Below are 288358 nucleotides of genomic sequence, written 5' to 3'. Positions count from 1 at the left end.
GTGGTCTAAGTATTGCATTGTTCTATATAATGTCATTGTATTGAATCATAAGAGCAGTATGCCTTGACGTTTAATTCCACATGCTCTACTTTGCATCCAAAGGACTTGCTTTATAGTCGGTCTCTTAATGTCCATATTTTCTCATAAATGCTCAGTCAACAAATGAATATTTTGTTGAGATTATTTTTTTGTCAGTGAAGACCTCCTATGGAAGCTAGCACTCAAGAGTGGAGCAGTCCTACCCACGGAGATAAGAGAATTAAGAGAAATCTGTAAATGAATAACAGGATTTCACTACAAGAAAAATGAATTTGGTTTCCCGAGGGTTCTGTGTTTACCTCTTATAAAGAAGCATCTATATAATCTTGATTGAACTTGTCGACTAACTTTAGCAAGACGCTGTAGCCCAGGCATAGTTAGCATAATACAGATGGCTGTCATTATTGCTGTTTTTAGAAGTAGCAGCATGTCTGACTGGCTGGCATCTGTTCCTCTCTAAGACTCAACATGCATAGACAGTTCAACATGTAGGTAGGTCCCAGTGAAGCGTTGTTCTTTGACTAATTAAATATGGCTTATGAAGTTGATATATTGAGAGGGCAGCATGGAAGGTTTACATGCCTAAAAATAATGGACCGTGATTTCAAATTTAGTAGAAACTAGAGCAAGCTCCATGTGCATGTGTGCGCGCGCTTTAGGATTGTAAGCCACGTGACTATGATAAAAGAACGTCTTATTTCCTCCTCCCACCCCCTGATGGGTTAACCCTCTCGCTTCCAAAAAGGTGCATCGAAAAATTAGAGAAGACACAGATATGGCACAAGACTCACTGCAGTGCCTAGCCCAGCTAGCCTCTCTTCATGGGCCAGTGTTTCCAGATGAAAGTTCTCAAGTTGATTACTTAGCTCACTTCATTGAGGGATTGCTCAACACTATCAATGGGTATGTAATATGCTTGCTTCTGTGGATTTAGGCTTGTAGTGGGAGGGAGGGACTTGTTTCCTGATGTTTGTAACTTCCAACAGTGGCACAGAACTGCTTTCTGAAGATACCGCAAATGGTCTTGATTTGAATAAATCAATAAAATTATTGACTCTTTTCTCTGTTTTTTTAAAAAAATTCTTGTACCTACAGAATTGAGATAGAGGACTCTGAAGCAGTGGGGATATCCAGTATAATCAGCAACTTGATCACTGTATTTCCTCGCAATATATTAACAGCCATTCCAAATGAACTTTTTTCTTCGTTCGTTAACTGCCTCACACACCTCACTTGCTCTTTTGGGAGAAGTGCTGCCTTGGAAGAAGTGGTAAGTACCAACTTTGAATTTCTGAAGACATGTTTCAAAATGCTGATTTTGTATTTTTAGTGTTCTAAAGTGTTTAGTTTGTATAATGTCTCATTTACCATAATGAATGGATTTGTAATGGTTTAAAGGAATTGCATCTGTGAATTTTTTTGTTTTATGTGGAAACAAGTTTAGTTTGAGGGCAGCTAATGAAACCCGAGACAGTACTGGGTTAGTATTTAGTACTAATTGAGAACATGGCACCTCTGCAGTGAATTCACATATTTAAATTGTGTTTTAATCACTGTTTTGATATAGTAGCCCTTGAATTTTGCTTGACAGTGTAACTGAGGTTTTTTTTTAGTACTTCTAACATGGAATAACTGGAATCACTGGGTGAATTAATGGTACTGCTTTTTCCTGCTGTACTCACCCCCCCCCACCTCCACAAATAGTTGCTGTTAAATAATCCCTTTTAATGAACTTCTAGAAAATAATTATGTGGCCATTATTGGGCACAACAGCATTGAATTGGATCATTTTAGCTCATAAATAGTTTTGTTCCTCACCCCTTGAGAAATGGCTGTGTTTGAAGCATGGAAACTGATGACTGATATGAATAGCTTTTAAACCAAGGCTTCAAGCCCAAGAGAATCTGTATTGTGGACTCTAGTTGATGGGGTATCTCTCTGTGAGCCACACTCCATATTTTACTGCTCCTGCTTGCTTCTTGCCATGGTCCTGAGTATTTTATCCATCATTCCTCTCTACTATTTTCATTGCACAACTTTGCACTTGGCATTGTTTACAACATTACAACTTCTGCTACTGATTCCTAATATTTTAATCAAGTAACATTCATGCAATTTGTGTAGCTCCTGTAACTAGGGATGTACGAAAGTCACTTACCTTTTCGCAGCTTGGCTTTGCGGTGGGGGGGAGGCGCTTCGCTTCTCCCCCCGAAGTTCAGGCGAGGGGGGGGAGGCGTCCCACCTCGCCCGGCTGAAATTCAGGCCGGGGGGGAGGCTTCCCACCTCGCCCGGCCGAAATTCAGGCCTGGGAGAAGCGCCCCGTCTCCCCAGCCGCGAAACAAAGTGTAAAAACAAAACAAAACAAAAAAACCCCGTGATAGGCTACGTAACGATTAACGTAGCCTATCACGGCTAGATTTCCAAAGTCAGCCATGATAGGCTACGTAAATCGTTACGTAGCCTATCACGGGTGACTTTGAGAAAAATAAAAGCGCGTATGCAAATGGCAGCGCCCTATGGGCGCCGCCATTTGCGTTCCTTATTTGGTCCCGGTAGTCTACGTAAAGATTTACGTAGACTACGGCGTAGTCTACGTAAATCTTTACGTAGACTACCGGGACCAAATAAGGAATGCAAATGGTGGCGCCCATAGGGTGCCGCCATTTGCGTACGCGCTTTTTTTTTATTTTTCAAAGTCACCCGTGATAGGCTACATAACGATTTACGTAGCCTATCACGGCTGACTTTGGAAATCTAGCCGTGATAGGCTACGTTAATCGTTACGTAGCCTATCACGGGGTTTTGTTTTGTTTTTACACTTTGTAATGGCGGTGGTGGCGGCCGGTCGGAAGACCGGCTGCCGCCCCCACCCCCGACGAAAGGCCGATGAACCGCCGCCGGGACCTGCCGCTGGGAGGGACATTCGCCAAAGGTAAGTCCCATCCCGGGGGGGTGGCGGAGAATTTCACCGCCGATTCGGGGGGCCGAATGCGTTGGCGCTCGGCCCCCCGAAGATTCGGGGAGAAATTCTCTGCCATCCCTACCTGTAACTTTACCCAGAAGGGACTTACAGAGTTGGCTTCTATGGCTGTGGGATTTTCAGGGCAGAAGTTAGAATGTAGTTCTTCATAGGTACATAAAGACATCTTGCTTAGTAAAAATAATTATTGTATGAGTGACAACTGTTTTGAGTGCACAGTATTGCTTAAAAAAATTACACTTTTCAGTTGGGCAGATCAGGGCAAGGACAGGGACAGTTGCTGGATGAGTGAACAGCTAAGGCACCTTATGTACATTTTTGCTAGTTGCTTGAGGAGACTGATAGACTAAGAACAGCCCGAACAGGCATCTACATGGAAGGACCTTAAGCCAATCTGTGCACAGAGTTGCTTTAGTTCAGTCTTCCCAACCCGGTGCCCTCCAGATATTTTGGACTTCAACTCCCATTAGCCCCAGCCAGCATTGCCAATATTCGGGAATGCTAGGAGTTGTAATCCAGAATATCTGGAGGGCACCTAGTTGGGGAAGGCTAGACTAAAGCAACGTTGTGCACAGATTGGCTTAAGGTCCTTCCACGTAGATGCCTGTTCTAGGTCTTGGGCTTCCTCGATCAGTAGTGCATCCCTCTCTTCCTCCTTCATAACCTTTATTTTGCTCCATATGAAGCGCTTCTTGTAATAAATCCTTCTTGCATAGATGGGTAAAGTCCAATGTGTATAGGCCTTATTGCTCTTGGTCATTGTAGTTTAATGCATTTGTCCTGGTGTTGTTAGGGGGCCATTGAATCCCCATGGTACACTTATTTGTGCCAGATTAATCTTTTGCATTACATTAATGCTTCCTCCTCCATTTTCACTCATCCTCTTGCATCCTCTCCCAAGGGCTCTGAAAGCCATCTTGTCACCGCAGGACAGCCCTGACTGCAACTAGTAGAATAAATCATTTGCTTTTGCATACATTTGGACATTGTGTTGTGATGGCATTTAATCTTCCTGGTTGTGGATATATATTTTTTTGGCACAGATGGCTATATCTCAAACACCAGATGGGTATTTGATTTCCTGCAGAGGATTCTGCACTGAGAGTTCTTAATACCTCTTAGGTTTGTACTGGTACAGCATGTCCTTGTGCCTGAAGAGTCTTTAAACATGTGTTCTAATTAAATGGCCAGGGAAGGACGCAACAGGGTTATTGAACAAGCTAACTCCTTTCAGATCTTTTTCCAATGGCAGTGAGCAGACTAGGAAGAATGGATAGGGGAGGATTTATCCAAAACTGCTCTATTTGTTGATGCTTGTCTTTTCATGGATTGGCCTACTTTTCAGGAAGTCCAGCTTGTGAGCTACCTAAGCATTAGTAGCTCAGTTTTCCATGTTCTTTAAAAATATTTTAAATGATCATATCATCTGGAATTACTACAACAGTCCAGATTTGTCTTGGTAACAAATACTACACCAGTTTTTCCCCTACTTAATAGAACATGTATTTTAGGAACATAGGAAGCTGCCTTATCCCTTCTAATTTGCCCACCCGTGAGAGCAGTCAGGTGGGTGACCACACATGAGAGGGCCTTCTCTGCAGTGACCCCACGCCTTTGGAACAAGCTGCCATCGGAGGTCCGCCATGCTCCGTCATTGCAGACTTTTAAGAAGGCCTTGAAAACATATTACTTTACCTTGGCCTTGTCTTGATATGACTGCTATTGTTGCTGTTGCTGCTGTTAACATCGTTGTTGGTTTTATTGTTGGCTTTTATTGTTTTTATATTTTTATCACTTTTAATATTTTAATTGTATTTATGTATTGTTGTAAGGCACCTTGGGAGGGCTTCTGCCCTGAAAGGTGGCCAAGAAATATTTTAAATAAATAAAAATAATAAATTATACTGAGTCAGATCACTGGTCCATCTAGCCCAGTATTGCCAATGTTATCTGGCAGTAGCTCTCCAGCGTTTCAGACAGGAGTCTTTCCAGCCCTACCTGGAGATGCCGGATAGTGAATCTGGGACCTTCTATGGTCTTTCACCATTGTAATTTTTGTCTTACAAAGTTGATTTTTTGCTTTGTGTTTACAAGAACATTCCAGTTGAATGGAATGATGGATCTCTCTATGGAGTCCAGAAAGGGGTGAGGCTTTTAAAATCAACTTTCCATTTTCCTCATAATCTTTGACAGGCCTCCAGAAAGCTGCTTGCCTGAGGTAAGTATCCTTGGCCTTCTTGCAAGGCCACGTACCCAGCAGCACACAGATCCTCCCCTGCATTCTTACGAATAGCAGAGAACTTAGAGTAAGTTTTTTTGCATCGCACAGAGCTTTAAAGTAACTGGATGCATGTGCCTGCTCCATTGTTCAGCATGACAGATCTCCCCCGCTCTTCACTCACTCGGAGGAGGTTTGGGGGCAGTTCTGTCGTGCTGTGCTTTGGAGCGGGCAAAAGCAGCCCATAAACTTACACTGAAACTGCCTGCTCCAAGGCCCAGATATGAGGTACTCTCCATCTACTCTGGCATTGTCAGAGGACTTTGCAGAGGACAAAGGTTGGTGGCAGATATAAATAATGTCTGGCTATTGAACCAAGCCACAGTTTGTGTACCCCCTCATAACCTAAGACTGACAGTGCAATTCAAAACATGTCTACCTGGAAGTAAGCCCCATTCAGTTCAACGGGTCTTACTCTGAGGTTAGCATGTGTAGGATTGCAGCCTATAATTGTTATGCATCTGGCACCAAATGCATCTGGAATAATTCCACCTCTAGAACATCCCTGTATGCTATGGGAAAACAGGTTCATAGGTAAACAGGTTCTTTCTTGATGGTAACTAGGAATTCCAACTTAATTTAGGGGAGGGGCTATTTAATTTCCTGAGACTTTTTGGCAACATGCTTTATTACAGTGGGAAAAAGGATTTCATCTGGAGCAGACCGTAAAGACTATGAAGTGTAGCCTAAAATCATTTTGTTGATTATTTTAAATCAGAGTATCCTAGTAAACCCAACGCCTAAGCAGGATATAGTTTCCAAAGGAAAACCACAAATTGTATTTCTCTGTCAGCAAAACTTGGTATAAACCAGCCATTCCCAGCCTGGTGACCTCCAGATGTTTTGGACTGCAACTCCCATTAGCCCCAGTCAGCATGGCGAATGGTAAGGAATGCTGGGAGTTATAATCCTAAACAACTGGAGGGTACAAGGTTGGGGTAGGTGGGTATAAACAATGTGTGGTTGGGCAGCAGCCCAGCCCATTTTGCTGAGTACAGCTTGTGGGTTACTGGTCCTACTTGCACTGGGAGGCCCAGTGGGAGCACTTGGGTGAGGGTTCTGCAGGTATGTTAGTTATATCCAGTTTTACCAACATGTGAAAAGGGCTATAGTCTATTCTAACTGCAGTTCATATGTAGTGAAAATACATGGGGATATCTGGCTAATACTGTGAAAATTATTGAGAAAACTCAGAAGCTAGAATTAGGTTTTTATCACAAGGGAAGTTTTTGATAAGCTGTCCCTGAGCTGTTGTTAGATCTTTGCTTTTGGTTTGGGAGATGAGCACTTCTTTGAGTTTTGAGTCCTCATAGTTTGCATAAAACAAACCTACTTATTACTATGGAAGATACTGTTTGTGTTTGATGAACTCCTTGTTCACAGATTGTTAATGATGTTTTTCAGGAAAAAGGTGTTTGTTTTTTAAAAAAATGTGTTAACGATTCTTAATATTCATTAAAATATATCCATCCACTTTGTTTTAGTGTAAATGGGTCAGGTCCTAAGAACTTCAAGCAGAATTCTACTCCCAGAACCATCTCTTGTTTTTGTTTTTACCACCACCTTCCTGCTGCAGCTCCCGGAGTCCTTGAAAAGCCAGTCTTGAGGCTTAGGGGACCCTCTTTAATGGCATGGAATGTGGCGCCGGGGGGCGGCTAGAGCAGGTGGGAGAGAATAGCATACATCAATTGCACAGCCAGCTCTTTAGATTCACCCTATGTGTAGTTTGAAAAGGTTCATACCGCTAAAAGTGATCTGTTACCATGAAATGCCAACTATGAACTCTTTGGAATAAATGAGTGTGTGTGCGCGCACTAATCTAAAGTATGCAAAAGACTGTAGTCTTGAAAATACTTTTTAGTTATGTTGTTATCAGGCGCAGCACAGTAACTACATGAAAGATTGGACAACTTTTTGGTAACAAGTCTTCTTGTACTGTTTCCTTAGCTTGACAAAGATGATATGGTATACATGGAGGCATATGATAAGCTCTTGGAATCCTGGCTTACTTTGGTGCAAGATGATAAACATTTCCATAAAGGCTTCTTTACCCAACACGCTGTTCAGGTTTTTAATTCTTACATCCAGTGCCACTTAGCTGCTCCTGATGGTACGAGGAATTTGGTAAGTTCCTGACGTGATCTTGGGATGTAATGTGATTTAAACTTTTTGCTACACCTCTATTAAAATAAATATTAAAATAGATATTGGTCATATTCAGCCATCAAGCTAAGCCATCGTATAGCACAGTGAGAACAAGCCACAGTGAGCCTTGGGTTTGCATGCTCCCCCCTTCCCAACGTGGGCACAAGGAGCAGTTTGGAAGCTTTCACCCCCATTTTTGTTTCACCGTGCCTTGTTGTGTTGTCTGAACTGACAAACTGTGGTTAATGTTAACTATGTTGTTGTTGTTGTTCAGTCGTTCAGTCGTGTCCGACTCTTCGTGACCCCATGGACCATAGCACACCAGGCCTTCCTGTCCTGCGCTCTCTCCCGGAGCGTGCTCAAGTTCATATTCATTGCATCTGTGATGCTATCTAGCCATCTCATCCTCTGCCGTCCCCTTCTCCTTTTGCCTTCAGTCTTTCCCAGCATCAGGGTCTTTTCCAGGGAGTTTTCTCTTCGCATTAGGTGGCCAAAATATTGGAGCTTCAGCTTCATTATCTGTCCTTCCAATGAGCACTCAGGGTTGATTTCCTTTAGGATGGACTGATTTGACCTCCTTGCAGTCCAGGGGACTCGTAAGAGTCTTCTCCAGCACCACAGTTCGAAAGCATCAATTCTTTGTTTGAAACAAGCCAAACTCAAACTGTGGAAGACAGCCAGTCTACAAATAGAGCCATCTGTACAGTATTGCGCTCCAGTGGCTGGAGCAACATCCTTTCTGATGAGGTTGAAGCCACACTGTCAGGGAAAGAGAAGCTGTCAGCTGAGGTTTTTCCTTTTGCCATTTATCTCAAATGATCTTCTCGCCTTCCCTCCCCAGCTAAACAGCAGAAGTAAATGTATTTATTTACTGTATTTATAGACCACCATAACAGTTTCCAGCAAAAACAGATTAAAACAAATCCTAATTAAAATGAGTCTAAAAAATAAAGCAAAAGGCAAAGCACCAAATGAAATAACAACAGGACAATCAAAATAGTGGGTTGGAGTAAGCAAAAAATCAAAACGGACATAAGAAAAAGTTTAGCCGGTGGCTGCTCGTTCCACGCTGGTATGATTTCAAACTTCCTCAGCGTTTTTTACCTCTGTTTCAGAATTCTGAAGAGCCAGAGCCTGGCTCTGATGTTGTTGTTGGTTTACATATCTAGCCTAATATATCTGCTGCGGAGTTATTAAGGATTTATCTTTTGATAATTCAAGCTTTACTGTGTTATCAGTCCAGATAGAGATGGCAAGCTGCTCTGGCATTTTAAGAGACAAAGAACAAGGACTTAGTTTTTAGTTGGCTATCAGTTTTGGATGTGGATTGCTTGATATGGTGTACCTACCAGGAGCTGTTTCCATATAACTGTAGGGATTCTTTGTTGTTGCCTCATTACAAGTATACTGAAGTGCCTCCATTTGGAAAATTATTATCTAACACCCAGGTTAATGCTTTTTGTAGTACTAACTGATGGCTATAAGTGCCAGCAGAAGATAATATTTCATAAATGAGGTCTTTGAGTTCATAGCTTGGCTGTCTTGGCCTAACTTGTTTATACAGGTTAATTCATGGAGTTCCATGAGATAAGTCATTCATCCCACGAGTAACCATTTAAAAGCCACAGCTGGCATGGCAGAGCCAAGCTTGCTCAATATCAAAGCAGCAGCTAGGCTTTTTGAATAAACGCTCTTCAGTAAACAGCTGAGGCTTTGAAGTTGTTAAGAGCATTATTTGATGGTTTGCATAAAGGAAAGAAGGTTAAAAGAGCCCCTTGGAGAGGAGGCATGGCCCGGATCCAGTTTCCAGTGCCTTTATTGTGATATCTGGGGCAATTTTAGATGAAGTTTCTAGTTCTTCTGGCTGTAGGGAGAGAATCCGAGTCACAAAAGTTAAAAAACAATAGCTTTAGCAGGGTGGGAGAACTATCGCACATTCTTGAATCTGTGTTTTTTGAGGCAATTGGCTTTATTATTAAATCTGGGCCCATTTCTGCTGAACTGCAGCTGACACCACCAGGACCCCCACTCCCCCATTTTGCTACTTTTAGTGTCTTTGACCATTTATATGGTTTGCACCTCATGTGCCTAGGTGCTAAAGCAGTATGTTACTGATACTTGGGCTTGGACCAAATGACACAGGATTGTGTGATAGTGAGAGGAAAATACATTTGAATGAGAATCTTGGCAAACTGGGATGCTCTGAGCAAAATGTTATGGCTTTGCTTTAATATGGCTCTCAAGTGGATCATAAATGGTAAGTGTGGAGTTCATTTTTGAACCATAGAAGTGACACTTGTCCCATGGCATAAACATTCTGGTTTTGTTTGTTTGTTTTAGAGGATTGTGAAGAAGCCACAGACTTGCACCCTTCATCCCTCACATTGCTTCCCACTATGTTTCCTGTTCAGTACTAACTATACTTCGCCATGATGTCTGAATCAGCAAAACTGTGGTTATGGCTTTCCCTGAAACTCATTATCAAAAACCATGGTCCGAAGTGGGTGTCTGATTCTGGTTTGGAGGCACGTGCTAATCATAGTTTGCCTATTTGACTTTCATGACAAACTATGGTTAGTGCTAAGCAGGAAACAGAGGGAAGCCATGCTTGAGGGTGGCGTGTGTGTGTGTCTGTGGTTCATTCATGATCCTCCATCTGTAGTTTAGAGGATTGTGTGAACTGTTTTGGTAGTAACCTGTAGCTGTGGAGCCTTTGCTTGCCTACAAGAGCAAAGTTTGGCCCCTTGAGTATATTGGCTTTGAATTAATTAAATGAATAAAAAGTTCTAGCCTTTCTTGCTAGAGAAAGTAACCAACACGTGGGTGGTTTCCAGAGGGCTCAGAAACTAGTGCTCAGAAACTAGTGCTGGTGTTAAATAGTACTTGTGATGATCAGGAATGATAGCTTTTGTGGTCCTTGCGAATCCCTGTTCCAGGCCATGCTTCTACAGGACCATGCCTGGTCTACATTGCATGCCATCTATCTATCTATCTATCTATCTATCTATCTATCTATCTATCTATCAATCATTATATCCCTTGAAAATTGTACTGCAAAACTCAGGCACAGAATTTTGACAGTGCTAGCACAGAATATAAAAAGGCTATAGCATTAATCTTGCCTCTCTTGAGAACAGGTTTGCATGGCTTAACCTGTTAGATATGTATGTCAGCCCAGGGCTCATTAAAACACCCTGTTTTTCATCTCCCCCCTGCCCCTCGGACTACAAATCTAACGAGGTTATCAAGCATGTGGCAGGCCACAGCATGTGGCTGGCGGGCAGCTTTGGGCCTTCCACTTTACATGTCTGCGTCTCGGTTGCTGACAACTCTGTCTTGATGGGTGGGGTGTATCCGTATCACTTCTGTTGTGTTAAATGCTTTACCGTTCTAAGAGAATCCATCCTCATAATAATGCTGTAAAATAGGTTGTTCCCATTTTAAAGATTGGAACTGAGAAGAAGTCAACCTGTCAGGGTTGTATCTGAGCCCATAGATTCCCAGAGCAGCTCTGATTCTGAAGAGGAGAGACAATTTGTGGTGAAGGAACTCTCAGACTTCAGAGGCACAGCTGGAGGGGGAGCCCCCCTCCTCACATCACTGAGAGCGACAGTGAACCTGGTGTGGAAAGGGAGGGACAACCTGAGCTTTTAGACGTGAGGCACAGATGCAGGCACAAGCGAGTGATCGCAGGGGCCGAGCTTTGGTGCTCAGCCTGATTGGCTCGACGTCAACAGCTACACCCAAAAGCATCACGGGAGAGGGGCAGATCTTCCCCTCTCACCCCTTAAGTTCAGAGAATTGCCGCATTTTTCCCAAACGGGAGATCAACTGACCTCCTAACCCTTAGAAACTTCTAGATAGCTGTTCCTTTGTAGTTTCTGAGTCTCAAGCAATTAGCATCTGAATGCCTCATTAGGATAAATGGAATTAAAGCCTTGGAAAACAGCCTTTTGTCTGAGTGTTAATTTTGGCTATTGGAGAATTCAGTAGGCAACAGGGGCAATCCTGACACAACAGACCCAATCTGTAGCTCAGCTAGAATTTCAGTCTGGTTTCACAGGTCCAAGCCAAGAACACTCCAGATCTACAATAGTAGCAATGGGGGTGGAAGGTGAGAAAAGCTTTGTTTTTCAGGTCTGTCAGTCATGTAACTTATTATGGAATTTACTAGCACAAGATATGTGATGGCCACCAGCTTGGATGGCTTTAAAGGGGGATTGATAGACAAGCTCATGGAGAATACGGCTATCAACAGCTACTAGTTCATATGGTCATTGAGCTAGTAGCCATATAGTACCTCCAGTATCGGAGGCAGTATGTCTCCCAGATCCAGTCACTAGGGAACATGAGCACAGGGGTGCTGTTGAGCTCATGTCCTGCTTGTGGGCTTCCCGTAGACATCTGGTTGGCTGTTGTGCGAACGAGACACTAGACTAGATAGGGCTTTCATCTGATCCAGCATGACTCTTCATATTTATTTTTGATATTACAGAGAGAAGCAGAGGAAATACCATTAACAGGCAATAGTCAGGCAACAATAATTTTTTTTTGTATGCGATGAATACTCCCCCCCCCCCAATATTGCCTCCAGGGATTCCTCCTACAAATTTTATTTCATGTGTGATTGGCAGTGCAATTGTCATCTGAGTTCTTAAAAACAACAACAAAACGCTAAACAATTAAAGTTTACAACGTCATGTGTTTATAACTTCTTTTAAATGTTAGACTGCCAATGGTGTGGCCTCTAGAGAGGAAGAAGAAATAAGTGAGCTGCAGGAGGATGACAGAGAACAGTTTTCTGACCAGCTGGCCAGCGTAGGCATGTTAGGAAGAATTGCTGCCGAACACTGTATACCTCTTCTGACAAGGTATAGCCTGACTCATTTCTAAACTATGACACTCCTTTGTAGTCATCTTTACAATCCCTCCTTTCCCTGCGTAAATGGAATAACTATCAAGTTTGCTCAATGTTTCCCCTCAGTTTATTAGAAGACAGAGTGACAAGGCTTCATGGCCAGTTGCAGAGGCATCAGCAGTTAATTGGCTCACCAGGATCAGGGTCCATTGACAATAAAGCGCTTGATGACCTGTACGAGGATATTCATTGGCTTATTCTAGTCACAGGTGAGTGGAAAGCGTCTGAACACAGAACAGTTGAAGTTGCTCCATTGGAACCTGCCACTGGTTAGCTTTTGTTTAACTATGGAAAGTTGGGTATATTCAATTTACACACACACAAATGCACCCTCCCTTTCACAACACTCAAGTGAGAAGGAAGAGGGTTCCTAGAAGTGTGGTAGTTTTTTATAACATGCCCCACCCCCATAGTTAGAGAGATAAAGGTGCTCTTGCACGATGGAAAAATTGCAAAAGGTCTTAGTGCCTCTACTATGCATCTGTTGAAAAAGAGGCAATACCATTAAGCAGTATATTGATTTTCTGTTGATAAGGGAGAGTAGTTTTCATGTGGGTGAAGCTGCTGTTATTGTTGTAGGCCAGGCTGGAATGTTCTTCAAATAGGAAATGGAAGAGTGATTTCTCTCCCACACCCCATCCCAGAATAGCCCTGCCCAGCAACAGTGAGGTGAGCTTTTCCAGATGCCTATTATAAGCCCAGGTTAGCAAACTTACAGCCCCCTCCCCACCCAGCCTTTAATTTCTCCCACCCAATGACCCCTACAACTTTAGAGAGTCCCAGGGATCTGTCTATTCACCCCCCAAAAAACCCTCCCCCCAGGTGACACATTTCTAAGGGTGCTGAAGGAAATTGTATTGTGTATTTGCAAATACATTCCCAATATTTTATTATTATACCTAACATAATTTGAGTATGGCAACTCTTTATCAGAGGCAGTAGTCACTCCTTGTTTCCTGAGTGCTCAGCCATATATATATATATATATATGTATATGTATATGTATATATGTATGTATATGGAAAGTGCTCCCATCCATCTGCATTATTGGTTTGGGAAGTTCACTTGCCCAGCATGTGGCCACAATGTAGGAAACATCACCCCTCAGCCCAAAACTTCTGAGGTGGTGGGACTAATCAGTGCAAAAGGCTCAGCAAACTGGACTTCCCCACACTGGCTAGGGGAATGGCTAGTGTCCCTGGCACTGGCTGGACATGAAAGCTATCTTCCTCCCCCTCCCCCTAGTTGTATATGGAGACACATTCCTCCTAGATATAGCTTGTCTTCTGCTTCTTAAAGTGGTGGGTCTAGGGGTCTGTGCTGTCTCAGAAAGCGGAAGGAAGCATAAATGTGGCAAACGTAAGCGCTGACGAGTGCTACTGAAGGAATCGCCACCAGCAGCAGCAGCAGCAGTTCCCACACATCCTCCCTGGCAAATAAGCCTTATTGGTCCCTTCACATGAAAGCTTCACATCATCTCAGTCCTTCACTACTTCACTACCCCTGTAAAGCAGGGGATTGTTTGAGCCAGGGAGTCAAGCCCAAATCCTAATCTGTTAACCTCCAGAGACAAGCTTCATCCCAGTGTAAACTGCTTTTCCCGTAATTAACCCAAAACTTCACATTTAAATCCAGCATTTCTTTTATCTCTCTCTTTTTAAAGGTTTGTTCCAGGCAGTCACTAGAACGGTTAGCAGTCCTGTTTCCGTGACGCAGTCCTGCAGCCTTCCCCAACCTAGTGCTGTCCAGATATGTTGGACTGCAACTCGTATCATTCCCAGCCAGTATAGTCATTGCTGGCTGGGGATGATGGGAGTTGCAGTCCAATGCGTCTGGATAGCCCCAGGCTGGCGAAGGCTGCAGAATAGGTACACAGCATGCATCTTGATAAAAGACTTTCCGTCAAGGTTTTATGGAACTGAATGTCTTGTTCAGTTACTTACTGTGACGTTTCATTGATATGCTATTTGCCTGCTTCTCCTCGAGAGCGTAAAAGTTTGCATTAGATGGAAAAAAGCCTGTTGAACAAGGACTTACACCCTATGCAAATGATATCGCATCTACTTACGATGGGATTGGGATCATGCCAGCCAACCATACACCTGTGGTGCACACCCATCAAACCCACCTGACACCCAGACATTGGACCTCACATTCAAATAGGGCCTGTTGCCCCAAGAGGCATAGGCATGCAACTTTCAGGTAGGTCCAGGGGCCAGGTGGGCTGGCATGATCCAGTTCCCCCACAATATGTAGATTCATTCTCTATAGGGTTATAGTTGTTTCTCTCAGATCTTCCTTTGTGTTTTGTATATACAATACTCCTTCTAGCTGCTCATACAGTCCCTCTGGAAAGAAAGTAAATTTATTTTGGGTATCAGTATTATAGAATGTCTGAAGTTTCAAGTTACTTATGCTGCAGACCCAGGGAAAATGTTAAAAAAAGAAAGAAAATCAGATTTAAAAATTAGCATTAGTGATACTCATTTGCATTGTGACAAAGATTGCAAATGTGCATTGTTAAAAAGTTAGTTTACGTTTGCTATGGTATTTCAAGGTGATAAGTATTTCTAATCTGTGTTTTCCCCCTAGTGAATATATTTCATTGTAGTCTTTAGACTGTGTTCTCACATGCAGAAAATTGAAATATGTAACATAAATGCAAGTTATAGCTTAAGCATATGATAGAAATTAGACAAATGTTGATGCCAGCGCTCTCAACATGTCTTGTGATGGCCCTTAAAGCAGTATTTAATTTAGGTTAGGTAACCTGAGGTCACTACTTTCTTTTTTTGTTTGTTTGCTTTTAATTTTAAGGCTACCTCTTAGCTAATGATACTCAGGGAGAGACTCCGCTAATACCTCCAGAAATAATGGAGTATTCCATTAAGCATTCAACTGAGGTTGACATCAATACAACGCTTCAAATTCTTGGATCTCCAGGAGAAAAGGCCTCTTCCATTCCAGGGTACAACAGAACCGATTCTGTTATTAGGTAATTTATTTAGTATTTTAATACAAAATATTGAAAATAAATCAGAGTTAGATAGGGCTAACATCTAGATTATTAATCCATGATAGCATTGTGAATGTCACAAATGGTGAAGGTTAAATAGGTTTTATGTCAAATTACCATAGTAACCTAGAGCTGATGATCAAGGAATAGCTTAAAACTAAAAGTTGCTCAGCTCTGGGGAAAGGTTATAGAGCTGCATTGCACATTAAAATCAGTTTTCAGTGCAAGAGCATCTTGGACTGAGCATCCATTCCAAGTTTGGAGGGTTGAGTGTCAGAATAGGGAAGTAAATAGCTTATAAAAGGAAAATGAAGTGAGTTGTTGTGGACATGTGTAGAAATTCCATCTGTAGGAGACATGGGTGCATCTTTAAAATGAATAAATACCTCAGACGAAGGCAGAGATGACTACGCAAAATGCTATCTTGAGCAGGGGCTAAAATATATATCCAGAAGGTCTCTAAGCCAATATGAAGTTACAAAATACATTTTAATTACTAAATATGGAGAGATCTTCTCAGCTTCAGCCTATTGGCTGCTAGGGCTGCCATTCAGAGAACTGATTGTGTGCTCCTAAAATAGCGTGAAGTTCAGTTCACTTTTAAGCAAAATACTTGAAGGGTTTTTCTCCATTACAAGGGAAATACCCATTTCCAAAATCTCACCTTGAGGAAGTGATAGTGTATTTTGTCTAATTGTCAGTATCCCTTGCTTCAGTCAAAAGAGTGGTTTAAAAGTTGTGGTTTTTTCCAAGGCTACTGTTCTATAACTGTTTTTATTACTATGCATTTTGTCCCTGAGTTGACAAGAGTTTATACATGTTGTGATAAAACTTTGCCCTGAGATTAAATGTGGTTTGCAATGTTATGCTGCTGCAGTGATTGGGTGTTTTTTTGGGAAGTACTGAGTTCAGGCCATAGATCAGTAAATATAAGAGGAGGTGAGCATAGAGTCCTCGTACATTTTAAAAGTGGCATCAGAATAGTGTTTGCCATTTTTCAATGGTTTGGAAGATAGAATTGGGAAGAGATGGAGATGGCTTTTCAGACCCATATAAAAATGAGACGCAGGAAAGAGAGTAAATGTGTAATCCCAAGAAAAGTTGAGAGTAAATCCCATTGAGATTAGTAACATTCAGCTGAACACTTTCAGTACTTTTTGAATATCATTGTTTTTTTTCAATGGGTTTTAAGCATACTGATGTCTTTACTTGATATCCACAAATGCAGTCTTCCCTTCAAATACTATGGTGGTTACTGTGAAGACATTTTCTGGGCCTGCTGCAAAAATATATTCTACCATTGAGCTATGGCCTTTTCTCTTACTCACTCATTATTGTGTGAAGTGGCCTACCTTTTCTGGGTTGCATGCTATTCCCCTGTAATAATAAATAAAAATTGTAGATCTGTATGACTGAGAGAGCTCTTCAGCGATACTCGGATCTAAGTAGCTTTGGACCAATATAAGAGATAGGCATACTGCATAACAATTGGCATACTGTCAACATGGGAACATAGGAAGCTGCCTTATACTGAGCCAGACCATTGGTCCATCTAGTCCACTGTTGTTGACACTGACTATTAGCAGCTTCCCACGTTTTCAGGCAGGAGTTTTTCCTGCCCTACCTGGAGATGCTGGGGATCAAACCTGGGACCTTTTGCATGCAAAGCATTTGCTCTATCACTCTATCTGACCCCTCCCACAACAGAAACTTCTGGTACTTTGGACAGTGTTTCACCAGAAACATTCTGACTTACCTTGTTCTCTTTGACTTGGAGAAATAAGTCTTCTTGCTACTGTAATGTGAGATTACCAGATTAAATGTTGAAGAGTATGCTTCACCACACACTGAGGCAAGCAAAAGGCAGTATATGCTAGCATTTCGTGCCTGAATGAGTAAAGAGAGCCCTTGGAGAACTTCTTCCAAACAGGAAATACTTTTTCTTCTGGAAAGAATGTGTTTGTTTATTCAATTTGTATTCCACCTTTCCATGAAGAAAATGGTGGTCAAGGTGGCTAACAATTATAGGAACTTTCAAAATAGATAAAAAACAATAATACATAATAGATAAAAATAATACTAAAAACAACAGTAATACATTAAAAACACAGATAACACACACACACAAATTACAGAAAAAAACCAGCACCCAACCCAACAGACCAGCTTACATACTGAAGGCCTGTTGAAGCTGATCATGTCACCCAGATTTTCAACAATCTTTTTTAAGATTTCAAGCCTGTATATATGTTTGAGTCTGTAACAGAGAGCAAGAGAGTGAGCAAGATAACATTAAAAGGAAAACACTGAAGAAAAATCATGGTATCTTTAATTTTCCTCAGGTTATTGTCTTCTATTCTAAGAGTTTCGGAAGTGGAGTCTCGAGCAATAAGAGCAGATCTAACGCACCTTCTGAGCCCACAAATGGGAAAAGATATTGTGTGGTTCCTTAAGCGGTGGGCAAAAACCTATCTCCTTGTAGATGAAAAACTATATGACCAGGTAAAAACTGTTTTAATGTAAGAGCATTTAAAAAAATCATTTACATGACTGCTGTTCCAAGTTTGTCAAAAAGTGAATCCTGTGATTTATTTGCTAGGAGAGGCATGAGCGTCTTACTTCCACTACCTATCTTACTTGCTACCTATTCCTAAATATGTGTGGCCTGGTCTGTGCATGCAAAACAAGGAGGGGAGGAGGTGATAGAGTCCTGAGGTGGAACCATGGGCTGTACCACTAGCAGGCAGGAGATTATATTTTGGAGTGCTCCTCTTTTTTCTTTTTTTTTAAAAACACTCCCTGCAGATAGTAAATTAGCTTAGCGGGGAGTGTCATAGAATTTTTCTCCCTGATGTGCTAGCTTTTTCCTTTTGGGAATTTGCATGTGAGGAGAGCTTTCAAAAATTGCATACCCCACTTGTTGACTGAAATGGTACAGTCTCCTCTACCACCCCGTTCTGTTGCATGTGTAGACCAGGCCTGTGTGCCCCTAAATTAGTGGGCGCTTACAGCTAGGAACCTCAGAGCAGACCATAAGCTTTTGTTTGTAACTTCTTAACATGTCTTTATGACACCACCAGGGATAGTGTTCCTCCCTATACAATTACAGTATTCCTAAAATTGTGGTTCTTGGACAAGACAGGACATCTCAGTATTTGAAACTTTGTGACCAAGATCAGACATGGGATGTGAACAAAACAAAATTAGGGAGTAAATTTGACAATGTTCTTATCAAAATATTGCATGTTTTTTGAAAACATGAAAGATTTTCCTTAATTTATTGAAAACTTCCAAGATGGAGAGTGCATTCTGTGACACTCTTAAAGTTGAAAAATATCACTTGTTCTTGTTTGTAGATAAGCTTGCCATTCAACACAGCATTTGGTGCTGACACAGAGGGTGCTCAATGGATTGTGGGCTACCTCTTAGAAAAAGTAATCAGCAACCTTGCAGTGTGGAGCTCTGAGCAGGACCTTGCAAACGACACTGTTCAATTGCTAGTAACGTTGGTAGAAAGGAGAGAGAGGTAAGCTGAACCCCCCCCAAAAAAAGTTTTCCCAACACTCCTGGCAGAGATTCTGTGGGCTAAACTAGATGTGATGTTAGTTAATTCTGTGAATGCAATTAATACGCACATTTTAGGTGGGGGTACATAAATAGCAACTATGGAGGAGCCTGAGTAGCACTGGAACCATAGGGGATACTGAGGTTTCTTGTTTGTTTATGTATTACATTTCTATACTACCCAATAGCCACAGTTTAAGCCTTCCTCCTCCTTCCAATCTGGTTCCGACAAAAATTGTCCCTCCCCCAAGCTACTGTTGCTTCAGGAGGGAAGCCGTCAGTGGAGCCAGTTAATCTTGCAGCTGCTTGACCCTGTTAAGAATGATGGTAATAATGATAATCAGTAGTTGCTAGGAGTAATTGGCTAGTAGCTCCTGATTTGTGAGAGTGGAGTCCAAGATTAATTCTGACTACCTGGATTGCTGTGTGCTCAGGGCTTCCAAAGTGACTTGAGGCTGGTTCCCATGTGCATGTCAATCATTCGACGACTGAAACATCAGTTGATTACTGTTATGTGTGAATGAGCCATCCCATAACTAATGCAGCAAAGAGAACTTGCATGTCACCCACTATTGGTATTAACATAATGCTTTTCAGTGATGTCAGTTTACATAATCAGCTGTAAGTTGTAAAGTCTACTCTAAGTAAGTGGTGAACATGGATGTGTGAACCAGCCCAAAGGAGTCATGGCAGTGTATTCAAGTAAGCAAAAAAAAAAAACAAGCCCACTTGATCTAGAAGTTGGCTGCCTGGGCAGGGCCACAAACAAACCATGCATTACTCATCTGTCTGAACTGGAGCGTGTTAATCTATGTACTTTGTCCTAATGGCTAGAACTCAGAGGTAGCCACAAAATAATTATTTCCAGGCAGCAAGTAGTCTACAGAATAAATACCAGTAAATCTGTGACTGGGTTTACAACAACCCACCATGGTGCAGCCAGCCATGGTACGTTGTTGTATCGTCCGAAGCTGCCACGTTCTCCAGAGGGTGGCTTAATGTGCTCCAACAAGCCATCCTGAGAACCCATGGCTGGCTGTAGGGTTATTCATGCCCATTGTTGGTTGTAATGTCATCTGAACCTGGGAGAGCGATTTGATCGTGGGTTGCCAGGGTTGGCTACAGAGCTTGGCAAGAACAGCAAAAAAACCTGTGCCGCTCTTTGTGATCTCACCAGTGCCGGCAGCCTCCCTTGCCAGTGACTGTCCTTCCACTGATGCTGAAACAGCACTTTGGAAGGACCATCGCTCGTTCACCACCTTAAAAAAAAAATTAGCACCTCAAAATTGTGCTGGTCATACATCTTTTAATCATTTTTTGTCAGTCTTTCACAAGCGCACACTTACGGCTGTCTGATATGTGGAGTCTTGACTGATCAATTTCCTTGTATGTTTCAGCTGTCAAAGGGAACAAGGAAGTGGAGTAGGTAACATACAAGGAAATTAAGAACACAAGACTGGATGAAAGCTAATTTGCACACTGTTGCAAAGGGCCAGGAGAGAAATAATAGTAAGAGAAAGCAGGGACCCCCTCCCTTTTCATTGCTCCTTTTTGGAGCAGTTACTGCTGCCATTACTGTGCTTCAGCAGATGTGCGCAAATCTCCCTGACAGTTTTTTTTAAAAACCTGAGAAGGCGGCTGCATGGGACAGAATGAATAGGGCCACATGGGTGGGGGAGGCAGGGCTAAATACTGCTGGTGCAGGGCCCCCATTTGCTCTGTCCCATTCAGCCACCCTCTAAGGGTTATTATTTTTTAATGGGAATATTTGCACAAATTTAAAGGCTGGGAAGTAAATGGAGGGGAAATTCACTCAAATGTAAGAGATGGGAAGTACATAGGATGGGGGGAAATTTGTGCACCTGCAGTAACTGTGAAAAGAATTGCAAAAAGCAGAGGAGTTAATATCTCCCCTTTCTGGAGTAGCTGGAGACTCAGGGAAGTGTTGAAAAGGTGGAGGACACTGAGAGGTGTCAGTTCAACACATAAAAGTGAGAGGATCACATTGCCAAGGGGAGATATTGTTTGGGTCACTTACTCTGTTTGCCCTTTCCCCCCATTTTCAGTGCTTCTGAATTGCACTACTGGGTCCCTTCGCAACTGTGCACAAATTAGCCTTGCACAGTACAGCCTCGTCTTGTCAATTTCCTTGTAGGTTGCCTACTGCACTTCCATGCTCCTGTTGACAGCTGCAATGTACAAGGACATTAACCAGGCAAGGCTACACATATTAGACAGGCGAAAGCGTGCACTTGTGAAAAACCAAATAATAATAATAAAAAATTATGAACACATTTACGTACTCCTGAAGCACCGAAAAAAAGTGGTGAACAAAAAGAGGTAGCAATCGGAGCGAGGAGACAGGATGGGTTATGGTGTAAAGGCACCTGGGATATGGGCCGGAGCAGGCTGGAAGACTGGGGAGGAAGGAGGGGGAGAACAAGCCACAGTAAGCCCAATCGTCTGTTGGGCATACTGTGGGTTCTGTGAACAAGCAACCCACCGTGGCTTGTTGGCAGGGTGGCTTAGCATGACGTGCAAACCTGCCCAGTGTAATAATTTAAAAGCAGCAGATAACAAATAACAATGAGCTAGTACATTAAAAAAAGTAAAACAGTCATCCAGTTTAAAAGGGAGATCATTAAAATATGCCATTAAAAGCCCAAGAGAATAAGATGGACTTCATCTAGTGCCTAAAAGATGGTAAGAAAAGTGCCAGGTGAGCATGTCTAGGGAGGGACTTCCACAGTTTGGGTGCCACCTGTTCTTGTTATCATTTGCCTAATCTTAGAAGACAAGGGCATCCAGAGAAGGCCTCCAATGAAACCTACCTATCAATTAAGAATTTTGTTTGGAAGAAGGCAGTCCTCCAGATACCTCAGTCCTGGGTCATTTAGTGCTTTAAGGGTGCAATCCTATGCATGTTTAGACAGAAATAAATTCTACGACTCCCAGTATGCTGGGAGGTGTGGGGCCTTTTTCTGTCTAAACATGCATAGGATTGCAGCCTAAGGCTTTATTAGTATAACTGTTATGCACTGTTAAACTGTTCCTTTCTGTGTTAAAATATCTTTTTGTTCTTAGGGCAAATTTAGTAATTCACTGTGAAAACTGGTGGAACTTAGCAAAGCAGTTTGCCAGGCGGAATCCACCTCTTCACTTTTTGTCCAGTTCTGTGCAACGAACATTAATGAAAGCCTTAGTTCTTGGAGGTTTTGCTCACATGGACTCAGATACTAAACAGCAGTATTGGACAGAGGTAAATCTAACTTCTGTTTCAGACATCAACATGAGTGATATCATCATGTTAGAAACTTTGGTTTATAAGCTCCTTTTGCACATCAAGAATGTCATGGGCATACCTTCAGGGTTTTAAAATGTTGAGTCACCTTTTTTCCCTACTGAAACATCTTTATATTTTGCTTTTATGTTGATATTTGTTCTAGCATGGCAGGAAGATAATGTTAGCATTACAGAAATGATTATTGGAGCATCTTAGCGTAGAACCATGTAAACTTTGCACTTTCTGTAATATTTGTTTGCTTTGTACAGTCCATCCAGAAGTATCCATTCTTGTCCACAGACATCATACATCATCAGAAATTAGTTGTGAAAGAAAAGTGTATGATAGAGTAGATGGAATTATATTGGTGACTCTTCCTTCTTTCTAGCCCGAGAACCCACAGGATAAATAATAATAGTAAAATTTTGTTATAACTTTATGTATACTTGCTTTTATTGATGGCATTTATGTGCTGCTTTTTCAGCATTTTGCTAGGTATAAAACAATTATATAAGAACAAAATCAGTACTTAATAGAAGAAAACAAAGAGCATCAAACTCAATATAACTTCAAGCAATGGTTTTTGAATTTGCTTGTTTTCCCCCCCTCCCCTCCCCTCCCCTCCCCTCCCCTCCCCTCCCTTCCCATTCCTTTTTCTTTTTATGGCATGTCTTTTAGATTGTAAGCAAGGCAGGGGCTGTCTACATTGTTGTTTTCATTCATCTTGTATAAGCCACCCTGGGAGCCTTTTCAGCTGAAGAGTAGGATAAAACGCTTTAAGTATGCAAACATCAGCAAGAATCAAAAGCAAGTATAGCAGAGAACCATAAAAATAACAAGGGCAGTAACTCCGAAAGTCAGAATGGTCTTCACTGGTTCTCAGAATGACACTGGCCATGTTTGGATGATCACAGTGGGGAAAGAGGCCATCGTGGCTGCTCTCCCCCGCACATGAACTCATAAAAGGCCATGGTAGACTTACTTCTGCCGTTTGCTTTAATTCCCACGCTGTAGCAGGTTAGCATGTGATCCGAACGCGCAGTGGGGGCGGGGTGGCCACCCTACAACCACTACTTCACGTCATAGGTTGTAGAGTGGGTACAGCCACACAACATGCTGGGTTTAGATAACCTGCTAACCTATGCTGCAGCATAGGAAATAATGCAAATGGCGGGCGAAGCCGGGGGGAGCAGCCATGATGGCTTCTTCCCCTGCTGTGATCATCCGAAGCCAGTCACTGAAAAGAGAAATAAGCCTGTGGAAGCTCAGAGAACCATAGAATAGAGGTGGAAGGAGCCATTTAGGCCATTGAGTCCAACCCCCTGCTCAGTGCAGAAGTCCAGTTTAAAGCATCACTGACAGGTGGCTGTCCAGTCCCTGCTTGAATGCCTCCAGCGACAGAGAGCCCACTACCTCCCTAGGCAGTTGGTTCCATTGACTGACTGCTCTGACCATTAAGACATTTTTCCGAATGTTCAGCCAAAATCTGCATTCCTGTAACTTAACCCTGTTATTACGCGCCCTATAGTCTAGAATGATGAAGAACACGTTGCGGCCCTCTTCTGTGTGACAACTCTTTGGGTATTTGAAAAGTGCCATCATATCCCCCCTCAGTCTTCTCAAGGCAAAACATACCCAACTCCTTCTGTCTTTCCTCATAGGACCTAGTCTCTAGTCCCCTGATTGTTTCTTTTACCCTTCTCCGAACTCATAAAAGGCTGTGCTAGACTTGCTTCCAAATAAATTGGAAGGTGAAGCCTGGCCTCACTGGCAGATCTTAAACTTCCTTTGGATTGGGTCATATGGGAGGGTGGTGGTCTCCAAGATAAGTGCTCTTTGTTGTTACAGAGCAGTTGAGTCCAAATTTTCATGTCTGCAGTCATCGCCAGTACTGCTGAAACAAGAAGCTGTAACATATTTTGTCGCTTCCTCTCTAGGTTCTCCAGCCACTTCAACAGCGATTCTTGAATGTGATAAACCAAGAGAACTTCCAACAGATCTGCCAAGAGGAGGAGGTGAAACAGGAAATCACTGCCACCTTAGAGGCACTTTGTGGAATTGCTGAGGCTACCCAGATAGACAATGTAGCTATTCTCTTTAATTTTCTAATGGACTTCCTCACCAATTGCATTGGACTAATGGAGGTGTACAAGAATACGCCAGAGACTGTTAACCTCATCATAGAAGTTTTTGTTGAAGTTGCACATAAACAAATATGCTATCTTGGAGAGGTAAATAGCACCACAAATACACTCTTGGAGTCTGGATGTGGGGTGTAGTTTGTAAAGACTGGAAATATACACATCAACAATTCCATGCATTTTCAGTGCTTCTAATTCTCCCTCGTACACGTGTTATATGTTTCTGGCCTTACCAGGCCCTATCTGTCCAGTAAGCTGAGAATTGCTTTGTGTTCTGTTTCCAATTTTTAAAAAAGACCCTAGATAATCAGAGACATGAAAAACTGCCCTATTTCGGTAAAAGTGTTTCATAGGTAGACTCCAGTATGAAGCTGCTCAGCTGGAATTGATATGCAAATTTGGTATTATCAGGCGGACTGAGTCAAGACTGGGAATTGCTAGCAAATTGCAGGGGAAAAATGTCCCTCTTTAAGTGTTTTTCTGTGGTATTATTCTTGCTTTGCCCATTTGTTGCCTATTTGGAGTGGGTTTTGGCTGGATCTCATTTGCAGCTGTGCTCTACATAGTAATAGAACACACCTATCTCTTGCACTGCTGTGCCTTCTGACCTCCCTTTGTACATTCACCCCATCTCCAGTGTGTATGTGTCATAATAAATATATATCTGCCAACGGAGGATAACACTTCAAACATCTGACAAAGTGGGCTGTAGCCCACAAAGGCATATGCCACAATAAATTTTAGTCTTCACTGTACCATTGGATGGTGTGTTGTGTTTTGCCACAACAAACTATGACTAAGCTCTCTGGAATTTGTTCGGAGTAAGTCGTTCAAAAATCCACAGGGGGCAGTATCCAGCGCCGGCAGTCCACCAGCGCCAGTCAAGTTGTGCTAGCAGGAGTGACCGCTGGTCCAAGGGGAAGCTAGCACTTCATAGCGCAACCCCAGAAGCTAGCGCAAACGGATGCTTCTTGAATGGGACAAGTTATTTTTTATTATGAGTAATGTTTATTATTTATTTACAATATTCGTATACTGCGCCGAGATCTTTGAATGTGGAGTGGTATACAAATATAGTTAATAAATAATAAATAATAACAAACACGTCAGTGGTGCTCCCTTCCGTGAGCTCCACTGACCTGTACTGTTCTGGAAGCACAAGTTTGTGCTAGCTTCCCGTTGAGCTAGTGGTAATTTCTGCTAGAGCAAGAGCAGCATTGGATCCTGCTCAGGGTCTATAGGTAATTCTTGGGTTGCTGACAATATATATAGTATTTATTAAATAAGGGCTGCAAAGTGGCAGCTAATTAACATACATAGGTACTTGAATATGGCTCTTAGAGACTGAGAAATGAATACTACCAGGAGAGCGGCAGGAGGAGAGTTTCCTGTAGAATGTTAGAACAATGGAAATTGTAGAAACTAAAACTAATTTACATTCTTCATTAAGCTTCCTTTTATTTTCTTTGTAGTCTAAAGCCATGAATTTGTATGAAGCTTGTCTGACCCTGCTTCAAGTGTATTCCAAGAATAATTTAGGTAGACAACGAATAGATGTTACAGCAGAAGAGGACCAATATCAGGATCTTCTTCTCATCATGGAGCTTCTTACTAACCTACTTTCAAAAGAATTTATAGATTTCAGTGATACAGGTAAGAGGAAATCCAGAACTGAAAACAGCATTGGGCCACATTCATACCTAAAAAGCCGTTCACCTCTTGGCACCTGAGTATCTAAAGGAATGCCTGCTTCCATATTAACTTGTTTGGCCGTTGAGATAATCTTTTCCAGAGATGTTTCTCTAGGTCAGGGCGGACAACTTCGAGGACTCCTGGGGCCACTTTCCATCCCCCGGATCCCCGCTGTAGGCCACACTCCTGCCACCACTGAATCCTACAGCAGCAAAAAAAAAAAAAAAAAAAAATTAAGCTTGAAAACAAGCTAAATTTTTAAGGCTCTGTGGTGGTTTGCTGCTGAAATTCAACAGCAAATTGATGTGGGTTTTTTGCCGCTGCTCTCCTGGTGGGGGCCACACAACAGGACAGGGGGCCACATGTAGCTTGCCTGCTTTAGGTGAACCACTTTTGAAGGTTAGGCATGTGGTAATCAAGTAACAGAGCCTTCTCTCTCATGGTTCCTTGATTATGGAACTCCCTCTACAGGAATGTTTACCTACCTCCAGCTTGTAACTTTTAGACACCGTGTTAAAATGATCTTGTTTTGCTGATGTTTGAAATGAACTATAATCTTTTTTTCTTTTTTTTACTGCTGTTCCTGGGTTCCACTATGAGTTTTATGTTTAGTTGCCCTCCTGCTTCTTATATTGTTTGCTTCTTTTTATATTTTGTGGTATAATGTTGATGTTTTAATATTGTGTAATTTGGGAGCCAGCTTGGCAATTCTGATAAATTTGAAGGTGGGGGATGTAATTTGTAAACAAATGTATTGAAAACACTTGTATCCCAAAGTTGGGATTTGCTGTGGCTCCCTCTTGAATGTTCACATTTTGGTGAACCTGCGTAAGTGTGGAACAGCTCTGTGAGTGACTAATTAAGGGAGCAATCCTATGGCCACTGGACAGTTGCTAGACGGCTACAGGATATGTTGTTTTCTGGGAACTGACCTCGGACCCCATGCTCCGAGGTCGGTTCCCATAAAACTGACCTCCCCCCAGTTCCACGCTGCCTTGGAGGCAGCGCGGAACAGTCCCATCCTCTGTGCTCGCAAGAGGAACGCAGAGGGGCTGGAAAGGGGCATGGCTGGGGGCATTCCGGGGCTGGGAGATTGTAGCTGCCTGTACGACACATCCAGTGTGTCGTACAGCAGCCTCCTTCCCCGCTCTGTGCTCCTGCGGCTAGACAGCTGCAATTGGCTGTCTAGCAGAAAAAGCAGAGCAGGAGAAGCGCAGAGGGAACGATCCCTTCCATGCTTCTCCTGCCCTACTTCGGATAGGCGGTCACCTCCTAGTTTGGAGGTGGCCGCCTATCTAGATAGGATTGTGCTGTAAATGTTGTAAGATACATTGAACTGAGTTTTCTTAGAGATACATTTCCTCTCCATTGTGCTGAACTTAAGGAAAAACTAGTAAGGTTATCATTCAGATTTGTACTTCCTGTATTTTAAACTGAGAGGATTTGTTTTATCACGGGGTAGTTTGCTAGCCAGATTATTAGCATGTGGTTGCCCTAAATGAAATCTAAAGTGTCTACTCCCAGACAGTTTAAAAATCTGAATCCCTTGACACAGGAATACATGTAAACGTTATGAAATTGGTATACTGGGAGTTGCATCAGTCTGTGATGATGGTAGACTGCTGAATGTCTTCTAACTGGAATTTTAGGCACTTCTCCATTTTAGAGTCACCCTCCTTCCTTTCCTATCTGGGTTTCAGATTCCTTTTGTACATTTTGGAGTCCCAAGACGAATCTGATATATATACCAGCTAAGACTTAATACAGTGTATGCATTGCATCATTGTGTTAAGTGGGTTTTTAAAAATGTGCCAAGTTGTGCACACATGCAGAACTGGTATGTGTGTAATGCCTCTCACTGTGCTACTTGGTACCTCTGAAAAGAAAACATTGTTGAGATCAGCTGCAGTACACAGAGTCAAGATCAACATCATCTTGCTGGAATGCTTTTGCTGAATTCCAGTTTCTTTAGTGAAGTAATATTTAAGCAGGATATGAGCTCATTAAGGATATACCAAATTCTTCTAAGGTTGGAGTTCAGAAAGAGATTTTGGAGAAGTGAATGTGTTTTGTCTTAAATGTGGCGAATGTAAAACGTGCTGCTGTATTTTTTCATTTAGATGAAGTATTTAGGGGACATGAACCTGGGCAAGCCACGAACAGATCTGTGTCAGCGGCAGATGTTGTCTTATATGGGGTGAATCTAATTCTGCCTTTAATGTCCCAAGATTTGCTAAAAGTAAGTATAATTTAATGCAGCCTTGCAGATGATTTTTTAAGTCCACTCAAAACTTTTAGCTCATGACTCTAGATACGCCATGCCATTAAACACAAGCATACATTTTCTACCACCACCTGCACCTCTATGCCTGGCTGGGAAGACCAACCCAATCCTGGAAAGTTTCCCCTATTTATGACCCTTACAAGGTTCTCCTTAATTTATTTTCTTGTACTTATGCCTATTGAGAACATTACTGTGATGATAGACAAGTCCCAACCCAGTCTATAGCTATAAACTTGCAATAGTTTTAAAAACATTAAAATAAACTGTGTCTCAAGAGTCCTGATCTCTGCTCTTCTCTCTCTAGAAACGGAGCAGTTTATTTTAATTATTTGTTTTGTTTATATCTCCCCCCTCCCCCCCGCCACTGCCACCCATTTCTTCCATCATGGAACTCAGGCTGGCATACATTGACCTGGTTCACTCGTAACAATAACCATTTGGTTTAAAAACTGCACAACCCATGATCGGTTCCTTCATAGGTTGTGGAGTGTGATATGCAAACTTAGACCACTGGGTTGTTTAGAGGCTAAACAACCCAGCAGTTAACCTGTGGTTTGCTGTTCAGTTAACCACTGGGTTGTTTACCCCTAAAGAACCCAACAGTCTGGGCTTGCACGTCACGCTCCACAACCTAGGAAAGAGCCAATTGTGGGTTGTGTGGTAAAAGGGGAAGAGGAGGGCATGCTGCAGGAAGTGGGCCCACTTGTGCATGGGAATGCATCAATTTTTAAACCGATGAGTTGTCTTTATGAGCAAACAGGGCCCTAGAATTCTTGGCCGGTCTCCCACCAATGCATGGACCAGATTTGAGAAAGGCTGTTGTATCCTGTTCCTCTAGACCAGGGGTGGGCAGACTTCAAGCCTGCGGATCTACTTTGCTTTTTAGAACCTCATGATTCACCAGCTGGCACCAAGTACAAAAGACATACATCTAGAATTAAAGGATTCTTAGCTGTGGAATTTGTTTTGAGTACCAAAACTGAACAGAGGTCACAGTCCTTCCACACAAAAATCCACTCCCAGTTACATTCCTCCTCCACAGTTTTCTTCATTCCAGAAGTATAATTTAAGGCAAAGGAGAGTCACTTTGTTGTTACTGTTCTTACAAAAATTGGGCATCAGAAATCCTTGCAAATCTATTGCAAATCACCCAGAGATCTACCAGTAGATCCTAATCTATCTTTTGCCCACTTCTTCTCTAAACCAGCCTTCCCCAACTGAGCACCCCTCAGATGTGTTGGACTACAACTCTCATCATCCCTAGCTAGCTTGCCCAATGCATTGCTGTAGGCCAACACATCTGGAGGGTGCCCAGTTGGAGAAGCTGCTTTAACTTTGTCCTGGGACCAGTCCAGCCAATGGCAACCATAGACCACTCTGCCTATGTTAGAGCATCTTAGCCAGAGGCTTAATTGTCATAGCTACACAATATCTTAACACATTACAATAATTTGTGCATTATACATTTATTCTTCGGTTTTAGTTTTTCAGAAATCTTTAAATTTCAGATCAAATTGAGTTGCACCTGCCATAATTTGGTAATTTTGGTAACTATAGTTTTGAAGGAAAAAACCTTGTATCACATGGGTATTTCTAATTAATAATTTGGTATCAATCTCCAGAATTTAGGGCTATGTATCCACGGAACATTAAGGCAGATGTATCATGTTTGGTTTTTTGTTTTCATTTTTGCTGCTAGAATATATATGTTTGAATATATGAATATATATTTTAAGAGGCCAAATTAAAACCAACTTTTCTGCTTTTTCCCCTCTACAGTTTCCATCACTATGTAATCAGTACTACAAACTAATCACATTTATTTGTGAAATATTCCCTGAGAAAATTCCACAACTTCCAGATGACTTGTTTAAAAGCCTTATGTATTCATTAGAATTAGGTATGACGTCGTATCCTTTGTGGTGAACTTGTCTGTGCTCATTTGTAGTTACGGAGGAATGAAGTATTCCCTTTTTTCCCCTTGAAAACATTATTTTATAATAGCTGTAGGCCCCCTAAGTAGAGATGGACAGACACATCTCTGTCTGGGATGCAGGATCGCTCAACGAGCTCCCCCCCGCCTTCCACCCCGGTTTGGGCAGCCCGGACCTGCTCGGCGAGCCTCTGCGCTCGCCGCGCCTGCCAAGCCGCCTGAGCTGCCCATTCTCTCCACACCAAGGACTCCGTCTCCAGCAGTCAAGCTGTTGTGCTTTATGCATACGAGTGCCTGACTGCTGGAGTCTTCAGCACGGTGCCCCCCCCCCCCCCCAGTGCTCTATCCCTGTCCTCCTTGGGAGGATGACAGGGCTAGACTGCTAGGGCACTGCTGAGGCCCCTCCTGCCTTTGCCAATTGTCAAGGGCTTCCTTGACAACCAGCGGAGGCTGGACGAGTCCCAGCATGGCCCACCCACCAGCACTCTAGCCCTGTTCTCCCCCTGAGAAGGACAGGGCTAGAGCACTTGGGTGCCTGACAGCTGGCAGAGGCAGAACAAGTCCTCAGCACTGCTCGCTGAGCTCCGGGGCGGTCGGTGGCTGGGTCTGTCAGCGCCCCACGGCTCGGCGAGTGGGGTCCGGGAGGCCGGACAGGGGGAGTCTATCGGACTCCACCCCCTCCTCAGACTCCCACAACATCCCTACTCTTAAGTCAGGTGTGCTTTTGTATTAAACTTTACAGTTTCTGTTTGAACTACCATTTTCTGAAAAGCTGGTCCTGCTTTTATTTCTTGTATTTCCTTACTAAATAACCAAAGCTACATTGCACATTGGCATGCGCTGTTCTTCCTTATCACTTCATCTTTCACGTAATCTTTCCTTCTTCAGGCACCTCAAACGCGTTGCTTGAAGTAGTTTGTCTACAAGTAGCTTGCAGTAGATGTGGCTATTCCTCTACTGCAGCTTTTTCAGCACTTCACCAATAAGAACCAGCCTACAGCAGCAGCTGTCTTCTGTAATAAACCTACTGCTGGACTGGACCGTTTAACATGTGTCTGTGTGTGTGAGTTCCCTGATATAAAACACCACCTTTATATACCAAATTAGTGTAGTCTTTTCCTAACATGCTACATTTTTATGTGCAGTGACTGTTTTCATGGAACAATGTCAACATCTAACATTCTGCCCTCCCTCCCAAACTTGACACAGTCTGCTGTGGTTAGTGCCAGCAGCTGTTTTGGCTCTAAACTCTGCCTTTATTTTCTTTAATGCTCACTGATATTAAAATGGAGAGAAATGGAAGAGAAGGCCTTTTCTGGAAACATTTCACAGAGGAAAAAGCAACACATTTCAACAACTTACCTTAGAACAGGGATGTAGAATCTCTGGCCTGTGGGCCTAATTGGGCTTGCAGAGGTTCTGCATCTGGCCTGCTGAGCCTCCTTGGATCTCCCCTGGAGGAATCCCCACTGTTCTCTTCACTATGAAATCGGAAATAACAGTGGGGAGGCTGGGGCCTTGCCAGCGCTGAGATGAGCACCCCCTCTTCCAAGTGCCAACCAAGTGCCTTTGCACAGTATCTGCTTGCCAAGTCTCATGCCTCTCCCAGCACAGAGAAAGGCAAAATGGCCTGGGGGGCAGGGGGAGGTGTTGGTGGACGTGGCCATCCCCACAGCGGGGTGATCCACAGAGGGCCTGGTAGGGAGCAACTTGGGCCACCACCCCAACATAGTTCTGCACCCCTGTCATAGAATAATATATAACAAAATGGCAAGTCATAAGGCCTGTTGGTTAATATTTTCCTGATGGAACTCTACTATTTCCAGCTGCAAAAAAATGATTCCTTGACTTTGGTTAATCAGAATGAGTTCAGATGTTTGCCAGCTCTGCTTAGAAGCTCTGACGCCGTTAGCAGAGCAGTGTGCAAAAGCACAGGAGACAGACTCATCCCTCTTTTTGGCAACAAGGCACTTTCTTAAGGTACGAGAGAAAGTTCCATACCTTACTGTCTTATGAGTTGTGTGTTCATTTTTTTACAACCCTGCTTTTATACCTCTGACAAAAGCGTCACTTGGTTATTAGCTTGAGGTATGGCCCTTTCTTAGTGGTCGCTGTGCATCACACATATGGGCTTTGCGCCTGTACGGAGCCTCAATCTGGGAAACTTTAATAGCTGAGGAATTTTGGGAGGAACCCCTCCCTCACCATCCCACTGTGCATACTCCAGCGGGGTTCCCGCTCAATCCCTCAGTTCTTTGTCGACCACCATTGTGGTAGCACTCGATCGAAGGGACTTCTCAGGCGTTGGCTGAGGAGAAGGTTATATTGTTTGTTTCTGGCTTTCCCTTTTCTTTCTCTAGTTTTCTGCCTTTAACTGTTTTATCGTTTTATTTCGGTCTTGCGATCCTTGATCGCGTGGCGCCTTTGGGCATATGGCCGTTAAGGCCCCTTTCCGAACATGCATGCATTGTGGGGGAAAATTGGTTATTAGCTTGCAGGTATGGCCATTTTCATCTTATTTCTCTGCAGATCCAAATGTACTATAGGTGCTTTTATAAATAATAGATGATGTTGAAGAACCCTAAGCCCATGTCCTCGTTCTGAATGAAAGACAGTTTAACAATTACTTGGATCCAAAGAACCATTAGCAGGAGGAGAAACGCTGTTCCCTGAATGCTTATACTAGCGGAACTCCTCTTGCAGTGCAGCGCCTCAGTGTTTCAGGAGTGAGCAGCCTCCAGGGTTCTGGGGGCCATTCCCCCCCTTCCAAGATCCATTGGGGGCTACTTTCTTGCTGCTGGCATGCTGCTGCAATTTGGTGGTGCAGCAGCCAAATCATGCCAATTCAGCTTTAAAACAAGGTGCAAATTTGATAGCAGGGGACATTGGGGGGACACAAAGGGCCATAGAGGAGCGCATGCCTTACAATATAAGAAATGCTGAATAAGGAGGATACAGGCTGTGTAGTATAAATTCTAGTGAGCCTTAATAAGGTCTTGAGAATGAGCTTGCACAATGTCTTACAGAAGAGCTTGTGCAAACTGAGGAACTCCTCTGGATGTGGGGTTACTTTTTTCATGCAATGCTCTTCCACTTGGTTGTAAACAGCCCTTCCATGATTGGAAGGGGCTTTCTGCTGTTGGGAGGGAACCTTTTGGAACCAACCCAATGACTGTTTAGATTAACACCGTGTCAGATACCAACTTTCATAAAGCAAGGCTTGCTTTTCAAATGTTTTCTATAAAATAAGCAGTATTGGTCACTAGGTCTCAAGGAATCTGGCAAGAGAAGCTCTATAGTGTTTCATGAAAAAGAGTAGAATCCTTCTTCCGCCAGAGACCTGGCTTAGTATTGTGGCTTAGAGAGTGAGCTGTTGGCCAGGAAGTCCCCAAATTCAAATCTCGTAATCATGAACTAAGTAGGGTGGCCTTAAGTTCTGTGCCTCAACTTCTCCCCTCCGCACAACAAATCTTCTTGTAATATGGTGATAATCCTGACACTGCAGGTTGCTGTAAGGATTATCGAGAGTGCACGTGTCACAGTCTGACCACTTGATACGTGCTATATATATGCATTATTATCTTTTGATATTTATTATAGTCATTTCTACAGCTGAACAAGAAATTGATCATAGGATCCAATGTTATATAGGAGTAATTTGGATAGAAGTAATGAATAAATACCTAACCAGTAGCTAGTTCCCTGAGTCCGCATTAAACATCTGCTTTTCCCAGTCAGATCTACGTGTGATTTTGAAGTACATCTTTAGTGGTAGTCCTGCGTAGTTCTGAAACTTCTGGCTTCTACAATGCAAGATTTCTCTTTCAGATTGGAGCATAAACTCCCTACCACCACCAAATAAAAGGTCTTCCAGGTTTCTAAAGTGATTTTTTTTGTAATTTCAGATGGTTTTTGATATGCTGGTACTGCAAAAGCACAATACAGAGATGACAGCTGCAGCAGGTGAAGCATTTTACACATTAGTATGTTTGCATCAGGTATGACACTTTAAGTTCATTCTTATTATCACTTTTAAAGAGCTCGCAGATGTAATCACTTGCAAAATGTCAAAAAATAAAGATGATACCTGAAGTAGTTTACAGGTGCTACTTTATTTTCTTCAAAAATATTCAATAAATGTTTCTATGCAAATTCTAATGATGGCAGGGATCCCAAAAGGCCTCTGCAGAGTGGCTGCCAATTTTCCCTTCCGGCAGCAGTCCCTCATGTCTCATGGAATGCCACTCTGCAGTAAGTCCCCCGTTGTCTGGGGAAGTGGCAGAGGGGCTGCAGCGGAAAAGTCCCTTGTGAATGTAGAAGTTAGTTCTTACTCTCGGATTGAACTCACTGGTGGCCTGAGGCAAGTGTTATGATATGTGCCTAATTACATGAATGCATGCACATTACATACATGTAAACATATGACTGATAATTTGATATTGAACTCCAGTCTTAGAGGAAAATATGACTCTCCAAAAGGTAAGGAACTCAGAAACCACAAAGTCATTGGAAGTAATTATTTGTTTATTGCTTTAGAAGAACTAAAGTTAATTGAAATCATACATCAGGGGAATTAGAATCCTACATTCAGAAATCATTATAACTGAGAAGGTTAAAAGCATATAAAAGTTAGTGATACAGCACAGTACTCAGAAATTGCATATACATATATTAAAAACTACAAAACAGGTGTTAACAGGGAAGGGTAAAGGAAATCAAACAATAGGCTCACCAGAAAAGCTTCTTGCAAAAGGTCAAAAAAAAAATACACTTCTTCCTGGGATGTGCTTGTTCTGAATTTTCATAACAGAACGGCTGCTCCTGTTTCAAGACCAGAATAGAGCTTCTCTTTCCAGATACAGGCTACCTTTTCTAAAAAATAGCAGAATGTTAGGGGTACTTTATAACATAAGCATCTCTCTCTCTCTCTCTCTCTCTCTCTCAGCCTTAGAGGACCTCCCCATCCCAAATCTCCAGTATTGGGGATAATTTTAACCTACCTCGAATAGCTGTTAAAAGTATTACTGAGATAATGTATAAATATGTAATACCTTTATTAGGTCAACTCAAAGATCACAAAAATTGTGCAAGCTTCTGAAATCTCCAGATCTCTTCACCAAGCAAGATGGTCTTGCTGGTTGAAGAGATCTATAGATCTCAAAAGCTTGCACATTTTTGTGATCTTTGAGTTGACCTAATAAAGATATTACACTATATGGATTTTGGAATTTTTCATATGGCCAACACAACTGCCTTTGGGGGGTGGGGGTGAGGGCAGTGTTACCAAATAAATGTAATTTGGATTAATAGTATTATTATTTTGTTCTGTTGTGTAACAATTACTTTCTTTACAGGCTGAATATTCCGAATTAGTTGAAACATTATTATCAAGTCAACAAGATCCAATAATTTACCAGCGGTTAGCAGATGCCTTCAACAAACTTACTGCAAGCAGCACTCCGCCTACGCTGGACCGTAAGCAGAAGATGGCCTTCCTCAAAAGTTTAGAAGACTTTATGTCAAATGTCGGTGGTCTCCTCTGTGTAAAATAAATTCCAGAACTGTATGCCTAACTTAGACCCTTTCTGCAAAATGCACTGAAAAATGCTGAAAGCTGACTTAATCGTAATGCCTGTTTCTGGGTTTTTCGCAGCCATCTAAGATTTTAGAGAGCCTGGAAGTTTTGATATAGTGCAGTGGAATAGGAGATGTCAACTCTAAAATCAGCTTCTGCTAATATGTGTTAGCCACAGTCTGTCATACCTTTTTATGTTGTACAGAATAAACAGAAAAACTGAAATCTTAAAAAGAATTCCACAAGTGCATACAGATATGGGCACAGTAAAAACAAGAACCAGTGCCTTGTCCCAAATGGCCTCAAATAATGACGATTCAAACTCCTAAAAGATTTTTGTTGTTGTTGCTATAAACCATTTTAGTGTGTGATTTAGACACATACAGAACTGTAAAACAATTCTAAGCTTTATTTTTTCTCTCTGAAAACTGTGTGTGTAATCCAGTGAAGAAGAAGAAGCAGAAGATGACCACCAAATGATATTTTTTAACTTGGATTTAGTTTGGTGTTGTTTTTTTTTACATCAACCTGGCGTTGCATGTTTGTGTAATACAAGTTTCTACATTATATGCTGCTGCCCTAAAGTTCAGAAAGAAGAAAGGTGTATATTTTTGTTTCCCCTGAAATGAACTTTAGGAACTGTAGCCATTTCATTGCCTTAATTTAAAACAATTTTTTTAAAGAAGCTGATGTAAGTTAGGTGAAAAATCTAAGGCAAGCTTTGGGTCTTCAGAACTGGTTTAGAATGTTGGCATTAAGCTGCTGTGTATCTGTTTGCAGCCTTCATGTGTTGAGAGTATTATGTCAGTGTGAGTGTAAAGAGAAGTTCATGTGTAATTTTACTTTCAATATCTGTTGATTCACACCCAGGTCATACACAATGGCAGTGTATTTCTAGACTGAACTGTTTGCTGAAGCAATAATGTTTCAAAAGGTGTAAATTATTGATTTCTACAAACTGTTTTTTAAAAACATTGGGGCATTAGTTTCAATGGCTAGACTATCTTGAGCGTCAAAACTCTTTTAGCCAAGGGCCACGCATGTCTGATTTCAAAATTTGGAATACTGAACTGTGATCTGATGTCTTGCCACCATCATCAGATCTGCGGTGCTGTCTTCTGCTGCTCTGATCCCATTTGTTCAATGTGTTGGCACTTTAAAGATTTAAGGTTACCTGTATGGTTTTCATCCTGCACCTACCAAATAGGAGGTTGCCATGGGAACAAAGTGTCAGGAACTCAAGAATATAGAAGCAGGGAATTTACTAATAGTTACAAGCCAAACTAAACCAACACGAATGCATATGCTGCTGATTTAAAATGAACGATTATGGATGAAGGAAGGGGATAATTTGTCTCCAAGGCCTTGTGCTTCATACTCTGCAAGATTTGTGCTATTGAATATCTCCAAGTAGTTGTTTTTACATTTTATATGGGGGTGTATAAAACACTTGCCTCTTCATAGCATCATGTTTGCAATTCCGTGCCATCCTTGAGGTGTTCATCTCAAAATTTAATCACACTACCTGGAATTGAGAAATCTTTAGCATTGTGGAGTGTTAAAGGGTCCAAAACTTCTTTAATTCCTTCTTAGCAAGCCATGAGCTCAGAAATCAGAACCTCCAATTTCTGGAAATGTGAGATACAATTATTATCTCTAGAAGCATTGAAAGTGAGCATGTTTGCAAGATTCCTTTTAAAGTGGAAAATACCTGCAAGGTAATAGTGAATCTTGCCCAAGGATTCTACCTTCCCGGTTGGTTTGGGGAAGAGTCTGCCAAACACTGCTGCTGTACAAACTCCATTTGTTTCAGGTGGATATGTTCCGGCCTCTGTGCAGGTCAGTGCAAAATAAATGGAACTTGTGCACAACATTGCTTGGTGGATTGCTTTTAAAATTAAGAGTTGTCAAGGATTATTTGTAATCTTAAACTTACTTCCTCAATTTAAATGTATATTATGTTAAAGGGACACTGTCCAGTACGTTTTTACCTGACATTTTGTAACTGTTAGTAATTTCTAAGGCTATCTTTCCTGTTTTTGTATTTTTTTAAAGTATGAATAACATTTTATCTTGTCCTTCCCCATCCGACATGTTTCCAGATGTCATATTATATATCTCAGCTTTCTGATTGTAGGCAGTTAAACAATTTCTGAGATAATACAGTGGCTCTGGAAACCTCTTTTGGTGCCTGTGCACCTTCACCCACTGCAAAGCTCTTTATTGCTCAACAATGGCCATGTCTTTAGAAAAAGGAGCACTCTTTAATTGGGATACTTTGTACTTCTGTTAGTGGGGGCACAAAGCAAGCCCATGAAAGTCAATAAAAACACACGATACCATGTGATATTTTTGAGAAATTGATACATCACCATAAAATACTGAGTTTTGGCACACAGTGAAAAATTATAGAGAAGACATACACTTTAACAAATTGGTTGTTGGTGGCTCTATTATGGAAGCCACAACTGTATAATTCTAGCATGCTTATCAAATGTGGTGCTTTGATACAGTAAATAACTTTCATGGGTGTCTGTTCTAATGATAGGTGTGCCGTCCCTGTTCAAGGTTACAGTTCAGGCTTTTGAAAACCGACATTCATTTGGGGGATAACTTTCTAAAGTGCTGTGATTCCACTCCACTGATTGCTAGATCTTTCAAAGCATATACATCTGATCACATACCTTGATGGCTAAGGCAATCTAGACATATGAGCACAGGGAAATTAACCTTGATTTCATCATGGGAGTCAATAGAACTGATAGGTTCTTGGTGATAAAAGTCTTAGGTCTTCAGGATAGAAAAGAATCTGCTGTTGCAGAAGAAAGGTGAGGAATATTAATTCAAGCTTCCCTCTGGTTCATGCAGAGTAATTGGTGTCTAAAACAAATATATAAAGTATAGATGGATATTTAATGCTGCCTTATAACAAAGCTAAAAATTTGAAAATGTCAGTTGAAATCTAAATACAGAATTGTTAAAGTCATAGCTCCTATTAAAATATAAGACTATAAATTATTGATGAAGTGAAGTACCTGAAGTATTTTAGGTGAGTATACCTTACAGTGAAAAAATCCTAAATTCAAACAGCAGCACTTTTGCCCTTCATGAACTTTAGTAAAGAGAAGGTTAATCTTCCTACATACACCACATTCACTAGAGAGAATGCTTGTCAAACTATTAAGAATTATTGTCAAGTGCGTAGAATTCAAAATGCTAATTATAACATCTGCTATTTAAAAGCTAATTGATTGCAGTGGAAACAGCAAGAAAAGTATTTAGCAGTGCTAAATATTGTACATTAATAGTCCACGTTGTACTATTAGTACAGTAATACTAAAATTGGGTGTAGTAGTACTATAGGTTCACCAACCTTGCAATAGGGCAAAAACAATAATCACATTTAATTTGGGATAATTTGCATTTTGTAAACCACTTCCATGCCAGAAATTGATAATATGCAAAAGAATGTCACAGTTGAAACAAAAGAAAACCCTCTGGAGATTGTTGATAACTCAGCATTTTCCCGCTTGCTTCCTGAATAAGGCAATGGAGGAAAGTATGCATTTTGTCAGATTGGTCAGTTGATTTGTGTGGTCATCTCTGTAACCTGAAATTCACTAAAATGTTTTGCGATCAGTCTTCTAAAGTATATTCTTTTTGGATTCTCCTGATATGCAAAATTTTGCAAATATGCAAAATCACTTCATGAAGCACAATATGCTTTCATGCCATTGGCTTGAAGGTCCTGAATTTCTGTAAGATGCACCTCATTGAGGCTGCAATTCTATATCCACTTACCTTGGAGTAAGCCCCATTGAATTCAAGCCCAATGTATATGATTGTGCTGTAAATGTTATAACTTTATACATAACCACAAAAGGCTATTGTGGAACCTGAAAATCTTTCAGGTCTCAGCCTGCTCTGAACAACAACAAAAATAGAGCAGCAGTGCTGAAACTGTTCCCAAATCCAGTAGATGGACAGTCCAATAATAGAGAGGAAGATAACATTAGGAAGCCATAGGCTATGTACTATAGTTACCTGACAAGCCAGAATACTGGGGATGATGCATTAGTAAATAGTTTTTGTGTTTTGCCCATGTTCTAAACTCACTTGCTCTGAAGCCTGAAAATGGTTTTCCAGTTGTTTCTGTCCTACATGTAGTAAATTCTGAAGCCAACTTTGCAATTGCCCAGCTTTTTGCATCTGTGTGCTACTAGAATGCAAGTAAAACCTGAGCCATCTTACTCTTTGTAATATAGTAAAATGATCATTCTGTATCCGGAGGAGAGACAACCAGAATGCAATTAACATTGCAAAGTACACTTACCTTCCTACCACCTCAGATATTATTTTGATATCCTGTATCAGACAAAGCCAGTTTTAGGAGCTAGAAAGCATACTCAACTTTGACAACGAATTACTGGAACTCAAATATGATTGGTTTTCCATTCTGCTAGTTTGGGTACCTAAACCTTGTTTGGCTGAATGATACCAGTGTGTGTCAGAAATGCTCAATTGGTTTCAAAGTTAGACACTATCAGCTAGAGACCCTTGAGTTTACCAGTCACTCCTCTTTCCCTTCTGCTCATTCTACTGTTTCTTGCTTAATACCTTGACTGTATCTTTATTTTAGTAGTTTAAGAATGAGTGCTGTTGGTTTTATCTAGAACAAGAATGAATTCTCTATAGTCTCTGTGAGCAGCTGAAAAGGTTTAAAGCAGTAGCTCATCCAAAATATTATTAACAATGACGTCTGGAATACACTTGAATAATTTGGAAGGGTGGGGGGATACAAAGCCTTCATGCTTATTTTAGTATAGGTTGATATACATTTGTGTTGTCCTCATGTACTACTAGCCACAGGTTCTTAGTTTGCTCTTGTTTTGTTTTTATTTTAAGAATAAGAATCTGATACACCTGAAACAGCTCGGACAACAACAACAACAAAATCTTAAACTAAAAACATAACAAAAGTCGTTAAGCAGTAGTGTGGGGAAAAGAGGAAATTTCATTCATCTTTAATTCAGATTTTAATCCTGGCTGGATAATGAAGCACCAGAGCTTTGATTTAATGATAGTGGGTTTTTAGAAAGCAGCATAGTGGCATTGTGTATTGCATTTGAAGCTTGCCCATAAATATAGCACCATAATCTTGGTGCTTCAATGTATATAGATCAGTATTTTAGTTGAACTGTTTTTGGGGTTTTTTTTGCTGGGTGACTATTCAAATATTCTATTGCAAAAGTGTTTTTAAGTATGGATTTCAACTCTTTCCTCATAACACCTAATGCTTGTTTCTACACAAATATTTGACTCTCTCTGGACTTCTGTCTTCAACTCTAAAATGCACTGCAATGCCTTTTACCAAAAAGTGAGATTAAATAGCAGGCTTACATGCCTTGTGTCTATGCTGAAGGAGGGTCTGGTTACTGCAAGCAAGACTATGGTAGAAAGGTTTTTATGTATCTGATTCTTTCAGCAGCCCTGCTAGAAAGTTGCATAGTGACTCAAAATCACCATTGCAAATTATTGGGGGGGGGGGGAGGTCTCCAGTGGTCACTAGTTATGTTTGTCATGCCTGCTCTATTTTAGGTATTGTTGTGTCTGCTGTTCATTCTTTATGTGGTCCACTACTTCCAAACTGCATTTTGCAACCTTTGAACTATGGCTGTATTTACCAGAAACATCTTAGGAAGACCTCTTCTCACAAGATCAGCACTACTGCAGTGAATGCTTATACTCTTCTACCATCTTTATGAAAGACTGTTCTGCTGAAGTACTCTTGGACTGCCTTCAGGCTTTTATGCACTTTTGTGACTTTACGGCTGTTGAAACTGAATTATCTTGCAAATATTTTGATAAAACACATGTATTAAAAAACCAAACAAAACATAACTGCCTCAGGAAAGCAAGTTATAATAGATACCTGTCTCTTATTTTAACTGAAATATATTAATCTACGTTCTTTAAGATAACCAGATCATGTTTAGAAGCCCAGATCGTTGTTTTTTTTTTTAAAGGGAGTACTAGTTTAACTGAAAAAGAGCAAAACTGATTTTAAACTTTCCCCCTTGATGTTAATTTTAATATTTGGTTCCATACTTTAAAACATAACGAAGAATGAAGGAGTCATGGGTGTGTATGGGATATCAATTTTTCTTGGGAAATCTTGCTGTACAAATTGTTTTGCTATTTAATTGCATTTTTGTTCCACTTCTAATTTTACTGGTTTTGTTAAATATATCTTATATATTTTTCTTTCTGCTTCTTGTGATAGCAGCCTGACTACTGCCAAAGTATGGGAGGAGAGGCTGTTTTTCTAACTCTACAGTTATGATAGATTAGTATATGTTTTAGTAGGACTGGGAGTAACTTAGTGAGGAGCAACCCATTTGTATGTTTTTTGGAGCAGTTAGGTTCAATATTTGGTCTCAGACCTTCAGATGCAGTATCTTAGGCCACTCAGATATTATTTTTCTCAAGGAATTGTGCTCGTGGATAACCAGTACACTCAATAAGCTGGGTATGTACAATTCAAACAACTGTACAGAAATGTCAGGGAAGAACCGCATCCATCTGTCAAAACTAGCAAGGTTATTTTTAACCCTAAGATTTCAGGTAATACTTATACAAGATAGTATTATACAAGGCTGCCATAAATTATCCACTAGTTACCCCCTCTTTAAAAGTGTTTTTATAGTGGCTATCAACTAAAACAACTGTTGGGACAGGACATGTATATTGTGGGGTGGGGATTTATACAGAAGCTGTTAGATCCCAAACTGAGTGCAATTGTTGTGAATTGTCCAGAGAGTTCAGCTATTGGTCAGTATAGAAATAAAATAATAACTTGTAATTAAAAAAGAAGTGGGAGGAGGGAAGTTATTCTGACCTCATAAGGACACTGTTGACTAAACAAGAAACATAGAATTAAAAAGGTAGTCTTATGCAGAATCAGTAAAGTAGAGGTAGTTCAGTTGATGAATTCTATTTGGTTGCAGAAGCAGAACCTTACATTGCCATGTTGAAGTCTGTCTGGTTTGAAAATGTAAGATGTATTGGTGAAGAGTGGGTTACTAAAACCTATGCAGTCCATATCCTACATAGTCCATCCTTTCTCACACACAGGCTGGGATCTAAAGCATCTCACAACTAGTTGTGTGCCTGAGAGTCTGGGGCTTATGAACTTTCCATCGTCCATATCAAAGCACTTTTAAAGTGAAGGAACTTCAAAAGCACATTGCACTATGGACTGCAGGTTTGCAGCTCAAAGCACGCACAATAAAAGTCATTCCATAATATATGGTCAAGGTATTTGACTCCAGAATAGATAATTTTGCTTGGAATCCAGTGATAGTACATAAGCACCATTTGGGGAAACAAAGGGAGGGGTGCATATATGTGTACGTAAACTAAATAGAATAGAATCTACTCAGAATGCATACTAAAACATACTGGTTTTTAGCAAAATAGATTATTTATATTACCTAGTCACTATCTTATGAACTGGTGTAAATATTGGGGGTCCATTTTCAATTTGATAATCTTCTGGTTCCAAGTGTGATTAGCTCAACATGTAAGATTTTTTGAAGACAGTATTTTTCCATTCATGTTTGTACCTTCCTTCAATCAAGCCCTCTGAGTGGTTTACAAAACAAGGCCAGGCTGCTTAATTTTTGTTGTGAATAGTTAAAAGTTTACTTTCTTGCCTCTTCTCAAAACTCAACTTGGTAATATTAATACCGTACATTTTCATATTCCCACAACATTCTGTAGTCCCCCAGCACTTGGAGGTAAACCTCATTTGGCACACTGCAAATGTTACCATGTGTACTTGACAACAGATGCCTGCATCTATAAAATACACAAAAAGTTCAGGAATGCCATATATTGACCTGTAAGAACTCTTGATTTTACCTGCAAAATACATGTGAACATAGGAATGCAGTGTGGCCTGCTGTCATGAAGAAACATGCAATGCTTTCTAAGAACAGAAAATCAAGCTGTTATCAGCATCTTTCGGTGATTAGCAAAATACGGAGAAACTAGGCAGCATTTATATTTAAATAGCTAAGCATTAATTTTATGGGGTGGGTGAACTACATAAAAGTCAGCTGAAGTTAAATTGGGTAGTATTACAAGCACAGGGAAAGACAACAGTCTGCTGTTTACGTCCAGAAAATGCCCCCAATAACTTATTTGCATGACAACAGAAGATACAGGAGAAAACACTCTAGCAGTACCTTAAAAAGAAAGAAACAGATGGCTGATATGTACATAAGATTTGTGTAAAGGCAACCGCTCACTGGAATATTGTAGGGTGTTGCCTTGCAGCAGCAGAAAGTGGTATCATGCTGCTTCCTGTCACTACACACCATAAAACTTCCAATGTATTTCGTTTTGCCAATGGTCTTCACGCTAGTGTTAAACAATTCCAGTACTTTTGTGCGTGGTGCCATGGTACTAAAAATGTTTTCACTAACACTTTGGGAAATCCCATCCTGGAAGGTCAAATAATATGCACAGAATATGTACCAGGGAGTGGGGGGAATTTGAATGTGTGTTTGTATTTTTAGAACATAAGACCCATGCTGGATCAGACCAAGGATCCATCTAGTCCAGCATTCTGTTCACACAGTGGCCAACCAGCTGCTCACAGGAAAACCACAAGTAGGGCATGAGTGCAACAGCACCCTCCCGCCCATGTTTCCCAGCAGCTGGTGTACATAGGTTCACTGCCTCTGGTACTGGAGGTAGCACATAGCCATCAAGACTAGTAGCTGTTGATAGCCTTTTCCTCCAGGAATTTGTCCACCCCCTTTTTAAAGCTATCCAAATTGGTGGCCATCAGTGCATCCTGTGGTAGAGAATTCCATAGTTTAACTATGCACTGTGTGAAGAAGTACTTCCTTTTATCTGTCCTGAATCTCCCACCAAGCAGGTGGGCAATTCACTAACACTTGGAAAATATCCCATCCTGGAAGGTTAAATAATATGCATGGAATATGTGCCAGGGAGTAGGGTGAATTTGAATGTGTGTTTGTATTTTTAGGTATTGCTCACCATCGTTAACCACACAGATTAATTTGATGGTGAAAGTTATTTGTTTATGGGCATCTGTGCTACACAGTTAAATGTATCTGATGTAAGAAACAAATTGTGAAGACCAATATTTCTGATCAGCTTAATATAATTACTTGCATTCATAGATCACAGAAACAGTGCCCAGGGACAGTCATTCTTCTACTCCCAGGCCTATCATTCCTGTCCCAGGGACCATCATTCCTGCCCTAGGCCTGTCATTTTAGTTTGAGGGGCTATCATTCCAGTTCTAGGTGCCCATGGCTCTCTAATTATGGTCCCAGGCCTATCATGGTCTATCATTGCTATTCCCCATTATTTCTCCCTTTTAATGTAGCTAATATGGTTTATTTAATAAAACTATTGAAGCACACATCAGCATTAATATTCAGTCAATTTAATATTTAGTAACTACTAAAACAGAAGAGCAATACAAACCATTTCATTTTTATCCCTATGACTCATTCTTTTCCTCTCAGGGTCCACTACTTCCTTTCTTTGTAAGGTGTTAGTCTAATAATTTCAATTGTCATTTGCAGCTCCCATTATTTCCTATGGACTTTAAGATAGTTCCAATTGTTTCTGAAGGACATTTATTGTCTTTGAGTGCACCCCAAGATGAACACAATGTTGTTCTCTATAATAGGTACTCAGGCCTTCTATCAGATTATTCCATCCCAAGCCTTCCCTCCCTATCTCCTTATTCCAGTGATGGGGAATATGTGGCCCTCCAGATGTTGTTGGACTGAAACTCCCATCATCCCTGAGGATTGGCTATGCTGGCTAGGACTGATGGGAATTGCAGTTCAACTACATCTGGAGGGCCACACGTTCCTCACCCCTGCCTTATTCCATTCACCCTACACTTTGCAATTGATTTCCCCTAATGATTGTTTCCAGAGGGGTAGCCATTTTAGTCTGTTGCAGAAAAAACAACGAAAAATCTTGTGGCACCTCAAAAGACTCAACGATTTTATTCTGAAACAAGCTTTTGTGGACACTGTCCTCTTCCATGAAAACTGATGCCAGAATAAATTTGTTAGTCTTTAAGGTGAAACACAAGACTGTTTCATTTGTTAAGTTTTGTGTATTTAATTCCCCCCCCCCCGATAATATAAAGCACAATTTTTAAAAAGATAAAAGGTGCTGGGAAAGACTGAAGGCAAAAGGAGAAGGGGACGGCAGAGGATGAGATGGCTAGACAGCATCACCGACGCAATGAATATGGACTTGAGCGTGCTCCGGGAGAGAGCGCAGGACAGGAAGGCCTGGCGTGCTATGGTCCATGGGGTCGCGAAGAGTCGGACACGACTGAACAACAACAACAACAACAATCATGTGGCAATACGAAACCGGCTGCTGGCTGCTGTGTGAAGGAAGAAGCTGCTTTCTTGTCGAAGTGATCAACCCGACTGCATCCCCTGATATATAAAGCAGCCTTCCCCAACCGGGTGCCCTCCAATTGTATATGCTGGGCGGGGCTAATGAGAGTTGTAGTCCAAACATCTGGAGGGTACCAGGCTGGGGAAGGCTGATATAACATATATTTTGAAAAAAATAAGGGGACAGAGAGAGAGAGGGAGGGAGGGAGGGAGGGGTGTAGTCATCACGTGGTGGTGAAGGAACCGGCTGATATAAGGCTGATATAAACATATATTTTGAAAAAAATAAGGGGACGGAGGGAGGGAGGGAGGGAGGGAGGGAGGGGTGTAGTCATCACGTGGTGGTGAAGGAACCGGCTGATATAAGGCTGATATAAACATATATTTTCAAAAAAATAAGGGGACAGAGAGAGAGAGAGAGAGAGAGAGAGGGAGGGAGGGGTGTAGTCATCACGTGGTGGTGAAGGAACCGGCTGATATAAGGCTGATATAAACATATATTTTGAAAAAAATAAGGGGACAGAGAGAGAGAGAGAGAGAGAGGGAGAGGGAGGGGTGTAGTCATCACGTGGTGGTGAAGGAACCGGCTGATATAAGGCTGATATAAACATATATTTTCAAAAAAATAAGGGGACAGAGAGAGAGAGAGAGAGAGAGAGGGAGGGGTGTAGTCATCACGTGGTGGTGAAGGAACCGGCTGATATAAGGCTGATATAAACATATATTTTGAAAAAAATAAGGGGACAGAGAGAGAGAGAGAGAGAGGGAGGGGTGTAGTCATCACGTGGTGGTGAAGGAACCGGCTGATATAAGGCTGATATAAACATATATTTTGAAAAAAATAAGGGGACAGAGAGAGAGAGAGAGAGGGAGGGGTGTAGTCATCACGTGGTGGTGAAGGAACCGGCTGATATAAGGCTGATATAAACATATATTTTGAAAAAAATAAGGGGACAGAGAGAGAGAGAGAGAGAGAGAGGGAGGGGTGTAGTCATCACGTGGTGGTGAAGGAACCGGCTGATATAAGGCTGATATAAACATATATTTTGAAAAAAATAAGGGGACAGAGAGAGAGAGAGAGAGGGAGGGGTGTAGTCATCACGTGGTGGTGAAGGAACCGGCTGATATAAGGCTGATATAAACATATATTTTGAAAAAAATAAGGGGACAGAGAGAGAGAGAGAGAGGGAGGGGTGTAGTCATCACGTGGTGGTGAAGGAACCGGCTGATATAAGGCTGATATAAACATATATTTTGAAAAAAATAAGGAGAGAGAGAGGGAGAGGGAGGGGTGTAGTCATCACGTGGTGGTGAAGGAACCGGCTGAGGTAACACGGAGGCAGCTGCTTTCCTATCGAAGGAATAAACCCGCGCGCGTGGCTAACGCCGGGAGCCCACGCCGGAGCGAGTAGGGACGAGGAGGCCCCGGCTGGCCTGCCGGGGGCGAGGAAAGGCGGAGCCTGAGGGGACGGAGGGAAGGGCGGGCCCTGAGCGGAGCGGAGCGGGAGGAAGGAGAAACGGCTGGTTCCGAGGAGGAGGAGCCGATGGGCGGGCGGAGGCCCGCGTGAGGAGACGCGGCGGCGGCTGCTCGGAGGCCTGGGTCGGGTCGAGGGGCTCCCAGCTCGGCGCCTGGTGCGTGGAAAGGCTTGGCTGCAAGAGGAGAGATCAGAGAAGGGGACGTGGGCCGCCTGCCCGCCGGTACCGCTGTGCCTCTGGAGACGAAGTCGGTGTTTATTTTCCTCTGTCATAAGGCCAGAAAAGGTTGCTCCATGCCACGTGTTGGACCCAGACGTAGCCGTGCTCGGAGCCGGCGGGATTCATAACTGATTGAATCAGATCTGCTGCCTGCATGGCTAAGGCTGGGCCCAACTCCATGTCACACAATATTTTTTTCTTTAAAAACGTACCTCCGTTGCTTCAGTGGCAAACTTTCCCTTTTATTGAAACTGCCCGCACGGATCGGGGCAGCCTTTACTGATTTATTAATAATTATGGTAATTGTGTTCCAAGACATAGCCAAGATCGCTTAGCCTAGTGCACTTTAATTGTTTTCACAGTTAGGAAGGTGGAAGGATGGGAAAAGAGGGTATATGAAATATAATAGAAATAATTCACTCAAAATACTTAAATAACATAAATACTTACACTGGGCCCTTGCTTGGATCTGCAAAAATTAAGGACCGTTCTGCACATTACATGGCAGCAAGCCCAGGTTTGCTACCAATCGTACAGTTGTCTGCATTTGATAGGAAGCTACAGTCAGTGTAAGTGTTGCATGATGCTGCGTGTCTTGCTTATATAGGGCTGTTGCCAATGGTAAGCATGGGTGAGCACCTGCCAAGGGCCCACATCCGAGAACGGGCCTACTGACAAGAGCCCCCTGGACTTGTTGCTCCACCTCTTCACCGCTGCAACCTGCTTGTTCACTTACCTCTCACTCTGGCCCAGTGGTGGTAGCGAGAAGAACCAGAAGCAGTAGATGCCACTCACTGCCAGCATGCTCACAGGCTCTCTGCCTGTTAAGCAAGCAAGTGAGAAGAATGAGGAGAAAAAGGATGAGGAGCAAGAACAGCTGGTGATAATGGTGGTAAGGTAGACTCAGGAAGGGGGCCCATTGAGGGTGTCTTGCCCAGGGACCTCAAAAACCTGGAGCTGGCACTGCACTTATATAAGACGTTTTTAGCTGTACACCTAAAAATATAATGGATGAAGTGGCTCTTAAGGTTTGGTGAGTTTCATATAAGAGCTGCTTAGATCAAAATCAATCAACCATTGTATTTCTTAAACATGAAATCAGGAACCACCAAGGTGTCCTGGCTAGAGTAGCAAGTTTGAATGTGGGAAACTTGTGTTCTGATTCCTGGTCAACCATAACTCTTGTGGGTGAGTGGGATGACTTTGGGCAAGCCATTCATACAGCCCATCATATCTCATAAGATGTGAGGATAAGATTTTATAATCCCATGTATCCCACTCAAGCTTCTGGAGGAAGGACAAGACATATATATTAAGGTAATTGGCTGCGGTCCTTCCCAGAGGCCTTCCACATTCTGAAATGAGGTGGATGGGGACCAGAGAGAAGGCCTGATCAGTTGTGGCTTCCTACATGTGGAATGTCCTCCCCAAGGAGGTTTGCCTGGTGCCAGATTAAACCCTTTTTTATTTACCCAGCTTTCCTTGTCTTCTAAACTGATTTTAATGTGATAGTCTTTTTTGGTGCTGGTGTTGTTGCTTTTTAATCATAACTTTTGTGAGCTGCCCTGGAAATCTTGTTAAATTGACAAGTGGTATTAACATTTTTAATAAATAATAAATATTTTGACTATTAATAAATTGATAGTCAATTATATTGAGCCAGGTCCTGGTGTTGGCCGTGGCAGTTATGTTTATCAGCTCAGTTTATCTTCTCTCATTTATGCATAATTGCTTTTTTATCAGCTTGTTACTTCAGCTATGCTCATGAATTTATTTTTGTTGTAATTTCAATGCCTTGGTCTTCATACGCTTGCAGTATATGTAGTACGTTTTGTTGTTCAAAATGGTACAAAGAAATTGCATCCCACTAATATTTTTACTCAAAACTCAGAATAGTTATGATCCAGACAAGAATATTTTAAAACCATTTCTATAATGCACTTGAGAGAAATTGCTACAGGCATATATTTGGCATGCTTGCTTTTAATCCATAAGAGATTTTTCATTATGAAGTATGTTTAACAAAAATATACACAGATGTCTGTCTGTTAAATGAAAACATGTTTTCCTGGGAGTTGGCTGTACCAGTATTGGCTTGGAAGAGAATAATGAGCAATGCAGATTAAACATAATAATTTTGCATGTCATCTTAAAATTGAAATCAAAGATAGTTGCTTCCATTCCTAATCCTCCTTTTTTCAGCAAATTAAAATGTAACTTCATTATGAAAATAACACAGAAGGGAAGATTTTAATGTTATGTTCCTGGAATAAGCATCAACCAAAAACATCCATAGATGTATTTTTGAACCTTCATACTTCCACATTTTTTAATTAAAAAGGTTGAAAAGCTTTAGCAGAATTGGCATGGTGCCTGGGAATTGTATGCAGAGGATACCAGTTAAGTTTGTCCATGCAGAGGTGATGTAGAAAAATGTATAATGACACTTCATGTGGAGTGGTGGCAGTAAGGTCCAGGGTAGTACCAGCAGGATGCCCTAGGGGTTAGAAATATAATTATGGTTATTGGAGCTTCCCTGATCCCCCTGTCCATTTGTATAATTACTGTGCGAGATGACAGAGTGGTGATGCCTCGTTCCAGTGAATACAAGAAAGGAAGTTGTATGTCCCCATGCACCCCTTAAGTCATTTGCCCGTGTTTTAGATCAATCTCGTCTAGTTCTCTTGTGTTGTGGTAGGATTCATTTTCCTGATGCTATCAAATATTCCATGGTTTATATTGTCCTGCCTCCTCCCCTTTCCTTTCGTGTGTTCGTTGTGGACTGTTCTGGAGTAAATTCTGCTAGATGACCTACTTTTGAGCAGGTCAATTTTGAACAGTTTTTATCTTTTGAGAACTGCTTTCCTACTCAGAACACATCTTAAGATTCTTGTTAAAATGCTTTATGGCCACCATGTTTCTTTTGAAGATTCTTTTTAATTGACAAGGGGCTGTTTTTCTTTGCTTTACATCTAGAAAATGAGTGAGAGTGATGATGTCCCTCAGCTTTCGTCTGAAGCCTTGGCTGCTCTACAGGAGTTCTACACTGAACAACAGCAAAAAGAAGACATTAAGACAACAGAAAAATATCTTGGATCAATAGAAGAGAACTGGGTAAGCCAGTGCACTTTGATTAGAATACAGTTAATGGCAGTGTCCATGTACAGTGTTACAAGACCACGAGCATGCTGTAGAAAATAATGAGAAGAGATATACCCAACAAGACTGCCCAAAGTGGGAGAGCTACCATGAATGTCTGGAGCTACCATTAATGGTACAACTGGGATGTAATTTTTTACTTTGTTTTGATTCTAATTCAGCTTGATGTATTGGAAAACAGAGGAACACCTATAAGTACAGAGGATGTAAACGTTGCTGTAACAATAGAAGGCCAATCCTCTATACTGGTAGATGTACCTTCAGTATAGTTTACCATTCCCAAAATTGCAGTTTGGGAAGCTGGAAGAGTTATCTGTTTTTCCCTGGATGAAAAAGTAAGTACAACCCACGACCTGAGTTAATTCTAAGAAACAAAGCTATCCTTGCCTTAGTATAGTCAATGTAGTATGTACTTTCCATTTTTTCCCCCTATGACTAAGAACAGGGGTGTGATCTGGATGGGGGGTGGGCAAGAGAGGAGCAAAAAAATCTTAGCTGCATCCTTGATCTCAGATTTCTCACACACTCTCATCTTCCTTTTTTCTTTTCTGCCAACATGTGATCCTTTCCCCCTCCCCTACTACAATTGTTTCCCATTCTACTTCTCTCTCTGCCCACTTATCTTGGCTCATCTGGAATTGAGGCCGCTAGTTCTCAATGAAATTCTCAATGAAGGAGGGCTTTTTCTGTTGTGGCACCCCGGCTCTGGAATGAGCTCCCTAGTGAGGTTTGCCTGGCGCCTACATTGTACTCCTTTCGGCGCCAGGTGAAGAAGACCTTTTTATTTTCCCAGGCATTTTAGCTTTCTAAATTTTTATCTTTGCTGTTTTAAATCTGTATTTTAAACTCTTGTACTTCTGCTAGGTTTTATTGTGGTTGTATTGTTATATTGTGGTTTTAATGTTCTATATATTTTAAATTGTTTTATTGTGTGTTGTTTGGTTTTAGTTTTTGTGAACCGCCCAGAGAGCTTCGGCTATTGGGCGGTATAGAAATGAAATAAATAAATAAATGAAATATATTTCTAACCCACACACCTGTCCCTATTTTAAATACTGGCCACACAAATTATGAACATTATTCATGAGTGTGTGCCCACCATCAGTTCTTTGTTAAAAAGTAAAATCTAATCCGAATATATGAATTCTGTTTGTCTTGACTTTATTTTTACCTTGTGGACATCTAACTAGATTTTGTCAGCATTTCAGTACAAACAGTGCTGGTTTTTTAAGATTCAAATACAGATTTAGGGTGCAGTCCTGTGTGTGTTTAGACAGAAAACATCCCACAACTTCCAGCATTCCCCAGTCAGCACGGATGGCTGCAGAATGCTGGGAGTTGTAATACTTTTTTTCTGTCTAAACATGCATAGGTTTGCACTTTTGCAGAATTAAAAGGAGGCTTTTCAGAAGTAAGATTTCCTGTTTAACAAATTGTCTAATTTAACAACTGCTTGTAAAAAAACTTATTATGGCTGCTTTTCCCTCCACGCCAACAGCCAATCCCCTAACTCCCATTTCTGCCCTCTCTTGTACCAGAGATGGCCTTGTACTCAGCCATCTCTGGTCTGTTCATTGTATCATAGAATAGTAGGGTTGGAAAGGGCCTATGAGACCATCGAGTCCAGCCCCCTCATGTACCTCATCTTGTTCTTTCCACAGGACCCCGGGGAATTCTGCCTTGAAAATATGCATGTTGTGTTTCTGCTGTCACTTGCTCTCCCCTCATTCTGTCTCCTTTTTTTGTGCATGTCCTTTGCTGGGGAACAGTGGTGTGGAAAGTGAGAAGAGCAAGACTATTGAATATCTGTAGGCCATATGTGGCCATGAACTCCATTTTGCTTAGTTGGTCTTTCATATTTTCCCCTTTCTCTTAGTTAAAGAGAAACTAAGTAGTCATATACTGAACAAGAAAAAGATATCACTGGTAACATTTGTACTTTATTACCCCCAGCAACTGAGCCAGTTTTGGTATGATACTGAAACTGCACTCCATTTAGCTAATGAGGCCGTAAGAACAGTCGGAAGAGGTGGCAGGTAAGTTGTACTGGTTTTATAAATAGGCATCATGAAAATATTGGAAGAATACTTTTTCCTGGTTCCTTCGTGGTATGTTAATATATCAACGTTTTGGTAGCATGGAACTACAGTACAGTGTTGACAGTGATATGGTTAAAGCACAGGACTGACAAATGGGAAGCATGAATCACTGGGATACTGCTGGTCTTTATAATTTCTACATCGCATATAATGTGCAAAGACCTCTGCTACGGTGTCTGTCACCCTCACAATAAGGGTGATATACTTCTTTCACGTGAGAGGTACAGTCCACTAGAGGATGAGTATTTTGTGTTTTTTGCATGGATGTTGCTTGTAAAGTTAGTGATGCTGCAATCCTATACACACTTATCTAGGAGTAAATCCCATTGAATTCAGTGGGTAGGCATCTTTGCATTTGTGTGATTGCAGAGTAAAAATGATCTTCAAGGGGTCAAAAATACCTAAATATTTATGTTTGGGACAAGTTCTGAATGAAATGTTTTGCATCTGTAGTATCTGAGTTTCTTCTGCAGCTGTTTCTTTATCTTTTCAGGATAGCATGTGTTAGTGCACCCAGCGTTTATCAAAAATTGAAAGAGCTGGATAGCAAAGATTTTTCAGCGTGTATATTGGAATACGACCCACGATTTTCTGTGTATGGAGATGAATATGTCTTCTATGATTATAACCACCCTTTGAATCTTCCTGCCAACCTCGTAGCGCACAGTTTTGACATAGTCCTAGCAGATCCACCCTACCTGTCTGAAGAATGTCTCAGAAAAACTACAGAAACTATAAAATACTTAACTAAAGGAAAGATTCTGCTTTGCACAGGTATAGCATTCCTTGCTTTTAAGACTACTTTTTGGAATGGGGGTAACAGCAACTCATAATACCTTATTATCAATATTATTATAGATCCTGCATTCATTTAAAACAAGTCTCCACAACTCATGGGTTTGGACAGAATCTTGATAAAAGTAACTGCAATGGGAGGCCTGGAACCATTTCAGTGACCACCAGAGGGCTCTTCTGTAGCAACAGCATCTTTGTGTAATCATTCCCCCCACCCCCCCAGTTTAGTATGTAAGTGGGGAAGGACATACAGTCAAAAGTGACAAAGGGAAGTAGCATTAAGGGAGTGCAAGGGCTTAATTTGGAGGCATAATCCTTGGAAACAGGGAAGAAAGGGTCAGCGGAACAGCAGCAGTGTATAAGGAGTTTCAAGAAGATAACTGATTGTAGAGACGTGTTTAAATGAGGAATTGATAGGAGTTTGAGAAAAGTTGTGAAGAACAGGATAGTTCATCCAGGAGCACTATAGTGGATATGATGGAAATTCACAAATTCACTGAAACACAATTTATATACGAGCACCATATTCCAACAGCTCTTACCCTACACAGTGCCCCATATGCATCCATACCAGATCCTCCCCCTGCCCCTGCTTTCTTTTCATAATAGTTTATTTTAACAAAATAGATTATTTATATTATGCAGTGGTTTTGAAATAAATAAATCCATCCTAAGCTTTGGATCATGCAGCATACATGGCTTTTGCTCTTCAGAATTATGTTCGCTTAGAGACATTTCTGTTTGCAAGGATACTAAGATCACATACTAGAAAGCTAAGGATGCAATCCTATGCATTTCTTTATAAATAAGCACTATGGAACGATGTGATATTTACGTCAGAGTAAACTGTTTGTTTTTTGGAGGGATTTGCACCCTGCTCTTCAACAAGTTCCCTTGGCAGCTTACAAAGAATTAAAATTAACAGTAAAAAAAATATTAAAATACAGCAAACAGATCTATATCAGCATTTAGTGGTATGTGATGGTATATTCTGTAAGTGTGGGGTATCGGTTGTTCTGTTTTGTTTGGGAAATTTTTCATTCAGTTTGAAAGGATGCCTTAAATAAGCCCAAAATGTGAAGTGAGGGAAGCAGTACCAGGGGTGGGGGAAGTAGTTGTCATTCAGGGCAGGGTTTTGACCCTTCCCTGTGTGGGCTACACTATTTGTACACAGGCTGCAGTTTTCTTTCTGCCATGTAGACCAAAGATAAATCAATGTTGTCTTCAGATAGGTGACATATGATTTGTGAACGTCGTATGTGCTAAACGAGCCCACCAAGACACATACAAACATCTAGAGGTGATATACTCTCAGTGATAAATGTGAGTGTAGTCTTTTTTTATTTGAAGGAATACTCTGAAAAGTGTCATTCCACCCCAGAAGATGTGCTAGAAAAACTTCCTGTTAGAGCAGTATGACGATGGAACCAATTAACCAGGGAGGTGGTGGGCTCTCCCACACTGGGGGCATTCAAGACGAGGCTAGACAGCCATCTGTCAGGGATGCTCTGACTTGGATTCCTGCACTTAGCAGGGGGTTGGACTCGATGGCCTTGTAGGCCCCTTCCAACCCTACTATTCTATGGTTCTATCCTTTCAAACTCCCCCTGCCCCTGCTTTCTTTTCATTTTGGTTTGGAAACCAATCAACTCTTCACTGATTTACAAATAAGAGAGGACTTTTGTGAGAGGATAGAGGATGCTGGGAGGAAGAAAAACAGGAGCCCTGGAGAAGTAGTTAAAAAAGAGAGTTGGATTATTCCATTGCCTTGCCATAATAGGTAAATGAAACCTCTATGTTCAGAGGCAGTGTACCTTTGGATACCAGTTGCAGGGGAGGGGGTACAGGCAGCGAGGAAGGACTTGTGCCTTCATGCCCTGCTTGTGGGCTTCTCAGAAGCCACTGTTGGAAACAGGATGCTGGTCCAGGTGGATCCTTGGCTGTTCTTATGTTTTTGGTTATCATGAAGCCTTGCTTTTTTGTTTTGTTTTTTTCTGCTTCAGGCTCAGTCATGGAGGAATATGCTGCCAAGTATCTTGGAGTGAAGATGTGCAAGTTTATTCCAAAACATACTCGAAACTTAGCCAATGAATTTCGATGCTATGCAAATTATGATTCTGGACTAGATTCTGATTCTGCCTCCTGATAACACCCATAAAAAATTGAAAATATTTCAGTCGGGGGCATCTTTCCTACTCTGGCGACGTGAACATTTGTCACTCTTTTTTGATGGTTTGTTTTTGTGTACCATACCAAACAGGAGAATTGGAGTAAAAGAACTCAGGTGACTTGTAATACCATATATAATTTTGTCTATCATAACTTGTTGTTTTTAAAGTACTTAAATAATTTGCCACACACTACCGTGTACAGAGCTGCTATGCCTGTCCTAAAAAATATACAAGGTCTGGTCCTTTATGAACGTAATGGATGTTTTATAAAATGCTAGGAAAATACCTATATTCTTTCATTGTACATGTTCCTTTACAATCTTTATTCAGGTTTCATTGGTAGCCAGTGGCCTACTTCTGTCGTGCTACTGGGAGTGGAGGAGGCAGAGCTGCTTTGCCTTCTCCTTCATTCCTTTTTCCTTCCTACACCAGGCTTGCAGCCTAGTCCTGGCAGGGCAAGGCTGGATGAGGTAGAACTCTCCAGTATACATAAGTATGTGGCCTGTCCTGATGGCTCCTCCATCCAGAAGATTTCCCAGCCAAACTGAAAGGCCCAGCCCTTCTCTACTGCTTTTGATAATTCCACTGGGCAGCTACAGTGAGAACAAGTAACTTGTCTAAGGTCCTCTTAGGAGTTTATGATAAGCTTAAATTTGAACTTTGATCTGGTTCCAGCACTCTTATCTGCTGCACCACACTACCATAATTCACTTATTCTCTGTTCCAAGGCTTGTCAGATGGGTAACTAACCAAAATTCAGTTTCCAAGGTTTGTCATTTTGAGTAAAGCTGGCACTTAACTCATATTTCTGTGGATTAATTACAATTGACAGAACTGTTCGCCTTAATTTATCCTCTTGTCACTTAAAACGTATTCCCTAGATGCATTACATTTTAAAACACCATTTCAGTTTAAAGATGTACTTTATCCCTTAAGTAAGAGCTTCCTTAATTTAACACATTTAGAAATGTACTAGTGTTTCAACATGTTTGAATATTTAAAACAATTTCCTACTTCCTTTTCATAACAAGATATGCATTTTTCATTATGAATTGCCACCTTGTAATTTTAGCCTGTGATAAATTATTGCTATGCTTAGAGAGGAAAAAAATAAGGTTTTATTAACTTGTTAAAATGTTGCACAGAAATTAGAGGCTATACAGTGGAAATGGTATGTCAGAAGTTCTGGTTTTTTAAGAGCACGTTTTAGGCTGTTATTAGGCTGACATTAATTTTCCAGATGTATTGTAAGCCTGACTTTCTCGTGTGGTTGGGTAGCAAAATACTTATTTCCTAATTAGGAAGAGTGTGACCCTCATCAAATACTCAACACATGTCTCGCAGCATTTTACCCTACGAAATGCGAACTAATTACATTTTTCTCTGGACAGGGCATAGGCCATTAAGCACTCTGTTTGCTCAACATTCATCTCATGGGAACCTTTAAAAAAAATTATGGACCTTTTCTAAATGGAAGTTGAAATTCTATTTACAGTACTAACTTCCTTTTGCCAAGTCTGATTACGATTTCCTCAGCAAGTCTCACGTACTCAGCATTATGATACAGGCTGATCATAAATTAATATTTACATTTGCCTCTTTTAATGTCTACCGAGTGTTTACTATTTCTTGTGTTGCCCCAATCCAATTAATAAACTCTATTCAAAATTAATTTCCTCATTCACCTTTTTTGGTTCCATCCAATATCATACGCGCAGACTTCCCCTACAGATCTGTTCCAGAGAGTTGCCCAACCCTCTCTGGTGGATTTTGGGAGCTGCACACAGGAGGGGGATCTGTTCTGCCAACGGCTTCTGCTCCGTTGGCATCTCACCCTCTGGATCTCACCCTCTGTTGTGCTTATTGGAACAAACTGGCGTTACTGCTGCTGCTTCGTGGATACAGCAGAGGCATGGTAAGTTGAGCGATGGCCCATTTCACTGTACATTTGAAAGCATATGGTGCCTAATTTGCTAAAGGCCCAATCCTATGGGTAGCAACCTGGATGCTCGTAAGCCCTCTGAGCTCAGGGTTTTTCAAGCATTCTGTGCAGGGCGGGAGGAGCAGCGGCAGCGATCTTCGCCTCCCTGTCCTCCGCCTCTGTATTTTAGGTAAACTGGATTTTTTGCCCGCCTAGTGAAAGCATCTCAGAGGGGGAGGGAAGGAGGCTTCAGAGGCCCCAGGATAGCTTGTATCCTGGCCTCTCCAGGCTCCTCCCCTCCCTACCTTTCCCCCCTCTCCGAGGTTGTGTTCTTAACCTCGGAGAGGCAGCTGGTAGTTCTTCCCATGCCGGCTACGAGGGGGGAGTCAGAGCTAGGATTCTCCCCTCTGAGGCTGGAGCACTGTCTCCAACCTCAGAATTGGTAATCTGAAATATCAAACTCTCTCTAGGCACCATAGGATTGCTCCCCAAGTTTCTTTAACATTGTTAAAAACATGGTTACTGTTGACTTACTAGCCCTCCTCAGGCATTTGGAAAAAAACGCTGGAGAGGAGATGGGGATGCGTGCTGTAACTGAATTTGGCTGAACATGGCTACAATCCTCTGCTTGATCCTGATTCTTCGTCTTCCTGATCCTGGGGAGACTGTAACTGCATTCAGCCGAACACAGTTTATAGCATCTGCTCAGACCTTCCCTGCCAACAGGGAAGCTCTGGGGTGAAGGGAGCGGAGCTGGAGCGCACATCCCCATCTCCTCTGAATGTGTTCCATTTCTGAACACCTGGATAATGTTTTCATGCCATGTGCTCCACATGCCTAGTTATTTATGCCTCAGGAGCAATGGTTAGAATGATTAAATTTCAAATTTTTAGTGGGATAAAGCCAGTACGTTTCTAGCTGTTGTGGTGGTGGACATCAGCTTAGAAGCATCCTATAAAGTTTTGTAGCTATGTGGAGGCCGCTATAAATGCTTCCTGGGATGCTTGTAGACAAGGCTTTTATTGGGTGCATTAAAAACAGGGCAACATGTCCTACTAATTGTTAAGACCTACAAATGCCTCTAAACTGCCTAAAGCCTTCAAGGAGCTTTGGAGGTGAAGGAGGAGAGGTTTTGAGACTACCCTAACCACTGACTGAGTTGTCGTCCTAATTGGGGGTTAGACTGTTGGCACAGGGGCCCTCAGAACAAAAGAGGCTGAATGCTGTTGCTGCGAGCAAGAAGGCAGCACAATTGCAGTGATGATAGGTTGAAGGGAGGGGTGCCTTAGTGCCCCTCACCTGCCAGTCTAGCAGATGATCAGTTCAGTTACCGGGAGGAAAACTGCAACCAGACTCATTTTAAACAACCTCCTCCCCACCACCTTAACACAACACTGCAATAGTGCTGCCGTAAAATAGCCTTGAACAAAGGGTCTTCAAATGGAGACTGTAGTGTGTAAACGCCAAATGATCATGCATCAAGCAGTTCAGCAATATCATCTGTGGCTTGAATCTGGATAAAGGGTGTTTTTTTTTAATTAGACTACAAGAGTCAATACCAGGATGTCTGCTATCACCAACAACTGTTCTATGAATGCTACTGTTCATGTAATCACCATACTAGGGATGGGGAATATCTGGCCTGCGGGCCGGATATGGCTTACAGGGTTTCCCCACCTGGCCTGCTGGCTTCTTCCCCCAGCCCTACCTATTCTCCCAGCAGGGAAAAGCTTGTATACTTTCTACATTTCATATCTCTCTGACCTCACTGTTTACAGTTGCCTCCCCAATCACATGTAACTCAGGATAACACTTGGTGCATCTGATGAAGTGGACTGTAGTCCAGAAAGTTTGTCATAATAAATTTGCTAAGGTGCCACAAGATCCTCTGTTACTTTTAATATCAAAGCAGTAATCAACTGTCCCTTCAGTCGATCAGGTGAACGCTTCATATGTATAAGTAAAAACAATGCCCAGGCTCAGTCCAAGCACTAGCTCCCTCAATAACCATGGCTGTGATCTGGAGAAGTCTTCACTGAGCCTCCCCATCTCCATCCCCTCCCCTCTTGGAGTAAAGGATGAAGGGAAGTTGTGCTCAAATAGGAATTTAGGCATTTCTTCTCTGCCTCATTCTTCTGCATAGGGAAAATTAAGGGGCAGTCCTATACAGGTTTAGACAGGAAAAAGTCCTACAACTCCCAGCATTCCCCAACCAGGGAGTTGTAGGACTTTTTTCTGTCTAAACAGGCATAGGATTGCACCCTTAAAGAGGTGCCTAGCTCCCATCCTATGCTGGACAGATACTGTTTACTTTGTTCAGCCTTGTGTTCCTATCTCCCGATTTTTAGAAGCTGCTCCCTCCAATTAGCCCTGAAGAGCGTTCTGTCATTCTACAAGGTAAAATCTAACATTTCCCACAGGTCTTTGACCTTGCTATGTTCTGTGTGTGTGTATAAATGGAGTTGGGAGGAGAGGGTACTTTTGAAGGTGAATGCTCTGACTCTTCAGGCAACCTTGCATTTCAGCCCTTCCCATAACTATAACATCTCAACTGCTCAGCAGCCCTGAAGGATGCATTCTACAGGTGACAGCCATCTGTGCTTTAACTTATCCACCAACGGTTTTTAAATTTTAACATGAACTGAATTCTGAAATAAGAGAGCAAAAGAGAACATTGGATACATATGCCTTGGCATAAAACCTTCAATACTTGAGTCTGGTTTCTATTCAATATCTCAAAACTCCAGACTGAGACCATACATTGGCTATTCTTTGAAAGCTTGTCTTTATTTAAGTTGCCAAGTACTCTGCTCTTTGAGCGGAACAGGTTTCTATGCAATAATAGATCAGTTCCCCATGCAAATTCATTTTCATATGCTGCCCCCCCCCCCCCAGCCTTCATAAGTACTTGTGGCTGGTTCATGCGTTTTTTTACATAGCCACGGCCTTTCTGCAGCATATGTTCATAAGGACAAATTCAAAATGTGAACCCAGGTAGTCACAGATATGGCCAAGCAGCAAGGCCCCAATATCACTTGTGTACTTTCCAATATTGAGGGTGAGCAACGGCTTGAAGGGAAGTGACTGGAAGCCGGACGTGGCATGGCTACTGGAGGGCGGAAGCAAACCTGACTCGGCAACAGCACCCAACAGGAAGAATAACAAAGAGGTGTCTGAGCAGGAGACTGCATCTCCCACCCTGATCCCTGGCTCTTGGCCAACAGGCACAGGCAACATTTTCAAACCTTTATTCCTGATAGTCCAGAGTTTCCTTGGAAGCTTATCGGGGGCTCCTCAAAAAGAAAACAGCACACAAACTTCCCTGATGGAAAATTCCCACTGCTACCCATCATACCCCAAAATGGATGAGAGACCTGGAGGCTCTCCAGATGCTGCTGGACTACAACTCCCATCATTACTGACAGCTGGGTGATGGGAGTTCAACATCTGGAGCGGCATAGGTTCTCCACCCTGACATGTGCAACCGTAGGTAAGTGTTGGGTGTATTCCAGGGTGCAGCGGTTCACACAGAGCAATTGTGAGACTCGGAATTTTCACCTGTGCTCCACCAATGCTATAAAGTTGTTACAAACATCTAAATGCCCAATGCTGGATATTGTGGCACAAGATTGTTGGCTGTGTTGTAAAATTCCCCATGACAGTTCTATGAAAATCCTCTGTGGCAGATTACTTTTGGACTCTGGAGCATGACTCCACAATTTGAACCTTCTCTAGCGTATTCCGGAGTGAACCCCAATGAAGGAAAACATTTTCCTGGCATAAAACGACTCTCAAAACATGCACAGCTGCCAGAGAGTGCTTGCTTTGAATTGCTTTTGCAAATGAGTTCTGGACTGGGTTCAAGACATTTCCTCCTTGTAAAGTGAGGACCACTTGAGAGCCTTCAAGTAATGCCTGCAAACTTTCCCTCTTTTCCTGTACTAATGTTGGGCATGCAGGGATGCTGCAGGGGTTCACACACTTGGGCTGGGAAGTAATCTAAACGGAATGTTTAGCTGGAAGAGCTGCAGCTTGGTCTCTCAGTGAGGGACAGAGCGGCACCAACTGCATCATGTGGCATGTTTTGTAGAAATGGGACATGTTAAAGGTTTAACCTCTGGCCTGTGAGCTTAGGGTACCCACAAATGCAGTGGAGGGCTGAGCTCCAGCAGGGATGTTTCTGAAGTTCTCATGTAAATTGTTCACTGGATTTTGGAGATCTGAATTAACTAGTCTTATTTCCAAGGTGGAACCTGTGCATTAACATCTCACCATTGTTCTATTTTATTTCCATATTTTGTGCAGAGGAACACAAGAGGAAGCAGCCTTATAATGGATCGGACAATTTGTCTATCTAGCCCAGCACTGCCTAGGCTGACTGTCAGTAGCCCTTGAGAGTCTCAGGCAGAGGGTCCTTCACATCTCCTGGGACCTTCTGTGAGCAAAGCATGAGCCCTACCAGAGTCTGCCCATGTGAGAGCACAAACTACTGTGTATGTGCAGTTTGTTGCATCTGTTAGGACAGAAATAATAAAGGAACAAAATGGGAGAAATCCTTTCATCGCTAGGCTCCATACCTTTCTTATGGAGAAGAGAGGATTTTGGCAGGTATAGTTTGTCATGCCCAGGGGGGAATCACAGAATTCTAGAGTTGGTAGGGACATCGGAGGCCATCTAATGCGACACCCTGCTCAGTGCGGATTCTACTACGTACGTTACAACTACAGAACCCCTGATAAATGGCTGCCAGTGCTTAAATGCCTCTAGCGAAGGAGAGCAGACTGCTCCACTGCCAAATAGCTCTTACCATTAGGAAGTTCCTCCTAACATTTTACTGAAATTGGTTGCCCTGCAATTTCCACCCATTGGTTCTAGTCCTGCCCTCTGGAGCAACAGAGAACAAGTCTGCTCTGTCTTCTGCAGGACAGCCCTTGAGATATTTGAAGACAGCTATCATTTCTCTCTCCATCTTCTCTGCTTTAGGTGAAATAGAATCATAGAATAGTAGGGTTGGAAGGGGCCTATAAGCCCATCAAGTCCAACCCCCTGGAATCTAAGTCAAAGCATCCCTGACGGATGGCTGTCCGGCTTCATCTTGAATGCCTCCAGTGTGGGAGAGCCCACCACCTCCCTAGATAGTTGGTTCCATTGTCTTATTGCTCTAACGGTCAGGAAGTTTTTCCTGATGTTCAGCCGGAATCTGGCTTCCTGTCACTTGAGCCCATTATTCCATGTCCTGCACTCTGGGATGATCAAGAAGAGATCTTAGTCTTCCTCTCTGTGACAACCTTTCAAGTGCTTGAAGAGCACTATCATATCTTCCCAGTCTTCTCAAGGCTAAACATGCCCAGTTCTTTCAGTCTCTCTTCATAGGGCTTTGTTTCCAGTCCCCTGATCATCTTTGTTGCCCTCCTCTGAACCCTCTCCAGTTTGTCTGCATCCTTCTTAAAGTGCGGTGCCAAAACTGGACACAGTACTCCAGATGAGGCCTAACCAGTGCTGAGTAGAGGGGAACTAGTACTTCACGGGATCTGGAAGCTATACTTCGGTTAATGCAACTCAAAAGAGCATTTGCCTTTTTTGCAGCCACATCACATTGTTGGCTCATATTCAGCTTGTGATCCACAACAATCCCAAGATCCTTCTCGCTCGTAGTATTATTGAGCCAAGTATCGCCCATCTTGTAACTCTGCATTTGGTTTCTTTTTCCTAGGTGCAGAACTTGGCATTTATCCCTATTACATTTCATTCTGTTGTTTTCTGCCCAGCACTCCAGCCTATCAAGATCACTTTGAATATTGTTTCTGTCTTCCAAGGTATTACCTATCCCACCCAATTTTGTGTCATCTACAAATCTGATCAGCATTCCCTGCACCTCCTCATCCAAGTCATTAATAAAAATGTTAAAGAGCACTGGGCCCAGGACTGAGCCCTGGGTTACCCTGCTCGTTACCTCCCCCCAGTTTGAGAAGATCCCATTGATAAGCACTCTTTGAGTCCGATTCTCTAGCCAACTGTGGATCCACCTGATAGTTGTTTCATCAAGCCCACTTTGCTAATCAGGATATCATAGGGCACTTTGCCTAAAGCTTTGCTGAAGTTGAGGTCTATTATGTCCACAGCATTTCCACAGTCCACAAGGGAGGTTACCCGATCAAAAAATGAGATCAGATTGGTCTGGCAGGATTTGTTCTTGACAAATCCATGCTGCCTTTGAGTAACCAAGGTGCTTACATGTTGATCACTTTATAACCTACTCCAGAATTTTCCCAGGGATTGATGTCAGACTGACCAGTCTGTAGTTCCAGGTTCCTTCTTTTTGCAGATAGGGACATTAGCCCTCCTCCAGTCATCTGACACGTCATCTGTCCTCCATGATTTCTCAAAGATAATAGACAGTGGTTCTGAAAGTTCTTCTGCCAGTTCCTTTATTACTCTATGATGCAGTTCATCTCGCCCAGGAGATTTGAACTCATTCAAAGTAATTAGGTGTTCCTTGACCATATGCCTATCGATCTCAAGCTACAATCCTGCCCCTTCAGCCTGTGCTTCGCCTTTGCCAGGGGGGGTCATAGACCCTCTTTTGGGAGAAGACTGAGCTGAAGTAGGAATTGAGCACTTCTGCCTTTTCCTTGTCATCTGTTATTGCTTTGCCATCATCATTTAATAGCTGAACCACCATTTCTTTCCTCTGTCTTTTACTATTCCCGTAGCTGAAGAAAGCCTTTTTGTTGCTTTTAGCATCCCTTGTTAACCTCCACTCGTTCTCAGTTTTAGTCTTCCGGACGCCTGCCTGTACTCTTCCTTTGTAGCTTGGCCTTCCTTCCACTTCCTTTATGTGTCCTTGATTTCAGGTCATCTGTAAGCTTTTTGTGAAGCCACATTGGCTTCTTCTGTTGTCTTCCAGGTTTTTTCTTGTTGGAATTGTTTGTAATGGTGCCTTTGAATTTCCTTTTTTAAAAACTCCCACCCATCTTGGACTCCTTTTCTCATTAGAGTCACTTTCCATGGGACCTTACTTATCATTGTTCTGAGTTTATTGAAATTGGCTTTCCTAAAATCCAGGGTATGTGTTTGGATACACTCGGCTTTTGCTTCTTTTAGAACCAAGAACTCAAGTATAACATGGTCACTTTCCCCCAGAGTTCTTGTAACTGTTACTTCATCCACTAAGTCATCTCTGTTGGTTAGGATCAAGTCAAGGACAGCCGATCCTCTAGTTCCTTCCTCCACTTTCTGTAGGAGGAAGTTATCAGCAACACAAGTCAGGAATCTTTTGGAGGTGCCATGCTTTGCAGAATTTGCCTCCCAACAAATATCAGGGAAATTGAAGTCCCCCATTGCTACTACATCATGCTTCCTTGAAACATTGGCAATTTGCTTTTCAAAAGTTTCATCGTCTTTTCCTTGATTGGATAGCCAGTAGTAGACTCTGACCACCATGTTCCTTTATTCTTTGCACCATTTATTTTAACCCAGATATGTTCAAGTTTGACATCATCCTTAAAATGGGGGAAAGCTGCACCTGTTGAAATTTGCCTCATCCTCTTTGGCAACTGGTTACAATAGCCAAATGGCAGCCGAAGTACAAGATCTGATCGCAGATCTGCTGTGTCACATATAGTTTCCCCCACACACAAATTTGGATACCATCTGGCCTGGTAGCTGTGTTAGAAAGACAAATGAATTGTACAGTGATTTGGAATTCTCTTCATGTTTGTTAATATTAATCATTTTTTAAAACACTACTACTAGCTCTGGGAATGCTCTGAGGGTCAGACACCGCGCTGGATGGCCGAACTGGGAAATGAGCAGAGTCAAGGAAAGTTTGTATAGGATGATGTTTGCAATGTAGAAAGTTGTGGAGCAAAATTAACCCTGTAAGCAGAACCAGCAGCTTCTTCTATGCATTACAGTTTCAAGAGGCATCAGCAGAGGCCTCCAGCATACACTGAACTTCTGCTATTGAAGCTTTTGGCTCATACACTCTTATAATTTGGCAGTTGCTCTGCTCTCACCAATGCATGCCAAGCAAGTCATTCCATTTTGTTTGAATTGGCCAAAAAGTTTGGTTTCATTTTATCTGATCTCTGTTCATCCTTGTTATTCCAAAGGATCCTGCAGCTAGAAAAATCTAAAGCTGATAACAAGGCTTATAAGCTGAAAGCACAAATGGCTTAAAAAGGCAACTGGCACAATTCCACACTTTGAAAGGGGTCATAAGGCAGGCTGTTCTGAAGGAACGTATTTCTCTAGCCACAATGGTATGTGGACAAACACATCTCATATAGTGCTGATACACACCTACTAAATAGACAAGATTTGCTCTGCTTTAGGTCTGTGGCTCTGGATAACTGCACAAATGAAGGTATTTTGCTACTGCGCCCCAAGATGTGAGGTGTAAGCCTGAAATCTCAAAACCCTAACTTTTCAGCATCAGTTTACTCCCGATTAACATCAGCAGTAAAGTACTTCTGTACCATTTGCAAAGCGTCTACAGTAAATATTGCCATCCCCCTCTGCTTTGTCCATAGACTGATGATATTCCTTTGCATTGCGACAATACTACTTTTTAAAGGAGTGCGATGCTGCTGCTTTTGAAATGATAATGAACCCAATGATTTCACCCATGAGTCCAGAAGTAATAATTAAAGCTGAGCCAAAACTATTCAAAGGTTTTATAAACACATACATGCATTGGCAGCAGAGTGCCAAAGTGCCTCCAGATTTTTTTCGGTGTTCCTTGGAAAAATGCTTCCTTAATCATGTTCATTACCTTCCATTTTCCTTGCTCTCAATGGCCCTCATTTGCCCTCAGTAATATCATGATGTAGCCCAGTTTTATGTACATGAAAATAAATTCACACTATACATGAGTGTGCCTGCTGCATGTACCCTGGTATTTGCAATGCAAACCACTGTGAAGTGTGATGGGGACACACGCACCTAGACCAGTTGGTTGCAATGTGGTCTGATGGCTCACTGGTGCGGATCTACAACAGCAGCTTTCCCATACGTGTTAATAAAATGTCTCTGACTTTTTGGAGATGGGCATCTTCACCCTCTGTGAGCTGTAGTGCTGCAAACACCAATGGGGGAAAATGAGTATGCTGTGCAAAGGATGAATTTGCCCCACGTTCCACTGTATTCAGTGGACATGAACAGAATGGTTCAGCATGTAACGCTGCAATCACAAACATACTCGTTAGGCAACAAGTCTCATGGAACTCCACCAGATCTTCTTCCAAGTAAACATGGTTAACATCATGCTGCACATCACAGAATTCAATAAGACACAGGCATATTAATCTATGGGCTCAATCCAGCAAAGGGTTGCCACACTTAAGTTCCACTGAAATAAGATTTAGGGAGCAGTGCTACACTTACACGGAGACCAGCTGAAGAGTGTTAGGAAGTGCCATACCAGCTCCTCCACTGGTGGAACAGGAGATCTGCTGGTGGGACAACACATATGCCACTGACGGTCTCCTGGGACACAGATGGAAAGATCTACCAGCACAGATGTCTCCCCAGCGATATGCTGCCAATGGAAGGGGGGAACAGGCCAAGTTGGGATCAGGTATGGATACACCACTTCCAAAGTTAATTCCCTCCCATGGACTATAATGGGAGAGATGAAGAGAAATCTGCCCGCCCCCCCCCCCCCACACACACACCTCCCTCCCTGGCTGCAGCAAACTCGAAGGGCAATGGATGTAGCTCCACTGGTGGATTTCCCCCCATACGCCGCCATGTGACCTGAAGGATTGCTCTGTTAGGCAGCAAACCTATACACACTTGGGAGTAAAGTCCCATTGAACTCAATAGGTCTTACTTCTGCAGAAACGTGCATAGGAATTGCACTGTTAATCATTTAACAGTGCAATCCTATACCCATCTCCTCGGAAGTAAGTCCCACTGAGTACAGTGGTGCTTACTCCCAGGTAAGTGGGTACAGGATTGCAGCCTGTTTTTCAATAAGACTGAGGCTTGACTTGCATTTGCTGGATTGCATTTTTGCGTATGCAATATGAACGTTCAGATTCTTAGGAAGCCAAACCCTGCGCAGCATACAAATGGGCTCATGTCGTGGCTCTGGTTATATTCCTTTATACTAAACAAAAACAAAAAACAAATAGTATTTTAGTTTTAAAAAAGCGAACTGCAGTGAACAATGCCTGTATCAGAATCCTAAGATTAGAAGGATATGGAAGGTCATTATTTTAAAGCTAGGATAGGCAACTTGTGGCCCTCCAGATGTTATTGGATTGCAACTCCCATCAGCCCTAGCCAGCACAGTATGATGGGAGTTACAGTCTGACAACATCTGGAGAGCCACAAATTGCTCACCCCCGTTTTAAAGCCACTGCCCTTCCCACAACCACTACAGTAAGGATTTGAGATTTGTCCAGGCTCCCTCAAAGCCCCTGCCTCTCTAGTGAGCCTCCAGTGGGAAGAGTCTCCTGTCACTCTGAACTTTGGTGCAAGTAAGAAGGAGTCTCTTGTGCTGCTTCAGCCCCTCCAAAGCTCACTGTGACATGAGAGACCCCCCTCATGTTCTTTGCAGGTGTGAGAGCAGGGGAGGGGTCAGTGAGGGCCACAGATGATGGCTTTCCTTCTGAACCAAGCCAAAAGGTGTGGACCCCTGAATTTGTCCCGGTGGTGCAAGCCTCATATTTCCTAAGCCAGTTCCATATCCACAGGGCCACTGTCCATGCACGATGTCTTAATTCATGTGAGCCATTTCTATGATGATTTTTCTAATCTCGTTATGGCTCCAAGTGACTGGACGGTGTCCTACAAACCCTCCCTCCCACCTTCTGTCTTCAACATTTGTACTAATATTTTCAAAATACACTTCATCTTTTTCTGTGGGCCAGTACACACATGCACAAGCATCCCTTGATTTCTAAACAACTTGACCCGTCACAGCTGACTCCATGATCCGAGTGCGCTGAAAGGGCTCGTGTCTGAGATGGCACAACGGTCCTGCGTGTGGCGATTGTTCTGAGATGACTCATTCAGACGCACACATGGTTATTGCAGCTGCTGATGTGTGTGTGAACCAGGGAACTGTGGAACTAAAGAGCCACGCAAAGCAACTTCTCATCTCAGGCTTGAGTTCTTCATTCCGATGCTGGCTTGTCATTACTAGGGTTCGCCAGCAATTTAACTGCTTGCTTGTCTATGCTGGAATTGACTCCCTCTGCTTCTTTTTCATATTCTGGTATACAGGTGCAGCCAACAGGGATGGTGACATAATCCTCCGTGTAAACATAGCGGCCTCCGGTGCAGGACGTGGTTCGGCGCAAGATGACAGTCGGCATAAACACCGGGGTACTCCGAAAGTGGGAACTCTCCTCGCCGTAAACACCAGTAAGGCAGCCCTTGCACAGGCAATAGGCTTCGGGGATGTACTTTGGATACCTTGTGGGATCATAGGAGATTCTGTGCCAAAGGAAAAGAATACAGATTCAGTTCATGCATTCCGTCCCCATAGTTCCCCCCCTCCCACCTCCTCCAAACCTCTTATTTTAACTCAGCTGGAAAAGATTATAGCAAAATGTTGACAGTTGCTTTGCATTATATAATGTTTTTGTTACTATGCCAGGAAAAAAAACACCACCAACTGCATTTCTCAAAGGCAAGCTGCTTACTTGAAAGCTGGAAAGGAAGAAAAAACACTGGACAGCTCCCTAAACAGATCAGCATCTGAAATGACTGCGAGTTCGGTTTCCTTGTTTATCAAATGGTTAAGAAGATGCATTCGGTTCAATTCTCACAACTGATCTGCATCAAGAGTTGGGCAAGTACACAGTCCCCTTCTTGGGATTCTTACTGGTAGACTGTATGGCACACAGGAGCATAGAAAGCTGTCTTATACTGGGTCAGACCACAGTTCCCAGGGCTGGCCCCAGACATTTTGCTGCCTGAGGTGGAACAGCAAATGGCACCCCTCGCCCACCCAAGTCAAGGTGCCTAGGACACAAAGCTAGGCATGTTGTTTGGGCACATGAAGCAGAAAATCCCACAAGTGCCTTTCCTCATCTCTAGCAGTAAAAATGCAATATTAACAAATTCAGTAACTAACAATTTGCTGCCCTTTTAAACCTGCTGCCTGATTGTTCCATCTAGCCCCGTACCGTCCACACTGGTAGCAGCTCTCCAGGTTTTCAGGCAGGGTTGTTTCCTGCCCTACCTTGGAGATGCTGGGGATCTGGGATCTGCTGCATACAACGATCTGGGATCTGCTGCATACAAAGCAGGAGTTCTGCCACTGAGCTACTGCCCCTCAGTCCCTGGTTCTGATCCTCCACACAACTTCTGCACTTTGTTGGGGTTGCTACCTTTTTTCTGACCCTGCTCATGTGCCTTTAGCAGCAGCCTGAGATAATTTTTCCATCACTCCACACCAGAAAAGAACTGTTGACTGCTAAAATGCCTGCACATCAGACTGCCATTAAAATCACAACAGCAGGACCAATTAAAAAGCTGGCTACTCTAGCTATGGTCCACTTGAGGCTTACAAAATTTGTTTTCCCATATGGTCCTGACCAATTTTCTCCTCTTCCTCTGAAGTATCAGGTACTGCCATGACTAAAAACAGGATATTAGATCATACAAAGCTGTGCTCCTCCCCCGCCATGTCCCCAAATTTCGGTGTGGGAAGGAATTTCCCCCAGGTTAGTTAGACCATATCGGCACACCTCACTGCTTTTCCAGTAATCCAGATTTGAAAAGCAAGCCCGAAAGTTTTTAGACGTATGGGCTTTAAATGTTTAAAATGAAATTAAAATAAATAGTAACCCACAGGGCGGACCTCTATTTCTGTAAATTAAAAAAATGACCTAAAGTGAAAGAATGGAACACACTACCTTTTTTTTTTCTGTCCTGCCATCTGATTCTGTCAGATGAGCCAAATTACTGTGGGCATTTTTCACACGCTAAGGGTGCAATTCTATGTATGTTGAGACAGAAAAAGTCCTACAACTCCCAGTACTCCCCAGCCAGCATGGCTGGCTGGGGAATGCTGGGAGTTGTATGACTTTTTTCTGTCTAAACCTGCATGGGATATTGTGCCTTAAGTTTTGGAAGTATGGTCATTCTGTTTGCTGATACACCTTTGCTCAGAATTTATAAAATACATGAAGTACCCTGTGCTAATTCTATATGCTGCCATTTTGATAGTTCCTTCATGCAGGCCAAGAAAGTCCATCCTTCTGCCAGCATCTTTATGCCTCAAGCAAAGAGCAGGTGTGCTCCAAAAGAAAAAACGCCTTCAGATAACTCAAGAAAGGGAGCCAAATAGACAACACCCACCTATGTCCTATCCTGGGGCTCCAGGCCTATTAAAAGCAGAAGACACATGAATCTCAGTGATCCAGTCTTGGTTCTGGCTAGATCAGGTGGATTTGATCCAGAACTGAGATCAGACCAACATGCTTTACTGAACGTGTTCCTCTGCTTCCTAAAGCCCTGTGGGTTACTATTTATTTTTATTTTAAAATAAGTAATGATTTTTAATTATTTTACCTTTTCTGGAAGGAGAGGAAAAGAAGGAAGTATGTTCCATTCTTTCACTTTAGCTCTTTTATTATTTTCAAAAATAGAAAAAAAATCTATAAGAAGTAATCAAAATATTAAAAGGATAAAAATGCATCACACAGTAAAACCCCATGCCTTTTCTCTCTAGTAAGTCTCAGTGGCTTCCACACTTCAGCCTAGCAGGATGTAAAGTAGCAGGCAGGTTTCAATAAAACAGTTCCCCCTCTCCAACTCTTTTTTTATTCTGTTCCGGAGGTTATTGTACAGGTGTGCAGAACTTCTTTCAGCCCAAGGGCCAAATTCCATTTCGGAGAAGGCTTTGGGGTGGGTGGGGAGGTGAGTGGGGCTGAAGGCAAAAGCGTTGGGGTCAAAATACCAAAAAAAGAGGCATCTTTTCACTTATAGCTAAACCCAGAGGGAGGGAGTTTGTTGAGGTTCGCTATTTTCCACCTTGATGTCCATCTTGCCTCGTTCTTGCTCCTGAATGTGAGCATCTTTTTTTCCTAACAGGAAAAGTGCTCATTTCTTAACATGAAAAATGCACACTTTTCCAAGCATACACCCCAAATGTGCACTTCCCCCCCCCATAGGCTAAAGTAAAGTATGAAAATGTGGGGGGGGGGGAGTGCAAATTTTCGGAAGGGCATACTAGCCCAAATGTGCACTTTCAAATGTGAACGCAAGCACTCAAAATGGTAAAAACTTCCCAAGAATTACGCTTCTGCACGTCTTCAGGGTTGCAAATGGGACATATTTGCATGATTTGCAAACAGGAATGAAATTCTTCTACATCCCTAGCCTGAAGTTCCTCACTCCTGCCTTAGGGCCTCCTAGCAAAGAACTCTGCACTCAGAGCAAGGAGATGCATATTATGACTCCACTCTCCAAGCACCAAGAAAAATGAGGCCTTGCCCTTCTGCAACTGGGCAAGTAGGCACCCTCAGAAGAGAGACCAGGAGAAGGGGAAAATGGAAAAACCCAACTCATGGTTCATCATGGCATCTATTTTACTATGACACTTCCATGTAGGCCACGTTCCGCTGGTAGAGACGCGATGATCAAAGCTCTTAAATCAAGTCAGAGTGACCATGACAGTCCCGTCTTTGCACATGTGATGTTTTTGAAGGGGACAGCTGCCTTTCCATGTAGCTGTACACCTTGAACAAGGCAAACAAAGGGAGTTCCTATTCTGGTTCTCAGATGTTCTCAATGTAGATCCCAGTGGAGGCTGATGGCGCCAATGTCAGCGGGGAGGTGAATCTGCTCCAGATTTCAGTCAGAACTCTGAAGGAGCTCTCCAAGATGCAAAGCACTGACAAAAAATATTTTATGAGAAGCATTCTGATCCAACAGAAATGAAGCAAGACAGGAGAGGGGAGGGGGCTATGTATTTGACCACACCCTCCTTTATGTTCCTCTGTTGCCCCACCCAGAAGCTGTGATGCTAAGTATGTGACAAATATGCACCTGATTTGTAGCAGCGAGTGGGGGGGGGGCATTTTGATTCAGAATGGAACAAGTTCTGTGATTCTTTCCCTTAGGAGCTCTCTCATCAGGCAAAGCAATTGTGGGTAACCTCAGATTGAGCAGAGGATGGGTGAGCAACAGAGGGAGAGGAAGGAAACAGCTTCCCAGCCGTTTGCTCAAAATTGCCTCCCCCAGCGGCTTTTCTCCCCAATTGAGAAAAGTGGAAGGTCACTTGACAGATCACCAGAAAAGCAGGTTGGGAAGAGGATGATTCTGAGCAAACAGCAGGGAAGGAAAATGTTCAACGATCTCCCGCTCCCCCGCCCCACTTCTCACCCTCTGTTCTCTCTGAAGCCACCAATTGTTGGAAAAGGAGAACCAGATATGTGAGTTCTGGCCCTCTGTCCTGAGAGGGAATGTTTGCCAATTTATAGGCTATCAGTATCTTTTGTAACAGGAAGGAAAAAGCAATTTTAAGTAAGAGAAAGATTCTGACAACCTTTCCTTTTGCAGAAGCTGCTGCTGCTGCAAAGCTCACTAATAAATGCAGAATGGAAGAAATTAGGTGGAAGTCAAAGCCAAGCGCTCTAGATCTGTGCTTTGGGGGCAGGGCTGGCATGGAGCTCCAGCCCGGCATGGATGGCTGCTCTGTAAAGAGGCGGAACGTGACCTCTGGCCTCAAACGGAACACAAAACTGGACCCGCATTGCTGCAGCTCACATCCATATGTGAAGCAGAAGGAATCTTTATTGAGAGAGCCCCCTTTTGAACAGTCAAGCCTCTCCTCCGCTTGGCGAAGAAACTTCCCCCTTTAAAAACAAGTAACCTGGGACTATGTCAGCTACCCGTCCACATAGATGATTCCCATTATAACTATGAGTTACTGTTTTGCCACCCTTATGCCCATGTCCTATTTATATTTGTTAACCCTATTTACCCTTTCTGGAATGCTATAAAAACGGCAAAGGAGACAAGCCCTGTGACAGGATCACAATACCAACAGACGGCACAGAAAGGGGCCTCAGGCTGGGGGGGCCAAATCCAGCCTTCCTGGAGTCCCAATCTAGTCCTCCAGAGTTCCCCAGATGGTCACACACCCCTTCCCCCCAACCACTTATTGCTTGATGGTTTTCCAGCATTTCTGCAATTTCCCCCCATTCTAAGAGGCTGAACTGCCTCTCTGAAGGCTTACTGGCAGGAAGAGATGTCAGTGAAAGTATACTGCTATTTTTGCAATTTTGGCTCACCCCTTTTGCCTTTGGCCCCACCTGTTTGCATTCGGCCCCACCCACCACCAGAATGAGCCCCCTGAAAGCTTGTCTGAAATGGAATTCGGCATGTGGGCTGAAAGAGATTCTGCACTGCTGGGATGAAGAAGCAAAAAGGTGGGGAAACGTTCCCTCTCCCCACTGAAATGTTTGACATCTTTGATACTGGCATCCCAAGTGTGCCTAAAAGCTACCCAACAGACATGAATCAATCTGGTGCAGCGTTCTCCACTGCATCTAGTTGCCAAAACTTTTACATGCAGAAGGTAGCCCGGGGGCTAGAAGCCCCCTTCTCAACAAAAAAATAGCCCTCGTGTGTTTTTACCTGCTATGTGACAGGCACAGGGAGGGGCCATAGCTCAGCGTGATAGAGCACCTGCTTTGCATGCAGGAGGTTCCAGGTTCGATCCTCGGCTTCTCTAGATAGGGCTAGGAAAGAATCCTGCCTGAAACCCTCGAGAGCCACTGCCAGTCAGTGTCGACCGTATGGGCTAGATGAACCGATGGTATGACTCCGTATAAGGCAGCTTCCTGTGTTCCTAACATAATGGTCTCAAACTCATCCGCCTCTTGCCTCCTGCTTGTTAATTTCCCCTTCCCTTTCCAAAGCTAACTGCTACAGCGCAGTGCTAAGTTAAGCAGTTTACAGACCCACTCCTATCCATGGTTATGTATTCTGTTTTCAAACTAACCATTGTTAGTGTTACCATTAGCACAGACATAATACTTAGTCATGGTTAGCTCCATGTAGACATGGAGGAAGAGGAGAAAAGGCAGAGGGGTGCACAAGCCAATGGTGTGTTCTCTAACCACGCTTAGGAAATTAGGAACGTTACATCTGCACCAGGCCTAGGTTTTCATTACTGTGCAAAAATGATGGGGAAAGTGGCACCTCTCCCTCTCGTGCCTCTATAAAATGCACAGGAGCATCCTTCAAGGAAATCAGTTGGTAACTCCCCTTCTTAGCTCTGGCTTCCTCCCAGAGGGCGTTTTTCTCACAGAAGTTCCCTCTGTACACTTGCGCATTACAAATTCTAGAACTGTGGAGACAAAGATAAATTGTCTATTCAGTCTGGTCGGCAGATTTGGATTTGGAAGTTGTCCACCTTTTCCCCACATGATGCAGGGAGGAAGTGTTTACATTTCACATAATCCAGTGCATATATGTAGGCACAGCATGTAAAAAGGTAAACTAATGCGAGAGATTACTTACTTCTAACTAGCACTGTGCCAAATTTTTCAATATATTATTTTTGACCATTGGTTGCGGGGAGGGGTGTAAAATTGCACCTGACAATTGTGGGAAGGGCTGAGAATTTCAGAGAAATTCCTAGTCCTTCCCACAGTTTTCAGGTGCAATTTTTCAGAGAAATTCTTAAGTGTGCAGAGGTTCAGTGCTTACCTTACTGTAAGAAGGTGGCTGGTGGGATGTGTGTGTACTTTATTTTACCATTTTTACCCGTTCTGTCCTTGCAGACTCTCCTCCTCCTTGTACTTTCTGAAAAGCTCCCTAGATGACTTAACCCAGCTACTTGCTGAGTGCCTGTGAGTTGATGTTGTTCTTTTAACAAAACCAAAAATGCCTCATTTCAGCTTTCAGGCACTCAGCAGGCAGCAGCGCTGGAAATTTCTCTGAAATTCTCAACATCCCTGCAAAAGAGGCAGAAAAACAACAGCCTCTTCTGCAAAGAAACAAAGAAGTTGTGAAAGAGCAGGTGGGGTTTGGGCGCAGCGCCATGTCTAACAAGCCTGGGACCTGTGGCTATGACGAGAAGTTCTGTCCCCCAAGTCCACAAACCCTAGATCAGGGGGTGAGCAGGCTGACACCTTCGGCCTAATCTCAAAAGTCCTCTGCAAGTGATCAGTTCAGACCTTTGACAAGAGCAATCTGTCCCTCCCCTGTCAGCTTACTGGGTGGGGAGGGAGGGGGGAGGGAGCGAGAGCAAGGAAGGGAGGGGGGGCAGATGCACTTTTAGTTCCAGTCACCTGGAAACAGCAAGATAAGAAGGCACTAATATGTCACAAAGCAGGAGAGAAGATATTCTCTAGTGCCTAGAAAAACTTTTTATTGGGCCCAATAAAAAGTTGTTCTAGGCACCTGAGAATATCTTCTCTCCTGTTTTGTGACATAGGTCACCTGGCCACAGTCCTCTCTACTATGAAATATTTCTATTTAAATTACAATAATTGTTTCTAAATTGGCATTTATGCATGTACATTAGCATATGCAAATTTTAATGGAAATCCCGTGTCCTCCTTTGTTCTCTTCTTTGGTGCTGCATAAGTGGCCACCAGAGTGTTGATTCACAGTCCTTGACCCTAGATGCACCCACCTTGTTGCTCAACCCGCAACGGTCCCCTTTCTATCTCACCGGATAGCATGAGGGCCACCCACGTGCTGGCTGGAGCAATGCTGGGAGCAATCAAAGGCAGGCACCGGTGCGCCCGTGTCCCAGTGGAGCAGCCAATGATTTTTGCTCCTAACCGCTTCTGTGGTGATAAAGATTAGAACCTCAAGTGCTCAACAGCCTGCTGGATTCAATGGGCCCAATTCACAGAAATTTAAATCTGCAATTCCAAGCAGGCTTACCTGAAAATTAAACATTTTGGCCAAATTCCAGCCAAGGGTAGTTGCAACTAAAAGCCAAGCTAGACGTTGTACATAATTATCTGATTCTTTTTCCAGATGTTCCACCAGGAAAAGCACTAGGGGACTGGTGCCCCTCCAGATGTTGGACCCCAACATCAGCCCCAGCCAACATTTGATGTGCAGGGATGATGGGAGTTGTAATCTAACAACATCTGGAGGTCCACAGGTCCACCACTTTGGAGAGACTGGACCACAGAGTGGAGGAACAGCCAGGATAGGATGGGAAATGAGGAAGTGCTGCTTAATCCTTTCTCTGCCACCTCTGGTGAGACAAAATCACCCACCCCAAGCTGGTTTCTTCCCATCTGGGGGTGATTGAGATATGCAGCACTGAGCAGGGAGTTGGACTCGATGGTCTTATAGGCCCATTCCAACCCTACTATTCTATGATTCTATCCCTGTATCTTTCTTCCCATGGGTAAGAAAGCAGCTTGAAGAAAGGGGGAAACAGAGAAAGAGTTACGGTGCCCCGCCCCCGAGCTTCTCCTCGAGATTTCAGCCTCTGCTGGTGCTTTTTCTTATTAAAAAAAAATTAAAAGGATGGAGACTAGGGATGGGCGAGCAAGTGATGTTCACATTTGTCTAGATTCACTGAGCAACAACTTGATATTTTTCTCCCCTTTCCTGCTTTCATTTGCAATCTCTTGTTTTTTTGCACAAATTGGAAAGCTGCACAAAACATGAAAAAAGGGCAACGTCGTATATTTTCCAAAAGTGTGCACTTTTCTCCACAAACTAAAATGTGAAAATGTGTTTTTTTTAAAAATGCACATTTTTCAATGTGACTATATGTTCGAGAATTTGCAGATATTTTCGGAGAACATGTTCTCCTGCTCACATCCGTGTTCAGGGTTGCAAACGGGGCATGTTTTCATGATGTGTGAACATAAAAGTTCTCAAACATCCTTAGGGGAGACAATTAAGAACATGTAGCTTGGCCCTTAGTTCCAGTGAAATCAGTGGGGCTAGAATTAGTTGTGACTAACTTTATAGTAGGACTTATGCTGAGCAAATATGTTTTAAGAGCAGGGTTTAGGATTCTAGGCAGGGGAATGCCTGGGCCCAGAGAAAATGTCTGGACTAGGGCAACAGGGCGTGACCCAGAGAAAGGCCTCCCTGACTGAGCCAAATTCCCATTCAATGCATGCTTTAAACCTCCCCCAATGAAATCAGTACGGCTTAAAAGTGCTTTGGCAGGTTCATGCCCAATATTTGGAGATATTTAAGTCCCATTGAAATAAACGGTATTTTGCAGTCTATTTAGTCTGTAATTTGTTATGAAGGATATTGTTTTATTGTATTTGTATTTTGTTTAAATAATTTTAATCACAAATTGAAAAGCCCGCTATTGTTTTTCTAAAACATTCTTAGGTGGTACAAAGCAGCCCTCTAGGTAGGACAGGCAACTCTGAATTGGGGTGACAGTATGTGAAAAAAATGTTTAAGAAGTAAAGAGAATTGAGTCCCTTTTAGATTCCTGAAATGCACGTGCTGATCTGTTAAAGCAAACAGGACCAAGTCCCAACAGGCTATCCGGTTGCAGTTGCTATTGCTGTTAACAAAATTATACTTGATTCAATCCATAAATGTTTTGTTGCTCAGAGTGTCAGAAGTAAATTAATAGTGATTCAAGATGACTGCAGTCTGCATAAACTGTGTACAACTTGGACTCTGTTCAGGATGTCTGGAACTAGTCATTAAAAATACTTATCCTAGAAGAACGCGACAGCAGCCACTGCAATTCCAGCACTATAGCGTGGGGGCTGCAAAAATAACAGTGTTAACAAGTCAGAGTTTACTGTTGCAAAATGCTTGTCTCTCTCCCTTGAGAGACTTTAAGTAAAAGTAGAAGTCTTAAGCTGCATCTCCTGAATCCCTTAACGCTTCTAAAACTCTCTAATGCCTAAAGACTACACTGTATTAGGTCTTCAAAAACGTATTCTAATGCCTAAAAAACAATTTATTTCGCTGCTCTGGAGTAAAGGACTCTTCCCCCAGGTTAGCACACTAATGTTTTGCTTTTCTTTTGTAGTTTGCTTTCTTCTGTACCATGGCTCACTTACTTGAGCCATCTAGATTAGTTTAAGTAATCTCTTATTTACATGCAGGTGCCTCTGGCATTCTGACCCGTCACAGTAAGTAAATTAGGGTGCAATCCTATGCATGTTTAGACAGAAAAAAAAGCCTGTAACTCCCAACTTGCCAGCAGACAGCACAGCTGCGGGTCGTAGGCCTTTTTGCTGCGTAAACATGCATAGAATTGTGACTTTAGGATCCAATGGAAGAAAGGAAGGAAGGAAGAAAGAAAAAATCAGAGGGTTGGATCTACACTTAGAAAGCAATCCTAGGGCCTGGGGGCCATAGGATAGTTTGGATGCCTGGATCTGAAGTTGGAGAGAGTGATCGGACCCAGTTGTTCAAGGTCCCCACCCCACCCCCTTGCAACCGGTGAAGAGAGAACCGCGCTGAGGGTCTCGGAGGGAAGGGAAAGGGGGCGTGCTAGTGGGCAGGGAGGGGACTGGGGAGGCCAGCTGATGGCGTATCCAGAGGCCTCCCCAGCCGCCTTCCCTCCCCTTCTGTGACGCCTCAGCGGTATGGGCGAAAAGACCCGTCTAAATTGCAAAGGTCTGCTAAATTGCAGAGTGAGAGGCGCAGCAGAGGTAAGGACTGCCTCCGCCACGCCTCCTGCTCTGCACTGGATACTCGTAAGCCTCTGAACTCTGATCCAGTAGGCTTGCGCCCTTAATCATCCTCCTGGTAGACCCAGTGAAATTAGTCATGACTAACTTGGCCCATTGATTTTAACGGGCCTCCTCGAGGCATGACTAAGTCTGGATGCAATCCAGAAGAGACTGCAACCTTAAGCATGCTTGCCAGAAATAGCGGTACTTCCTGTTGAGTAAATATGCCTGGGGCCATTCTGTAAAGCCAGCTCATAAGTACATTACGTGGAGCACATTATATGCAGCACGGATGCTGTTGCCTATGCAATTTGAGGAGGAGAAGCGCCACCACGGGCAACGGAAGCGTTATGATGGCGGAGCTATTTCCCGCATCATTTGTCTTTTCAATAGTGTGCTTACTTTGCACACCCTAATGTATACGTACAGATTTTTGTGAATGCTTTTGGCAGAAAGGTGGGATGTAAATGTAATAAATGAAATGAGATACATGAAATGCGGAACACACAGAATCCTGGAGAGGCATTTCTGCAGTGCTCCAGATGATCATGTTAGCGTGAGAATGGCACTATGTGACTTTGTCCCTCTACCAGGACACCCAAGCGGCCCTACCTTAGTCTTCTTCCTGAAGTGTTAGCTTTCCCCTTGAAGGCAGCATTTACATCAGACTGTGCCACATGCCTCCCTTTCTGATGGCTCTACATCTTCTATGGATGCAAAGCTGGAGCCAAAGCAACCCACTGATGTAGTTCTGAGGACTCCATAGACCAAGAGTTGTAATGAAGCGTATCCATCTACACAAACCCAGAGGTAAGGCATACGTCAGACCTGGCCTGTCATGACTATCCTATGTGTGGATTTAAACAGATACCTTGAACTGCTATTGTGAAATACTCCAGTTGCCTGAGCCAGGAATCCAGCCACATGGACAGAAAGACTGTAAACACAGAGCAATGATAAATAACAGCATATCAAACCGGACTTAGGTGTCCAGGGGGAAGCATTTAGGTCTGGATTTATTTACCATTATCATCATTAATAATCTGGAATCTAAACAGGTCAAGTTAAATGACATCTGGAGATGATATCATAAGGGGAGCTCGCAAACTAGACAACGAGGAGACAGAGAGCAATGCAAAGGGGCCCACGCAGAAGGGAAGCAAAGGCAAGCAACAGCGCAAGACATCTGGGCACAGGCAACCAGACCAGTGACAGCATGTGCAGTGGAGCAGAGCACAACCTTTCTCAAAAATGGGCAGGGAAAGGGCACCAGGATGGTATATTAGTTGGCATCTCAGGTACCAAATTGTTTCACAGAGGCCTTACCAGTTACGAAAGGAAGCATGTGCTTTCGAGCTCTGCTCTCTGGATCATGCATCCCTTTTGCCAAATAAAAAAAGAGCGTCCACTAAAAAGAAGCTCCAAACAGCTTAACCCTGAGTGCAGTACATCTTCCTGATTTTGTCAATTTTCCTGATGAATCAGGACAACACCAGTGCGTTGTTGTCCATAGCCCAAACTTATGTGACTTTCAGCACTGGTTGAATAAAGAAATTTGAACTAGTTAGGCAGAGTATCCCCTTCATGGATCACTGCCTTGTTGTGGCGAAGGAGCTTGCGTAACTCAGTGAAGCCATAAGCTATGCCGTGCAGGGCCACCCAAGACGGACAGGTCATGGCAGAGAGTTCTGACAAAATGTGGTCCACTGGAGAAGGAAATGGCAACCCACTCCAGTATTCTTGCCAAGAAAACCCCATGGAACGTATCACAAGGCTAAAAGAGATGACGCCGGAAGATGAGCCCCTCAGGTCGGAAGGTGTCCCATATGCTACTGGGGAAGAGCAGAGGGTATTTCCAAGTAGCGCCAGAAAGAGTGAAGCGGCTGGGCCAAACCCGAAAGGACACTCAGCTGTGGATGTGTCTGGTGGTGAAAAGAAAATCCGATGCTGTAAAGAACAATATTGTTTAGGAACCTGGAATGTCAGATCAATGAATCAAGGTAAGCTGGAGGTGGTCAAACATGAGATGGCAAGATTGAACATCGACATCTTGGGAATCAGCGAACTAAAATGGACAGGCATGGGCGAATTTAATTCAGGTGACCATCATATCTACTATTGTGGGCAAGAATCCCTTAGAAGAAATGGAGTAGCACTCATCGTCAACAAAAGGGTGGGAAAAGCAGTACTGGGGTACAATCTTAAAAATGATAGAATGATCTCAGTACGAATCCAAGGCAAACCATTCAACATCACAGTAATTCAAGTCTATGCCCCAACCACTGAGGCCGAAGAAGCTGAGGTCGATCGGTTCTATGAAGACCTACAACACCTTCTAGAACTAACACCAAAAAAAGATGTCCTCTTCATCATAGGGGATTGGAATGCTAAAGTAGGAAGTCAAGAAATCACCGGGATAACGGGCAGGCATGGCCTTGGTGTACAAAATGAAGCAGGACAAAAGCTAATAGAGTTTTGCCAAGAGAACATGCTGATCATAGCAAACACTCTTTTCCAACAGCACAAGAGGCGACTCTACACATGGACGTCACCAGATGGTCAATATCGAAATCAGATTGATTCTGTCCTTTGCAGCCAAAGATGGAGAAGCTCCATACAGTCAGTAAAAACAAGACCTGGAGCTGACTGTGGCTCAGATCATGAGCTGCTTCTTGCAAAATTTCGGCTTAAATTGAAGAACGTCGGGAAAACCACTAAACCGTTCAGGTATGACCTAAATCATATTCCTGATGAATATACAGTGGAGGTGAGGAATAGATTTCAGGGATTAGACCTGATAGACAGAGTGCCTGAGGAACTATGGACGGAGGTCCGTAACATTGTTCAGGAGGCAGCAACGAAATCCATCCCAAAGAAAAAGAAATGCAAGAAAGCCAAGTGGCTGTCTGATGAGGCTTTACAAGTAGCTCACGAAAGAAGGGAAGCGAAAAGCAAGGGAGAAAGGGGAAGATATACCCAACTGGATGCAGAGTTCCAGAGAATAAGGAGAGACAAGAAGGCCTTCTTAAATGAACAATGCAAAGAAATCGAGGAAAACAACAGAATGGGAAAGACTAGAGATCTCTTCAAGAAAATTGGAGATCTCAAGGGAACGTTTTGTGCAAAGACGGGCATGATAAAGGACAAAGAAGGCAGGGACCTAACAGAAGCAGATGAGATTAAGAAGAGGTGGCAAGAATACACAGAAGAACTATACAGAAAAGATCTGAATGTCCCTGATAGCCATGATAGTGCGGTCACTGAACTTGAGCCGGACATCCTCGAGAGTGAAGTCAAGTGGGCCTTAGGAAGCATTAGTAACAACAAAGCTAGCGGAGATGACAGTATTCCAGCCGAGCTATTTAAAATCCTAAAAGGTGATGCTGTTAAAGTGCTGCATTCAATATGCCAACAAATCTGGAACACTCAACAGCGGCCACAAGACTGGAAAAGGTCAGTTTACATTCCAATTCCAAAGAAGGGCAACGCCAAAGAGTGTTCAAACTACCGCACCATTGCGCTCATTTCACATGCCAGCAAGGTGATGCTCAAAATCCTACAAGCTAGGCTTCAGCAGTATGCGAACCGAGAACTACCGGAAGTACAAGCTGGGTTTAGAAGAGGCAGAGGAACTAGAGATCAAATCGCCAACATTCGCTGCATCATGGAGAAAGCAAGAGAATTCCAGAAAAACGTCTATTTCTGCTTCATTGACTACGCTAAAGCCTTTGATTGTGTGGATCACAACAAACGGTGGCAAATTCTGAAAGTGATGGGAGTACCAGACCACCTTACCTGTCTCCTGAGAAACCTGTACGAGGGTCAAGAAGCAACAGTCAGAACCAGACATGGAACAACCGATTGGTTCAAAATTGGGAAAGGAGTACGACAAGGCTGCATATTGTCACCCTGCTTATTTAACTTATATGCAGAGTACATCATGAGAAATGCCGGGTTGGATGAATCAGAGGTCGGAATTAAGATTGCCGGGAGAATTATCAACAACCTCCGATATGCAGACGATACCACCCTAATGGCAGAAAGCGAAGAGGATCTAAAGAGCCTCTTGTTGAGGGTGAAAGAGGAGAGTGCAAAAGCTGGTTTGAAACTCAACATTAAAAAAACTAAGATCATGGCATCTGGCCCCATCACTTCCTGGCATATAGAAGGGGAAGAAATGGAAGCAGTGACAGATTTTACTTTCTTGGGCTCCAAGATCACTGCAGACGGTGACTGTAGCCATGAAATTAAAAGACGCCTGCTCCTTGGGAGGAAAGCTATGGCCAACCTAGACAGCATAGTAAGAAGCAGAGACATCACCTTGCCGACAAAGGTCCGTCTAATCAAAGCTATGGTTTTCCCAGTAGTAATGTATGGCTGTGAGAGCTGGACTATAAGGAAGGCTGAGCGCCGAAGAATTGATGCTTTCGAACTGTGGTGCTGGAGAAGACTCTTACGAGTGCCCTGGACTGCAAGGAGGTCAAATCAGTCCATCCTAAAGGAAATCAACCCTGAGTGCTCATTGGAAGGACAGATAATGAAGCTGAAGCTCCAATATTTTGGCCACCTAATGCGAAGAGAAAACTCCCTGGAAAAGACCCTGATGCTGGGAAAGACTGAAGGCAAAAGGAGAAGGGGACGGCAGAGGATGAGATGGCTAGATAGCATCACGGATGCAATGAATATGAACTTGAGCACGCTCCGGGAGAGAACACAGGACAGGAAGGCCTGGCGTGCTATGGTCCATGGGGTCACGAAGAGTCGGACACGACTGAACGACTGAACAACAACAGGCAGAGTATGTTTTGGTCACTTCAACATACATAGAACTTCTACACAGAGGATTTGTCTCCCTTGTAAATACTATTTCTAAATATATGAACTTAGTTTTAAAATACCCAATTGAGAAAACAGCTCTTTTTATCTTAGGGTTTTTTTTAAAAAAAAAGCTAAACCAGACAGCAGACAAGCCACAAAGCCAATGTTTATTAGTGGCCATTGAAAGGGCAATATTTGCATTTCCTATGCAAGGTACATAACACAACACAAATGTTGCTGTTCATTCACAATATTGTAATAAGAACGCAACTTTTCAAAATTAGAAACTATCCCAGTTTGAATGCATTGGGCCTGAACTCTATTTCACCTCTTGTGATATACATACCCACAATTAAAATAGCATATTCCCAGATTTTAAAGTTGGGCTAAAAATATGATGGCCTTGAAAATAACTGCTGGGAAATGGGGGGCACCCCCTCCCACACTGCCTCCTCTGCTTACCCATGTTTCACTCTTAGGGTTCAAGGATATGCAAGTTTAGACAGAAAAAAAGTCCTACAACTTGCAGAATTCCCCAGCCAGTGATTTTTTCTGCCTAAACATGTATAGGATTGCGCCTTTAATCTGCTTTTAACCCTTAAGGCTATCTATCTATCTATCTATCTATCTATCTATCTATTTATTTTTAGGCCACTTTTCAGGCCAGGAGCCCTCCCAAGGAAGTACAGCAATAAAGTTCATATAATAACCACCGACACGGTAATAAAACCAGCAAACATTCCACCAGCATAAAACAAAACCTACAACACAATTGCACCTACAACCCAGCCCGATAAAGCATAGTCAGGGGAAGGCCAGAGTAAACAAGTAAGTCTTCAGGGCCTTCCTAAAAGCCTGCGATGATGGGGCCTGGCAGACCCCTGATGACAATGTATTATGGAGGTGTGGGGGCCACTGCAGAAAAGGCCCTCTGTCTTGCACTGGTTATGCTAGCTATTGAGTTAGAATGAAGTGAGTCAGCTAGAGCGCAACTGTCATAGTACTGCGCTAATGAAAATGGAGAAGCACTATGCAGACTATATGCATGAAACTTTCCCCCCTTCTAACTCAAGTCCCAATAGTTCAGGGGTGGGCAACTTGTGGCCCTCCAGATGTTTTGGCCTACAATTCCCATCAGCCCTAGCCAACACAGCTAATAATGTGGGGTGATGGGAGTTGTGGCCTCCAAATGTTGGGGCCTCCAAGTTGCCACCCTTGCAGTACTTCTAAGACCAGAAGGGAGATGAAGAGTGCCTCACGAACGGCCTCCATATTTTCGGCCCTGTTTAACACAGCTTGCATGTATGACTCCCTCACCCTTACTTCAAGCCCTAGTGCTACTGTACTGACCGACCCTGGGGAAGGGAGGTAAGACAACCACACAACCCTCTTAACATTTTAAAAAGGGAAAAAGAACTAAGTTCAGGTTACCTATAAGACCAAGGGGAGACACTGTTGAGGTTGATGGGGAGCCGGTACTTCTTGTCCACAGCCGGCCTGCCCCCTGCTGGGCAACTTATATTGTGATCTTTTTCCAGAGGCTCCAGTTGCAGGGTATGGTGGAAAGCACTGAGCATGCCTGCTGTGAGTCTTCCATACAGCTGTTCCAGAAGCTCCTCTGGTCGATCGGCACAGGTTCGAGGCCGCACTGGGCGCTTGCTTACCTTGACGGTCTCCAATCCAGGGAAAGGCAGCCCACACAAGAGAAGCCACGCCAGCATCCACACCTATAATGAATGGGAGCGGAGAATATGGCAAGCATGCTTCTAGCTGTACATTTCCATACAGTTCAGCATTTGAAGGAGGGTAACAGGTACGCTCATTTTAGTTCACAAAGGCTGCAATCCTATGCCCTCTTACATGGACGTAGGCCCCACTGAACTTAATGGGACTTTCTTTTGAGTAGACGTGTATAGGATTGCACTGAAAGAGATTTACAGAGCAGTCCTCTATGTGTCCACTCCCAGGTAAGTGGGTGTGGCATTACCGCCTTGCAGCATAATCCTCTACATGTCTACTCAGAAATAAGTCTCATTGCATTCAGTGGGCCTTACTCCCAGGTAGGTAGGAATAGAATTGCAGTCTTAGGGAGCTACCCTACTACTGCTGGGTTGTATGTCCTGCTATATAATTTTTGAGATTAACATAAAAAGGGCCTTTTTTGTGGTGTCACCCCAAGTGTGGAATGCCTATGCCAGAGAGGCTTGCCTACATTATAGTGTTTTTAGCACCTTTATATTTCCTCATCTTATTATTATTTATTACATTTCTATAATGCCCCATAGCCAAAGCTCTCTGGGTGGTTAACAAAGGTTAAAAACATTAAAAAATACAACATGCAAAATGTAAAAACATAAAAACACACACAGACAGTATACACAGAGACAACATATATCTAAAAACAACTTTGAGTAGTCAGCCAAACCATAACACAAATCCAGGATCAATTAAATCTCATTGATGAACACATTGTTGAACACTCTTCAACATTTTTATTAACGACTTGGATGAGGAGGTGCAGGGAAAGCTTATCATATTTGCAGATGACACAAAATTGGGCGGGAAAGCTAATACTGTGAAAGACAGAAACAAAATTCAAAGTGATTTTGATAGGCTGGAGCACTGGGCAGAAAACCACAGAATGAAATTTAATAGGGATAAATGCCAAGTTCTGCACCTAGGAAAAAGAAACCAAATGCACAGTTACAAGATGGGCGATACTTGGCTCAACAATACTACAAGTGAGAAGGATCTTGGAATTCTTCTCAATCACAAGCTGAATATGAACCAACAGTGTGATGTGGCTGCAAAAAAGGCAAATGCTCTTTTGGGCTGCATTAATAGAAGCATAGCTTCCAAATCCGTGAAGCACTAGTTCCCCTCTACTCAGCACTGGTTAGGCCTCATCTGGAGTACTGTGTCCAGTTCTGGGCACCACACTTTAAGAAGGATGCAGACAAACTGGAGAGGGTTCAGAGGAGGGCAACGAAGATGATCAGGGGACTGGAAACAAAGCCCTATGAGGAGACTGCAAGAACTGGGCATGTTTAGCCTTGAGAAGAGAAGCCTGAGGGGAGATATGATAGCGCTCTTCAAGTACTTGAAAGGTTGTCACAGAGAGGAAGGCCAGGATCTCTTCTCGATCATCCCAGAGTGACCTCTGGGACACAGAACAATGGGCTCAAGTTACAGGAAGCCAGATTCCAGCTAAACTTCAGGAAAAACTTCTTGACTGTTAGCGAGCAATGCAACAATGGAACCAATTCTCTGGGGAAGCAGTGGGTTCTCCCACACTGGAGGCATTCAAGACGAGGCTGGACAGCCATCTGTCAGGGATGCTCTGACTTGGATTCCTGCATTGAGCAGGGGGTTGGACTCGATGGTCTCATAGGCCCCTTCCAACCCTATTCTATGATTCATCACATGTAGCCAAATGCTGGGAAATCGAAAAAAGTCTTGACCTGGTGCTGAAAAGATTACGATGTTGGCACCAGGAGGGCCTCATCAGGGAGATCATTCCACAGTCGGAGGGGGCACCACCGAGAAGGCCTTCTCCCTTCTTTCTGTTTTCTGAGCCTCCCTTAGAATAGGCACCTGGAGGAGGAGCTTAGGTGTTGAGTGTAGCGTACGGGTATGTTTGAGCCGGGAGAGGCGCTCCGTCAGAGATTGTGGTCCTGAGCTGTGTGAGGCTTTATAGGTTAAAACCAGCACCTTGAATCAGGCTCAGAAACCTATCGGCAGCCAATGCAAGCGAGCCAGAACTGGTCTTAAATGTGCGGACCTTCTGCTTCCCGTTATCAATCTGGCCACTGCATTTGCACGAGCTGCAGCTTCTGAACCGCCTTCAAAGGCAGCCCCACGTAGAGCGCATTGCAGTACTCTAACATGGAGGTTACCAGAGCAGAGCCAACTGAAGCCAGGTTATCCTTGTCCAGACAGGGGCACAGCTGGGCCACCAACCAAAGTTGGTAGAAGGCACTCCGTGCCACTGAGGCCACCTGAGCCTCAAGTGACAGAGATGGTTCTAGCAGAACCCCTAAGCATACATCTTCATCGTTATTAGCTCTGCTTTGTTAATGGAACATTTTGCTATTGCTGGTCTCTGGTTGCTGGTTGGTTTTATTCTATTTGATTTTTAGGGCTTGTTGATTATTTTTATGTTTACACTTTTACTGTTAACGGTCTAGAAGACATTGTTACTGGGTGGCATACAAAAGATGCAAAATAAATAAATATTTTTCTCTGTCTGGAAAAGATGCTTTCACATTTGGAGTTCCGTCTCTTGCACAGTCTCAATACCTTCAGTATGTAGCCATTGGAGATGTGCATGCTTTATGTATTTCAAATGTTTATATACTGCCTTTACTCAAAAAAACTGATTCTAGGCTGTTTACAGTAGTACAACAATTAAAAATAGAACCCCAGTAAACCCATAAAGCACAAGAGATAAAAACAGCAGATAAAAGCTTACAGATATATCGTATTTAAAAAGTGTAGACCTGTGCATATAAGCTATAAAGCAGCCTTCCCTAATCCAGCGCTTTCCTGATGTGTTGGAATACAACTCCCATCACCTGCGGCCAACATGGCCATTGGCATTACTGACACTGATCTCCAGTTGGAAAGGAGGGGATGGATTCAATAGTCCATTGTCCAAACAAGTGATAAAAGCTGATCATAGGGGAGGTACTAAGAAGACAAGGAGTTTATGGCGCCATCGCCCTGCCCCATTCATGGAATTTTACAGGGGTCTAGACAACATCACCTTCCATTTCTAACCCTCCCATGTTTTCTTACCTCAGAAAATACGTTAAGGGGGGAAAATACTGAGAGCGTTTCTACAAGAAACTGTTAATCCACTGTATCTACTTTCAGTTTCATCTCAGAAGTAATATCTAAACACTATACAAAGAGCGCTTCCTTTCCTGCTTTTCCGCTGCATAACCTCTAGGAACTTTTTTACAGAAGGCATTTATTGTGCACTCATTATTCCTTACTCATGGTTGTTTATGAGTTCTTAAGTGATGTCAGGCCTCTCCAGTTTCGCTTCTGTTTTCAAATAGCACTTTGGGGGAGGTTTTTTGTTGTTGTTGTTGTTTATTCGGTCAGTCACTTCCGATTCTTCATGTCTTCATGGACCAGCCCACGCCAGAGCTTCCTGTCGGCCGTCGCCACCCCCACCTCCCCCAAGGTCGAGTCCATCACCTCCAGAATATCATTCATCCACCTTGCCCTTGGTCGGCCCCTCTTCCTTTGGCCTTCCACTTTCCCTAGCATCAGCATCTTCTCCAGGGTGTCCTGTCTTCTCATGATGTGGCCAAAGTACTTCAGTTTTGCCTTTAATATCCTTCCCTCAAGTGAGCAGTCTGGTTTTATTTCCTGGAGTATGGACTGGTTTGATCTTCTTGCAGTCCAAGGCACTCTCAGAATTTTCCTCCAGCACCACAGTTCAAAAGCATCTATCTTCTTTCGCTCAGCCTTCCTTATGGTCCAGCTCTCGCAGCCATAGGTTACTATGGGGAATACCACTGCTTGAACTATGCGGACCTTTGTTGTCAGTGTGATGTCTCTGCTCTTCACTATTTTCTCAAGATTTGTCATTGCTCTCCTCCCAAGAGGTAAACGTCTTCTGATTTCCTGGCTGCAGTCAGCATCTGCAGTAATCTTTGTGCCTAGAAAGACAAAGTCTGTCACTGCCTCCACGTTTTCTCCCTCTAATCAAGCTGGTTGCCATAATCTTGGTTATTTTGAGGTTGAACTGCAACCCAGCTTTTGCACTTTCTTCTTTCACCTTCGTCATGAGGTTCCTCAGCTCCTCCTCGCTTTCAGCCATCAAAGTGGTATCATCTGCATATCGGAGATTGTTAATGTTTCTTCCAGCGATTTTAATTCCAGCCTTGGCTTCATCAAGGTCTCATGGTGTGTTCTGCGTACAGGTTGAATAGGTAGGGTGAGAGTATACAACCCTGCCGTACTCCTTTCCCAATCTTAAACCAGTCCGTTGTTCCATGGTCTCTTCTTACCGTTGCTACTTGGTCGTTATACAGATTCCTCAGGAGGCAGACAAGATGACTTGGTATCCCCATACCACCAAGAACTTGCCACAATTTGTTATGATCCACACAGTCAAAGGCTTTAGAATAGTTAATAAAAACAGAAATAGATGTTTTTCTCAAACTCCCTGGCTTTCTCCATTATCTAGCGGATATTGGCAATTTGGTCTCTAGTTCCTCTGCCTTTTCTAAACCCAGCTTGTACATCTTGCAATTCTCGTTCCATGAATTGCTGGAGTCTACCTTGCAAGATCTTGAGCATTACCTTACTGGCATGTGAAATAAGTGCCACTGTTCGATAGTTTGAACATTTTTTGGTGCTTCCTTTTTTGGTATGGGGATATAGGTTGATTTTTTCCAATCTGTTGGCCATTCTTGTGTTTTCCAAATTTGCTGGCATACGGCACGCATCACCTTGACAGCATCATCTTGCAAGAGTTTAAACAGTTCAGCTGGGATACCGTCATCTCCTGCTGCCTTGTTATTAGCAATGCTTCTTAAGGCCCATTCAACCTCACTTTTCAGGATGTCTGGCTCTAGCTCACTGACCACACCGTCAAATCTATCCCCGATATTATTATCCTTCCTATACAGATCTTCTGTATATTCTTGCCACCTTTTCTTGATCTCTTCTGCTTCTGTTAGGTCCTTGCCATCTTTGTTTTTGATCATATCCATTTTTGCCTGGAATTTACCTCCGATGTTTCTAATTTTCTGGAAAAGGTCTCTTGTCCTTCCTATTCTATTCTCTTCTTCCGCTTCCACGCATTGCTTGTTTAAAAATAATTCCTTATCTCTTCTGGCTACCCTCTGGAATTTTGCATTTAATTGGTCTGATTCTAAATTGTGCAATAAGAAGTTCGTGATCTGAACTACAATCAGCTCCAGGTCTTTTTTTCAAGTTTTTTTTCAAGTTTTTTTTTACAGTAGGGGAAATGGAGTATTATTTCTGAAAGTGGAAGAAAATCCTGTTTTCACTTGTGTATTTGTGCTGTTCCACTGTAGCACAGTGCCACCTAGAGGTTATGAAGCAGGAAAGGAAACCCTCCTCATGTAGTGCTCGGATCTCCTTGAGTAGAAAAGGCCTAGGAGGCACTGTGGTACACTGGAATAGTACAATCACAGAAGTGGAAAATGTGTTTTCTTTTGCTTTCACAGCAGTCTGCCTGCCCTAAAAAAAAAAACCTCACTGAATGTGCTGCTTAAAAACAGAAGCGAAACTATAGGATCACAACATCGTCTAATGAACTCCATAAACAACCGTGAGTAGGGAGAATGAGGAACACACAATAAATGCCTCCTGTAGAAAAGCTCTAAATAGCTGCAGACCTTCTGACTGTTAGCACTTCATCTGGAAGCACGCTGATCATTCCAACCATTTGCTATGGGAAGGGCACGGATCCCCAGATGCACAGGGTGCTGCTAAGAAGCAGGATTTAAAACGTATTTAGCAGCTAGGATCTGATCCGGCAAGAGGCTCCATCTTTGGAAGATCATGGTGCAAAAATGTTCGGTTTCAACATAAAATGTGCAATTCACATAATAAATCCAGTTCCCAAGCTAGTTAGACTCTGGCTTGGTTCACACATAATAACCCAGGGTCTGGGTTGGATCTGGGTTGTTGAATCGTGGGTTGTTGTTACATGCGAACCCTGAACTCTTGGTTTAACTATGAGTTGTAACGATACATAACCCAGGAAGATTACCCATGATTTGTTGTTGGGTTGTTAAATCTGAGTTTGTGGTTAACAACCCATAGTTAAACCAGAGTGCAAGGTATGGACGATAACCCACATTTCAACAACCCAGACTCGGCGTTGTCATTACATGCGAACCAGGTCACTCTTTTGTTGGCTAAATGGGTGCCCTTAGCAGTTTACGTTCGAATACTATTGGGTACAAATGCCCTGTGAGGCACCACCAGCAACCTGTGGACAGCATGAGGACCGAACAGCCTCCTTAAATAAGTGCAGACGGCTGGAAGACCAGCTTCCTATCATCGCAACGCTGCGTCGCCAGAGAAGCTGCCTGCGGCGATCCCGCAACGTCCCCAGCCACCACACCGCCCCCGGGCGGGCGCGCGTCTCAGCAGCAGCACAGCCTGCAGCGCGCATTTCCGCGCGAACTCCAGAGCTTTCGCGGCTCGAGGAACGCCCGGCCCCGCGCTCCTTTTGCGCCGCCGATTCGAATTCTCCACCCCGGCCCGGGGAGCGCTCACAACGCGCTCCCGAAGCGCACCGATGAGAAATATCCCGCCACGGTTGGAAAGCCCCCCACCAAAATCCACCAAGAGGTTGTAGCCAATGTCACTCCTGCTTAGAGTAGGCCCACTGAAATGAACGGGGCTCAAGCCAGGCTAACCCTGGCTCCGACCCAAGACCAGATCCGCGGGGAGCGCCCGCGTTTCCCGCCGCGTCGCCCACGAAGCCGCGCGAAGCGCCAGGAAATCCGCGCCGGAGAGAAGCGCCCCGAGCCCGCGGCGCCAGGCGAGCGGGAGCGAGGCGCTTGCCTCGCGCCGAGGTCGAGGTCGGAGAAGCGTCGCGCCGGTGCCCGCCCGCCCGTCCTTACCTCGGCGGGCTGCATGGTGGGGACGCGTCGGGGCGCAGAGCGAGCAGCCGAGGGGAGCGCCGGGCTCGCTGTGAGGCACTTGCCGTCCTCCTGGCCGCTCGCCGCGGGGGAGCGGGAGGAAAAGTTGGACGCGCGCCCCGCTTCGCGCTGCTTCGCCCCTGCCCGCCGCTGCCAAAACCATGTTCGACACTGGCCGAGGGGCTGCTGCTCGAAGCGTTCCCTTGGCTGGGGTGTGACTTGAGCCGGTGGGGCGGGAAGGGAAGGGAAGGGACGCGAGGGCTCCTCGTGCAGAAAGACCTGGAGAGCAGCTCCGACCAGAGACCTGAAACCGGAGCAGGCCTGACCAGAGACCTAAGAATCCCGCGAAGTCACGAGATCTACGCCCCTGCTGCAACTCTTTTTGCTTGGAGTGGGTGGGAATGAGTGGATCCGCGTGATTTTTACACGGAGGTCTGAGATCTCCCAAATGCATCACCAAAACACAGCTCAAAGCTGCACGCTGCACTGTAAAAAACCACAACTCCAGCGCGCGGTGTTATCATCAACAGGGTGCGAGCACGTAGCCTGACATAGATCCCATCCCAGAAAGCGATTTTCATGATTTTACATAGAACACCCCTCCAAATCCACCATCAAAACGCAGATCACATCCTGCACCATTAAAAAACCACAGATTTCTCAAAACTGTGATTTGATTTATTGGATTAGGGTATCCATATTAAACCCATGACGATTCAGACGGCTGTTTTTGTGCCACAGCAGTACCATGAAGAACTGAATTTGCGATTTTAGTTATTTATTTGCAGTACTGTCCAGGGACAAGGATGTGAGCTGTGATTTGATGGTGGTTTTGTATAAAAATGATGTGATTTCAGGAGAATCCATTTTGATTCTACTTTAGCAAGAGCATTTGCTGTTGCACCTAATGAATGCTTGAATTATGAGAGATAAGGTAGGCGGTTCTTAATGAAATTGACCAGCCTCATTCCTACTGCTCTCACTTTTAGCCAAATTAATATTTTTTCACTTTGCCTTATCCTTTTCTTTATTTCTATAGTATGGGGTTTCTTTTGCAAGCACTCTACATTTGGATAACAGCTTCTCAGAACTGGACAGATGAAGCTGCCTTATTCTGAGCCAGACCATTGTCTCTCTAGTTGAGTAATCTGTTTGCAACAGGCAGTCCACAGCACTCCAAGGTTTCAGAAAGAAATATTTCCCAGCTGTGGTAGCTGAGATCTTGAGCCAGACCCCATGCAACATGTGAATCTTATCACAGAATGTTATTCTCTCTAATCTATTTACAACTCAATCCTATGCACAGCAAGTCCTAGTGAGTTCAATAGGTCTTACTCCCAGAGAAGTGTATATAGGACTGCAACCTTAATTAGGCAGAATAAGGCCAGTCTTCATAAACTATGCATCAGTAATCTCTCTGCCTTTCAGTCTCTTAACCTAAAAGCCATATTTGTTTATGGACAGAAGATTTCTAGCGGAATCAAAGCTGCAACACAGTGCAGTGACAGAAAACAATGCCTAAAAATGTCGCTGTTCTTGAGTATACTTCATTCCCCATTCGAAACATCTCATTAGTTCATGAATTGAGATGGATAGATTGCTTTGAGAGAACAGAAGCTGACTTTCATCAGTCAGCCCGAGATAGCGAAAACTTGGGATTATTTAAACAAAAGGATGGTATTTGCGTTTTCCTCCATAGTGTACCTTTCAAACCTGCTGCCTTTTACAAATAAATGTGACAGAAATGCAGAAAGGAAAACAAGGGGCCCCTAGAAGCTGAAAGGGTTTTTGTTAACTTACAGGAGAAGCAAAATGCATAATTTATGATTCCCCAAAGGTTTGTTGAGCTGGATCTGACTCTAGTGCATTTTTCTGCTATGGCTCCATGGTATGTCAAAGTCATGATTTTAGCTAACTGGAAAAAGCGATGAGCTGAAACAGTACCGTTCAGGTCAGCCATGGCCCTCTATTCAAATGTCTTTTCTGAAATTTGTGCAATTCTAATTACCTACTTCAGTTTCTTTAAAGTGGAGTAATTCCCATGATCTCAGTATAGGTGACTGGTGTAACAACTGGAACCTGAGGATTTAAAACACACACCTTTTTGCTAGATCATTAATGGGAGGCATGCAAGATGCTGCAGTTCTCTCATAGGTGTGAAGAGAATTATGGAAGAAACACTACTTGACAAATATGGGAAGTTATATGGAAAACTGCACCAACTACTATGAGCAGCTCACTTGGTCTAAAAGCCTTAGAAAGACAGTGTCAAGTGTAGACAAATAGTTCCAAAATGCAGGTGGTATAGGTCACTAGACAAATAATGGTCAATTTTTAGGGCCCAGTCCTATGCATGTTTAGACAGAAAGAAGTCCTACAACTCCTAGTATGCCCCAACCAGTTGCCAGCCATAGGACTTTTTCTGTCTAAACATGCATAGGATTGTGCCCTTGAAGTGTTAATGTAAGGCAAACAGTTGCATTCAATTTGCAATCACTACCTGCACTCACTACCAAGTTCCCCATATCTGTCTCACTATAGGTTGTCCTGCCAAATCCTGACATAATCCCCTTCCCAAAATACCCCCCCAAGAGCTTCTCCTCCCTCATGGCCTTATTCTGGATCACCAGTAGTGTGGTGAATGATTCATTGTTAAATCTGCTACCTCTTGCGGTTTTACACATACATGTACTATGTCCATCGTTTCTAATATGCATGATTTAGCCCAAGACCTGTGTATATGTATATGCAAAGTAGTTATTTTAAGAAACATGCCACCAGACTGCTTTTCAGTGGCACTGCTTTAAGTAGCAGAAAATAGGCATTTCACACAATTTCTCACCACCTATAATGGGCATTTGCCATGATGAGTACATGTATATGAAACTGCTGGGATGGGTAATTAAGAGCTTTGCAGAAAGGTACCACCAACGTGCTGATAACACCCAGCTCTATTGCTCTTTGTCACCTAACACCAAGGCAGCAGTCAAAACCCTTGAACATTGCCTGGGGTTGATAACAGGCTGGATGAGGATGAACAAGGGGAGGTGAAACACAGAGAAAAGGCAGGTGTTGTTGGTTGGTAGAAAGCCTGACTCGGACCTGTTCTGGAAGGGCTCGTGCTCCCATGAAGGATCGGTTCCACAGCTTGGGAGTCCTCTTTGATTGTACGCTATCCCTTGATGTTCATGTAGCAGTGGTGGCAAGGAGTGCATTTGCACAATTACATGTGGTGCATCAGCTGTGACCCTTCCTGAATCAGCCTGACTTGGCAACTGTTATCCATGCCTTAGTCATATCACATTTAGACTATTGCAATGAACTCTATATGGAGCTACCTCTGAAGAGTGTCTGGAAGCTTCAGTTGGTGCAAAATGCAGAAGCTAGGCTACTAATCGGTTCACAGCACTGGGATCATATTACACCTGTCCTGAAAGACCTGCAGTGGTTGCCAATTGCTTTCTGGATGCAATTCAAGGTGTTGGTTTATAGGTTAAAAGCCTTAAATGGCTACGGAATGGCTATCTAAGGGACCATCTGTATCGCTATGAACCTGTCCAGGTATTAAGATCCTCAGGAGAGGACCTTTTGAGGGTGCCATTACCCACAGAGGCACATGCAAAAGGGCTTTCTCTGATATTGCTCCCAAACTATGAATGCGCTCCCTCAAGAAGGGTATAAAAAAGGGTGTAAAGATGTATGTGTAACGGAAGAGTATAAAGAAGCATCTTTTCAATGTAGCCTTTTAAAATGTGTAGTTTATGGTGCAATCCTATGCAGTCCACCGTTGATACTTGTAAGCCTCCAAACTTGGAAGCTTACAAGTGTCCAGTGCAGGGGGGGAGGCGTGACGGAGGTGATCGTTGCCTCTGCCACACCTCCCATGATGCATTTCAGCTAGATGGGCTTTTTTGCCTGTCTAGCTGAGGCGTTGCAGAGAGGGAGGGAAGAAGGCTGCAAAGGCCTCAGGATACAGCATAAGCTGGCCTTTGCAGTCCTCTCCCATGGGAACGCCTCCTTTACTTCCTCTCCAAGGTCACTTTTATGACCTTGAAGAGGCAGGCAGTCTGGTTCTCACTATGCCAGCTGCAAGGGGAAGGGGGAGAGGAGCTCGGATTCCTGGGTCCGAGGTCAAAGCGCTGTGTCTGACCTTGGATCCAGGAATCTGAAATACCCTATTGCCCCCCAGACTCTGTCTTGGGGCCATAGGATTACTTCCTCCATGTTTTTACCATGTTTAAAGTTCTTGTTTTTATTGTTTTACTGCTTTAGGGCACAATCCTATCCAGACAGGCGGCCGTCTCTGAACTTGGAGGTGACCGCCTGTCCAAAGCAGGGCAGGATAAGCTCAGAGGGGATTGTTCCCTCTGCACTTCTCCTGCCCTGCATTTTGGGCTAGACAGCTGATTGCAGCTGTCAAGCTGTGGGAAGATGGAGCAGGACAGGAGGCTGCTGTACAACTCATTGGATGGGTCATACAGGCATTTCTGCCCTCCCTGCCCCGGAACACCCCCAGCCACGCCCCGTTTCAGCTGCTCCACGCTCCTCTTGCAAGCACAGAGGATGCAGCTGTCCCGCACTGCCTCCAAGGCAGCGCGGAAGTGGGGGGAGGTCAGTTCTCCAGGAACTGACCTTGGAGCGTGGGCTCTGAGGTCGGTTCCTGGAAAACACGATATCCTATGGCCGTCTAGCCACTGTCTCGTGGCCATAGGATTGCTCCCTTATTGTGTTAAATTTTTGTACACTGCCTTGATGGCTTTTTAGCAGATGAGGTAGTATATAAATGCTAATACCAATTAAATTGAATAAATGTATAAATCTGTAATCATGCACCAAGGTATCGGCCTCATACTTTCCACCAACATCTTGAACTGTTATAGTCCTTTAAAGATCTTTTGGTGACCACATACAAAAATATGAAAGTAAAAAATTTAGATTGCTGCAGTGAATAAGATCTGTATGAAGGATTTTAAGTTATTACTATAAAAAGGGTTTACTTACAATCCACAGTTTATATACACATCGATGAAATACATATACAAATTTTCACAACCTTATCAAAAGCTATAAGAAACGAGTTTTCTTTCTTTTAAAACTTTTAAAATTAATAAACTGGACAAGCTAGTCTGGAAGCAAATCTTCCCCTAGTTCTTCATCAGCAAATTCATCTTCATCCATTTTTTTCCTTAGTGCAGTTTTTGGTCTCTCAGCCTGGGGTCCAAGTGGGTCCAGATAGGAAGCATCTACGGTTTTAAAAAGGAAGAAAGAAGAAAAACACAAAAACCACAAGTTTTTCTGAGGAACAGAACATTTAACATCTAACATTTAAGAATTACGTAAGAATAAGATCATGCTTTACAACAGGAATGGCCATTTGATCTGCCCCATACTTGACAATTCTGTGTGAAATCCTGCTAAACTGTGAAAGTCTTTCCACTAGTGATATTATCCCATCTTCTCTTGTCATCAAATAATGGAATTCCACCTTATCCTAAATCTTGTCTTGATTTCCATCATTAACCCTCAACAGTCTACTGCTTGCAAAAGGGAACAGTTTGCCTCTGGTGGACTGAACAATTAAAAGTAATAAGAGGATGTATTTCTGTCCGTTTCTCTGCATCCTTGCACAAATACTGTAAAATTTAGACATCTGAAACTTGGCACCCACACTAAGGGGACCCTAGGGAAGTGCACCTCGGGTTTATTTTCTTTTTAAAACACATTTATTTTAATTAATTTAGATGTGTCTGTGTGAGTGAAGTCTGTAATAACATCTTCAGTCACTATGGCAGACTTTCCTGACCAATGCATAGCTTTGCAGTCCATGCAGTTTGAAGCCATGGCAGATTAATAGGCCAAGAGACAGATTTATACACCTGCCTGCTTCTGTGGGGCAGCCCCCTCCCCACAGGAGGAGGGAGGGGGCAGACAATTCCCTCAGAGGGCTATAAAGGTACACCATGGCAGGGGCCACACGTAGGGGTCTCAGTGGCCGTGCCTTCACTCAGATGGGGTGGGTACATGCCCAACTTGGGAAGCTGTGTAAGTTTGCCTGGAGGCATTGCTGTATCAAACTACGAGCTATTCCTGGCCATGTGAAGCTGGGTCCGTTTGCTAGTATATAAATAAAATAGCACACACATATTCTGTATGGCACTGTTGTTATTTTGCATGTTTGTAGGATTGACGTGGATGGTTAATGGAACTGCCTTTTTACAGGATGGTTTTTAATGTTGCATTTCATAAAGCTGCTTTAAAAACAGTGTAAGTAGGACATCTACAGTTCGATCCTGTTCATGTTTACACAGATGTATGTCTCGAGTTAAATGGCACCTTTTCCCAAGTGAACGTGCATAAGATTGCAGCCTTAAAGTGCAATGCAGTTACTTGGGAGTAAGCCCCACTGAAGTCAATGGGACTTATTTCTGAGTAAATATGCACAGGATTGCACTTTCAGTGTATTTGGGCCTGATCTTGAATATGTATTTCAGTTTTGCACACACAATAATCACACTGATATCACCAGGACCACTTTCTGTTTGCAACCTATACAAGTCCCTTTTCAAAAACTTGGTTGACTATTCCAGCTTTATATAACGTAAGGACTGTTAGACTGAAATACTGTAGAAAGTACTTTAGGTAGTTTCCCAGGTTGTGTTCGTTTCTCTGCTATGAACTTTCACTGGAGTTGTATTTTTTTTCTTTTGAATTACACAAGTGATCTGAAAACATAAACATTGCCTTACTTCCTGAGTCCACTGATTTATATGAAAGCATGCTATTAGAGACATCACCTTGCCGACAAAGGTCCGTCTAATCAAAGCTATGGTTTTCCCAGTAGTAATGTATGGCTGTGAGAGCTGGACTATAAGGAAGGCTGAGCGCCGAAGAATTGATGCTTTCGAACTGTGGTGCTGGAGAAGACTCTTACGAGTCCCCTGGACTGCAAGGAGGTCAAATCAGTCCATCCTAAAGGAAATCAACCCTGAGTGCTCATTGGAAGGACAGATCCTGAAGCTGAAGCTCCAATATTTTGGCCACCTAATGCGAAGAGAAAACTCCCTGGAAAAGACCCTGATGCTGGGAAAGACTGAAGGCAAAAGGAGAAGGGGACGGCAGAGGATGAGATGGCTAGATAGCATCACGGATGCAATGAATATGAACTTGAGCACGCTCCGGGAGAGAGCGCAGGACAGGAAGGCCTGGCGTGCTATGGTCCATGGGGTCACGAAGAGTCGGACACGACTGAACGACTGAACAACAACAAAAATGCTATTAGACACCTAACTTACCTATTTCTTTACTAACACTACTTTCATAGGGTTCATTTGTCCCTGGCAAAGACTTCAGTTTAGCACTCAGACGCTCCCCCTTAATAGTGATGCTACCAGGATCTGATAGAAGAGAGAAAATGTTCAATAAAATATTAGGTAGACCATACAAGTATTCCTTTTCAACACAATAACAACACTGTTAAGTATTTATATAGTGCTTCAAAGCATTCCATATTCAAGGCCCAGTTCAGATGAAACAATTTGGGCCGATGAGACTAGCTTCCTATTACAAATCAGGAACCTGAGGCTGAATCCCTGCTTACCAACTATGATAAGAAGCTATGATCAGATCCTGATTGTTACATCTGAACTGGGCCGATATCTTAGTAATCCTTACAACTAGTCTGTGAGTTTCTGTAATATGACAGATAATTTTAGAGATCACCTCCTCTCACAAGTTCTTCCCTTTAATCTTCTGATGCTTTCTTGATCCAGGTCCCTTGTAGAATTATTTTCCTAGAGAGGCCCACTCAATCTCTCCCCTTGTTCCAATTCATTGTCACACACTGACTGCTTATTTAAACAGTATTTCCAAGTGCTTAATTATTGCTAAACTGCAGATTAAGTGTATCTTAATTATTCCAACAGTGGGTTTTGTTTTCATTTGTAATGGCTGCTTCTATTTATGTTTTTCATGTTATTTTAGTAACTATTTTAGTGGTTATTTCATTTTGATATGCTGTAATTGTGTGTTATAAATCACAGTGTAATTTCTGTGTAGGTGTTCTTGTAAACTACTTGGAAATAATATTTTATATAAAATGACCCATAAGTTCACACTTAAATAGACGACATATGCAAGTAATATGTGTGAGCCTATCATGTGCAGGTAGTATGTGTACAGTTTTCTAGCTGTCTCATCCTCCCATATATGGTACAAAGATCATATTACAAAATCCAGTCCATGACCGCTGTTCCTTCGCTGCCCATCCTATTTTTTGAGTGGCAAACAAGGCAGGGAGGAGAAAGGAAGGTGAGGGGTCTTAGGGAGTAATCCTATGCAGATAGACGGCCACCTCCAAATTCGCGCCTATCCAAAGCACTGCGGGAGGAGTGCAGAGGGGATCCTCTCCTTTGTGCTCCAGCCACCCTGCATTCATGGCTAGATGGCTGTCTAGCCACGGGACATCGGAGCGAGGGGTAGGGAGGCTGGACGACACATAGGAAGTGTCATACCAGCACTTACAAACTCCCTGCCCCACCCCCAGAAATGCCCCCTTTCCCCCTGCTCCGTGCTGCTCTTATGAGCGCGGAGCATGGAGACGATCTGCGCCACCTACGAAGTGGCGGAGGAGGGGCTGGGGAGACAGTTCTCCAGGAACCGACCTTAGAGCGCAGGCTCTGAGGTCGGTTGCCAGAAACCGACCAATCCTATTGGCCGTCTAGCTGCTGTCTAGCAGCCATAGGATTGTGCCCTTAAGATCTCATCCTGCTGAACAACCAGTAAAATAAGGCTTTCTAATGCATATTTTCTGTCATGTGGGGCTACTTTATTTGTCTCACACCTTTCTGCACCTTTCAGATTGCCAAATAGTTGCTCTTAAAAAAAATGATCAAACTATGGATTACTTGCTGTAGCACAAAGAGAAAGAATAGTAATTAAAAATTAAAATCATAATGTAATATTTGTAAAGCAACTAATTTTTTCTAAATGTAAAACACACTCAATTTCTCTAAAGTGAAGTAGAGAAAAAACAGACCTCTTACCACTTCTGAAACTGAACTATGCCTACTTTCAGACAGGGCTGGTGCATATGAAATGTCAGCAAAGAAGCTTGAAATTTTTGTTTCTGCTTGCATGGACACAAAAATAGATCTATATAGTTTGGAAATCTGAATCAAATCTATGGTTCCTGCTGTTTTGGCTAAAATAAATGAAAAAAGGCTAGTCCAGCCGCCGTCACCAGATCAAGGTCTCTTATTGCGCCGGCACTAAGGAGCTCCAAGCAGGATCCAAAGCTCAGCTGCCTCTGCACACAAGACGACAGGACTGGAATCCTAGTCTTTTAAATATAATTGGATCTGCAGCCCTGTGCTGAACTGTATGCAGGCACCCATCCCCCAAGGAATACACAGAGAAACTGACCTTTAAAGGTGCCATGTGACATGAATGACAGCCTAGTCTCACTCTCTCACCAGTTCAGAATGAGCAGCTAGTGCCTCTAACATGGCTATTGGTTGGAGCAAACTCCAGAGCTATAAGAAATATTATTTCAATGGATCTGCCTCCTTTACTGGACTATAGTTGACTAGGTAAAACATGGGATTGTTCTATCCTAATGGATGTTGGGGGGACCCCAGTTCAGCAGAAACAATCTCAGTTATGTGGGGTTAGCCTAAGCATAACATCAGCCCTCTGCTACCTACCTGTGTGACATGGCATATAAGGTCATTTTAAGGACTTCCTCCAACTCCACCTCCACCCATACAATTTTAATTACAGCAGAACCACAACTTTAACTCGTGCTTAACCCTAATGTTTAATGCCACTTCTGCTCACCATAGATTGGAATAATATATTCCTTATGACTTGGGTAAATAGCAAATGAAACTCTGCAATATTCTCCCTCTTGAAAGACATGCGAGTAGGTGAACTGAGTATATGAAGAGTCTTGACTTGGTCTTCACCTTGCTTTGGTAATGTTTTTAATGCTATAGTATGTTATCAATAAGAAATATAGTACTACATTCATGAACAGTTGGTAACATTCATTCACATGCCTTCAAGTTCACTTCAGAAACACTCACTATTACCTAAAAGCATAACTTCACATACTGTTGAAAAGACAAATTAAAAACAAACGCTAGAGTGGGCAAATCCTAGCATATTTTTCATTTCTAAGCCTTGGCACGATACATCCAGCTAGAAAGAGCTCCAACATCTCAGCAAATGTTTTTATGGCTTAGATCCAAATAATGGTGTGGCTTGTTTTGCATGCCCAAGTGAAACAGGCAGCTCCCAGTGCCACGTGGCAAACGTCTTTTGAAACTGATGGGCGATGTGGCAATCTTTTGCTAATAGGAAAAAAGTGAAATGTCTCATTGAGCATGTGTAAGTCCTTTCGCAAGCCAAAAGGAGGCCTTTGGATCTCAACCTGAACGTTTACCCAGATTAATTATCAAACTAAACCATATAAAAAATGATGTTTGTATGTAAATGTCCATTAATGATAAGGTTGGAAGATTAACTGTACCCCAGTTACTTATTATCTTCATAGTGGACATTAATTACCAAATAACAGTTAATGCTTTTTCAATCATCAGGGGACATTATGCAAAGATGGAAAACTTTGTCTGGATTGTTCCCATTAAATACTTTATATGCCCATTATGTTAACCTTTAACACATTTAGTTTGATCACCATTATAATCTCAAAAGCCAAACTGATTAGGCTGTTCCTTGGGCAATATTTTTCAGACACAATTGAATTAAGGCACTACTTACCTCTCTCCTACTGTAATTAATAGATTAATTAATTAATCTGCTTAACTTCGGATGGAAAATGCAGTGAAACAAAACCCTGTGTATCAATGGTGAGGATTTGGATGATGAAACAGGTAATGATCAAAAGGGAAAATTAAAGTGAGGCTTCTGGATTCAGCAGAGGCATTCTAATACTGTGCTATAGAAAACATTATTAGGTCATTAGGTGGGTGGAAAGAGTGCTGAAGTGAATGTGGTGTTGTTATGGTTTAAATCTAAGGAATGTTGCTGTTCTTCCAGGAACTAATGCTCCTCTCCAAATCCCAGTGACTTCATTGTAAACATGAGTCATAAAGAGGTTCAATGGATTGATCCCAGGCCTTATTAGCACAAGAGCCTTATGCAAATATTTTGATTTGGCAAAAATGAGGGCCTGGGCTGAGACAGCCCCATGTCCATGGCTTTTCACTCTTTTCCAAAAAATATATCAGCTTCCATCATTCTTATGTAAGTATATGCTTTTAAAAAGTCATATCTTATTGGACCAAGTTCTGCTAAGGAAACAGTCTCTCCTTCTAGACTAGGCCCGCACAACTTGTGATCCATCCCACCACCCATGCATGGTGGCCCATCGTGGTAGGATAGAGAAGCCTCCTGGTTTTATTACTTGCCTTGAGCCTGTAGAAACAAGGGTAGGGGATCAGGCTTCCTGCACTGAGCAGGGGGTTGGACTCGATGGTCTTGTAGGCCCCTTCCAACCCTATGATTCTATGATTGTCAAGCCGACCATGTTACATAGCTGGTGGGCTGCATTTGGCTCACAATTTATGCAGGCCTGTTCTAGAAAAGCACAGTCCCATACAGCATAGTTAGAAGTACCTCAATTCAGAGCTCAAAGCTCCAAGGCATTCAGAATCATTAACCAAGCTCTGTTTCTCAGCAACTCAATGTTCTAAAAGCAATACTCTGTATGCAGCTACAGCTGTAATAAGATGTAATTACAGAAAATGTTCACAGCACTACCTCAGAGCTGACCCCAGAGTTGTGAGACTAATCTTTTATATTAGGGCCTCAGGTGCCCATAAGGTAACTTTTCATGTTGTCTGTTGGAGGTGCATGGTTGGGTCAGAGAGGGAGAGAGAGAGAGAGAGAGAGAGAAAGCATCTTCATTTGCAATTAACATTTCTAATGAGGATTCAACTACCTTGTACTTTAGACACCTATTTGATACACACATTTGCTGATTAATAAACCGATCATAGGCAATGCGATGCGCATGACACAGCACTCGAAAACAAAACAAAAAAACAACGATAGCACATCCAGTTTATAAATGTATAGATTTTAAAAATTATAAACAAATTTTAAATCATGCAACATTTCAGCATAAAATGCCACTTCAGTCACTGACTCACAATATGGCAACTGTGAAGTTTTTGTTTCCTCTTCCTCTTCCTCCTCATTATTATGCACTAAACAACTAGATGCTGTGCAATTAATAAAGAACAACAGAATGATGGCACCACCCTCAGGCTTACAATTTAATGTAATTAAGGAAGGATGGAAAGAAACAGGAGTCTGATGAACCTGGTCCATATTTGCTAAGATTTCTTAGCTGTAGCCAGTTTAACATTACTGGCCTCTACTTTAAAAAGGGCAATACTCCATTTTGGAAGTCAGCAAAGTAAATCTGTCATCTTATGTATTTCTGGGTCTGTTGGATGTATTTTGTTGCCCCTTTTTAAGTTCTATTTTTCCTTTAATTTTTCTCCACCATCACTTTTTGTGGTCTAGAAAGCACAGCCATTCTCTCCCGTATTTCAGTCCATTGCACAATCACCCTTAAGTACCTGAAATCTTCAGGGGAAATTTCTGATTTCCCAGTCAGACTACCTCAGAGAAGTGAAAATGAAATATACTTCTTGATTTTAATGGGCAGTGGGAGCATTTTCCTAAACTGGGCTGGGCTTACCCGATTGGTTTTCACTGTCTCTTGCAGTTCCTTGGACTCATAACATATTGAACAATCCAGATCACATTGAGTGTGTTGTCACTTTCTCCAATCCTGAAAGGTTTTCCCTACAAAGGGACAGAACTCCAGTTTCCCAGGATATTCAGAGTCACCTGGAGATTATTTGGAGAGTCTCTAGCTGTGGGCTGAATTCATGTGCCCCTGTTTTTGTTCTATTCTTGGCCAACATATGCTTGGACAATGGAGGCTAGATATCTGCTTCTAAGGACTGGATGTAGCTTTAGAAAATGAACTCTTGCGTCTTAAAACTCTGTAACTCGAGCAAATATGTACCATACTCCCACAGGATAGAGGGCTTTTAAAGAAATACAGCCTTTTATGTTTGACTTGTAAACAATCTGATTTCCTAATATGCCTTTTTCTTAATATATTGAACTAATTTGCCTCTGGAATAAAACCCTCTCTGCCTACCTACATGATGAAATGCTGTGTTATGCTATATGCTATTGAAATTGGTGGTGGTGACTGCCTCCCTTGAAGACAGAGTGATGCCATCAGCAATCAAGGAGGCAGTGATAAGACCACTTTTAAAAAAGCCCTCCTTGGATCCCCAAGTTTTGAACAACTTTCGCCCAGTTTTGAATCTGCCATTTTGGGGAAAGGTAATTGAGCGGGTGGTGGCAATGCAGTTGAAGGCACACTTGGAAGAAGCCAATTATCTAGATCCATTGCAATCAGGCTTCAGGCCTGGGCATGGGACAGAAACGGCCTTGGTCGCCTTGGTGGATGATATCAGGAGGGATTTGGATAGGGGCGAATGCTCCTTCCTTGTTCTCCTTGACCTCTCAATGGCTTTTGATACCGTTGACCACGGTATCCTCCTGGACCGCCTGGAGGGGCTGGGCATTGGAGACACCGTATTACGATGGTTCAGGTCCTTCCTCTCCAGCAGGTACCAGAGGGTAGCCCTGGGAGAGGAGGTTTTGTACCCGTGGCCACTCACTTGTGGGGTGCCACAGGGTTCCATCCTCTCCCCGATGCTATTTAACATCTATGTGAAGCTGCTGGGGGCTATCATCAGGAGGTCTGGGGTGTGGTGTCATCAGTATGCGGATGACACGCAGCTCTACCTCTCGTTCAAATCTTCACCAAGGTTGGCCGTAAAATCCCTGTCCAAATGTCTGGAGATGGTGAGTGGCTGGATGGGGAGGAATAAGCTGAAGCTGAACCCTGACAAGACCGAGGTACTTTTGGTGGGAGACAAGAGGAGGCTGGGGGATGTTGACCTGGTGTTGAATGGGGTACAGGTCCGCAGCCTGGGGGTCATTTTGGATAACAACTGGTTACCAGTTGTTTTCCGGGCCAAATTCAAGGTGTTGGCTTTGACCTTTAAAATCCTATGCAGCTCCGGCCCAGCCTATCTCAAGGAGCACCTCCAGCAGCACCAGACAAGCCACTTAACATGATCAGTCTCAGATGGCCTTCTCTCTGTTCCATCAGCCAGGACAGCTAGGCTGGTGAGGATGAGGGAGAAGGCCTTCTCTGTGGTGGCCCCCACTCTGTAGAACTTCCTCCCTAGGCAACTCCGCCATACCCCCTCTTTAAGGAGCTTCTGTCACGCATTAAAAATGTGGTAGTTCAGGCAGACATTTGGAGTGGGTTAGGGTATTTTTAGAAATATGATGTTTTAATGTAAAACGTTATTGTTTTTTAAAACTGTTTGTATTGATGTACATCACCCAGAGTGGCTGGGTGACCAGCCAGATGGGTGATTAAGCAATTTAATTAATAAAAAGTGGATATTTTGTACTTGATGGCTGAGAGGGGATTTGCTTTGGAATTTAACACTTTATATGTTTGTCTAATTCTAATGCTGGTTTGGTATTATACGAGAAAGGAAACTGAGGCACCTCTAACTCCCTAGTGGACAGAAAGAAATGACAACCTGTCTGTCCCCTTTCCTGGCTGACCCTTTGCAGGACAATCATTCCTCTAAACAGGAGGCCTATATGCACACCCACATACTCATCCAGCTGTCTCTGGCCTCCAAATGACTCCAGACTGCAAGTTGGTCCTGTGGAGAGAGACTGGGACTATGGAGAGGATGGAGACAGCTGGATTATTACATGGGATAACGTTTTCTTTGCTTTCAGAAACCTTGAGAGTGTCACCATCTCAGCAGCACTTACCACCACTGGCACTCCCTTCTCTGCGGGCACGGGCACTACCGTCTCTGCCAGACTTGACACGCTAGAGAACAGTGGAAGACAGAGAAGAAGTGCTGTTTGATCCCATTATCAAGAATTTCTATAGCATTTTTCATGCACAAAGCACACCTCACAGTTCTGCTAGATAGTGAGGCCGCCCAGTGAGCTTCATGCCCGAGTGGGGATTTGTTTTGGGGTTTAACACACTGGGTTGGGTCTAGGATTTGCTTCTGTGAACAGAGTGGGTCCACTCACAGAAGTTGTTTCCACCCAATTTTCCGGGATCCCCTCTCTCCCACCGCACCACAGCTCACCCTGTTGAGCCGGGTCCCTGACTCTTTATGTAGCATTTTCAGCAGGCTACCATGGGAAGGAGAGCGTGGGGATGTCTGCTTCTGCCAGTCCAGTTGCATGCATCTAAATCTGGATTTAACCCACTGTGTTTTTGTATAACTCTAATTCAGACTTTTATATGCCTGAATTTACTGTAAACGTCTCAGAGCTTCTTGGATTGCGAGAGCTAAAACTCCAAATAAACAAAGCATTTTGTCAACTGTACCTCCCTCGCTTGCTATAACAGACTCTAAAGGGCACAATATGCTGAAATGTTCTTCTGCACAACTCCCTGGTGAAATGAATGGGAGATGTACAGCAGCACAGCAGTATTCTTGCACTACCCCCTTTATTTCAGTGACTCATGTACACATCAGGAGACTGTGTCCTAAAGCTGAAAACCTAAGTATACTTCACTCCCCAAAGTCCTACTATGCTCATTTGCCCTGGAAGGTCATTTCCACATGAAAACCACATTTGTTTCCCCATCTCATTTCCTTCATCTACACATAAATGGAATAAAAAACCTACATGGACCACCATAGACATTTTGTTTTAAAATGTCTCTCTTCTGCTCCCTATACTCATGGACAGCCTTCACAAATGACCCAGCTCCGAATAAAAGCCATTCTTATTGTCAGTTGTGAAAATACCTTGAAGTTCCAGCCCTAAACACCTGTAAGAATAGTTGGAACCAATGAGATTAGGGCTGATTTCACTTGTATACATCACCTCATTTCTCTACACTTGATTTGTGATGAAATAACTTATTTATTGCATTTATATCCCACTCTTCCTCCAAGGAGCTCAGGGTTGTGCATATAGTCCTCCTCTCCACCCCCACCCCCACCCTCATTTTATTGTCACAACAAGCCTGAGAGGTAGGATAGGCTGAGAGAGAATGAGTGAGCTTCATGGATGAGTTGGAATTTGAACTGAGATCTCCCAGACCCAAGGGTCTAATACTCTAACCATTACATTACATTGATTATTTATAAACGATATTCACACATGCAAGTCACCACTGGACGTTGCAGTCATCAAGTGACAAATATGGATGTGTGAAATCAATCTTATTTCCAAGTAAATCGTTAAGATTGTATTTCCAGTTACAACACTGCTGAGAACTTAAGATGTCATTGACTCCTAGAGATAATAAAAATAGCATTAAAGTGGACTTTGCATGTTGACATTGTATGGCATAATTAAAAAAAATACGGTGTTAAAAGTTGCACATAATAAAAGTCTGAAATCTAATGCAATGCTCACATAGACTTGGAAAGTTCAGCAATAGGATTTCAATAAAATCTATGCGTTTTTAGAGCAGGTTCATACAGGAAAGATGAATACAAGCACCTTACATTAATGCTGGAAGGGTTCAGCTGAAAAAATACTAGAATTATTCCTCAATAGCCCTTCAAACAACTTTTGGATTTGCCAGATTTTAATACGCAAAACTGGTTTAGTATTGTAAACATTCAAATAGTTATAGCCAATTGATGAAAAGAAATTGCCACCTCCCAGGTTCTATGTTTCTAATATACTTGGCACTGAACTAAAAAGCTTTAATTAAGTTGTCGTAAAGTGTAAATTCTAAAATAAAAATGGTTAAATACTTTAAAAGTTGTTTTGAAAGTGTACTTTCTTAGAGTGAAGACTGCAGTAAGATTTTTTCCAGCTGCAGTAATATTATAATCACACATTTTCCTCAAGCATTGTCTCTCTTTATCATGACTGATTGGGATTTTCACATTAAATACACAGCTTCACAGCTGGAATTTTGTCAATGGCACAAACCCTTTATCAAATTTGAAATTTTAATCAACAGGTACTGTTGTACCTGAGGTTTCTAACTTTATTTGCTAGTTTAAAAAAACACACACCAACTCCAGTGTATATTTTACAAACCTCATAAAACAGAAATGTGTGGGCAACGTGTTCATTTAAAATCACAGAATGTGCAGTATTAAAAATGTTGTGCCTCAGCAAATTCCTGTAAAAAAATGCCAAGTCAGCTGGATGCAGGTACCATAAAAATGGGCAGGTGAGTTTTGTTTGGCCATAAGGTCTAAGGCCATGAACCTGTGGACAGATGGAAATACCTTGAACTAAAAGCACAGACGTGTCTGCAAGATTTGTAGGTGCACAGATTATTAATGTTTCCAGCTGAAATGATCATGGTAAAACAACAATTCTGAATGGATGATCCAGGCCTCCCACTAAGGCACATGCAGTTGCTTAACCCCTTCCCAATTGTGCCAGCCTTATCAGGAGGTGACCCAAGACTGTTCCATCATGAGGCATTTTGTAAAAGTGGTACTTTACTGCCATCATCCCACCCTGGACTTTGACGCTCCCATGCTATTTAAGAACAATAAAATCTGACCCTCTTCTCAGTCTCAGCTTGTTGCAGCAATTGCTAGGGGCAGGGGCAGGGGACAACAGGATAGAGCCTCTACGGAGCTTGTGGTCCCACTCTTCCCCACTCCCTTCCTTGAGAAGCAGCGTGTGAGGCACTGCCAGAGACACAGAAACCAAAGTCTACAAATAGTGGGTTCATTGCTTATCCATTAGTTGGAATAGTAGCTGGGAAACTGCTATGGAGACTGTTTTTATTTTCTGTTTTTTATTCTCCCTTCCCTTTCACAAGTGACACTTGGACAGGAAGCTGTCATTTTTTAAATGTGTTCTGTTTTGGTGTCACTGCAGGCTTTCATATTGGCTCCCTGCATGTGTCCATACATACCCTGGCCTATGACCGGGGAGAAGGCTTTCTCAGTTAGATGTCCCATATGTGGAATGCCCTCGCCAAAGAATCTCGCCTGGCACCAAGTTTGAGGTCTTTGTTTTTATTTGCTCAGGTCTTCCAGCGTTTTTGACACTATTTTTTCACTATACACTTTATCACTTTTCTGGACTTTACTAGCTTGTTGTGCTTCTGCAGTTTCAACACCTAGTTTTGTATTTTTATATGTGAATTGACTTGGGGAGTCTCTGACTGAAGGGGAGCACACATATTTTACGATAAAATAAGAATAAGCATAAATATATTGGATTGCAGGGAAAATATTGACTAGGCTTAGGTTTGGAGCTGGGGAGAAAGGATTAGGTTTGGAGCTGGGCAAACAAGGAGGCAGACTTGAATCCATGTCTTCCACTTCTTATCTACCAGAAGCTGGACTTGAATTTGTGCCTCTTACTTTCTGATGAGGTTCTCCTATCCGTTGAGGTGCAGTATCAGTATCACAGAAGAGAAGACTGCATTTCCCTATCCCCTTGCTCTGGGGTAGGAAACGGAGGAGGAAAAGAATGAATTAAGCTTTGTCGATCACTCATTCATGGTATTTCTGCGTGCTGTTTAGTCTTTTTCACGTGCAGCTGTTAGGGGAGTTGACAATGGCTGATGCTGTGACTCTTGCTGGAGCAGCTATGAGAGCAGTTGTCACAGCTGAGTTTATTTTTCTTTCCATGTTGTTATATTTCTGCTGAGTGAAGACAGAATACTGAGTAGCTCGTGCCAGTGCACACAGCAGTGGCCACTTCAGTAGAATCATAGTATCAGGCTGTCCAAGAGGTTCAATAAGATAGAGACAAGATCACTGTTCTAAGTATAGTACATGCAGAACTTTAGGATACAAAGCATAATTTCGATGTTCTTAAAATTAACCCAACATACCTGTTCCCTTATTTCTTTCAGTTTTTCCACTCTCTTAAGCTTTGTTGCATACTCTTGGATTTCTTTCAAGCCCATATCTGTGCAGAGTCGAACCAAGAAGCGTAAACCTAGTGGTACAATGAACATTAATGGACTTAAAGCAGTATATATATAAAAAAAGCATAGCACACAGCCTAGCAACAATGGCCACAGTCCAACACATAGATAGTGCACTGAAGTCCAGTGATTTCCATGGGTTAAGTACACTTAACTCTATGTTGAATTGTGACAAATGTAGTTCTAGAGTGACAATATGATTTAGCAGACATGTAACAGGGTCGGAAAAAAAGCTAATTTTCTGCTCTAGAGTCTAGCAATCCAGCTGTGAAAAACAAAGACCTGGAAAGGACAGAAAGCTATGTGGGATTATATAAAAATACTATCCTATACGCAGAATGTAATGTAATAATAAGATGCAGGCCTGTAGCTAGGCATTGGCAGAGGGGACAGGGGGAGGCAAAGGCAACTGTAAGCCACTGAGAAAATCCTACATACAAGAGAGCCTAATCTATCTGAAAGTTATTAAAATTTATGAGATAATTTTAATTAAATTAAAATGGCAATTTCCAGGGGATAGCCGTGTTAATCTATTGCAGAAAAAACAGAGTCTTGTGGCACCTTATTGCGGCAGTAAGCGTTCCTCAACCAGAGCCCACGTCACCAGACACATGAAAATATGGCAACTGCTTGTCAATCATACCAATGCATTTTAACTTATAGACAGGAACAGGCATTGGATAGAATCCTGCCTGCAAGTTTCCTGTGTATTTCTGTAAGTAAAAGGGCTATACACCTCCTCTTTTTTTTCTTAATGAAAGCTAACAATTCAGAGAGGTATATATCTGAGGGCCCCAGCAGCCCCTGTGGCTATGACCCTCGGTAGCAGAGCTCTGGAATTCTTTAATATTTTGGAGCGCTCAAAAAATTCATTGTTCAGAAATTGTATTGAAAGTTCATAAATGTCACTTGCACTTAGGCTGCAATTCTAAACACACTTATGTATTAGGCAGTAGGCCCCACAGTGGCCCTTCCTTCTGAGTAAACATGCATAGCATTGCACTGTTAGGAACTATGTGCATCTGTTAATCTGCACAAGCCATTCATGCATTTTGTGAAGACTGTGCAATCTGTGTTGTGTCAACTCCCACCTTTCCCCCTGTCCAAAATATTAATGCACAGGCCCTGTACCCAGTAATTTCTTGTGAGCATATGAGGGCTGATGTTCAGCACAAAGATCCCCTCCCCATGGGTCTTTCCCATTCAGTGTAATGCAGGGAATGCTTGCACAGAGAGACTCCATTGAAGAGAATGGGGAAGCCTGATCACGCAGGAGATCCATGTACACCAGAGAGCCCACATGGGGCTCCAGATGATGGCTGTATGTTTATTTGTGTCACTGACTTGCTATAGACAGATTATGATACTCATTAAGTAGTAAGGCAAGAATTCATACCTTACAATATCTAATATAAAAAGTGAGTCTACTGCAAAAGTTGTGAAAGTGGCACCATACAAAATCACTTACATTCGGTATTTTCTGGAAACTTTCTGTGAATCACCTTGTAGGTATCAAGGGCTTTTTGGTAGTTACCTGTTAGCAAAATTAATATTAAACACACATAGAAATTCCACATCAGAAACAGGGATACCCAAACTTCCCCTAGCTTTGGAGGGTGGGTGTAATTTAGATCAGGACAGGAGAAAATAAGGTTTCATTCCCCAACTTAACCCCCACCCCCACCCAAGCTGTTATTAGTCACAGAGTGGGACAGAACAGATAAAGGCTGGTACAACGTGGGTACCTGTTGTCCTCCTCCTCCTCCTCTGTTGCTTACACTAGCTTTAGAGGGCCAATTTAAATCAGGAAACAGTGTGGGCAGAAAGGGCTAACTCTCCCCTTTCCTAACCTTGTAACCCCCAATCCAATCCCACTTCCCCTGTCACAGTTGCTTTTAACCAAATAAAAAGACAGCAGGAAATTTGATCACAGGTCTCCCATGTCACAACTAGCTTTGCTGTTTTGAGAGATTAAGATATTTGAACTTGTCATCTTTTCCATTGTTACCCAACTATAAATATTAATTACAAACATTAATGAGTGTTAGAGGGCCAGCAATGTTCAGACAGAGGGTCCTTGATAGTGCAACAGAGTTTAAGTAAAGACCAACTCCATGTTCTGAAAAATGTGTGACCAACTATTCTGTAAAATAATCCAAACATTATAGCAGTCTCTTTCAAAATCTGCATTCAAAATAAAAATATATCATGAAACTGGACAAATACTACGATTGCAATCTTATACATATTCAACTTATTGCCAAGTGGACACGCATAAGATAAGGATGTAAAACTACTTTCCAACTTTTAGACTAATTGGCTAGTAGGGACAAAATAATGCCATATAAACATTCAGATTTTTTTTTAAATTCAAGAGATGACTATCAAAGTCAGCATGTGCTATGCAAGAACACTTACCACTTCTTCTGTAGCAACTAGCAACCATCAATTGCCACTTTACCTGAGTTGGTCTGCAGGCAAATATATCATAGTGTTATAAAACTGTCAACATTTTTCTGTAGATATCAACGATATCAAGAAAATCTATCAACAAGTGAATTTAACCCAAAATGAATCCTTTTTTGGATAAGCAGATAGATAATTTTTCTCTAATGTCAAGGTGAAATCTGTTATTCATTGGGATTACATTTCCATGCCAGTTTTTAGTCTGGAAAGAATAGTACTGAAGACAGTACAGTATGTTTGGTGGATGGAACTTAACGGGGCTTTTTTTACATACAAGGCATAGTCCAGCCAAAGTTAAGCACTTAAATATTTCAGCTGGAGTGAATTAAGCACATATGTAGGAATTAAAAAAAACACAAGGCAGTTGACTTATACTTAGTTCATTTGATCATCTTGTTCAGTGTTGTCTGTACTGATTGGCAGAGTCTCTATAGGGTTTCAGACAGGAGTCTTTCCCAACCCTACCTGGAGATGCCAGTGGTTGAATCTGGGAACTTTTGCTCTACCACTGAGCTGTCCTTCCCCTCTCCTATTGCAAATAACAGGACTTCAAAGTGCTTAACTTTGGCAATATCATATCCATAGCATTCAGTTTCATATAGGCATTGCATAATCCACCTGTTCAAATTAATAACATCTGAAATCAGATGTCTTTAAATATAAGTAAAATTTATTGAAAATTATGGATATGTACAAAATATCAGAATGGCTGCATTGCACTGAAATAGAATGAAAAACTGACAATCAGGAATTAAGACAAGCTAGAATTCTGTTTGTTGAAACTCAGTAGACTCTCTCTTTTTACATTACTATTATTAATTCAAGATTAATAATATATAACTGCATGCAAAGGTAAAAAAAGAAAAGAAACAAGATGGTTTATAATTAACAGATTCCTTCTTTGGAAAATTTTACATCAATATGCAAATAAACAAAGATATGTGCAAGTTTGTTTGCAGTTGCTACACTGGATCCCAAATACCAAGGGGTTTGTGCCAGGAAAAAATACTTCAAAATCCAGTCTGATATTTCAAAATTCACTGAGTTGTCATGTATTTTCCACTGGGCAAAGAATACTAGAATGAATGATCCAATAACTAGACTGCATTTCACAGTTTTGAAGTGGTCAGCAAAACTCCAAGTTGTTGTTTTAAAAATATTTTTATTGGCCTCTATCCATTTAAAAACAAATCAATTATTTTCCCTTGAGCAAATGAAGCCAAAGAATTTGGGCACTTCCTGAAAATGTAGGGAGGTGAGAAACTGTCAGATTTTAGTTGCCAAGAAATAATGAAAACAGAAAATGCTGTTTGAGGCACTGAAAAACCCAGGTTAGCTTCCATATAAGTTTTATCATGATACCACCTTTTAAAAGCTTAATGTTAAAAGGAGAATGGTTTGAAACTGTGGCACTTCACTGGCATCAGGAAATGATGGCACTCTCTTATGGAAACGTGGCTCATGGGATTGGTTGGCTTGTCAGCCAGGCACCCAGAATCCCTCAAGATTCTTAGGGCAAACTACAGAGTTATTTGGAGGTTACAACAATGCTTCAGAATATAAATAGAAGGTTTTAAAAATCCAGGTATGAGAGTGAGTGACTCTTGCTGTTTAATTTACAAGAGGTTCATAGAAGAGCACCCTCATTTTATATTAGATACATTAAGGTGACTGAACTATTTTGGAAGTGTCTCACTGACTTAAAATGAATTTATGCCCAAACAAGGGTGATTAGGATCAATAAGCCTAATCCCTGAAATTTTAATACCTTAAAAATTAGGTATATTGTGTTATCTTAAACATTAATTTAGATCCCATCTTTCAATCAAATGAACTCTGATGTGTCTTAAAGTTATAACAGTACAATGCAAAGCAAGTAATTTGGCTCTCAGTAGGCTGGTGAGTCAAGAGAGATTCTGTTGGGGGCATGATGATTACAGCCTCTCCCTAGATCTCTGGTATTCCTGCCGCCAGTGATGCTACTCTTACAGGGCTTAAATCTAGCAGAAATCTTTGGGTACCCTGGGATTGAATGAAGGGAAATGTCCTTCGCCTTGTATCAATGCAGACCTAGTAAAGCAGCCAGCCGGACTAACTGGACCTTCTGAATACTTGAAACGTGTTTTCTAGACCACCTAAGTAGATGCCATTGCTCAGTGTTATATTTTTGCTTAAGCTGATGTCTCAGCATGACATCTTTAAAAGTTCCAAACAAATAAAAAATTTGAATAATTCACAGGAAAAAGTACTCATTCTACTGTTTACATGTAGCTTGTTACATTTATGTATGTCAATTTGCTTATCTTGGGTCCAATGTAAATGCATAAAATAACGTCCCCTTACCAGTGATACTGGTCTAAACACACAACAACCATGGTTACTTACTGAATAAGTGCTGCTCTTTCAAAGTAGTGAATGGCTTTTTCACAAAATTGTGTGTCAATGTAATAGGCTCCAAGCCATTCAATGACCTCAATGTTTGAAGGGAAATACCGATAGGACTGACAAAATAAAGAAGGTGAAAGAAATGCAACATTAGTGATAAACAACATCTTTATTTTGCTTCTGGAATATCTTACTCATTTACGTGTTTAATTCTCCAGATGCCGAAAATATGTAATACATGAATGAAAGCAGTGTGCTAATACCCTAACTAATCCCCAAAGAGAATGTGGCACATTTTGAAATTAACAGAAAACAGTGTAAAAGACTTTGCTGATACAAGTGCCATATTTTCCACATATCCTATTTTCAAACATTTTAACTTTGTAAAACTAAGTAACAGTCCACAAAAATACATTCATTTCCTTAGTCAATGAACTTGCTCAAATATATTACAATTTTCTGAAAGTCGTAGTCTGGATATGTTTCCTGCCAGTTTGTTGGAAGATGTGTATTCTGTATTTTGGAAGGGAAAATTGCATCATTTTAAATGTATTATTTATTTGTTTGGATGTTTATAAAAAATATTTACAGCACCATCCTATCCATGTTTACTCAGAAGTATATCTCACTCTGTTCAATGGGGCTTACTCCCTAGTAAGTGTGTTTAGGACTGCAGTTCTAAAAAGCTAAAATACCAGATCACATTCATTCAATTTATGCTGAAGATAAAAAGGCAAGGACTATGCTAGCTCTCACCCCTTCCTCCCTGTGCAAACAAACCAAAAACCATAGCTGTAGGCAACTGCCAAACCAAGAATAGAATGAGAATTGGTAATGAAAGGGCCATTGTGTGGGAAAAAAAAATAAAATAGGGAAGTTTCTAGGTCTACAGCAAGAGTGGGCAGCTTGTGGCCCTCCAGACATTTTGGCCTACAATTCCCCTGATCCCTCACCATTGGCCATGCTGGCTATGGCTTACTGATTGGAATTTTAGGGCAAAACATCTGGAGGTCTACACACTGACCATCCCTGGAATACAGAGATGCTACAGCTAAAAGCAAAGAACAAAACGAGGGACATTTATTAGAACAGCTAATTTCATGGGAGTGTGCATGCATATATTGGTATATAACCAATATATATTGTATAATGAATTTAAAGTGAATGCCCTGCAGTTTAAATATTCATATTGATGCAGGAAAATGTGTAACTTGACAAATAGGGGGAGGTCTCTTATTCCAGGGCCTGTGATAAAGTGGTTAAAATTGCCCAAACCATGTGGAGATTCAATAACTGCCTGCCATGTGAAGCACAGCCCATGCGGCTCTGTTTTAATGGTACAAGTTTCTATCTCACACCATTGTTGTTGTTTTTTAAAGTAATCACAATATGTTAGCTGAACCAGGTAGGGTCTAGATCAGGGGTAGGCAACACATGGCCCCACTGCCTCCTTGAATTCACCGGGCACTCAAAAAAAAAAGGCGGGGGGAATAACGAAGTTGGGGGAAAGCAATGGTGTAAAAACAGAGCACCAAAATTCAGCAAGTAAGCTAAATTTGACCATTTTGGAATTCCATTACAGATGCCATTAAATTTTTTTTGTTGGTATACCCTGTGGACTGCAAACCCCCGGGGGCGGGGGCAGGGGGGAGTGTTCAGTGGTAAAAATGCCTCCCAGATCTTCTAAAGTTGCCTGCCCCTGGTCTAGATCTTATGCATGAATAAGAGGGAACCAGAGTTACTTCTGCACTGGCCCTCTCCAGAAAGTAAAAGTCAGAATTCTCTACATGGACTTTAGGAAAGTTAGGAGGATTGTGTGGACACAAAGTGGCACTGCTTGTTATATGAAAGGTTATGATTATTATAGTCCGATTCAGCTTCCACTGAATTCAGCAGGTGTTCATAGAGGTTGGAGCTGACCACATCCCACATTCTGAAACAGTCTTGACATACTTTAAAAGGACACATTTAGAATAAATGGGCAGTGGGTGGCAAACATAAAGTAAAATCCAGTAATAAATAAGAGGGATGTGTTGATCCATCTCTGCCCAATGTAAGCTACCTCAGATTTCCCCTAACTTCTTGTCATACTGCCTGTGTGTATGGACACAGAATCATAGAATAGTAGGGTTGGAAGGGGCCTACAAGGCCATCGAGTCCAACCCCCTGCTCAATGCAGGAATCCAAGTCAGAGCATCCCTGACAGATGGCTGTCCAGCCTCGTCTTGAATGCCTCCAGTGTGGGAGAGCCCACCACCTCCCCAGGTAGTTGGTTCCATTGTCGTATTGCTCTAACAGTCAGGAAGTTTTTCCGGATGTTCAACCGGAATCTGGCTTCCTGTCACTTGAGCCCATTATTCCGTGTCCTGCACTCCGGGATGATCGAGAAGAGATCCTGGCCTTCCTCTCTGTGACAACCTTTCAAGTACTTGAAGAGCGCTATCATATCTCCCCTCAGGCTTCTCTTCTCAAGGCTAAACATGCCCAGTTCTTTCAGTCTCTCTTCATAGGGCTTTGTTTCCAGTCCCCTGATCATCTTCATTGCCCTCCTCTGAACCCTCTCCAGTTTGTCTGCATCCTTCTTAAAAAGGATGTATACACATAGGCAACAGATCTATTTAGTCCTAATGGGACCTGTGCCATATGAATAGATCAAATTAGAAATCAAACTGTCAAACTAAATTTAACTTTTCTGCAGCTATTACCTGTTAAAAATGTGTCACTTATATTGCTTACTTATTAAAATATGTTACATAAATAACTTTACCAAGACATATTCTTCATTAGCGATACAGTGCTCAAATACTATTCACAGTTGGCATTTTCAGAGTGTCAGTATAAATATGCTTTCCCTTGTATAGTATGCTAGAAAACGCATGGAGAATTGTAATTTTAAAAAACACATACCTCGTAGTAATATTGAAAAGCTTGAGACTTATCCCCTTCATTATCATAGAGCTCCCCAAGCTTTGCTAACGCATGTGAGTCTGTTGGAACGACACTGATGAGTTGCATAAGCCACTCAATGGCCTGATTAGGATCCTCCATTAATTCATAACTGAGGTATTGTCAGTTAAGGAACTTCTCAATTTTTTGACAGACAGATGACAGACAAATTTGATTGACTTGACTGACACATGGGAATTCAAATGCAATTTTTACATGAACGTGTACTGTAATACATATATTAGTTGAAAAGATACATGCTTGCTATTTGGAAGAGAACCTGGGCACTATTTCGAAGGATAGCATGCAGCTTCAGAAAAGAATCCAATGCCTCATCTAATCTGTTCAGCTTTTTATAGGTTAAACCTAAGGAAAAGTCAGCAAAATGGGAAGCCTTAGTGGAATTACAAGATGGAGAAGCAGAAATTCAAGAACAAGCTTGTTATGGAAAACAAAAATAAGTCAACCAAAAATAGGAAGTATTTTTCAGATAGTTCATTCCCATCGTACCAAACACTGCAACAAATTGATTAGATAGAGTAGAGGAAATTATAAGAGATCAGCAGCTTAAGTAGCAGATATGCTACCCTGATGTGTCATGGCAGTTCAAATTTCTATTATTTATTTATTTATTTATTTGATTTATACCCTCCTTTTCTACAAAAAAATGGCACTCAAGGCAGCTTGAGTTCTGTTGACCTGTGTAGTAAAAAGGAGGCATAAACAGAGAGCAATAAACAATATTTTCCCCCAGATTATCTGTGGGATGGAATATATTTGACCATAGCCTCCATTGAACAAACAGAGCTCTATATATGCAGGAAGGATATGCAGACAACTCTAACTGATGCGGAGCTTAGTCTGCATAGCTGAACTCCAGGACACTGACTAGAACCAGTGGATGACCTATGCTTATTGAAGGAGCTCTTTTGTTTTCAACATAGGAGTGTCCTCCCGCCACCTCCCACGTATGCTTCTACAAAGATCATTACCAAGGTTCTCCTGTGGCAGAACATGTTATGCTTGAAGATACACTTTGTGTATGAATGGTGGTGGTTGAGCCACTGCTTAAACTCTCTACCTCTGACATTGACAAAATGAGCTCATGCCAACAACCAGCATGAACTGCTCTTAACCAGCAAGCAACTTGCAGTTTTTAAATTCTTCAAAGTGCCCCAATGAAGCAGTTTGGTCACATGGGGTTCCACGTGCAAACAGAGCTCCTCCACCCAATTAACTAGAAGGAATTATAAAGCACCAAAATTTGCAAGTATGGAGATGTGCCTCCTCCACTGAAATGGATAAAGAAGCCTGCTTAGATAGAAGCTCTGTCCCAACACTGGGATAGACATAGGGCTCTGGAAAGAGACAATTATGTTTACAACAGGCACTATTATTTAGCTACTACAGCAGTAGTCAAACATGTATAATGAAACTTAAAACCAGCACTTCAGCCCCTACTTCTAAAAAGGGCATACTGACAACCAGAATGTCAAGCCTAAACTATATCTCGGATCATAATCCAAGTATCTTTGACTTACCAATATTATAAAGTGCCTCAGTGCATGAAGAATCATTCCTTAGAGATTCCTTATAAAACTCTGCTGCCTTCTCATAGTCTCCATTTGCAAAAATCGTATTTCCTTTATTTGTGAGAGCAGCTGGGTTGTATCTATCCGAATTGACAGCTAAATCTGCATAGTTGCTTGCCTGTGTAAATTCATTTTCCTGAATTAAACACAGAATACAAATAGTTTACTGAACAGTTGCTTGTCTCATGCTTTAGAAATCACGTCTTTTAAAAACTATATTGTGATTAGAGAAAGAGTGTGTTAGTGCACACACACAGAGAACATGCTTGTAGTCTTCAGTTTTTATTAACATTCTACATTTACTTTTTAAGATCAAAGTCACCTGTTAGGATTACAACACAATGCTTTAGCTACACTTCACTACAACAAACAATATATTTTGCAGTCCTAAGCACTTTTCTGGCATAGCAGTACACTGATTAAACACTTCAAAATGGAAGCAATTCCATTCTGAAATTCCTTCCTGGCCTACTCTGGTCTTTCTTCTAGACCTCAATAAAAATGGTTTTTCATTTATTTATTTTTTAAGGAATAAAACAAAAGCATTGAACTCCATCAAAAAATATTAACCACTGAAAAAAACTTAATATAGAATCATAGAATCATAGAACAGTAGGGTTGAAAGGGGCCTACAAAGCCATCGAGTCCCACCCCCTGCTCAACGCAGGAATCCAAGTCAGAGCATCCCTGACAGATGGCTGTCCAGCCTCATCTTGAACGCCTCCAGCGTGGGAGAGCTCACTACCTCCCTATGGAATTGGTTCCATTGTCGTATTGCGCTAACAGTCAGGAAGCTTTTCCTGAGGTTCAGCCGGAATCTGGCTTCCTGTCACTTGAGCCCATTATTCCATGTCCTGCACTCTGGGATGACCAAGAAGAGATCCTGGCCTTCCTCTCTTTGACAACCTTTCAAGTCCTTGAAGAGCGCTATCCTATCTCCCCTCAGTCTTTTCTTCTCAAGGCTAAACATGCCCAGTTCTTTCAGTCTCTCTTCATAGGGCTTTGTTTCCAGTCCCCTGATCATCTTTGTTGCCCTTCTCTGAACCCTCTCCAGTTTGTCTGCATCCTTCTTAAAGTGTGGTGCCCAGAACTGGAGACAGTACTCCAGATGAGGCCTAACCAGTGCTGAGTAGAGGGGAACTAGTACTTCACGGATTTGGAAGCTATGCTTCTATTAATGCAGCCCAAAAGAGCATTTGCCTTTTTTGCAGCCACATCACATTGTTGGCTCATATTCAGCTTGTGATCGACAACAATGCCAAGATCCTTCTCACTTGTAGTGTTGTTGAGCCACATATCCTCCATCTTATAACTGTGCATTTGGTTTCTTTTTCCTAGGTGCAGAACTTGGCATTTATCGCTATTAAATGTCATTCTGTTGTTTTCTGCCCAGCACTCCAGTCTATCCAGATCACTTTGAATGTTGTTTCTGTCTTCCAAAGTATTAGCTATCCTGCCCAATTTTGTGTCATCTGCAAATTTAATCAGCATTCCCTGCACCTCCTCCTCCAAGTCATTAATAAAAATGTTGAAGAGCACTTTTCCCAGGACTGAGCCCTTCGGTACCCCACTCCTTACCTCTCCCCAGTTTGAGAAGCTCCCATTGATAAGCACTCTTTGAGTCCGATTCTGTAGCCAACTGTGGATCCACCGGATCATTGTTTCATCTAGCCCGCTTTAAGCTAGTTTGCTCATTAGGATATCGGGGCACTTTGTCGAAAGCTTTGCTGAAGTCGAGGTATATGATGTCTACAGCATTCCCACGGTCCACAAGGGAGGTTACTTGACAAAACATGAGATCAGATTCGTCTGGCAGGACATGTTTTTGACAAATCCATGTTGGCTTTGAGTAATCATTGCATTGTTTTCAAGGTGCTTCCAGTTGGATTGCTTTATCATCTGCTCCAGAATTTTCCCTGGGATTGATGTCAGACTGACTGGTCTGTAGTGCCCAGGGTCCTCCTTTTTACCCTTTTTGAAGATAGGAACAACATGAGCCCTCCTCCAGTCATCTGGCACTTCCCCCATCCTCCATGATTTCTCAAAGAGAATAGACAGCAGTTCTGAGAGTTCTTCTGCCAGTTCCTTTATTACTCTAGGATGCAGTTCATCTGGCCCTGGAAATTTGAACTCATTCAAAGTAATTAGGTGTTCCTTGACCATATGCCTATCAATCTCAAGCTGCAATCCTGCCCCTTCAGCCTGTACTTCACCTTTGCCAGGGAGGTCATAGACCCTCTTTTGGGAGAAGACTGAGCCAAAGTAGGAATTGAGCACTTCTGCCTTTTCTTTGTCATCTGTTACCGTTTTGCCATCCTTATTTAATAGTTGAACCACCATTTCTTTCCTCTGCCTTTTACTATGCACATAGCTGAAGAAAGCCTTTTTGTTGTTTTTAGCATCCCTCGCTAACCTCAGGTCATTCTCAGCTTTAGCATTCCTGACACCATCCCTGCAATTCTGTGCTACCTGCCTGTACTCTTCCTTTGTTACTTGGCCTTCTTTCCACTTCCTATATGTGTCCTTTTTTGTTTTCAGGTCATCCCTAAGCTTGTTGTGAAGCCACACTGGCTTCTTCTGTTGTCTTCCACCTTTTCTTCTTGTTGGAATTGTTTGTAATTGTGCCTTGAGAATTTCCTTTTTTAAAAACTCCCACCCATCTTGGACTCCTTTTCTCGTTAGCGTCGCTTGCCATGGGACCTTACTGATCATTGTTCTGAGTTTATTAAAATCAGCTTTCCTAAAATCCAGGCTATGAGTTTGACTACTCTCGGCTTTTACTCCCCTTAGAACCAAGAACTCAAGTGCAACATGGTCGCTTTCCCTCAGAGTTCCTGTAACTGCTACTTTATCCACTAAGTCATCTCTGTTGGTTAGGATCAAGTCAAGGATAGCCGATCCTCTAGTTCCTTCCTCTACTTTCTGTAGGAGGAAGTTATCCGCCACACAAGTCAGGAATTTCCTGGAGGGGCCATGTTTTGCAGAATTTGTCTCCCAACAAATATCGGGGAAATTGACGTCCCCCATTACTACTACATCATGCTTCCTTGAAACATTGGCTATTTGCTTTTCAAAAGTTTCATCCTCGTCTTCTCCTTGATTGGGTGACCGGTAGTAGACTCCGACCACCAGGTTCCTTTTATTCTTTGCTCCATTTATTTTGATCCAGATGCTCTCGATGGGGCTACCAAGCTCATCCTCCTGTATTTCTGTGCAGAGATATGTATTTTTCACATACAATGCAACCCCACCTCCCTTTCTGTTCCTCCTGTTCTTTCTGAACAAGTTATATCCTTCAATTGCTGTATTCCAGTCATGAGAGTCATCCCACCAAGTCTCAGTTATACCTATCAAGTCATAATTTCCCTCCTGTATTAAGAGTTCAAGTTCGTTCTGTTTGTTTCCCATACTCTGGGCATTAGTATATAGACATTGAAGACCATGTGCTTCATAGTCTGGCTTTCTTCCTACATGTTTGTGAAGACTATTATTGGGCGCTATCAGAGCTGTTCTCTCTGTTGCAGTGCATGCACCTATGTCCATTGTTACCCTGAACTTTACATCTCCCTTCCCCGTCGGATTCAGTTTAAAGCCCTCCTGATGAAGTTCTTCATGCTGTGGCCAAACACATTCTTCCCAGCCTTTGTGAGGTGCAACCCGTCCCTTGCCAACAGCCCATCTTCCAGGAAGTATAGCCCGTGGTCCCAGAATCCAAATCTCTCTCGTCGGCACCACCTTCGTAGCCAGTCATTCACCCGGAGTATTTTTCGTTCCCTTTCTATCCCTAAATAGAATATATCTGTATTCCAAATGTCTTTCAAGTCACAGCTGTCTCTCTAACAGCCAAATCAGGGGTGACGTGGGAGATCCATGATCAGATCTACACATTTCTTTCTTAAGTTAAAAACAGCCAGGGTGCAGGTGCAGGTATTATATCTGTTTTTTTCTGCAGCTAATAGCAGTTTGGGATGGGGAGGATGTTGTCAGGGGAACAAGGTAAATGGAAAGGGTTGCAAAAACAACCACCCACCAAGTAGCTCAGGCCCAGTCTGGATCAGGCTCCCTGTGGTTGGTTTAGAACAAATAAAAAAATGTTTGGCTCCCCCACATTTTGTCTATTTTGGCCATGAGATAAATGGGGTTTAAGTGGCAGGAGTAAAATCTTGGGATGCATAGCTTATATAAATGGTGCACTGGAAATTACAAACCGAGCAGAGGACAGGCTACATTAGAGAAAATCATACCCATTCTCCAACTATTGAGCTCGTAGGGCATATATATACTTTGCAAAGGCAAAGTAGATAGATAGGGCAATGTTAAAAAAAAAAAACAGTATATAAGTACTAATATTTCTCTCCTAATGGGGTGACAAGTAGGGAGACAAACACAACATTTCTACAAGAAGCAGCAGTAGTCGCACAAGTTTTCTCTCCTTTATGTCTCAAGGCTCTTGATGCTAAGTTAATCACCAATCCAGACAGCCCAAACAAAAGGCTATTGTTTAGAGTGTGTGGCTGCACATTCAGTACCTAGGACTGCATGAGCAATGCTCCTGAGCCACACACATACTTACCACTTAAGTTGTGATCCATCATCCAAATTATCATTTCATAAGTGTGGTGGGATGGAAAAACAGGTGCTGGACTCAAACCAGGTCCCCCCCTCCCAGCACGAATGGTGTATTATTAGACATCAGCTTCAACAAGGGATGGGAGGGGATGATGGAATGACTCTTTGCTTTTTCCATCCTCCGTCTATTTATGGCATCTGATGAAGATGTTGCCTACAAAAACTCCTGTCATGCCAGTTACCACAACAAAAGAGAATCTCAAAGGTGCCACCTCATGGTTCTTTGTAAGTTATTGATACAGATTAATTGAGCTTCTGAAATGTTGCACTATTGAACGTACTAGCAGGAACACTTCTCCAACGAGTCCCTGCTTTAAATTAGGAAACTGAGAAAAAAATAAAAATGAAGCTGGAGTGCACAGTTTCAAGATATTAACTAACTGAAATAAATAAAATGTATTCAACAGTTACTTGTCTTCCCAGCAATTCTTCATTAAATCTGAGACAAAACATATGGAGAGATCCAAAGAGACTACATACTCTCAGGCTCAGATTAATTAACTCCCCTCCCCCAACAGTCACTCACCAAGACATAAAGAAATGAAAGGTTGGTTGCAGCTGCACTTTTAACTCTGCTATCCTTTTTTTCAAACATCTTTAAAGTCTCCACAGCCTAGAAGTACGTAATAAAACAAAGTTAGTAATATTGTAAAATCATTAAAAAAAAACAGGGGTTGAAACATTTTTTTCTGTCGTAGGAAACAATGCAAAACAAATACTTAGAATCTGACATAGTGACAACTTGGCTAGTGTAACACAAACCATCATATTACAATGGCATCTTTAAGATCAAAGTATGGAACAGATATTTGACTGCACTCAGGTACCCATTTATGAGAAGAACTTTTCACTGAAATCAAAGGGACTTTCTTCAAAGTAAATGTTTGGGGCATATTTAACCTACAGTCACACCCTTTCCCCAGTAGTTCTATGAGAGAAGAGGCAAAGAAAGAATTTCTGAGTGAGCTTGCAAAACTACAAGTCCCTAGATGCTTTGGGGCAAGCCATGATAGTTTAACCGGTATAAAAATGGCCTAATGTGGATATGTGCTAGGACTGCAGTGCTGGGATCTTCAAATATGAATTAGAGATGTATACATTTGTAGATATCACTGGATTAATAACTGGAAATAACAAGAAATAAGATAAACAAGTGGACAGGCACTGACTTAATCATTCTGCACATTTCAGTAGAAATGACCAAACCTCCCCAGAACACCACTTAAAAAAAGAGAGAGAGAGTAACTATGGATAAAACATGTGACAAGTCCAAAGGGCTAGACACAAGCGTTCTAACATACACATTTGTAAAACATAAAATTCCACACAAGCTTTCCAAGACAATCAGTGCAACATATTTACTGCTGTTATTTATTTGTTGTGGGAAACCAGATCTCTCTCTTCAAGGAAGTGTTTCTATTGTTGATATATTACATTTTCTCAGCATTCAAAGCACAATATTTTGTCACTGGGAAAATGTAATTGACTATTCTGTCCCAGCAGCACTTCTACTGCAATTGCCAATGCTATGTGGAATGTGATTGCACAAGTGTTATGGACACTTTTGGGACAATGCCTGCGATATCGCTACTGATGTCTCTCTGCCCTTCATGCTCCATGCTATTTTTATTAACTTTTCAAAGAACGACAGTTACCCCTCCCCTCGCTCTGCAAGAACACAACCCCCAACTTCTATTATGTGTGGAAGGAATAATACAATTGGCTCTGGATCTACTGTGGTATAGGAATATTACTTACGGACATACTTTGTTTTTAAATATCTAGGTCTTAAATGACATTGGTACATGAAAGAGAAATTCAAGAAACACAATTCTTTTGTAAAAGGAAGTGCAATATTTTTTCGACTGATCATATTCATACATGCTGCTACCACTGGATTTTACTATTTTAAGTTTTTTTGTGAACCATCCAGAGAGGTTCGGCTATTCGATGGAATAGAAATGTAATAAATCAATCAATAGCACCTTTCTTTTCTTTATTTGACCTATTTTTCTTTATTTGAATATTTGACCCATTTTTTCTATAGTATAAAAATACTTGTTACAATTCACTAGGCCCTGTTCTCCCCTACACAGAAGTTTATGAAGCATACAATTTCAGTTACTTATTTAAAGTGAACGTACCTTAGAGCAGCAAGCCAAGAAATTTGAAGTACATTTTAGTTTTACAGTTTCCAGCACAAAGTACATTACTGTCTTAATTTATGAGGTGCAAAAGAGGGCATATGCAAAGCACATGGAGCTAGCTCAAGTTTATTGCTCCCCAGCAAACCACTTAGGAAGTGCAGACTACTACTAAAGCAGAACATTTCTCTCATTATAATGAATTATCTACAGAAGCCATTGATTTCAGGGGGAAGAAAAACATTTCAGATGGGCATGAATAGGAATAGTATTATTTAGATTTTATGGAAGCTCAAGAGCATGGGCTTTTGTTTATCATGATGAATTTTTGGCTATAATTCTAAACACACTTATCCAAATCAATTCTACGAAAATCAGAATACTTGTTTTTAAGTAAATATGGCAATAAGGACTGAATCATGAAATCATAGAATCATAGACTAGTAGGGTTGGAAGGGGCCTACAAGACCACTGTGTCCAACCCCCTGCTCAATGCAGGAATCCAAGTCAAACATTGGATTCCTGCATTGAATTTTACATTGGACTGTAAAACATTTGTAAAAACATTTTAGGCTATCATACCAAGTCAGTAGATTAGATACATTCCAATAGTTAGTGCTGTAGGTTGAAATACCAGCTCAACCTTAGGGAAGCTACTATTTTCAATCTAAATTTGTGAACAAAATGCAAGTTACACAGGGAAACTTGGGAAGTAGCCTTATATTGTCAGACCACTCCTCTATCTAGCTCAGTACTGTCTACACTGACTGGTAACAGTTCTCCAGGGTTTCAGACAGGGGTCTTTCCCAGCCCTACTTGGAGATGCCAGGGATTGAACCCAGGACATTTTGCATGAAAAGCAGGTGATCTCCTATTGAGCTACAAGCCTTCCCTTCAAAATAATAGCAAACCATCTTGCAGAGTTCTTGAATAAATAATAAATAATAAATAAGAATTGAATTGCTTACTGAAAGTACTACCTAAAAATAATGTTTCAGACTTGTTGATGCCATTCTTGCACCTGAGTCGTAGCCACCATTTTCCTTCCTACTGACTTTTCTTGGATGCAATGCTAAGCAACAGTTGAGTGTTATGTGCAGGAGCCTGCTCCTCCCTCTGGGACAGCCATGAGATGAGAAGCATTTGCTCCCATGTTCAACTAAATGCAGTTTGTTGCTTTGTCTGAACCAGGAACTGTGGTTTATTTAAACAAGGTTGGCTTGTTTGAACAAACCATAGTTAAAAGTAACCACAATATGTCTTAGTCTTGAACATAAAACTGTTCATAAAACTGAACATAAAACACAAAACAGGTTGAAAGCAGAAACAAAAGCTTCTGACCTCCTCTTTGCAGCCACGCTGGAGGAGGAGAGGGGAGGGGAAAATGCATGAACCCATAGTTTAGTGTTACATTTTAAAGCAGCCATTATGTCTTGTCTTGCTGGTCACCCCTCAGGTAAATTAATTTGCACTTTAATAGCTAAGGTTTATGCATGACTGACCAAGAATGTGTTTCTAATAAGCACATGAGACTAATTTCCTACACCAGGGATGGGGAGTGTGTGGCCCTCCAGATGTTGTTGGACAGCAACTCCCATCAACCCTTACTATTGGCTATGTTAGACAGAGCTGATGGGAGTTTCAGTTCAACAACATTGGGAGGGACACACATTCCCCACCTCTGCCACAGACAGATATCTTTGGTTTGAAAGAAAATTGTGTGCACAGTTTTGTACATGGCAAAAATGTGTGTGCACTGTTACATACTGTGGTGTATTTATAGTGTTTAAACACTGAAGCAATATCCATATAAAAAAACATTGTGCAAAATGGTCCTAAAACTGAGTGGGAATGCTTCTTTTGGGGGAGGCGGGGTTTACACAAATTTCTTGACAAGAATTTATAACTATGCCTGAAGAAAATAATTTGAGAGGCAAACCTAAGCCAAAAACGGTCAAAGGACTGTTTTTTCATGGTTTTTCTACCTCTGGTACTCCTATGGCTTCCTAAGAACTTCCAAGTTGTATGATTTCTCTCAGGATAAGAATATGGAAAAGAATGAAGAATGAAGCAATACACCACAATTTGAGTTATAGCAGGTGCACACCCAGGCTGATACAAACAGAAAAAGCAACGTCAGTGAAACAATGCAGTTACAGTAAACTACAGCAATGCATGTGGAGACTAAGCGTATTTTGCCTAAATAAGAACCTGGATTTAGTAGGACTGAGTACAGAGCTTGCTGTGGAGGTGCACGCGCTCACACACAGCATATACTTTCTTTCTCCCCAATAGAACTCAGGGGAAATCATTTGTGTGTGTTTACAGCAAAAGATGGCTGATTGGCTAGAAACTGGTTACGTCACTAGCTCACCTTTCACCACCTCCTCCTCCTCCCTGAAGTAATTGTTCAATATTTTAAAAATGCAGTGCTTTAAAAATGAAACAAATAGACAGCTTGCCTGAAGCATGGGAGGAGAAGCAAAACTACTGAATCAGTATTCAATTAACTGGACAATTTATGCCAAACAAAGACAGGGAAAGCTGGGCTTGAGAAAAAAACACAGCGAGTTCCTAATGATTTGCCTGCCTGTTTGTACACATCCCACCCTTAAGGGCTGCTGATTCTTTGCAAGACTAGCACCCTACCCTAAATCTATGCAGAACTCAAATTGTAATAGTTGCTTGCACTGTACCTACCTCTTCATACTTACAGGACAAAACAAAATGGGAGACATAGTACAAAAAAAGGGAAGGAATAATTAAAGGAAAGGAAAAGTAACACATTTAAATCTCAGAAGTAAACTGATCTGAACACCATGAAATCAAATACATGAGTGGAAGAGAAACAGGACAAACACATTACATAAACCAATCCTATCTAGGCTAGCTCTCCAGTCAATTGGCCAGTCAAATTTGGTCAGGTGATAAATCAATAGACTGCATAATTGACATATATTCAAAGAATGCAACTGTGTAGACAGGAGCTTATCTTTTTTATTTGATTATGGTATCATTTATTATTAGAAAGGGTAGGAGTGAGTGCACCTTAGCCCTGCAGTAGTCTAGGATCACAACAAAGCTTATCCCACGGGTCAGCTGCCATAACTGCAGGCATCTCCAAACGGGAACACAAGCAATCACTGTGGCATTGCCTAGTGGGCAGAGTTTTGGACTAGGACCAGGGAGACCGAGGTTAAAATTCTCACTCAACCATGAAGCTCTTTAGAGTATGCTGGGCCAGTTACATATTCTCAGCCTAATCTGCCTCACAGAGTTGTTATAAGGAAAGAGAGAGAATGTGTGTGTGGAGTCTATGTACGCTCTGAAAACCTCTGTGGAAGGGAATAAATATACTAAAGTAAATAATTCATTACAATTTTAAAGTGTTAACGTCATCATTTCACAACAAGGACTATCTAATTTTTTTTTTAACTAGCATAAGTATCAAACCTCTTGAGGATTATTCTCTTTGGTGTTTTCATGTTGTTAATGCTTTAAAAATACCTGACCATTTTTTGATAATATTTAACCAATATTTGACAAGTCAACTGTCCAAATCTTTTTTGACCAACCAAAGGCCTAACCCTAGCAATTTTTATTTTCTAGACTGAAAGAGGCAAAATTTGGCAAAGTGGTGTATACGAGGTAGAGTATTTAATATTCTGTTTGCTTGTATGTATCACATATTTTAGATAAGGGTATTTTGTACACCATAAATGAACAATAGTTATGCAGTTGTTGCAGGTGATCCAAATATCTTTGTCCCAGAGGGTGCATCTGTCAAAGGGTAATCACATATTCCACCAATCAAATTGTATGTTTGGTACTGGAAAAATGCAATCCTTCCCCCCAGTAACACTTATATTGCAGCGTAACATCACCAGTGACAAGCAACACCTCCTTCCCCAAACTTATGAACTTCAAAGTTCTTGCTGTACCACTCCAGAACAGGAACACTCATGTACTCTGGGCAAACAAGTCAACCTCTCCCCTGCTGAAATGCCTGTCTAGTGAACCTTTCCCCACACTTAAAAAAATTAACTTGTGCACTGCTCTCTTTCCACTGCTTGGGTTCATACCTACTAGGTTCTGTGGGTACTCCATCCAGATAGGAAAATGTGACAGCACTAGACCAGGGCTGAGGGTTACTATACAACTAGCCCCACCCAGCCCCAAGAAGTTCTCTTTAGCATCTTGAAAGGCCATTCGATTAAGTCCCATATTAGTTTCTGCACAGTAGCTCATCAATAACAACAAAAGAGGAAAGAAAGAAGTTCCCTCGATTCTCGCATTTTAACATAGCAACAACCTGGATTCCGTTTAAAGTGGGGATGTTCACACATAACAACAACCCGTCACTTTAAAAACCAATGGGTTGTCTGTTCTGCATGAGCAAACGCACTGCCTGCAGTGCACCTGCCTCTTCCATTTTACAGCACAACCTACGATTGGCTCCTTCGAAGGTTGCACAGCCTGATGCGCAAACCCAGAGCAGGTAAACAACCCAGCAGTTAACCCAAGAACAAACCAACAAACCATGGGTTAACCAATGGTTTGTTTAACCCCTAAACATGCCGGCAGTCCGGGTTTGCACATCACGCTGCACAACCTACGAAGGAGCCGATCATGGGCTGTGCTGTAAAGTGGAAGAGGCGTGCATGCTGCCCCATCAGTTTTTAAATCGATGTGTTGTGGTTACGTATGAACCAGGTCATTATGATTATAATACAGAGTGCTCTCAATCTGTTGAGGAATATTATAAAGGAAGTTTATACCTGAAATTGTATTTTGATCATGTGAATAGATCACATTTTGATCTATGCAAAAATCTACCAGTAAAATATTTTATGAAAGCTCCATACCTGATTAAAATCCTTTTGCCGCAAATATGTAATTGCTTTGTTGATTTCTAGGTCATTGGCTAACTCCACATACTGGGAAGTTTTTACTATTTCTACACACCTGTAACAGAATAAAAAATAGAAGTTCTTTGTTATTGTGATCCTCTTCAAATCAAGAAAACAACTGCTCAATCTTTCCCAAGCATCACTTAAGGCTAATCCTATAAACTGGCTTTAAGGTCCAATGTACATTGTAGCCTGCTAGATGCTTGACAACTCAGTTTCCCAAGACAAAAGGAAGCTTACTGAGCAATTGGTGGACTACCATACAGGGGTGATCATAGAATCATAGAATAGTAGGGTTGGAAAGGGCCTACAAGGCCATCGAGTCCCACCCCCTGCTCAATGCAGGAATCCAAGTCACAGCATCCCTGACAGATGGCTGTCCAGCCTCGTCTTGAATGCCTCCAGTGTGGGAGAGCCCACTACCTCCCTATGGAATTGGTTCCATTGTCGTATTGCTCTAACAGTCACGAAGTTTTTCCTGATGTTCAGCCGGAATCTGGCTTCCTGTCACTTGAGCCCATTATTCCATGTCCTGCACTCTGGGATGATTGAGAAGAGATCCTGGCCTTCCTCTCTGTGACAACCTTTCAAGTACTTGAAGAGCGCTATCATATCTCCCCTCAGGTTTCTCTTCTCAAGGCTAAACATGCCCAGTTCTTTCAGTCTCTCTTCATAGGGCTTTGTTTCCAGTCCTCTGATCATCTTTGTTGCCCTCCTCTGAACCCTCTCCAGTTTGTCTGCATCCTTCTTAAAGTGTGGTGCCCAGAACTGGAGACAGTACTCCAGATGAGGCCTAACCAGTGCTGAGTAGAGGGGAACTAGTACTTCACGGATTTGGAAGCTATGCTTCTATTAATGCAGCCCAAAAGAGCATTTGCCTTTTTTGCAGCCACATCACATTGTCGGCTCATATTCAGCTTGTGATCGACAACAATTCCAAGATCTTTCTCAGTTGTAGTACTGTTGAGCCACGTATCCCCATCTTGTAACTGTGCATTTGGTTTCTTTCTTCCTAGGTGCAGAACTTGGCATTTATTCCTATAGAATTTCATTCTGTTGTTTTCTGCCCAGCACTCCAGTCTATCCAGATCACTTTGAATGTTGTTTCTGTCTTCCAAAGTATTAGCTATCCTGCCCAATTTTGTGTCATCTGCAAATTTGATCAGCATTCCCTGCACCTCCTCCTCCAAGTCATTAATAAAAATGTTGAAGAGCACTGGGCCCAAATGATGAGATGAATCTGATGAGATGAATCTATCTTTGCTAATTGTGTAACAACGCTTTATTGTAGTTCAATATTATTATTCCTACACTACAGACAGAGGCCAAGGTCAAGAGACAATTGCTTGCCAAAAGCCACCTAAAAATATGGCCTGAACAAGAGACTTCTAACTCACATTCCTAGCCACTATACTGCAACATCTCTAAGATTAAGGTTCAGGCTTTGGAGCTTTGATGGCCAAGTACAGAATGAATGAAATATGACTTGTTTCATTTTATTTCAGCCATTGCTTATGACCTCAGAGAGAACGTCATCTGGTTGCTTAATTAAGAAATTATATTTGGGGAATATGACATTTTTAAAAAACGAACTATAACAAAAGCAGAGACTGGCATACCCAGGCTCTAGTTTGTCAACTACCGACTTCTATGGGACAATTCTGGAATAAGCACTCTGAGATTAGCAACTCAATTGAAAAATGCCACCTACCAGTCATAGCCTACAGCAAATGATGTTTCAATTGCTGGAGCTATTAGTTTAGCAGCAGTCATGATATACTTTTCTGCTGTAGCTTTCCTTAAAAAACACAAGAAGTTTATTTCAGAAAAAAATGATTATCATAAACATGGTTGTGGTTAAACACAATACCTCGTTTACAGGTAGTACTTAGGGAAGCTGGAGAAATCCGCTGTGGACTCAAATAAGGTCTGATTCCCAAGAATCTGACCTGCAGGTCCGCAGCGGACTGGTTCCCCTTACCTCCATGCCTGCTAGACTCCACGCAGGACAGCATCCAGGTTTTTAAAAGACAAGGTTGTGAATGGTGACTGTAAATTGCATACTTTATGCCATTTGCTGCCATAAAGCACTTGTTGTTGTTGTTCAGTCGTTCAGTCGTGTCCGACTCTTCGTGACCCCATGGACCATAGCACGCCAGGCCTTCCTGTCCTGCGTTCTCTCCCGGAGCGTGCTCAAGTTCATATTCATTGCATCCGTGATGCTATCTAGCCATCTCATCCTCTGCCGTCCCCTTCTCCTTTTGCCTTCAGTCTTTCCCAGCATCAGGGTCTTTTCCAGGGAGTTTTCTCTTCGCATTAGGTGGCCAAAATATTGGAGCTTCAGCTTCATTATCTGTCCTTCCAATGAGCACTCAGGGTTGATTTCCTTTAGGATGGACTGATTTGACCTCCTTGCAGTCCAGGGCACTCGTAAGAGTCTTCTCCAGCACCACAGTTCGAAAGCATCAATTCTTTGGCGCTCAGCCTTCCTTATAGTCCAGCTCTCACAGCCATACATTACTACTGGGAAAACCATAGCTTTGATTAGACGGACCTTTGTCGGCAAGGTGATGTCTCTGCTTCTTACTATGCTGTCTAGGTTGGCCATAGCTTTCCTCCCAAGGAGCAAGCACCTTTTAATTTCATGGCTACAGTCACCGTCTGCGGTGATCTTGGAGCCCAAGAAAGTAAAATCTGTCACTGCTTCCATTTCTTCCCCTTCTATATGCCAGGAAGTGATGGGGCCAGATGCCATGATCTTCGTTTTTTTAATGTTGAGTTTCAAACCAGCTTTTGCACTCTCCTCTTTCACCCTCAACAAGAGGCTCTTTAGATCCTCTTCGCTTTCTGCCATTAGGGTGGTATTGTCTGCATATCGGAGGTTGTTGATAATTCTCCCAGCAATCTTAATTCCGACCTCTGATTCATCCAACCCGGCGTTTCTCATGATGTACTCTGCATATAAGTTAAATAAGCAGGGTGACAATATGCAGCCTTGTCGTACTCCTTTCCCAATTTTGAACCAATCGGTTGTTCCATGTCTGGTTCTTACTGTTGCTTCTTGACCCTCGTACAGGTTTGTCAGGAGACAGGTAAGGTGGTCTGGTACTCCCATCACTTTCAGAATTTGCCACCGTTTGTTGTGATCCACACAATCAAAGGCTTTAGCGTAGTCAATGAAGCAGAAATAGACGTTTTTCTGGAATTCTCTTGCTTTCTCCATGATGCAGCGAATGTTGGCGATTTGATCTCTAGTTCCTCTGCCTCTTCTAAACCCAGCTTGTACTTCCGGTAGTTCTCGGTTCGCATACTGCTGAAGCCTAGCTTGTAGGATTTTGAGCATCACCTTGCTGGCATGTGAAATGAGCGCAATGGTGCGGTAGTTTGAACACTCTTACATCTACATAAATTGTGGCTGTAACAGCATTTTTATGGCTGTAATTTACATAGGTGTAAGTACTTTACAGCCGCAAATGACATAAAATATGCAATTTACGGCCATGATTTCCTGAGGTCCTTGAATGGCAGCCACCATTTGCAGACCTTGCCTTTTTAAAATTGGAAGGGCATCCCGCAAAATCTGGCAGGCATGTGAAGGGCTCTCTGGGGAAATCCAGTGAGCCCAAGCGGCCCAGATTTCCCCGTGGTGGACCCTCCCCAGACCGGGCTTTGGGGGCTTCGCCCATCCCTAGTGGTAGTAAATAAGTATTATTATTCAGAAAAACAACCAAAAGTGCTGTGGCACCTTAAAAACAAGTCAATCTATTATGGCATGAGCTTTTGTGGACGATAGTCCACTTCCCCCAAAGTATTAATAATAGCAGTATTTACATAATATATATCAGCCTCCCCCAGCCTGGTGTCCTCCAGATACTTTAGATACAACTTCTAGAACTCCTGACCATCGGTCATATTGAGGTTGATGGGAGTTGAAATCCAAAACATCTGTAGGCTGCTATATACTTTTAGAGAACTCATTCTTCAAGTGTGGAGCCTTATATAGCCAAAGCAGCAGCATCCATACACGAGGGAAGAATCAGCAGATCTGAGGAAACCCCGATGTTTGCAGAACTACAAAAAAACTTTAGACAAAAAAATCCCCCTAAGGTGTGGGGAGGGAACCCCAAAACAGCCTAATGAGGACTGAGCATGCTAAGTGATCACAGAATGATGGCTGACAGTTGAGAGTCAGGGAATGGAAAAGCAGGTGGTGGGGGAATGGAGTATCCTGGCAATGGGCATAGCTGGCTGGCTGGAACCCTGAACCAGAGCACTCAAAATGGCAACATTTTGTTACAGGTCTCACTTGTCCAATTTTTAATCCCACCTTCCTACATAGACCTTCTTCTAGGCCACTTACATTGGTCAGAAAGATATAAATTAAAATGACAAATTAAAAGAGAGCACAGAGATTTGGGGGGAAAACAGTTTTGTTTCTTTGCCAAAAAGTGTTACTGGAATTCAAAGAGAGTGGATAAAGCCTGACATAAACATAGCCTGACCGTTACCTATGTAACAAAGCCTAGCAGGCTGCCTAAGAATATATAGCATAACCATGGAGAAAAGAGGGGGGGGAAGTTGAATCCAACATTTGTTTAATCAGTGGGCCAGTTAGCACAGTATGACAGCCAATCATGGGCTAATTTACCTCTGAAGAGCTGTGGCCACCCTGGTACTGCCAACGCAACAGCCCACTGTGGGGTACCGTGGCATGTGCCATTCACCATTATGAATATGCAAGCCCCAGCCCAGGTTTGCTATGGCTTGTCGTGTCATGCGAACCCAGCCAGCAGGGATTATTTGAAAGTTAAACAACCCTCACGTTACTCTAAACTGGACTGTGGGTTATGCAAGGGTTGTTTAACCCTGAAATAACTCCCACCTCCTGGATTTGCATGATACAACAAACCACAGCAACCCCTGGCCAGGGCTTGCATATTCATAATGGTGGATAGCACATGCCACGGTACCCCATGGGCGGCTGTTGTGTTGGCTGAACCAGGGCAGTACGTTAGACCAGAGTTCAGCTGCTTCAGCATATCCACGGAACATGGAAGGTCCTTTGAGATTATGCAACGAGAGGGACTTCCAATGTTACCTTTCACGCTCCATTTGCCGTAAGCTGTCATTTTTAATAGCTTCTATCAGCAGATTTGTATGTGGATCATCCTAAATAATGTACAGAAGATACACTCCAGTTATATAAATAGCAGGTAAGAATGTATACAGACATGCATATACACATTAAAATAGATTGCAAACCACAGTATGCTACATATTGTATTTTCTAAAAAGCTCTTAAAAGATAATCTCTGCAAAACAGCCTTCCTCAACTTGGTGCCCTCTAGATGTGCTTGACTACAACTCTCAGCATCCCCCAGCCAGAGGAAGGCTGCTTTAAAAGTTACATAAGGGAGACAAATAGGGAAAAGCCCTGCCTGTGGCCTTCCCAGAGGAATTTGGCTGGTCAGTTGCTGTTGTTAACAGAACACTGAAGTACATGGTTCCTTGGTATGATCCAGAAGTTCTTAATTTCTCAGATAACGTGCTCTTAAATCTCCTTTTCGCAGAATATGTTTGTATCTAAATTTGCTTGACTCCAGCTATATTATTATTGATTTGTGACATTTTCTATCCGCTTTTTATAAAATATGCATCAGAAATTCTACTTCAAACTGCATTTGAGAGCTTTGTCTTTGAAAGGATTCAAAGCTCTGGTGCTGTTGTAAAATGGGGTGTATCTATGCACTGGCATTGTTGTATACCATCAAAGAACCATCCCTTCAACATTTCAAGTTTCTTTGCTCTATAAATCATAGGTATAGCTTTGCTCATACTTACTCCTTGTGAAATATATTTGTCATCATCATCAATTTCCAGTGGAACTGCAATCAATTTTTGGAAGGCTTTTTTCATTTGTTCTCTCTCTCCAGTAGCAAAATAGCAAAGGATCAAGTTGAAGCCTGCTTTCAGGTTTGGTGATGTGCTCATGATGTGCTCAAATGAGCTAATGGCATCTGTATATTGGCCAGTTTTAATAAATGCAATTCCAATGTTCTGCATTATTTTGATCCTAATTAAATAAATAATGGTTAGGATCTTGTATCACAGGCAGACGCACACGTAAACCCACAGGGTAGACTGCTTCTGGGTCACTAGAGGATGGAAAGAAGCTAAGCCTCCTCATTCCCACAGTGAACCAGACAAGGATTGCTGCTTTCCCACTGTCATTAGTGTCCGGAAAATCCAGCTGCTTTGAGGTTGCTGGGGGAGTAGAGAGGCTAAAGTCCTCCCTTCCTCCATGATCCTGATAGGGATTGTTGTTTCGGTGCTGCTTGCAATACTGTTAAAATACAATTTAAGCAATGTAAACAAGAGAACAGCAGCCAACAAAAGGCCATACTAGACACGAGAGCAGCCACAAATTTGTCTCATCAGTGTCAAAATTAGGGAGTAGGGAAGGGAACTGATTTTTTACATTGAAAGGGACACAACTGTGAGTGAGGTTGAGCCCTTTCCCACCTTGCCTCCCATGCTCTTTTGCTTGAAGCTTTTAGTCCCAGATGGGCTCACGTCTAGTATCGGAGCTGAGCTGAAACAAAAATACCCCAGATGACAGAACATGGGAAAGTAAGGTGGAGCAGGATGAAGAGGGCTGCTTGCCTCCATCATGTCTAGTTTGTAGTGGTGGCCAGTAAAGGGGAGGGGGGAATTCTTTTTTCAGGCCTGTCAATCATGTAACTTACTATGGAACTTGCTACCCACAAGATGTAGTGATGATCAGCTTGGACAGTTTTAAAAACGGATTAGACAAGTTCATGGAAGATAAGTTATGATGTATATATTACCTGGAATGCTGGACTAGAACAGTTTTTAGTCTGATCCAGCTCTTCTTATGTTCCCAAGATAAAACAGAGACAGCAGTGAAATCAATGAAAGGTCTGTCTACACAGAAAGGTCTTAACCAACCTTTAACAAATAGCAAGTGAGCAATATTGGTTATAACAACAAAATATCAAATCTGTTCTTGTCAGAACTCACCTCATCTCTTTATGGACACTTGCAATTTGATCTAGAGCCATTCGGTAGAATTTGATAGCTTTTGAATAGTTTCTCTGTTTCAAATAAATATTTGCCATATTCATCTTCAGCATGCCTATAAAAAAATACACTGACTGAGATATAGCCCAGGCCCCATATATCTCATAGGATTTTACTTGGATTACATACAGAAAATCTATACCCTAGTTACAGAAGAATCCAGAGAAGAGAAAATGGAATGGGTGAGTTGCCCTAGAAAAAGAGAAAAACAGTTCCTGATGTTTTCTATTTGTGATTGCATAACTTTGGCTGGAATGTGAAAAATAAGTCTCTTTTTTCCCTGAATTAAAAGATAAACATAGGTAATCTGTTGATGACATGATTATGTGATTGCTTGAACAGGGAAAATACTCTTGGTAGTAACAAATACCAACATCAAGGTTTCGTTCAGACAGTGTTTTGACAGGAAATTCTTCTGAGCAGTAGAAGGCCTTGGAATAGCACACACTCCCCCCTTGCTCCCCACCTCAAGTGAAAAGCAAGATCTGCTTCAGCACAACACTGGCTTAATCAGGTTTGCCCTGAATGCACTATCTTAACCTGGCTTTTACCAGAGCGGAGGCAGCAGGCTCAGAGCAAACTCCATTTCAGGCCAACCTGGAATTGTGCCAGAACAGGTGCTAATTTTTACTTGGGGGAGGGGGGCTGCTTACAGGCTGGGAGAGAGTACATCTGATCCTGAGGCCTTTTCCTGCAGCCTCTTACCTGGTGGGGAAAGCCGTTAGAATTGGCCCTGAGAATATAATCAGGAAAAGTATTTGTGTTTGGAATAAGCGTTACTTTGAAAAGGGTAGAGGTTGAGAATGTATCAAATTATTTTTGCCGCGAACGAACTATCCCAGGAGCACGGAAATGTACTGTTGCAAAAACAGAAGTATTTGGCAATATTAAAGAGTTATCAAATGTATATAACTTCAGATCTAAACAAATCACACAGATATGATCAGAATTCAGACTGGGATTATAAAATGGTGCCACTTCTCAGCTCCCACTGAGCTGCGGGAGTTGATGAAGAGTTCCCATCTCCTAGGATGTTTCCACACTAACCAACTAGCATGGTTTAGGTTTGTGAATATAACCTACCTCCATTGACAAACATCTTGTTTTTCACTATGACCTGATAGGTATTTAGCGCTTCTGCATACATTTCATTAGCAGAATACTGGCTGGCCAAATTAAAGAGCACCTACAAGAAAAGAAATGGTGAGGGATGGTGAGGGATGGCATCTCATTTGGGGAAAGGCTTCGGAGATGTGATCTTCTGCTTCTAACCACTTCCTTCATATGGCCTGCTAGCAAACCTATTAATTAGCACTACGTATACTGTACCTCAGTAACATCAATTAATACCTAGTCTCTACCGTAGATCCTCAAGGTTTTTCATATAACCAGCTACCTGGCTTCTTACTCTTTTGTTACGATGATCAAACATGTCCAGGAACAAAAACACCGGGAACTGGTTTCACTATGAGGAAGACAGTATTTCAGAAATGCACTGCCTCCCTTCTCTCCTCTAGCAAAGCCCTGAGTAACTGCCTCTCCTAGCCTCACACTGGGTTCAAACGTAGGTCATTGTAGAGCCTCAGTAGCTCCTTCAACTCATCCTTGGGGCACACAGAGCCCAGTGAGGCAGCAAAGCAATGGATGCAGTCAATCTAGGCATAAAGTGTAACTCCAAACTGAACAGGCCTGAGGGAACAAAATGTGGTGGCTGCAGCTTCTGTGGCCATCAGACAATACCACCAGGTATAGAAGTTATTAATGTAAAAATTCTACCTTAAGCTAGGTCAAGCTATGCATTATAAACAAATATATATGCAAAACCTATTAGCTTATTAACTCTTAAAGAGCATCGTAATAATAAAGTATTTTAACATCATGAAAACATACTTTGCAAGTGCTGTGTCAAACCTGGGAAACTGTGGTTGAAATATACACAATAACTACACTCCTCTGAAGTAGGAGTAATATCATTTGCTTAAAAGGTATCTGGGGTCACAAAGACATCTCTCTGGACCACTGTCAAGCAGCTGTGGAGTTTAATTCTATTTTGTTATAGAGAATGTCTAATTTTGGGAATGTCTGAAATCCCAGAGTTATGTGGTAGAGATCTGAAAAATGTTGGCAATCAACTAAATAGGATTACCAGCATTCACAGGGGAATGTCTGAAAAGTTGAAAAGTGTACATAGCTAGTATCAGACATTCACAAAATTCATTGCAGAGTGCCAGCAATCACATGTGATTATTACCATCCTTCAAATTTTGGACATGCATTCTAAAATAATATAAACCGGGTATTCTGTTTTTGCTATATATGTTTGCTTGAGGCAAAATGGGATAAAAACTGAACTAGTTAAATAGATAAGCACTTACAGTGTAAGTAAGATCTAGGTTGATGTTGGCAGGAGACATAGTCTGCTCACGTTGCCTTACCAACGCTCTCTCTTTTCTTCCAGCATCTTTTGCCTTTTCAAGAGCCTTAAAGAGAACAAGTACTTTTCAGTGGTGTCTTCTGCCCTTTACTGCATAAAACAAGTTCCTTTCACATATACCTACACAAATGTCTACAGCATACATACAAACAATCTGTAGAAGAATAGTAATAGGGCATGAAACAACATATTCACGTAACAAGAATACTTAAACTGGAGATCAAGTAGGGGCTTTTCAGCTGAATTCAGTGGTGTCCTTCCAAAAAAAGTGTGCTTAGAAATACTATTATAGTGTGCCAATATGAAATCTCAGAAAAACTAAAACATAAACTTACAAGCAAACAAAATGTGAAGATAAACATATATCAATTTACTACCATTAAATGGCAAGAAAACAGCTTGGATCCTAAGAACCATAAGCAGTGTTCCACTCATGAAACAGGTCTTTCATGCCCCCTCTTCCCTGCTGCAGCCCCAAGCAGCCACTCAAAAGTCAATCTTCAGGGTTGGAGGACACTCAAGAAAGGTTTAGGACTTGGCATGGAGGACTGCAGACCAAGAGGGGAGTCATGGAAATCACCTTGCATGAGCAGAAGCACCTTTCCATTCATTCAGCTAGACTCCCAAGCCCATGTTCCTATTTTACACATGACATCCCGGGCACAAGTGTTACTTTCTTACAGAGCCCATTCCAATGAGTAGAGGGTGCTAAAGAAAATCTGCAGCCAGTCATTTTGTTCCAAGAAAAGCTGTGTGACAATGGCCAGAGGCAAACGGGCTAATTTTTGTGGATATTCCACACACAGCCCATCACGTATAAACATACTTACCATATGAGTCAGCCAATTAAGATTATGAATGGGACAATTTATTTGTGTTTATTCATTTATTAAATTTCTTAATCACCCATCTGGCCGGTCATCCGGCCACTCTGGGAGATGCACAACAATACAACAATCAAAAACAATAAAATGAAGCATTAAAACATCATGTTCTAAAAATACCCTAACCCACGCCAAATGCCTGCCTGAACAACTAAGATTTCAATGCATGACGGAAGCTCATTAAAGAGGGGGCATGGCAGAGTTTTCTAGGGAGGAAGTTCCAGAGAGTGGGCGCCACCACAGACAAGGCCCTCTCCCCCGTCCTCACCAGCCTAGCTATCCTGGCTGATGGGACAGAGAGAAGGCCATCAGAGGCTGATCTTGTTGAGCGACCTGTCTGGTATTGCTGGAGGCACTCCTTGAGATAGGCTGGGCCGGAATCATATAGAGTTTTAAAAGTCAAAGCCAACACCTTGAATTTGGCCCAGAAAACAACTGGTAGCCAGTGCAACAGCTTCAGCACCAGAGTGATGTGATCACACCGGCGGCTGCCTTTAATCAGCCATGCTGCCGCATTCTGCACCTACTACCATTCATGTAGCAGGTATTTCTATATGTGATGAGATGAGCATGGAATGCTTACATAGGCAGCCATTTCATTTGCTTCAGCCCTCAGTATGCAACATGAGCTGGAAATCTGAAAATTATACAAGGAAGAGCTGTGCTGTATATCACAAGGCCAAAATATAAATTAAAGTCTGTGACTTACCAATTTTAAATCTCCACAACTGTGAGCAATACAGCTTTCTTCAACCAACTCATTCACTTTTTTTTCCAACTGTTTAATCTTTCCTTCTGGACTACATTTAAGGAACACAATAGAATCATGTATCATGTTGATCCAGAAATTCCAAGGCAAAACCATTTTTGCTAATGCATATTTTATATCCAGTTTTGTTCCTTCTTTGGCTGCTCTCACCTGTATTTATACTTATTTTATTCAGGGATTTCTATTCTGCCCTTCTATAGTGCCTATACACTCCTCAAGGGGGCTTAAACAATTAAGGGTGCAATCTTATGCATGTTTAGACAGAAAAAAAATCCTGCAACTCCCAGCATGCCCCAGCCAGCCATGAAGGACTTTTTCCTGTCTAAACATGCATAGGATTGTGTGTTTAAAATCACAATGTCAGTAAAATACAATCAAAATATAACAAAGGCAGAGACCACAGATAAAACATAACCTTTTACATGAAACAGCAGATACGTGGCAGGCAAAAACCTGCTGGAATAAAAATGAATTTACCAACCAATGAAAGACAGCCAGAGAGGGGCCATCTGTGCTTCATGGGACAAGGCATTCCACAACAGTGGTGCAGCCTATCTCTTATTGCTATAAAACGTGCCTCCACCCTAAGTGCAGCACAGACAAGGCCCTCTCCTTCTGAACTTAGGGTGCAGGCAGGATGGTAACCTTTAGAGCAGCCTCCCCCAACCTGGTGCCCACCAGATGTGTTGGACTAAAGGTCCCATCATCCCAGCCAGCATGGCCATGTAGAAGGCACCAGGTTGGAGAAGTCTGCTTCAGGGATAGGCTGGGTTGCAACCAGAAAGGAGCCTCCTCTCTGGTGGCAGCAGATTTATGGAATGCCCCCCGTGAGATATAGAGGTTTGCCTGATGCCCTCATTGGGTTGGATCCAAATATGCTTTGTACAGACAGAAAGGCACTGTCTGGGTCCTCAGATGATGTTGCTTGGGAGGGGCTGAACCTCAGTGCATGCAGAAGGTCCCAGGTTCAATCCCCGGCATCTCCAGGTAGGGCTGGAAAAACTCCTGCCTGAAACCCTGGAGAACCGCTGCCAGTCAATGTCAACAATACTGGGCTGGATGGACCAATGGTCTGACTCAGTATAAGGCAGCTTCCTGTGTTCCACACAAGGTAGCCCCTCTGAATTCTGCCAGTTCCCTGCTCCTGCTGCAGCCCCATACGCTCCCAAGCAATTGCAGAAGGTCGTCCAAACCACAAGAGCAGATTTTAGTGAGCACAGAGGGCTGCATTGGGGAGAAGGAGGCAGGAAAGTCCTGTTGTGCATGAGCAGAAACTAGCTTGCACTTCTCTGGACCCTACCCACAGACAGCTTTCATGTGCCAGATCAAAACAATTTGATTCTTCCTGGATTTGGAGGGACAGTTCTGTTTACTCTTACCTCTGCACTGGTTTGTATTTTAAAACTGCTGCTTTTAATAGGGCTGGCTTGTTTTAATGCTGCTAGCCTTGTTAATTTGTTTGTAAGTGTGTGCATATGTGTGCGTGTTTGTGTGTGTATGTATTTATAATTTGCTATGAACCACCTTAGGAGTACAATATGGAAAGGTGGGATATAAATATGTTAAACAAACAAACAAACAAACCAAATAAGATATCATGGATGATGCAGCCCTTATTAGTGAGCTTTTCTGGTTGCTACAAACTGCCCTGTTCCTCATATTAAAAAGACCTTCATCTTTCAACTGGTCCCCATTTTTTAATTCAGACAGAATCCTTGAGGACAGGCATTCAGTTCTCGCTACAGTTAGCTCAGACCTCACACGTTGGGAACCACCAACAACCTCAAACAGCTTGATTTGTTACATTTACATCCTGACTTTCTCTCCAAGAAGCCAAAGGCAGAGTCCACAGTCCTCTTTCTCTCCACTTTATCCCCACACTGTGAGGTAGGTTAAGCCAAGAGCCTGTGACTGTCCTAAAGTCACCCAGTGAGCTTCATGGCCAAGTGAACCAACCTGGGTCTCCCCAGTCCAAATGCAACAGTCTACACCACACTGACTAGAACTATTTGCCATGGGTAATATTTTTTAGATGTTTATAACCTAGCTTTTGGTATTGTAGTTTATTGTGATTTATTACTTAATTTTGTATTGTCAGCCTCTCAGAGAGCATTGCTATAGAAGGCTAGAGAACATTAATGAGTAATGCATTATGATAAATCACAACATATTTGTCAGTTAAAAAGTGTGCCTGTTATGGAAGGCAGGGAAAAAGATATGAAGAGAAGATATTGAAATGGTGGTATTTTGGGCTGGTGAAAGATTTTGACCTTATTTTGCAAGGCTAGCCGTCCTTGCTCCACTTTATGTTTATAGGATTACCAAATTGTAAATGGCATATTTTAATGTATTTATGCTACTTGATATGTAACTAAACGTAGCTCTGATGTAATTATTCGCTTATAAAACAATGAGAACATTGAAACATTTAAATCAATGAATGAACCATGTATATCCAAGTCCTAGGAGAGTACTTAAAGCTGGCATCTTGGACAGCAAACCATTTTCCACAGTAATCACACTAAACTGTTCTATAGCACTGTGTGGTTAAAAAAAACAAAAAAACAGGACCACTGATACATTCAAGTCATACTGCAGCAGCATGAGAAAAAGAAGAGAGCCTCTTGGAAATCAAAGAGCCTCTTCAAAATCAAATTCTATTTTCCCTGCCCAGAGTCCAGACATCCTAAGTGGTGGAATCTTGATGAAATTGATAATTAGGGTTCATTTGGAGAACTTCCAGTATTTATATGAAGAAGTCTCTACACATTAAAATTACTGATTTTAACAACAGATATGAAACTTTAGCAGCAAAAGAGACTGAAATAAAATTGCCTACATACCTATCTTCATTTTTCGTTTCTAGAGGAGGAGCTGGACCCCTCACATGGCCAAGAGGATCAAATGCAGAACCTGCAGATTAGTAAACAGTATTGAGAACCATGCCAAAGTCCCATCCTATTATAGCCAAGGATTTTCATAAAATGTACCTCTTGAAGCTGCTTTGGTAAAACCTGCTGCCTGCACTGCTGTCATAGGTCGAGCAACACCATCCTTAAAGAATAAATGAAGACATTTTTATGTTGACAACCATGAGGAAGCAGGAATTTGAACCGAGCACAATGCTGATTATTAAGTGATAGAATACAAACACCGAATAAATTCTATTACACTGAACTGTACTCTTCTGTAGGTACTATATAATACATTTATGACATTTTTATTGATCAAAACTGCAATCCTATACAAACGTATCCAGGCGTAAGTCCCACTGAAAACAATGGGATTAACGTCTGAATAAATTTTATTTCTTTTATTTATTACATTTCCATATCGCCCAATAGCTGAAGTTCTCTGTAAATATCCATAGGATTGCTCTATAATACATTTTACTAACATGCATCTATCCTACATGTACCCAGGACAGTAATATTCTCAATAACATTGTTGTTCAGTCGTGTCTGACTCTTCGTGACCCCATGGACCATAGCACGCCAGGCCTTCCTGTCCTCCACTCTCTCCCGAGAGTTCATATTCATTGCATCGGTGATGCTATCTAGCCATCTCATCCTCTGCCGTCCCCTTCTCCTTTCGCCTTCAATCTTTCCCAGCATCAGGGTCTTTTCCAGTGTCTTTTCTCGTCGCATTAGGTGGCCAAAATATTTGAGCTTTAGCTTCAGTATCTGTCCTTTCAATGAGCAGTCAGGGTTGATTTCCTTTAGGACTGACTGATTTGACTTCCTTGCAGTCCAGGGGACTCGTAAGAGTCTTCTCCAGCACCATCTCAATAACATAGACAATATTTACCATAAGGTTTGACACTGCTCAGTTTCAGACAAACTAAAGCCCACATAATATATGTCAAAGAGTATTTCTGGAGAATGAATGGGAAAAGGTGGCAATAATGGCTACAGCCACTAGATCAGGGGTGCTGAACCTCTTTCAGCCTGAGGGCTGAATTCAGTTTCGGAGAAGCTCTTGAGGGCTGCAAAGGGAGAAGACAAATGGGCCAAAGGCAAAGAGGGAAGGACCAAGACAAAAGGGCCAGGGTCAAAATATAAAAAATACCAGCATATTTTAGCTTAAAGGTCTTACTGCCAATAGCGTAAGCCTTAGGAGAGGCATTTCAACCTTTTAGAATGGCGAAAAAACTGCACAAAAGCCAGGAAACCACCAAATGACAGGCGGTCAGGATGGGGGAGCATGAGCCACCTGGTAATATGGGGAAGGGGGCGTGGCCATCTGGAAGCCCTTGATGGCTGGATTAAGAACCCAAGTGGGCCCAAGGTTCAACAGCCCTGCATTATATGATGGACCCAATCAACCATGGTTAGGGGATCAGGAATGTTACATCTGCACCATCTTATGTTGGAAAGAAAAACAATGTCCTTTGTTGTCTAGAGACTTCTTCAAATAAATACAAGATGTTCTCCAAATGAAGCCTAATTATCTATTCCCTTAAAAAAAATACAAATATTCTCAACAGCTGCTCTTCAGATAAGAGGAGAAGGATAGGGAGAATAAAATAAACTGAATGGCTACTGGACCTGATGGCTATATGCTATCTCCAGTATCAGAGGTGGTATGTACGTACACCAGGTGCTTCCGAACATGGGCAGGAGGGTGCTTTTGCACTCGTGTCCTGCTTGTGGGTTTCTGGTCGATAGCTGGCTGTGCGAACAGAATGCTGGACTAGATGGAGCCTTGGTCTGATCCACCATGGCTCTAATGTTCTTATGTGCTATGTTCTTAAACAGTACAATGTTATACATCTCTACTCAAAAATATGCCCCATTGAGTTCAATGACACTTATTCCCATGTAGCTGAACATAGGATGGCAGCCAAGAGGAACTTTGCCCCAGGAATTATACCACTAGGTCCTTAAATTGCAATCAAATGCATGACGTAAACTCCCCTGAGCTCAATGCACAAGGCAACATCACAATTACTCTTTTATTAAGAAGTTAATATTATGGAATGCTACGGTTGAACACTTAACAATATATCCTCATTTTCAATTCGTGTTTCATTCCTTAAATGTAAAATTAGCTCTACACCACTGTGACTCATCTCTCGACTTGCTCTGAATACTACTGTTTATACTGATGGATGTCTAAGAACTATAAATAATTGCAGCAATATTACCTGTATAGCTGCTGTCATTGGTCTGCCCATTGATGAAGATAGTGTTGTCTTGGACTATCACAATGTAAGAAAATATTTTAAGTCAGTAAACACTGCATGCTCTGTTTATAAGGGAAGAACAGGGCTGGAGCACAAGAAACACTGTTCTGATACCATAAATAGAACACTTCTCTAATACCAATTGCAGATACATATATTGTTATCACATCTACAGAAGTAATGATGGGAACTCTCACTATACATACTAGACTTCTAAACGGTGTTGGAGGAAGGAACAATTCCAATTCCTTAATTGCTATAAAAATTAAAATTCATGTAAGAGGGCAGAATCATATTTTCCTCTTTATAAGAGGCACTGCCACTGGTCAATTCACATCTAGCATCCATAAGCCATGGTGTTGGGAAGGACAACTGAGTTAGACCACATCCTCCCTTTCCTTGCCACAGATACAGCAGCTCTGGCCTTGGTCTTTTCCAATTTTGCCTCAATTTCCCACCTCCCCTCATTCTTAAGCCTATACTTAAGCTTTATTTATAATGTTGGCTTCCAGCAAGCCAACACTAGTTTTTATTTCTTCCCTTTCCACATTGCACCAGCAATACTTAATGTTCTCTGAAGTGGGGAAGCCATCTCTTTCAAAAGATGGCAGGTGAAACAAATTATGAGTAGAGCAAATTCCAACAAATAGTCTGCAAGCCACACTGAGACCTCTCACTTGTCCCTGTCAGGCTTCAGTCCCTGTTATGTCCTTGTATAATGTGAGGCTCACTGCTATGTGATTGTATAGGTTGATTGGGATCAGGAACTTGAAAATTCAGCAGCTGTGTGTATGGATCACTCGAGAAAACACTGAGCCAAAGAAAGGAAAGCTGGGCAAATTTGAGTATACAATAAAAACTTACCCCATATCCAGTAGCTAAAGTTCGTGAACCAGATGTACCCGGAACTTTGGCTGTAAGCTTGTAAGAAGACAGTTCAGTGTGTTAATGAAGAATTATTCATTAGTTTGCAGAAACTAGATTGTTTTAAATATAACGACCACAGAAAATTATACTGAAGCTACGTACTGATTCATACAAAATGACATTTTCCTTTATTAGTGACAAAAAACAAAACTGTTTTGATGTCATCACCTCCTGTTTTTGGTGCAAATTCCTGTCGAAGGAGTAAGTAGTGAACCTTTTCCAAAATTTAGACAAGACTGCCGCCTACTGGCCAAGAAAGGAGAACACTCTTTAGAACTTGAATCACAGCTAGATGAACACTTCAATGGCTCTTCATGTGCAGTTTTCAAAGTAAGCTTTCACTGCTCTTGTACATGTATCTGTTGAATTCCCCCAATCTGCTTAGGAATTTATTAAAATATATTGTCCTTACTGCTTCACTGAATGCTTAGTATGAGTTTTGGAGCAAGACATTATTTGGAGTAAGATTATAGAAGAAAAATACCTGAAAAATTCTGGGGGCGGGGGGGACAAATGTAAGATAAAATGGCATCTTCCCTGATGGAGGACCAACAAAATACAAGGGAATAGCAATGGAAAGTCATGGGATTACACATACTAATTCTGTTGGATGTGAAGAAAGAAAACACACCTATCTTAAACATGCTTATGAGGAAGTGAGTTCCACTGAATTCAGTGAGACTTTATTTCTGAATAAAAATATGTGAAACTAGGCTGAAAGTGTTGCAACGGAAGTAAGGCTCATAAGAGTGCTTACAAATGCTTACACTGATGTATTTTAATTTTTAACATTTACTTACTGGAGGTCGTCTACCATGACTAGTTTTCACAGCCTGTTGAAAAGCTGGATCATTCTCTAAGTCCTAAAAGAATACAACAAAATATAAACAGCAAAAAAAAAAAGGAATCTTTGACTTTACAATTAATTTTGTTTGCTAGCATAGCTAAATAATACAGTTAGGTATTTCATTTGCTTTAAAAAAAATCTGTTTAATATACAGCTGGTTTGAACATAACTGATTCTCACTGCTTGATTGCTCCTGCTTGGCTCCTACTGTCAGTGAGAATGGCTAACCTAACCAAGAAAGCTCTGTCTGTGGTTTGTTTAGTGAACCAGGATCCCTGACTTGTTCTCTCCTAGCAAGCCAGAATCATAAGCCAAGAACAATCCCCGGCTTATGATGCTGGCACATAACGAGAGTAACAAGACAGGGATTCTGACTCAGATGTAACACTAAACAAACCATGGATAGAGGTTTCTTAGTTTGTTTAGCCACTCCTCCTGGTAGGAGGAGACAAGTAAGAGTGATCAGGCAGCATGCCGAGCTCCGCAGAATTCTGGCTTATCATTATGTCTGAACCAGCCCAGTCTGTATTTGTTATATTTGTGCATTTACACTGGTATATCACTTCACAAGCTCTAATCTTTTTAAAATGAATTATGCTGAACCAAACTGTCCTGCATATTTTCACTTTTGCTTATACGCAAGGTAGCACAAAACAAAACTGTAATATATCCTAATACAAATTGTATTTTACCTCTGTATCAAAGGTAGGGTTATACTCATTGTACCCAGAATAAAGGTCATCTTCATCTGCTTCAGGTGCCAGGTGGACATTTTTCATCATTTTAACCTACGAAACATTGAGTGTGTTATATTGTTGGCCTTTGATTTCAGCCATGAGTAAATATTTATCAATTTAAAATGTTAGTACAATGAGTGGTCTCCTTATGTTAATAACATATAAATTGTGCTCATGATTAACTGTCCAGTTCTTAAGCACTAAAATTTCACTTTGACTAAGTGGCTATGCTAGAAAATAGAAAACTTTCATGAATAGCCATAAACACAAATGCTGCAGTACAGAGTTGTCTGACTGGAGCAAAATCCTGCACACCAATTGCTGCGCTGAAGGCTCTCCCTTTTGTAAGGAACACATGATCAGCACTATCAGTTCTGCCAGTCTAGGCTCCTGCTTTCTCTGTTCCCACACAAATTATCAATAAATGCTACACTAAGTATCTATTTAATGGAGAAAGAGATAATGGGAATCCCTGAGGTCGGTAGAAGGCACTGAGATTTCTGCTGTGCCCAGTTATCACTGGTTATGGCTCAGCAACCAAATACCAAGTGGCAAGAAAATACCACCAGTAGAGTGCAATTCTATACATGTATATACTCACAAGCAAGGGTCTTACAGTGCAGTCCTATACAACTACTCAGAAAAGTCCTACTGAGTTCAATAGGACTTACTCCCAAGTAAGCATGTACAGGATTGGCGCTATAGTCTTTTCTTCAGTGATCAAGTATACACTTCTAATGGAGTAAATCAGGGAAGTCATAATATGGCCTAACAATATCTGGACAGATGGTAATCAGACACATTGGCAGACACTTTTATGTAAGCACTGCTTCTATATCATCGGTGTTACAATCTCAGATTAAAGGCAGTATTGAAGAGGAAGATCTTCAAGGCTCACCTGAATGCCTATACAGGAGCAGCAAGATGCAAGTCAATAGGAAGAGAGTTCCACAGTTCTGGGGCCACCAACAACAAGACCCTCTTCTGCATGCCAGCCTGCCTGCTCTTAATGGCTGGTACTTGAGAAGGACCCCTCCAGATAACTTGGTCCCAAGCTGTTTAAGGCTTTAAAGGTTAAGGGCAACACTCTGAATTGGCCCCGGAAGCTTATTGGCAGCTGGTGCAGAATCAGAATTAGGTATTCAGACTATCTGGCCCCACAAATATCTGGACAGCTGCATTTTGTACCAGCTTAAGAACATAAGACGAGCCACGCTGGATCAGACCAAGGGTCCATCTAGTCCAGCATTCTGTTCGCACAGCAGCCAACCAGCTCTTGATCAGAAACCCAAAAGCAGGACGAGTGCAACAGCACCCTCCCATAGACTTCTGGACTGTCTACAAAGGCAGCCCCACATAAAGCATGTTGCTGTAGTCTAGTTTGGAGATAACCAGTGCATGGGTAACTGAGGTCAGGTCTGACTACTCCAGATACGGCCGTACGTATGGTGTATAAGCCAGAGCTTGTAAAAGGAATTCCGAGCTGCAGCCACTACCTGCAACTTACCAGACAACGAGGTATCTAGGAGCGTCCCCCAAGCTACCCTCTTCCTCTTTCAAGGGTAATGCAATCCCATCCAGGGGCAGCTTCACACCATATCCAGACCCATCGACTTCCCACCCCACAGAACCTCATCACAGATGATTATTCATTTTACTAAAAATATAAGAGTTCTAGGACACAATCCTATGCATGTTTAGACAGAAAAAAAAAGTCCTATAACTCCCAGCATGGCTGGTTGCGATAAGAAGCTCATGATCTGAGCCACAGTCAGCTCCAGGTCTTGTTTTGACTGACTGTATAGAGCTTCTCCATCTTTGACTGCAAAGGACATAATCAATCTGATTTCGATATTGACCATCTGGTGATGTCCATGTGTAGAGTCGCCTCTTGTGCTGTTGGAAAAGAGTGTTTGCTATGATCAGCGTGTTCTCTTGGCAAAACTCGATTAGCTTTTGTCCTGCTTCATTTTGTACACCAAGGCCATGCCTGCCTGTTATCCCGGTGATTTCTTGACTTCCTACTTTAGCATTCCAATCCCCTATGATGAAGAGGACGTCTTTTTTTGGTGTTAGTTTTAGAAGGTGTTGTAGGTCTTCATAGAACCAATCAACCTCAGCTTCTTCAGCATCAGTGGTTGGGGCACAGACTTGAATGACTGTGATGTTGAATGGTTTGCCTTGGATTCGTACTGAGATCATTCTATCGTTTTTGAGATTGTACCCCAGTACTACTTTTCCCACCCTTTTGTTGACTATGAGTGCTACTCCATTTCTTCGAAGGGATTCTTGCCCACAGTAGTAGATATGATGGTCACCTAAATTAAATTCGCCCATGCTTGTCCATTTTAGTTCTCTGATTCCCAAGATGTCGATGTTCAGTCTTGCCATCTCATGTTTGACCACCTCCAGCTTACCTTGATTCATTGATTTTACATTCCAGGTTCCTAAACAATATTGTTCTTTACAGCATCGGATTTTCTTTTCACCACCAGCCACATCCAGAGCTGAGTGTCCTTTCGGCTTTGTCCCAGCCGCTTCACTCTTTCTGGCGCTACTTGGAAATACCCTCTGCTCTTCCCCAGTAGTATATTGGACACCTTCTGACCTGAGGGGCTCATCTTCCGGCGTCATATCTTTTAGCCTTGTGATATGTTCCATGCGGTTTTCTTGGCAAGAATACTGGAGTGGGTTGCCATTTAGACAGCATAGTAAGAAGCAGAGATATCACCTTGCCGACAAAGGTCCGTCTAATCAAAGCTATGGTTTTCCCAGTAGTAATGTATGGCTGTGAGAGCTGGACTATAAGGAAGGCTGAGCGCCGAAGAATCGATGCTTTCGAACTGTGGTGCTGGAGAAGACTCTTATGAGTCCGCTGGACTGCAAGGAGGTCAAATCAGTCCATCCTAAAGGAAATCAACCCTGAGTGCTCATTGGAAGGACAGATACTGAAGCTGAAGCTCAAATATTTTGGCCACCTAATGCAAAAAGAAAACTCCCTGGAAAAGACCCTGATGCTGGGAAAGACTGAAGGCAAAAGGAGAAGGGGACGGCAGAGGATGAGATGGCTAGATAGCATCACGGATGCAATGAATATGAACTTGAGCACGCTCCGGGAGAGAGCGCAGGACAGGAAGGCCTGGCGTGCTATGGTCCATGGGGTCACGAAGAGTCGGACATGACTGAACGACTGAACAACATGGCTGGTTGGGGCATGCTGGGAGTTGTAAGGCTTTTTTTTCCTGTCTAAACAGGCTAAGAATTCCACCCTTAAGAATTGCACATTAAAACACAAAGAAACACTCCCAGCTTGAACGTTATCAAAGCACAAGCCTAAATTTGTCAAGCAAAATGCTGCCAACGTGCGCGTTCTTTTGACCGAGTGCTTACCTCAATGAATGGTTAGTCCTCCCAGGGTCGGGAGCTGCAGTTAGTGACTCAAATTGACGTTTCTTTGAAAATATACAAGAAGAACGGGAATTAAAGCTCTGAAAATCTGTTTAAAATCTTATTTTCAAAAACAAACAAACAAACAATAGCAGCAATCAGCATGCTGGGCATTTGTCGGTTATCCTGCTATCTTTAAGTTCGCGTTGACTTTAACGCGGCTTGTTCATGATGTTTCTTCCGAGCAAGGCGGGTTCTACCTCGGGCGATCCACACCCGGGTTCCCCGTTGCTGTCAGCAACAGGGCCTATAGCCTCAAGCCCACAATGCCCCTCTTCAGGTTGCTAAGATACAAGAACGCTTCGCGCGGACACAGGAGGATAATCTGAGCATGCGTAGTATCATTGGCGAAGCCATTGGCCCCTTAGTCTGCCCACAGCTGTTGTCACATCCTGCTTTTCGCTGGAAGATAAGAGAATAAGGCGGGTGGGCGAAAGTAAGGGGCGGAGTTTTCTGGAGCGTTTGGGGCAGAGGGCGAGGCTGGGAGTGGAGGTATGGAAAACAGAGACACGGAAGAAGAGTATAAAAATTAGATGTAGAATGAATTAAGTACCAAAAGGTTCAAAGGATGGTCAAGCCTACGTAGGGGAGTGGAGAGAAACTGAGAGGAAGGCTGAATTTTAGATTTATGAAATTTTCCCCAAACTTATGAGTCCTGTTAGTAGGCTTTACGTATTTCAGGGTTTCTGCGGCAGTAGAAAGTGTTTTTTTTAACAACAAAAAAATTAGGAAGGGCCAGTTTCTTCGGTTCAGTTGTGCTCCTCAGAACTGTAGTCCTCTAGAAACTTCTAATCGTAACAACGATTTTGGAAGAAAGTCAGTGGTGTTGGCTGCTCTGAAATGGTCCAATGTATTATTTATTATTTATTTATTGCATTTATACCCCGCCTTTTTTCCTCTTGCAAGGAACCCAAGGCGGCTTACATTATCCTCCTCCTCTCCATTTCATCCTCACAACAACAACCCTGTGAGGTGGGTTGGGCTGAGAGTCTGTGACTGGCCCAAAGTCACCCAGTGAGCTTCCATGGCCGAGTGGGGACTAGAACCCGGATCTCCCAGCTCCTAGCAGTAAGCGAGCAATGGGTATTTACGTGTAATACTTAAATGTAGTTTTATGCCATGGTTATTTTCTGGTAAGACCTTTTATCCAGGAGAGAGTTTGTGAAGCGCCACCACTGAGAGTATAGCACCTCTCCCTGCTTTGTACCCTAGCCTTAAAAAGGTTTATTTCAATCAAGGACACAAGTGATGTATGAGAAAGTGAGAAGGTGGTCGAGCACAATCATTATTTGTATTCTGCTAACTAATAATATATGCCAAATGTTTGTGTGCGACCCACCTGATTTGTTACTTTATCACATAGACTATGCTGACACGCTTCAAGGTATAATGTGTACATATCAGAAATTGACAATCATGGCTATGGCATAGAACAAGTTGAATTAGTCAATTGGTTTTCTTTTAGGGTGCAATCCTATGCATGTTTAGACAGGAAAAACTCCTACAACTCCCAGCATGCTGGGCTGGAGCATACTGGGACTTGAAGGACTTTTTTCTGTCTAAGCATGCATAGGATTGTACCCTTAACGTCTCCTCTATTGCATATGTGGTCATCTTGAAAGGGATGTCTTGGGAAATAGAATATTTTTTCAGGAATGTTTGGGAGTTATGTGTTCATTTTTTTGAAAGAGTGCATGAAATACGTGGATATTGATCATTATAGTGCAGCTGCTGGGCTGTTCTCAAGTAATCAATACAAAATACGCAAACTGATTTATTGGACCAACTTCTGTTGATGTAGGAAAGTTAAAGCTTTTCAGCGACACATAATTCTTCTGCCTGATTAACTGAACAGGATCTATCTGCCTACATCAACAGAAGTTTGTTATATTTATTTATTTATTTCCCCTTTCTGAAGCTGCAACCGTATATACCTTTACTTGAGACTAAGGCTCATTGAGGCTTGCATTAGAGTAAACATGCATAGGATTGCAGTTGATAGATGCATTTACATGATCTGTTTTCCAAAAAAAGTACTCTTTCCTATTTTGATTTTATCCAATGTATATAAGTTGTAAAGATATGTCGCTTTAATGTTTAGTATTTTTGTCAGACATGTTTAGTATTTTTGTCGGAAGGCTGCCTGGATTTCACATCCAAGCTCTCATTAGGCTAGAACATGTTAGACTTAAATAATCCATAACCAATTCTTATTCGCCCAAAATATGATCTGTTACTCGGCAACTCTTTCAGGTAAGACACACACACCCATAACACTATAATAGCATATTATAGTAATTAATGAAATATTCATTAACATTATTAAGCAGTCTAAAGAAGTAATTACCTAAGTAACACATTAAATTAATATTTAACAGATGGGAGACTATGACTTCGGTTTTGGCCATCTTGATTATTAGTAATTACTTTTTTATTTAAAATATTTGTTTTTTAAAATGAATACTTTATTTCCTATAATGCAAATATTACATTCTGGATTATTTCTCCTTGTTTCTTGAAACTAGCAACTTGTTCTTACTCTTTGCCCATCCTTTTAGTTGGCTTTGGCTCTTCCTCTTATAATTAAAATCCTGCCCACTACCAGCAGGAGCCAATGGAAGAATGTTTTTGTGTATAGCAACCTCTACTAGTTGAGGGTAGAACTCTTAAACACACTAAAATCAACCCTTTTCAGGTTATATTAAAAAAAGAAGTGTGCTTTAAGATGGCACAACTTGATGTACCATAGGAGATACATGATCAGGATTTCATATAATTTTTTGTGTGGGTAGTTCCAGATTTGTACAATGAAATGACAAGTCCGGCTGAAAAAGAATCAACATGGCTTCTGCAAAGGTATGTCCTGTCCCACTAACCTTTTAGAGTTCACTGAGAGTGTCAATAAATATGTGGTGATCCAGTAGGCATTGTTTACTGAAATTTCCAAAAGGCTTTTGACAAAGTCCTTCATCAAAGACTCCTGAGCAAATCTGGCAGTCATGGGATTAGAGGGGAGGTCCTCTTATGGATCAGAAACTGGTTAAAGGACAGAAAGCAGAGTAGAAGTAACGGGTCAATTCTTGCAATGTAAAGATGTAAGGGGGAGTTGAGTCCCATGGCTACTTTATTTTTTTTAAGTGGGAAATCCTGATTACTGATTGTAGAGGAAATGCACCAGAAGACCATTGTATTTTGAGGAGACAGGAGAGTGGCGTGCCACAATTGTTCCTGGTATGCCTGAATCTCTTGGCGAACCTTAAGAACTTGGCCCCCTTAAGAGCTCTCAAACCTCTAGGCTGGAGGCTTTGCTTTCCAAGGTCAGTTGTCTGCGCGGGGGTGGGTACAATCTCAATTAGGTTGGCCACTGTCCGCTCACTTTAGCTTATCTTTTGGGCGGTACAAGAATGTATGAACATCATGAGATCTTAGAATCTGACTTTCACCCCCCAGGTGTGACGAACTAAGATGCTCCTCAAACCTGCATGTAGCAACAGGAGAACACAAGTATAAAAACCACCAGGGACTTGCCCTCAATGAGCTTGGAAGCAGACCTGGACCACTGAGGTGCTGCATGCCAGCCCTTTGACTGGGGTCTCTCTGTTGTCATTTACCTGGAGCTCTCAACAACTGAATGGGGAATTAAGCTATCTTGCTTGGTATCTTGTGTTTGTCTGTATAATTTTGCCTGCTATCTAATAAAATCCTTGATTTTGTCTTTAGTGCTTCTTAATCCTAAAAGAACCTTTGCCTCTTGGCAAAACACTGATCTCCGTAGCTTGTCTGCTTGTGCGCTCAGACTGTTTTTTCCTGAATGAAAACTGAAAGTTTACTTTTACTGTGTGTAAGAGAAATAATAGCCCAGTCAGAAAGGAGCCCTCCCCTACCCCCATGTTTCTCTGAGTTACTTTAGGGGCTTGACTGGAAGGAGGTAAGTCCAGAGCAAAAATGACAGTCTTGTGGACTACAGCCCACATCAGAAGAATATATCTCATGAAGTGGGTTGTAATCTAGGAAGGTTTATGCCATAATAAATGTGTTTGTCTTTAAAGTACCGCAAGATATGATATTGCGGCAACAACAGACTAACACATCTACACCTCTGGAAAAAGTCCAGAACTGAATGATGTAGAGATGCAAAAAGCAGCCTCCACTGCAGAGCCCCCCGAAATCCGTGGCAGAACGAAACCTCCCGCCCCACCACCCCACGAAAGGTGCACGAAACGGAGCACTTACCTGCTGCCGTCCGCGCTGACTTGCGAATGGCAGCCACATCTGCGGCCGCCATTCGCTTCCTCATTATAGCCATGATAGGTTACGTAAATAATTACGTAGCCTATCACGGGTAACACAGGGACGCCATTTGCGTCCCTGCGGAGGCCGTGATAGCCTACGTAAGTATTTACGTAGCCTATCACGGCAAAAAACAACAACAGCGGACGCAAATGGTGGCAGCTACGGCAGCCGCCATTTGCGTCCCTGCAGGCTGCCCAGCGGCCAGATGTCCGGCTGCGGGCGGCCCTGGCCGGCGGCTCCGTGGAATCTCTGCGGAGCCGGCCGGCCAAAATTTCAAGGGGAGGGACGGAGCGCCTCACTCCCACCACAAATGTCTCCCTTCGAAAAGGTAAGTGACTTTCGTACATCCCTAGAAATTTCCTCTCTGGATGATTCCTTTTGTGCACACAGCAGCCTTTATTTAATTAAATGTGTTGTGATACACTAGCCATTCTCATGTGGGATACAGTTTGGAAATTATTGATGTATGATAGTGGTGCAAGTTAAACAGAAAAGGACATGGGAAAACAAGGTAATGCATTCAGAGCTCTCAACAGATTTTATTATACGGACTAGAAAACTGAACGTCTAACCACTGTCGTGTGTTTTCTTTTTTCTTTTGCATTTTAAAGTTTTATACCCATCCATCAAAAGTCTTAATCAAGGCAGCCTACAATAAAATACAAAAATACAACAGTACCAAAAATAAAAATTGGCAGAAACTTAGAGATCTCCAGATTGACCCTTGGTTGGGAGCGAGAGTCCAAGGACTATATACAAATTCCATCATGCGAGTTAGACTGGATACCAGCGGAACATTATTCAAAGTTATCCCTGTCAATAGGGGGGTGAGACAGGGATGCCTGCTGGCCCCAACGTTACTTAATATATGTCTGAATGACATGGTAAATGCCCTGTCTGGTCCACAGTTCTTTCCACCCTCTCTAGGGCACCATCCGTGTTCTGTATTATATGTGGATGATGCTGTCATCCTGTCTTACACCTCGATATGGATGAGATGGTTGCTGGTGGCTCCTTCCAAGTTTTGCCAGCACGAAATGTTGACTATGAACTATAAGAAAACAAAGGTTATGGAATTTGGTAGATCTAGAAAGATCCATTTCTGGTTGCTGGATGGCCATAACCTAGAGTCAGTAACTAAATATAAATATCTGGGAATCATTTTTTCAAAAGCTGGCAAATGGGATAAACATATAAAAGGGACAGCAGAGAAAGCTAAGATTACAAGTGGGGCAATCTTAAGGTTTTCAGCTGGGAGAGGAGGGCACTTAATTTCCCCACTTTTGGAGCTTTATTGTTGTAAACTATTGCCACAAATGCTTTATGGGGCAGCACTATGGGCAAATTCAAACCTGGCTGAGCTGGAATCAGTTCAACCTGGGTTTTTAACAAGAGCTCTATATGTAGCAAGAAGCACCCCAAGGGCCATAATAAGAACTGAAACAGGGGTCTTACCCATCTTGGGCCTGGTAATGAATGCAGCGGCTCATCTCTGGCTCAGATTGATTTTCCAGCTAACCTCACCATTGCTTCAGGCCACTTTTGATGAGATGGACCATGCAGCCGGGTCTTGGTCATGTGACCCGGATTGGTTTCTCATATGAATTTCTTTTATCAAAGGGTTACGATGTGGCCAAATTGCTCATAAAGGAGAGGATAGCAGATACATCGTGGCAAATGGACACAGCCAAGGTGGCTAATTGCAGGTCAAATGAATTATATGCTGGGTTGCCAGCTACATTCAACCAGGCAGCACAATATCTGGCACACCCATGTCCTTTTTCATTACGGGTTCTTATTACAAAATGCTGACTGACTAGTATTCCCTTGAAGGAAGTAGAGGGAAGATTTCATAATGTACCCAGGCCATGTCGGCTGTGTCCATTCGGTTGCAAGACAATAGAGGATCGAATTCACTTTCTGCTAGAGCGTGCTAAATAAGATAACTTGAGATCCAAATATATTTTTCCACTCCTAAAGAAAAAGAGGTTGGAAACATCAACGGATAAGGTGCTTATGTTATTAAATGGACCGGACTATTATGTTGCTTTTAGAATGGCAAAATATATGAATTCTGCTTTGAAAGTGAGACAATGGGCTTTGAATTCAAACCCCCAAATTGTGCTTAGTTCAAGGTAAGATAAGATGAAATGGTTTGGTCTTAGGTTTTAAATATTAAATTTTAAGGGTTGTTGAATTTCTGGAGGTAACCAGTGGTGGTGGTTCTTGATTTTTGTTTTTTAATTTAAATATGTTTTAGCTGTTCATTATTTTGCAAATGACTGTTGTCAATGCAATAAAATTGAAAAAAATAATTAAAATAAACCCATAATAAAGCAACTCTCACCATTTCCCCAACAATGAGGACAAGTGGAAAAGGAGAGGAAAACAACATTGCTTGACTTGTTATGGTATATATCAGTGGTGCACAGAAGCCTTGTTGATGGGTGCCTATCTCTTGTCTATCAGGGTAAATATTGGCATTTGATATCCTTAGGTGTCACTTTCTCCTTCCTCTGTCTCATCAGTGGATGAAAGGGCCATGTTTGTGTACCCTCCCCCATATGCTCTTTTCCTGGGTAATCAGTATAGAAACAGGCTCTCTTTGCTGCTGGGATAGGACAACCAGCCTCAAACTCACTACCCAGCTCACCTGCTGCAATAACTGCGATCCTATGCATCTCTATTCAGAAGTAATTCAGTGGGACTTACTCCAAAGTAAGTGTATAAGATTGCAACCTAAACCTCTGAATTGTCATCAACATGATTATTTTTTATCTTAGTATTTTAGAAGATCAAACCTGGATAGCAGGGTAACATCTTTCTTTTGAAAGGCTTTAAAAAACAAAAATCACACATAAAGATAATGGAAATTGAATTTTCCTTTTGAAAAAAAAGTTTTTTTAATTTGGAGAAGGGAAATGGTATAGGTTCAAAGCTTTTCATGATTACATAGCTCAATATTGTAGCATTAATAAATTCTACTCTGAAAGTTAAAATCTGAGCTAAGATTTTTAGAAACTCTTAATTCAAATAGTGCCTTTCTAACATCACAGCAACCTGAAAATGGAAATGGGCAGCTCAGCCCACAACCTAATTACAATGAATTAAAATATTTTTGGATTGATGACACAAGTAACTTTAGTGCTTGCTTTAGTACTTAAAACAGAAGGTACTTTAGTGCTTGGTGTTCCTCAGACTGTATGAAAAATAACACAGCTTCTAAAATTATATCTCTATACATGGCATGCCCAGAGTAAAACATTTGTGAGATATATCCACCTCTTGCAACTACTTCTCCCACTCTGGGACTTCTTCAGTCTGACATAATTATGCCTGAAGCAGTCTGGAACTTGAAATTATACAAGGGCCATAAACTAAACTTTGGAAACCCCGAACCTTGACTGACTCCTCTCACAAATAAGGCACGGGAAATTAGGACTTAAGGATCTGCCTTATCCTGAATCAGGCTATAGAGTCATGTAGCCCAGTAGTGGCAGGTTGACATCAGCTGTCCAAGGTATCCAGCAATTTCCCACCTTCTACCTGAAACCTTTAAGTAGAGATGCCCGGGATTGAACCTGGTGCCTTCTACACCAAGAGTACCACAAAGCTACAAGACCTCCTCTATACACTGCTTTACTGGCATAATTTTTTCATAATGGTATACTGTTCCTAAATAGTGGATAGGTGGAAATTATGATCTTCCAAACAAGCTTGAGAGACAAAATTTGGCACACTCATGTACACATTTAGCACATCCAAATGTAGTAATCTGAAACCCTCATTTGTTTTAAGGAACAAATCTTCCTCCCCTGCTAAACTTCAGATTATTGGTCTTCAACACACACCCCCACCCCCATATTAGGAGGAAATGGTGATGAGACAATTCAACCTCAGCTAATACAAATCTGGTGGAAGATGTTAGGTTTCCCAAAAAACTAGGGGCATGACATCACAATTTGCAGGACATTGTTACTTTTTAAAAGAGTTTGACAACATTTGGAACCGTGTATGTGTATACATCTCAGTAAATACAAATCTGGGAGATGATATTATATTTCCAAAACATGGATTTTAAATTGGTGGGGGATGAGGGAGAACCTACCAGAATATTGTTGATGTTACAATTTCCCCTCACAGAAATATTTTTCCAAAGGAGGGAAGCAAAGTTACTGGCTATCTTTCATATTGGGAAAGTTTCCATTACAGGGATGCTGACAAGGACATCAACAGAACTGATACTGTCTCTGAGAAAAAAAGATAATTGTCTGTCCATCCCCATCATCCCAGGATGTACTTGAAGTTGAGGAGATCCAGCTAAGGAGAAAGCTAGCAAATACTAAGGGTTTGACCGTAGCCGAAAACATGGAGATTATATGTGTGTGTGTGTGTGTGTGTGTGTGTGTGAGAGAGAGAGAGAGAAAGAGAAGGAGGATGGAATATGAATGTGGAGGGGTGGTGATGGAGATGTATGGTTGAGACAGAGCTAACTCCTGCCCTGTCCTCTGACTCAAACCACCTCAGGGCTGCCCCAGTCCTCCTTGTCCTGCCACCCAGAACAAGAATGCACAAGTGGGCACTTTCTCTGGGCAGTCCCACTGGTCATGATCAGGGCCAACCCCAGGACCAGGATAAATAGTGTCCTGGGTTAGGAGAGCACTTCGTCCTCCACCCCACCCATAGTCAGTTTTGTAAGGCCACACAAGAGGATTAATGGGGTGTGATATCCATTGAGAACAACATTGCTCAAAATCTTGATCTCTCAGCCACTGTGCTAGTTTGCACAAGACAAAGTTCAAAAAGCCACATTCTGAGCAGTGCACTGTGCAACACAGCAGAACCATCACAGGTTTTACCTATACTTTTTTGTTTTGTTTTGTAGCAGTTCCTATCTTTTGGTGAGCATTCTTTATTTTAGAATATCCATTATTTTTATCTTTAAAAGTAATCAAAGTTTTAAATAAAGAAGGTATCCAGCTGACCTCTTAAGCCTATGGCTTTATTTTATTACTATTTAGATAGTGTTTACAGTATTTGAACTGCTAAATGTTTGGTAATGTTGTCTCAAAGTGAAGCTGTGTTCCACTGGTTTTTACCTAGCACAAATGACACCGAAGTGGAAATTGAAAAAGGAACATACTTTAAAGCTAACTGAAGGAGGATAATTTTTGTGGTTGGTACCCTGACAACCTGTAGAACCTTGAAAGAAAGGTCACAGACACTTGCTTTTTGCCACCCTAGCTCACTGCAGACAGTACATTACTAATATTAACAGCAGCAACAGCCACTGAGCTCAGTCAGCTCTGCACCCCCCTCAGCTCAGCTCAGCTCAGCTCGTGCCCCAGGCAACCGCCCAGCTGGCCCTAGGCACGAGCCTCCATGCCATGCTGCCCCGAGAGAGGGGGTGAGCGAGTGAGAGGCGGCACTGGATGCCACCTCTTCTTGCCCACCTGACTTGGCCCACTGGAAGGTGTGGTGATGGGACATCCTCCCCACTGTGCCGCCCAGAGAAAGGGGAACTAAGTGAGCGGAGGTAGCAATGGCTGCCTCCTGTCAGGCGTTTGCAAGCCTTCTGGATGGCTCTACTGGGCCCAATCCTTCCCGCTGTGAGTGCCGCCGCCTCTTCCTGGTGCTCGTGCGCCCTTTCTGGACGCTGGGCCCAATCCTCCCAGCCACGCCACCCAGAGAGAAATAGGTGAGCGGGTAGGTATTTGACTGAAACAAAGGACACGGATCGATTAGCCAACTGTTTATTTTTGCGGAGGAGGAAGGAGAGTGTGTGTGTGTGTGTGTGTGTGAGCGAGAGAGAGAGAAAATAAAAGTCGCAAGCGGGAGGCTCCATAATGACCGTTTCTGGGATCTTTCCCCCTCATATGTGCCACCTCATAAGAGCATCCCCCCTCCCCCAGGCTTTCTTCCTTTCATGGACCCAGGAAGAAGGAAATAAAATCTTCTTTTACACCTTGGGCGAAGACCCTGGTTGTGGCGCCCGCCCATCACTCTTTTTTAAAAAAACTGTTGTTATGATTATTAGTTTTAAGCCGGGTAACCCCGACTCGAAGTCGTTTACTTGAGCAGCCGCTTCGGGCACTCGGAGAACCAATAAGAACTGTCCTTTTCTGGGAACCAATGGGAGTGGCCGTGACATCCCCTGAAGTTGGGGGGTGGGGAGACAGCGTTTCCTTTAAGTAGGAAGTGGCCCAAGTTGTCCAGTGGGAGCTCTGTTCTGGGATCTCCTTCCTCTGCCGTGGGTGCTGCACTTGATCTCGCAAGATGGACCCTATCCAAGAGGGACGGGTTGTGATTGTTGGCAGGTAAATTCCTTGATCCATCTCAGAGGCTCCTGTCTACAGTGCCCAGAGAGAGGAGATAGAAAGATATTTAATACAACAGGGAACCCCCCCCATCCCACCCCCCAAGCCTGAAGGGCATAGACTGGGTGTTCTAGGCACAGCCTCTAGCTTACTTCCATGTAAAAGCCCCAACTTGACACTGGTACTTGCAGCTGCTGTTGCTGAAGCAAAGTATTAAAACCAATGAGTAACTTCCCTGTGTGTAAATAGAACGGTTACCCAAACGTTTACTTTTAATCTGTATAAATTATCTTGAAGCACATGGAACAAAACAGATTGGACATTCTAGTGGAATAAGAGAACAAGTTTTTTAAAAGCCTTTTAAAAAGATTGATTTTATATGCAATATATCTTAATTAAACCATATGTTTTGGGAAGCTTTATAAATGACAGCAAAACATAGGTTTTTCCAAGTCTGAAAACTGAATGTCTTTGTACTGCTCTGGGAGGTATAAATGTGTTCAGGTTGTACACTTTCTTCTTTTTTGGTAAGTTAGCTACAGCTGCTTATTAAAGTTGCAGTAAGTTTTTGTAGCTGAAATTAGTGCTGCTGGCTGTGCTGCTGTGTACCTGACTATGCTGGGATAAAATTGCTTTGAAATATGTAGTGTATAGGCTCCTGTTTCTCCATTAGGTAAGATCTGAATGTTACCTTCTTGTTTTTATTATTGGATGTTTCGGTCCTATCAATGATCCAGCCTAACTCTTCAAACAAAGGGGCATGAACACTTGCTCCACAATGGCTTCCCACACTGCAGAACATAGAGGTGTGAACTGTTTGGAGCATGTGTTTTATATTGTCACATGATGTTTGGCCAAGGTAACTGTTAGGGGCTGCACTCCGTTATGCATCATTCACCAATGGTATGTAGAGGGTAAAGTCAAATTTTGCCTAATGGTAACACCAATTGGGAAATGTCAGAAACTGGAACACTTCAGCTAGCACAGAACAAAGGTCACCACCAATTCCTTCAAGAGTACTACACTGTAGGTTTTCAACTGCTGTATGATTTGTGATTATACATGTGTATCTGTAAATTCATGGAAGAATTGCTTCTTGTAAACTAAGCCAATTAGTTTTTATTTTGAATGTGTTTGAGAATAAAACAGTGAGGTAGATGGTCTATGTACCATCAGTAACCTGCAGAATTGCCCCAATACAATTGCTTATCTGAAGTTTACTGTTAACTTGTTAAGAGAACAAGTAGTAAACAGTCCAAAATCCACAGTTGAGCAATACCTTTATTAGGACCAACCAAAATGTAACAAAACAGCATGCAAACTTTTGAGTTCTCCAGAAGACCTCATCAGGCTAGGTGTTACAAAAAGCAGGAAATGGGAGCAGAAACACAAAAAAGTTAAAAATTAACACAGCTATTAATTATGTGAATCGGAAGTGCCAAGCCTTATTAAAATCAGCAAAACTACTAAGAAAGTTGGGATTCACTCATGCCTTTAGGGCAGGAATGGGCAACTTGTGTTTTGGCCGACAACTATCAATCTTAGCCAGCATAGCCAGCTGCGTGGGATGATGGCAGTTGTAGGCCAAAACATCTGGAAGGTCACAAATTGCCCATCTCTGCTTTAGGATAAAGAACTTATATTAAATATTCAATTTCCCTAGGATCTATATTTGCTTTTATGTGGAAAATAGTTAAAATACACTGTATCATGAAAGTCTTACTAATGCCCTGCACACCTTAAGACATACCTTAATATAGACATTAACACATGGAATTATTAGCCATATTCAAGAGAATGTAGTATCTAAGTGATTTGTCTGACGTCCAACTATTATTATTATTCTTTATTTAATATTGTTATTGGCTGCCGTTCAGGGCAGGAGCCCTCCCAAGGCGGCGTATAACAATAATACACATAATAAAAATTGATGCTGTATTAAAATGATAAAAACACAATAAAACAGCTACTATATGTTTTGTAATTGCTGGAATGTAAAGTCTGTCTAGGCGTTTCAGTTACTGTTAAAGCAACCTGTCTTTCTAGTTTTTAGAATGCATGTATTAGAATGCTGTACATTTTCCAGCTTACTCAGCAACGTTTGGAGTGTAGTTCCACTTTTTTCTTCCTGTTATCTCCGTAGCTGCTTTCTTGTGTCTGATAGGTTTCCTCTTAAAACACACACAGTTTTTGTGGTGTTTTGTCAGAGTTGCTGGATATGGCATTAGCCACATGTCTTTGCTTCACTTTAGACAGGTTAACACGTAATTATCTCCTTAGGCTATCTATGTACTGGCAGATATTGAGGTCTGCAGATAACCTAGCAAATCGAACTTGAGCATAAACCGGTGTTTCCAGTTATAAACAGAGATGAATCCTTTCCTGTTTTTGCTTGATTATTGTGAATAATCACCAATCCACAGCATCTTTGTCTTGCCAGGGTTCAACTTCAGTTTATTGGCCCTCCAAATTATTACTGCCTCGGGGCACCTGCATCACTTCATCAGATTCTGATGGAAAAGAGAGAAAGAGCTGGGCATTGTCAACATACTGATGGCACCTTGCCCCAAATCACCTGATGACTGCACCCCGTGGTTTCATATAGAAATTAAATAGCATAAAGCCTCTGAGAGATCAAAGAAAATTAACAGTTAATGCTGTTCTGTGACAAAAATCTGCAGAATGAATGCTTCTTTAAATGTAATTTTAAAGTCAATTTGCTTGATTTACATTCTTTGCTAAATAAGAAATAAGAATATGTAGCATTGCTTTTGAAAAACTTTTCAGAGCTTTCTTCAGTATAAAATAATAATGTAGATATATTAATTAAGAGACTCATGACACATTCTTGCATTTAAATTCAGTAGAGGTGTTTGCACAGAATCTCTAGCTACGGAGGAGAATAATATTGTCAGAGTATTCTGTTATGATGTCTGATCTTCAGTGGCTTTCATATGACATGACTACAGCTATACCCTGTGACTTGAATTGCCCTCATCTTGCCAGACTGAGAGATGTTTCTACCTTGTAGCCATGTATTGATTTGATAAAACTATTAGGTTCAGAAAAAGCTGAAGCACTTTCCATCAGACTATTCGTTGACTGTGAAGCAGCCACTAGGCCAAAACTGCTCCTCAGAAGTCGTGTACATAATATGCGACATAATTAAAGGTACTATTTAAAGGGAATGTGATCTTGAAAAAAACTGTTTACCCATTATGGCTGTGTGTGTATATAGGAACATAGGAAGTGAGTTAAACTGTGGTTCCATCTTGCCCAGTATTATTGACCCTGACTGGCAGCAGTTCTCCAGAGTTTCAGGCAGGAGTTTTTCCTGCCCTACCTGGAGATGCCGGGGATTGAACCTGGGACCTTCTGCATGAAACCACGTGTTCTACCATTGAGCTATGGTCCTTCCCTCAAATACACACACACACACATACACACATGTGTGTCAGTGTGTACGCACACTGCCATCGATAAACCAAAAACAACAGCTTGATATTGGACCAAGTACTTCCTTTATCTGCAACCAGATTGGCACGAGCTGTTCCTAAAACTGTATTTATGACAGAGCTCTTATTAGCCTGCACAAATGCGTGTTTTTTAATGTTAGACTTGTGTAAGACCACCAACTGTCCCCCAGTTGCTTCTAATATGATGGTAAGGCCTGATTTGGAGGAACCAGGTTCAGTTTTTAAAATTTGCATCTTACCCTTCCTGCAAGGAGATATAGCTGTTTTAGCCTCATTACAACCAGGTAGATTAGGCTGAATGATAGCAAGCCACCCACTGAACACAATCACTGAGCTGGGGGATTTGGACTTTGCTTTCTCGTTCCAATGCCAAACAACATAGCTATGCTAGCATTATACCTCAAATACAACAACTGGCCATATTGGTGGTATGATATCAGGTCTTGGTCTACGATTCACTGCTTTTTCCTCCACTGAAGGACAATGCATGTAAATGAACACAATCTAAGGGCACAATCCTATGCATGTTTAGAAAGAAAAAAGTCCCACAACTCCCAGCATTCCCTAGTTAGCCATGTTTTAGTGTATTTCCTGCTTCTGCTTTTTTTTTTTTTTTAAAGCATAGATAGAACATATCTAGGATCTTTTGTTCCATAAGTGAGATATGTATACAAGTGCATGGGAAAGAATTGACAGTGGTATACCATTCTTACTTTTTTAAACATGAATTTTAGTGGATCTTTTTGTCCAAATGGAATATAAATTAAATGAAAAGAATACACAAAACAAAACAATCCCTGTCCCCCCCCCCTCATTATATACTTTACATATCGAACTTACAAGAATAAAGGGGGGGAGTAACACCCCCCGCACTATAAATAGGCTCTATTTAAACCATTGAACAAATCAAATAACTGATGGGAAAGGTACCTCAGCTTCAGGTTAGGAAAAGAAAAGTTGCACCTAAGATCTCAAATAAGATAAACGCCCCTGTATTTGGCAGGAGTGTGCTTATTAGCAGGCAGAGACTGAGCAGTACTGTTTGTTGGCTGTGTGCAGTTTAGCTGATCTTTGAAATGCAGTCAAAATTATAAGAGTACAAAGTTGACTTGGCTGTTCCCCCATCTCACCCCAGTCAATCTGGTTTGGTTGCTAAATGTAGCTCTCAACTGAAGCATATTTTCTTTTTAAAAGACATACAAATCACCTATCCTATATTTCATGGCATCAAATCATAGAAGTGGCCCAAATCACATATAGGCAAAACCCTGCCCATCCTCTTATTTAAATGATATTTATATAATATGTTCCCCCATCCCCACATATTAACTTGCCTCATTCTGATTAGTCTGCAGCAGTAGTGTGTAAAAACCAACAAGGTTCCTCATGCTTGAAATGCCTGCCCAGTTTAAGGGCCAACAGTCCAGATGACTTGCATACGTAAGCCAAACTGCATGCTGTACTTCAAGATCACCCCTACTCATGAAAGAATAAGGGCTGTAGCTTAGTGACAGAGCATGTGCTTTGCATGCTAAAGGTCCCAGTTCAGTCCCTGGCATCTCCAGGTAGGGCTGAGAAAGATACCTGTCTGAAACCCTGGAGGGCAGCTGCCAGTCAGTCAGTGTAGACAATACTGAGCCAGATGGACCAGTGGTCTGACAATATAAGACTGCTTCCTAGGTTTCCCTGTGTTACTTGCATTTTATTATTGAGAAATTTAAGGCAGCTTCCTATGTAATAAATAATGCCCTGGCTACAAATATGACTTAGAGCTAGCTTGCTCAATGTGGCTGGAAATTCTGTGTGTGCAGTGGGATATTAGGTGCATGGTCTCCCAATGCATGTATGACATTTGGATGTCATGATAAATGATGGTTTATCACAATACGAACAAGCCACAGCAAGCTCCCCAGTCTTCTGGTGTGGCCTTGAGGAGGTCTGAAGCTTTTACTTCTGTTTTTTATTAACCACTGTTTAGTGTTATGTCTAAACCCTAAACAGTGGATCATCTTAACTATAGTTTGTTTGAAACAAGCCAGCTTCTTACACTATGGTTTGAAGTTGGCTTGTTTTATAGTTGAGATTCACCAAAGTTTATTCAAAGTTTATCAGATGAAACAACAAGCTGCAGTTAATTAAAAATGAAGTGAGTTCTTCTTATCTCCTCCTCACAATTGAACCAAAGAAGGGAAGGGGGAAGACATGAGCCCAAGATTTATTGTGGCATGCACATACATTTGAATGTGTATAAACATGATATTTAGTGATTCTTCCATCTCTCTCTCTTTTCTTGAGAGTGATAGGTTGCAGGAAAAACAGAATGTGGTGCCTGACACACAACTTGACGTCTAGATTGGATTCCTAGAAATCTCAGCATCTTATTTTGGGTTATTAAAAAGCACATTTCTAATCCTTTATGGTTTTGGAAATGCATTGGGAACCTGGCAGCCCATCAGTAGAATACTTCAATAGGAAGGAAGGGGGCATGGCCGTTATCTCCGCTTCGTTGCCTCCAGTCAATTTTCAGTGGCAAATTGTATAATATTTGGGATTGTATAATAGTTGTAAAATATTTGGGATCAGAATAGGAAAATTACATTGATCAACTTTTAAGTACATCTGCATAAACATAGAATGTGAGTTCTAAAAATATCAATGTTTAATTTTAATTATTGCTTTTAAATCATTACCACTATTATAATTTGAATAAGTTGTAGCAAAAGATGGAAATGTATGAGAATGTTTTTTAAAAAATCTATATCTGGACTATTAATTTAATATAGGAAAGGAAAGTTTCCTCCTGTGCAAGCACTGAGTCATTGCTGACTCCTAGAGGGATGCCGCTTCCGCTGATGTTTTCATGGCAGACTATAGCGGGGTGATTTGCCATTGCCTTCCCCAGTCGTGACTACCTTTCCCCCAGCAAGCTGGGTACTCATTTTACTGACCTCAGAAGGATGGAGGGCTGAGTCGACCTGAGCCGGCTACCTGGGACCCAGCTTCCACTGGGATCGAACTCGGGTCGTGGGGAGAGTTTCGGTTGCAATACTGCCGCCTACCACTCTGTGCCACACGAGGCTCAATTTAATATAACATTCCATTAATAGAAAAATAGTCAAGAGTACTATTTGCATGCATAATGTCTCAGGTTCAATTCTGACATCTCTCATTTAAAGACTTTCAGGTAACAGGGTTGAGGAGAAGCCCAAGACACTGCACAGTCACTGCCAGAGTAGATAGTAAGGGCTAGATAGACAGATGGCCTAACATGATGTAAGGCATATGAGCATATATGTTCATTGAATGTTTATACAATCCTATATTACACACAATGTCGTATGTATGGTGGAAAGTGCATAGGGAGTCTCCTGCCACCAACATATGGCCAGGATGTCTGGCCAGCAATGTCCTGTGGACCCTAGTATGCAGAATCTCCTGAAGAGAGAATATTCTCATGCTTTCCAACACAAATCCATGTTGCCCAGTGTTCCCTCTCTGTTGAATAATTGTTTTGTTTAATTGTTTATCTGTGACAGTTATATTTCATCACTTCCTCCAAGGAGCCCAAGACACTGTACATGATCTTCCTCTTCCTCCTTCACTTTTATTCTCACAACAACCCTGTGAGGTAGGTTAGGCTGAGAGTCAGTGACTGGGTTCACACTGTCACTGCAGCCCAGCATGAGGCACAGTGGGTTGCGGTGTGTGCGGGTGGCCATTTTGAATATTCAAGCTGCGACTGCAATTTTTGTCGTCATGAACTTGGCGAGGGTGGGTTATTGGTGTGGCCCACCCAGAACCCATGGGCTGTTTTAGGGTTGTGGGTGATTTGTTAACCATGCCAACAACCCACCCTTGCCAGGTTTGGACAACAAGCTACAGTTGCAGCTTGAATATTCAAAATGACCGCCCACACATGTCACAGCCCACCATGGCTTAAATAATGGCCCACCATGGTTGGCTGTTTGATTGTGCAAACAGACCCAGTTACTGGACCAAAGTCACTCAGTGAACTTCATGGCTGAGTGGGGACTTGAAACCATGTCTCCTCAGTCCCAGTCCAGCCCTCTAACCACTACACCGCATTAGCTCGAGGTTCCAGAGGTAGGGCGTCAGCCAGTCTGCTTTGTCATATGCTGACTTGTCATTTCTGTTCTTGTCCCTTCAAAACATATCTTGAACTCCCATTGCTGGATCTGAATGATGATTCGCTAATCAGGAGTGTGCTTGTATGTATCTCAGAAGGGTGGGATGTATATGTCCATCCCCAGCTTGCTTCCTTTAAGAAAATGCTCATAGAGGAAAACCTAGCATTATTTTTTATTGGTTGTTCCTTTTGACAGTACCATCACTAACAATAATAAAAGATACCAACCTTCTTCTCTTTTAATTTTCTCATTAGTGGACTCATTGGGTGCAGCTGGGCCATGGTTTTTACTTCTGGTGGCTTCCAAGTAAAACTTTATGATATTGTGCAAGAGCAGGTAACAAAGGCTTTGGAAAAAATTGGGTAAGTCACCTGGCTTCCTTTTAGTATAGATAAGCAATTGTAATTTATTTAAGACACAATCTTATCGATATTTAGACAGAAATAAGCCCTCCAACTCCCAGGATGCTGGGAGATGTAGAACTTATTTCTGTCTAAACATGTATAGGGTAGTGCCCTTAAAATGTAACTTATTTTGAAATTTAGTTTATTTCAAAAATTTCCAGTCTTTTAACATTTTTTTTAGTATTTTATGTTTTATTTTCTTAGTCCCTGCAGTGTTGTTTAGTATCCTAGTCCCTGCAGTGTGATGTTATATTTTATTATGTGTTGGCACATTTATTAGTTTTATATTGTTGATTTTATTGTGATTTGTATTTTTATCATTATTGTAAAATGCCTAGAGAAATGTGTTTTATGAGACGTTTAATACATTTAATAAGTAAATAAATAATTTCTTTGTATGGTTTTTGGGATTAGCTTCTAATTCTAAACAGGATGAATATGAAATGAGAATTTGATAATTCAAATTGCTATCAGCAGTGCTCCACTTATGGGAGGAAAGGTAGTTGAAGAAATCCATAAGCCCCTCACCCTGACTTCCCTCAATTTTAGCCAAATAGTGCCCTTCATCACTTTCTAAAAAACAGTGGTTTGTATCCTGGTTCTGCCTTCTGTTGACGGAAGAGCTCCACTCGTGGAAGGTGCTTTTCCACAACCTCAGATACGCAGACGATAGCACCCTAATGGCAGAAAGCGAAGAGGATCTCAAGAGCCCCTTGTGGAGGGTGAAAGTGGAGAGTGCAAAAGCTGGTTTGAAACGCAACATTAAAAAAACTAAGATCATGGCATCTGGCCCTATCACTTCCTGGCATATAGAAGGGGAAGAAATGGAAGCAGTGACAGATTTTATTTTCTTGGGCTCCGAGATCACCACAGACGGTGACTGTAGCCATGAAATTAAAAGACGCTTGCTCCTTGGGAGGAAAGCTATGGCCAACCTAGACAGCATAGTAAGAAGAAGAGACATCACCTTGCTGACAAAGGTTCGTATAATCAAAGCTATGGTTTTCCCAGTAGTAATGTATGGCTGTGAGAGCTGGACTATAAGGAAGGCTGAGCGCCGAAGAATTGATGCTTTCGAACTGTGCTGCTGGAGAAGACTCTTATGAGTCCCCTGGACTGCAAGGAGGTCAAATCAGTCCATCCTAAAGGAAATCAACCCTGAGTGCTCATTGGAAGGACAGATACTGAAGCTGAAGCTCAAAAATTTTGGCCACCTAATGCAGAGAGAAAACTCCCTGGAAAAGACCCTGATGCTGGGAAAGATTGAAGGCAAAAGGAGAAGGGGACAGCAGAGGATGAGATGGCTAGATAGCATCACCAATGCAATCAATATGAACTTGAGCACATTCTGGGAGAGAGCGCAGGACAGGAAGGCCTGGCATGCTATGGTCCATGGGGTCACGAAGAGTCGGACACTACTTAACGACTGAACAACAACAACTAGTTTATCTGAGGGTGTGTCACCTTGTCTTGTCTCTAAGGACGCCATATCCAGGAATGTTTTAGGAAATGTTTTGTTTCCCTTCGATAATCAAGTCCCACATGTTGTAAAAGATCAGTGGTTCTTAACTGCCAATTACCTTGGCGGCCCAAACCCTAGACTCTTTCTTGCAACTGGATAGCTGCTGATGTTGAGATTTGGGGCTGGTCTGACAAGTCTCTAATGAGGATCTATCCTGGACTAAGCACAGCATGTGGTAAACAAAGCCAACTTCCTTCATGCCTCTTAAGCTTTCATGCCATGGATTTCTGCAGCCTCAAATAAGTGGCTGTATACATTTAAATAAGTGCTTGGATGGTTTTATTTTAGGGTGTGCTTCTGAGTATAGTAAGTATTAACATGTATCATCTTGTTTAAGATTCAGGAGGTGGACAGTTCACATATAGCAAAGTGCCTAATAGTTAGGCAATATTGTGATATCTGATTTTACAATGGTCTTTTAGAAGGAATTCCAAATTCTAGTAAGTGTGTACTTCTGTTCTGAGAATGCCTCTTGGCTAACCATGTGAGCTGGGAGTTTCCTGGTTCAAATTTCCTCAGTGATGAACTGTGTAGGTGTCTTTAATGAAGCCACTGTTCTCTTAGCATCAGCTCCACAACCTGGGATGATGGTAATAAAGGTCTGCTTTACAACATTGTTTTAACAATTACTGAGATAATGTATACAAAGTGCTTTGAAGACTTTTAAGTCTGCTAAATTAATAATCATTTTGGTGATGGGCTTAAATTCCCATTTCCAGCCTCCAGGCTGACATGCTCTGAGTGCTCCTTGATGCACCATTGAAATGTCATGGGCCGTGATACTTGTAACATTGCCTCATCTTATCTACTTTCTTGCAAACTTAGGGCAGAATCCAACACGGCACTTACACCCCTGCTGATTCTCTTGTGCGCCATATATTCTGACCCTGCTTAGCTTCCGAGATCAGACAAGATCAGACACATCCAGCCCTTATCTCTTTTCTCAGTGTATATTGTTATCATGCAACCTTGGTCATTCATGTTGTACTTGGGCGGAGCAATCTTGCCGGTTGGGGTGGGAGATCCAAAGGCAGAGGAACCGCCTTATCCAAAGCCTTGCCATGTTCACAACTTCTTTGTTTTTATTTCCCTTTTGTCCTGTTTTCCTTTGATGATTTCCCTACCAATTGGAACCAATGGGAAGGCAGTTATGTACACCACCTCTGGGGCTGCCATAAATTTCCCCACCCTCCTATCTTGGGGGCATGTCTTGGGACCAGGAGGGTTTGGATCCAAAGCCTCCCCCATCTGCCCACAACATACTATGCTCATCATCTAAGGCCCTCCTCAAAGTGCCTCCTCCGAAGGAGGCAACATGGGAGAGAGTCTTCTTGGTGGTAACCCCCATTATGGGACAGTCTCCCCAGCGAGGCCCACTTGGCACCAATATTGTTATCTTTCTGGCTCCAGGTTAAGATCCTCCTCTGCTCTCAGGCATATATGATAAGGTTTTTAATTCAGGTCCTGTTGGTTGCAAAAATTGTTAGAGGGGTGAGCATGTGTGTGTGCATACACGTGCGCGCATCCACACGTGCACACTGTCTGTTTGTATGTGAACAGTGTTTATATTATCTACAGTATTTTATTTTATGTCATGGGCCGTGATACTTGTAACATTGCCTCGTCTTATCTACTTTCTTGCAAACTTAGGGCAGAATCCAACGCGGCACTTACACCCCTACTGATTCTCTTGTGCGCCATATATTCTGTTGCACAAGTGGTGGGTTCCCTTGTACTTCCCAGAGGAAGTCCTCAAATCAGCAGAAACACTCATTTCTCGATTGGGGCAGGTCGGTGGATCTCCCTAATGTGAGCTCCACTGACCTACCCCGTTCCAGAAACAAGTGTTTTCGCTCATTTCTGATACCCCCAGAAGCACTAAATCTCCGTTCTGCAAGCGGTGGGCGCCACTTGCAGATGGGAATTGGAGTGCAAGAGAATCAGCAGGGTATAAGCACCTTGTTTGATTCTGTCCCAAAAGTGAAGATTACAAATTTTATTTATCACTGATGAGAGTTTGTTTTTGCACTGCCATAATGGTCTTGCCCAGGTAAAAGCAGAATGGACAATCAAATGGAGTCATTGTGGAGCTCTCGGCTTTTCAGCAAAGCAGTTTGATGTCTCTGAGTACTTGGTAATAATGGATATTTATTTGTGTAAATAGGATTTTTGTTGCTCCTTGTTCAGAAGCATATTTTTACTGGGCTGAGTACTAGGCAAAAAGCCTGTTACCAGGTTATTTATTTATTTATTACATTTCTAGACCTCCCAGTAGACAAAGCTGTCTGGGCAGTTCACAACAATTAAAACCATAAAGTACAACGTGGTAAAATATAATATAAAAGTCTAAAACTATAGTATAAAATTAAAATAAAATGGGATGAATAAATAGGTAGCTACATAATATTGAGAATTGGGAGGTGCAAGAACCTGTGTCTAATTATTTCAGTCTTTATTTTAAAAAGTCAAAGAACGGATTCATATTTTCTGATAGGCATGAAGTGCAATCATCCAGGTAGTAGTATTGTTTTTGAATGGAAATGATATCATATTAGGCATGAGGATACTGGAGAAGAGCAGATTGATCTTCCCCCATCATGATCTCCTCAGAGTATGGATTAAGTGTGTGTCTGTGCTTGTGTTAAAACTGTCTGAGATAATGTGTCAGATGTTGTGCCTCTACTGAATGGGAATCTGCCTGAAACTGTAGAATCTGTGTTCCTTCCACATGTTACCAATATACATTTAGATATTTTTCATTTTGTGAAGAAGAAAATGTAGTTGCAGCAAGACTGAACGAAATAAAAAGCACTTGTGTGAGCAGATCTACAGTGGAAAAGCTGAAATTTCTCAAGAGGAGGATGGAAAACACCTTTGAGAAAGAATTGTCATATCCCTTCAGGTAGATAGGAACTATTCCTGAGATGCAGACTCTGCATTGCAAAGGGACAACATTTGAGCTGGGAGACACAATTGGCTTTTATGAATTATTAGCTTAAAAATAGAATTTTCATGGATGAGAGTGAAAAGACAGGTTGCTACCTGTAACTCTAGTTCTTTAAGTGGTAATCTGTGCATTCACACATATGAATTTGATTTGGGAAACTTCCGTAGCTGAAGAATTTGGGCAGGAACCCTTCTCCCGTCATCCCAGTGCGCATGTCCCTAGCGGGTTCCTGCTTATTCTTTCAGTTACTTGAGACCGACACTGTGGCCTTGGAACTGAGAAGAAATACCTTCAGTACCCAACATCACACTCGAGGATGACACAGAAGAGGGGACAGCGGGTGGGTTGTGTGAATGCACGGATTATCACTTGAAGAACTACAGTTACAGGTAGCAGCCTGTCTTTCTTCTTTTGGGTCTCTGGGCATCGTGCATATGGACGAGTAGCAAGCTAACTTACAAGGAAGTAGATTGGCATCCTATTACAACACAGAGGAAAAGACGGCACAACCAAAAGTACAGTCAGCTCTAGCCCGAACGTCCACTCTGTAATGTCTAACAAAGGTAGATGGTGTTGGCGAAGCTGCAGTGTGCCACAGTTCAGGGATGGCAACCCCCCTGTCAAATGCGACCGATGTTGCTACCGCACGAGTAGAGTGAGCTCAGACTGGGGCAGACAGTGTGAGTCCAGCCAGCTCATATGATAACTCAATAGTCTTGACAACCAAGGAAGCAAAGCACTGAGTCAAAGGTGGCTGGCCTTAATCTTGCCCCCATACAGATGAACAGGTGAGGTGAAAGTTGAAACTGCTCAGTCCTTGACTTGTAAAACACATCAGACATCAAGTGAATGCACAGTTGACTCCAAGGGCATAGATGGAGAAGCGAAGAATGCAGGCAGAATAATACCCTGATTTAAATGCAGTTCTGATACAACTTTGGGTAAGAAAGAAGGGCCTGGTGTGAGGACCACCTTGTCCTGGTGAAAGGTAAGGTAAGGCTGGTCTACTCTAAGTACACAGAGCTCACTAGCATGTCATGCAGATGTAACAGCCACCAGAAAAACAACCTTCCAGGAGGGAAGACACAAATCCATGGTCACCAAGAGCCCGAAGGACTTGGATGGCAGCGCCTTCAGCACCACAGACAGGCTCCAGCTAGGTACTGTAGAACGAATGAGTGGTGCCAGATTCCTAACCCCTTTTGGAAATCTCTTCACTACTGCATGCATGCAGACTCAATGGGAGGATGAAAAGCAGAGACAGCAGACAGATAAACTCTTAAAGATGACAACTTGAGCCCTTTCTCAAAAAGAGATGGAAGAAACTGGAGGATTTGGTGCAAGGAGCACCGAATCAGGTGAAAACCTTGAACTTGAGTAAAAGATGAAAAAGCAGCCCATTTCCTTGTGTAGGAGTACTATGTAGAAGACTTCTGCGTGGCATCGAGGATCCTCAGTACTGATGCAGGAACGGAGTCAGTCTCAGTCACCCAATCTTCCAGGTCATCAAGCAAAGAGTCGCAAGGTCTGGATGCCAGACCCTCCCATTCTCCCTGCTGAGGAGGGATGGGCACTTGAGTCATTCTGAATAGTGGAGTGAACCATGGCTGGTGAAGCCACCACAGCCTCATGATGATGGGATCAGTACCATCCATCCTGATCTTGGCCAGAACCCTTGTAATCAAGGGAAAAAGGAGGAAAAGGGTAATACAACACTCCTGTCCATTGGAGAACGAAGGCATCTCCCAGCGAACCCATGCCATGGCCTGCCTGACTGCATAAGGCTTGGCAAACAACATTGTGTTGTGTGGCAAAGAGATCCAACTCCAGTGTGCCCCAGAGGTGAAACAAGTCTCTCAGGACCGATCTGTCCAACTCCCATTCATGGGAGGTCAGCTTGGTCTGTCTGAGTTGGTCAGCCAAAACATTGTGCACTCTAGCAACATGGACTGCAACCAGTCCAGTCAGATGAGGTGAACACTACTGAAAAGATCTCAAGAATTAGGTCAAGGAGTTGAAGCAATCTCATACCCCCTTCCTTGTTGAGGTACACAATTACTGTAGTGTTATCTGGGATGATCTGGGCCAGTCTGACCACCAGGTCCAGCTCGAATGCTTGAAGAGCCTTTTTTTTTACGGCTCTGAGCTCTAGAAGGTTGATAGGTATTGACTCCAAGGCCAACCATTGCCCGTGGACCATGAGGCCAGAGCAGTGGGCTCTCCATCCCGAGAGCGACACATCCATGGTTACTACTAGGGATGGAGAAGATTGAAGGAAGGGCATGCCCACTGACAGGTTGGCTGGCACCATCCACCACCCTAAAGAGTTCCTGACATCCTGCGGAAGCCTCAGTTTGGTGTGATGGGCATCCATCTCAGTACAGAAGTTGAGTATGAGCCAGTTCTGAAGAGGCCTCATTTTCAACTGAGCGTAGTGGACCATAAATGTTGTTGCAGCCATAAGGCCTAATAGATGTTGGATCTTGAGCACTGAAGTGGACTTGCAGCAATTTAGCTCTGCTGCCAATGAGATCAGCACCTCCATTTGATCCTGGGGGAGAAACACTCTGCCCGAGCGGGAGTCTAGCAGTGCCCTGATGAACTGTAGAGCCTGGGTAGGTTGCAGATGAGACTTCTCGAGATTTAGACAAAGTCCCAGGCTCTGAAGGAGATTACAGGTCACCTCTATTGATAAAATAAGATGGCTGTGCATCAACGCCACCAGTCATCAATATACGGGGATATCTCATATCCAAAGATGGGAACAGACCACCACCATGCATTTGTTGAACACCCTTGGTGTGGTGGCTAGGCCGAAAGGTAGCACCTGGAACTGGTAGGTGTTGGTACTGATGACAAAGTGGAGGTAATACTGGTATGATTCTTCTATAGTGATGGGAAAGTATGCGTCCTTGAGGTCAATAGAGGCAAACCAATGTCCTCTGGATAGAAGAGGGAGTATCAACACTAGGGAAATCATACGGAACTTCCTCGGAGAGATATAAAGGTTTAACTCCTGCAGGTCCAGGATTGGCTGAAGACCTCTATCCTCCTTCGGAACCATGAAGTACCTCAGGTAAAAATCATCCCAAAGTTGAGCATGTGAGACTGGCTGAATTGCTCTTTTCTCCAGGAGCATCTGAAATTCGCAGTGGAGGACCTGGGATGGAGCAGTCACACACACGGTACCAAGCAGAGGGAGAGTGTCGAACTCAATCCTGTAGCCCCTGTGGACTATGGAAAGGACCCAGGAATCCGATGCGATGATGCACCGGGCCAGATGATAGGAGGACAGAAGAGTTCCAAAGATGGGAAGACAAGCAGAGGGACGAAAGGGAAGGGGATCTGAGTCAAAGGCGCTGCTTGTTTCTGCTGTCAGTTTTGTGGTGATAGCCACAAAATTTTGAACTCATGAAAGACTTTTTTGATGTTGTTGGTTGAGAATGCTGCTGCTGCAAAGACCCGGGTTGTTGAGGTTGATACCTGGTAGTGGAAGGTTGAAACCAACTCCATTGTCTTGGTGCCAGTTGGGGCATGAATCCCATTCAATGCACCATGGCACGGGCCTTCCGTGCTGAGTCCAACATGAGATTTTTAAGCCCATTGCTATGGAGGAATATAGTCTCCTCCCAGGTAGATCAAGGCATCTGCTTTCTTTATCAGTTGGAGAAGAATCTGCTTTCTGAGACTTTCCATGTGTAGCTTCTACCACCGTCGAGTTTGGAGCAGGGTGCTTGAATAGGTATTCTTCATTGGCTTCTTGCAAATGATACATTCCCTCCAAGCGCTTTGATGTTGGTGGCACAGTGGATAGGGCTTTCCAGGATGTTTTTATAGTCTCTTCCGGGGTAGGAAGGAGGGGTATGGCAACAGGTCAAGACAATTCATCATTCACTGCATCAAAAACTGGATCCAGAACCATGGAAGTTACTAGTTGGGTTTCCAAGCCCAAAGATTGAGCCATTATCATAATCTGATTAGAAAATAGTTCAAGGGCCTCTGACGGTGAGATGGCATAATTCAGTCCAACAACAGCATCAAGCAAGGAAATGCACATTGAGCAGGAGGACTGAGATGTGGTGTCAGACTGATAGCCTTCCATACTGGAGAATGGTGATTCCCCCAGCAGTGCCTGTGGTGGAGCTTGCCTGTCACCTTCCTTACAGGGAAGTGAAGACTCATCACCGGTGTTAACCTGTAACTGTGGCTGTAGCATGGCCAGTGGTTGCATTGGTGGCTGCAGCATGGCCAGCAGTTGGTCACAAAGCAAGGGTATTGGGACCTGGATTGTTTGCTGCGATTGTGGAACAGGATTAGGGACTGAAGGAGGCACTTGAAAGGTATCCTCTTGATTCAGAGGTCTCAACAAGATAGCTGATGGATGCCGATGGTAGCGACCCCAACAGCAGTATGGAAGGTTAGGATGGTGAGGGGGTTAGTACAGATTATATGGATCATACTGATCCTCATCCCAATCATGGGGTCTCCTCTATCGAGAATCACATGTTGGAGGCCTCTCCCAATCAGAGAAAGGTAATCTGGACTGATCTCTATCCGCTCATAAAGACTAAGGGAATGATCTCTGTTGAAAGAGTCAACTGAATATAGCAAATCCGGAGATCCCTGACGTCGGTCTTGAGATGTCAGTACTGGCTGTAATGGTAAAGGACAAGGTGGCAAAGTGGATGGACCAGTTGGGGATTGGTCCCTGATCTTACCCTCCAATGTAGAAGTTATCAGAAGGGGATCCACCAAAGGCATCGGGTTCACCATTGGAATCGGTGAGAATAACATTGGTGGAGCAGGAGGTGCAGTCGTCCATACAGGTGACCACCTTCAGTCCCAAGGCATTGGTGGAGGAATGGGAGATGCAGCTAGTACTGGAGGTCGCTGTCAATCCCGAGATGCTGAGCCAGAATTGGGAGCAGCAGTCAGAAGAAAAGGACATACTTGATCTCGAGGTGGGGTGCTGGGAGACACAACCAGTGCTGGAGGTAGCTGTTGATCCTGAGATGCCCAGGGAGGATTGGGGAGAGTGGTGGGGCCTGGGGGGCATGCTCAATCCTGAATAAAGTCATCCGACTTTTTATAAGTCTTTTTCTTCTTTTTAGGTTCTGAAGAAACACGCTAGCCTAAAGCTTTAGCCTTTGAAGCTTCACCCTTTTTGGTTAGCTTCTTAGCCAGTGAGAATGTCAAAGATTGACCTGGAGTGGGAGGATCTCGTGTACTCGGGGGGGGGGGTACGACTTTGAGGGGAAGATACCCCCACGCTGGGGTAGGCTCCTGCTCAGCAGTTGCTCTCAACCTGAGAGCAAGGTTGGCTTCTCTGCCATACCTTTTGGTTCTTCAACTCCTTCCAATGTTCGTTTCCAAAGAGCAGCTTTCAGTTGGTCAGAATGACTGCCAGCTTCGAAAAGGCTTGGCAATGAGGACAAGCCTCAACAATGTGCCCTTCCCCAAGGCAAAAACAGCAAAGAGAATGTTGGACGTTGGTAACTTAACCCTACAGTTGACTCACTTTCCAAATGGCACCTTAAGGGCCATATGCCTGTGAGGGCAATCGCGAGATCGCGAAAAAATAAATAGAAATAAAAACAACGCAAAGATTAAAGAGAGAAATACTTTGATAGGTAAGAAGAAAGATAGAATAAAACCTCAGCTCTGAAAACACTTTCAGATTGAAGTGAATGCAAGAGAAGTTCCCTCACAGGGCTGCCACAATGGCAGTCGAAAGAGAACTGAGGAAATAAGCAAGAACCTGCTATGGACATGTGCACTGGGACTTTGGGGGAAGGGTTCCCGCCAAAATTCCTCTGCTTTAGAAGTTTCCCAAATCAAGGCTCCACAGAGGCGCAGAGCCCATCCATATGTGTGATGCAGAGAGACCACAAAGAACATTCTGTACGTTGTCTTTCGTTTTGAAAGTTATCACTTTCATTTTAACTTGCTATCTGTTCTGGTTTTGAAGTTTTCCCCTATCCTAAAGTATTTTTTGGCAGGAAGCAGATTTTTAAATTACTTGTTTTTAATTTTATGTAACTCCCTACTCCAACATGCTAATGTTAGTGCAGCCATTTTTAGTTCCTGACCAAAAAGGGGGGAGCAAACAGGCCACATCCTTTTGGTATACTGTTAATTACCCCTCCAGGTCACAAACGAGCTTTTAGGTTTCAAATGTTACAATATCATGCTTAAAGGTGCTCATGTATATCTCAATTTGTTACAGCTAAACTAGGGAGTCCTGTAGTGTTAGTACCAATGTAATAATTGCAAATATCTGTGCCTTTCTATAGCACAGATCAAGACTGGAAAAACACTCCCTGTTTTGGAGAGCTGGCAACAGATTTTTACTCAAGGAATTCTGTGCAAAACTGAAAAGCTTCATATCCCTGGGATTCAGCACCATATTTCTGGAAACCTCAGTGATTATACGCTTGAATTTTTTCCCCTAGCCCTGAAACAAACAATATTTTATGTCCTAAACATACACCAATTGTTCAGTTGGGTAGGTAGGTACTGAGGCACCAGCTGTTGGGAGTGCTGCTGAGCACAGGCAGTGGGAGAAGTAGTTTAGATTCTGAAGAAGAACCGCCAGACATGGGGGAGGTATGTTCTCAGGCAGGTCCAGACATGGCTAGGCAGGCTCCTCAGGTTTCAAAGGTCCAGCTGGAGGAGGAAGGTCCCTCTTCAAACACAGCCCCCCGTCCCCCATGAGAGACAGCGAACAGGGAGAGGCAGGGTTTGGGGAATCTGAATTAATAGATGCAAGACGCAGAGCCAAGAGGGACATGGCCGGAGCAGAACTGAGAAGGTCTTCCCAATTGGCCCTTCGTGAACAGCGGCACTTAGAAGCCGAGAGAGAGAGAGAGAGCTCCCCCCAGCCCTTAAGTTAGGCTAGTGAGACCGACTTTCTTTCAAACAGTGGGCAACTTTCATAGCTACCTTTTGAAGGCATTTCCTTGCAGACTGAGAGTCACTGAGAATTTGCATCTGTATGACCCTTTGTGGTAATGGATTAAAAGCTGTAGATTGAAGCCTCTTGTCTGTGTTTGATTTGGCGTTTGATGTTCAGGGTGGGTAAAAGGAATCCTGACACCAGCCTATGTGAAATTCTTGCACATGTGTATAAAAATGGCCAGAGGTGAGAAGGGACTTGCAACCTATAGCAGTGGAATAGGTGCTGCTTTTGCCCATCCCGTCTTGAACCAGCTGTGCCTGCACCCTTGCAGATACTTGACTCTGTCCATGACCTGTGCCTTTTAGAGGTGTGATAGGATTTTCTTACACTGAGCACCACGGTGAACTCCATTATCCAATAATGGAGAGATTCATGCAAAAGCTTTTAGAATGGTCCACTCCTCTCTGCACAGTTTATCTCTTTCTTTTCAGGGCTCAGTGGACCTAAATTCTGAGGGACTCTTAAACCTGGCAATCTTGTAGTGAGACACATGTGCATAAGCTGTCTCATGCTTTTCGGCAGATTCAAACTTCCTGTTGCGTCTGTTGTATGGTACTACAGCAGCCTTCCCCAGCCTAGTGCGCTCCAGATGTTTTGTACTACAGCTCCCAGCATTCCTGACCATTGGCCATGCTGGATGGGGCTGATGGGGGTTGACATTGACAATATCTGGAGGGCACCAGGCTGGGGAAGGCTACACTAGAGAGTAACATACATTGCACCATGCAAGGTACATTGCACCTTGTTCTATGAGCATCCCATCATGCAGTGTGTGAAATAGTTAAAAGAGTGCAATAGGGAAAGAACAGGCTGCCTGAATCTAGCCCAGCCTTTCCCTGCTGGTGCCCTGTAGATGTTTTGGACTACAATTCTCAACATTCCTAACCATTGACCATGCTGGCTGAGGCTGATAGGGGTTGATGTCCAAAACATCTGCGGGCACCAGGTTCAGGAAGGCTGATCTATTAGATTTTTTTGTTAGACTATTACATGCAACCAACACCATGTCATTCGGGAAATGAATAACACTAATAATTCTGTTGTTATTTTTCTGTTCTTTAAATAGCAAACAAATGAAAGAACTAGAAAAGACAGGAATGTTGAAAGGGTCACTGAAAGCCGATCAGCAGCTCGCTCTCATTAGTGGCTGCACAGATTTAAAAGCAGCAGTAGAGGGTGCCGTTTATATTCAGGTGAGTACATGCATGTTCCATTTCAAATGGGTGAAGACACCTGTGATAGTTTATCAATAAACTAATGACTTATTGATGTGTAAACATGTGTTCAGTTATTGGCTGTATTAATTTAAAGATGTCTTTCAGTTAATGAAACTAAAAACACTGGCCTGTTGTTACAAACATGATGAGTAAACTTCACGCTTAGTAGGGAGCGACTAATCATTACCATTCAGTAATATTTTTACACTGCCTAGAGCTTAATAGAACAAAATCCTGTGTCACCAGGTGCCTTTTCTTTGGCAATTCATGTGCTGATTTTTAAAAACTTAATAGTTCGTAGTTCTAATTTTTTAATACAAAAGCAATAAACAATATATAAACAGGGAAAGGGGGGGAAGGAAGGAAGGAAGGAAAAGGGAAGTAAAAAGAGAGAAGGCTGGGGTTATAATACACATTCTGATACCTCAGTGTTCGCTATAGTTACAGATCCTCTACTTTAGCTCACAGTGCTAAGTTTAAAATTAGAAATTGTTTATGCATACAAATTACTGTATGTAGACCAGATGTCCAAATATGGCTGAAGCTGTCAGTGGTAAAACGTGCACTCAAAGGTAGCAAGAGCTATAAGCTTCTCTGTCCCTTGAATAACAGATAATGAATGGGGAGTTATCCTTCCATCCCTGCAAACTTCAGGTTTGCAGAACCATTTCTGTTGTCCATCTGACAGTTTCTATACTACAGGTATTTAATTCAGGAGTGGGTGAACATTAGCAACTTTCAACAACCTTTCAACAACTAAGTACAGTATATACAATAATTTATGTGCTAAATTAGTAATCGATTTAAACCCAGTGTGCTATTTGTTTCTTTAAGTCAGTCATTGTAGGGAATATGTAAAATGTTCAGAAATCTGGTTGAAGGAGATATTATTTGTATAGAGTTATGGTGTGATGACCATTGAGGGACGTGGAGAGGGCACGCAGAATGTTAATGAATAGGCAATTTGAATGCCTCAAGTACAGAAAATGGAAGTTCTGTTACAATTGCTCCAGTTCTGTGATACTCCAGATAAATAAACTGAGTAGTGAAGTTAGCGAACGGGTCATATTGTACATCTTGCTATACTCATCTTGCACATAGCCCATAAGGCTGCAATCCTATACTCATGTACCCGGGAGTGAGCCCAATTGAACTCAGTGGGACTTACTTCTGAGTAGATATGCAAAAGATTGTATTGTGTTGTTTGCAGGTATCCTAAGGGACAGTTCAAACATACTAGCTTGTCGTTGCTCCTGGAGAACCCTTTCCTGTGCCAGTAATAATCCACATGCAGGAAATAGCACATTCAAGTTACATAAAGGATACCCAGGACAAAATGGTAAATTGAAAAACTACCCCACTTTGGAAACAGGACAAGCAAAATGTTGCAGTGTGGAGTGCGCCTGTTTACGGTTCCAGTCAGACATATCCCTTCCAACTGCCCAGAGAGCTTCAGCTATTGGGCAGTATAGAAATGTAATAAATAAATAAAATTCTGCTTCCCTCACTCAGTTTTCCATTTTGCCCCCAAACAGTGAGTTAGCATTCTGTGGGCACTGAGCTGCTCAGTCCTCATTAGTCTTTTGTGGGAAGAGTCCCCCTCTCCAGGATTCTAAAAAATATTTTTCATATTTCTGTATAACTTGGGGTTCCCCCAAGCTTGCTGATACCTCTTGTGTGTTGGTGGTAGCATTTTCACTACATAAGCAACGGCACTGGCAGCCTGAACATCAGAAATAGTGGGAATGATACTATGTATGGCATAAACAACAAAGAGTCTTCTGGTACCCCAATGGCTAATAAATATATTATGGCATCAGGTAAAATCTGACCCTCACACATCAAGCTCTGCAGATTGTGGAGATGCCAAAAGTCAGTCTTAAGAAAATGTTTTAGGAGATTGTTTTGCAGTACTGGCTTCAGATAAGAAACAATATGTCCCACTGGAGGGAGCCAGTGTGCTAAAGATACTGCTGAAGCAACTGTAATATGATTAACTGACCTCTCCAGCAGGCTATGATTTTCATACACTTTCTGTATGGCCAGTGGATCCCGAGCACTGGCTTAGCCTTCTGCTGCTCCAGGCGTTTTCAGTTGCAGCCCTACAATGGCAGAGCTGGCACTGCTGTCAGAGGGCATGTCATACCCAACATAGGAATTTGCCTTATACCAAGCCAGACTATTAGTCCATAAAGCTCAGTATTGTCTACACCAGCCTTTTCCTACCTGGCACCCTCCAGATGTGTTGGACTACAAGTCCCATCATGCAATTGCCCACCCTGTCAGGGATGATGGGAATTGTAGTCCAAAATGTTGGGAGGGCGCTGGGTTGGGGAAAGCTTGTCTGCACTAACTGGCAGCAGCTCTCTAGGGTTTCAGACAGGAGATGCCAGGGATTGAACCTGGTACCTTCTGCATGCAAACCATGAGCTCTGCCACTGAGCCACGGCCCTTCCCAAAGTACTTGGGGGTTCTGTTACAGATACCTAGTGCATCAGTTCTCAACACATGGGCGAATCTGGCAGTGTTTCTTCTATAGCGTCACAATAAGACATAGCGACAAAAGGATGGGCACCAAATAACAAACAAGGCAATCACTGACCAAGTGGGTATTTACCAAAAAGATGCTATTTCTGCTACAGGCTGGCTAGTTAAGCCCTCTTCTTTCATTACACTGGAACCGGCTTGAAGTATACTGGGGTCTGAATAGAAGAGGGTATGTAATTTCATTGTGTCATTTGAACTTAGGGCAGTATCCAGTGCAACAGTAGCGCTAATGTAAATTACGTTGTGCTAGCATAAACCACCTCTAGCCCAGTGCCAATAGTGCTTTCTGGTACGACAGGTTTCCCCATTAGACCAGCAAGTGCTACTGGTGTTGGGCTAGAGGTCATTCATTCTAGCACAGTATAATGTATGATAGCACTAGTGTTGCATTGGATACTGCCTTTAGCCACCAACACTGTCTCCCACCTCTCTAACCCCCTGCCCCCAACACACCCATTAAGGATGTTCATGTATAGTGCATAAGAATAAGAGAAGACACAAGGAAGAGGCTCTTCTCAGTGATGCCTCCACCCACTGCCCCAGTTATGGAATTCTCTCCCCAATAATGTCCATTTAGTACCAAACTGTCATCTTCTCAGTGCCAGGTTAAGTCTTTATTCCCAGGCATTTGATAACATATGAAGGGCCTTTTTAATGTTAGTTGTTTTTTCAGGTCCCAGTATTTTATTGTTAATTGTTTTTAGCTATTTCAAACTGTTTTACATTTTTGTTATGTTAAAGGTTTTATATTTATATATATCATGTTGCATTTTAAATTTTGTGAACCACCCAGAGAGCTTTGGCTAGTGGGTGCTATAGAAATGTGAAAAATGAAATGAAATAAATATATTAGAATTATAACATTTGGGAGTCTCTTCAAGAATTTTTCAGCCTCCTTTTGTTTCTTATTTATAACTTTCTATGTCTTTCCTTTATATGATATAGCAGTTTAACTTATGTCATAACTATAACGTTATTGTACGTTAGTCCTGTACAATAATGCAAATATTCTTCAAATATTTATTTCCCATCATAATATAAATACCTCTGTCCTTCAAAGCCTGCTTTTCAGTTTACTTGGACCATAGTCATTTACAAAATAAGAAAGGTCCAGGTCCACAGTTCTGGGGTCATTTTAGAGTCCCAGCTATCCATGGAGGCTCAGGTGTCAGCTGTGAACCGGGTGGTGCTGTACCAACTCCGTCTGATACAGCGGCTGCGCCCCTACCTCCTTAACCATCTGCTCCCATCAGTAGTTCATGCTCTGGTCTCCTCTCACCTAGAACTACTGTAATGTGCTCTATGTGGAGTTACCCTTGAAGATGGTTCGGGAGTTGTAGCTAGTGTAGAGCGTGGCGGCCTGCCTGATTAAAGGCAGCTGTCGGTGAGACCACATCACTCCAGTGCTGAAGGAGTTGCACTGGTTACCAGTTGTTTTCCGGGCCCAATTCAAGGTGTTGGCATTGACCCTTAAAACCCTATATGGTTCTGGCCTAGTCTATCTTAAGGAGCACCTCCAGCAACACAGGGGATGCCGCTCAACGAGATCAGCCTTGGAAAGCCTTCTGTCAGTCCCATCAGCCAGGACAGCTAGGCTGATGAGGACTAGGCAGAGGGCCTTTTCTGTGGTGGCCCCCACTCTGTGGAATTCCCTCCCTAGTGACCTCCGCCATGCCCCCTTCTTGATGAGCTTCCACCAGGCTTTGAAAACCTGGCTGTTCAGGTGGGCATTTGGGGTGGGTTAGGGTTTTCTTTAGAGCAATGTTGTTTTGTTCAGTTGGTTATGTAAATTTGTTGTATTACATGTTGTTATTTGTATCGTACGCCGCCTAGAGTGGCTGGGTAGCCGGACAGATGGGTGGCTAATAAATCTAATAAATAAATAAATGTGATTGCCTTTTTTTAAAAAAAAGCTCTGGGCATAGTCTAACCAAATTTAATCACTTTTAATTTCAGTGGGAGATCTAAACATGTTCTTAAAAGTCCCACTAATCTCAATAGAATTTTTTTTAAAAAATTGTTTTAAAGGCCATTGCTCTCAGTAGTTAATGAATGAGCTTTTTGATGTTGTAACTCTGCGATTTATACAGTGGTTATAACAGACTGTTGTGTGGGGAAGTAAGACATTTGATATTCTTCTTGACAACCATCTTTTTTGCAGCCTTAAACCATCTTTCAAATATCAGTTTTATGCACATTGGTTTGCATACAATATACTGGCTGCCAAAAAGGAGCACACAAGTGTAGTATTTGCTTACCAGAAGGTTCTGATTTTTACAAAGTTACATGAGCATTCTGTTCTCCCCCTGCCCTTAAGATTAGGATTCTTGAAAGTCAGAATTTTTTCTTACATCCTCTTGCAAGTATGAACCACATGTCACCTTTTTGGACTTTGCCTTTTGTTAGAAGAAAACTTCATTCACCACGACTAGCAATAGCCCTGGGTTATTTTGTAAGTAAAGTGCAGCTACTGAGTTACTACAGTAAATCTTCTCTACTAATGGCTAACTTTTATTAACATCAGTGGAAATCTGATAAAACAAATTAGACAGCTAAAGTCTTATTTAGTATCCATCAAGCACCACCACTCTCATTACTGTAAGAAATCATAATTGATTCAGGCCTGATAAAGTCTCATTTGGGAAATGTTCATATATATTAAAATTTATTATATTAATTAAATTAATATATTAAAGTAGTTAGTCTATATGATCAAACATCAAATCAAAGATGCATAACTGGGCTTTCTTTTTATAACCTACATTCTCAGCTCCTAAAGTTCTGCTACACTCTACATCTAGCACAGCTTGCCTCAAAAAAGAACTCTCACTTGGACTTGTCAAAATTATTGAACAGCTAAGACATTTGTTTTCTTTGAACAATCAGTTTTAATAATATTTTCTGTATCTCAGATGTGCTGTATCTTAGATCTGTATCTTTAATGTGCTAAGATGAGAAATTCACAGCTCGGTGGATCAGGTGTAGCCCCTCGTGATCAGTGTATGTCAGCTTGCACCCCATCCATGCACCTATGCATTTCATTCTTCCAGTCTTGTTTGGGTGGCCATCCCCACCCATCATGGGCCATGCCCACAACAGCTGGGATTGTAAAGGGAATCAGCAGGGGCTATATTCAGTGCCTTCTTCAAGAGGGTGAAATATGAAGAAGGGTGGGAGAAGCCTGCTCACAAAAGTATATTATCAAGAAAGTCTCAGAGTGATACTGCTCCATATCATCATCTGCTGAGTACTTTGCAATTGGTTCATTCTGAAGAAGCTGTTGCTGTGGAGCATGAGTGCAGAATCTTAGCCCGTGGGCCAAATCTAGCTCACCTGGGGTCTCAGTGTGACTCTCTGGGGTTCTCCAGATGGCTGTACCCCCTTTTCCCTGACCACCAATTGTTTGGTGGTTTTCTATCTTTTGCACAGTTTTCTACCATTTAAAAAGGTACTGGCAGCAGATGGTTTAAGCTAAAATATACAAGTTGTTCTGGAATTTTGGCCCTGCCCCATTTGCCTTTGGCCCTGCCCACTACTGGAGTGCAGTCCTGAGCGTTTCTCTGAAATTAAATTCAGCCCTCAGGGTGAAAGAAGTTCAACACCCCTGCTGTGGAGGTAGGTGTGATTGTGATGGTAGTGGAGGATCCAGCACAGAAATGAACATCGAGAGCATCTAGGTTAAAATAAATGGAGCAAAGAATAAAAGGAACATGGTGGTCGGAGTCCACTACCAGCCACCCAATCAAGGAGAAGATGAGGATGAAACTTTTGAAAAGCAAATGGCACTGTTTCAAGGAAGCATGATGTAGTAGTAATGGGAGACTTTGATTTCCCCGATATCTGTTGGGAGACAAATCTGCAAAATATGGGCCCTCCAAGAAATTCCTGACTTGTGTTGCTGATAACTTCCTCCTACAGAAGGTGGAGGGAGGAACTAGAGGATCAGCTATCCTTGACTTGATCCTAACCAACAGAGATAACTTCTGTGGATAAAGTAGCAGTTATGGGAACTCTGGGGGAAAGTGACCATGTTACACTTAAGTTTTTGGTTCTAAAGGAAGCAAAAGCTGAGTGTAGCCAAACACATACCTTGGATTTTAGGAAAGCCAATTTTAATAAAGAATGATAAGTAAGGTCCCATGGCAAGCGACTCTAATGAGAAAAGGGTCCAAGATGGGTGGGAATTTTTAAAAAAGGAAATTCTAAAGGCACAATTACAAACAATTCCAAAAAGAAAAAAAGGCAGAAAACAACAGAAGAAGCCAATGTGACTTCACAAAACGCTTAGAGACGACCTGAAAACAAAAAACAACACACATAGGAAGTGGAAGGAAGGCCAAGCTACAAAGGAAGAGTAGAGGCAAGTAGCACAGAATTGCAGGGATGGCATCAGGAAGGCTAAAGCTGAGATGTAGCTGAGGTTAGTGAGGGATGCTAAAAGTAACAAAAAGGCTTTCTTCAGATACGTGCATACTAAAAGACAGAGGAAAGAAATGGTGGTTCAACTATTCAATGAGGATGGCAAATTATTTATTTATTTAATAATAAATAAAATAAATAAAAATGATAACAGATGACAAGGAAAAGGCAGAAGTGCTCAATTCCTACTTGTCAGGAATGAACTGAGCATGTGGAGATAGCTAGCAGCTCAGATTCAGAATGGGAACAGCCGGAACAGGGGGAGGCTCCCTCCCTAATGAGCTCAGATATGGCAAAGCCTTCTTCTCAAGACCTTGGCACACAGATGGCTTGGCTTGGAGGGCCCCTCCTCCATGAGAACTGAGGTCTCAGGGGAGGAGGAGAGTGAGGGGTGTGACTTGAGGGATTCTAGGATCTGTCGCAGAGCGAAGCGGGAAAAGTTAGCGGTGGAGCTCAGATGCTCCACCAGGTTGGCTATGCGGGATAGCCTACGTAGGCGGGAGCAACTGTAAGGGAGGGGCATTCCCCCCTAAGCTAGTCTGGCCAGGAAGTTCTTGTTCAAACTGTGGGCAACTTGTCTAACTTCCACTTTGGCTCCTCTATTGGTATTCATATTTGTGTGGAGTAGCTGTTTCCTTTGTAGCCTGAGAGTTGCCTAAAATTTGCCTTTGTAAGGATCCTGGACATTAACTAATAAAGTAGTGAGCCTGAAGCCTGGTATCTTGGAGAGTGTTGATTGCAAAGGGGGAGGATGAAGGAATGTGACACCACTTTGGCTCAGTCTTCTCCCGAAAGAGGGTCTATGACACCCCACCCCACCCCGGCAAAGGCAAAGTACAGGATGAAGGGGCAGGATTGCAGCTTTAGATTGACAGGCATATGGTCAAGGAACACCTAATTACTTTGAATGAGTTCAGATCTCCAAGGCCAGATGAACTGCATCCTAGAGTAATAAAGGAACTGGCAGAAGAACTCTTAGAACCACTGTCTATTATCTTTGACAAATCATGGAGGACGGGGGAAGTGCCAGATGACTGGAGGAGGGCTAATGTTGTCCTTGTCTTCAAAAACCTAGGAACTACAGACCAGTCAGCCTGGCATCAATCTCTGGGAAAATTCTGGAGCGGATTATAAAGCAATCCATCTGTAAGCACCTTGAAAACAATGCAGTGATTACTCGAAGCCAACATGGATTTGTCAAGAACAAATCCTGCCAGACGAATCTGATCTCAGTTTTTGATCAGGTAACCTCCCTTGTGGACTGTGGGAATGCTGTGGACATAATATATCTTGACTTCAGCAAAGCTTTTGACGAAATGCCCCATGATATCCTGATTAGCAAACTAGCTAAAAGTGGGCTAGATGAAACAACTATCAGGTGGATCCACGGTTGGCTACAGAATCGGACTCAAAGAGTGCTTATCAATAGGATCTTCTCAAACTGGGGAGAGGTAACGAGCGGGGTACCGCAGGACTCAGTCCTGGACTCAGTGCTCTTCAATGTTTTTATTAATGACTTGAATGAGGAGTTGCAGGGAATGCTTACCAGAGTTGCAGATGACACAAAATTGGGTGGGATAGCTAATGCCCTGGAAAACAGAAACAAAATTCAAAGTGATCTTGATAGGAGTGCTGGGCAGAAAATAGCAGAATGAAATTTAATAGGGATAAATGCCAAGTTCTGCACCTAGGAAAAAGAAACCAAATGCTCAGTTACAAGATGGGCGATACTTCGCTCAACAATACTACAAGCAAGAAGGATCTTGGAATTGTTGTAGATCACAAGCTGAATATGAGCCAACAATGTGATGTGGCTGCAAAAAAGGCCAATGCTATTTTGGGCTGCATTAATAGAAGCATAGCTTCCAAATCCCGGGAAGTACTAGTCCACCTCTACTCAGCACTGGTTAGGCCTCATCTGAAGTACTGTGTCCAGTTCCGGGCACCACACTTTAAGAAGGATGCAGACAAACTGGAAAAGGTTCAGAGGAGGACAATGAAGATGATCAGAGGACTAGAAAGCCCTATGAGGAGAGAAGAACTGGGCATGTTTAGCCTTGAGAAGAGAAGACTGAGAGGAGATATGATAGCACTCTTCAAGGACTTGAAAGGTTGCTACAGAGAGGAAGGCCAGGATCTCTTCTCGATCATCCTAGACACGGAATAATGGGCTCAAGTTACAGGAAGCCAGATTTTGGCTGGGGGTTGGACTCGATGGTCTTATAGGCCCCTTCCAACCCTATTATTCTATGATTCTATGAACGTCACATGCAGTTTAGCGTAGTCCACCACCCAATAGACACATACTGTTATGGCCTACTGAGCATATAAAATGTCCTATGATATATATGGAATTCATATTTACTTGCTTTAACCAGTGTAAATCCAGTATTTTATGAAGGCAAAAATGTATTAAGACAATTCTCTCCCCCAATACACACACACACACACCAAGATCACCTAATACTGCAGCATCTAACTCCTGTTCAGCAGGTGGTGATAATGGAATATGTACCAAACACCCAGTCACGCAGCAACAAGGAGTATTTCTGGCCATGGCCAATAGACATCTATCATTTCAAAGGAAATGCTGGAGCACTGCAAAACTGTATATGAAATAACCTGAAACAGACCTAGTGGAAGTAGGCCTAGGGGAGGAAGCGTTGCTTGCCACCCTCTCTGCAAGGCATGTTTAACACAGTGGAAATAGGGGCTCTCTTTCCCACTTCCCACTTTCTTATGTAATCAGGACAGCATCCTGCATGAAGTCCTGCTAGGAGTGGAAGAGCAGAGTGAAGCCTTCCCTCAGCTTCCCTGACATCCTTCACCCAACTCTTCCTAGCAGCAACAGAATTAACAGCAACAGGTAGCTGTAGTTCTTCTCCGTGGTCTCTGTGCATCACACATATGGGCTCTGCGCCTGCACGGTGCACCATTCGGGAAACTTCCAAAGCTGATGAAAATGTTTTTGGCGGGAACCCTCCCCCACCGTCTATTGCGCTTGCTCAAGCAGGTTACCCTCTTCCCCCTCAGTTCTCTTTCAACTGCCTTGCTATAAGGACACCTTATCAGGAACTTCGCTTTCCTCAGAGACCCTTTTTTCACCAAGTAGCTCTGTTTTTTTCCTTCTAGCTATTTTTCCTTTTTTCGTGTTGTTTGTCTCTGTTCTTCCTAAAAAAAAAAAAAAAAGTAGATTAGTTAACTTCTTCTGTTTGAGAGTTTTTGCTGATCGGGGAGAGGTGCGTATGGCACTTAAGGCCCCATTTCGGAGATGTCAGCAATGCAGCAGTAAATTGCCCCCTACAGACAGACAGGAGACTACTTGGGGACACGCCCTTCGGTATCGACAGTGGGGCCAAGAACCCCTCCAGTATCAATACCGGAGATGGCTCCCACGTCAGTATAGGAAGGAGAAGTTAGAGACATTTCACTGCGGAGAGTTAGGGCCGCTCTCCGAACCCTTCGTCACGTCGGTACCGAAATTTTGCACCGGAGTCAGTGCGATCAGATAGATCTCGAACCCTTTGTCAGGATCACTATGACAGAGAGACATATTACAGATCCTGATCTCCAGTTAGGGACTGGGATAGTATTCAAATTGGTCTTTACCTCCAATAATGTATTACCAGATGACTGGAGGTTTGCAAGGGACAGATATTCATGGATGGAACACAATAGTGTTAGTAGAAACTCTCCTCCTCGATATCGTCAGTCGATATCGATATCGTCAATCGCCTTCGGCAATGATATCACAACCACCATGGATGGAGTCTTTTCTTCCTCCGCCAAAAGTTCCGCCACACTCCGCCTCTTAAAGGGACCATCTGCAACCAAGGTAAACAGTACAGGTCTAACCTCTACATACTGATGCCCCCTGCCCTATCCCTCCGACACCAGCCCCGGAGCCGAGGGAGCAGGCCGAGGGAAAAGGGAGTGGTAGGGAGACTTTACCACAGTCAGTTGAGGTCTACCTTTCAGATTCGACCTCGATCTCTTCAGCAACACCTTCCATCGCATCACTGGAAGAAGCAGTATCTGCCCAGGAGGGAGCTTCACAATCAGAGGACATATATCATTTCACTGATCAGATATTACTTATGGCTCAGTCCTTGGGGATTGAAACACCACAACCCTTGGAGAGGTTTCAGGACCCTGTGTTTGATGCAGTCTACACAGAGGCTGCAGGCCCAGTGTCTATTCCCTTCCTTCCTACCCTCCTTCAGATGGTGAAGGGATCATGGAAGGCACCATTGTCTGTGGCCTCAACGTTGAAACATCTGGAATCATTGTATAGCATTCAACAGAAAGGTGCGGAGTTTCTTTTCACACACCCCCCCCCCAAACGCCATCATTGTGGAATCCGCAAAAGAAAAATCATTAAAAAATCCATGCCTCTCCTGCTGATAAGGAGGGCCATGTTTTGGATTTGTTGGGCCTCAGAATCTACTCTTCAGAATCACTAGAGCTCCGAGTAGCCAATTATGAAGCAGCTATGTCCCGCTATCAACTGTTTCTTCAGGAAAAAATAGGTTCACCTTGTGTGATCGTCTCCCAGACAACCAAAGGGAACTGGCTAGAGTGTTCCAGGTAGAAGCAATGAAACTATCCTGCCAACAAATAAATACAACACACCATCAAGGCAGATTGTGAAGCAAAGGCAGTGAAGGGAGCCATCGCACTTCGAAGGCAGGCATGGCTGAGGTCTGCTGGGCTGACACTGGAGGCAAGATCTCACATCAAGGATCTCCCTTTTGATGGAGAAGGTCTTTTCAACGTGAATACTAACGAGGCAATGGATACCATGTAGAAAGCCAAGAACACTGCAAAAAAGATGGGAATCACCTAGCAATAACAGCAGAACCCATCTAGGTGTAAGCGGTGGTTCCAACAGCAACAACCCTTTCAACTCTTTCGTCAGTACTAAGATAGAGTATTGCGTTTTTTGCAACAGCAGAACCAGAAGAGACAGCAGCCCTCTAACTGTTTTCATCAATCTTGTACGAGACTGGACAACTCTTCCAAGCAGAGACTTTGAATCAACACAGACTCTACTGCAACCGGTTGTCACTGCTCCTTTGTTCGATTTCCTTTTGTTTCGTTTCCTACCTACTTGGTTAAGGATAACAACGGATGCTTGAGTTCTCAATGTTATCCAATTTGGTTACAAAATAGAATTCAAAGTCCTCCCTCCTCTCAGTATTGTGAGAGTAATAGCGCCCTCAGAGATATTGCAAGTAGAAACTGACACTCTCCTACTCAAGGGAGCCATCAAACAAGTTTTACCATACCGAATAATGGATGGGTTTTCTCCCTGCTATTTCATGATACCGAAGAGAGATGGAGGACTTCGACCTATTATGGACCTCAGGAAACTGAACAAGTTTGTCAAAACAAGATTCCAAATGAATACATTGGCCATGGTTATGCCTCTTCTCCGGAGAGACGTCTGGTTCTCAGGGGTGGATCTGAAAGATGTGTATTCCATGTGGCCATCAACAAATCCTCTCAGAGAGAACTCAGGTTCATAATAGGGGCAGAGATGTTCCAATTTACGGTCCTCCCTTTTGGACTAGCCACTGCTCCGAGAGTATTTATAAAAACAGTGGCAGTTGTGTGCACGTACCTGCATACACGAAATATAGAAGTCTGTCTGTATCTGGTTGGCTGGTTGATTGTGGCATTATGAGAGCACCATGTTCGTCAAGGTTCCAACCCACACAAAGAATTCTGTTTAGAGGCACAGTGCTAGATTCTACAAAGGAGCATTCTTGCCTCAAGACAGGTTTACCACCCTGGTGGGGCTGGCATGCAGGCTTTTCCATGGCCACAGAACAATTCAGAGGCTTCTGGGTCTTATGGCGTTGACGGTGTATGTGGTGGCATGGGCGCGACTCTGCATGCGGCGCCTACAAAACTGGTTCTTAAGGGTATGCCCAGACAGCAGGGATGCCCATCAGTGGCGAACAGTCTTCTTTGGTGGATGACACCGCACAACCTCTCACAGGGTCAGCCTTTTTCTCCACTGCCTCCATCCTGGGTTTTGGTCACCGATGCTTCTCAACAAGGGTGGGGGGCCCACTGCAGTCCTCTAAGGACTCAAAGACTCTGGTCACTCATGGAATGCACTCTACATATCAATGCCTTGGAAATACTAGTAGTGCAGAAAGCTTTCCCACAGGCACATTCAGGTCTTGACAGACAACACAGCAGTTTTGTGGCACTTGAACAAACAAAGAGGAATACATTCCTCTTGCTTGGTCTTGATGACCCTGGACATTTTCAACTGGGGAATCGACAGGAGAATAATGATTACAGCTTTACACATAGCTGGAAAGAAGAACACACTTGCCCATGCCCTAAGCCGCTCCCGGCAATGTCCCACGAATGGCAACTGGTTCCGGTATGCCTTCGCTGCATCTTCAGTAGATGGGCACTCCTCAGATAGATATGTTTGCGACAGCTCACAAAGCTGTTCAAGAGGGGGAGTGGGTTGGGGGTCATTAGGAGATGCTTTCCAGCTTCACTTGTCAGGAACTCTGCTTTATCTGTTTCCTCCATTTCCCTTAATTACAAGAGCACTCCAGAAAATCCGAGCAGACACAGCGGACTATATTATAGTCACTCCGTGGTGGTTGAACAGGTGTGGTTTCCCACACTCCTAGACCTAGCGAATGGACAATTCCTATGGCTGCCATCAATACCGACGCTGCTCACCAGAGACAACAGTCGGATTCTTCATCCAGATGTCAACACACTCAAACTAACGGTGTGGAGGATTCAGTGGGGTTGAGTTGCTTACCTAAGGAAGTTCATCAAATACTATTGGCAGCTAGAAAACCATCTATTCAGAAGTCATATGACGCTGAGTGGAAGTCCTTCTCTTTTGCCACGTCCAAAGGTTTTCTTCTTTGTTCGGCTCCGTTGAGCTGTATACATACCTTTCTTCATTTGTTATTTGCTAAAGGCCTTAAGCTTTCAACTCTCAGCTATCTCAGTTTTTCATGTTTCTGCTCAGGGTTCTACTATATTTACTCATCCTTTGATCTGTCAATTCCTGCGGGGGTGGGGGGAGAATTTAGCTCCTCCAATTAAAGAGCAGGTCCCTTCCTGGAGTTTATCTGTAGTTTTAAAGATGCTGACTTCAAAGCCCTTCAAACCCATGGCTAAAACAGACCTTCGTCTTCTGTCTTGGAAGGTCATTTTTTATTGGCCATTACCATGACACATAGGGTGAGTGAAGTGTGGGCATTGAGGGTGGACCCTCCTTACCTTATTTCCCACAGGGACAAAGCGGTTCTGAGACCTGGCACTTAGTTTCTGCCAAAAGTAAATTCAGAATTTCATCTCAATCAGGATGTTGTACTTCCCACTTTTTTTCCATCACCTTCTTCTCAGCTGGAGACCACCCTGCATGGTCTAGATGTCAGGCAGGCTCTTGCTTTTTACAAGAGCAGAACAGAACAGTTTTGTCAGGCACAGAGGCTTTTTCTTTGCTATAGTGGTCCAAATAACAGAATGCCAGTATCTTCACAGATACTCGCTTCTTGGATTGCACGTGCTATCAAATCGGCTTACGAGCTTGCGGGACTCAAGCTAGAGCACCCAGTTGAAGATCATTCAACAAAAGGAATCTCCACCGTGACTGCTTTCGGCAAGGGAGTGTCGATACCGGACCTGTGTGAAGCGGTGACATGGACGAAGCCATCGACTTTTCTAGCACACTATAAGCTTCATGTCAGAGCGAGAGAGGACTGCAATTTTGGCCAGGCAGTTCTTTTTTCCATTCTTCAGTAAGACATCAGGATACACTGACCCACCTCCGGTAAGTTAGCTTGTTAATCGCCCATATGTGTGATGCACAGAGACCATGAAGAAAAAGTCAGACTGCTTACCTGTAACGGTAGTTCTTCGAGTGGCCATCTGTGCATTCACACAACCCTCCCACAGTCCCCGCTTCGGTATCAATGTCACTATTGTTGTTGGTACTGAGGCAGGTTTTTCCACCTTGGTAATGAGGCTAGCTAGTCGGTCTCAAGGAACTGAGGGGGAAGGCGGGAACCTGCTTGGGCAAGCGCAATAGACAGTGGAGGAGGGTTCCCAAACATTTTCCTCAGCTTTGGAAGTTTCCGAAGAACTACAGTTACAGGTAAGCAACCTGACTTTCTCTTTCTCTCTCTCCCTCCCACCCCCACCCCCACCCATGTCTTCAAGGTCTCTACACTCAAGGTCTCTACACTCCCTACTACTCTACTCATAGCTTCAGCATAGCTCTACTCATAGCTTCAGCAGCTCCCATGAGATGGGAGGAAGCTGCCACTCTAGGACAACCTTCCCCATGCTGGTGTCATCCAGATGTGTTGGACTGCAACTCCCATAATTCTCAGCCAGCATGGCCCTGCTGGCTGTGAAATTTGGGAGTTGCAGCCCAACTGGTCTGGAGGGTGCCACGTAGAGGAAGGCTGCTCTAGGGCCTTCCCCTCCCATGTGGTGAACGTTCTCATAAGATGGGTTATATGAAGAATAGCACTTCATGCTATTCTCAAGCACTTCATGTTCTTCTTAACCCCAGTTGCCTAAATGAGATAATCAGTACGTCTGCTGTGCATGTCAGCACTCGCCTGCCATATTGTAGAAACTCAGTCTGATGTTGAGAGAATTGTGCTTTGCTGATGCAAGCTTCATTAGCACGCTACATCATCTCTTAATAAACTGTTACTCCCTCCAGGCAACCCCACATCTTTCCACTTTCACCTTAAATACCTACAATGGCTGTAAAGTGCCCTCAAGCAATCCATCTCCTTACCTGCTTTGAGGATTGTGCTACTCTTGAAAATGGGCTTCTCTGAAGCTACTTTCGTCTAACCCTTTTGTTCTTTAAAAAACCAATGGGCACATTAGACTTTATACTGATTTTCATAGCTGCACAATCTGCCAAGGTTTATATTCTGTCAAGTAAAATTATGTGCATTACAAGCGAAAAAGGCCCTGAGAGCCAGGGCCTGCAGGAGAAGCTGCCACCAGCTGGGAAGAGGTGTGCCTGCTGCTGCTGGCCCTGCCGCTGCCACCACCAACACCAGGCCTTCCCTGCAGACTTCTGCCTGGCAGACTGCCAGTCCCTGCAGGACCAGGCCCCCAGGTACCGAGCCAGCTGTGCTGCTTCCACCTGCCCCTTCCTGGAGGGGCTACATAAGCTGGCTGGCTGAGGTGGCCTGGGAGAGCCAGGGCCTGCAGCAGAAGCTGCCAGCACTGGGGAAGAGGCGTGCTTGCTGCTGCTGGGCCTGCTGCCACCACCACCAGGCCTTCCCTGCAGACTTCTGCCTGGCAGACTGCCAGTCCCTGCAGGACGGGGCCCCCAGGTATCGAGCCAGCTGTGCTGCTTCCACCTGCCCCTCCCTCGAGGGGCTACATAGGCTGGCTGGCTGGCTGTCTGGCTGGCTGAAGTGGCCTGGGAGAGCCAGGGCCTGCAGGAGAAGCCGCCGCTGCCACAACCGGGGAAGAGGCGTGCCTGCTGCTGCGCCGCCACCACTACCGTGGACTCCTCCCTGGTATTATTTTTAAGGGGAGTTTTAAGTTGTTGTTTTGTTTTTTAATTTCTGGGGGATTCTGTTGTGTTTTTAGGGGTGGGTAGCCTGCCTGATAGGCAGGAGCGAGGGGGCATGTGTCCACCTGATGGAGGCAGTGGGGGGAGTGTTGGGGGCCAGAACATACCGAGGCTGGGCAGCAGGTGCTGGCGGAGCGCTAGGGGCAGGCCATGCCAGGTAAGGGGAACAAGGGAGAGATGCGTAGTATCTGTCCCCTGCTCCGGGCCTGTCCAGAGCCAAAGGATGGCTGGGGGAGGCGTGACTCCATCTTCTGGCCTTCATTTGCTGCTCTGCAAGGCCAAGCCTGTTTCCCAGAAAACCTCCCTCATCCATGACATGATCCTGGATGAGGGTGCAGACCTGGCTTGTATTACAGAGACCTGGCTGGCCGAGGCTGCAGCTCCAACCCTTGCAGCCATGTGTCCAGCCGGATTTTCGTATGCACAGCAACCGAGGGCTGGGGATCGGGGAGGGGGAATGGCTGTTATCTACCACAAGTCCTTGGTCTTCACCAGACCCCCCCTCCAGGAGACCAAGGTTGCTGAGTGCATGTACTGGAGGTTGGGCCTGAAGGGCAGTCTGGGGATTCTGCTCGTGTACCGTTCACTCCTCTGCACGACTGGCTCCTTGGCCGAGGTGCTTGAGGTGGTCTCTGATGTGCGTGTACAGTCCCCTAACTTATTGGTGTTGGGGGACTTCAACGTACATTTGGAGGCCATCCTCACAGGAGCACCTCGGGACTTCATGGAGACCATGGCTTCCTGGGAGCTGCACCCTATTCTAACTGGGCCCACCCATGTAGCTGGTCATGCACTAGACCTTGTGTTTGTTTCTGGAGAAGCGGGGAGTGATCTGGAGGTCAGGGGTATATCCACCACCCGCTTGTCATGGTCGGATCACTATCTGGTGACGTTAGACTTCTCGGTTCCACAACCCCTCCGCAGGGGTGGTGGACCCATTAAAATGGTCCGCCCCAGGCGTCTTATGGATCCAAATGGATTCCTGAACGCGCTTGGGGTTTCTCTGGGGCATACCAACGGCCACTCGGTCGAGACCCTGGTGGGTGGCTGGAATGCCGCAATCACTGGGGCATTAGATCAGGTGGCTCCGAAACGCCCTCTCCCCCTGAACAGGGCTTGGACTGCACCATGGTTCAATCCATGGTTACGAGCTCTGAAACAGGAGGTGAGACGGCTAGAGTGCCGGTGGCAGAAGTCTCGCTCCAAAGACGATCAGACACGGGCTAGAGCTGTATCTTCAGCCTATCACGTGGTGGTGAAGGCAGCAAAAAAGGAATGTTATGCTGCCTCTATCGCGTCTGCAGAGTGCTGTCCCAGGAGGCTGTTCCAAGTGGTCCGGAGCCTGGTCGGTCCTGTGGCTCCTGAACCACTGGAGCATTCTAAGGCCTCCTGTGAGGCCTTGGCAAGGCACTTTGCAGATAAAATTGATCAGATTAGGAGTGTTACTCCGCACACTGTGGATACAGTTAGTGAGCAAGAGGCGGCCTGTGGCAAACCGGTTTTGTGGGATCGGTTCCAGCTTCTTCCTCCTGATGAAGTGGACAAGGTGCTTTCATCTGTAAGGCCGACCACCTGCTTACTTGATCCTTGCCCAACTTGGCTCATTATGGGCTGCAGAGAGAGACTGGGTGAGGGGATCAGGGCGGTGGTGAACGCCTCCCTTGAGGTGGGAGTGATGTCATCAACCCTCAAGTAGGCAGTGATAAGACCGCTCTTAAAGAAGCTCTCCTTGGATCCCCAAGTTCTGAACAACTTTTACCCAGTCTCAAATCTGCCATTTTGGGGCAAGGTGATTGAGCAGGTGGTGGCGATGCAGTTGAGGGCACACTTGGAAGAAACTGATTATATAGACCCATTTCAATCGGGCTTCAGGCTTGGGCATGGGACAGAAACGGCCTTGGTCGCCTTGGTGGATGATATGAGGAGGGCTCTGGATAGGGGTGAATGCTCCTTCCTTGTTCTCCTCGACCTTTCAGCGGCTTTTGATACCGTTGACCACGGTATCCTCCTGGACCGCCTGGAGGGGTTGGGCATTGGAGACACCGTATTGCGGTGGTTCCGGTCCTTCCTCTCCAGCAGGTACCCGAGGGTAGCACTGGGAGAGGAGGTTTCGGACCCGTGGCCACTCACTTGTGGGGTGCCACAGGGTTCCATCCTCTCCCCGATGCTATTTAACATCTATGTGAAGCCGCTGGGGGCTATCATCAGGAGGTTTGGGGTGTGGTGTCATCATTATGTGGATGACACGCAGCTCTACCTCTCGTTCAAATCTTCACCAAGGTTGGCCGTAAAATCCCTGTCCAAATGTCTGGAGATGGTGAGTGGCTGGATGGGGAGGAATAAGCTGAAGCTGAACCCTGACAAGACCGAGGTACTTTTGGTGGGAGACAAGAGGAGGCTGAGGGATGTTGACCTGGTGTTGAATGGGGTACGGCTACCCTTGAAAGACCAGGTCCGCAGCCTGGGGGTCATTTTGGACTCCCAGCTGTCCATGTAGGCTCAGGTGTCAGCTGTGAGCTGGACAGCACTGTATCAACTCCATCTGATATGGCAGCTGCGCCCCTTCCTTCCCGACCATCTGCTCCCTAGGGAACGCCACCATGCCCCCTCTTTAATAAGCTTCCGCCGTGCATTAAAAACATGTCCTGGTCTCCTCTTGTTTAGACTACTGTAATGCGCTCTATGTGGGGTTACCCTTGAAGACAGTTCGGAAGCTGCAGCTGGTACAGAACGCGGCAGCTCACCTGATAAAGGCAACCGCCAGCGAGATCACATCACTCCAGTGCTGAAGGAGTTATACTGGTTACCAGTTGTTTTCCAGGCCAAATTCAAGGCGTTGGTTTTGACCTTTAAACCTTATATGGTTCTGGCCCAGCCTATCTTAAGGAGCGCCTCCAGCAACACCAGATAGGCCGCTTAACAAGATCAGCCTCGGATGGCCTTCTCTCTGTCCCATCAGCCAGGACAGCTAGACTGGTGGGGACGAAGGAGAGGGCCTTTTCTGTGGTGGCTCCCACTCTGTGGAACTCCCTCCCTAGGGAACTCCGCCATGCCCCCTCTTTAATGAGCTTCCGCCGTGCATTAAAAACGTGGTTGTTCAGGTAGGCATTTGGGGTGGGTTAGGGTATTTTAGAAAATGTTTTTATTGTAGAATTTTATTGTTTTAAACTGTTTTATTATACATAGCCCAGAGTGGCTGGGTGACCAGCCAGATGGGTGATTAATAAATTTAATAATAATAATAATAAAAAAATAATGGCTGCAAATACAGGTTAGCTCTTGCCAGCTATATTGAAGAAATACGTCCTGGTATTAAAAAAAAAAGTATTTTGTGCAGTGAATATGGCAAATTTCTGTATGATCTTTTCAAAACTGCACTCCCTCCAGGTATCATACTTCTCATGTCTTAAAGATCAGGCTGACATTGCAATTTTAAATATACTGTACAAATATGCAGCCATTTTAAATGACAGTGAGGTGGGAAAAATTAGTAATCCTCTTAGTGGATGGGATTGGAGGCCACATCTGGTAGCAGCTTCTAGGAACAGAATCTGAGTGTATCTGGTTTTGTTTGAAGCAGATTGTGACCTGGTTCGCACACAACACTAACCCATGGTTTATTTAACCGATGGGTTGTAGAATTCTGGGTTGTTGTGATAGGTGAACCCAGCCATGCTAACAAACCATGGTTTCTTAAACACAGACAACCCAGAAAGAAAACTCATGGTTTGTTGTTGTGTTGTAAACTCTGGGTTGTTTAAACCATGGGTTGTCATGTGTGAACACAGAACCATTTGTTGTTCATGGTGGGAAGGGGTTGCCAAGCCACAGAGGGAGGGAAGGAGGATGGCAACATAACTCAGTGATTAATAAATCAAACAGTGGTTTGTTTGATCATGTGCCAGACAAACCCTGGGTAGGGCAATAAACCATGTGCTAATCTGGATTAAATAAACCATGAGTTAGCATTATGTGTGACCCGGGTCACAGAGTCCCAATTGTGACTTGAAGCATAGACCTTCTTTAAGTACTTCCAGTACTATTTGAGAATTGGACATACAGGAACAGAACTAAGTTAAAAACACAGAACTAAAAGCAAATATGCACTTGTTATACATTTAAGGATTGAGCCTATTATTTCTAAACTAGTATCTAAGACAAATGTTTTAGAGTTGGACAAATAACCTTATTGGTATATAAATATCCTGTGGTTATAATCTCCATTTTCAGGTATATGAGGTTTGAAAGAGATTATTGTCTTCACTTTCTAATCTCTTCTTGAAATATGTTGCATGCTGCAATAAGAACTGTGATAATGGAGTCCTTTAGAATTATTTTTAAGGGATTACATTTATCAATCCTTTATTTTGAAACAAAGACATGTCTTTTTAGAACATAAGAAGAGCCCTCTTGGATCAGACCAAGGGTCCATCTAGTCCAGCATCCTGTTCACACAGTGGCTGACCAGCTGTCAATGGGAAACCCACAAGCAGCGCATGGGTGCAACAGCACCCTCCCACCCATGTTCCCCAGCAACTGGTGTACATAGGCATATTGCCTCTGATACTGGAGGTAGCACATAGCCATCAGGACTAGTAGCCATTGATAGCCTTCTCCAGGAATTTGTCTAACCCCTCTTGTTGTTATTGTTGCGCTGTTGTTGTTTATTACATTTCTATACCACCCCATAGCCGAAGCTGTCTGAGCGGTTTACAAAGGTTAAAACATTAAAAGTACAATATGCAATATTTAAAATATAAAAACACACAAACAGACAGTATACACAAAGACAAGATATATCTAAAATCAACTTTGAGCAATCAGCCAAACCATAAAACAAATCAACTTAAAACTCATCACATGCTGCCAGATGCCTGGGAAAAGAGAAAAGTCTTGACCTAGCACCAAAAAGATAACAATGTTGGCACCAGGCAGGCCTCATCAGGGAGATCATTCCACGATTGGGGGACCACCACCATGAAGGACCACTCCCATGTTGCTCTCTTCTGAGCCTCCCTTGGAGTAGGCACCTGGAGGAGGACCGTAGATGCTGAGCATAGTGTATGGATATGTTTGAGCTGGGGGAAGCGCTCAGTCAGCTATTGTGGACCCAAGCCATGTAAGGCTTTATAGGTTAAAACCAACACCTTGAATCAGGCTTGGAAACATATAGGCAGCCAATGCAAATGGCCCAGAGTTGGTCTTTTATATGCGGACCTCCTGGTCCCCGTTAACAATCTGGCTGCCATGTTTTGCAACAGCTGCAGCTTCTGAACCATCGTCAAAGGCAGCTCCACGTAGAGTGTATTGCAGTAATCTAACATGGAGGTTACCAGAGCATAGTCAACTGAAGCCAGGTTATCCTTGTCCAGATAGGGGCGTAGCTGGGCCGCCAACCAAAGTTGGTAGAAGGCACTCTGTGCCACTGAGGCCACCTGAGCCTCAAGTGACAAGGATGGTTCTAGGAGAACCTCCAAGCTATGAACCTGCTCCTTCAGGGGGAAACCCCATCCAGAACAGGTTGAACACCCTCTATCCCATTATCCAGTCAGGAGAACCACCCACCAACAGCATCTCGGTCTTGTCTGGATTGAGTTTTAGTTTATTAGCCCTCATCCAGGCCATTGTTGCAGCCAGGCACCAATTTAGCACATCCACAGCCTCACCTGATGAAGATGAAAAGGAGAAGTAGAGCTACGTGTCATCAGCATACTGATGACAACGCACTCCAAATCTCCGGATGACCACACTCCATCGTTTCATGTAGATGTTGTGTAGATGTTGAACAGCATGGGGGACAAAACAGACCCCTGTGGAACCCCATACTGGAGAATCCACGGGGACGAGCAATGTTCCCCAAGCACCACCTTCTGGAGTTGACCATCCAAGTAGGAGTGAAACCACTGTAATGCAGTGCCTCCCACTCCCAGCTCAGACAGTCATCCCAGAAAGATACCATGGTCGATGGTACTGAAAGCCATCAAGAGATCAAGGAGAATCAGCAAGGTCACACTCCTCCTGTCTTTCTCCTGTCATAGGGCGGCCAAGGCTGTTTCCATTGCAAAACCAGGCCTGAATCCTGACTTGAACCAGATCCAGATAATCAGTCTCATCCAAGAATCTGGAGCTTTTAAAGCCATCCAAATTGGTAGTCGTCATTACATCTTGTGCTAGCAAACTTCATAATTTAACTATGCACTGTGTGAAGAAGTACTTCCTTTTCTCTGTCCTGAATCGGCTTCATGGGATGATCCCAGGTTCTAGTATTATGAGAGAGGGAGAAAAATGTCTCCCTATTCACGTTCCTCACACCATGCATAGTTTTGTACACCTCTATCGTGTCTCCCCTTAGTTGCCTTTTTTCCAAGCTAAACAATCCCAGCTGCTGTAACCTTCCTTCATGAGGGAGTTATGCCAGCCCCTTGATCATTTTAGTTGCCCTTTTCTGCACTTTTTTCAGCTCGGCCGTATCTTTTTTTTTTTTAGGTGCCGTGACCAGAACTGTATACAGTATTCTGAGTTTGGTTACACTATAGATTTATATAAGGGCAGTATGATATTGGCAGTTTTATTCTCAATTCCTTTTCTAATGATGCCTAACATGGAGTTTGCCTTTTTTCACCAGCCGCACACTGAGTCAACATTTTGATTGAGTTGCCCACCACAACCCCAAGATCTCTTTCTTTGTCAGTCACCACTAGCTCAGATCCCCTCGGGCTATATTTGAAGTTGGGATTTTTTGCTCTAATGTGCATAACTTTACACTTGCTTACATTGAAATGCATTTGCCATTTAGATGCCCACTCTCCCAGTTTGGAGAGATCCTTTCTGAGCTCCTCACAATCCCTTTTTGTTTTAACCACTCTAAATAATTTGGTGTCATCAGCAAACTTGGCCACTTCACTGCTCACTCCTAATTCCAGACAGTTTATGAACAAGTTGAAAAGCATTGGTCCCAATACAGGTCCCATTTACCATTTATTCCTACTCTGTGTTTTCTGATCTGTTAGAGGACCTCTCCTCTTAGAGCATTTCTACACCAGGCTAAAATCCCACTTTACTGTCAGGCGCACCCTAGCTGCCTCTTGCAGTCCCCTCCAATAGCCAGCTCAGGACACAGACGACAAGGATTCTTTCCAAGTCTTTGTTCCTTTATTCCTTTATTACTCTTTCAGATACTAATCGCTAGCGACTAAGCAAGGAACAGCACTGGGGGAAAGATAGCAGAGTAGCCTAAGCTCCAGGTAAGGCAGTTGGTCCCCGTTTGAAGAAGAACCATGGGAAGACTCTGAACTTATGGGCTATGGAGAGATCCTCCCTCTTTCCCTTGGGTCCTCGGGACGCGACCGTTGTTTGAGCGCCAAATGAGCAGAGCGCCTCCTTTCGGCACCCTCCATCTGTCATCGCTCCCTGCGTCTGCACCGAGCGTCCAGCAAGGCCCCCTCCAGCGCTGTCTCACTGCTAGGGTCACTATCTATCCCAGGAATGCTGGCAGGAGGAATCTCTGCCAGCTGCTGTGCTTGTGAGAGATGAGCGAGCTCCTCTCCCACGGACTGCGGTTCTTCCTCAGAATCAGAACAGCTCTGGGGCTCTATGGGCTCAGTTTCCACCCTGACATTTACCAGGGCTTTCTGCTTCCATTTTAAATGCAGGCTCACAACGGGCTCCCTTTACACATGCTTCCCTTTCCCCCCTTTTCCTGCCTTATTTGCGTGTTCTATATGTTTCATTATGCAGCGACTAGATGGCGCTGTGGTCTAGCTCCTCTTATTGCGGGATTTCCTCTTTTCAGGAGGGAACTCAAGATGCTGTAATTTGATAGCTCATTATCTCCAATCTTTAAAAAAAACAGGATAAAGGTCATTTAGCATGAGAGACACCCTGGTGGTTGACAACGTCATGTAAAGGACCCGCAAACTTCCGTGAGTAACCAATCTCAGTCGCGGGATAAAAGCCCTGTATGGAGAAGCCCTTATTCCGTGACTGCTAAATTTGCTCATGAGTCTTTGATGAGGGACTTTGTCAAAAGCTTTTTGGAAGTCCAAGTAAACAATGTTAGATAAAGGACTTATAACTTCAGCTTTGCTTCAACTTTATATTTCTCTATGGGTGCAATTTTAAAATCAGGTTTTATTTAATAAAAACAGCAAAAGTATTAGTGTACCATATATTTGCTTCTGAGCATTATAGCATTGTTTAGATATGTAGAGCACTTTTCCAATAGAAGCGTACCTAATGCTGTTCCTTAATCCTTCAATTAATTCTGTATTTCAGTAGCTAAGGTCTGGACTAGTTGTGATTACTGACAGTTTATTGCCACAGGAGCCACTGGAATTAATAAGCTACTTTGAAGCACATTTATTACTGAGATTTAGAACCTAGAGAAAGCTTAGAGTACTCTGAGTAAAAAAAAAAATTGTACCATTGTGAAATTATCTATATAAGCAGCTCTTTTTCTTTACTTATTTCTTTATGCATTAACATACTACCATGCCTCTCTTCTTACAGCAGAATTCAAAAGTGGTTTATGTCAATCAGTCAACATAAAAGTGAAATACCATTTTCATAAGAAAAGTTGGAATGGACAAAAACCAAATTTAAGCTTACAGCTGATATGCAAAATGGAGGAACTATAGAAAGTTGTCTTAAAGAGAGCAATTTTTACATGCCTGTTAGACATAAGCAGTAGTAGGTGTTCACAGGCTTCCCTGGGGATGGAATTCAAAGGGCTAAGGCTATAGCAGAAAAGGCCCTGCCCCTGACACTAGCCCTCAGAGATACCTTCTGCGGCATGGTGGCAAGAAGCAAAGCTTCTTTGTGGATCTCAGCAAGTAGGGGTGGCTTAGGTAAGGAGAAGCTTTGCTTAAGGTAGCCTAGACCGGAACACATTAAATCCAGAAATTAATCAGTAGGCGATATACTTTGTGGAGGATCAGCCTTATAAGAATGGTCTGAACTCAAAATGGACTGAACTCAAATGCTTTTTAAGGACAGCACGGTGTAAAGCATCTTGTACATTACATGGAGTCACCATCTAGAGTCTAGCTGCTCAGAGAAAGAACAGCCAGTATGATGTTTGGATGGAGACCTGGGTTCAAATCTCTACTTGGCTCATCCCTCTCAATCTCAGTCTAACCTACCTTAAAGTGTTATTTTGAGGATAAAATGAGAAAACCTTAAGGATGCTGAAATGAGCTACTTGGGGGATGAGGTAAATATGATAAAAAGGGAAGCATATATGTAAAATTGCCTTTGTTCACATTAATCCTTCACTAGTCTTGTCTCTTGCAATTGTATCCCCTCCCTAGGGACGTCAGAGAAATCTGCAATGGATTCAAATGAGTTCAGCTTTCTATGATCCGACCTGCGAATTCCGCAGCGGATGTCCTTTTTCCGAGTCGCACAGATTCCATGGACATGCGGACCAGTTTTTTACCGGGGGGGAGGGCGTCTGTCAATGAGCAGATGACGGAATGAAACATAAGAAAGATACATGACAATCTGCAAAACACAGACAGAACAGATTTAACAAAATACGTACATCCTACCACTCCCTCTGTTCTCTTCCGACTGACAAACTTTAGACTGTAGCCATTTTGAGGGCAATAAACTGTATTGTTCTTCATGTTATGAAATGCCATGAAGCATACTCATGGAACTATACTCATGAGGTATACTCATGGAACTGCATAAATATTAAAATATATTATTGTTATATCTTCAGAGCATAAATTCAGAAAATCTGTGGTTAAAATGCTGTTTAAAAGTTAGCATGGAATCATAGGGGTAGATGGGACTGGAAAGTCATCAGGTTCAAACTTCAAACCTCCCAACATCAGCCCCTCAGAAATTAACCCACAAGATCAAGATAATTGTGTGCTGCAGATGCAGGGTAGGAGTAAACAAGGCACACCTCTGCAGAGCAGATTAATTCCAGACAATTTGGTCAAATGAACCAAGTCATGTGCTTCCAGGAAGGCAAATAAATAATCCTCAGGGTCACTAGCTGATTGGACTGGAGACAAGGTTCTGTTCTGAGCTCAGATGGATGAAAAATAAGATGAGAGTTGTTTACTTCAGCATTGTAATAGTATCAAAATAGCTATTATAATGTAATACACAAATCCTGATGGTGGAGTTTTTAAGGAAGCAGTTGGATGTCAATATACCAAATAGGCATTGCCTTGTTGGCTTCAGTGTATCTGGCTACTAAATTTCTCCTCTAAATATATATTCTGCAGGTGTTTCTGTGTTGTTGTTTATTACTAATTGTAAATTATGATTTTTAAATATCAAAATCAAACTGTGAAAGTAAATTTTCTAACTCTGTGATGCTTATGCATGACATTTCTGAAGATCCACAGTATAGCATAAACCTACTAGTCGCAGTATTGCAACCAAAGGTTTTCCAGAACTACACAGATATTTCTAGCCACTGACTCCCTAAACTAGCATTAAGGGAGAGGAACTGCCTCTTGCTGATCAAGGGATGTTGGGGTCATGGATACTGGCCGTATTTGCAGGTATAATTAATTCAAGTGTAGGGCTAATTCACAACATAGGACCTTCATAGGAACAGCAGTCACGTGGGAAATGTACACCCATACCTTATACATGTATACCTTATACATGTATAAGGTATGGGTGTACATTTCCCAAATGACTGCTGTTCCTATGAAGGTCCTATGTTGTGAATTAGCCCTACACTTGAATTAATTATACCTGCAAAATACATGTATACCTTATACATGTATAAGGTATACATGTATACCATATACATGTGACTGGCCATCCCAAATTTTGAATGGGTGAACTGTCCCTGAGTTGAACTCTGTCTCTTGGATCTCAGCCTTTTCTCTTTTTTTAAGATGACATTTTAAATAATAAAAATGCTCAACCCATATATAGCGAGTACCTAAATCAGGGGTAGGCAGAAGGTAGCTCTGGATCTACTTGTAGATCTCTGTGTGCTTGCAGTAGATCAGCAAGCAACAATTGACTCACAATTGTTTAACAGTAGTAGCAACAAAATCACTACCCCTCCACCCTAAATTATATTATGAAAAATGTTTGGGGCAAACAAAAGTTGGGTTTTGCATGGAAGGACAGTGAGCACTGTTCAGTTTTGGTACTCAGAACAAGTTCCTCTTTAATTCTATGTGTATGGGCATTATCCAGTTCTGTCATCCTGTTAGCACAAATGACGTGCTAGCGGAAACTAGGTTCTAAACTATGCGCAAGAGAAGAATCCAGCTACAGTTGCAGCTGCATGGTATGCATGCGCAAACTGTTGTGCAACCAGCTGCACATAACTCTTATGCAATGCATTGTGCAAACCATTGCACAACCTGTTGCACAACCACTTGTGCAAGTGTAATGGGCAGCTGCTTATGCAATACAAAGATTCAGCGGCGGTCCACTACCACCACTTGAGTTTGCAGAATGACACCATTGGATACAGTCTTTTTCACCAGGCTCTGGTTGGTGGAACTCAGGTTTGTAGTAAAACAACAATGGATCCCACAAGCCTGAAATTTGCCCACAGCTGACTTAAAGATTACACCATGTAAAATTGCTTTGGTGGGTACAGTACGAAACAAAATTGTGAAGGCTGGAACAATCCCTTTACATGCATGTATAGGAAGCGTCAAAGTAATCCACAGCAATTCAGCATTCATTAAGGGTACTTGGGATTTTCAGGGACACTATGTCCTTAGGGTCCAAGCATGTGGTTTACTGTGAATGATCTACATTTCCATTTAATATAAAAACTAAGGGGAAACTCTCAACAGTGAATTATTGTTGTTGTTGTTTAAAGCCAACAAATTGGCATGTCCTAATCAGGCTTTTACAAGGGATGCTGTAACAAGGTTCAATTGAGTTGGAAGTCAGGTTACAGTGACCGTATTCAGGTGTTAGAGCTTTCAAATAATGGTACACTGTTTTTGTGGAAATGAGAAGTGTGATCCTTACCAAAATCGGAATGGGCACAGGAATATACAGTGTCCTTTAACATTCACTTAGCTGAACTCTACTCTGTGGTGAGTTTCAGTGCTCTGCCCTATCCATTTCATGCTTGATCTTTTCTCAGGTGAACTGAATAGTTTTAGAGGCTTGGTAGCAAGTGATGAAGCCCTTGATTAATAGCTGGTTTAGACCTTAATTTACCCCCCCCCCCATTCTTCAGGGAGTCAGTCTCCCTAAGAAAATAAATCCATGCTTGACAAGGCCAGAAACCTTTATTGCATCAGTCCAACAAATTGAATACAATTGTGCCACTATCAAAGAAGCCCTCAGCAAATGGTCTATTCAGAGGCCTTGCATAATCATTGTAGGTTTGAGTTTCCAAGAGTGTTGAGCTTCACCTCTGTGATTATCTGATCTGAAAGAAGGTTTTGGGTTTCAGGTGGAGAATCTCACAATAAAACTATTCAGTGTCGCTCTTTTATTAGTTTGAACAAGTATCTACAGAGTTCTCTTAGTCTTGTGACTTTGCTAAAGGAAAGTATTTACAGGTAATCAGCTTGCAGACTGAACTGCTCCAGGAATTATGACCAAAGCATTGTTTTGCACCAATAAGGAGATATATATATAATAGTTGGCTCTTCTGTTCTAAAGCAGACCTGTTTATCACTCTAAATTGTAGCAGTTTTGTGACTTTAAAAACTCAGTGAAATTCCATTCTGCACTAACAGGAATGGCTCTCCTGCCCTGCTGCCCCCCCCAAAAAAATCTGCCACAAGTCCACTGATTTGTCACTGAACTGGTACAGTGTTTAAATCTGAAATGCAAAGCTTTCACTGGGAGGTCACTGGCCTTGTGGGAAATGTTTTATGATCCAGTATGTTTGCTGAAGCAAAAGAATATGAAGCTCAGCCAAATATATATTTAGTTTTTACATTTTTATCAAAATATCTTTTCCTATAAACAGTAATGTTGGACAAGATAAAAGAAAAACATAGCAATAGCAGAGAGATTACATATTACATCATCATTAGGGCATAGAAATATACAGACATGGCTATTATTTCTATTCTAGATAGTTGTTACATTAGATGAAAACAATACATGCTTTGATGATGGATGAGTTAAAGAAGAGCCATTATTACAAAGGTGCTAAAAGGGATGCCACTTTGTGTGAAAAGATTCTGGTCTATCAGACCTCTAACCTGGTATATTAGCTTTTCCATAATAAGTGTACCATCCTGGATGTTCTGGTCATAGAGATCCATATGTCTTTAAAATACAACTTGCCATTGCCAAGCTATTTCTATTTATAAAGCAGTAAGGAGATGTTTATTTTTAAAGATGTACACCCTATTTTCCAATCAAAAGGTGATGACCATAGCCACGTATAACAGCATGAAACAATACTGGGAGCACAGCTACAGATGGCTCCCAGCTCGTTTCTCAGAGGTGGGGCAGCTCAGAGAGATGTTTGTATGACGTGGATAACAGCTCTCAGGTGTTCATGCATCTGCTGTCCTTACGAGACCTTCAGTGAAGTTGGTGGAACTAGTCCGCTCAAGACGTGTGCTGCCAAGGAGCCCCAGATGTAACTGTCTGTAGGGAACATGGCCTCTTCACACCCAGGCCAGATGGGACGTGTCTCTTGGCTTGTCTCTCAGTGGTGGGGTGGCTAAGAGATGCTGGGAAGTTGGGGAGCATGATCTTAACAGTTCTGCTCCGTTCCCTAGCCTTCCTGCTGCTTCAAACCATATGGATAAATCCTGAAAGCATCACTTCACGTACTACAGTCTTATTTGAATGTCTGCAGATCCTTCCTCCCCCATTCCATCTCAATATTGTGATCACACGGACACCATGACCAACATCAAGTCAGAATATTTGTTTGTTTTCCCTCCCCGCTCCCACCTGCTTTTTACAACATTTCACCTGATGAAGAGATCTGGAGATCTCAGAAAGCTTGCACGTGTTTTGTGATGATTTGGTTGGCCTAAGAAAGGTATTATATGAATATGGATTTTGGAATTTTACTTACTTCTTGATCAAGAAATAGAACCTAGATGTAACATTGCAGGCGCAGCACATGCCGCAGGAAAAGTATGATGGCGTTTCATTGGAGGTAAACAAATATTCGTGGCCAACCCCATCATTATCCTGTGGAAGGTATTGTGAACCACTGTGGCTTAGCGGGCACATCAGGAGTGCTTCCAAATGCAGGGGTCTTAGCGCTACCGGTCCTAAGGCACTGCGCAGCTATTTCATCGTTCCCTCAATGGATTTATTGTGTGGTGTGAAAACAGGAGGCTTAGCAATGGCATACATCGTCATCTGGACCCCCCATAAAACTTTGTCAATGAGGCAAGGCGCTTGCACAATAAAAACCTTGCCTGGAAGCTGATCATCACTTCTCAGCCATGAAGCCCACTGGGTGTCCTTGGCTCAGTAACTACCTCTTAGCTCAACCTAGCTCACAGGGTGGTTGTGAGGATAAAAGGAAGGAGGGAAGAACCACATACACCTTGGAGGAAAAATGAGATATAAATGTACTAAATAAAAAAATAAAATTATTTAAGGATATTTATTTTTCAGCTTGTTAATTGTGTGTGAGATAAAGATGGCACTCTTCTAATAAAGAACTATTAAATCTACATGTTACATTGCTTTACATTTTAAAGTAAAAAAAAAGATTTTTAGAGTGAGGTCATTTTTTAGCAGTTAACTGGAATCAAACATTTAGGTGTTTTTCCTCTACCAGTAATCCAAAAGCAATCTATTCTCGTAACCAGTTCTTTTTCTTTTTAAAATTTAGAATGCATCTGCAGTTTTTCTGTATAGGACATTGCTATCTCCAAAACCCATATAGCTCCAGTATGCTATAACATGTCCAGTATGACATGTTAAAAAAGAAATCATTACTATTTCTTTGTTTACTTTCCAAGTTTGTGAAATAAATACATTTGTGGAAATAGGTGTTGATTCAAAGACTTCTGTCATATCTTAAACACTTAATTATTTTGTATTCTAGGAGTGCACACCTGAGAACCTAGAGCTGAAGAAGAAGATATTTGGCCAGTTAGACCTTATTGTCGGTAACAATGTTATTCTGAGCAGCTCGACCTCCTGTCTTTTGCCTACAAAATTGTTCACTGGACTGAAGCACGTTAAACAGTGTCTAGTGGCACATCCTGTAAGTACACCAAGATATTTTTGGTAATTTGTTATATTAGAACTGCCTAACTTTGGCAGTGGGGTAGTTGAAGGGTGCAATCCTGTCAGGATAGGCGGCCGCCTCCAAACTCGGAGGCGACTGCCTATCCAATGCAGGGCAGGAGAAGCACAGAGGGGATCGTCCCATCTGTGCTTCAGCCACCCTGCATTTACAGCTAGGCAGCTGATTTCGGCTGTCTAGCCATGGGACCTCGGAGCGCGGGAAGCGGCAGCCAGACGACATGTAGGGTGTGTCGTACCGGCATTTCTGACTTTCCCGCCCCAACGTGCCCCCCAGGAATGCCTCATTTTGCCGGGAGGGGGTGGAGGCAGCGTGGGAGCGGATGGAGGGCGGTTCCCGGGAACCAACTTATCCTATGGCCATCTAGCCACTGACTAGCGGCCATAGGATTGCGCCCTAAGTGTCTTAATTAAAATGTTCATATGTAAGGTTTTCAAGGGAAGTGTCATTTTGATCTAGAGGCATTTACAATAAGGGATTCTTTGCATTAAATCTGAGGTGGTATGGTTTTATAAATGGCCTTGGGAATATGGTTGCAGGGTGGTATAAAAATACTTAAAATAAATGTGTTGTCCATGACCCTCAGCTGGTATGGAACCTGGAACTAATTGGCTCAAAAGGAGCTGTTAACCCAGCAGAGGAGTCTGAAGGCTTTTCAGGGGTGAGCAACTTGTGATCCTCCAGATGTTTTGGCCTGCAACTCCCATGATCTCTCACAATGAGCTATGCTAGCTAGGGCTGAGGGGAGTTGTAGGTCAAAGCATCTGGAGGGCTACAAGTTGCCCACCCCTGTTTTATATACCCATTGCCTCTTCCTGGTCCTCTAGGAACCATTGGTCCATCTAGCTCAGTATTGTTAACACTGCCTGGCAGTGGCTGTCTAGGGTTCCAGGCAGGATTCTTTCCTAGCCTACCTGGAGATGCAGGGGATTGAACCTGGGACCTTGTGCATGCAAAGTAGGTGTGTTATCACTAAGCCTCTCTGCTGGTTATTGGTTGCAGCTGGGACTTTTCCCTACTAAGTAGACCCTTTCTCCTGAGTAGTTCGCTGCTCTCCTATAAACCCCTGACAATAGAGCCTTCTGGTAGCCAACAGCACTGCGGTTCTCTGGTGATTCTGAGTTTCCCACCAGGTCTGCTGCCGCCTTTGCTCTGGGTCCTGGGGGGCAAGAGAGAAGAATCAGGGATTAAGGCAGGGTTTGGGATAGGATTAAAGGGATTATTGGGGGGTGCCTATGGTGTGGTCTTTTCAGCCTTTCTATTTTTTTCAGGCATTTTAGTTCTTCAGATTTTATTGTTTTAAATCTGTTAGTGTATTTTAGATCTTTTCACTGCTGCTGGTTTTTGCTTTCATTTTATACTGTAGTTTTCAATTTATAGAAGTTTTATATTATGTTTTATCATGTTGCATTTTATGCTGTTGTTGTGAACTGCCCAGAGAGTTTCAGCTATGGGGCAGTATAGAAATGTAATAAATAAATAAAATATGTCCATTAACTTGTTCGTTCTCTCTCTCTCTCTCTCTCTCTCTCTCTCTCTCTCAATGATTTGTGTGTAGGTCAACCCGCCATATTATGTGCCTCTGGTTGAATTGGTTCCCCACCCAGAAACAGATCCTTCTACAATGGAAAAAACGTATGCTCTGATGAAGAAGATTGGTCAGTCACCAGTTAAACTGACAAAAGAAATAGATGGGTTTGCTCTGAATCGGCTCCAGTATGCAGTTATTAGTGAGGCATGGAGACTCGTTGGTGTATGTATGATTTTATTTTTCAGCTGCCTTGCTTGTGCTTCAGTTCAGTAGACTGCACTGTACCGCTTAGGCCACAATCCTTAACATGTCTACGCAGAAGTAAGTCCCATTCAGTTCAATGGGAGTTACTCCCAGGTAAGCAAGTATGGGATTGCAGCCTTAACCTAGGAGTAAGTCTTAGTGGTTAAGACGCTGAACTGCAGACCGGAAGGTCGGCAGGGCAGCAGTTCGAGACCCGAGTGCTGCGTGACGGAGTGAGCTCCCGTCTTCAGTCCCAGCTCCTGCCAACCTAGCAGTTTGAAAGCAAGAAATTGCAAGTAGATAAATAGGCACCACTTCAGCGGGAAAGGTAACAGCATTCCGTGCACCTCGGTGTTCAGTCATGCCGGCCACATGACCACGGAAGCGTCTTCGGACAGCGCTGGCTCTTCGGCTTAGAAATGGAGATGAGCGCCACACCCTAGAGTCGGACACGACTGGTTGGGGACACCTTAACCTTTTTACCTTTAAGTCTCATTGAATTCATTGGGGCTTCTGAGCAGGATTTGATTGCACAGGATATTTAATTATTTTTCTGCTATTGTCTTAAGGAGCCCCCATGCAATGAGATTAAAAAACATTGGTATGTACATTTACCAGACAAGATGGCTTAGGCACCAGTGAATATTGAAAAAAAGCATACAGAAGGAAGCAAATATGTACACTAAATAGTATGAGGAGCACTCCAAAACAATGCCATTTTCATTCTAGCCAGAAGAACAAGGTGACAAGGTCAAAAACAGCAATATTGATTTTCATGTTGTTTCTCTTCATTTCCTGTTGCATTCAGAATGCTCCGGGCATCCTTGTATCGTTTGTGCTCAGTGAAACAATTATGAAAATTTAAGCAAAAGTAAGTTTAGTTCGTTGGAGGAAATTCTGAGAGCGCCTTGGACTGCAAGAAGATCAAACCAGTCCATACTCCAGGAAATAAAGCCAGACTGCTCACTTGAGGGAATGATATTAAAGGCAAAACTGAAGTACTTTGGTCACATAATGAGAAGACAGGACACCCTGGAGAAGATGCTGATGCTAGGGAAAGTGGAAGGCAAAAGGAAGAGGGGCCGACCAAGGGCAAGGTGGATGGATGATATTCTGGAGGTGACGGACTCGACCTTGGGGGAGCTGGGGGTGGCGACGGCCGACAGGAAGCTCTGGCGTGGGCTGGTCCATGAAGTCATGAAGAGTCGGAAGCGACTTAAGAACTAAACAACAAGTTTAGTTCTTAAGAATTCTGTCTCTCAAGCTTTGATAATTATTCAGTACAAGGGAATAAAGACAAATCTCTCCTGCTCATTTTGGACTTTTACCTCATTATCACCTGTTGTAAGCAACAGCATTTCCCACAGCTACATATTCTCTGGTATGTATTATGTCTTTCCAGCACAAAAAGATTAGTTCTTAGTAGGGATGGCAGAGAATTCTGCCACAGATCACGGTGAGGCCGAATGCCAGTGCATTCAGCCCCCCGAACTCCGTGGCGGAACAGCCTGCTGCCCCCCCCCCGCAGATCCCCCCCGGGACGAGACACACCTGGGGTGGATCTTCTGGGCGGTGGCGGCTGCAGCGGCCAGTCTTCCGACTGGCTGCCGCCACCGCCATTTCCACTCTTGTAAAAGAAAAAGAAAAAGACATGATAGGCTACGTAAAGATTTACGTAGCCTATCATGACTAGGTTTAAAAAAAAAAAGACGACGTGCTAGGTGGGTTAAAAAAAACAACAACATGTATGCAAATGGCGGCTACGGCCGCCGCCATTTGCGTTCCTTATTTTTGCCCTCTTAATCTACGTAAATATTTACGTAGACTATGATGGCGAAAATCAAGGGGAACGCAAATAGCTTAGCGGGCGCCATTTGCGTCCCTTTTTGATTCCTCTTAATCTATGTAACTATTTACGTAGGCTAAAACGGGGAATCAAAAAGGGATGCAAATAGCGCCTGCTACGCTATTTGCGTTCCCCTTGATTTTCGCCGTCATAGTCTATGTAAATATTTACGTAGATTAAGATTGCAAAAATAAGGAATGCAAATGGCGGCGGCCATAGCCACCGCCATTTGCGTACGCGGTTTTTTGTTTTGTTTTTTACCCAGAGCCCTCTGCGGCCGGAAATCCGGCTGCGGATGGCTCTGGCCTGGCTGGCTGCTCCACGGAGCTGCCGCGGAGCACAGCCAGCTTCGGAGAATTCCTGGGGGGAGGAACGGAGTGCCTCCCCACCGGTGAGGATTCCGGAGGGAGGGACGGAAAGCCTCCCACCCACCGTCAACATAATCTGCGAACAGGTAAGTGACTTTTGTACATCCCTAGTTCTTAGTCCTCTCATTGTCCGATTTCAAAGGTGAAGGCCACTGTTTTTCTGTAGATCAGCAGAGACGGCTAGGAGCTTTAGCTGTCCTTTCTCCCTCCCTATTTAATGCATTTGGCCAGAACCACAGATTCATTGCCTCCTGAATACCTTTCCATGTCATAGTTACATAATGTTTTGAGCAGTATCCAATACTGATGCTCCACCTCCACCAGTTCCATTGTGTTCGCGAGACCCACCACTTCCACAGCAGGGAATTCACCGTTGTAAAAGTAACCCTGGAAACACTCGTTTCTGGAAGGGGACTGGTTAGCGGAGCTCCTTTCTGCCCAGGCAGTATTGGATACTGCCCTTTGTGTGTACCTCTAAAAAATTTCATGTGCAAAGGGTCGCCTTAAAATCCTAAATAGTGGCAACAAAAATAAAATTAATGTTTTAAAAGAGGCTGGCCCTAAACATACGACAGCCACAACTCATGACAAATTTCCTGCTTCTTTATAGGAAATCACAACCATTTCATGTTAATAATAAGATTCAGCCCTGATGAAGAAAACATTCGGCAGTGTTATGGAGAGCCTCATTTCATACGGTTTGACTATGTTAGTTCCAGAAAAAGAAATTGAAAAAGTTGATGAAAATGATAACTTTTAGAAGTTCAGGTTCTGCTGGAATCCTCAAGCTCAGTTTAAAACACATTATGCTATAGGCTGAGAGATGCTTTCCATAAAGACATGGCAGAAGAGGACTATTTTTACTGTAACAGGGAAAGTGGCACTTGCAGATCACCCCCACTGAAATATCTGCAATTGCCATCAACCTTCTGTAAGCTCACAGGGTTCTGTCAGGCAGTTGGTCATTTTTAAATGTTATTTTATTTTAGTTCACAAAAACATGTACTTCTGTATATACAGTGATTACCCCAGGTATGTAGAAGCTGTATATTTTTGGGCAGTCCTATTTCACTTCCAAACTGATAGGCACTAAACTACTTGAGTTGAGTTTGCTCTTAGAGGAACAAAATGTTAGCACAGGACTGGGCAAATTGTAGCCCTCCAGACGTTTTGGCCTACAACTCCCATCATCCCTCACCATTGGCTATGCTGGCTAGGACTGATGGGAGTTATAGGCCAAACATCTGGAGGGCCACAAGTTGCCCACCTGTCCTAGGAGTAATGTGGACAGAAAGCAATATTCTGTCCACATTATTATTTATTTATTATTTATTTCTATACCTCCCAATAGCTGAAGCTCTCTGGGTGGTTTACGACAATTCATAAGACAATAAAATACAGCATAAAAGTACAGCATAAAATACAGCATTAAAATTTAAATATACAAAATGTAAAAGCATTTACACAGCTAAAAACAGTTTCAATACAATACTAGACCTGTTCAGAAGACTGGCATAAATGCCCCATCATATGCCATTAAATGCCGGGGCACAGAGGACAGTCTTAACCTGTCGCTGAAAAGATGACAGTGTTGGCACCAGGGGGCCTCAGTGGGGAGCTCATTCCATAGTCAAGGGGGCCACCACTGAGAAGGCCCTCTCCCGTGTCACTACTCTATGAGCCTCCCTCAGAGAAGGCACTCGGAGGAAGGCCCCAGATGTTGATCGTAATGTCTGGGCAGGTTTAGGTCAGGAGAGGCGTCCCATCAGGTATTGCAGTCCTGAGCAGTGTGAAGCTTTTTAGGTTAAAACCAGCACCTTGAATTGGGCTCGGAAATATACAGGCAGCCAATGCAGGCAGGCCAGAATTGGTCTTATGTGCTCAAACCTTCTGGTCCCAGTTATTAACTTGGACACCGTATTTTGCACAAGCTGCAGCTTCTGAACAGTCTTCAAGGGCAGCCTCACATAGAGTACATTGCAGTAATCTAACTTGGAGATTACCAGAGCATAGATTACTGAAACCAGGTTATCCCTGTCCAGAAAGGGGCATAGCTGAGCCACCAGCTAGAGGTGGTAGAATGCAATGGATGACAGAGAGCCTTTTAGTAGGAAAATAGTTGTGCTGCTCTTTTTTTAGAAAGCAATTGGATGAGTGCTCTAGTGCTGGCATTGCAGAGCAATAGAATACTATTTTATATATATAATAAAAATGATAACAGCATGGGGAAGACGTTTTGTCACCTGTAAGGTTTTAGACACTATCTAAAAGGCACCCATCACACTTACAAAGACTTGCTGTACCATTTGACCTAACAATAGATGCACTAGCTGGTGGGCAGGGGAAGTGGTTTTTCCCAGTGATAAAAACTATGGTGCCTGACATCTGCAAGCCACAAAGGAACTGGAGGAAATTGTCAGTGGACACAACATAGCTCATAAGAATTTCACCAAATTACTATTAAGGACTGTTTATGACACTACATTTGATACTTACAACACATGTCAGTGAAGATGGTGAGCATACATAGGTATGGAAATATGGCAGATTGGTTACTTATGTCAACTTTTCTGAAATGGATCTGGGATCACGAACATATATTGCTGTGATCTTGCATATAGATGCTAGACAAATGTCAATCGTAGCTGTTTCTCAAGAACAGTTTTCCCCAACGTGATGTCCTCCAGATGTTTTAGACCAGTGGTCCCCAACCTTTTTGGCGCCAGGGACCAGTCCAATTTTTCCACGGACCAGGGTGGGGGTTCCGCTGGTGGACTTCTGGCTGCTGGGATGCAAATGGCGTCCGCTATGCGGACGCCATTTGCATCCCTATTCTTTGCAGTAATTGCATACGTAACGATTTACATAGCCTATTACTTGTAGAACAGGGACACAAATGGCATCCGCATAGCAGACGCCATTTGCGTCCCAGCAGCCGGAAGTCTGCCAGTGGCTGGAGCTGTCCGACAGCTCCGTGGACTCGCTGTGGAGCAGAGCCGGCCGGGGCCAGCGAGGATTCTGTGGGGGGAGGATTGCCTCCCCCCCCCCCGCAGACCCCCGTGGACCCAAGGTGAGGGGGTTTCGCACACCCCTGTGGCCCGGTTGGTGACAGGCCACAGACCGGTACTGGTACTGGCCCGGGGGTTGGGGACCCCTGTTTTAGACTACAGTTCTCATCAGCTCCAGCCAGCATGACCAATAGTCAGGGAAGATGGAAGATGTGGTCAAAACATTTGGAGGATACCATGATTGGGGAAGGCTACTCAGGAATCACAGAGTTGCTATGAACATGCAGTTCCACACAGCCAAAAGAATGTGCAATTGCTGCTGCAGGGTCACAGTTTCTTCTTTGGGTGTTATGATTCTGTACTGCTAGTGCCAACTGAACAGAGAAGGAGCTGCTCAGTGACGTGGGTTGTGATGTCTGGAGCCATTTACAGGCTGTAGTAACTGCAGCGGAGGTTTTACCTCTTTTTGTAGTTCCCTTTTGTTATATCACAAAAATTGTTCAATATGACATGATGGAATGTGGCTTTCTTGGCTAGGAAGATGTATTTTAATTTGAGCTTTTCAAAAAGTAGGAAAACAGCTTTGTAAATACAGTGTTAGGAAGGGCCTTAATGTTCAATAACAGACAAAATGATGCACTTGTTGTAACCTGTTTTTAGGGTGTGCTGGTTTATTTTGAAATGTACCCTGTGGATGTAACTGAGCTTTGAACAGTGCTTCTTGCCGTGCCACACAGGAGATTTAGGAGTTGCCTAGTAATGAACTCAAGAACCTGGGCGTGTTGAGGCCATGCAAATTGCCTACGTAATGCAACCAGTTTCTAATACAGTGTCGGAGCTGCATTGTCTGTATTTAATCATCTTTTTCCAGCCATACCAATCTTCATATACTACACACACATACTACACATACATACTACACATCACTGATAATGTCAGAATTCCATTTTAAAACACTATGACTGAAATGATTTTAAAGCTGATGAGATCATCCAGAGTTGTATAGTAGTGGAATCCATAACTGTTATATAAGAAGGAAAAATGAAGCAAGAATACTGAAATTCTCCACTCAGAAATGCTGTTGACTTACTTCTGCTTAGACTCCTCTTTTTTCCAAGGATTGCATAAAAATGGCAGTAATCCCCCTTGCCCAATAAAGCTCCGGATCATCATTGTAGTCTGTATTACTAATAACATCACGGACTTGCATAAATGGAAAGCTATTGCTTAGGTATAATGTTCAGAGTGGCTGCGCAATGGTTGTGATTGTGAAGCCTTTTTAAAAGAATGATTGTCCTTTTCGTTGCAGCTGTTACATCAGATAAAATGGTCTTTTATTCTAATAATCAAAAGTATACACTTTGATATTGATCTCTCTTCCTCTCGCACCACTGCCCCTCTACCAGTTGCCCCCTATCCTTCACCTTCCTTTACCCTTTCCTCTTTTCTTCCTGACCTTGCTCTCCTTTTACATGGAATAAAACCATCTCCCTCCATTGGTTCCTTCCCTGTCTCCCTTGTTCTACCCCCGCCCAATCCTTAGCCCGTCTTTCCTCCCTAACTACCACCCCATCTACCTTCGCTTCCAAACTTCTGGAGCATGTTGCTTGCTCCCACTGCTTTGGCTTTCTCTCCTCCAACCCCACTCCCTCCAATCTGGTTTCTGCCCCCTGCACTCCACTGAAATGCCCCCCAACCAAATCACTGATGCCTCTATTCAGTCCTCATTCTTCTTGACCTTTCCGCTGCCTTTGACACAGTTGATCACTCTCTTTTCCTTGGTTCCCTTTATTCCCTAGGTCTCCTTGATTCTGTTTTCAGCTGGTTCTCTTTCTACCTATCCAATCAGTCTTTCAGTGTTTCCATTGGTGGATGCTCTTCTCTCTCCGTTGGCGTCCCTCAGGCATCTGTTCCTGGCCCCCTTCTCTATCTACATACTGGCGCCATCTCACCAGGGTTTCAGTACCATCCATACTCAGATGACACCCAGCTCTGTCTACCCCTGAACTGCCCCACTTACTCCAATCCCACATCTCCAACTGCCTCTCTGATAATTCTGTTTAGATGTTTTATTTTTGTCTCAAAGTCAATATGTTCAAGACCAAATCATTCATCCTTCCTCCCAGGCCTCCTCTCTGCAACTCTTTCCTTAACCGTTAACTATTTTACCATCCATCCTGTTGAACAGGCACAAAGCCTTGGCTTTATCTTGGACTCCTCTCCTTTCTTCCCCATATTCAGTCTGTAGTCATCTTGTGTTGCTTCTCCCTTTACATTGCAAAAATGCATCTCTGTCTTTTCGACAAAACTGCTCATTTCTCACTTAAAGTATTGCAATCTTCTTCTCCCCCCAATCTTCTGTTGTCTCACCTTGATCCCCTCACATCTATCCAGCACTCTGCTGCCAGAACCATTAACCTCTCTTACCTCTCTGATCACAGGATGCCCCTTCTTAAATCTCTAGACTAGCTTCCTGTCTGCTCCCTAATCCAGCACAAGCTCTTTGTCCTTTTCTTCAAAGCCCTCCATAAAGCCTTTGGCACAACTCTCTAGTTCCCATGCCCTACTGCAACCTTCCTCAACCTGGTACTCTCCATATGTTTTGGACCATAACTGTCATCATCCTTGACCATTGGCTATGCTGGCTGGAGCTGATGGGAGATGCAGTCCAAAATATATGGAGGGTGCCATGTTGGGAAAGGCTGCCCTACTGTAACTGCCTCAGCATGTGCAGTGGAAACAAACACAAATTGCTTCCCTGTTTGCCACTGTCTCTGTTTCCCTCCCCATTCTCAGTTGTTTCTCATCTTGAATTTTAGATTGTAAGCTCCTTGGGGAAAGGACCTTTTCTCTTGTACACTATAAAATGCCATACACAGCAATAACACAATAATAAAAATAATGGCAGCTCAAATGATTGGACTAGTATAATGGTTTATTAATAATAAAACCTTTAGTAACAGGTTTGTTTTACAATGATTTTTACACTTCTGTTTTCAGAAAATTCTCTATCCCTAAAGGGATTATAGAACAAACAAGAAAATATGATTTGTGAAGTTCTTTAACATTCATCATTGATATACTTGCCATGCAGGGGGGAGTAATATCTGCTGTTGATCTAGACCTTGTGATGACTGATGGCTTAGGAATGCGATATGCTTTAATAGGACCTTTGGAAACCATGCATCTCAATGCAGAAGGTATGTAATCCTTCTTTTCCACTAAGATTTAAATATGGGAGTTTCCAAGGCCAGTGGTTCATGACATAATCTAATGAAGGAGAGACATGCCAGAGACATGATAGAGGTGTATAAAACTATGCATTGTGTAGAGAAAGTGGATAAGGAGACATTTTTCTCCCTCTCTCATAATACTAGAACCTGGGGTCACCACATGAAGCTGATTGGTGGGAGATTCAGGACAGATAAAAGGAAGTACCTCTTCACACAGAGCATAGTTAAGCTATGCATTTCACTTCCACAAGATGTAGTGATGGCCACCAATTTGGATGGCTTTAAAAGGGGGTTGTACAATTCCTGGAGGAAAAGGCTATCAATGGCTACTAGTCCTGATGGCTGTGTGCTACCTCCAGTACCAGAGGCAGTATGCCTACGTACACCACATGCTGTGGAACATGGGCAGGAGAGGGCTGTTGCACTCATGTGCTTATGGGTTTCCCGTGGGTGGACTAGATGGACTCTTGGTCTCATCCACTATGGCTCTTACTTTCTTACGAATATAATTTTAATAGTACGGTGGTCAGAAGTTCTGCACAAATAAACTTCCTGGGTTGTGCCATTGGGATGATGGAACCGAGAACAGACTGCACTTTGTACGTCTGGAATGGAGAACAGACTGCATTTTTGAAGGGTTACAATTTATCCAAACATATCCTTGTGGAGCAGGCATTACTACTTTTTTGCCTGGTTGATTTTAATGATGATATATAATAATGATGAAATAATCCTAATTCATAGCCACTTCAAGGGCTTCAAGTTTCCTAACCCAGAGTATGCAAGCTATCCCAGAGTTTGCCTGCCACTGTCTGGGGAATGGATTCATTCAGGTGCTCCTTAAGGTACCAATCTTATTATACACACTTGCCTGGGAGCAAGTCTGACTGAACTCAGTGGGGCTTACTTCTGAGTACACAGATATGGGATTGCACTGTAAGAGTCTTTGCTCTGCCATTACAACCCTTCATAGACGGAAAGAGAACTGAACATATGGCATTGTGCCAGTAGCCTTGTGATTAGAGAGCAAATGCCAACAGCAAATCAGTGAGAACACAGAAAGAGTGAAACATGAGAACTGAATGCTGACAGACAGAAAGGAAGCCCTCAACATTTTTTAACAAGGGAGGTACTATAAGGATATCTAATTGACTTAATATGATAATGGTGAATGTTGATTTTGGGTCCAGCAAGTTCTTATCCCAGAGCTGGACATTTTAACATTTTGGCAATGCGGTGCTAAAAAAGGAAATGCTATCAGATCCTTTTAGTGAAAATCCCCGGCAGCAAGACAGTGCTACAAGAGCCATTTTCTCATTTGCCTATCACAGTATCATTGTAATACAAAGTACCTCCTGTGTATGCACCTAATCTTTTGAGATTCCACATTATGTGGTAAGATTATATGCTTGTTTTCAACTTTTCTGAATTACTTTAAGCCTATTTAAAAAGCATCTGCTTTAAAAAAAAAAAAAGCATCTGCAAAATAAGTTGGGGGGAAAGTATATGGGACTCTGGGCAGTATCCAATGGAGACTGCCCATGAGCAGCCAGCCCCACCGATTCTGTTCTGCAAGTGGTACCCACCACTTGTGGAACTGAGATTTAGTGCTTCCAGGGGCAACCTGAAATGAGCAGAAACGCTTGATTCTGGAACAGGGCAGGCAGCGGAGCTCGCATAAGGGTGCTCTACCAACATGCCCCATTCCAGAAACGAGCTTTTCCCCTCATTTTGGGGCTTTCCTCTGGAAGCGTTAAATCTCTATTCCACTAGCGGTGGGCACTGTTTGTGTAATGGAATCAACAAGACTGGCCGCTCGTGAAACAGAGGCAGCAGCAGGCGCTGCTCACAGACGGGCAGCATTGGATACTGCCCATTGTGGGATATGATGCATCCAAGAGCTAGATTCTCAAACAGCTCCACCAGCATAAACTTTGTATATTTCAGTCCAGTTTATGCCAGCACAGTCTTTTATAGTGAGTACTTTCAGTTTTGAATCACAGTTCATATTGTGAATGGGGTAAATGTCAATACACAATAAATCAAGTTCTGATTTTGTTTACTTTACTGTAGTTGCTCCTTTTCCTGATGAAAATATATTTAATATATATATTAAATATATATCATCAGGAAAGGACACTGTAATCCTTATAACACTAGCGGTAGTTCTGAAAGGAGAAAAAGCTGTTTATTCCATCACTTAAACTAGTAGCTGTGTAAATTGCTAGCATCATAATGCTTACTTTTAGTAAGAATGCCTTGTGGAATTCTTACTAAGGTCTTTAGGGAAGTTATGGAATTGAGACAATGTACTGCTAGCAGCCTTGGACTGAGAGAGGAAGTTGGTAAAATTACAATATTCTTTACCAGTTTTATGGTGTAACATTTCTGCTACTAAGGGGTATTCTTTCTCGCTTTAGAAAGAGCTGGGAGGCATTTGTGCTCAACTTTGTCTCTGGATAAGGGTGTGGAATATAAAAATGAGAAGCTATTAAAATTGAAAGGCAACATTTGTGAACCGCCCAGACAGCTTTGGCTATTGGGCGGTATAGAAATGAAATAAAATAAATAAATAAATTTGCAACAAACCAGTGAGTGATTCAGACACCACCAGGCCTCTTCAAACATATTTTGAAATTGGATCTTATTACCAAGTTTAATCAGAAATATTTTTGGTTCACGTTCAGCTGTTTCAGTGGTATAGGGCTTGGGCTACCATGTTTGGAGTAGAGATATTTAGTCCAATCCTAAGTATGTTTATCCAGAATGAATTTAGTGAGAGTTATTTCAGGTCTGCTTCTCAGTACTTTTGCATAGGATTGCAGCCTTATTTTAGCTCTAGGCCTGTTACTTTAGATCAGGCATGAGGAATTTACTGTCCATGAGTCAACAGATCCCCTTTTGCAGCCACTGCAAAGTACAACATATTCTATGAGTCTGCTCATATGTTAACTCCCCTAAGTGTGGTGAGATTTGGAGTGGATGCTGAGCTCACATGCTCCCTGTTCCTCTTTTGTAGCTGTTACCATCTTAATTCATGGGGGGGGGGGAGATCTACACTAGAGCCCCTTCCATGTGTGAGTCAGCACAGTTTCCATTGAGGCACACACTAATGAATATGGTGCAGTATCCACTGTGTTTATAACATGATCAGGTGTCGCACAAAATTGCATAGTGTTCTAATTGTGGGAGAAGTAGGAAGAGATTGAAAGGTCATGTGAGCATAGTTGTGTCACTTTCTGATGCAAATTTGTGCCACATGTTCCTTTGTGGAGCTTGGATAGCATTAGAAGTGGGAGTGATCTGCTGCTGTCTCTGGTTTCTTCTTGTGTATGACTTAGCTGACAGAAGGCACACCTTTGATGGTGTGAAGCAATGGAGGCTTAAAAATTACAATTCAGAGCTCCACTCTACCATACATGTGCAGTCAAATGTAGCTGCCAAAAGAGAAGAAGAATAGGGGTACTGCCTTTGAGCTACCTCAGCCTCCTCCTCCTCTGCTCATGCCTTTGGCATGCCAACTGTCGAGGGACCCCCACTTACCCTCAGTGCCTTCTTCCTTTCTCAATCGCTTCCTTTCTCAGTCGCCCACAAATCCCATTAAAATCAGTGTGAGGAAAGAGCAGGAAACAAAAGGAAGATTACAAGAAAGACAGGAATGGGAACAGGGAAAGCTTTAACGCCACTCCTATCAGTAAGAGTTATGATACTGCCCAGTTGGAACACACATGTCTTTCTAGCGCATGGAAACTGCAAGCACCAGAAAAAACATTGCAAAAGTAGTTTGGAAAACAACAGAATATTGAGGGAGAAATAGCATGAGGAGGACAGTTTGGGGTGTGCATTGTATGATGCACCAGTATTAAAATGCCAGTAAAAAACCTTTGTGTAGATCAGCCCAGGAGATCCTACATTCAAATAACTGTAGGAATTCCTAGTTCAACCATTGCCTTCTCCTTGGTGAGGGGAGCAGAGAGAATGCATGTAAACCCAAGGATCACTCCTAATCTCTAAGCTCATGGAAGGGTGTGTGTGGAAAGAGACGTCTCAACAGGCCATATATTGGGACTTCCACAGTCCCATTCAGACAATTATATAATCTACATCAGCCTTCCACAACCTGATGGCCTCCAAATATGTTGGACTAAAACTCCCATCATCCACAGCCAGCAAGACTATTGACCTTGCCAGCTGGGGGATGATGAGAACTGTAGTCCCAACACATCTGGAGGGCACCAGGTTATAGAAGGCTGATAAACCCAGTAAATGGGAATACATCAAGAAATTAAAGTTAATATTTTTGAACATTTCTGATAACTATTTAGTACACTATTAAAAGAAGTATTGAATCAGTGCATATCAGTGATTATTTTTCTTTAATTTATTCAATTTTGTGGTGTGCAAAATATTAGGGAATTCTGATTCCATAGAAGAGTAATTGAACTGAGAGTAAGAACAAGTAGCTTTCAGTGATAAATCTGAGAACAGAAACCAAGGCAGGAGTTTCACCAGGACAAAATTTGTTGTACACAGTTGTTTTTCAGGAAAACAGCAAGAAAGAAACTAGGTAAATTGATAGATAATGCAATCAGAAGGATGACAATATTGCATTCCTCACACTGAGATATGAAAACAAACAAGCCTATGTGGTCAAAAATTACTTTTAATTCTGAACATCTATTTGACATTTTTACATTATATCGAACTTTTGCAGTTACCTCTAATAGAGTGGCAACATCTTTAAGCTAGTGTTTACTGTTCTGATTAGGAACAGATTTAGGACTGGTTTACACATGCATGTACATCATTTGATTTCTCTACAACATTACAGTATCTTGATGACAAGCAGTTGAATATGTGAGCTGACCACTGAAAAAGCCTTGCACCTGAGGTGATACAAGAGTCCTGTCATTCACCCATGCACCCACCCACACAGGTCATCTCTAGATGTTGCTGTAATCAAGTGACAAATATCAATGTGCAAACTAGCTCTGAGTAATGTATGACAGTATCCTAAGCTATAATACCCTGAAAGCAACCTGAAAGCAGGGGTAAATAGGGTATTGCCTGCAACTAGAAAAAGACTCTTTATACTTGTGTTCATCAATAGTGTTAAGTGTTAATAGAGCAGATTTCTTCTTGACTTTTGTGACCCATACTATGCCCCATGTGATATCATGCATCAACTGATTCCTCAGTCTTTGTTGTTGTTCAGTCGTTCAGTTGTGTCCGACTCTTCGTGACCCCATGGACCATAGCACGCCAGGCCTTCCTGTCCTGCGCTCTCTCCCGGAGCGTGCTCAAGTTCATATTCATTGCATCCGTGATGCTATCTAGCCATCTCATCCTCTGCCGTCCCCTTCTCCTTTTGCCTTCAGTCTTTCCCAGCATCAGGGTCTTTTCCAGGGAGTTTTCTCTTCACATTAGGTGGCCAAAATATTGGAGCTTCAGCTTCATCATCTGTCCTTCCAATGAGCACTCAGGGTTGATTTCCTTTAGGATGGACTGATTTGACCTCCTTGCAGTCCAGGGGACTCGTAAGAGTCTTCTCCAGCACCACAGTTCGAAAGCATCAATTCTTCGGCGCTCAGCCTTCCTTATAGTCCAGCTCTCACAGCCATACATTACTACTGGGAAAACCATAGCTTTGATTAGACGGACCTTTGTCGGCAAGGTGATGTCTCTGCTTCTTACTATGCTGTCTAGGTTGGCCATAGCTTTTCTCCCAAGGAGCAAGCGTCTTTTAATTTCATGGCTACAGTCACCATCTGCGGTGATCTTGGAGCCCAAGAAAGTAAAATCTGTCACTGCTTCCATTTCTTCCCCTTCTATATGCCAGGAAGTGATGGGGCCAGATGCCATGATCTTCGTTTTTTTAATGTTGAGTTTCAAACCAGCTTTTGCACTCTCCTCTTTCACCCTCAACAAGAGGCTCTTTAGATCCTCTTCGCTTTCTGCCATTAGGGTGGTATCATCTGCATATCGGAGGTTGTTGATAATTCTCCCAGCAATCTTAATTCCGACCTCTGATTCATCCAACCCGGCATTTCTCATGATGTACTCTGCATATAAGTTAAATAAGCAGGGTGACAATATGCAGCCTTGTCGTACTCCTTTCCCAATTTTGAACCAATCGGTTGTTCCATGTATGGTTCTTACTGTTGCTTCTTGACCCTTGTACAGGTTTCTCAGGAGACAGGTAAGGTGGTCTGGTACTCCCATCACTTTAAGAATTTGCCACAGTTTGTTGTGATCCACACAATCAAAGGCTTTAGCGTAGTCAATGAAGCAGAAATAGACGTTTTTCTGGAATTCTCTTGCTTTCTCCATGATGCAGCGAATGTTGGCGATTTGATCTCTAGTTCCTCTGCCTCTTCTAAACCCAGCTTGTACTTCTGGTAGTTCTCGGTTCGCATACTGCTGAAGCCTAGCTTGTAGGATTTTGAGCATCACCTTGCTGGCATGTGAAATGAGCGCAATGGTGAGGTAGTTTGAACACTCTTTGGCGTTGCCCTTCTTTGGAATTGGAATGTAAACTGACCTTTTCCAGTCTTGTGGCCACTGTTGAGTGTTCCAGATTTGTTGGCATATTGAATGCAGCACTTTAACAGCATCATCTTTTAGGATTTTAAATAGCTCGGCTGGAATACTGTCATCTCCGCTAGCTTTATTGTTACTAATGCTTCCTAAGGCCCACTTGACTTCACTCTCTAGGATGTCCGGCTCAAGTTCAGTGACTGCACTATCATGGCTATCAGGGACATTCAGATCTTTCCTGTATAGTTCTTCTGTGTATTCTTGCCACCTCTTCTTAATCTCATCTGCTTCTGTTAGGTCCCTGCCTTCTTTGTCCTTTATCATGCCCGTCTTGGCACAAAACGTTCCCTTGAGATCTCCAATTTTCTTGAAGAGATCTCTAGTCTTTCCCATTCTGTTGTTTTCCTCGATTTCTTTGCATTGTTCATTTAAGAAGGCCTTCTTGTCTCTCCTTGTTCTTTACAGCATCGGACTTTCTTTTCACCACCAGACACATCCACAGCTGAGTGTCCTTTCGGCTTTAGCCCAGCCGCTTCACTCTTTCTGGCACTACTTGGAAATTCCCTCTGCTCTTCCCCAGTAGTATATTGGACACCTTCCAACCTGAGGGGCTCATCTTCCGGCATCACATCTTTTAGCCTTGTGATACGTTCCATGGGGTTTTCTTGGCAAGAATACTGGAGTGGGTTGCCATTTCCTTCTCCAGTGGACCACATTTTGTCAGAACTCTCTGCCATGACCTGTCCGTCTTGGGTGGCCCTGCACGGCATAGCTTATGGCTTCACTGAGTTACACAAGCCCCTTCGCCACAATAAGGCAGTGATCCATGAAGGGGTTTTTACTAATTACAATGTAATAATTTGTAACAGTCTGAGGACCAGAAAAAAGAGCCAATTTTCTTTCAGTTTATAAAACCTCTACTGAGCCAGCCAGTTGAGATCCTTAAAATGCAATCTTAAGAATGTTTACACAGAAGTATGACCCACCCACCGTGTTCAGTGGGGCTTACCCCCTAATAAGTGTGCTTAATATTGCAGCCTTATTCACCTAGTTAGCTGGGCAATGGGCCATTTGCAAGTCTGGTTTTAAGTTAGCCCCGCTGTTTCTTGTCCTGCCCTTGAACAAGAAAAAAAAAGTTTATTCTTGTTCCACATCCTTCTAAGTATTTGAGAACGCATGCATATTCTAGCCTTTAATTTTCCTTTTCCAGGGTTAAACATGCCTCCTTTCCTGTATGAGTTGTCTTCTAGATCTCTATCGTCTTAGCAGCTCTCATCTAAATCCTTTCCAGTTTGTCAACTTGCCTGCAGTTATAGTTGCCAGAACGGAGATACAGTCTTACCCCATGGAAAGCAGTATCACTTTTTGGATGTTGGAAATGATGCTACCATAAAGACAACGTAACGCGGCATTGGCCTTTTGTACCATATCACATTATTAGCTATCCAATAATAGCCCTAAATAATAGCCCTAATTTTATAACCCCTAAAATTCTTTCATATGTGGTGCTGTCTGGACAGATTTCCCTATCCCACCCTTGTGCATTTGTTTCATTTGATATTCTTGAAATGCCCCGTGTGTAATTTTCTGCCTAGCTCTCCAGTTCATTGAGATTATATTGACTTACTAGTATGCCCTTCAGTGTATTTGCAATCCCTCCCAGTTCTGCACTTTATGGGTATTTTAAAGTATACTGAGAATTCCTTGATCAAAGTTATTAAAGAAGACGTTGAACAGCACAATACACAGTTCTGGCTAACGTGAATACATTTTCCAGACTGATGATGATCTCTCTACTGCTAACCCTGTGTGGCTGGGGGTGGGGTGGGGGTCTTCCCCCTCTGAGAAAGATGCCTTGTGAAACAGAAGCCAGTAACTCTGCCGGTGGTATACCATCCCTTCAGAATGCCTATGATCAAATGGTGCAACTATATTTTTCCATTTAATTATGGGGACTCCATTTCCATCCCATTCTTAGTCTTTGTTCTATGTTGTACAATAGCCTAGAAAGGCAGCAGAAGTATGCTAACAAGTCAAAATGCTGGGATACTAAAGTGTTCAGCTTAGGAAGACTTGATCCTTGCAAAGACATCATAGAAATTTTTAAAATAATTAGATAAATATAAATGAAACAAACACACACATTTGAGCAACGATCATGACACCGATAGAATTGTTTTAAAACAATTCTAAATAAGACCCACAGTAAAGACTGAGGCCCCTTCATGGATCACTGCCTTGTTGTGGCGAAGGGGCTTGCGTAACTCAGTGAAGCCATAAGCTATGCCGTGCAGGGCCACCCAAGACGGACAGGTCATGGCAGAGAGTTCTGACAAAATGTGGTCCACTGGAGAAGGAAATGGCAACCCACTCCAGTATTCTTGCCAAGAAAACCCCATGGAACGTATCACAAGGCTAAAAGATATGATAATTTTTAATTATGTGGATTTATTTGCATGGCTGTGTTAAACCACGAGATGGTGGCTTTATGTTAAACATTATGAAACATGTCTTACCTGGAAGAAGTAGTTTAGCAAGGGAGCAAGATGGGATTTTTAAAAAACGAATTATAGCACTGCCTTCATTGGAGGTTTCTGAGAAAAGATTCAGCAGGTTTGGAATGCTTTTGGTATAGGAGATGGTGTCTCAGGACAGAAGTATTGGACTGTAGATGATCTATGTTTCCTCTCAACTCTGAAACTTTGAAATTCAGTGAGTTTTATGTGCTTTTATACATGTAAGATTTTCTGTTTGGGAAAGACCAACAAGAGTCTCCAATTCTGTTTCAGGACTGCTGAACTATTGTGACAGGTATCGTGAAGGCATGATACGTGTCTTGAGAAGCTTTGGGCCAATACCAGATTTTGCAGGGGAAATAGAACAGAAAATCAATCAGGTATGTGCGCAAAGGGGAGGTGACATGACATCAGGCAGAGTACACAAAACATATTGGCTGCATTTATCATCTTAGTTGTTTTAGGGATGCAGCCTTTATCCCTTTTTGGTATGAGAATTTTCATATCAGTCTTTGTTTCTTGGAAGTTTAATGAACGATGAATTCTAATATAAATCAGTAGATGTTAAGATCAGCAGAGTCAATCTAGTCTTGGTTTGAGTGAGCTGCAGACATATAGTTCAAAGAGCAATTTCTTGTGGCCTGCTACCACTTCAGGTGACACCCATACAGTGTACCATATAAAATGCATTATACATGTGCAAGCTACATTTTACCTGCCATGGGTCCTATATCATTACTTTTGCCACAGAAACATTAAGGGTAAGGCAATATCACTCCATCCAGAAATCATGACAACTTGGTGTTTTTTTTTAAAACTACCACTGTATGTGCCCAAAGGGTCTGCCACTTTGTTTTGGGTTCAGGCCCTAGATATATATAGTCAGAAGTAGGTTGAAATGCTCAACTTTGGTATATTTGGGTCACCTCATTAATTTAACAGAAACCTAGTTGTAATTATATGGCACAAACTCTCTCATGTTTAGCAAAAATGCTTATGGGCATGAGTGTGAACCTGTTTGTTGTTAGTTACATCAAAACACTTCATTTTTTCCACACCAGGACAATTTAACGTTCCCCATTCTTTCCCTTATTTATAATCTTCTGAGAACAGCCTGTTTCATTGTTCTTAACTTACTGGCACCAGTAACTCTTAACCTTCAAGGCCCGCGCTTGTCTCTATACATTACAAAAGCAATGGCTTAATTCCTTAGTCATATGTCATCCTAGAACTTACCTCCTAAGGATACCCTTATAAACTGAGATCTAATGAAACAGCTTCTGCTTTAAATGTCAGTGAGAGACAAAAGAGAGATCAAGACTTCACATGATCAGCATGTACTTAGCTGCCTAAAAGATCAAGACTAGGGCTCCATTTTGCAGCTTTAAAAGATAATGGTAGTGGTACTATTCAGGACCAGGTGAGGAGTGGGTAAGATAAAACATGTCTGCATCTTCCTTTGTAGTTTAGAGCAGACTTCCCCACCCTCAAGCCCTCTGAATGTTTTGGACTATAACTCCCATCATCCCCGGCCACTGGCCATGTTGACTGGGACTGACAGAAGTTGTAGTCAAAGACATCTGGAAGGCACCGGGTTGGTGAAGTCTGGTTTAGAGGGTGCTAAAGAACCAAAAAGGCTCTCTTAGTTGCAAACCTGGAAATCCTGTAAGCAGAATATATGGTTACATATTGAGCTTTTGCCAAGTTATTTAAAAAATAATTTAAAAGGTACCTTAGGGTTTATTTTAGGTACTACAAATTTATTTTTCTCGGATTTTCCAGGCAAAAAAAGCCTTTCACACTATACTTATGCTAGCGCCCATCCAGTGCTAGTACTACGATATCCTGTTCCTGTGTAGTGGAGATGGGTAGCCTCCATCATCATCATTATTATATTTATTTATATCCCTCCTTTTTCCTGGAAAATACTGGGACTCAAGGCAGCTTTACAACATTAAAACTTATTGTTTTAATCCAAGGGGATAGTCATGCTACTGTTAGCAGCAGCAACACAAAATTAAAACATAGCTGGATGACACAACTAGCAAGGGACTTTAACAAAAATGGGCATATGCATATACAACAGCAACCAAGAACATTAAAAAACACTTATTTAAAAGGGTTTTTTAAGTGTGTAAAAGGTGCAAGTGTCGATTGTGTTGTTCATTACTAGTTATGTCAGCGGTACTATCCAGTATAAATCTGTCATGCATCTACACCCATTTTCCACATAGTACTTGCAGTAACAACAGATGTGCTAGCTGAAAAAGAATGGCATCTTTCCAGTGACAAAATGTTGCTGTGGAGAAAATACAATGTCTGGACAACACACTTTAAGAAGGATTCAGATCAATTGAAACGAGTTCAGAGAAGGGCAACAAAATGATCAGGGTACTAGAAACTAAGTCCTATGAGGAAAGATTGAAGGAACTGGGTGTGTTTAGCCTAGAGAAGAAGAGACTGAGGGGGATATGATGACAGTTTCAAGTACCTAAAGGATTGTCACACAGAAGAGGGCTGCAACTTGTTCTCTATCACCCAAAACTGTAGGATATGAAAGAACAGGCTTAAGTTACAAGAAGGCAGATTTTGGTTGAACAGCAGGAAAAACTTTCTAACAGACAGAGCAGTCGGGCAATGGAACCAACTGTCTAGGGAGGTGGTGGTGGTTGTCCATCACTGGAGCTATTCAAGCAGAGAGAGATAGGACAGCCATTTATCAGGGACACTTTAAACTGGATTCCTGCACTGAACAGGGGGTTTGACTGAATGGCCTATGATTAATAAATGTACCGGTATCTGTCTGGAGGGAAGATATCTGGATTCCATTTTAGTTGAACCATAAATTGGTTGTATGGAAAAGTCCTCTGCCTCCCTAGCAAATTGAAATCATTTCCCCTCCTTTGTCTTGCTTTTTCCTACTTTGTTTAAAAAAAACACACATAGAGCATGTCCAGTCTTAAATATTTTCAACTCCAGGTGAACCAAATATAGGCAATGGGTTTGTTTTTTTAAATGTACTCATGCTATGAAAAAGTTCTCTTTGAGTACACATCAAGTGTCCTACTGACAAACATAGTGGAGAAGTGGCTGGTACTTGCACTGAAGTAATATAACACCAGCAAGGTAAGGCAAAGGATTCCCTAATATGTGATGTCCCTTAATAATCTCTCCCCCTAATATCAAATTCAAGTGGTGAATGCCACCAGGATTGTAGCCAAGTTGGGGACAGTGAGAAAAAGAAGCAAGTATTAGCATACTTAAGGGAATCCCGAGGTTTGCGCAAGTACAAAAATAGTCTTTAAAAAATACAATGCAAAATACCTCCGAAAAACAGCTCGATAAAAACAAAAGTTACTCAGTAGCCATGGAATGTAAAGTGACAGTTGAAAAAGAAAAATGGAACACAGTTTTAGAGGGAACAAATTGTTTGGATGGAATGGCTGGTTGCAACCCTGAGCAGGCATGCTCCTTTTAGGAGGGAGGATGCACTGCAATATTCTGTTGTATGACCCACTTTTAGTTTTCTCTCTTGTGATCTAAATTTTTTCCCTTTATTTCAGGAAATGTGTGAAGAAACTCCAGCTGATCCAGAGCACCTAAATGCCAGGAGACACTGGCGAGATGAGTGTCTTGTAGGCTTGGCCAAACTGAAAAAGGAAATTAAATCTGATGACGTGAATCACCTTTAAATCACAGGGCAGTCATCATCAGGCTGGTGTATCAATGGGTGCAACCCTCATACAGGCAGGAGTTAAATCATGGAAGGCATGATTGCAAATGCAAGAGGCCAGTTGATAAGCACAACTGTAGTCAGCTAATTAAGGCTGGAATATGTTTATCTGAATAGCATCAGAATCTAATTCCTAAATGAAGTTTTAAAGCGGCAGTCTGAAAACCCTCAGGGCAGATGTATGGATTTAAGTGGGAATGCATGGGGATATATTTGATTGTAGATTGTGCCTTCACTGCTTTGGACAACTGGAATGCAAGACTTAATTCATTTTAAGCAACATCCTGTGTTTCAGTACATAGTAATTTCACAGACTGCACTGCCCCAGGTGTCCCTAATTATAAGTAATTTCAGTATGCTGACCCTTGGATGGCTTCTTATTAGCATCACCTTAAATATTAACAACAATTTAATAGAGAGTACTTATTTATTTAAAATTTATGTCCATAGTGGCCATTCACCCACACAGGAACAGATTATACTGAATTCAGCTTTACAGGTTTATTACCATTAGAAAAGTAGCAGTTTTGTAAGCAGCAGAACACTTATCTGACTCTGGTTTTGCAAAAATCCACTTCATCAGTTCCTTCCTTCTAGCTCAATATATTCAGTTTAAAAATCCATGGAAGGCACATTTCTTGCGCTGGTCTGTGTGAAAACTATCCCGCTGATACCAACATGTTGGGTGTTGAACCTTGTTAATGAATTCTGTAGGAACATAGGAAGCTGCCTTATACGAAGGTAGACAGACGGTCCACCTAGCTCAGTACTGTCTACGTGGCCTGGCAGAGGCTCTCCAGGGATTCAAACAAGAGTCTTTCCCAGCCCTACCTGCAAATTGAACCAAGGGGCTTTGACAAGAAAAGCATGTGCAGTACCACTGGGCTGCAGCTCTCTCCCAATCAAAGTGCAACAGACAAAAACATCAGCCATGGACTACAGCTACATTTTCAGTATACAAAAAATAAAAATAACAGAAAATAAAGCACAAACACCAAGTACCACAGAGTTATAGATTGTGAACAAATACATAGTAGGTAAAAAGTCTAGATTTCAAAACAAAAAGATTTGGCAGTCCCACTGGCCATAAATTTTGCCGCTATTGCAAGCTTCTCTCAGTTGTTAGAAATGCCAGATCCTGTAAACATTGTTTTTTTACGATCTCAAGGGACCACAGTATCCTGTAAACATTGTTAATCTTAACTATGGCTACAGCTAATGTTGAAAATTGCCAGAGCCTTAGTAATGTTGGGATCCTGGCAACAATCCTAAACATGCAAATTTGGGAGTAAATCCCATTAAAATCAGTGGGACTTGCATCCAAAGAAACATGGATATGATCAGACAGACAGTAGGTTGTCTATATTAGAGCATAATTTCAAAAGTGCAAATTAGGTGTGGAGGGGTCTTCATATAATATTGACATTATAGTATTGGCAGCAATAAAAAAGTAAGATAATGTTTTCAAAGTACTTTGTTGCTGCTTTCCCTTGCAGTACGCACGCCATAAAATACATTTTAGAAATATGCAAGAGGGAACCCACAAGGAATTGGGAGGAGAAAGGGGGGGGGGATACAGTTTTATTCCTTTGCTTCCCATTCCCTTCCCTAGCAATTAATCAATCAGTCATTGACGGGGGGGGCAGGGTGGACTGGGTACAGAGATAGCTTTCTCTGAGCCTAATCCTTCCAGAATCACCCCCAGAGAGGAAGCTGAGCTTTTCCTTCATGGGGGAAGGAAGTGGTCCTGGGGGAGCATGTCAAAGGGGCATACATTGACCGGGTTCGCTTGCAATGACAACCCAAGGTGCTGGTTAGTGTGGATTGAGTATGGGTTGTTGTTGAATCGTGGGTTGTTGAATGTGGGTTGTTGAATCGTGGGTTGTTGTTACGTGTGAACCCTACACTATAGTTTAACTATGGGTTGTTAACTATAAACAACCTAGATTTCACAACCCAACAACAAACCATGGGTTCTCTTCCTGGGTTGTTCGTGGTTAAGAACCTATAGTTAAACCATGATGCAAGGTTTGTATGTAATAACCCACAATTCAACGACAACCCATGATTCAACAACAACCCATACTAACCCATACTCTGGGTTGTTACATGCAAACCAGACCTATGTCTGACCCTAATTTCCCCCACTCTTGTGATAGTTTGGAGACAAAGGGAAGGACAATCCTGGGGAGGCTAATACCATAGCCAGAGAGAGCCTTCCCAAAGTCATGTGGCCTGGGAGCTCCTTTTATTGCCTGAGTGGAAAGCAAGTGTTGGTTGCCAGGGATATTCCCCAGCAGTGTGAGGGAAGCATGCATGTAGTGATGCATGCATTTGTGATGCATGCATAGTGCATCACTATGCATGCATAGTGATGCATTTCTAGCACACATAGTGTGCTAGAAATAGGTTTTTTGAGTTTGAAGGACATGAGGCCTTCCTATTTTATAAGTAGATAGATTTTCTTCCATCCAGTAATAACCACCAACTACATGAATACTGGAACCATTGTTATTGCATTTTAAAAACTAGGTCTTCCATTTCTGATCTTGTAATTAAAGGACTTCCCATTGTCAACCACCATGATATCAAATTAAAAAGGTTTCTGTGAAGAAACAGATGTCCTCCTTGTTTTAACCACTGATGACTAACAACTGACTTCTTGTGAGATCAGCATGTCTGGAAGCCTTAATCTGTGAGGCAAGTCCCAAAAGTAATCTTTATAGACCACACACTGGGGGAAAAACCATTAACCTCTGCAGCTAAAAGAAGAAGTTGCTATTCCATAGCCTACAAAGCTGGGAGTACAGTTCATACTGCTGGGGACCTCTTGCACCATTACATTTATGCAACATGGGGAATTCTTCTGAGTTTTCCTTCATGCCTTAAGCTTCATACATGATGTTTTAAGGGGGTTATAGACCTAGGAGAAAATTCAGCTGGGGAGGTCCTGCTCTGTGTTTCTCCTCCATCTGAAGTGCTGTTAGTGGGTACATGGAACTGTGGTGCTCAGAACATAGAATTTCCCTCCATTGTGGGCCAGCCTACTCTCTCTCCCCTTCATGGCATTTTGTAGATCAGTGAAGACCATCCTGTTCAGATAGGCCTTCAACTTGGATTGCTTATCACTGTCCTGTATAAGTTGGCTGCCACTGATAATTCATATTTGACTGCCGCTGATGGTGTGCACGTTGTGCTGCCCTTTTAATGATGATGTTTTTTAATGGTTTTTATTAATGATTGCATGGTGCTTTAGGGGCCCTTTGGCCCAAAAGCGGCATGTAAATTTTTAAAATAAATACATATCGGAGTACTCACTGTGTCCCATAAACATGGGCCTGAAATGCAACTATTTTGTTGCTAGGCGTTAACTACACTAACTGATTGGTTCCATTATTATGATAAAAGCTCCATTACTTTTAAAAACTCATTAGCAAATTTAATTGAAAGGACTTAAAATAATCCTTTTAAGATCACTGCAGTGACATTAATTCCATTTTGTTAAGTAGGAGTGTGGCATTTTAAAAACTAAGTTTGTTCTAACTTTTATGCTTGCTTTTGTTCTGAAATCATTGACGCTCTCTTACACAGGTAAATATATTTGTGCCTTGCTTGTCAATAAACATCTGTAATGAAATATCCATTACATGCTTGTGTAATATTTAGATGCCATGCCAATATTTGAATTTGAGCTTCAGATAACCTAGGTTGGATTCAGACAACAGAGCTTACATTTACAGTTACCCCGTACTGGTATGTGCGTGGTACTGGACTGAAGGAATCCTTTGAGTGATGGGTGCCGGTGCCAATGTGGTTTCGACAAGCAAGATTTTTGCAGCTAATTGTGAATGTATCTCAGTCCATAACTCATAGGATCCTTTCAGATAACCTAGTTCTTTATGCATCCTATTATTTAGTTATTGTAAAAATACAAGTATGGTCATCTAATTACACTGATACTTCATATTCTGAACAAATATGTTCTGTAATTCTACAGAATTAAGACAAATACAGTTTGGAAATCTAACATGTTTTGGATGCTGGTGATCAGATACTCAGATGGCTGTGCTGAGAATAGGATAGCATACACCAGCAAGAATGTTTTCAAAGATAGCCTTGACAAAACAGTGGGAACCAAGTGCCAAGGACTATTTTTGTGAATGCTGCCTGAACCTACATTGTAACAGACAATATTAGAAATGGCTCTGCCCTCCTGACCACAGAAAAAACGTTGCCTAATGAAGAGGTGTAACCAAGCAAAAGTTAGACTTGCGCATCCAGTAGCATTTGATAGGATGGCATTGCCAAGTTTAGGATACTCTTAAAAACAAAACAAGTGTTAGGACATTACAACCAGCCACTTACTCATAAAGATTATACATAATATATAACAGATGGGTGAGCAGTTTGGGTTCTTCTGTGTGGCTTGGGCATGACATACTTGGCCTTGAGCATATTTATGCCATGAGCAAAATGGCCATCAGCCCTTTAGCCCCATCTCAACTTACATCAAAACAATACTATTTTTATAGACATATACATGGTTCCCTCCAACTCACCAGCCAGTTCCCCCCTTCAGAGCTCTGCGCCTGTCAGTGAATTTTGCTGGACTTTCAGGGCAGAGTCCAATGGGGTGCTTCCACCCTTGCTAGTTATCTTGTGTCCCACCAATTCCATTGCGTAAGCAGCCCTCACCACTTGTGCAACAGCAATTTAGCACTTCTGGGCAACCCAAAATGAGCGGCATTGCTCATTTCTGGAAGGAAGCAAATCGGCGGAATTTGCATAAGGGAATTCCACCCACCTGCGTCCTTCCAGAAATGAGCGCTTCCGCTCATTTTGGTGATTCCCCTAGGAACTGCTAAATCTCCTTTGCATAAGCAGTGGGTCCTGCTTGCAGAATGGAATTGGCGGGACCCATCGCTTGTGCAATGGAATCAGTGGGGTGGAAAAGAACGGTGGGGGCATAAGCACCCTGTTGGATTCTGCCCCAATATCCCCAGGTATTATGTAGGGTTCACACCCAGTCCTAGGCTGATTCAGTTGTTTGTCTCTCTCTTTTCTTCCTGAAAGCTGGGTCAGCTGTCTTTGTCTTCCCATATCACCTGGTCCTCCAGCCTCTTTTTCCCTGCTATTACTGGATAGCAGATGGATGTATTCCAAGGTGCCTTTGGGACATGAAAGTCATCAGCTACTGCAGCAAAGATAGAGGCTCCTCTACAAAATGTTGCCAAAAAGTGTAGTATAATATGTCTGCATAAACATCATTAGGTCCTCAAACCACTTACAATGGAAAAAATATATACTTTATTTTAACTTTTGCATTGAGATTTTCTTTTCTAATTACTCAGAGATTTATATTTATATTCAGCCCTATTCCAAGATTCAGCTTGGGTAATATTTCCTTTGTCTCAGTGCTACAGCAACCATGTTAATAAGTTACTGTTATTTTAAAAGCCACAGAAGTGGAAGGGTGGTTGAACATTGCTATGGCCATAAAAAACAGTCCCAGCCAGACTTCGAATTCTAAGGAATTGTTTTATTTCAGCTGTAGAGACTTTTCACAGTACTTAAAAGGGCTATTTGCAGGACTGAATATGTATGTATTGAGATTATCAGGAATGTTGCTGTTTTATCTTAAGATCATGCGACAGATCCGCTTAAATGGTTTTAGTCCTTTATTAAATCATTTCACAAATTACCACGTGGAACGAAGTCATATTAGGTAAGGAGTAAAGCAGAAGAGCAATCCGGCTATTATTTGGAGATCAAGTAATTCCTTAAAGCACCATATAAGTGGATCAGCACCAGAGGCTTGTATCAGAGCTAGCTAAATCAACTTGAAGCCTGTTAAATGACAATCCAGTCTTCCAACAGACCAACATGGCTTCTGGTGGGTTTTCTCATAATCCCTTGTGGGTGCAGCATCTGATAGTGGGTGATAAGCATTGCATTCATAAGGGATTACCATTACTGCTTCGTCCTCCCCTCATCAGACAGAGCCCTGGGAGGAGAAGCATGATTACTGCTGCTCCATCTCCTTGAGAAGAAGACAAAGTTGTGTCTTCTGAGACCCCCTTCCTGAGTCTGAAGTGCATGAGAGCAGATCATCTATGAGGTAGGACTTCATGGCTTTGAACATGAATCAGTATATATAGATTTTCTTCAAAGGGGATAAAAAACAAATTGGCTTACACTCTTGTGTAGAATTGTGCTGATGTGGTTCGAGTTTCAAAAGTCAAGATTTAAAATCTATTGCTTTGTCCTGCTTTGTTTAAGGGGGACACAGCAGACCTTCCTGCAAGTTACCATGTTGACGTCTGTTGATGTTACAATTTGCAAATTTAAGAGATAAGGTTGTATCAGTGATCAGTACGATTTTCCACTTCATTCATATTCTTTCATATTGTACTCTCTTGTTGCATGTGTACCAACCTGCCACTTAATGCTTATAACATTGTATATTTTAATGCTGATAACAGTTTTCCTGCACCTAGTACTACTATGAGCGTTTTTTTCTGGGGCAGCTGGTTGGATAGCAAAACATCAAAACTGGACTTAAAGGGTGAAAATCCTTTGACTCTGGGGAAGAAGGATTAGTTTCCTTAATGTTCAAAAGGAAAACTCTCCAATTATGTTGTTATGGCTAATCTATCATCACTTTGTTCCATGAGCCTTTCTAAATGATGATCTTGAGCTGCTTCTTAAACAGAATCCACAATAAATAGAATTGATGGGCTGGGAAGGTGAGAGAAGGTGTAAACCTGAGGTTCACCTTGGCCTGTTCCCATAACAATCAACCACAATTTATTGTTACAGCCAAATGCAGTCATTGTCTCCATCACCAGAGTTAGTTAATAGTTTATGGAGTAAATTTCCACATATTTGCAAGTTTATGCCATTATTCCATTAATTTCATCATTATTACAGATTCAATACCATGACTTCTACTGCATGATTAATGGTGTATTAACCACTCTAATTTTTAAAATGTTGTTCAGCATTTTTCCAGACCCCCCCCCCCCCCGGCAGATATTGATCTTCATAAATTATGGTATATGGTTTGTGGTATATGGTCATCAATATACTGATGACACCCCTCATTTTCATTTTGCCTTCTCACCACTCACCTTGCCATGACAGTGAGCCTACTAAAACATAATCTTGACAAGGCCGAAGTAATGCTGGCCAGGTTACCTGTAATTGATGGCATTCAGCCATACTTGGTCTCCTGATTCAATATGTTCTTGAATTCATTCCTGCACCTCAAATCTCAGGTTTTGGGATTTGGGAGCCGTCTTCCACCAATGATACAGCGAGGATCCTGCAAGCCACTTTATTTCTATGGGTTCCATTAATATTCTGCCCTTCCTCCAAAGAGTTCAAAGCAGGATTTTAGCCTAACAAACTCCTCTCCTTCATTTTTGCTTTCCTTTTCCTATCCTTGGAAATTATTCCCTTATAAACTGATAGTGAACTTATTTTCTGAGTGCAATCCTTACATAGGCAAAATGGCACCATTTATGGATAAGACAAAGCTTTCAGGAAGCTTCAGGAAGCCACCATGTTTGCAGAAGTACAGAAAAACGTTTAAGGAAAAACTTCTTCAAGTTTGGGGGGGGCAAGGGAGTGGGGGGAGCGAAAAATCCAAAAGCAGTCCAGTAAAGATTGAGCTTGTTCAGTGGACATGGAATCTTGACTCGCTGGGGTGGAGTAGGGTGGGGTGGAGGGGACATGGAATGGCATATCCTGGAAGAGGGCATGGCTGGCTGGAACAGGAACACTCCAGACTGTAACGTTATGTTTTAGGTTCCACTTGTAACTTCCATTGTTGAAATGACTTTCCTATTGGCAACAACGGGATCTTTCCTCCCACTGCAAATAGCAAGCGCAGGGAGAATCCTGATTGGGACCACAGCAGGTTAAAAGTCCCCTCCCCCCCATGCCATGGTCCCAATCTGACTTAGCGTGACCCCTGGCCCCTGCTCCCTACCGCTGGCTATTGGGTTAAAGAAAAAACAGCTACACAGGGTGAAACCTACATGGCAAGTATATTGTCTACTTTAGCCCATACAGTGCAACGTGGGAAAAATTTCCACTGACTGGTTGGCCCCAGGTTGGTAATTTTCCCCTTTTACTTCAAACACAAGTTGGAATTGCACTTTTCTTTGACTGCCAACTAGGGTCTGCTGATTATTCAGTTATTTCTTCCTAACTTACCTTGCTGTTGAAATTCCTGCCTGAACATGTTCCACTCTTGCAAAAGGGAGAATTTGGTTTTATAATTATGCATGACCAATTTAGACACCATATCATTCAGAGCATTCTTCATAAGAGTGGCTGATCTCTTTTTTTATTACAGCTCTATGTCTATGAACATTTGAGAAGTGAATAATTTGTTTTCCAATATGTGTAAAGAATTAACTTAAAAATTGACTTTGCCCATTGTGGACCTGTTTATTTGGGTGGCACCAGTGATACCAATGTTCAGAGAGCCTAGTTCAGAGTTCGCTAGGATTCATTTCCTGCCATGCTGCTCAACCAAAGGTGCAATAGGAGCACTCATGCATCCGTGATCGGTGGCATTGGCTTGGATCCAACAGGACTTCCACTCTCACAATGGAATTTCTCTGTCCTCTCCTCCCCCTGCATCCCCCCATGTGCCCCCAAAACTGTTCCTGTAGGTCCCCCAACCCTCCAGGGCTGCAGGGGGAAAATAAAATCTGTTACAGCAGCAGTTTCCTTTCTGCTGGCAGAACAGCCCCATTGGATCCAAGCCATCGTATTATATGATTCTTGCGATCCTGTGGCTGGCTTGATAAATGCCACAAAACATTTTTGCTTGAATAGGCAGTAAGCTATAATAAGGAAACTACGCAAGATAAAACACTAGCTGGGATAGAGTATCAGTGAACAAAATCAGAATATAGTTTATTTGTTTAAACTACTTTATAACAAAATTAGAACAAAACATGTTTATAATAACAAAGAAAAAGTTGTAAAAAGTTGTAAAGACAGTCAACAACATGGATTGCCAGGTTTTTTTCCTACGTATTCATTCATTCATTCATTTACATTATAGTAATATGGTAGGTCTTTGAAATCCACCTCCCGCACAAATACAGTGTATCAGATTGGAAGGGATTTTCTAGTATCATCATGCATTTTAAGCTGAGCATTCACTACTGGTAAATACTCGTGGATAATTAAATGGACTAGGGTGCTCCTGGTCTGTTTTTTCTGCCCCTTGCCTAGTCATGTAGAGATTTGCATTTTACATGCATTTATGTCATGGAGTCAATAGACAAACATTCAGATGCTCGCCAACTAGCAATCAAACCCGAGACATGGCAAAATAATCTGCATGTTAGCTATGGCATGGGAAAATATTCCTGTTTCACATATACCTGGAGAGTATATGTCAGGAACTGTATGCAAAATGAGATGGCTTTAATTATCTGAACCTGATCATTATCATGTACTGTATTATTGTGAACCAGCTGTCAAGCAGTTCCAAGGGATTCTGACTGTAAGAGATCAGAGGACAACTGCAAGTAAACACTTGAGAAAATGCTGGTGAGCTGACAGTAGTACCCATATGCTGGAGACGAAAAGCTGTGGGAAAATACGGGCATTGTGCTTGCTTCCTTTGGACATGTCACACTGGCAATGTGCTTTATGAGTATGGCCAACAAAGTTAAGTGGGCTGGTTTGACAATGCAACTTTGCTGTCATTTTGGAGATGGCTTGTGTGATTGTAGGGATTTCTTTGTTAATAGTCTATTTTTTTTAAAGGTCCTGGTAATTTCTTCTCCTGGTTGTTTATATAACCTAGTTTTTAAATCTTCTTTTACATAGCACAACCACTGATCTTGGAATAGGTTCCCAAAGAACAACACTTGCAACCTCCCCGAGGGTGCATCCCAGTTTCAGCTGACTCCCTGCTTTCTTACACTTTCTGTCTCTGTCCGTCCCCTTAGCCAATGGGTGTTACATTCCAAAGACAGAGAGAGATTTCCAGCAATTAAGGACTTCTGAGATCATCATGCCAGGTTATGAAAAGCTATAGTGATAGGCCCTGCTGTTGTTTGGAAAAAAATAATGTTAATTGGGACCTGCTGCTGTTCTGGGAAAAAGGACACATGAAATGCAATTACGCATTCATGCCTTGCCTAATTTGGCCCCGCGTTAGGTAAGGATGCACTCAAATCTAAATGCATACACATGAACACAGAGGGCCGTATCCAACAGGGTGCTTACACCCCTGCCTATTCTCCTGCACCCCACCAATTCCTGTACACAAGCGGCACCCACCACTTGCAGAATGGAGATTTAGCGCTTTGGGGAGCAACCAGAAATGAGTAAATATGCTCGTTTCAGGAACAGGGCAGGTTGGCAGAGCTTGGGTAAGGAGCTCCGCTGACCAGTGCCAATCCAGAAATGAGCGTTTCCACTCATTTGGGGGCTTCCTCTGGGAAGCATTAAATCTCTGTTGTGCAAGCAGTGCATCCCGCTTGTGCGATGGAATCACTGGGGGCACAAGAGAATTGGCAGGGGTGTAAGTGCCCCACTAGATACTGCCCTAAGGCCACAATCACAGCCTTTGTGTGCACAAAAAGCAAGGTGTGAAGAAGCTCCCGTGGTCCTAGTATAATGTCCCCTCCCTGCTCTCCCCAGTAATGGCAGTAATGGCCTGTCATTGCACAGACTGTTGCTGCTAAAGTTCATTTTTAACTTTTAGGTGTGCTAACATAAATGGACAATTTAATATTTTTCTAGTATATCATAAAGCAAAAAGACACATTGCTTTTAAATCATACAACCAAACTCAGTCTTTGGTTCAGTTGATTCTTTCTTGTTTGTCGAAGGGCGCAATCCTATGCCTGGCTGGCAGGGGAATGCTTGGAGTAGTAGGACTTATTTTCCATCTAAATATGCATAGGTTTGCACCTTAAGTATCAGAACACTACTCACCTTTGATCTGGTTGTACTGGGGATTCATCTTTGCAAGTTACAGGAAGCCAGATTCCGGCTGAACATCAGGAAAAACTTCCTGGCTGTTAGCAATGCAACAATGGAACCAATTACCTAGGGAAGCGGTGGGCTCTCCCACACTGGAGGCATTCAAAATGAAGCTGGAGAGCCATCTGTCAGGGATGCTTTGACTTGGATTCCTGCATTGAGCAGGCGGTTGGATTTCATGGTCTTATAGGCCCCTTCCAACCCTACTATTCTATGATTCTATGATGCTTGAAGATGAAATGAATACAACGTACTGCAGGCAGAGAAGAGCACTCAGAAAAGTGTAATGTGTCAACTTCAGGCATTAATCTAAGAAGGGATGTTAAGGTGCACTTGTCTTCCCCTGCCCCCTTTTCATTTTTTGGCTGTGAGATGTTGGATATATGATATCTCTGGACATTATTGGCGTGTTTCAGATGGAGACAGTGATTGTACCTGGTCACACCCACACCAATTCATTATTTAGAGGATACAGAGGCCTACCTTCTGCTTCTAAAGAAATGGACCTATTGTTTGGGAGGTTGAGATTCCACATAATGATGCACCTTTGTACTTGCATCAATTAAAGGGTGAGTGTTTTTTCAAGTGTCTGGAACTGTGGAAAAGTACCATTATGCAATGATACAGTCTGATGGAAGAAAGTCAGGTGTAGCCCTTGGAATGCAGTTTGTGAGACTATGTCAATACAATTGTATAATTAGCTGAAGCCACAACGACGTCTTTCGCCTTTTTCTTCGGATTCTTTTTTCTTTTAAAACGATAACAAATGGAAAAAACTAGATAGCTCTATCTCTACTAACACAGAATTTTAAACGATGGATCCATGGAGGGAACCCCCAAAATATCCAGCATTCTAAATACAGCATGTTTTTTAAAAGGCATAATTAAGCCGAACTGTTTCAAAAATCAACTTAATATAAGTATCCTTTTCGTAACTTGATAACAGTTTTTATTTTATATTTAATTATTATAAAATAATGTTTTGCTTTGAAAGGATTATGGTTGTCAGTGGTTGGCTGCCCTAGCTGGGTGAATGACACATTGAGTAGGGCAGTGACACTGCTGCCATCCCCACCAATAACTTAGCCATCTAAGAGTTCTCAGACGACAGTGCAAGGATGTTGAACCTCTTTCAGCCTAAGGGCTGAATTCAATTTCCAAGACGCTCTTGAGGACCACATTCCAGTGGTGGCTGGGGCCAAATGCAAAAGGGCCAAATACCAAACATAACAGCATATTTTAACTTAAAACTCCAGTAACTAAGCCTTAGGAGAGGCATTTCAACACTTGTAGAATGTGGGAAAAAAACTGTACAAAAGCTGGGAAATCAACAAATGATCAGTCATCAAGGGGAAGGGGTATGACCATCTGGGGAACCCTGGGGGCTAGAATTAGACCCCAGGACGGCTGGATTTGACCCCTGGCCTAAGGTTCTGCACCCTTGCAATCAAGGGTGAGCATATGCTGCATGAGCAAAGCAGGCAAGCAGCAGCGATGGCATGTGCAGTACCACACTTGTTGCCTTGCCTGAGCTGAAGAACACACGAACGTGGGTGTCTGCCCCTCCTCCTGGCTATTCCGGCATATGATACACATATATATGCTGCAGCACTGCTGCCTCTGCCTCCTTGCCCCACAGTGCTGCTGCAGTGATGGCCACATGCGCTGCACAGCACTCTCCATAGATAGTGTGCCCCTGGGCTCTCCATCTCTATTTATTTATGGCAGCAAAATATGTTTGAAGGGTGTATAGAAATCTCTAAAATAAATAAATAAATGTTCAAGAGACTCATACAATTAAAAAAAGATAATGGGATTGGACTTCTTAAAGGCCACGTGCCTACGTATTTGCCTTCTGAGATTTTTGAGAATTAAAGGGGTGCTATATTGCTTTTGCCTAAACCACAATGGTTAAAAATACACCAAACCGACCAAAGATTTTAGATTCACTTATTATGTTTAATTATTTGTTAGATATTGTATCCTAGCTTTCATTCATTCCCTGGTTTGGAAATTGGCCCCTTTACGCTTTATGTAGTCTGGTCCTCTCAGGACTAAAATTCCCAAGATGCTTGAGGAGAAAGAGATACAAAAGGGCTAATAAAGGACTAAATCTTTATTAGGACCAACCAAAATGCTGGAAGAATAAAGCTGGAAGAAGATGCTCTAGAAAATGAATACTAAAGTAAGGCTTTTCTGCGTGTCTCAAATCCTTTCCGGTGTGTCCTCACAAAATTAGTCTTTAAGGAAGTTCAAAGAGATGAGCAATGGCACGCATACACACTTAGGTTGCCAGGCTGCCTCCCTTGAGGAGAGGCAAGTAGAGTTCCAATGACTGTCAGCCAATATGCTGAGCCAGCAGGTTGAAACACTTTAGAACAGATAGTGACTCAGTGTTACACTTGCCTCTCAAAGCAGTCTAACCATTCTTTGCCTTTTCCTCTTCAAGGTTTGCAAGGTCCCACAGGCCACCCAGCTGTTAATCCGTTAAGCCCCAATGACCTTTATAGTAATGTTATTGTAATTATTGTCAGGACAACTCTCAAAGAAGAACATAAAGTAAGCCTGATGAAAATAGTACAGAGAGCACTAGCATCTTGCATCATCAAGTGTAGTTCAAGATGTTTGAAGAGAAATGATAGTTTAATAGAAAAGTAGCAAGAATTATAGCTTAATTTAGGGTTGCAAGACTTATCCTCTTGATATTTTGGCCTACAACTCCCATAATCCATCATCATTGGTTATGATGGCTAGGGTTGATGGTAGTTGTAGGCCAAACCATCTGGAGAGCCACAAGTTGCCCACCCCTGGCTTAATAGAAACAGAGAAAACTTTTTATTACCCATGTTAGTCTGTTGCAGCAAAAATATCAAAAGGATTTTGTGATACTTTAAAAACTTAACATATTCATTGTGGCATAAGCGTTCATGGACTAGAATATTGATATTGTTCACTCTTATCAATAAGAAAGAATTCAAGGAGAATATCCAAAGTTGCTTTACAGTTCAATTCTACACATGTCTACTCAGAAGTAAGCCCCATTGGCGCAATGGGATTTACTCTCAGGAAAGTGTACAGGATTGCAGCCTATAAGAAATAAAGGTTTTCAAATGCAGAATGGTCCATACTGTTGTATTTATGTCTTCACAGTATTACCTTTACAAACGTTTTACGATCACACACTTGAAACAAAATTTAAAAGAGCAAAATCTTTAGCAGGCAATGTGAATATGATGATTGCAATCGCACTGCCGTTTAAAAGATTTGTTTTGTCTCTAGTGTTGATAGCATCACATAAAGTAGTATTAGGAAAGTTTTCCCATGTTAAAACATGCATATCTATTCTTGTACTGTAGTATCTTTGAAAAAGAGTTCCGTGTCTGACCATTTGAAGAATATAGTTTTTTACAGCACCTCGGAATATTTTCCTTCTGTGCTTGTTGTGGTTTAGTGCCATTGCATTGTCTCTGGATTGTTCGCTCATGCCTTGCATGTTTACTATAAATGGCTGGTTTTTTAGAAATTAATAATTAATTTAATTGCAATAGCTGAAAATGGTTAAAGCTGTAGTTAAAAAGATGGAAATCTAGCAATTGCAGGAGACAAATTTTATTCACCCAATGCCAATGTTATTCACCCCAAAACTTTTTTTTTTGCAAAAGCTGTTTCAAGATAGTTACACACACTCAATCATTATTATATTAGTCTCCAAGTGTTATGACTCTTTCATATATGTATTGTTTTACTTGCTGATTATGTGGGCCAAGTTACAGCATTGTGTGGTAACCACACTGTGCGGAGCTGAAAGGAACATATCAGATTGAGTATTCTTCTATGTCCTGCCAGTTTATATGCCCCATGACTCAGTAAAAATAATAATAGTCATAAGAAAGTGGGGGAAAGCCACATCACATTTTTAATTCTAGTTGTGGTCATGGAAAGGAACTTCTCCTAACTAATGTTTTAAAAGACACTTCCTTTCCACTTGTTTGATGTTGTTTCCCACCACTTTTGGCATAGAAAACTAATTGGAGATTATGGTAATCCCCATAATGAAGTGCTGGAACCTACATTTTAGGCACCTGTTGTCCACCAGGATGTATTCTGGAAGAAACCCAAACAATACAGGGTCTACTGCAGTCCAAACTGATCTGAATTGCATCCCATTGATGCCTTTGTTCTATGGTGTATGGAACATCCCTGTGTGCCAGACTCCCAGAGGCAGCAGTCCCCACTGCAGCATTTCCACAGTGAACGGGCCCTCCCCGTGCACCCCACTTTGCACTACTTAACTAGAGTCAGGGGAGGAGGGAATGTAGTTCCCATCATTTCCAGCATTCCTAGGTGCTTAACACATGTGAATATGCATGTGATGACGTACAGGGCCTCAGTCTCTGCTATAGCCCTCCTGTCGAGAATGAACCCCTCTGTGCCACCAACTGGTAAGTGGCACAAAACAGGTGCGGGGGAGCGAGGAAGCCCCCATTCACTGTTGGGATGATACAAAACATTTTGGTAGGTGCCATTTTTCTGGGTAAAAAGTGTGGTTCAAATTAATAATGAATTGGGTCCACTCCACAAAGAGCCTCGTGTGGCACAGAGTGGTAGGCGGCAGTATTGCAACCAAAACTCTCCCCATGACCTGAGTTCGATCCCAGCGGAAGCCGGGTCTCGGGTAGCCGGCTCAGGTCGACTCAGCCCTCCATCCTTCCGAGGTCGGTAAAATGAGGACCCAGCATGCTGGGGGAAAGGCAGTCACGACTAGGGAAGGCAATGGCAAGCCACCCCGCTATAGTCTGCCATGAAAACGCCAGCGTAACCAGGCGTCCCTCTAGGGGTCAGTAATGACCTGGTGCTTGCACAGGAGGAAACTTTCCTTTTTCCACTCTACAAACCCTGCCATGAAGGGCAGCCAACTGTTTCAATTGCATTCAAGCCTTTCGTGAATCTTAGCTGCAATCTCCTAATCCAAAGAAACGCCTGTGAATTTAATGCCTGCTATAATTAGTTTTCCTGCCACAGTGGTGTAGCAGTGAGATGCACTGTGTCCGCTGAACTTGCCATAGGAGCATCTTTCAAGTCCAAGTGTGGGTGGCAACCCTACATCATGTACTGTAAATCGGGCTTGCATATGAACTTGTAGAAACTCTAGTACTGAATAACTTCTCACTCATCTCAGGTTATGAAGGATCGTGCTCTGCAAGAGCACAACTGAAGAACATGTCTGACTCAGCTTATTTCAAGGAGCTCTGAAGCAAGTGCTGGTACCGATATGTGCCTACCACACCCATTTCTCATCTATGATCCTCTGCCAATTAGTCAATTAGAAGACAACCTTAATGAGCTGGCTTTTAATAGCTGTATTTTAATATGCCCTTTAAAGGATTAAAAACTATGCTAGAAATATAATGATTTTAAACCTTATTTCAGCACACTTCACACAATTCCAATAGGGCTGCTTATTGTTCACAAGGGTTTTATAGCAGGAAGCTCAAAGTTTTGAGATGGCCAGTTTCAAATATTTTTACGCAGCTCCCATGTGCTCCAGGCATTTTGATGTTGACCATCCAGTACTTGTGTAAGGTGCAAAAAGTAATTCAAGTGAAATGCTGGGATTTTAAATGGTTATGACTCACTGACTTCGTTAGGACAAATTTCTTATTATTTACAAAGATCTTTTGAAGTGTGAGAAACGCTTTACCATTTTTATCTTGTTTATCTCTGAAAGAGGTCACTATTCTTCCCATTTTGCTGATGAAGAACTGAACAGAGAAATAGCAAGTTATCCAAGTCCTGCTGCTGAATCCATAACTAAGATGGGATTTGTGACCATTAGTGGCCTCAGATGTATGAGATGTAGAGGTGGAGACACGAAGTGCAAGTGACTCATGCTTCATAGTCCTCATTTGAAATACCCAATATGGAACTGAAACATCTGACATGGATGTTTCTCCACAATGAGGGATAGATAATCTGACTGCAAGAAGAAATGAGCAAGTTCCACTTTGGATAATACACAGAAGTGTGCGGAACAGAAAGGAAGAGTCGTTTGTACTTCCTGTCTCCCCCACATCCCCACCACACATACACACATCTTTCGAGCTTCCAAAGTCAATCGCTGTCTACCAGATCAAAGTATAGAACTCTACTGAATATCTACTGAACAACACTGCCTTAAAACCAAATACTTAAATCAATCCCTCCAATCCAAATGGATCTGCATTGCAGCCCACTGATGTATGCAGCCCAACTGAGAAACAAGTTGTAAGTGTTTTGCTGATAAGGTATTGAATGCATTTCACTCCGATAGAGTCCCACAGTTACTGATTATTAGAAAATACCAACCAATGAATACATCACAAAATGAGACCAGGAATATTCTGGACACTGGAACTGACATCCCTGTTACTGATTTAACATAGCACTTTCCAATTCCTCCCAAGGCCTAACTACATGGTACATTAATCATGTGGTTTGCCCTTGAGTGCAAAATCTTTCACAAACAGCCAATGTATGTGTGTGTGGGAGGGGAGATCTGGATTAGGACCCTGATACAGTGAATATGGAAACTTTAACCCTTTGCCTCCTGCTGTGGTCCCAATCCAATTAGGGTGACTTGCATGGATGTGGGAGGTCTTTTCTCCCCTGCAAGGGCAGGGACCCTGATCCAGATTCTGGGCTGCAGCAGGAAGCAAAGGGTTAAAGACCCCTACCTCCCATATCAGAGTCTCAAACTGATTAGGCCTCCCACACTGGCTATTTGTGAAAGAAAAATATTGCTCTTAAGGGCAAATTACACGATTAAGGTAACATGGTAACATATTGTTTAGCCCCCAGTCTACTCTCTGGAAGTTCTACTCTAGTATCTTAAGAGCTGTGACAGAGGCTTTGGTAGGACCAAAAAGTATATTACAGAATAAGCCAGTACAGAACTTAAGTAATTTGAACCAAAATAATAATATATTACAGGAACATTGCTGCAAACACATAAAAATCAGGCACCAGGACAGTAAAGGACAGTAAATCAGATGAAAATATATGTAATTTTTTTTGGCTATGGTATTTGTTAGCTATGGTATTTGTTAATATAGGTACATATTACAAAACCTAAAATTATTACCGAATGTCAGTTATTAATCCCAGCATATTTCAGTTTCATGGCCAAAAGGTTAAAACTCTATTCCAGAAAAGACATGCATGACTGGATGGGAGATTAGTGAAAGAACAACTTTCAAGTTCCACTACTTTATTTGTGTAATAATTTTCAGGAAAAAATCTAATTCCCTGCATTTAGCATCAGGCATCTCTGTCGGATTTGACCTTGCTGTATAAGGATAAAGTGTGGTGCACTGAAAGTACTCTTAACCCTAATGGAGCAAATGACTTGATGTCTCAATCTATGGGCTATATATACACCTGACTTTTCTTTTAATGTACTATACAAGGCCTTGTTCCATATACCCACCAAATGCTTCTCTAATGGTGTTGGAACAGATGCAGAGTATTCTTTGGAAGTCCAAGTGTGCAAGCAGGTTCATATGAGTGGAGGCAGTCCTTAAGATATGCAGGTCCTGCACCATAATTATTGATTCTCTCCTGATTATTATCATTGATGAAGCATCTAGTTCAATCATATGCAGAATGCATAAACTTGAGATAATTAATTTTGCTGAAAAAGCAGGTCAGTACTACATGACCTATTTGCCTTTAGACCACAGAGAGGTCATCCTGTGAAGGGATATCCTGGAAATGCATAGACACTAGCCTGCTTCAAACAACGTGACAAGCCAGAGTTTGGGTTGAGTATGGATTAAGTGTGGGCTGTCATTGAACCGTAGGTTGTTGCTGAACCATGGGTCATTGTGTGAACCCAACTGTGCTGACAAACCATGGTTTGTTAACTATGAACAACCCATAGTTCACAACCCAACAACAAACCATGTATTCTCTTTTGGGGCTCCATGGATTTAGCAATAGCGGAGGGTTTATTCTACTATGTTTAAGTTTCTCTTTGATGCAGGAGCATTTCAAAAGAGAGGAAAAATGGGGATTGTGGGTTTCACTGGCTTGCAGAGACCATATACACTAGCTGCTTTTACTTACTTGTACTACATAGCAGTCCCACTCAGATTTTACTGTGCAATAATTGCCAAGCATTGACAGGTTACTCACAAGCTGACTCTGGCAGCTGTCTCAGTAGCCTTTTAGAGTTCTTTGAAAGACATAAACATGTGGACAGGGGTGATCCGGTAGGCACTGTTTAATGGGACTTTAAAAAGGCTTCTGATAAAGTCCCTCACCAAAGACTCCTAACCAAATATAGCAGTGATGGGATTAGAGAAGAAGTCCTCTTATGGACCAGTAACTGGTTAAGGAAGAGAAAGCAAAGAGTAGAAATAAATGGTCAGTTCTTGCAATTGAGGGGTGTAAGCAGTGAGGGCCCCCAAGGATCTGTAGAGATGATACTGTGTACAGTTCTGGTCACTGCACCACAAAAACTGTATTGTAGAGCTGGAAAAGGTACTGAAAAGGGTAACCAAAATTATCAAGGGACTGGATAATTTATTTTTATTTTTTATTTTAACTAACTTTTTTCCATTTATTCGTCTTGGAACACACACTTTCACACCAGTGGGACTCTGCTTTTAACCTCTACTGAGTAGAGGAGCAGGCACAGGCTAGTCTAGAACAATCACAAAGCTAGACACAAAAAGGGAAAAGGGGCTATGGAAGGACAAGACTCTCCAGTGGTGGTGACCTGCAAGGTGTGTGCCATGTTTGTTTTCTTGCCTGAGAACAACATGGCCTACACCTGCAACAAGTACAAGTTGATCACGTTGCTGGAGGAAAAAGTAAGTGGACTGGAGCGGCGACTGTCGACCCTCCGGGGAATAAGAGAAAAAGAAGAGTTCTTGGACAGAATGGGGGAACTACAGCAGCAAAGGGCAGACCAGAAGCTTGAAGAGCAACAGAAAGATGAGGCAGTGGGAAATGCTGAGGTGAAGAAAAATGGAATAGAGGATACTTCTTGGAAAAGGGTGACAGGAGAAGAAGAACCAGACACCACTCTGCACCAGTGGAAGCAGTGGAGCTGTGGAACCGATTCCAGGTACTTGCGGATGAGACTGGAGGACAGCCTGCAGAGGAAGAATCACAGGGGAACCCGCATGAGAGTGAGCAAGAGGCTAAAGGTCAGTCAAACAGAGGTGATGAAACCCAGGCCTACAAGAAGAAGAAGAGAAGAGTGGTAGTAGTGGGAGACTCCTTGCTGCGTGGGATCGAGACCCAAGTATGTCGCGAAGACCCATGGACTCGCCAGGTATGTTGTCTTCCGGGAGGACAGATTAGAGACGTGACTGAAAGGTTGCCTGCACTCATAAAGCCCACTGACAGGTATCCCTTTCTTCTCATCCATGTGGGAACAAATGATACCGCCAAGCGGAGCTACAAAGAGATCATGTCAGACTTTGAAGCTTTGGGAAGGAAACTCAAGAACTTTGGGGCCCAGATAGTTTTCTCATCCATCCTTCCAGTAGCTAGAAGAGGGATAGAAAGGGAACGAAAAATACTCCGGGTGAATGACTGGCTACGAAGGTGGTGCCGACGAGAGAGATTTGGATTCTGGGACCACGGGCTATACTTCCTGGAAGATGGGCTGCTGGCTAGGGATGGGTTGCACCTCACAAAGGATGGGAAGAATGTGTTTGGCCACAGCATGAAGAACTTCATCAGGAGGGCTTTAAACTGAATCCTATGGGGAAGGGAGATGTAATGTTGGGGGTAACAATGGACATAGGCGCATGCACTGCAATGGAGAGAACAGCTCTGATAGCGCCCAATAATAGTCTTCAGACACATGTAGGAAGAAAGCCAGACTATGAAGCACATGGTCTTCGATGTCTATATACTAATGCCCAGAGTATGGGAAACAAACAGAACGAACTTGAACTCTTAATACAAGAGGGAAATTATGACCTGATAGGTATAACTGAGACTTGGTGGGATGACTCTCATGACTGGAATACAGCAATTGAAGGATATAACTTGTTCAAAAAGAACAGGAGGAACAGAAAGGGAGGTGGGGTTGCACTGTATGTGAAAAATATATATATCTGCACAGAAATACAGGAGGAGGAGCTTGGTAGCCCCATCGAGAGCATCTGGGTTGAAATAAATGCAGCAAAGAATAAAAGGAACCTGGTGGTCGGAGTCTACTACCGGCCACCCAATCAAGGAGAAGACAAGGATGAAACTTTTGAAAAGCAAATAGCCAATGTTTTCAGGAAGCATGATGTAGTAGTAATGGGGGACTTCAATTTCCCCGATATTTGTTGGGAGACAAATTCTGCAAAACATGGCCCCTCCAGGAAATGCCTGACTTGTGTGGCGGATAACTTCCTCCTACAGAAAGTAGAGGAAGGAACTAGAGGATCAGCTTTCCTTGACTTGATCCTAAGCAACAGAGATGACTTAGTGGATAAAGTAGCAGTTACAGGAACTCTGGGGGAAAGCGACCATGTTGTACTTGAGTTCTTGGTTCTAAGGGAAGCAAAAGCCGAGTGTAGTCAAACGCGTACCCTGGATTTTAGGAAAGCTGATTTTCATAAACTCAGAAGAATGATCAGTAAGGTCCCATGGCAAGCGATGCTAGCGAGAAAAGGAGTCCAAGATGGGTGGGAGCTTTTAAAAAAGGAAATTCTCAAGGCACAATCACAAACAATTCCAACAAGAAGAAAAGGTGGAAGACAACAGAAGAAGCCAATGTAGCTTCACAAAAAGGTTAGGGATGACCTGAAAACAAAAAAGGACACATATAGGAAGTGGAAAGAAGGCCAAGTAACAAAGGAAGAGTACAGGCAGATAGCACAGAATTGCAGGGATGGCGTCAGGAAGGCTAAAGCTGAGAATGAGCTGAGGTTAGCAAGGGATGTTAAAAACAACAAAAAGGCTTTCTTCAGCTACGTGCATAGTAAAAGGCAGAGGAAAGAAATGGTGGTTCAGCTATTAAATAAGGATGGCAAAACGATAACAGATGACAAAGAAAAGGCAGAAGTGCTCAATTCCTACTTTGGCTCAGTCTTCTCCCAAAAGAGGGTCTATGACCCCCCTGGCAAAGGCGAAGTACAGGCTGAAGGGGCAGGATTGCAGGTTGAGATCGACAGGCATATGGTCAAGGAACACCTCATTACTTTGAATGAGTTCAAATCTCCAGGGCCAGATGAACTGCATCCTAGAGTCATAAAGGAACTGGCAGAAGAACTCTCAGAACCGCTGTCTATTCTCTCTGAGAAATCATGGAGGACGGGGGAAGTGCCAGATGACTGGAGGAGGGCTAACGTTGTCCCTATCTTCAAAAAGGGTAAAAAGGAGGAACCTGGGAACTACAGACCAGTCAGTCTGACATCAATCCCTGGGAAAATTCTGGAGCAGATCATAAAGCAATCCATCTGGAAGCACCTTGACAACAATGCCGTGATTACTCGAAGCCAACATGGATTTGTCAAAAACAAGTCCTGCCAGACAAATCTGATCTCATTTTTTGATCAAGTAACCTCCCTTGTAGACCGTGGGAATGCTGAAGACATCATATACCTCGACTTCAGCAAAGCTTTCGACAAAGTGCCCCATGATATCCTGATGAGCAAACTAGCTCGAAGTGGGCTAGATGAAACAACGATCCGGTAGATCCACAGTTGGCTACAGAATCGGACTCAAAGAATGCTTATCAATGGGACCTTCTCAAACTGGGGAGAGGTAACGAGTGGGGTACCGCAGGGCTCAGTCCTGGGCCCAGTGCTCTTCAACATTTTTATGAATGACTTGGAGGAGGAGGTGCAGGGAATGCTGATCAAATTTGCAGATGACACAAAATTGGGAGGGATAGCTAATACTTTGGAAGACAGAAACAAAATTCAAAGTGATCTGGATAGACTGGAGCGCTGGGCAGAAAACAACAGAATGACATTTAATAGGGGCAAATGCCAAGTTCTGCACCTAGGAAAAAGAAACCAAATGCACAGTTACAAGATGGGGGATACGTGGCTCAACCACACTACAAGCGAGAAGGGTCTTGGAATTGTTGTCGATCACAAGCTGAATATGAGCCAACAATGTGATGTGGCTGCAAAAAAGGCCAATGGTCTTTTGGGCTGCATTCATAGAAGCATCGCTTCCAAATCCCGGGAAGTACTAGTTCCCCTCTACTCAGCACTGGTTAGGCCTCATCTGGAGTACTGTGTCCAGTTCTGGGCACCACACTTTAAGAAGGATGCAGACAAACTGGAGAGGGTTCAGAGGAGGGCAACAAAGATGATCAGGGGACTGGAAACAAAGCCCTATGAAGAGAGATTGAAAGAACTGGGCATGTTTAGCCTTGAGAAGAGAAGACTGAGGGGAGATATGATAGCACTCTTCAAGTACTTGAAAGGTTGTCACAGAGAAGAAGGCCAGGATCTCTTCTTGATCATCCCAGAGTGCAGGACACGGAATAATGGGCTCAAGTGACAGGAAGCCAGATTCCGGCTGAACATCAGGAAAAACTTCCTGAGTGTCAGAGCAATACGACAATGGAACCAATTACCTGGGGAGGTGGTGGGCTCTCCCACACTGGAGGCCTTCAAGACGAGGCTGGACAGCCATTTGTCAGGGATGCTCTGACTTGGATTCCTGCATTGAGCAGGGGGTTGGACTCGATGGCCTTGTAGGCCCCTTCCAACCCTACTATTCTATGATTCTATTCTATGATTCTATGGAGCAACTGCTCTGTGAGGAAAGCTTACAGCATTTGGGACCGTTTCACTTAGAAAAAAGGCAAGTAAAGGGAGACATGAAAGATATATATGAAATTATGCATCATGTAGAGAACGTGGATAGGGAGATACTTGTCTCCCTCTCTCATAATACTAGAACCCAGGATCATCCCATGAAGCTGAATAATGGGAGATTCAGGACACATAAAAGGAAGTACTTCTTCACATGCACTGTGAAAATATAGAATTCACTACCACAACAGACAGCGATGGCCACCAACTTGGATGGCTTTAAAGGGGGTTGGACAAATTCATGAGGATAAGGCTATCAATGGCTACTAGTCATAAATGCTATGGGTGTCTTCACATGGAGTTTTTATCCTGCTATTGAGATTGCTCACTCCCGGAGGTTTGCGGGGCCCTTTAGATGATGTTGTTAACTTCCAGGGCTCTCCTGCACTAAATGACCTTTATTCCATTGTTTAAAAGATTGGTGATAATGAGCTGTGAAATTACCTCGCTGGAGTTCCGCATGTGTCCCCTCATGAAAAAGGAAAATCCGCAATAAGAGGAGCTAGACCAATGAGACATACGGAAGAGTCAGATAAAGAGGAAAGTGGGGGGGGGGGAGCGGTGTAGATCAGCCTTTGGTCTGATCTATTATTTATATTGTTTATTTATTACATTTCCATACTGCCTCATAGCCAAAGCTCTCTAGCCAGTTCACAAAAATTAAAATGTCAAGGTACAGCATAAAACAATCTAAAATATAAAAGCTTAAAACTACAGTAGAAAAGTACAACCAGAATAAAACCTAGCAGCAATGCAAAGTTTTAAAATACTGATTTAAAATAGCAGAGCTAAAAGACTAGAATGCTAAAATGCTGGGAAAATAAAAAGGTCTTCACCTGGCACTGAAAGGAGTACCATGTGGGCACCAGGCAAACCTCTTTAGGGAGCTCATTCCACAGCCAGGGTGCCACAGCAGAAAAGGCCCTCTTCCTGGTAGCCACTTGCCTCACTTCCTTTGACGGGGGCTCCTGGATAAGGACCCCTGAAGATGATCTTAGTGTCTGGGGAGGTACATATAGGAGGAGGTGTTTCTGCAGATAACTTGGCCCCAAGCTATTTAAGCTTTGAATGTTAATTTGTTGTTGTTCAGTCGTTCAGTCGTGTCCGACTCTTCGTGACCCCATGGACCATAGCACGCCAGGCCTTCCTGTCCTGCGCTCTCTCCCGGAGCGTGCTCAAGTTCATATTCATTGCATCCGTGATGCTATCTAGCCATCTCATCCTCTGCCGTCCCCTTCTCCTTTTGCCTTCAGTCTTTCCCAGCATCAGGGTCTTTTCCAGGGAGTTTTCTCTTCGCATTAGGTGGCCAAAATATTGGAGCTTCAGCTTCATTATCTGTCCTTCCAATGAGCACTCAGGGTTGATTTCCTTTAGGATGGACTGATTGGACCTCCTTGCAGTCCAGGGGACTCGTAAGAGTCTTCTCCAGCACCACAGTTCGAAAGCATCAATTCTTCGGCGCTCAGCCTTCCTTATAGTCCAGCTCTCACAGCCATACATTACTACTGGGAAAACCATAGCTTTGATTAGACGGACCTTTGTCGGCAAGGTGATGTCTCTGCTTCTTACTATGCTGTCTAGGCTGGCCATAGCTTTCCTCCCAAGGAGCAAGCGTCTTTTAATTTCAGGGCTACAGTCACCGTCTGCGGTGATCTTGGAGCCCAAGAAAGTAAAATCTGTCACTGCTTCCATTTCTTCCCCTTCTATATGCCAGGAAGTGATGGGGCCAGATGCCATGATCTTAGTTTTCTTAATGTTGAGTTTCAAACCAGCTTTTGCACTCTCCTCTTTCACCCTCAACAAGAGGCTCTTTAGATCCTCTTCGCTTTCTGCCATTAGGGTGGTATCGTCTGCATATCGGAGGTTGTTGATAATTCTCCCAGCAGTCTTAATTCCGACCTCTGATTCATCCAACCTGGCATTTCTCATGATGTACTCTGCATATAAGTTAAATAAGCAGGGTGACAATATGCAGCCTTGTCGTACTCCTTTCCCAATTTTGAACCACTCGGTTGTTCCATGTCTGGTTCTTACTGTTGCTTCTTGACCCTCGTACAGGTTTCTCAGCAGACAGGTAAGGTGGTCTGGTACTCCCATCACTTTAAGAATTTGCCACAGTTTGTTGTGATCCACACAATCAAAGGCTTTAGCGTAGTCAATGAAGCAGAAATAGATGTTTTTCTGGAATTCTCTTGCTTTCTCCATGATGCAGCGAATGTTGGCGATTTGATCTCTAGTTCCTCTGCCTCTTCTAAAACCAGCTTGTACTTCTGGTAGTTCTCGGTTCGCATACTGCTGAAGCCTAGCTTGTAGGATTTTGAGCATCACCTTGCTGGCATGTGAAATGAGCGCAATGGTGAGGTAGTTTGAACACTCTTTGGCGTTGCCCTTCTTTGGAATTGGAATGTAAACTGACCTTTTCCAGTCTTGTGGCCACTGTTGAGTGTTCCAGATTTGTTGGCATATTGAATGCAGCACTTTAACAGCATCATCTTTTAGGATTTTAAATAGCTCGGCTGGAATACTGTCATCTCCGCTAGCTTTATTGTTACTAATGCTTCCTAAGGCCCACTTGACTTCACTCTCTAGGATGTCCGGCTCAAGTTCAGTGACCGCACTATCATGGCTATCAGGGACATTCAGATCTTTCCTGTATAGTTCTTCTGTGTATTCTTGCCACCTCTTCTTAATCTCATCTGCTTCTGTTAGGTCCCTGCCTTCTTTGTCCTTTATCATGCCCATCTTTGCACAAAACGTTCCCTTGAGATCTCCAATTTTCTTGAAGAGATCTCTAGTCTTTCCCATTCTGTTGTTTTCCTCGATTTCTTTGCATTGTTCACTTAAGAAGGCCTTCTTGTCTCTCCTTGCTATTCTCTGGAACTCTGCATTCAGTTGGGTATATCTTCCCCTTTCTCCCTTGCTTTTCGCTTCCCTTCTTTCGTGAGCTACTTGTAAAGCCTCATCAGACAGCCACTTGGCTTTCTTGCATTTCTTTTTCTTTGGGATGGATTTCGTTGCTGCCTCCTGAACAATGTTACGGACCTCCGTCCATAGTTCCTCAGGCACTCTGTCTATCAGGTCTAATCCCTGAAATCTATTCCTCACCTCCACTGTATATTCATCAGGGATATGATTTAGGTCATACCTGAACGGTTTAGTGGTTTTCCCGACATTCTTCAATTTAAGCCGAAATTTTGCAAGAAGCAGCTCATGATCTGAGCCACAGACAGCTCCAGGTCTTGTTTTTACTGACTGTATGGAGCTTCTCCATCTTTGGCTGCAAAGGACATAATCAATCTGATTTTGATATTGACCATCTGGTGACGTCCATGTGTAGAGTCGCCTCTTGTGCTGTTGGAAAAGAGTGTTTGCTATGATCAGCCTGTTCTCTTGGCAAAACTCTATTAGCTTTTGTCCTGCTTCATTTTGTACACCAAGGCCATGCCTGCCTGTTATCCTGGTGATTTCTTGACTTCCTACTTTAGCATTCCAATCCCCTATGATGAAGAGGACGTCTTTTTTTGGTGTTAGTTCTAGAAGGTGTTGTAGGTCTTCATAGAACCGATCAACCTCAGCTTCTTCGGCCTCAGTGGTTGGGGCATAGACTTGAATTACTGTGATGTTGAATGGTTTGCCTTGGATTCGTACTGAGATCATTCTATCATTTTTAAGATTGTACCCCAGTACTGCTTTTCCCACCCTTTTGTTGACTATGAGTGCTACTCCATTTCTTCTAAGGGATTCTTGCCCACAATAGTAGATATGATGGTCACCTGAATTAAATTCGCCCATGCCTGTCCATTTGAGTTCGCTGATTCCCAAGATGTCGATGTTCAATCTTGCCATCTCATGTTTGACCACCTCCAGCTTACCTTGATTCATTGATCTGACATTCCAGGTTCCTAAACAATATTGTTCTTTACAGCATCGGATTTTCTTTTCACCACCAGACACATCCACAGCTGAGTGTCCTTTCGGGTTTGGCCCAGCCGCTTCACTCTTTCTGGCGCTACTTGGAAATACCCTCTGCTCTTTCTTCCCCAGTAGCATATTGGACACCTTCCGACCTGAGGGGCTCATCTTCCGGCGTCATATCTTTTAGCCTTGTGATATGTTCCATGGGGTTTTCTTGGCAAGAATACTGGAGTGGGTTGCCATTTCCTTCTCCAGTGGACCACATTTTGTCAGAACTCTCTGCCATGACCTGTCCGTCTTGGGTGGCCCTGCACGGCATAGCTTATGGCTTCACTGAGTTACGCAAGCCCCTTCGCCACAATAAGGCAGTGATCCATGAAGGGGTTGAATGTTAATACCAGCACTTTGAATCGGGCCCAGACATGGACTGGCAGCCAAAGTACTGGAGTAATGTGATCTCATTGGCCAGTACCCATTAACAATCTCACTGCCCTGTTTTGGCAGACGTTTCTGGACCTTTTTCAAAGGCAGCCCCATGTATAATGAATTGTAGTATCCAGACAAGAGGTTATTAGAGCATGGGTAACTGTAGCTAGGCTATCTCTGTCCAGATAAAGATATGGCTACGCATGGCTCTTCCTATGTTGATCTAAGTAATTTACAGTATGTGATGTAGCCCATTGTTAGTGTTAGAGATGCTGTTATTCTTGGCTCTTCAGATCTGACAAATCTGCAACATGCCCTTTTGATTCCACCCTTCAATCATAATTGAATATTGTGTTGACAGAGCTGGTACTGTAAAAGGCTGTGATACAAAGCAACTTGGAGTTTCCTGTACTAAAAGTATTTTTACAGACAGTGAAGCAATAGCAATATTAGTTCCTTCAGTTCAGCCTCTTGCCAGAGCAGAAATAATATTGTGGCAAAGGATTAAGAACCAAGTGGAGGAGTGCTGAGTAACTGATGAACCTACAGACATTATGCAATGCAGTTCTTTTGCAATGCAGTTCTTTTGCTTCTTTTGTTTTAGCTCAACAAGTAATGTCATTAAGTGTCATTAATAGATTTCCCAATCCTAACCACTTACGATGGGGTTGCAGGGTTATAGCCTCTGTATTTTAGTCTGTTGTGCTATTCTTGTTTTCATTGATTGGTTGCTTTACTGTTCTATTGTTTAATTGTTTTTAAGTGATTGAAATGCTGCTCTGGGAGTAATTAGTACTAAAGCTATGGGGTAAACATTTTATAAATAAAATAGGTCCAAACTGGATATGATGGGGCAGCCACATTTTTATTCATGTGCCATGCCATGACATATGTGGCAGTGGGGCGTTGTCTGCTTTTTACACCACAAATAGTGTATGGGTGAAAGGAGCTGAATCCTCCTCTTCCCTCACCAGTTCAGCACCTTTTCCTCAGCCTGTTTCCAATACTGGCAGTGAGCCAAGCTTTTGAGAAATGTGCTTGGCGCCAAGGGATGGGGAGGATTCAGTTCCTCTTATTCAAGCACCCCTTTTGATGTAAAAAGTAGCATACATTGGTTTTTACATGAATAGAGCAGAGATACATGAATAAATAAATATGGCTGCCTTGTCATGTATAGTTTGGCCCTAAGATCAGCCAAATTTAAAATAAGTACATCTATGGAGCATTAGGAGATGGGATAGGATATTTTGTCCATTTGAAAGTTGACTTTCCTTTGTTTTCATTTTCAATCCCTTCTTTTTGCACATTGTTAAATTTTTCTTCTGGTGTTGTATAAACTGGTGGCCCTGGATAAGATTAGCAATCTCTTCGGGTGCTTCCAGACAGAGGGCTCCTAATGCCACCAATCAAGGGACATTCTGTCTTTTCTTCTTTACTGGAAAAATGTCAGAAGATGCAGTGAGAAAACAAGTGAGAGTTACAAGTTGAAGACATCAACTGGGCCCTCTGTAAAATTCTGTGAATGAGGCAGAGCAATTGCAGGACAAGAGCCTTGCCTGGAAGCACACTTTGTAGCTAACTGCAATCTACCATAAGCTGCTTAAAGGTCCATTAACTCAGTTGAATTCTGAAGTCTATTCTGAATAGGTTGACTAATGTTGATTTTTGGTGACTATTAAACTGTGGAGGATTTTGTTATATTTTCACAAGAAAAGAGTTTGAAATTAGGCTCAGTGGGTTAGCTATTTTCTGTTTTTTTCTAGGCCCTGAATTGGGGTTAATAAATTAACATGATAAATGGGAAAGGGAAGGTATCAAAGTAACTTCTTATGAACTTAATGCTGAGGCAGTCTTTTAACCCTGGAGTATACTAACTTTGAATGGCTTCAATACTAAGAGAAGAAATACCAGTACAGTGGTAGTAGTAGTAATTTCACTGATACTTAGTAATCATTGTGATTAGAGACTGAACTTTATTATGTCCTTTTAAAATAAATATTACCATACTAATAAAAGAAAATAACAGTGGAACTATAAAACCATCTTCCTTGATACAGGGAGCTTAGCATATATTGGCCTGGTTCATACATAACAACAACCCTGAGTATGGGTTGAGTATAGATTGGGACACGACTGAACGACTGAACAACAACAACATAGATTGTCATGGAATCATGAGTTGTTGAATCGTGGGTGGTCATTATGTATGAAACCTGCACTATGGTTTAACTATGGGTTGTTAACCATGAACAATCTAGGAAGAGAACCCATGGTTTGATGTTGGGTTGTGAACTCTGATGTTAATGCATGCAGTGCTTTTATTTGGATATTTGAAGCTATAGAAAGAAAGGAATATGCCTGAGGGCAGGAACCTGTCCTTTTAAAATGATGTATGGTGCCTACTATTTTATAAGTAAAGGATGAAGAGGTAGAGAAGGAGGAGGTGCAGGATAGAGAAGAGGAGTGAGGCCTGGCACATTTCATTAAAAAAAAATGTTTTTTTCAAGTACTAGAAACAGAGGACAGAATCCAATGGGGTGTTTATGCCCCCGCCAATTCCTTACCACCGTGCTGATTCCCTTCCAGAAGCACTGTGTCCCACAAATTCTGTTGTGCAAGTAGAATCCACTGCTTATATAAGGGAGATTTAGTGCTTCCTAGGGAAAGACCCCAAAGAAGTGGAAATGCTTGTTTCTGGAAGGCGGCAAGTCAGCGGAGCTCCCTTATGCGAGCTCCACTGACCTGCCTCCTTCCAGAAACAAGCATTTCCACACATTTTGGGTTGCCCGGAAGCACTAAATTGCTGTTGCACAAGTGGTGGCAATGGAATTGGCAAGGCATAAGAGAATTGGCAGGGCGGACATGCCCTGTTGGATTCTGCCCATAGGGGCCTGCCATTTGCCAATGGTCCATCTAGCCTGGTATTGCTGATGCTGTCTGTCAGTGGCTCTCCAGAGTTTCAGGCAGGATTCCTTCTTAGCCCTACCTGGAGATGCAAGGGATTGAACCTGAGACCTTCAGCATGCAAAGCAGTTGCTCTACCATTAAGCTATGGCATTAAGCCCTTCCCTTAAAATACTAGAAGGTCAAAGTTACAGCCTTTGTAAATATCTTGATTATCATGTGTGTAACAAAAATGGTGAATACTTCTATACTGCTTATTAATATCATAAAATCCCTAAGCAGTTCACATATAAATTAAGAGGAAAATAATCCTTCAGATATTTTTGAGAACAGTCTATCTTGGATTTCTATGTGCCCACATGCCATATACAATGGTCCTTAACCACTATCAGTAAGGCTGCTGGCCTGGTTATGAGATGGAGATAATGGAGACTATTAGATTGTTTCCAGGTGTATAGAAGCAGGGGTATAAAAGGTTATAAATAGAGTACTGCAGCTATTGTCTGTCATGAAAGCTTTTTTAAATGTCTCAGATTTAGAGGCACCTGTGACAAGAGGAAATATATATAACAAATATTTGGGGTTGATTCATAGAACCAAAGTTAAGCATTTTAAAGCTGACTAATTTCAATGAGAGATTTAAGCATATACTGCTATGCTTATGGGAAGTACTTAACTTTGACTGGATTGTATTCTTTGCTGATACCCATCAAAATCCCCATCTTCTTTGAATATATCTAGTTCCTGTATGAAATCCACTTATCAAATCATGTATTTATGCCAACCAATGAACAACGAAGTAACAAATCAAATAGACTAAAACAAAGATTTATTTTTCTTGGGAAACTATGTTGAATTCTTTTCCACTTTCAAGATATAAATGCTAACTGAAAAGCCTGGGGAAATTACTTTGTTGTCTGGAATGTGTATCATTCGGTGATGGGCAGAAAGGAAGGCATCATAATAAAAACAACATGGCATTTCAGGAACAAGGAAAAAAGATACATTTGATAGTTCTGGGTCAGGGAGAGCATACAGTGGCTAGAAAATATGTTTAATAGTAGTGGTTGCATGTGAATACATTTGAAGAGTAGGGTAAAAATCCATACAATAAATGAATAAACAGTGTGTATATATTTGTATTGAATTACACTGTAAATTTTACAGACTAAATATTTGTTTTGCTGGCTAACATATAGTGGATAATACTGTGTTTTGTAATGTCTGCCTACCAATTGCAGAAGATGGGGGTAATGGTTTTAAAGGAGCAATTCTCATCTAATGCTATCAATTTTATTGCTTTATGTATGTGGAACTTCATGGATCATGACGATCACAGCATAGAACAGAGTTATTTTTTCCTTGCCCTTGAGATTATGTTTTCTTGTTAAAAGCTTCACCCTTCATTAACATTAGTTAAATCACAATAAAAATGAAACTGTCAGTTGATAACAAGTAATGACAACACACCTGTATTCTCAGAACAAGGGCTTTTACAGTAAGCATATGCAGAACACATCATGCGACGTGCTGGGCTTGATGAAGCCAAGGCTAGAGTTAAAATCGCTGAAAAAAAACATTAACAATCTCAGATATGCAGATAGCACCACTTTGATGGCTGAAAGCGAGGAGGAGCTGAGGAGCCTCATGACGAAGGTGAAAGAAGAAAGTGCAAAAGCTGGGTTACAGTTCAACCTAAAAAACCCCAAGATTATGGCAACCAGCTTGATTGAGAACTGGCAAATAGAGGGAGAAAACGTGGAGGCAGTGACAGACTTTGTCTTTCTAGGCGCAAAGATTACTGCAGAAGCTGACTGCAGCCAGGAAATCAGAAGACGTTTACTTCTTGGGAGGACAGCAATGACAAATCTTGATAAAATAGTGAAGAGCAGAGACATCACACTGACAACAAAGGTCCACATAGTTAAAGCAATGGTATTCCCTGTAGTAACCTAGGGCTGTGAGAGCTGGGCCATAAGGAAGGCTGAGCAAAGGAAGATAGATGCTTTTGAACTGTGGTGCTGGAGGAAAATTCTGAGAGTGCCTTGGACTGCGAGAAGATCAAACCAGTCCATACTCCAGGAAATAAAGCCAGACTGCTCACTTGAGGGAAGGATATTAAAGGCAAAACTGAAGTACTTTGGCCACATAATGAGAAGACAGGATACTCTGGAGAAGGTGCTGATGCTAGGGAAAGTGGAAGGCAAAAGGAAGAGGGGCCGACCAAGGGCAAGATGGATGGATGATATTCTGGAGGTGATGGACTTGACCTTGGGGGAGCTGGGGGTGGCAACAGCTGACAGGAAGCTCTGGCATGGGCTGGTCCATGAAGTCACAAAGAGTCGGAAGCGACTGACTGAATAAACAACAAAGCATAGGAAAGTACCTCAGAGCTATCTCTGAGGGTTAGCTGCTAAGGGTTAGCTAGTACAGCAAATGATCCCTAGCTGATGAAAAGGATGGTTACATTTTAGATAAACTTTTAAAAATTTACAGTGAAGCAAAATGTTTATTTAACTGTTCTGTAGTGTTGGTCTATCTGCATGCAAATGAATATGTAGATGAGTGTCTGAAGTTAAATAGGCTACAGAAATTTTGCATCCTGAGATCTTTATCTACAGAAGAAGAAACTGTTGAAATAACCTGTAGAGAAATTTCCCCATACCATGAAATCATGCCTATGCTGGCCCAAGAAAGAAGCTCTCACACTTGCAGCTGATTGATTCCATGTCATACATAGCAACAGCACTGTGCAAGGTGGCAATGTGGATTATGCATTACAATTCACTCTTCAGAAAAATCTAGGGCTAACTCATTCACCTACATGATAATCTTGTTCCATGTTCACTGCTTTTTCACATTGGAAAATTAAGCACGTTAGTGCTTTCATTATTATAGCATTTATTAAAATAATTCTAACCCACCCTGTATCTATTGATCTGAGGGCAGGGTACAATGATTAAACGATTCCAACATAAAACCAATCCATTATAATCATAAATAGTCCAAGCAAACAAATAAACCAATAAAAACCCCAAAACATGGTTAAATAGACAGGTATTAACTTGGCCAGGGTTGGCACCAATCGGGTCTCCAGTGGGAGGGCATTCCATCACTTGGGTGCCATAGCCGAGAACATGAAAATACACAATAAGCTCCACGTAAGTGGCTTCAAAAATCACTTCATTATTCTTACCATATCTTTTCTGTGCCCCTACTAAACAAGTTCCTCATGCAGTTTCCTGTTAAATTGTGAGATTTGAGTCAAACTCTCACACTTGCTGCTATTTTTATGTAAAAGACAATAGACACCATGTAATCCTCTATTAGCAAGAAGAACAGATAAAAAATGGAGGGAAAGACAAGGTTTAAATACTGAATTTTCCAATTGGATATTTGGGATTGGATTCAACTGTTTGCTGGCTAGCAGTGGTACTGGGGTTTTTTAATGCCTATAAACATTTATACCCTATTTTATCTTCAAAATTTTGAGCAGCTTACAATAATACAATAAAACATAAGAAAATAAGAATTATTTCAACCATCGCCAGTTTGAGACAGACTGAGATGGCCACCTGAGGCAATTGCTGTTGGGTCTCATGAAAGGGCAGGAAATTGTTAGTTGTTTAATTTATTAGTATTGTATTTCACTGTCAGGAAGCAAGAGCTGTGCTGGGGGGGCAGGGGGGGGTCTGCCTCAGGTGCCAAAATAACTTATCTGATCTAGGGTACTTTGCATCCTGACTAGGCTATGCTTTGCCGGAGGCAGCAAGATGTCTTTAGCTGCCCCTGATTCAACCAATTAAGGGCTATCCCTTGTTTGCTACTACTAGAAAGTACTAACTAAGCTAGGAGATTCCACATTTAATCTGAAACACAGGTTCGCCCTGATTCCATAAGATAGGGCCTTTTTTTATGGAAAAGTAGGTTTTACCTCACAGGGCTGGGGAGATCTTCAGTTCAAATAAATGCAAGATATGCTTAGTACACTTGGAAACTTCTTGCTGTATTGATGAAGTGAAACAGGAAAGAGAATGTGAAAACCCAGTCCCAGGAAAATCCTGACCCTCCCTTCATCTGGATAGAATTTGGGGTGGGGGTAGGGGTAGTATCTGAAAAGGCCCATGTTAGGATAAAAGACAACACAAATTAAAGTCAATGAACTATCCAACTATATCTGACTAAAATCAAGGTGTCAGTCAGAAATATTTTTCAAAGTCTTATTTACCTTGAATAAGAAAATAATTGGATATATATACTTTTCAAATTTCAAAAAAAGATTCCAAGATGTAAAATATTCACTACTTTGTGCTGCAATCCCAAACAAATTTATTAGAGAGAAAGTGGGAATTACTTCCAAGTAAACATATATACTACATTATATATGACTGCACTGTTAAGATAGCTTTCCTTTCCAGTCTTCAGTATTAGTACCAGTATCTCTGGTTATGACACCAGAATAATATCGCTGCAAAGCCCACAACAGGATATCAGTTAGAAGCCGAGTATTTATGAGAGACCTGTAATTTATTTCAAGACATACTGTTTTAAGACTTGCAGTGCTTCCAGTATTATAGAGATTGGAGTAGGGTGTACCAGTACCAACAGCTATGCAAACAAAAACATAATGTCCCACTAGCTTTGCAATGTAACTGCACCAACCATCAATTGAGAATCCAAAGATGAAGCTTACCTGATTCCAAACCATTTCAGAAACAAAAGCATTACAGATAAAAAATATATTGGGTTGGATCCAGGATTCAGGATCTGTCTTCCGTGGACAGAAGGGCTGTACTCACAGGTGTCTCTGCCTGTTTTTCAGGGATCTCCCCCTCACTCACCACAGTTCACCTCTTTCAGGTGAAGGAGTTGCCCCAACTCTCTGTGTAGCATTTTCAGGGGGCTGGAGGGGCTGCCATGGGGGTGAAGGGGCGGGGAAGCCCACTTACCCCAGTCAAGTGGCACGTGCCTAAATCTGGATCCAACCCATTGGATAAATAGTAGATAAATATTGTACTACAGAGATCAGATAAGCACCATTAATAGTTTAAAGTAGAAAGAGCAAGATTAGATTGCGAGTCCATTTGGCAACTGTACAGCACTCAGTATATCCTTCTGTGTTTAATACATAACTAGTGAGAGGAACAACAGATGCTGTGGGAAATTAAACTGTATTATGTTTTCAGTCACAAGGTGGCACTCTACATAAAATTACAGTGCATAATTAACGTTGCTAGAGATGGTGCTCTCTTTTGAAAATGTTAACAGTTCTTTGGCATTCCCAACATTACCAAGTTCCCACCATGTGGTGGAAAGGTGTTGTGCGTTTTTCCCAGCATGGAGAAGCAGTAACTGTCTCGTTGCTCTCTACTTTTCTGTTCCACCTACCAAGAAACCCATGTCTTTCGCCTAAGGATGGAGATAGTTCCAAGTAACAGCTGGTTTTTATATTAAAAAAAATGGGGGACCAACCATTGTTTTGCTTGTTTCTTGTTCTCAGCAGTCCTAGAGGCATTCTCAGTACAACCTGAAACCATCACATCACCTTAGAGCCTAAGTTGAATGTCTGATACCCTTTCCTCCTCCATTTCGTCAAGACCCCAACCATGTAGATTTCATGACTTCAATATCTGGTCAGTCTTTCTCCCCTCCTATTTCTCACCCCTATCTGCTTTCTGTAACATCTTGTCTGAAGGCGAGATCTAGAGTTCCTGAAAGCTTGCACCTTTTTGTGACCTTTGAATTGGCCGAATAAGGATATTACATTGGATGGATTTTTTCTTATGGCCGACCTTTGCTTCTTGTAGGGTTTAGACCTTTGTAGAAACTTTATGGTAGTTTTCTCCCAAAGGCCTGATAGCATATAATGGTAAAGTAAACCAACATCATAGCTATCATATAAAAAGATATTACTGATATATGCAGAAGGTGAATGGTGTTGCCTAAGCAGCACAATTCCTGGTTCCAAAAACTAAGATTCCAAAGGAAGCTTACATTTCCATAGGAATTCTTAAGCCATGGCTTTACATTCTGCAGATTATGAGCTGATATTAAATACAAAAGCCTTCAGGAGGAAAGACATGAAACTTTCAAAATCTTTCCCAACTCCAGTTGCATAGAATTAGAGCCACGAGGATGCTACCAAACCCATATCCCAATAGCAAGTTTTTCATCCACCAGCTGTAACATTTCAGAGCTCTTACTGCATGGAACCATTTTGAAGTGAGCATCCGGACTTGATCCAGCAGTCATCAAGGATGTGTAGGAGGGACAGGGATACTCACTACCTTATGGCTACACTCCATGCAATAAGAGCTTCTTTGGAAATGAAGAGAACAGTGGCATTCCCATGGTTAGAATAAGGTGCATTCTGGTTGCTTGATTATATTGTATTGTTTTGTTACCTAGAATTAAGCATAAACAGTAGTCTTCAAAAGTTGGAGCAGGAGAAATAGCACTTCCCAGACCTTGACTGTTGAACCAGACCTTTAAAAAGAGAGCAAAAGAGTGCAACCCAGCACAAAATATGCCATTCTAGGAAAAAATGAGCAGTTCTTTTAGAACTTTTGTGCAGTTCAAAAATTCAAGTCATACAAAAGCTGTATTATGTTACCTTATGTAAAAAGACTGATAACAATGCAAAAAAGTAAAGTGAGTAGTCCTGGGTCCTCTAACCTCAAACCTGATCAAACTGGCATACATATTTCTCCTTCCCTTGCCAAAGATGCCCCCTTCAAACCTCATTACTATTCTCCAGAGGGAGTGTTCACCAGTGTTTCAAAGATGAAGGAAATCATTCTAGAATATTGGGACCCCTTTCTTGACAAGTCATGTGAAGTTGTAAATGGTCTAAATCCAAAAATACGTGACTGGTATCCACTCGCACATTGTGAGATTCCCTTCCCCTCCTTCCCCCTGCAACTCCGCCCCCAATTGGCTCCCATCCTTCAGATCCCACAGGGGGAGAGAGGGAATTTGGTCTTCCAGCTATGTCCGTTCTGCCGGCAGAAAGAGAAAGTTGGATAAAATCCAATGTTATGATAAGGGCAGTGATACCAGAAAGTATCCATATGACATTCTTAAGAGGAACTTTATTGGGGCAAAGCTACATGACACATTTGTGTTTCTCACAGCACAGCAAACAGTCTGGTCCCTAATGATAACATTCTTCTGCATTAGTTCTGCCGTATTCCCAGTTCTGAGAATTTTCTCGCACTCTTTGTAGGCTTCTAAATGTCATGCAAGATTACTCTTAAGTAATTTTTTTTTAAAAAGGCAAGTGTGTGCACAGAAGAAGAATACACAGATGTGTTGTAGTGACACACGCTATGCGAATAAATTATAATCACAGACCACTGTGCAGTTCCGCATTTTCCTTAAAAACAAACAAACCCCTGGGCAGGAGCAGCCACATTTATTTATTTGCTTGGCTGCCCTGTTCACATGTCAAGTGTGTGTTGGGGCCTACTTCTTACACTAAAGGGATTGCATGGATGAGGGGAGCTGAACCCACCCCTGCCTCACCAGCCCACACCAAATTGTTTTGGGGACTTCTGTCTTCAGATTGACTCACTTCCACTATCAGAGCCAGGCTAAGAGAAAAGGTCTGAAGCAACGCAGCCTAGGAAGGTCAGGAGTAAGGAGGGTTCAGATTGCTTCATGCAACCACTGTTTTTTGGTGTAAAAGTTTGACACTCCCCCTTGCTTCATATATAAATGAAGCAGAAATTAATACACAGATGTGAATGCCCCAGACATGTCTAGTTTGACCCAGGTAAACCTGTCTTTCACAGATGGCTTGCATGTGAACAATGAACTCATTGTTATTACTTCCTATAAGGAAATTTGTTGTACATTTTTAGTAGAGTTTCTTCATTTATAGAGATTGGTAATATGTGTGTGACAGGTGATATATACATAAATGAAAACAAATCTTGTCACATATTTGAGACTTCCATTTACTTGAAATAACAACTTTAAGAATCTCATAGCTATAAGTATCTTTGCAAACTGAGGTGGTTAATAATTCTAAGGTGTGGACATCACTGAAAAATTCCCATATTGCCAAACATCTCCTAGTCTGTTCAGTAACACATCCACCCAGCCCTAATTGTCCCAGCCCTAATAACTACCAACTGGATAACATATCACCTTTCCACAGGTTATTTATTAATGCAAGAGATTATTAAAGAAAGTAAGGTTGGGGTGGGTTAAATTGTTGGGTTTTTCGATCACTTAGGCTATAATTGCATGGAATCATAAACTAGGATTCCAGTGAATCCTGGCTTATCATGAAAATGGGCATTCTTTGCAAGCAGCCCATTCAGTCCTGCTTGGCTCCTCCTGCTAGCATGAGCCACTAAATTAAACAGAAATTGAAAGCTTACTGTGTTGTCTGAACCAGGGCTCCTCTCCTGGCTTGTCACTCCCAGAGACATAAAGCCAAGGCTTTGTGGAATCCTGGCCTATAGTTCATACATTTAGCATCATGTGGGTTTGGATCTTTTGCATTCTCCATGCAAAAACATGGGTATAGACTGCAGGCACATTATCATATGTGTTAAGTACAAATGTCTATTTTGTTGAGTCTACGTACAGTGCATGCACATTGGGAAGCCACAGCTAAGTGACGTTTCCCACTGCATCGACATGTACACTGATATGTCTACACCCATCATGTGTTGCAGCATATATGTAGCCTGCATGTGGACTTCCTACAATGGAAATTATGTCTATGTAGATATTGACATCCTCATAGTTATTATATAGATGAATTACTGGATTTACATCAGTCACACAAAATGAGCATTCAACCAAAGCTACACACTTTTGCATACCACTAATTAAGTATTTAATTTTGGGGTAGTTTGTGCCCACTGTATTTTCATTAAACTGTATTTTCCCTCCATATCATTTTCATCCTTACCAAGATGAATAAAATACTTAAACAAATTCTACTTTGATCCTAAATAATTACCTCTGTGCCTTGTGTCTGTCTACAACACCAGTGAAATATTATGGCTCATGAAGAATTCTCTATAATCCAAAACTAAGCAGATACTTGTAAGTTTAGGAATTGTGGCTCCAAATAGATTAACAGTGCAATCATATCTATCTATCCTTCTATCTATCTATCTACACACACACACACACATATACACATACACATACACACACACACAAATACTCACACACACACACACACATATATATATATATACACACATATACATACACATACACACACACACACTCAGAGGTAAGTTCCATTGTTTTCAGTGGGGCTTACTCCCAGGTCAGTGGGTATAGGATTGCAGCCTAACAGTCATATTGAGTTTATTGAAATAAATCCTGTCTGTATTTAAAACAATATTCCTGCATTGAGCAGGGGGTTGGACTCGATGGTCTTATAGGCCCCTTCCAACCCTACTATTCTATGATTCTATGATTCTATATGGATCTTGGTTACAGATTTATCCACAGCAAAATCATTTGAATACTGCTTAATATCTAGCACTGATATATTCTTCAGCTTCATGTGACTAGAGAAAATTATGATAGTATTTGAAACTTTTAAATGCATTGAATACTTTCCTGCTACTATAATCTTATATCCTTTTTGTTTGAACTCTTCCCCATCTATTATCTGATCATTTTATTTCTCATTGGCATCATTTTTATACCGATTCAAAATAATTTATCAAATTACTGAAAACAAACAAACATGTACTTCCCATAGTATTTCCGTATGGAAGAGAGAAACTGAGTGTAATCATATCTGAAAACTATACAAACTAGATTTGACAAGACATCACACTGGAAGATTAAACAAAGGTTACCAGGTTGCAAGGAAGAAAGGGGGAATGAAGGTCACACACATACATCCAAGTTGTAAAGGATTGTTTTCTTTTACTTCTACCCTTTCTCTTCCAAGTCAGATGCAAAACATATTTAAAATCTGATTTTAAACCTTATGAAAATAAAAGGCACACGGGAGAAAAAACATTGCAATCCTGGAGAAGCCCAATCTGAAGCCCTTCCATTTGGAAATACTATTGGAAGTACATTTTAAGAAAGATGGTTATCTTGAAACAGGAACATATGTTTGTTCTTTATGAGGTGGGGGAAGGTGAGGGCAAAGAAAACCAAAGAGCAAGTACCAAGATAAGTGCTGGAAGAGATTTGCTTTAGTTAATGAATAAAAATGGGATTACTCCTGCCTCTTTCTTTTTCTCATTACTAGAATATAACTTTTTGGCAATGTGACTGGTAGCTGAATTAGTTTGTGCTCAATCCACCAAGATTTTAATGGAGATTACAGTGAGTACAATAACCAACATCACCTTTATTAGGGGCAGACCATGGACGCTAACCTATTTACTTGAGACCACTAAAGTTAAGGTCCAAACCTGAAATAAGATAATTGAAATAGATTACATACACACATGAGCAATGCTTTTCTCGTGCATAGAACAATTACACACCATATTACCATGAATGGATAATATTTGGAGAATTAGACAATGTTGACAACAACTAGTTTTTAACATTTATTTAAAACACCATACTAAGTAATGCTACAAACTGGACCCTGCCAACATCCCAATTTCTGCCCTGAACTAGAAACTTGCTAACCCTTACCAGAGTCCAGAAAAGTCCATAATTGTTTCTACCTGGAACATTATGCAATGTCCTGCAGTTCTGTCTTTTCAGCACCGCTGGCCAGTGGGCAGCACTCATTAGATCCCCTTTCTCCAGTGAGAAGCAGAGCATTCCGATTCAATGTACTGCTTGAAAAGAAACAATTTGTGTGCAGTCCTTGAAAAAGTGAAGTGCAGACATATTGGAATTTATTCTGTACTTGTGCCGCATTTTTATGTAGTCACATCAATATTGTAAATGAGAAAATGGTGAGGATCATCACCACAGCTGATCATATTTTATTTATCATTTATTTAAAGTTTTTATGTACCACTTTTCTGCCCACCGGGGCCCACAAAGTGATGTACAATAAAATCCCAGTGCTCCAAGTCTAATCTTAGTACATCTGATCATAATGTTTTGGAGACATAGAGAGCAATTCAATATTTTAAAGCCCAATCTCCAAATACCCTTAATAATATCTGTGATTTATTCCAGACCTTTATCTTAGGTGACCTCTAAGGTGCCTCCAGGCAAGGCTTTTATTGTGCGCTTGCCCTGCCTCAAAAAACTCATACAGGGGGTCCAGACAACAGTGTCTTCTATTTGTAACCCTTCCGTATTTTGCCAGCATTTCTTCCATCTTTTTTCTTACCACAAAGTTCTATTAAGGAAGGAAAGACAGAATAGCTGCACAGTCCCTTTTGATTGATAGTGCTGAGAGTTGTCCATCTGGAAGCACCTAAAGGCTCTAAAAATGCTACCAGTCAATCTGTGCAAGTACATTGGAGCTGAAATATACCTAATTGTCCCATCTTGTAAGCTAAGAATTGAACATACTGCAGAATTTAGCATATCACTGTGCAAAGATCAGTGAAGACCACCAGTCAGAGTCTGGCTAAATTCAATTTGGCCAGTAACACAAGACCACCAATAATTTGCCTTTTCTCTTCCTTGTATTTACAATTTTTTAAAGGATGTTAAGATCAGTCCATTCAACTAATGTTAATTCTGTTTAATTTTTTGGAAGGTCCTGTGATCCCTAAAGCACACTTGTTTTGATTACAAGGGTATACTATGAAGCAAATCTGAAAAGGGAAACATTTACTTATAACTAATATTTAACCAAGGAGACATAAATCACCAAGAAGAGGACACCCCTCAGTTGCAACTGTGTATTAAAATACAACTGTGCTTTCCAGACCAAAGTCTTCATCCGATAAAAAATGTTTAACTACAATTGGAAATTTCACATTGTAAGCATGTTACATATGAAATTATAGTTACATATCAGCATAAGATTCCTGCTGGATCAGACCTTATTAATCCATCTTCCAAACATGGCCATTGCATCTTGGCAGTGGGACATAAAGTTAATGGCCCTCCCCTGTTGTTTGTCCCACACCAACTGATATTCAGAGATACGCTGCCTCTAAATATGGAGGTTCCATTTAGCTATTACCCCCTCAGCTGACAGGATTGTAGTCAAAACAGGGCCACTGAGAGAAACAAGATTTGTGAAAGAACAAAAAATCTATACGGAGGAAAGGGTGGGCAAAACCGCTCAAAACAGCCCAATGAGGACGAGCATGCTCAGTGGCCACAGAATTCTGAGGGCTTCTCCACACCAGACTTTTTATCCTGCAACTTACCAAAGCTTCTGCTTCAACATTCTTTGTGGGATTAAGTTCGGCTCCTTACCCAGGCTGACACATGCTTTTTTCTGGGACTTCCTTTGTCTGCAAGTTCTACATGTCTGCAAGTTCTATATGTTTCATTACACAGACACTAGATGGTGCCATGTTATACCAGAACTGTGCAATTTACACAGCCATTAAAGCAAATTAACATTTATTACTGCATTATCTGTGATCTTTCTAAAAGCGGAATAAAAGTCAGAAAGCGCAGGAGATGCCCTGGAGGTGACAATGTCAGGTAAAGGACCCGCAAACTTCCATGAGAGACCAATCATGAGCATGCAATAAAAGCCTCATGTAGAAATGCTCCGAGTGTCTGGTAGGATGTCAGAAAGTTGCATATTTTTGTGAAATGTTTGACCTTTCAGATGTATGTTGTCTGGACCCAGCATCTTGTTAATTTTTTTACTTTATACAGTTAGCTGTATAACTTTATCCCATCTTCCATGGTCTCCTGCTAACATTATTGTTTGCCTTATATATGAAAGTATAGTCAGGGCCAGAAATATTGGAACAAGAATAACTGTTTTGGCAGTTGGCCTCTGCACACCACCACACTGAAGTTGAAAGGAAACACACCCAGATGGGAGCGAAGTCAGGACTTTCAGCTGTAATTCAAGGGGTTTGACAAAAGTGGGGCACTAACCACTCAGGAAGGACAGCCAGTGGCATACACCCCCCCCCCCATCATTGGTGGCTCATAAGTAATGGAACAAACCAACATCATTTCAAACTTAAGGGTCGCCTTTAATACCTGGATGAAAATCCTTTGCAGTCAATGACTGCCTGAAGTCTGGAACCCATGGACATGACCAAATGCTGAGTTTCCTCCCTCGAGATGCTTTGCCAGGCCTTACTGCAGCTGCCTTCAGCTGCTGCTTGTTTGTGGGTCTTTCTGCCTTCAGTCTCGTCTTCAGTAAGTGAAAAGCATGCTCTGTTGGGTTGAGATCAGGTGACTGACTTAGCCATTGAAGAACATCCCACTTCTTTGCCTTGAGAAACTCTGGGGTAGCTATTGCTGTATGTTTTGGGTCATTATCCATCTGCAATATGAAGTGGCGTCCTATCAGTTTGGCAGCATTCAGATGAATCTGACCAGAAAGTATAGCCGTATACATTTTAGAATTCATCCTGCTGCTTTTGTCAGCAGTCAGGTCATCAATAAACACCAGTGACCCAGTTCCATTGGCAGCCATACCTGTCCATGCCATAACACTGCCTCCACCATGTTTGACAGATGATGTGGTATGCTTTGGATCATGAGCTGTTCCTTTCCTTCTCCATACTTTTCTCTCCATTCTGGTACAAGTTAATCTTGGTTTCATCCGTCCAAAGAATCTTATTCCAGAACTGGGCAGGCTTTTTTAGATGTTTGCTGGCAAAGGCTAATCTGGCCTTTCGGTTCTTGAGCATTACCAGTGGTTTGCACCTTGTTGTGAAGACTCTGTATTTACATTCATACAGCCATCTCTTGACTGTAGATGTTGACAATGACATGCCTACCTCCGCAAGAGCGTTCTTGACCCGGCTAGATGTTGTGAAAGAGTTCCTCTTCACCATGAGCAGAATTCTGCGGTCATCCACTTTAGTTGTCTTCCGTGGTCTTCCAGGCCTTTTGCTGTTGCTGAGCTTGCCAGTTAATTCCTTCTTTTTCAGGATGTTCCAAACTGTTGTGTTGGACACTCCCAATGTTTTTGCTATCTCTCTGATGGGTTTATTTTGTTTCCTCAGCCTAAAGATGGCTTCCTTCACTCGCATGGACACCTCTTTGGACCTCATGTTGGGAGTTCCAGTTAACAGCTACCAAATGCAAATGTAACACTCAGAACCACCTCCAGGCCTTTTATCTGCTTGATTGGTCATGGGGTACCCAGGAAACAGGCCACACCTGGCCATGCAGCTGCTTGTCAGCCATTCGTTCCATTACTTATGAGCCACCAACGATGGGGGTGTTTGTATGCCACTGGCTGTACTTCCTGAATGTTTAGTGCCCCACTTTTGTCAAATCCCTTGAATTACAGCTGAAAGTCCTGACTTCGCTCCCATCTGGGTGTGTTTCCTTTCAACTTCAATGTGGTGGTGTACAGAGGCCAACTGCCAAAACAGTTATCCTTGTTCCAATATTTCTGGCCCTGACTGTATATAACTATTTCAGTTCTGTGCAGTAAGTTACATTTTAAACATGATACACAATATGATCTAATTATTTTTCCAACGTTAAAGAAGAGGGTCACAAAGTATCTTGTTTGGATGCCTCAGACGACATCATGTTGCCTGCCATAGAAGAATGCCCAAAGAAAAAATAAAACCGAAAGCCATAAATGTTTCCTTAGATGTATAATACACAGTGAAAAATTGATAGGAATAGTCTATATAAAATAATAAAAATGAATGAATACATTTCTTATGTATGAACCACTCTCTCTATTCATCAATAAATTAGGTAGAAATCACTTTTATATCTTCATTTACATGTGGTGATAGCAAACATTTCAGTCTTTGCATGGGCAAGGTCTTACGTTTTGTCAAAAATAAACACTTCGGGCCACTTTCCATGTGAACATTTTAAAAGATACATGAGCTCTCTGATTGATCATTTACATTTTAGAAACTCTTATTGGAATAGCCTGTGTGAACATAAGAAAGGCCATGCTGGACCAGACTAAATGCCTATCTTGTCCAGCATTCTCTTCCCATAGTGGCTAACTGGATGAATATGGGAAGGATCACACTCTTTCAGTCTAGTGGCACCTTAAAGGCTAAGATCTGGTTCACACGTAATGATAACCCATAGTTTAAACAACCCATGGGTTGTCACACATGAACAGGAGAGAACAGGTGTGCTGCCTCTCATGTACCCACCACTTCCGATTTTAAACAGCAGCCTGCAATTGGCTCATTTGTAGGCTGTTGGTGTGATGTCCGAACCCAGACATTTTGGGTTGTTCATGGGTTAAACAACCCGAAGTTAACCCATGATTTGTTTTTAGGTTAACTTTGGGTTGTTTAACCCACAAATAAGCCAAAGTGTCCAGGTTCAGCGATCATGCTAACAACCTATGAACTAGCTGATTGTAGGTTGCAGTTTAAAACCAGAAGTGGCTTGGGCACAGCCAAATTTGCTGCCAAATGCCACCATTACGTGCTAATAGCCTCTAACAGTTTTATTGTAGCATTCAGCTAGTCACCTATTTTTTGATAT

The 288358-nt window shown here is 42.5% G+C and overlaps 5 protein-coding genes and 1 long non-coding RNA gene across 24 annotated transcripts in view; 4 read left to right on the top strand and 2 right to left on the bottom strand.

Annotated features, from left to right (window-relative positions):
• Positions 1-45267, top strand: part of XPO4 (exportin 4) — an 86422-nt gene extending 41155 nt beyond the window's left edge. For 5 of the 7 annotated variants that reach the window (XM_084842841.1, XM_084842842.1, XM_084842846.1 and 2 more), the window contains 16 exons: positions 785-942; positions 1135-1309; positions 7245-7421; positions 12171-12313; positions 12427-12569; positions 15178-15355; positions 17719-17878; positions 18733-18902; positions 22025-22199; positions 24161-24454; positions 25837-26017; positions 28177-28295; positions 30120-30250; positions 32136-32253; positions 34179-34271; positions 35628-45267. In XM_084842841.1, coding sequence (XP_084698967.1) covers positions 785-942; positions 1135-1309; positions 7245-7421; positions 12171-12313; positions 12427-12569; positions 15178-15355; positions 17719-17878; positions 18733-18902; positions 22025-22199; positions 24161-24454; positions 25837-26017; positions 28177-28295; positions 30120-30250; positions 32136-32253; positions 34179-34271; positions 35628-35825 — 2613 coding nt within the window. In that variant the 3' untranslated portion in view covers positions 35826-45267. Of the gene's footprint in view, positions 1-784; positions 943-1134; positions 1310-7244; positions 7422-12170; positions 12314-12426; positions 12570-15177; positions 15356-17718; positions 17879-18732; positions 18903-22024; positions 22200-24160; positions 24455-25836; positions 26018-28176; positions 28296-30119; positions 30251-32099; positions 32254-34178; positions 34272-35627 lie in introns of all 7 variants that reach the window. The other 2 variants (XR_014788998.1, XR_014788999.1) reach the window with 2 other exon arrangements.
• A 2539-nt stretch (positions 45268-47806) lies between these two features.
• EEF1AKMT1 (EEF1A lysine methyltransferase 1) lies at positions 47807-57908 on the top strand. 5 transcript variants are annotated; one of them, XM_084842835.1, is made up of 6 exons: positions 47807-48040; positions 48620-48904; positions 50989-51126; positions 53125-53207; positions 53764-54044; positions 56069-57908. In XM_084842835.1, the coding sequence occupies exons 2-6, from the start codon at positions 48797-48799 to the stop codon at positions 56209-56211; spliced, it is 753 nt and encodes a 250-aa protein (XP_084698961.1). In that variant the 5' UTR covers positions 47807-48040; positions 48620-48796; the 3' UTR covers positions 56212-57908. The 5 variants fall into 5 exon arrangements, with proteins under 5 accessions (XP_084698961.1, XP_084698964.1, XP_084698963.1 ...); XM_084842838.1 differs by lacking the exon at positions 48620-48904 and having other exon boundaries at positions 47807-47949; XM_084842837.1 differs by lacking the exon at positions 48620-48904 and having other exon boundaries at positions 47807-48015.
• Positions 57909-58065: 157 nt separating this feature from the next.
• LOC146349509 (uncharacterized) lies at positions 58066-62542 on the top strand. 2 transcript variants are annotated; one of them, XR_014788996.1, is made up of 3 exons: positions 58066-58151; positions 60506-60554; positions 62463-62542. It is a non-coding gene; the product is annotated as an uncharacterized LOC146349509 (long non-coding RNA). The 2 variants fall into 2 exon arrangements; XR_014788997.1 differs by lacking the exon at positions 62463-62542 and adding an exon at positions 61215-61303.
• A 4278-nt stretch (positions 62543-66820) lies between these two features.
• IL17D (interleukin 17D) lies at positions 66821-93602 on the bottom strand. The gene is made up of 3 exons (XM_084842840.1): positions 93208-93602; positions 86018-86313; positions 66821-69605 (listed from the first exon to the last, which is right to left on the bottom strand). The coding sequence occupies exons 1-3, from the start codon at positions 93220-93222 to the stop codon at positions 69284-69286; spliced, it is 633 nt and encodes a 210-aa protein (XP_084698966.1). The 5' UTR covers positions 93223-93602; the 3' UTR covers positions 66821-69283.
• A 4426-nt stretch (positions 93603-98028) lies between these two features.
• Positions 98029-155933, bottom strand: IFT88 (intraflagellar transport 88). Of its 2 annotated transcripts, XM_084842833.1 has the most exons (26): positions 155614-155933; positions 152179-152274; positions 151440-151502; positions 150577-150633; positions 149674-149727; positions 147518-147581; positions 147371-147440; positions 144468-144558; positions 142816-142920; positions 141524-141626; positions 140381-140495; positions 139181-139412; positions 138438-138508; positions 135051-135137; positions 133295-133394; positions 126812-126898; positions 121606-121792; positions 120322-120430; positions 120026-120176; positions 117119-117234; positions 114686-114738; positions 113736-113801; positions 112172-112278; positions 108145-108205; positions 100518-100619; positions 98029-98468 (listed from the first exon to the last, which is right to left on the bottom strand). In XM_084842833.1, exons 2-26 carry the CDS (start codon positions 152266-152268, stop codon positions 98347-98349), a joined length of 2463 nt encoding a protein of 820 aa, XP_084698959.1. In that variant the 5' UTR covers positions 152269-152274; positions 155614-155933; the 3' UTR covers positions 98029-98346. The 2 variants fall into 2 exon arrangements, with proteins under 2 accessions (XP_084698959.1, XP_084698960.1); XM_084842834.1 differs by lacking the exon at positions 135051-135137.
• Positions 155934-156115: 182 nt separating this feature from the next.
• On the top strand, positions 156116-245376 carry CRYL1 (crystallin lambda 1). 7 transcript variants are annotated; one of them, XM_084842823.1, is made up of 9 exons: positions 156116-156162; positions 158463-158526; positions 174159-174266; positions 186802-186928; positions 218512-218673; positions 220274-220468; positions 228806-228911; positions 238271-238377; positions 241561-245375. In XM_084842823.1, exons 2-9 carry the CDS (start codon positions 158483-158485, stop codon positions 241687-241689), a joined length of 978 nt encoding a protein of 325 aa, XP_084698949.1. In that variant the 5' UTR covers positions 156116-156162; positions 158463-158482; the 3' UTR covers positions 241690-245375. The 7 variants fall into 7 exon arrangements, with proteins under 7 accessions (XP_084698949.1, XP_084698950.1, XP_084698952.1 ...); XM_084842824.1 differs by lacking the exon at positions 156116-156162 and adding an exon at positions 156654-156738; XM_084842826.1 differs by lacking the exons at positions 156116-156162; positions 158463-158526 and adding an exon at positions 165473-165669 and having other exon boundaries at positions 241561-245376.
• Positions 245377-288358: the final 42982 nt, after the last annotated feature.

This window comes from Heloderma suspectum, chromosome 3, assembly GCF_057233095.1.
Source record: "Heloderma suspectum isolate Gila_16-S chromosome 3, 16-S_ref, whole genome shotgun sequence".
In the NCBI taxonomy this organism is placed as follows: Eukaryota; Metazoa; Chordata; class Lepidosauria; order Squamata; family Helodermatidae; genus Heloderma; species Heloderma suspectum.
This window is presented reverse-complemented; position numbering and strand designations above follow the sequence as displayed.

Coding starts and splice junctions, on each gene's coding strand:
- EEF1AKMT1 (XM_084842835.1), top strand. CDS start 48,797: ATGCCACTCACTGCCAGCATGCTCACAGGCTCTCTGCCTGTTAAGCAA. Junction 48,905..50,988: donor AACAGCTGGTGATAATGGTG/GTAAGGTAGACT, acceptor CTTTACATCTAG/AAAATGAGTGAGAGTGATGA. Junction 54,045..56,068: donor AAAGATTCTGCTTTGCACAG/GTATAGCATTCC, acceptor TTTCTGCTTCAG/GCTCAGTCATGGAGGAATAT.
- IL17D (XM_084842840.1), bottom strand. Junction 69,606..86,017: donor GTCTCCCCTTGGTCTTATAG/GTAACCTGAACT, acceptor CCTTTGGCACAG/AATCTCCTATGATCCCACAA.
- IFT88 (XM_084842833.1), bottom strand. CDS start 152,268: ATGATGAAAAATGTCCACCTGGCACCTGAAGCAGATGAAGATGACCTT. Junction 142,921..144,467: donor GTTGTGGAGATTTAAAATTG/GTAAGTCACAGA, acceptor GTTCTCTTTAAG/GCTCTTGAAAAGGCAAAAGA. Junction 117,235..120,025: donor CTTTTCAATATTACTACGAG/GTATGTGTTTTT, acceptor TTATTTTGTCAG/TCCTATCGGTATTTCCCTTC.
- CRYL1 (XM_084842822.1), top strand. CDS start 165,543: ATGGCTCTACTGGGCCCAATCCTTCCCGCTGTGAGTGCCGCCGCCTCT. Junction 165,662..174,158: donor CGCCACCCAGAGAGAAATAG/GTGAGCGGGTAG, acceptor TTTTCTCATTAG/TGGACTCATTGGGTGCAGCT. Junction 186,929..218,511: donor AGGGTGCCGTTTATATTCAG/GTGAGTACATGC, acceptor TTTGTATTCTAG/GAGTGCACACCTGAGAACCT.